Consider the following 288,358-nt stretch of genomic DNA (forward strand, 5'->3'; position numbering starts at 1 on the left):
AAACGGCAGCGTTAGCATAGCGCTCTCCAATCTCAGGCGCACTGTTCGGAGCGTAACTGGGCTTATTAGCAGAGTTGCACGCAGCCGAGAAGGCATGACCGAAGCAGACACCATGCAACTAGTAAACGCGTTCGTCATTAGTCGTCTAACGTATGCTCTGCCTTTCCAAACCACGCGGCGTAACGACATTGAACATGTGCATAAGCTCATAAGAATCTCCTGTAAAGCAGCACTCGGCCTGCCTGAAAGCACAAGCACGATCCGACTGAACGAATTAGGAATGATGAACACTTTCGAGGAATATGCAGCGGCCACTCTAATGGCGCAGCGTGAACGGCTAAACACGACACCTCAGGGACGCTCGGTTTTACAAAGACTTCACTATCCACTGACACCCCAATATTGCGGCGACGAAACAATCCTACTGCCATCTGAAATCCGAGAGTGGATCCAGGTGGCGCCCATCCCCCGTCACATGCACCCAGTCCATCATGCGGCACGGAGACGCGCGCGGGCAGCCACCTTACTAAGGCGGCGAAGCGATCCGGATACTTACTTTACAGACGCGAGTTTGTATCATAAGAATACAGGCACCCTCAATACATTTGCAGCAGTCGTGACTAGCCAAGGACGAACAACCGTAGTAGCATCTATACACACGAAATCGGTTGCAACGGCCGAAGCTGTGGCCATAGCCCTGGCTATACGCACCGCGGAAGCTAAGGGTCAATCGGCCTACGTGCTGACAGACCCGCAGGATGCCTGCCGCCTCTTTCTTGGGGGGGCTTTACCGAGCTGCGTCTTCCGCATCCTAGGAACGCAACTCACCATGGATCATGGCGTGACCTGGTGCCCGGCGCACACAGGGATAGCGGGGAACAAACGGGCGGACCGCTTGGCTCGAGGCATGACAGGCCGAGCCGCGGGCCACACCGCCCGAGTGAACACCTCGACACCCGGTGCGCCATGAGAAATCCTCGAATTACAACGGCTAAGTAGGCGAACCAAAGCCCTTCCTCACCCAGACCTAGACAGGAGGCAAGCACGGGACTGGCGCCGCCTGCAAACAAACACTTTCCCACATTTATACAGGATACACAAGATGTACCCAGACAAATACAGCAACAAATGCCCGTGGTGCGAAGGAGCACCGACATTGGAACACATAACATTCCAGTGCGCGTTACGTCCGGCGGCTGCCACCTCGCCGCTGCTAGACAACACTCTACATAACTGGTCGTGGGAGGCGCGACTCGCGGAAGTGGAATTGGGAAGCCAACTGGCGACCCTTGACCAGGCCCGGCGAGCCGCTGTAACCAGTGGGGCCCTGGAGCAGGGGCTCCACCCACCATAACCAAACAGCCTCTATTACAATAAACGTTTACTCTCTCTCTCTCCCCGCTCCAACCGACAAGAAAAGTGTCCGACAACTTTTGGGCTCATGTGCATATTATCGACGCTTCACTGAAAAATTTTCTAAGATTACAGAGCCGCTATTTCGCCTTACGCATCACGACACGCCATTCCTCTGGACTGATGAAGAACAGACCGCCTTTGCGGAGCTACAACGTCGATTGTCTTCTCCTTCCATGCTCAGTCATTTTGATGAGGATGCTGACACAGAAGTACGCACTGACGCCGGCAATATCGGTCTCAGAGCTATCCTACTGCAACGGCATGACGGGACTGAACGAGTTATCGCCTACGCGAGCCACACTCGTTCACGCGCCGTGTCGAATTATTCCACCACAGACAAGGAGTGCCTCGCGGTTATTTGGGCTACCACAATGTTTAGGCCGTATCTTTATGGGCGGCCATTTAAAGTTGTGACCGACCATCACGCTTTGCGCTGGTAGACGAACCTCCGAGACCCTTCTGGACGATTGGCACGTTGTAGTCTGCGACTCCAGGTATTTAACATCACCATCGTATACAAGTCAGGCAGAAAACATGAAGGTGCTGACACGCTATCAGGAGCACCTGTTGAATCTCAGAATCTTGACGAGGAAGATGACAGCGCCTTCCTGGGAGCCCTCAGCATTCCGGACCGGCTCGCTAAACAGCGATCGAACGCTGAGTTAAGGCCCATTCACTTACATGGCGGAATCGCGTCCATTCCTCACCCACTTCCACGATGGTTGTCATCATTTTGCCTACGAGGGGGCATCTTATACAAAAGAAACACAGGCGCCGGCGACAAACCACATCTTCTAGTATTACCTCAAGCCCTTCGCGACCACATCCTATTAGCCTGCCACGACGAGCCAACATCTGGTCACTTGGGCTACTCAAGGACTCTGGACAGGGTACGGCAGTTGTACTACTAGCCTAGACTGACTGCTTGCGTCAAACGCTACGTGAAAGGATGCCGTGAATGCCAGCGCCGCCACTCACCACCCTTCAAGCCTGCAGGCCTTCTACAACCCATCGACCCTCCGCGTACGCTGTTTGATCAAGTTGGAATGGACCTTTTTGTACCATTTCCCTTGTCTTCCTCCGGCAACAAGTGGATCATTGTCGCAATTGATTACTTGAGGCGTTACGCTGAGACGAATGCACTACCACGCGGGACAGCATCTGAGGTTGCCCAGCTTTTTATGCATCACATTGTGCTTCAGCATGGCGCACCGTCATTCATCATCACTGACCGAGGGGCGGCATTTACGGCGAAGCTTGTGGACGACATCTTCAAACTGAGTTACATGAGTTATCGAAAGCCCACTGCCTCCACCCTCAGACTAATGGCTCGACAGAAAGACTAAACAAAACACTGGCAGACACAAAACGTGGGACGAAATCCCGCCGTACGCAACGTTTCCGTACAACACTGCGACGCAGGAAACTACACGCTTCACCCCATTCCGCCTCGTTTATGGTCGAGATGTCCAAACTATGCTAGATGCTATGATTCCGTATGAAGATACCAACCACCTCGATCAGTTAGCTCCCGATGTCGAAGAGTATATTCAGCGCGCCGAGGAAGCACGTCAATTGGCCCGTGTGCACATAAGACAGCAGCAGGGTACAGATGCAATAAGGTACAATCTCCACCATCGACAAGTTACCTATGAGCCTGGTGACCAAGTTTGTGTTTGGACACCCATTAGACGGCGACGCCTCAGCGAGAAACTCCTGATCAAGTACTTCGGATCATACACAGTACTAAGGTGTGCAAGCGACGTGAACTATGAAGTGATTCCAGACGGAGACCTGCCATCGCCCAAGAGCCGCTTACCACGCCCAGAGACTTTGCATGTCGTCCGCCTCAAGCACTATTTTACACGGTGATGTGAAGCGTACTAGTGAAACAACTTTATTTTTTGATGTCGTCGCGTCATCCTCCAAACAACTGCGAAGCGTTTTTTGTTGTTGTTCCCGACCACAGAACACATTTTTCCGTGTGCATTTCCGTATGTGTGCTAGCGCGTTTCCTTTTTTGTTTTCGTCTTACCTAATTTGTGTACTTTCCATGTACGTTTTGCGTTTGAGCATCGAGTCGATGCTCCTTTGGGAGGGGGAATAATGCCACCTGCTGTTTTGAGCCAGCGTTGCGTGCCCAGCAAGAACAGCGATTGAACACGACGAAGTCAAAGATCACGCGCCAGCTGGAGAACCGTCCCTTTTGTGTCTTACATTTTCGCGTCTGGCTGCTGATACTGCTGCTTACTCTTGCCTTAGTGCGTGACAATATATATACTGAATTGAATAATGAATATATATTTATTTCCAACAGATTGGGGTATACAGGGAAGAAAAGCTGCAAGTGCATCTTGAAAAAATACACTGCCCCCTATGACCACAACACATGGGCAGCGCGGAGCTGCCGCGTGTTTTTAACAATACAAAAATACAGAGTTTGCAAGAATGCATGAGAAGCACTGAGTGAAAAATTAGTAGTTGCGCGTAGGGAAGTTACAAAATGTTTCACACATGACAGATGAAAAAAAAACATATATATACACGTATATATGTAATATAAATGTGGACAAAAAGCTGTAAACTCATCTAATCTGCACTTCTGAAGCAGCTGACCACATAAACATGAATATTAGTCCCGCTGATTAGGTCGAGAAAATTCTAATGGGGTAAGGGCACATATAATGGGGAGTGGGCATGGACGCACGACAGGAATGATGGCCTCACGCATCTTTTTGTTCATTCCACAGTTATTTGGTGCCCTGGTCCTTGGCTGGGAATGTCATGCTGTCTCTCGTCACGGTGGAGCACTCTACAACGGTTCGTTAACCACGGAAGCAAAGTTTGAAGACATCTGTGCCTCACCTACCTCATCTTATCCTGGCAACTGCTGCTTGCCACCAAATGAAATGCTCCCTGTCGACCAGTGCCTCACCAGCAACGGTACAGTTGGTGACCCTTACGACGAAGCTGCGATGGCGGGTGCTTTCCCAGCTTCCATGTCTCCGTACGCTGCCGCCCTCCTCTGGCAGGGTGGTTACGTCACTGGTCACTTGTCACCTGATGTGCACTGCCCATCTTCAGCGTCTTCGGCTGCGCCGATAGCGAGTCAGCTTAAAGCCAGCGCTCCGAACGAAATCTTCAGTGGGCATGGACGCACGACAGGAATGATGGCCTCACGCATCTTTTTGTTCATTCCACAGTTATTTGGTGCCCTGGTCCTTGGCTGGGAATGTCATGCTGTCTCTCGTCACGGTGGAGCGCTCTACAACGGTTCGTTAACCACGGAAGCAAAGTTTGAAGACATCTGTGCCTCACCTACCTCATCTTATCCTGGCGACTGCTGCTTGCCACCAAATGAAATGCTCCCTGTCGACCAGTGCCTCACCAGCAACGGTACAGTTGGTGACCCTTACGACGAAGCTGCGATGGCGGGTGCTTTCCCAGCTTCCATGTCTCCGTACGCTGCCGCCCTCCTCTGGCAGGGTGGTTACGTCACTGGTCACTTGTCACCTGATGTGCACTGCGCATCTTCAGCGTCTTCGGCTGCGCCGATAGCGAGTCAGCTTAAAGCCAGCGCTCCGAACGAAATCTTCAGTGGGCATGGACGCACGACAGGAATGATGGCCTCACGCATCTTTTTGTTCATTCCACAGGTCAGTTGCCTTTCTATATCAAGACTAAAATCCGACGATCCATTTATAATCGTGCTTCCATGCCCAGAAGCAGTGCTTGGTCCTTTTTGTTCTTTGTTATTGCTTTTGTGCGGTGACGTTGAGAGTAATCCTGGTCGTCCGAGAGAACAACCATCAGATGCATTATCCGAAGTTCTGAAAACCTTACGCGATTTGAATCAAAGGTCTAAAAGAATGGAGGATAACCAAAAAGCAATGCTGGACACTATTACAGAGTTAAAAACGCATCAGGAAACGGTGGCGGAAGCGATATCAGAAATTAAAGAAAGACTTGCGACGGTAGAACATCAGACCGGTAGATTTGAAAAATGGCAGCATGAACTCGGTGACGTGCGTGAAGCGGTTGGGAATATAGCAAAGGACGCTGCATTCCTACGCTCCCGAATGGATGATGCGGAAGACCGCTCTCGTAGAAATAATCTACTTTTTTATGGTTTAACGGACATCGCCACCGAATCCGCTGTTCAATCGGAGGAAAAGATACTGGACATTCTAACAAACACTCTAAGCCTCAGAATAACTAGTGACAGCATATCGCGCGCACATCGTATTGGTAGATTCAGTCCAGGGAAGTCTCGTCCGTTGATAGTAAATTTTGCTGCCTATAAAACGAAGGAAGAAATATTATCGAACCGCCCCATGCTAAAAGAAATGAGTATCTCTGTTAGTAAAGATTTCAGTCCCGCTACACGCTACGCCAGAAGAACTCTTATCGAATACGGAAAAAGTCAGAATGTACCATTTAAATTAAGATATAACAAGCTACTAATTGGTAAAAAAAGCTATGTATACGACGCCACTGAGCAAAAGGTCTGTGAATTGAAGCCGTTAAGTAGTACGCCAGATGATGCCACGGCGTCTGTTCTATCCTTAAGATCAGGCCGCAATGTCCTAACAGTGCGCCCATAGGATAACGCGAGGGGTAGGGACCTCGATCCTATAATATCAAGACTACCGGTTCTTTTTACTAATTTTCGTAGCTTCTTACCTAAAAAAGATGATCTCTGTAGCCTAATAAATGATTGTGATGCAGACATAATTGCAATAACCGAAACGTGGTTGACGAGTAAAGTAACAAACTCTGAGTTATTCTACTGCAATAAAAAGTATAATATTTACCGTACTGATCGCGCTAACACACTAGGCGGTGGTGTCTGAATTGCTGTTAATGAATGCTTTGACTGTTTCCCTGTATCCTTATCATGTAACATTGAATGTGTATGGTGCTGCATTTCTGTAAATTTCAAAAAAGTTGTGATCGGTGTTTGTTACCGACCACCATCATCAGCCCCTACTTTTTGCGATAGCATGTATGATTGCTTGGGCCAGATAAGTGTTCGCTTCCCCGGAACGCCAATATTACTTATGGGCGATTTTAACTTTCCGAATATTTCCTGGACAAGCACGTGTCCTTTACTAAATACAACTTCCGCAGAATCAAAGCATTTTGCAGAGGTATGTGCTGATTTCAACCTGGTTCAGGTAGGTACTTCCCCTAGACGTGTAACGAACAGCACATCATCTCTTTTAGATCTTGTTTTAACATCATCAACAGATATCATATCTAAGGTTACACACTCACCCGGCTTGAGTCATCACGACGTCTTGCATTTTTTCATTAGCTTGGCAATCCTACCGTCCCAAAATAGTATTAAAACCATTCGTGATTATAAAAACGGCAACTTCACCGCTATCAACAACGAACTTGCTCTATTCCTTGATCATTACCTGCCTAAAGTTGCTGAGCGCTCACTGGATACTAACTGGAATATATTCAAAGAAAAAATTCACGATCTTCTTAACAAGTTTATTCCGAAGAGGCGTGTTTTTTCGAATAACAATGCTTCATGGTATACTAAATCTTTGAAACGCCTATCTAACAGAAAAAAACGTCTTTTTCGCACAGCTAAGCGGACGGAAAGCCAGGCTAAATGGTCGGCTTACAAAGAAGCTGCCTCGGCCTACTCATCTGCGATAAAGAAAACAACATTTTCGCTTTTCAATAATACCCTTCCGAACATGCTCATCAATAATCCAAGAAGCTTCTGGAATGTAGTAAGGCCTAGTGCGTCGAAAATCGTATCACTTAGCACGTCTTCCGGTGAGCCTATACCTCGGCAGCACTGCGCTACGATTTTAAATAATGTATTTATAAAGGCTTTCACTCCTTCAGCACATGATAACGACCTTCCTAGGCTACCATGCTGGAATTTTTTTCCTATGGATCCCATAATTTTCAACTCTACTCGCATAAAAAAAATAATAGACACTCTTAAACTTACGTCTTCTTGTGGAATAGACGAAATCACGACGAAATTTCTAAAAAATACTAGTGAGTATTCCTCTATCATCTTAGAGAGCATTTTTTCACAATCGTACCTGTCCTCATCCTTGCCTCATGACTGGAAAACAGCAAAGATTATTCCTATCCACAAATCTGGCGAAACTCAAGATCCTTTTAACTACAGGCCCATATCGATTACCTCAGTACCATGCAAAATTATGGAGCATATCATATTTTCTAACCTTGTCAACTTTCTTGAAGAAAATAATTTTTTCTCTAACGGTCAACATGGCTTTCGCAAATTTTTTTTTCTTGTGAGACCCAGCTGGTAACTTTCACTAATGACTTACATGTATATCTTGATAGCGGTTTTTTGACTGATTGCATATTTTTGGATTTTTCTAAAGCTTTTGACAAAGTGAAACATGTACTGCTACTACACCAACTTAGCGCACTCAACATTGACCCGGGAGTACTCAGCTGGATCCAATCATTCCTTTCTTCTCGTTCCCAATTTGTTATAACTAATGACTCCACATCTCACGCGGCTCCAGTTGAATCCGGTGTTCCACAAGGGTCTGTTCTTGGTCCTCTTTTATTTTTAATATATATTAACGACTTACCTGATAACATTTCCTCACAAATTTGTTTATTTGCTGACGACTGCGTAATATATCGAAAAGTTACTAATGCATCTGATATAGCTACCCTTCAATCCGATTTAAATAACATATCTAACTGGTGCCTCACTTGGTGCATGGAACTCAACATTAATAAATGCAAATCTATGCGGATTTCTCGTTCTAACACAACTTGCCCTACCTACGCCCTTAATGACTGCCCCATCCAATCCGTTACATGCTACCGTTATCTTGGCATTCATATAACTAACGATCTTTCTTGGAAGCAGCATGTACAGTATGTAATATCTAAAGCTAACCGCTCCTTAGGATATTTGAAGAGAAATTTTTCGCTTGCGCCAGTTTCATTAAAACGGCTGTTGTACACGACATACGTCCGCCCCCAATTAGAATATGCCTCATCCGTTTGGGATCCTCATCAGATCAAATTAATTAACGAAATTGAATCGGTGCAAAATCGCTCGGTTCGTTTCATCTTAGCTAACTACCATCGCACTGCTAGTGTTACATTAATGAAGAGAACCCTTCAAATTCCATTATTATCTCTTAGAAGAAAAGAATCACGCATTTCCCTTTTCCATAAAATCTACTACCACAACGCATCTCTTCGCTCTCTTTGGATCAAACCTGCACCTTATTATTCGGCTCGTCGTGACCACTTACATAAAGTTAACGTACCCCGTCATAACACCGTTGCGTGCTCACAATCATTCCTTCCTAGGACTTCAGTCGACTGGAATAACCTACCAACATCATTAGTAAGCATCAGTGACCCCACTTGTTTTAAGAATGCACTAACCAACACAAAATAATGTATGGTAGCAAACGGCATGATTATGTACTTATCCGTCAACATTGTCTGCTTGTTAAAGTGTATTCTTTGTGTATTTTCATGTTATGTAAGCCTCTGAGATTTGTTATGAATGTGTTACTACTTTTTTCATATTGCTTTTGTTCGTTGGAAATTTCTTGAACTAATCCTGCATTTTTTACTCTTCGAATGTATTCTCGCCCCTCCCCTCTGCAATGTACAATTATGTGCCTTGAGGCTATCACAAATAAATAAATAAATAAATATCAATCCCAAATTAAATGTAAGCATTTAAAAGCGTTGGTAAGTTGTTTTTTAGCATTTGTGAGCTGTAATTAGTTCTAAAACGATGCACTGTCCAGGGTTCTATGTTTCTTGTGAAACGTGAGGGGACACGTTCTTCTAAACATGATAGTTTAACAAGGGATAGATCGCTTTTTCTGTTTATGTGATAAAACTTCTGCAAAAGTCGACGCCTATAGATTTCGTGCACTGCTATAATTTTAAACTTGTCAAATAAATGCTCGGTGTGTGAATCGTACGGAACATTTGCGAGGACGCGTGCCATCCTTTTCTGTAATAAAAATAATTTGTTTAAATTTGTACAAGCTGTAGTGCCCCATACGAGATGACAATAATTGGGATGAGAGGCGAATAAGGCGTTATATAATAGAACATTAACTGATGTAGGAAGAAGGTAACGGTTTCGGCTTATTATACCTGTTATGTGACTCAGTTTTTGCCTTACAAAGTTTACATGGTCATTTCATAGCAGCGAGGAAGAAAAATGCCCGCCTAGGATTTTGATGCTTTCTACCAATTCAATCGGAGCATTATTACAGGCTATGCCATGTAGTAAAGGGGAGGTGCTTCCTTTTGGACGAAAGATTATAGGTTTAGTTTTGGTTGGGTTGACACATAAACAGTTTTGCTTAGACTATGTACTAAGTTTCAGGAGCGCTTCATTTGATATTGTGATAGGCTCGGTGTAAGAACGTGATGTTAGAAATATACTGGTGTCATCTGCGTAAATTAAATATTTTACATTGAAATGAACATTTACAATCTCGTTAACATATAGATTAAAAAGCAAAGAACCCACAATGCTGCCTGGAGGTACTCCAGAAAGTATAAACCTCGCTTGGGACCTGAAGTTATTTATCTGTACATATTGGCGTCTACTTTGAAGATACGGCTTAAAAAATTCAAGAGGAAGTTCTGTAACTCTTATTACATATATATATATATATATATATATATATATATATATATATATATATATGTATATATATATATATATTTGCTGCTATATATATATCTGGATGTGGGCTCCTGGCAGCGATGCCGCAGTAGTCGTCACACCATCGTCATTCCTGTTTTGCGATCCGACTCTCGTCATACCATCCTCGTCACATCATCATTGTTATGCAGTCTTGATGCATTCGTCGTCGCACCGTTGTCGTGATGCCGTCATGGTCCTTCAATTGTCATTAATTTAGCTTCCTCATCAGACCTTGTTCATGCCATTACCATGAAACCATTGTCATTAAGCTATCATCGTCGTCAAAGCTCTGTAATACAGTCGTCGTCACGCTACTGTCATGGTGCACTCGTCATCTTTTAATTCTTATCATATTATTGACATGCCACTGTCGCCATTCTGTCGTCTTCATATTATCGCCCTCATGCATTTGCTGTCATACTGTCGACGTTATCGTGTCGTGGTCCTTCTATTATCGTCGTTCTAACTTTGTTTCACGACTTTTGCCATGCCGTGGTCGTCACACCATCGTCGTCGTCGTCATACCGTTGTTGACAAGCCGCTTTCGTCTTTTTATCAACGGTAATCCTTCGTCGTTTTGTCATAATTATTCTGTCCTCATTCCATCCTGACTATGCCGCCGTCATCGTGACTATGCCACCCATTGTCGTTATTGTGTCGCCGTCAGACAGCGGTCACCATGAATTCGTTGTCATACCATCGTCGTCCTGCCACCGTAAATTTTCGTAAGTCGGGCTTCGTCATCCGACTCTCGTCGTGCTGTCGTCGTCCCGCCATCGTTGCGATCAAGATTTCTGATACAGCCGTCGTCACGCCATGACATCGTACACTCTATGTCATCCAATTGTGCTCGTAAATTGCGATGCCAATGTCATTCTGTTACTGTCATACATTGGTCGTCATGCATTAGTATTCAGGCCTCGTGGCAATGCCACCATGCTATTTCCATCGTCGTCATTGTAACTTCGACATTCGGCTCTCGTCATACCGTCATCATGTCATTGTCGCACAGTAGTCTTCATACTATTTTCGTCATTTCGACGTCGTCACACTGTTCTTTTACCTTAACATCATCCCATTGTCATCGTTTTGTCGTCATCCTACCGGGTTATTCGGTCCATAGACATCATTCCTTCTATGTCATTTTATAATTGTGCTGTCGTAATTCAATCCTAATTATTCCGTGGTTATCATGATATTGTTGTCACTACGTCATTGTCTGACAGTAGCGATCATACAATATGATGTGATGCTGTCGCCTTTATGCCGTCGTAGTCGCGTCGTCATCATACCAGATTCATCATCTGGTTGTCATCATACCAATTTTGTCGTGACATGGTCTTCGTGCACGCGTCGTCATACCACTACCCTTACGATGTGATCACGCCGTTGTGGTTACATCATCGATCGTCATCATTTAGGAAACGTCATCCCCTTTTCGGCATGCCGTCGTCGCCACACAGCCTCTGTCATTACACTGGCGTCATTCCTTCTTCGCCATTCTATTGTCGTAACTGGGTGTGCGTTATAATTTCTTCATAATGGGCCGTGCTCATGACCGACCTTGCCAAGCTAGTGCCGTTGCAAAGTTGGTGATACCGGAGTATGCCGCATATAGCCGAAGTAATGGAAGTCTCACAATTGCGGCTACAGAAATCAGATAAACGTCACATCAGAAATACGTTCTGTCGCTCATTGCTCGAGTACTAATCGCATTACCATCGACAGTAATCGTGAGATGAGTTGTGCTGTAATTATTTGTGCCTTCTTTCATAAGCACTATATAGGGACACGCCAGCAAAATATCATCCCGTAGATTTGTACGACGTTGAGTGCGCGACGGTCATATATCGAACGGATTTTTCCTGAAGCACGGCAGAAATCCTGACGACGATAGTCACGAGGGAAATAGAATGTGCGTTAATAAACACGTTGCAACAACAACCGATGTACAACGGTTCACGTTAAAATAAATAACGTAATAAAGCAAGAGCAAGTGCAGGAGAAATGTATTATGTTTACATTCAATGTAGAATTAGTAGGGAAAAACGGCCACGGAAATGGAAGAAAAGCTAATAATAGTAGCAAACTGGGAAGGACTGGTTCGTCATTGCAAAGGCGTGTAGAATGAAGGACGAAGTGCAAGACACATGGGCCTACTGCACCTGAAACAAAGAAACAAATGATACATAAGGAATGTTAAAATATAACACTTATTGGTGGCATAGCTGTAAGACCTAGAGAAATGCGTTAGCATTAGGTCACACCTCTCTGTGATTCCAGATTCTTGACTTAAACCAAGATCAGCACATTGCAAAGTGTTTAGGAGCTTTCCCGACACACGTCCTGCCTCTTCGAGGAGTGAAGTGTAGCTGACGGTGAACCCTCGCAGACCACCGTAAGTATCACCATCGTCATCATCATCATGAGCCTATCCTTATGTCCAATGTTGTACGAAGGCCTCTTCATGCGATGTCCAATTACCTCTGCCTTGTGCTAACTGATTGCAACTTGCACCTCCAAAGTTCCCAATTCCATGCCCCCAACTAGTTTTCTGTCGTCCTCAACTGCCCTTCCCTTCCCTTGGAACCTATTCTGTGACTCTAGTGATCCGCCGATTACCTACCCTACGCATTACATAGCCCGCCCAGCTCCATTTATTTCTCTGAGTGTACACTGGAATATCGCCTATTCCCATTGGGTCAATTATCCGCACCGCTTTTTTTCTGTCTCTTAACGTAACGCGTAACATTTCTCGTTCCATTGCTCTTTGCGCAATCCCTAACTTGTTCTCAAGCTTCTTTATTAACCTTCAATTTCTCCCTATATATTAGCACCGGTAGAATGGAATGATTGTGAACTTTTCTTTATAACTACAGTTATATACCAGTCTAGTGTAACACAAATAAAAAGCTTTCATTACAATCCTTGAACATTCGACGAGACATTGCCCTTTTGTCACTGTTCCACTAATTCCTCCACTACACTCGAACACCTGCATGCTTGGAACGACCCTACTCCACGTCACATAGGCTTCATAATCATTTCAATGTGCCCGCCTTTACGGGTCTACAAAAGCATTCCATTACTCTGCTCTTGCTCGCGCTATCAGAATATGGAATTCGCTCCCGGACAGCATTGCATGCCAGTCCAACTACGATTCATTCCGTGATGCCTTGACTGAATGCATGACTAAAGAAATGTGAAGTTTTACGTTTGTCGCACAGTGCTTTCTATACTTGCACTATCTTTTACAGCTTAATGTCGCAATATTACCGTTATGTCGCTATGGGGTTTACCGTTTCGTTGGAATGTCGCATCCGTAACTTTCCTGTCATGTTGTTTTCATTATAACTGTTTAACACTCTGATCTTGTTAATTACATGACTTCACTGAATACAATCTGTGTGATTTATTTCTTTCTATTATATTATGTTTTCTTGTTTTCCCTAGTGAATCGTGAACTAAATAATTCATTTTTTTTCATCTCGGTTGCACTTGTGGTTGTAGGTTGTAAACAGATACGGTTTATAGATGCCTTATATTCTATGTATTTTCTATGTACTGCCCCCCTTACTCAATGCCTCATGTTGAGGCCTGTAAGGTATCTTAAATAAAAAATAAAAATAAGCTCCCAGTCAGAATCTCGTAATACTTACCGTATGTACCCCAATTCATTTTTATTCATCTGTAAATTTCCTTCCTATGATCAAGATCCTTTGTAAGCAACTGACCTAGATAACCATTCTCATGTACAGATTCCAGAAGCTCACTGGCCATCTTCAAGTCTTGTTCCCTTTCCAAGCCATACAACATTATCTTTACCTGCATATCATATTGACGGCAACTAAAGACGGTAACTTTCAACTAGTTGAAAGTTATCACCCGTGTAGTTTATGTGTTCTCTTCCACTGTCCCCGTCTTTATTTGCGGCCAATATGATATGCAATAATCACCAACTAGGCCAAACTGAAGTTTTTCTGAAGCATTATCTTTGTCTTCTGCAGAATCGACCCAACTCTTACAGTTTTTTGGTTAAGGTCCGCAATCGTGTGTTGTAATTGGAAACAACGTGCACACGCACACACACGCACGCACACACACACATACACACACACACACACATATATATATATATATATATATATATATATATATATATATATATAAACGAGAGGAAAGGGGGTTAACCGAGGTGCCCAATTTTTATTAGTCATATCATAAGAAGCCAACAAACACTGACACCACGGGCAACATAGGGGAAATTACTTGTGCTTCGTAAGCACATGTAATTTCACCTATGTTGTCCTTGTGATCAGTGTTTGTTGGCTTCTTACGATATAACTATATATATATATATATGTGTGTGTGTGTGTGTGTGTGTGTGTGTGTGTGTGAGTGTGAGTGTGCGTGCGCGCGTGTGTGTGTGTGTGCGTGTGTGTGTGTGTGCACGTTGTTTCAAGTTCTTCTATCTTCTGTATGCATCTACAACATGACCAGCTTCCCACACTTTACACTAATCCACTGTGATTCCACTTGAACATTCTCAATGCTCACGCATTAAAGACAATTCACAGTTGACAGATGTATACCAATCTGGCAACTAATGCATCACAGACACCGTAGCTGTATGAGCAAGTTTTAACATATTTTAAAAGTACTAGGGGTCTACTTACTCTCACCGTGGCTGCACATGGCTCTCCGCACAGCTGAGTGCATACAGAGGCCTCGCGCCCTATCTTGGAAGTGATCTGCAGCCGGTGAAGAGGTTGGACGAGCCCACACTGTTCGTCGCTTTAGGCGCGCTGTGTTAGCGTGCGCCTTGTGTTTCGAGTCTGCGTAACCTCAATAGTCGAACATGCATTGCAGCTAGAGGCAGCCCGAAATAGTCACTTCCCGATGATCACGCGCTTCAACACGCCAGCGCTGAAACAGCGAGTGTTCGCGGTCATCCATTAAGATATGTACATGTCTGCCTGTCCGTGCGTGAGACCGTGCTTGTTATCTTAATTCGTAAGGAAATTCTACATCAGCCTTGTACGGCCGCAAAATCTACGTACCTTACTACAAGCAATCCTTTAATAGTTTCCTATCGCTATCAACACTACCTTTCGGCAGAACCGCGACTTGTCTGTGGCTGGGTACACAGTTTCTAATGCATTCAGCAGACGTCCCTTCTGCGATAACCTAGTTTTGTTAATTAATCAAACAGCCGTAATATTTTTTCACCTGCTTCGAGAATCTGGACTTCAGAAAATATGAACCATTGTCGATTTAGTCAACTTGAGATTTTTTTGCAAATACCTACAGCGCCCGAGTTGAGCGTTATCGTAGTGAGGTTAATCACAAACATAAAGGCCATGTTATTACGAACATAAAGGTGGTTGTTTAGGCTGAAACATTTCGGCAGGACTCATCTCATGATAAGTGCCGGTGGTAATACGTTTCGCATTGGAGCAATATATCGACACCACATATTACCATCGTACGGAAACGAGTTCTGTATGAGGAGTGTACTGCAGCGGGATTCTTCTTTCGTGTTTCCCTAAGAACGCTCGGCGCCATCTAGGGCTGCCCCGGCTAAGCCTGCGCGTGGTTTCCAAAAGGCATGGCGTGCCGGTGCCTGCGAACACTGAGAAGCGCATTACGCTACAACTGGGCCACTTGCTCAAGCTTATTCCGGGACGGCTGCGCCATCTATCGACACTGCAGAAAAGTCCGCGCGTGGCCTCTGATACGGCAAGCGTGTCGCGCTGGTGGCTGCGAATGCTGGAAATTGTTCCCTCGCTTGCTGCACTCAGTGGCATATACCCAGTAACCCACGTTGGCGAGAGGTTCATTGAAGAGCGGCACACACCCAGTGCATTCATGACGTAGCTCGCTAAAGCCTTCGCGTGAAAGGCGTTCATTGAGAAAAACTCAGTGCCCTTCTACTCTGCGAAGAAGGATGACCAGAGATGCTGTGTATGTCAGTTGGCAAACTGCATGTCAATGGCGGACTGCAACTCCGCCGCGGGTCGGCCCGGCATTTCAATATCTTTGGGATCGGCCCACGTACGGGGAGTGCTTAAAGCCTGCTTAACCTCCGCCGCGGGTCGGCCCGGCATTGCACTATCTTCGGGATCGGCCCACGTACGGGGAGTTTTTTGCTTACAACGACACGAAAATTTCCTTGGACGGCAGAGGTATACAGCTTCGCTGTAAAAGTGACAGATACCGAGGGCACGTTTGATAAAGCCTACAAATACGCCGGGCTACTCTCCTTGGGGGATCCTTGTGACGTGGGTTCTATTCTGCCCAGCATCTGACATATTTATGTACGGAATCTTTCTCGTCATTGTACAGCGGCAGATTCCCAGTGGCACACACCTAGCCAGCTATGTTGGAATCAAAGAGATTCATTGAAGACCAGGCTAGACCGAGTGGCACAAACCCGGTGCACCAAATCCGCGTCACAGTTCCTTTCAAAAGCGGTACCTACTCAGTCCCGCATCTACACTGGTCCATGTCGACGAGAAAGGCCTTCGTTGAAGTGCGGCACTTATGTACAGATTGCCACGTACTCAATGACCGAAGTTGGTCGGGTGGCCGGTTTTTAACCCTGTTACCTCAGCGCAGCAGCTCCATGCACCATCCATTTCACCACGGACTACGCCGTGATCCAGATAGGGGGGTAAACGGTTAGATACGAACATACTATAGATAGATACATACAAATAAACAGATAGATATTCCCAGAAAAGTGCGTGAAGTACCTTAAGAATGCTAACGCATTACGAGAAGGCGAAAGGTCACAGGCGCAAATGTGCATGGTCAGCTCAGCTCTGCGACGTTTTCTTCATTACACATTGAAGAACTTTCACTTGATATACATCATAAGCGTCCTAAGTGAGCCGCTATGCGCAAGATGAGCTGCTAGCATATATTATATGATAACATGGCGCCCTTTTTCGACAGTCCGCCCTGTCCTGCAAACATTACGATAGATTGGTCGGAACAGTATAGCACTATTGGCCGCCGTTCGCTTATTTCAGGTTCTTATATTCTTGATAATTGAACTATTTTAGCTGCTGTGTCCAGTAAACCGACACAATTTATTTGTTGATGAATTATCAACATTTATTCATTTTTATGAAGCTATCTTATTTTGTCACACAGAAAAGATATCCCCGCTGAACTGCTCGGCAAAATACATAACTTTGGCGAGCGAAGACATATTTTGAACTTTCATTAAATAAAGTTTAAGTGTGCAATTTAAGAGAAAGCTATAGCTCGGGAGCTCCTGTGCAAAGACATGGCAACAAAGAACGCGTTTTTCTCGACAAGCACTGCGTTGATTTCGTTGCACTTTGTGGCATTAAAAAGAAAGTGGTATAGTGTAGTGACTGAGGTAAGCACGCTTGTTTAGGCCTTCAGTAATTCCGGAAAAGTTTTTTGAAAATTGCCAACTGTAAAAAACTAAGCCATCAAGTTCACAATTATCTTCGCCATGAAAAACGAAGTCACGATTTTGCAAACTGTGCCGAATCTTAAGTGCTCTAGATGTTCGTATCATATATGAAATATATGATATGAATATATATCATGTATATCATATATTCATATATATCAAATATATATCATATATCATAAATATATATCATATCAATATATATCATAAATTATATATTCATATATATATGAATATATATAAATTCGTATGCTCAATTTTTCCACTTTATATGTTTTAACAGATGCAGCTTACAGAACTGCAATATATGTTGTCAGTGTACAGTTACAGATTTAGAAACTACGAGTGCTTCACTTTTTCCTAGGCTAACCAATGTTTGGAAAGTGTGGGGAAAATAATGTCAGGCGCGAAATGAGTCAACTTTCTAGGGTCACTGCAATTTACTTTCCTTTTTTTCCCAACTGCAACAAATTGCATTCAAGGCGGTCAAGCCGTTTGCACATATAAGCATTTAATCATTGTAGATTCATTCTGAATAGAAGAAAAATTGTGTATCTCGACTTGAACCTCTGTCGTGAGAGGGGTCAGGGGGATCCGGGTAGATTTCGACCACTTGGCGTTGTTAACGTTCACCCAAAGCACGGTACACGAGTGGTTTTGCATTCAACCCTCACTGCAATACGGCAACCTGCGACTTCATTATGCGGGGGAAGAAGAAGACGACGGTGCGAGCGGTCGCATGTTGCCTCGGCTCCTGCATTTCCTCTTTTTGTGCCTACCCAATCGCTTCAAGAGCCTGATTTCCTGCCTGGACCTATGTGAGTGTTCTCGGCACTTCTTGACAGTTCCTTTAGCAACTCCGACGTCCCTTACGCGAGCCGCAGCCCTTTTTAGGGCTCTCGGCTGACCGTCTCGCTGCTGGGCCTAGCTCCGCCTAGCATGGACGCAGGAACGGTGCGCGAGGGCGCGCGCACCTGGCGCGAGATCCACGATAACCTTTCGAAACAGCGTCAGCATCCTTCGCCACCAGCATACCCCACAGTGGCTCATAGGACTCAATCAAGAGCAGAACCGAAGCCCCCGCTGCTGTCGCGCAGCGATTATAAAATCATCCTAAGAGTTCGTGGGGGCCTCAACTGCACTGGAATCCATGCATGCATCCTCAGACAAGTCATCCTCAAGGCTGCGGGGCTCCCCATCACCGACCGCACCAGTTCTGACCAAATTCGTGTCAACACCATCAACAATACCGTTCTAATCAGCACGCCAGACATGGGACGTGCAGATCTCTACCACAACATCCAGAGTCTGCAATTCAATGGTACCCCTTACGAAGTCGCCACCCATGTGGCCGACCCCATCGATACCTGCAGAGGATGCATTCACTTGCCCCCAGATTACTCAGAAGATGACATCGCCTCAACCCTCCGCAGATGCAACCCAACATTGATTATTGAGGGTGCACGACGCCTCGGCAATACTGAAACCATCATGGTCATATTCCAAGGCAAAATCATCCCTTTCTACGTCAACTACGACGGCTGTTCACTTCGATGCCGCCCCTTCAGGCAAAAGGTAGAAGCCTGCACCCGATGCCGCGGGATCGGTCATCGCCAGGACTTCTGCACTAGTGCCACCGACACACTCTGCCCCAAGTGTGGAATGAAAGACGTACCCATAGACCACGAATGTGACCCGATATGTGTTGTGTGCAACGGAAACCATCAAACCGGCTCCTCACTGTGCAAACAAAGGTTCAAACCACGCCCTACACGTCCCAGGCATAAACAAGAAACTCCACCCACCAACCGAACTCCCAGTCTCGACTGCACTCGTGACTCAAGCCGGCGAAGAAGTCGCAGCAAAAGCAAGGACCGCGGGCCTGGCTACACAACCCAAGACGTCGCCTGGCCAGCTCTAACATCAAGCCCTACTCTCGCCAACTCCTCGCGCAACCCACCCCAGGTAAGCTGGGCTAAGGTAGCCTCTTCCAGCTGCTCCTCAAACCAGACTGCTAATAATGAATCCCTCCTTGAAGAAAATACAATTCTAAAAGCCGAAATTCAAAAACTTAAATTAGAACTCCAACCTCGTCACCCCTCTACTTCAACCTCGGAAGCCCCTCTCTCTAACACGACCCTTTCGACTCATCATCCATCAGCCCTACCTGAAACCTCTTCACCCCGCCCCATGGACATTAACCCCTCCACTGAACGGGAACCGCTTCACCCTCCCCCCAGCAAACGTAAAACTCCGAGCACTCCGCGATCAGAGGACACCCTGGACGAGACAATCTTAAATTATAACGACAGGCTAACCGCTTTGGAAACTAAATTCCACAATATACTCACTGCAATTGAAAAAATCAATACAGATTACACATCCAGGAATGAAAAGCTCGACAAATTTATTGAATTCGTACAAGCACACATCCAACAAACTACAAGTTGGTTAGCTGGAGTCACCGCGAATCAACCTAACATAGCTGCACCTGCTCGATCCGCCTCCCCACTAGCTCCGCTTAACAATGGCCAATAACCCGACCCGCTCCGAGTTTGAAGTGTGGCAGTGGAACTGTAGGGGGTTTCGAAAAAAGAAAGCACACCTCCAGCATTTTCTAGCCTCCTCTTCTAATCTCCCAGCTGTCATTGCGCTTCAGGAAACTCACGGACTAATCAGCTTTCCAGGTTATAATGTTTATCAGAACAATAAGGTCTCCCGGCTCGATACGGCAATTCTTATGCAAGAGCACCTCACTGCCAATCACTCCCAATTCGACAGCGTCGATATAGAGCACGATTTTCTAGAAATTATTCCTCGCAAAAATAATGCACCTGGCCTTTACATTCTCAATATCTATAGTCGTCCACAAGACAAACATCACCGCTTTGACTCCCTTTTCGCTCAAGCTATTGCCGCTGCCACCCACCACCCCCTCCTAATCCTTGGAGATTTCAACGCACCCAACCATTTGTGGGGTCACTCCGTTTCTACTCCTAAGGGCAGAGCCCTATGGATCCACATACAAGACCACAGACTCACATTACATAACGACATCGATGCACCAACCAGGCTAGGCAATAGCGTAGCTAAGGACACCTCCCCCGATCTTACACTTACACACAGAATCCAACACGTCACATGGCACAACTCACAAGTTAACCTCGGTAGCGACCATTACATCATTACCATCACACTACAATTCAAACACAAACCCTTTGCACCCAAACGCCTCAGCCTTACCAATTGGGACAATTTTCGAGAGGCCAGCCAGATATCAGCTCCCACAAACATTCAAGACATTTCAGAATGGGTTCAGCAACTACACTCAGACGCCCAGACGCACACTACCACTCTGCCCCCCGAAACCGCTCTCACTACGGTTGATTCCAAACTTCTACACATGTGGGAAGCTAAAGAGTCTCTTCTCAAACGGTGGAAGAGGCAGCGGTTCAACCGAAAACTAAGACTCCGAATTGCCAAATTAGACCTCCAGATCCAGGAGTACGCCACGCAACTGGCCTGCCAGCAGTGGGGCCAGGTATGTGAAAGCATGCATGACAACCTCGATAACAAGCGCACATGGCAACTCTTGCGACACTTATTAGACCCAACCACATCGCGCACACACCACAACCATAGCATAAACAAACTGCTACATGCACACAAAAACAATCTCAACGGATTCTTCGACGACCTCCGCCATAAACATCTGCCTCCCGCTCAGAAGTATGACATGCCAAAATATACTGGCGAACCCAACGAGCTACTTAGCGCCGCTATCACGGAAGCAGAGGTTCGCCATGCCCTCGCCACCCTGCGCACAATGTCAGCACCAGGCCCGGACCTTATTAACAATAAAATACTCCGCAATCTAGACGACAACTCTGTCACAGCCATCACGGCGTACTTCAATCACTGCTTTGACACGGGCACCCTCCCTAGTTCGTGGAAAGATGCCAGGGTCATTTTTATCCCAAAGCCAAACAAACCACTCAACATTTCTAATCTCAGGCCTATATCACTAACCTCTTGTCTAGGTAAAACACTCGAACACGTCATCCTCAACCGACTCAGTAAATACATGGAGGACAACAATCGTTATCCATCAGAAATGGTAGGTTTTCGAAAATCTCTCTCATGCCAAGTTATCATGCTTCGAATGAAGCATGACATCATTACACCTAATAGCAGTCTAGATACGCAAGCAATTCTCAGTCTGGACCTCCACGGAGCTTTCAATAACGTTTCACATTCCGCCATCCTCCGAGAGCTTAATCTCATTGGGGTTGGCGGAAAGACATATGACTACATATGTACCTTCTTATCCAACCGTACCGCAACGATACATATAGGCACAGAGCAATCCCTTTCATACGCTTTAGGTAGCTACGGCACGCCCCAAGGCTCTGTGTTGTCCCCTTTTCTTTTTAATCTTTCTATGATGCCGATGGCGCAAGCATTGCGGTCTATTACCGATCTTAAGTTTTCACTCTACGCCGATGACATCACTCTTTGGACGACTGGCGGTTCCGATGGAGAGATTCAAGACACTCTACAGGCCGCAGCAGACGCCGTCGTGGATCATGCCGGGGCTATGAATCTCACATGCTCCCCTCAAAAATCCGAGCTCCTACTTCTGCCATCCCACCGGGGGGCCGGAAAACAGGTCTTGTATAGAGGTCATCCTTAACCACATGCCTGTTACTAGAGTGGACAGGCTCCGGGTGCTCGGTTTACACATTCAAAGCAACCGGCTCAACACATATACCCTACATACACTCCACACCCCAGTCGATCATACCCTGCGCCTTCTAGGGCGAGTCTCCAATAAACATGGCGGACTAAAGGAGGCCGAACTTCTCCGCTTGATTCAGGCCTTCGTTATCAGTAAGATTACATTCGCAACACCATATCTACATTTCCTTAAATCAGAATCAGATAACATCGACACTCTTTTACGCAAAATATATAAATTCGCTCTGGGAGTCCCCATACGTACCTCCACTGATAGGCTAATGCTTACTGGAACTTTCAACACACTTACTGAACTCACAGAAGCCCACCTCACATCCCAATATAGCAGACTTTCTAACACCGCAACAGGTCGACACATTCTACAAACTCTTTCTATCACTCCGGCACCCATCATCAAGACTAAATACACCATTCCACATCACATACACGAGAACCTCTGCATCCCGCCACTTCCTAAAAACATGCACCCTGTGCATCACAAACAGCGCAGGAGGCAGCGAGCAAAGGCTCTCCAAAAACAATTCTCCACCTCTAAAGACGTGCTCTATGTTGATGCCGCCGAATATGGGAACAGAAATCATTACGCAATATCAGTCATTAACTCTCACGGCCAGGTCGCTGTGGCCGCCTCCATTCCTGGCTCTTCCTCGGAGGAGGCGGAGGAAGCGGCCATAGCCCTGGCCCTAACAATTCCAAATTCATCAGTTATCGTTAGCGACTCCAAAGCAGCCATACATAACTTCGGAGCGGGTAGGGTCTCTAAGCCAGCCCTTTCTCTCCTCTTGGCCCATCCTTTCCATCAAACTGTGACATTATTCTGGACTCCCGCGCATGCGGGCCTTGCCGGAAACGAGGCGGCTCATGCCAGTGCCCGAGGATTTACTGTCCGGGCTCCGGCATCAGATGTGTCGGACCTCGCCACGGAGGAGGCGCCGTTTACAGCGCGGGATCGACTTATTACTTACCACGACATCTGCACACACTACCGATAAGACCGCTTAACCTTTCCGCCACTTATGGGCAAATCCCCGCGTAGGTGTGAAGTTCTGTGGCGACAGCTGCAGACTCGCACCTTTCCGTCCCCTTACCTCCTTCACCGCATTCATCCCGCCATTTACCTTTCTCCCTCTTGTAAATTCTGTGTCTCTCCCAAAGCAGACTTAAACCACATCATGTGGGGGTGCCGTAAGCACCCCCTTCCCCCTTTCCTCAAGCAATTAATATCTAGTGAGGAGCAGTGGGAGGCTGCCTTGCGCAGCTCCAGGCCCGATCTTCAGGAGGCCATCCTGGAGTGGGCTGAGAGGATAAAGGAGGCCTACTTCAAGTAGTTCCTCCCCCACCCTCTATTCCATTGCCCCCTTCCCTTTAAAGAGGGATAAGTAAAGTTTTTCATTCATTCATTCTGCAGGATCGCAAAGTCAAAGCTGCTGCGATATCGCGGCTGGCGGTGTCTAGAGGAACGCCACAAGAGTTCGAAAGAGTTTATTCTTTTCGTACATAGTACAAGCGTGCCGGGCAGTCAAGAAAGCGCTATCTTCTTCTCTTTGCACCAGCCACGTATCACCTTGCTGATGGACTCGGCCTGGGAGTTACTCTCGGTCTTGAGCATCTCCACGATCTCCCGCAGACAATCCCAGCGTTGGTGAAAGGACCGTTGACCATATACCTGCTTGAAGACTTCTGACGACACAGTAACATCGAGAATTTGCACGCACTGCAGTTTAGGTCGGTATTCTCGTTCTGTCACAATATCGACAAGGCTGTCGTTAAAACCTTTTCACATTGTAAATGTTTGTGAAAGTACCGTGTCGATGTTGTCAGATAAATTTCAGATCGAGCAACGAACACTACTAATTTTGGCACCAAATAAATGTATTATCCTAACTTCATGCTAGGGCTAAGTATAGCACGCGTCCTGACATTTCTGGTGAGAAGTGGTTCGTAAGAACATTTCAGATTTCTCATTATTACAAGGCAAAGTCGCAAAAATGTCATATTGGCGCTGCGACACTTCGTTGACATGACGCCAATGTGCTTCAAATGACAATTATGTTTGCTTATCCTCGGTGCTGCCTCTGCGGTTTTATATGATTCGCGCAAGTAGATGTATATTCCTTGAAGCTATAATAAAATGAATTAGCGATCCGAAAATCCTATGTCAATCAGCAGATAACTTTTGGTTATGCGAGTGGAAACTATGCTAAGAAATATCTTTGTGAGAAAATAAGAAGATGCACTTCTTGTCAGCGTTCTTATCGTGTTGGGTACCTTCATTTGAGGTCAGTTGGGCATGTATGGTACAATATCTCTACAACCACGTCAGGGTGCAGCGAAAACTGCAACCGAAAACAGCTACAATTCATAGGGAATGGGCGCATTATGAAAGGAATTCCCATTCTCACAATGCGAGAGGGAGTTCGAATACGAGTGCCCTGTGGCGAAGTTAAAAAGAAAACAAGGTCTGAGAGTGATATTTCAGTGTGAGAGGAAGGCCAAGTGCGTCGCATTGACCCCTCTACAGGGTAAGTGACAAGTCAACAATGGCGGAGTAGATCCTCCTAAGAATAAAGTTATGATGTGTGCGCCCTAGCTTCGTCCCTCTACACCTTGGGAAATGGTTTCCTCAATAACGCCACCAGTCGAAAGCGAACTCCCAGCTCTCAAGCAGCAATATATTCGTTGACGTGAACTCGATGCGGGCGGGTGGGGTCAAAAGTCCAGCTGGCCTTGTCCAACTCTACACTTCGCCAAGCGAGTTGGATCAGTTAACCCACCTCTTGCAGGCAGGTTGACCGAACTCGTCTGGAAGCTCACTTGGTGCAATCGGCTGGTGTCTACATGCGTCCGACCATACATTTCAAGCCGACAAACTGGCTGGACCCAACTTTACCGCGGTCGTGTAAGCGTAACTATTTATCACGGCGCTGTCACGCAGGACACGAATGAACAGCCAAAATAAGTACGATTCAGACAGCTCAGGAAACAATATTGTCGTCTGAAAATGCATTGGCGGAGCTACAATTCTGACGTCCTGTCCTAGATACCTCCTTTCCGCTCCCTGTGTGCAAATGTATACCAACCTGAAGATTCAGCAGGAAAGGCAAACAACCTAAACAATCCCTTTACTGACATTTCCATCACTCGCATCTGAAAAGCAGCTACATTTCGGGGAACAGTTTCACAAGAGAGCTTTTAATAAACGTGAAGAGGAAACATGAATACGAAACGTGAATGGTACGTAGATCAATTACATCGCATCATTCGCACTTGATTACTGCCTCTTGACGTCTCAGTGACTATGGTTGTACCTTCTGGCTGCGGAGGCTTTCTCTTGTGATGCTAAAGGACCAGATTGATCTCATGAATATTTTTACTATCCCAACGGTACCTCACAGGAAGCCGCTAGTGGTAGTTATTGACAGACTTCGGGAGGACCACAATCAATGAAACCAGGTAGCATTTCCTTTTTGCCATGGTCAACTCTCACCGCATCAACTCTTTCAATGATAAAGAAGGAGGTGCGGGTAAAAAGATTCCAGAAGGGTAACAAGGTTTACGAGGCACGTCGTTTGAATTTACGGCCCCGAATAACTTTAGAAAAATTGTCAGAGGGTAGCAAGATTTTAAAGAATGAAGCTCGAAGTGCCGCAGTACCAAAAAGAAATATCGCAGTTCGGTAAATTGTATCTTTTAGAGCACTTAGAGTGGCTTGATACCTTACATGAGATTGTTACCCTCATTAAAAGGGTTCAGAAAAGTTAGTGGTATGTTACTGAGCGTTACACAGCATACAATTCTTTCCCTCTTTACATGGCTCGACAAGCATGATTAACACAATGGCGATATTGTTTCACGTTCCTTTAGCAGGGTTATAAAATTAACACTATCTTTTCTTATTTCTTTAAATCTCACTATATTCATAAAATATCTTTGTTTACGAGCCAAAAGAAAACATGGTTCCTGTATACTTGGTAGATTCTTATTTTTTTGCGCAAAAAACCTGATTAAATCTGATGCATTTGAAGCCGAGAAGATTCCTCAGCTTCTATGTGTTTTCGAGCCCCTGAGATTAACGTTCCTCTTAGAGACCGGTCTAACGCTTTTCATTATACCCTACATGTAGGGTAAGTTCGAATTCTGGCCACTGCTCGCTTCGTTCCTCGCTTTCTCTTGAACGTTCAAGAAAACAAAATGCTTAGTCTATGAATCACTCAGTAAGGCAGCTTCTAGCCCAGGTTACGAAATGCATCTTAAACGGCCAGGAAGACGCATGGGAAGATCATGATGATAATGATGGTGGTGCTTATTAGCATGGTTATTGAAACGGGTCAGGTAGAAATAGTCCCCTAGCCTGTTCCATTTATTCCGTTTTTACTACTTCCATCTTTATGCAGCCTTTTGCTGGTCTGATCTCGATCTTAGCTTTCGTATTTGATACCTCTCGCTATACTGTGCCACTACGTACACTTGTAATGACTCCGGTTTCATCAATGTCTTCCCTGCTTTTCCTCCACCGATACACTAATCATCTCCTACTTATCACGGCTGAGGAGCACTTAATCTCTCCACCAGCTGTGAATCTCAACGCTTCTGGAGGGTGGGCACTCGCTACAAATGTATCTAGGCGAATATCTCGGCATATTGCCACAATGTGCTGAGTCGTTTCCGGGCTTTTTCTTTTCAGCACATACGTGCTTCATTCTGTGGCGCGAATTTGCTCGGGCACGTCTAGTCCTCAGGCAGCCAGCCCGGACCTAAAATAGCAAGGCACTGCCCTTTGCGTTATCGCAGAAATTGCTTCCTGATTTGTATTTTAACGCGATAGCGTTAAGGAGCTCGTGTCGCAGAAAAGCCGGTGTCGTCGGTGTCGGGTGTCGGCGTCGGCGTCCGCGGCGTTGGTTGTGAGCGATAAATCACGGCAGGCGCTTCATAAATAAAAAGCAACTTCCAAGATTGGCTCGGTGGGAATCGAATCAGGGTCTCCATAGTGTGAGACGGAGACGCTAACACTCAGCCACGAGTTCGATGCTTGAAAGCGGCACAAAAGCGCTTCTAGTGAATGCGGTGTTCCCTCAGAAACGTGCCGTAGACAGTTATACTGCGATGTATATCGATAATTATGAGCATGTAACTTACAGAAGTCGCAGTTACACGAGTAGCGAAGTACGTTTCCGCTACCATTCTTCTGCGCTTACCGCACACGCAGAGCCATCTTGCGGAAACACAGAAGACCCCCACCTCTCAATGTACGGCGCTGCCGCGACAGGAGGCGCGCCGCGCGTGCATAGGGACCGGTGCCAGGCGCGTCGCAGTCCCGACTCCCTCTCCCCTGACGACGCTTCGCCGTACTCCCGGTTGCAGAATCTAGCGCCGTTCCTTTCTTTAGATTACTATCTATCTATCTCTCTGCGCGTGCCGATCACGACGTTTGGCTGGAGTAGATCGTTTCCCCTCCGAGACACCGAGTTCTTTGGTTCGTTCCGTTTGCTCAGGCGCACGTTTCGTTGCCGCGCCGAACGCTGCGTTGCTCGACGCTAACCGCGTGATAGGTGGGCGCTAAGTCCGATGCGGGGCGCCTCGTAAGTGATCGCTGTGCCGTAGCGCATTGTCGTATACCCCTTGACGGGTCGACGGGAACGCTGTCGCGTTCCACGCTTGAAGGCGAATCTTAAGCGTCCTCCAATTTTTGTCGTTTTCTTGTAAATCTCCACGTTGTTTTTTTTTTCAGGACGTCAATGCGCGACGCCACCTCGCGTTGACAAAAAGAGGTGAGAAAAGCACATAGCTCATAGCATCATAGCTTTATTTTACGACTTCGCATATGCGAACTAATAAATGGCACATAGAAATTGTGGCCAGGTATATTTTGTTAGTTTTGTTTTGTGCACAGATCATCCGATCGAGCCTGCATGCTCTCGCGAGATGGCCTGCCTGCACGCCATCTCGCTTGGACAGCCAAGTAACCGCCATCGTTTTTCACTTCGACGCTGTCTTCGTGAAGCCGTGTTTGACGGTTTCGTCAAAATTGGAATCTGGCTTAAGATGTCATCTGTCCGCTTAGTCGTGTACTCTGCCGTCTACGACGGGTATTGGAATTAGAGAAGACAGTTGGTCTGCTTGGTACTCATTCTAGTACTTCAGACATTGTCAACTAGCGTCACGCAGACTTCGGACGACCACGAGAAGCACAGCACACAGAACAGCGTTGCCTCCTTTGTCCTTCTTCATGTCGTCCTACATAATAATTATTTTTTGCATTATTACACAATATCTCGAGCATTGAAATACAGCCATACTCACGGCTCGTCCCTCCCGGCAATCACCCTCTGGAACGTGCCCACGCAGGCTCCCCTCTTGCCCTCCCAGTATTCTGGGTTGGCGTCCATCTTCTCCAGCAGGTGGAAACCTCGTGCAGCGTACAGGAAGTGGCCCATCTGAGACAACGAAACATGGTGCTCAAGTGCAATCCTCATTTGCATTTCTTTATTTACTTATTTATTTTCTTTATTTGTTTATTAGTGGCAGCAGCATCGAGTGACACTCTTCTTTCTCGCGCAGCACTACTGTTGCACCTCCTAAGACAACCGGGGACGATATTCAAAATTAATTTGAAAAATAAACAGAAAAAATAGTAGAGCAGTGGAACGAGCGCGTTCGCACGGTTACGCCGAGGGACGCCGATGAGCCAGCTGTGGAAGAAGGCGCTGACGAAAGTGCGAGCAGTGGCACGAACGCGTTCGCACGGTTACGCCGAGGGACACCGAAGAGCAAGCTGTTGAAGAAGGCGCTGACGAAAGTGCGAGCAGTGGCACGAGCGCGTTCACACGGTTACGCCGAGGGACACCGATGAACAAGCTGTGGAAGAAGGCGCTGACGAAAGTGCGAGCAGTGGCACGAGCGCGTTCGTACGGTTACGCCGAGGGACACCGGTGAGCAAGGTGTGGAAGAAGACGTTAACGAAAGCGCGAGCAGTGGCACGAGCGCATTCGCATGGTTGCGCTGAGGGACACCGATGAGCCAGCTGTGGAAGAAGGCGTTGTCGAAAGTGCGAGCAGTGGCACGAGCACGTTCGCACGGTTAGGCCGAAGGACGCCGATGAGCAAGGTGTGGAAGAAGACGTTAACAAAAGCGTGAGCAGTGGCACGAGCGCGTTCGCACGGTTAGGCCGAAGGACGCCGATGAGTAAGGTGTGGAAGAAGGCGCTGACGAAAGTGCGAGCAGTGGCACGAGCACGTTCGCACGGTTACGCCGAGGGACGCCGATGAGCAAGCTGTGGAAGAAGGCGCTGACGAAAGTGCGAGCAGTGGCACGAGCGCGTTCGCACGGTTACGCCGAGGGACACCGATGAGCAAGCTGTGGAAGAAGGCGCTGACGAAAGTGCGAGCAGTGGCACGAGCGCGTTCGCACGGTTACGCCGGGGACGCCGATGAGCAAGCTGTGGAAGAAGGCGCTGACAAAAGTGCGAGCAGTGGCACGTGCGCGTTCGCACGGTTACGCCGAGTGACGCCGTTGAGCAAGCTGTGGAAGAAGGCGGTGACGAAAGTGCGAGCAGTGGCACGAGCGCTTTCGCAGGGATACGCCGAGAGACACCGATGAGCAAGCTGTGGAAGAAGGCGCTGACGAAAGTGCGAGCAGTGGCACGAGCACGTTCGCACGGTTACGCCGAGGGACGCCGATGAGCAAGCTGTGGAAGAAGGCGCTGACGAAAGTGCGAGCAGTGGCACGAGCGCGTTCGCACGGTTACGCCGAGGGACACTGGTGAGCAAGGTGTGGAAGAAGACGTTAACGAAAGCGTGAGCAGTGGCACGAGCACGTTCGCACGGTTAGGCCGAAGGACGCCGATGAGCCAGCTGCGGAAGAAGGCGCTGAAGAAAGTGCGAGCAGTGGCACGAGCACGATCGCACGGTTAGGCCTAGGGACACCGGTGAGCAAGGTGTGGAAGAAGACGTTAACGAAAGCGTGAGCAGTGACACGAGCACGTTCGCACGGTTAGGCCGAAGGACGCCGATGAGCCAGCTGCGGAAGAAGGCGCTGACGAAAGTGTGAGCAGTGGCACGAGCACGTTCGCACGGTTAGACCTAAGGACGCCGATGAGCAAGGTGTGGAAGAAGACGTTAACGAAAGCGTGAGCAGTGGCACGAGCACGTTCGCACGGTTAGGCCGAAGGACGCCGATGAGCAAGGTGTGGAAGAAGACGTTAACGAAAGCGTGAGCAGTGGCACGAGCACGTTCGCATGGTTAGGCCGAAGGACGCCGATGAGCAAGCTGTGGAAGAAGACGTTAACGAAAGCGCGAGCAGTGGCACGAGCGCGTTCGCATGGTTGCGCTGAGGGACGCCGATGAGCCAGCTGTGGAAGAAGGCGCTGACGAAAGTGCGAGCAGTGGCACGAGCGCGTTCGCAAGGTTGCACTAATGAGCCGGTTGGAAGAAGAGAACGACAAACGCGCGAGCAGTGTCATGAGCACGTTCGCGCGGTCGCATATGTGTGTGTGAAGTGATTTTTGGAAAGGAAACGGAAGAGATGAGTGCAGCGCCGTAACTGTCTCTCACAGGAGGCCACCTCAACAGCACTGCACGGGGAAGGGGGAATGGGAAGAAAAAGATGAAGGAGAGAAAGACAGGACGAACGTGGGAAGGGGAAAAAAAGTGAGTGCGGGGCTCAGAGCCGCGCTCTCAAGTGCGTGGCATTGCAGTAGTCTAGCAGTGCCGAAAGAGCGTGCTTCACGATGGACGAGTGGGCTGCAGGGAATAGCAGCGCCAGTCGCCGTATCGTAAGTCAGTCCCAGTCGCCGATAGACTGTACACAAGTCCGTGCGCTCCACATCGAAGGCAGGGCAGCGAAGTAGTATGTGGTCGAGCGTCTCCAAATCGGCGCAGTTGCTGCACGCGGGGTCGCCAATTCCCTGCAGCCTGTGTGTTCTAGCAGCCGTCCTGTAGCAGCCGACGCGCAGGCGAAGCAGGAAAGAGCGGTCCGCCCGGGAGAAGCCAACGCGGGGGAGGAGTCGAGGTGACGCACCCACGGCGACGCGCTGGTCCGGGTGCTGCGCACGGAGCGTTCGCTGAATGATTGCTTTGGCCACGTCGAAGCCGCTGACCGAGGTAGCGAGGGGGAAGCGCAGGGAGTGAGCCTGCTTTGTGAGAGCGTCCGCGGCTTCGTTCCCTTGCAGGCCGATGTGCGCTGGAATCCATTGCAACGCCAAATCGCAGCCCTGGCTGACGAGATGGCGGAGCTTTGAGCCGACGCGCTGCACCAACGGAGGTCCAAGGTAATCCTTCGCCAGCATACACAGTGCCGCGCGCGAGTCCGAAAGGATCGCGGCAGAAACAACACTGCGCTGTTGAAGCAGGAGATCAGCTGCTAGGTCGATCGTAGCAAGCTCGGCCACCGTCGACGACCACACAACACGAAGGCGGCACTGCCGTGTAGCGCAAATATCCGGCGCCGTGCACACTGCAGCACCAGAACCATCACTCGCCACGGAGCCCTCGGTGTAAACGCTCGTGTAGCAGTGCGGCCGTTTCCTGCTGCATAGCACAAACACCTGTTTGACGCTTGGACTAGACGCCTGGCACCGTGGTGTTTACATCGAGTAGCGCGGAGGCGTGCGGCGATACCGGCAGAGGTAGGAGTTGCGGCGTCGACGCGACGAGTGCGCTGAACTCGGTGGCACGCTGGCCCATGCCCGAGCCCTCGAGGGTGTGGAGGCGACAAACGAGGCGTTGTCCCTGTGGCGCACGTTGAAGGCGCTCGATGCGGTTCATTGCTTGCTTCCGTGCGCGTAGTGAGGGCGGCCAGTCTCCCGCTTCGGCGAGAGTTGCTCCTACTTGCGAGCTGCGAAGAAGCCCGTAAAGTTGGCGAATTACAGTGTGGTGCTCCATGTCGATGGCGTTCCATGTGGTAGCTCTGGCGTTCGTGAGGGGAAGCGCATAGAGTGCTCGCATTGTTGCGACAGAGTTGTAAACTCGAAGCGCAAGTTGCGGTGTACAACCACGACCACGGGCGAGCAGGGAGCGTGCGGCGCCAGCCACCTTCTTGGAATTCTTGCAGAGCTGGGAGACGGCGGCGTTAAAGTTGACCCGGCAGTCGATGTCAAGTCCGAGATAGCGCACTTTTCTCTGCCACGGAAGGGGGCTTCCGCGCAGCGGGAGACAAGCATTTCGAAGCGCGCACGAGCACGGGGGTGTACTAACAACGCCTCAGTTTTTGACGCCGAGAGCTGGAGCCCTATGCTGGCGAGATATTCATCGATGGCGTTGATCGCCGACTGCAGGGATTCTCGCACTTGGAAGCCGAGGTCCGTGGGCCCGCACGCGAACAGTGCAGTGTCATCGGCGTAGATCGCCACGCGGACTTCTTGGACTGTCATCTTGGGGATGTAGTCAGGTAGTCTTGCCAGAGACAACATAAAAAGAAATGGGCTGATCACGCTGCCCTGGGGAACCCCGGAGTTCACGCTGCGAGGGGCACTGAGCGTGTCGCCAACTCGCACTCTGAGCGTGCGGTAACTGAGGAAGGCCGCGATGTAGTCAAAGAGGCGGCCGGTGACACGTAGCTCCCGGAGGCCTTGAATGATGGTGGTGTGAGGGAGACCATCAAATGCGCGTTGCACATCGAGCAGCACGATATATCCGGCTGCTGGCGACGACCTGACATTAGCTCAGTGGAATTCATCCGATTTCAAAAGTGCACGATTTCATACCCTGGACCCTAATTTACAACTCCGTATTCCGCCCGAGCTTCCACGACGCGACTGTACCCTTCTAGTTCGTCTATGGCTTGGAGTAGCATTTTCAAATGCGTACTCCTTCCTTATCGGAATGTCCAAGAACCCACTTTGTGACTTCTGCGGGTGCAATGAAACAATCGCGCACCTTCTTTGTGAGTGCTCTCGTTTCAACCCGCAAAGAGCAGTCCTCTCAGCCACCCTAGACAAACTGGACAAGCGCCCACTAACAGAAAACAAGATCCTTGGAGACTGGCCTACGCGAACATCAGCGCGATCGGCTATGAAGGCGCTGCTGCGGTACTTAAAAGACACTGGACTTTCTGACAGATTGTGACTTCACTGTGTGACGCAGGATTGTACGGTGCACTGCATAACACTAGGAACGCCTTAGCGGGCTGCGTGACAGTGCCCACAGAAACAGTTTGTGTGCACGTGCGTGTGTGTGTAGTTTCCTGTTTTTTTTTAAATCCTTCTCCCTCTCACCTGTCGCATCCCCTTTCCCCTCCCCCAGTACAGGGTAGCCAACCGGAGGTAATCTCTGGTTAACCTCCCTGTCTTTCCTTTCCCTTTCTCTGTCTCTCTCTTTGGCGACTGGCTGCGTGCTCGAGCGTAGCCACGACGTCCGCGAGCGAGTCAGCTGCTGAGCGCAGTCGCCCGAAACCACTCTGTTCAGGGGCGAAAGCGTCGAGGACGGAGGCAATCCACTCAAGGCGGCGCAAAGCCATGGCCTCCAGAATTTTGCCGGCTACCGAAGTAAGCGACACTGGGCGATAGGAGCTGACGCTCGTGGCAGCTTTGCCGCGCTTGAGAATAGGGACGACGATCGCCTCTTTCCAGTCAGCAGGAATAATGCCACTGCGCCAGACGCCATTGAAGGCCTCGAGTAGGGAAGGGAGCTGCGCTGCATCGACGTTCCTGAGGACCTGATGAGTTAGTCCGTCGGCACCAGGTGCTGAGCGTCGTTTACGCACGTTCATACAATGCGCATCTCACTGAGGGTAAACTCGGCCGAGCAAAGCACCTCGACGTGCTCCGAGATTGCTCTCGTAGGAAAGTAGCGCAGGGGAGCGAGGAGTTCAGCCTTGTTGTGCGGCGGTAGTTCGCAGGGTGCACTGACGGGGCGCATAGACGGTGGCGGTGGAGCGAAGGCATCGGCGAAGAGTTCGGCCAGCTGCTCTGTGCTCAAGCCCGTAGCCACCGCGATGGTGAGTGCAGGATGGCGAGGGATCTTGGGAAGGAGGAGGGAAGCGAGAATGCGCCAAGGGCGCGACTTGTCGCGAGTGTCCTCCAATGATACGCAGAGACTTTGCCAGCTCTGATTGCGAGGCTGCCTGGCGTGACGGCGCCACGCAGCGTCCAGGCGGTTGTATAAAGTCCAATGCTCCACCTTGTCGCTCTTGATGGCACGGCGTTCAGCGCAAACGACGGACAGCGCGCAGATTGAGATGCTTGATATCGGGGACCGGCGTTCCAGCAGGCACCGCACACGATTTTGTAGCGGCAACCAAACACCTCGTAAGATGCGTAAGAAAGTTTGTATTTGCCGGAGGGGGTATGGCACAGAGGGACCGAAAATGGGACCAGTCCGTGACGCGGTACGTACATGTCCTCGTGCGGTTCAGGCCGAGCGGGTCGAGAGAGATCGGATAGTGACCGACCCCTGCGTGTCAGGGCTGTGAACCCACTCGTAGTGGCATCGCTCACTCGCGAGCGACAAGTCTATCGCACTCCCGTGTACCCTCCGACGCACAAAAGTGGGACTTCCAGTGTTGATGATTAGCAGGCCCGAAGCATGGATGGAACTCGGCAGGTCCCTGCCGTTCGGCTCACTGTGGGCGCTGCCCCACGCCGTGTGGTGGGAGTTTAAATCACCGCACACGACACAGTCACCACCGATGCGCGCGGTGAGGCTCTCGATGAAGGTCGTATCCCACCGTCGTACGGGTTGCGCGTACACGCTGGCGACACAAGTGTCGGCCCCCCAACGCGCACAGTCACAGCAACACACTCTACGGAGGTGGGTACAATGTCGGCCACACGAACGACGGCTTGGGCAAGACGCGCACGGACGTAAATAGAGGCGCGGGAGCGACCGGGTGGATGGAGCGGATCACAGCACTGCACGTTGGCGCAAGTCCGTAACTCGCAGGTGGTCGCACTCTGGTAGCCCACAAATCCCGGAAAGTTTCACTCCCCGTCGCGCGTGTATGTCTCTTGCAACGTGAGCACGTCGTACTCGTGCAAAAGTAGGTGTTCGGAAAGTTCGGCTTGCCGTCGGCGCAGCGAGCGCACGTTCCACTGCAGGATACGCGGCCGACGTTTTGCTGTGCGGCTAGCAATGTTGATTGTGTTGCTGTTGACATGCCACTGCCGGCAGGCAGATGGCCCGGAACGGATGGTCAGCTGGCAGCAAGGTGCTGACTGCTTGCATGGTGAGCAGCAAGTTTTCTACCAGCTGATCCATAGTAGTGTGGGCGGGTGGAGCAGCAATATCCTGTGTCTGCTGGCGTTGAGAGGCACGAGGGGCTGGTACCGGATGCCTGGGTGCAGGACTGGGGCCCTTCAGCACGCTCGCATAGGCCCGCGCCGAAGATGAAGACTGCTGTGGCTGCTTCTCCTCCCGGACTGCTGCCCTGACAGCACGCCTCGACAATGCCGAGGTGGAAGAAGCCATGATGGTGGCCACCTCCCGTTCTTCCTGCCACTTGGGGCAGGCGGGAGTGTCGGCCCTATGGGGGCCCCCGCAGTTCCTGCAGCGGACTTTAGGCTGTTTCACATGCTGCGACTGCAACGACGAAAATCGGTGCTGTCGCACGCGTCGCAATGCGATTTTTAGAGGGCTCATTTCACATGATTGCGATTTTAACAATGCGACTGATGCGACGCCCAGGGTTGCTTACTGCCAGGTTTCGTGGCACACGCTGCATAATTATTTTATTGTAGTGAATAAAACGTTTAAACTATAATATTATTGACTTCTCTTGATTAGAAGCAAATAATATGTACGTTTACTAATTTAAAATGTTAGTTCAGATTTCTCTTGGAGTGCGCGACGGCGGTTTTGGTAGTTCAGTGCGACATGGCGCACGTAAACAGCTGTTCGCAGGTGGTTCTACGCCGTGTGTATCTCATCTGCCTTCTACGACCGTTTCGTTCTGCCTGCGCTACAACAATCTCCAAGATGACCTATCGACCAGTTCATATTGCTACCCTCAACGCATGTGCAGTATTTGGAATTCGGCTGCCACGAAGTCGTCGTGTCAGCCCAACAAGATCCTCGCGCTACCCGTGCTCAGCGCCAGCTTCTGAAGAAATGATGCGTGTATATTGCCCGTGATTGCGCATATCTGGTGCCTGCTACTAGCCATATTCTTACGCCAAACGCAACAAGAAGCACCAACCCGAAAGCACGCGTGTGCCACTGAACGAAGCCTCAAATGATCTGTGTGATTACGACGTGGAATGAAAATTGTGTTGTGAAATTCAACCTTAGCGCTTGCCTGGTTCGTCCATCGCCGTGCTTGCGCTGCGAATATATATATGGGAGCCCTCTCTAAATATTTCTAAAGGCGCAAAAGCCGACGCATGAAATGTTTCGAGCAGTTACCATCACTTTTGTAGAAACCTGTACGTTGTAACATAGCATTCTAAAAGACAGGCTTCTCGTCCACTTTGTTGTCCCGTGTCTCGCGCTGGTAGTATACTCGGAACTTCTAAGAAGACCATATCAATACGCGCTATTCATACTGCAGGATCGTAGGCCCACGGCAGGCGCACTTGCCGTAGAATTTTTCAGCTTTCTGCTCAGCCTCGGCCGCCTCTCACGGTTAGCCTGTTTTGTGGAAATAAATATTATTATTATATTATAATTGTTATTAAATATTATAGTTTCTTCACTGTAATTTATAGCAATCATCCAGATTTCTTAAGCTAATCATGCATTCAACCTGTATTAGATCAACATTGTTACGACATGCTTATGGGAGTCATTTCAAACTAGATTGCTCAGCCAGAGAAAGTACAAATGCAAGCCTCAATGTTTATTCCAATTTGGTATTCCTAAACAGATTATATTGGCAGAATTTTAAGCCTGCTTGCATTTCCTGCAATTCAGTGTTCAGAGCTGGAAAAACTGATTCCTTTTCTTGCTGTCGAATGGCTGCTTCAATGTCGATAGCAAGCTATAATTATTCATTTCGAAAGTGTTAAGCAATGACTATATGTCTAAGCTTATCAATGCGTTTTTGTTCCACGAACAAAATTAAGTTTTCTCTCTCCATCTCATTGACAGCCATGGAATGAAACCGTTCACTTTCATAAGTATCAGGATGCAAACATTCTGGAGTTTGTCCTGAGCATTTGTCTGCATCCTATAGTGTGCATGTTTGTATCAAATTCTCGTGTTACAATCGCGGTGATCTACGCATATTGTTATATTGCAACAAACAAATTTATTTCACTTTGTTTTCCAATCTACAATGTGGCCATGCAGTAACGACTGCATTAATAAGCAAAACAGAAAACTGCAGATTCATTATACGTGTTGGAATCTATGCGAAGTGAAGTTTTTTGTCAAGTGGTCAAATAAATGCTGTTAAAGTAACTGCGATATATACAATTTGTCTTATTTTCAACAATCCAACATGTCATCTTTTGCAAGGTTTGCTTATGCACCACATAGGTCACAACCTTAATGTCATGTAATCTTTATGCATTACACTGTTCACAAACCATATCGAAACGCAAACGGCAGTTAATGTAGATGCACGCTGCGAGACATCAACACACTGACGTTAGTTGAGCAAGGAATGGTGCGAGGTGTATGCAGATGAATGAATGACGTGTTTATGTACTTATTTATTTATATACCTCGCAGGCTGCAAGGTTGGCGTATTATGTAAGGGGGAATAAAAAAGTTGTTACAGAAGGAAGAAGGGCACAACATTAAGAAAAAACACCAGCAAAAAAGCAGTACCAATACATTGCACCAACTAGCCCAACGTGTTTTACTGGCACAACATTATACAATACTTAACAAACAATAACAGATAAAGTTACTGCCCATGCACCCTGTACAGACGGTAAACCAGCGAAGCTGAAATGTGCAGCCCTGGTGTTTATCAATGGGTTAATTCCAATGGTGTATTCAAGTCTTTCTATATTATTGGTTATGTCTGTGTTTCTTAATGAGGTTATGCACATGTTTGGTTTGGGTTTATCACATTGTTTGTTTGGAATGTCACACATTGCACTTTGCAAGATCACCATCATGGAAAGTGCAATGAGTGGTTCATTGTGTTAATCCAGCGGGTCCATCAAAGTCTTTCTGGATTATGTTACGCCCTTGTGTTTTGTAAAGCGTTAATCATAATGTTTATGAGTCAGTTATGCACTGTAGTTACGAAGTGACACACCTGGGCTGCACATTTCATTTAATTAAATACAGGGACACTTTTTCGAACCTCTTGGGAAGTCGGAGAGAGACTACTGCACGCGCACTCTGCTGCTAGAGAGAAACGACGTCACTATCGGTCTAGCCAATGGCCCACCACACCTTCACTGCGAGATAATAATGACATCATGATCTTGTCTTAACCCCATCCCTCTCTGTGTCCCTTCCCTGCAATAATACGCAGATAAATGTATGTTTGAAATGCATAAGCATTTCTATGTCTACCCAACACGATATGTCTCCGTCCATCACGCAAGACGAATGCAATGGCTCACACCCCCTTAAACAATGGCTCATACCCCTACACTAGGGTTTTTGGGATCGGACCATGAGTGTTTCGCCTAGGCATACACAGCTTCACCGTAAAAAGAATGAACACCTTTCTGCTCGAGACCAAGACAATCATGAGGTGTATTAACAAATGAAAGTTTATTGAACATGCCGAGTAAATGCTGTTCGACAAGCAATAAATCAAATTTACACAAAAAGCAGAAGCAAGCTCTGATGTGTGTCCATACAGATCCCAACAGGAAACGCATCCATCTCTGAAGGTGTAACAGCAACCATGCTGACACAAGATTCTCCCAGTGTATTTGCATCTACAGCATCCATAATTTCTCTAGGCAGCCGATCTCGACAGAATGCTAGCTTCTTCCTCTACAATGCACTCTCCACATCTGAGCGTGCATTGTAAAGGAAGAAGCTAGCATTCTGTGCAGATCGGCTGCCTAGAGAAATTACGGAAGCTGTAGATCTAAAAACGCTGCGTTAATCTTGTCATCACGGCCTCCGTTAGAAATGGATGCATTTCCTGTCAGGAAACGCACATGAAATTTTGCTTCTCCTTTTTGTGTATGTTCAGTCTATTGCTTGTCAGCGAGCATTAACTTGGTGTGTACATTAAACTTTTGATTGTTAGATCATCTCGGTTTTCTTGTTTGTCCTATGTGTTCTCTGGTGCCATTTGCAGCCAGGCTATTAGTTTTTTTTCTTTAGACTGCAACAAGTCACTTTAATGGCCGTCATGATACGTTATAAAATCTTTTATTTGGCCAATGTAGCAAGAACGTACAGTGTGAAGCAGTGAGAACAGGTTATGCTAACTTCTAATTAAAAGGTTTATTGTGAAAATGCAATGATATATAAAGTTTACACGCAAAGTAGTACAACAATAAAACCTGATAAAGACTAGTGCTTGATGAAACCAAACGTAAAAGCAGGAAAGGTATAAAATACATATATACATATACAAGTCCAGGGAAAAAAAAACATTGTGATCACCAAATGTGCATGTGGCTACCTTCCAGGAAACTCACTTTTTTCCCAATGGCATGGAACTGGAAGAATGTGCTTGCATAAGCAAGCTGTCAGTCTGTCTATTGGTATAACAACAGTGTTTCTTGAAAGGTGCTGGCATGCAGGATTGGCAATTGTAGTGATTTTTTCCTGCACTTGGAATTTTTCTCTTTTTTCCTGCACTTGGAATGTCTCCGTCCATCACGCAAGACGAATGCAATGGCTCACACCCCCTTAAACAATGGCTCATACCCCTACACTAGGGTTTTTGGGATCGGACCATGAGTGTTTCGCCTAGGCATACACAGCTTCACCGTAAAAAGAATGAACACCTTTCTGCTAGAGACCAAGACAATCATGAGGTGTATTAACAAATGAAAGTTTATTGAACATGCCGAGTAAATGCTGTTCGACAAGCAATAAATCAAATTTACACAAAAAGCAGAAGCAAGCTCTGATGTGTGTCCATACAGATCCCAACAGGAAACGCATCCATCTCTGAAGGTGTAACAGCAACCATGCTGACACAAGATTCTCCCAGTGTATTTGCATCTACAGCATCCATAATTTCTCTAGGCAGCCGATCTCGACAGAATGCTAGCTTCTTCCTCTACAATGCACTCTCCACATCTGAGCGTGCATTGTAAAGGAAGAAGCTAGCATTCTGTGCAGATCGGCTGCCTAGAGAAATTACGGAAGCTGTAGATCTAAAAACGCTGCGTTAATCTTGTCATCACGGCCTCCGTTAGAAATGGATGCATTTCCTGTCAGGAAACGCACATGAATTTTTGCTTCTCCTTTTTGTGTATGTTCAGTCTATTGCTTGTCAGCGAGCATTAACTTGGTGTGTACATTAAACTTTTGATTGTTAGATCATCTCGGTTTTCTTGTTTGTCCTATGTGTTCTCTGGTGCCATTTGCAGCCAGGCTATTCGTTTTTTTTCTTTAGACTGCAACAAGTCACTTTAATGGCCGTCATGATACGTTATAAAATCTTTTATTTGGCCAATGTAGCAAGAACGTACAGTGTGAAGCAGTGAGAACAGGTTATGCTAACTTCTAATTAAAAGGTTTATTGTGAAAATGCAATGATATATAAAGTTTACACACAAAGTAGTACAACAATAAAACCTGATAAAGACTAGTGCTTGATGAAACCAAACGTAAAAGCAGGAAAGGTATAAAATACATATATACATATACAAGTCCAGGGAAAAAAGAACATTGTGATCACCAAATGTGCATGTGGCTACCTTCCAGGAAACTCACTTTTTTCCCAATGGCATGGAACTGGAAGAATGTGCTTGCATAAGCAAGCTGTCAGTCTGTCTATTGGAATAACAACAGTGTTTCTTGAAAGGTGCTGGCATGCAGGATTGGCAATTGTAGTGATTTTTTCCTGCACTTGGATTTTTTCTCTATTTTCTTTCTGTAGCATTTTTATTTATGTTTGGCTGCATCAAGTACCAATTTTTATCTATCTTTCAAAGATGTCTTTCTTTTTCTGGGGAAAACTCGGGGAAGGCAGGAGATGGAAATTCAAGACAATGAGCAACATGAGAACAAGGTGAAAGTAGGAGCCAACGTTTCCAAACGTGGACCTTGAAGAAAAGTCCACTAGTCGAGACGTTGGCTCCTGCTTTCACCTTGTTCTCATTTTGCTCATCGTCCTTTTTTTTCTGGTAATTTGTATAACTCGCCACATTTTTACAAATGAACGTCAGTTGAAAGTTAGTCCTCATCCATATCTAGTGTCATCGTGTAGATACTGCTTCATGCTATGCACTCTTGCAACATTTGTGTACTTGATGAAATGAGCGCTACGAAGACGCGGACGAAAGAACACATGTACGGCAGACAAGGCGCTAGGTAATGTGTCACTATCCGTGACTGACAGGAGTTGATTGCGATGAGGTTGATGCACGTGGCGATGGGACATGGTTGAACTTGTGAAGACAGGAAAGAATCCAATGTAGAAGAAATCTGAAGTAGCAGAAGCTTGATGTGGGTGAGTTGGTTATGCATACTTGATGAAATGAGCGCTACGAAGACGCGGACGAAAGAACACCTGAACATTTGTGTGCGTGTGTGTGCACACGTGTGGATTTGGATGTGAGATCAGGCCCTTGGGCAGAGGTATCATTCTTCTCCTGTACAGCCTTATGAATTCATTAATTATAGTGCAACAGAAATGCAATGGACAAGAACGAAGTGAACACACAGAGCGCTTAATTCTTGTCTGTTGTCTATCTGTTGCACTTTAGTTAATAATGAATACACACAAACTCATCTAGTTTTCAGTTATTATGTCAGGCTTATAAGCCCGCTTGTGTCCTGGAATATTTGCATGGCTATGTATCCTGTAATTTAATTACTGGCCATGTGCTTGCAAGTCGCGTGTCAATCTCCTGATTTTCCTGAGAATCTTGTGTGATGTGCAGGCCCAGACAGTTTCTGGTGAATCCATGCAGGGTGTTGTGCAGGGTGTAATCTGCACTACAAGTGCTGCTTTGATTGCGTTCAGTTCAGCTTTTCTAGGTGTAGGATGACCTGGAACGGTACTCACTTTTATGGGGTTTAGTTTTATGTAGTGTCATACTACTGTTACACTGCTATTGCCAGATCAGTGTACTATATGTGCCTTATGTTTGCTTCCATCTTCATGAGTAGCAACCTCATCTGTGTGTTTGGCAGTTGCATTTAGTCTCCTGGCCTAATTGTTTACCCCCATATTCCACGGTATGGGCCTGTTGTGTTTCAAGTTCAGGTACTCCCGAGGTTGTTTCTGAAGGGAGGGGTAGTCGTCTTTGCATCTCATATGATAGCTGGCATAGTATCTTGGTACGAGGTTCTGAGCTCTTGATACAAAGAATTTGTGCTGCAGGCAGCAATTCTACTCTGTCTAGGTGCTTGTTCGTTAGCTCTTTCTCATAGAGGTCTTCAAGCATGGTACAGTTGGAAAGACCTGTTATTACTACCCGATGCCTGTATTCGATGAGTTGTCTTTCTTGTGTGCTACAGGTAATTCATACCGTACCATACCTTGGACACAAGCAAAGCATCTCCGATTTTCTATAGTATCCACTCGTCCACCCCCATTATTTCGAGATTATTCTTTTCACCAGGTGTGGAAGTTGAGTCCGGGCATTGCATACTTGTTTCACCGACGTGCTGGTTCTGCCGTCATGGGCTTACACTTGCTGAGGATTTGTGGACATTGACTTGCGGGCATATTTGTCCAGCTATGTGGATCACAATGTGCAATCTGGGGTAGTTCTTGATTCTAGCCTTTCTTTTTTTCCGACGTCGATATGAGCTGACTTATCAGAAAGCGAGAGGCCAGACTGGCCAAGAAAGTCTGCAGTGGTGTCGAGGGCTTGTTGCATCATTCTTGATTTCTGTATAAGATAGCTTTCACATAGACTGTAATACGCCATAGGCTGTAGTGTTTCTTGTAGTATGTCCATGTTGTTGGTGTGTGTGGGTCAAATGTACCTCCAACTATGACCTGGAATTTTCTGTCTTGCAGAAAGTTACTGTTTAAGTGCTCTACCGGAAATGTTTTTGCTCATCGTTCCTCTTATTAGAGCAGCATAAGGTACTGCTGTTAAAAGCCTCTTCATTCTTTCATAAGCGGTATTACACAATGTCCTGCGATAAAGTTTCTGCTGCTTATGGCCCACTCATAACTGCCAGAAGGGACAACTCTTGAAAAAGGTTTTCTTTGTGCTATGTGTGCGAGCTAGTACGAGCATTCATGCCTTGACATTTATACATCTGTAAAACCAGCTTCCTGACACAGTTCTTGCTATACCTGATCATGCTTATTTGTGCAGTGGTGTTGAACAATACATATTGATGCAATGAATATTTACACACTCGAATTATCACGAAAGATGGTTTTTTTACAATTCTGCCCTTTCCTTTCTATTGGTGTTAGTTTTTAATAAGCATGCTCCCCTATGCAGTAGTATTTTGAAGTGTAAGGGTTGAATAAAAGGTGATGAACTAAATCTAAGTGCAAGAGCTTTTTTTCTCACCTACGACTCCCATCGAAATGCGACTTCCATGGCTGGCATATCAATCCCTTGCCTTGTGTTAGCAGCAGAATGCTATAGCCACAGTGGCAGGTGAACAAATTGACGAACAATATTTCAGTCTATAATTTTTTTTCTTGCCTGTATGTAAGTAAAGTTTGGAATAAGTTTGTCATTGCAAAAAAGCCCAGTTTGTGGTCTTTCATTGAATAAACCACATATTGTGTATAGTTGAAATGCAGAAATGTGTTCTAAAATCCTCAGGTGGTATATGTTCTTGCAAGTAGCATGGTATTTATTTACTTATAAAGATAGTAATCGCAGCGGATATCGTTATATGGTTTTACACACTAATATATGTGATCACAAACTTATTAGAAACTTACTAGAAACATGAAAGGCATGAATGTTTCTGCACACTTGATCAGCTGTGAACGTGCAAGAACTGCTTGTACTGGCTGACTTCACAGCACAGTTTTGATTTTCTTTTGTTCAGCGTGTCGTTTTATACTATTTTATCCCCACAAGAACAGGCCGTTTGCATGCTTTTCGCATTGTTGCACGAGTTTTACATAATTGTGCAGGAGGGTACATTGTCACTGTGCCACTATAGCAAGCAATTTACTTAATATACTAGTTGTACAGTTAGTTACCTTGCAGAGCAAGTGTTCGTACAGATGCAGTAAGGATACAAAGTCCGCAACATAGTCAATGTTTATTGATTTTTGTGCATGAAAAAGAAATTCTCCAGAGTAGAGGTGCAACTTAACGTGCATGTAATATTTTATTCAAGCCACGGATTTAATGCTATCCTAGCAAATTCATTACGATAGCCTACACTTTTGCTCTGTCAAATTTAATAAGAGGCAAGATAAGCTTTCAAGATGCATCGGGAAATTCGTGATTGAAAACCGACAAGAAAATGCAACTGAACGGTACCGCGTTCAGCGCAACGTTGTAACTTCGGGTACTTTGCTGTCTTCTCATTTGCCCTTGCCGAGGTTGAAATTATTCAAGCTGCTCTATAAGCGCGATTTTTGCAAGCTACTCAACAAAAAAAAAAATTGTGACAACCTCGTCGTCTGCATGGGATCGAACACCTCCTAGCACTGACAACTCGCAAAGGCGTACGAAGCAAACGTGAAAATGCACTTCATTTGCTGGGTAGCGTGTCAACAAACGCATAGCAATCGGAGAATGCAATCTGCGGTACAAGTTTTTTATTCTCCCTTCGCGTACGTACCGAATTCGACGATCCACGTCTCCGCGTATTGCACTTGTCGTTCGAGACGCCATTTTCCAAAACAAACCGGCGAAATAGCTCCGTTGACAGCTCTCCGCGCAATTTCGACGGAAAATCGCAGCGATCGGTGCGACGGTGCGACTGTGCGACCAACCGGTTGGTCGCAGCCGAAAATCGGGGGGTCGGCACTGCGACTGCGATTTTCATCGCAAACGACGAAAATCGCGCTTCCGGTGCGACGAAAATCGCATCATGTGAAACAGGCTTAACCCGACCACCCCGTGCAGGAAGCCGGTGCTCTTGCCGCGCTCGGCTGGCAGTCGGGCAGTCACTGGAATTCCGTTCAGCTCAGTGACTGCCAGCAGCTCCTCGAGGCACACCCGGGTGGTAGTATCGGCGGCCACGATGTTGCGCTTATGGTTAACGCGAACCACTGCAACACCGGGCCGCGAAGAGAGGGTTGCAGCGAGTGAGAGGCGCGGTGCTCCTCGGAAGGTTCCGCCGGGCGCCGAGGGATGGAAGAGCACCGTACCGACGACCGCAGGGTCAACCGGGAGTGCAGCAGTCTCCAGGGCTCGTGCACGGCGCCGGTCCCTCGTTGACTGCACCAGCGTGAAGTCGGGCGTGGTGGACTCGCGGGCGGATGGTGTCACTCTCTGTACTGCGGCTGTAGGCACACTCGGGGTGACCAGGGTAGCGGGTGGGCGCCGCGAGTCGTCCGTTGCCCCGGGAAACGAACGGGAAACATGGGCAAGCTCCTTCCTCTTCTTCGGCTTCTTCAGCCCCTTTGGCTTCGGCCGCGAAGCAGGCTGGCATGGTGGGTCCTTCAGGAATCGCGCCGCGGGGTGATCAGGGCCCTGATGTGACGAAACAGTGGGTGTTGCGTCCGTCAGCTCCATCTCGTCGGCAGCGCTTTCTTTTGTAGCTGGTTCGCTAGCAGACGCTGCAGGGGACGCGCCGTCATCAGGAGCAGAAGGCGCGTCGAGGATAGCTCCGGGCGCGCCCTTGCTCTGAGGGGGCGCGGAGGCGGCAGCTGTAGACTCGGCGGGATGTCGAGAGGTGGTGCTCGCCCTTCTTGGAGGGCCTCCGTCTTGGGCGGCAGGCGGAGAGGAGGTGGCGGCTGTTTCGCCCGAGTGTGGGGAAAGGGCGCTGCCGTGGTCCGGTTGCTGCACGTGGCAGCTGGCTGCCGTGTGCTGCTCCGGGCTGGGGGGAGAACTCGACGGCTGCTTACGTCGCCCGGTTGGCTCCTCGTCCTCGCTCTCCGTCTCGCGGGCGCGTTTCCGGGAGCTGGACATATCCATGTCCTCGTCATCGGAGGGGGGAGCGGGACCGAAGCATGGGGCTCTTGTACTGGGTGGCCGCCCTGGAGAGGCTTAAAAGCGGTAGTAGGCAGGGGGGGATCCACAGGGAGATCGAGGGTGGCGGCCCGTTGGCTGAGCCACTGGCCCAGCATACGAGTGGCACGAAGTTCCAGGTCCTCCCTTGCCCGGAGTTCGTCGAGGGATGCAGGGCCGAGTGTCACCAAGCTCAAACTGGCATGGCGACGGTGGCGAACGCGTGGTGGGCGCTCTCCGGGCGAATCGAAAACCATCTCGGCCCGAGACTTCAGAGCGACACGCAGCCTATCATATCTTCCGCGAAACAACCCTCGGGCGTTGGATGCGTCGGCTTCGGCTCACAGTGCACGTGCAACGTTTGTTGCTCGTGCGGCATCGAGCGCTGTCGGACTCCTTTCACGCGCCGTCAGCCTGCTGCACGTGCGACAGGTGTTCTCCCCGGCGGACCGCCGTCGTCTCGAGGGGCGTTAGGCGTAGCAAGGCGCGGGGCGGTCGGCGAAGATGAAGGTCGATATCTTGACCAAAACGCACTCACATTTAATGTAGGTGGTATCCGCTGGTTCCTTGAATCTTGCCGATTCCATCGGTGCAAAATGAAAGGGGTGGGTGGCCTTTCTTGTGAAAATGAGCGCAGGATGCAGGAGCCCATGTGAGGCGCGTCAGTACTCCACGGCCCCCTGGCGGCGAATGGTGGCACCTACATACGGCAATGCTCAACCCAGGAACGGGCGTTCAAGCGCTGCGCTCTAATACTGTCGCGTCATCTTGTAGTCTTGTGTGGCACTATGCTTTCCTGCTCACCCTTTCGCCACACTCTCCTCCACCACTTTCCGCCTCATGCTTTGAATGTAACCTCCTCCTCCGCTTTTCTCCTCACACACTGCTCGCTATTGCAGCCCTTCATTTCCCGCTTCACTGCGCATTCGCTATTTCACCATTCGCTGTTATCGTTCGCTCTGTCATGCGAAATGCCGCGCCACGCCGAGGCAAGCCGACGCTCAACGCAGGAACGGGAACCTAAGAGCTGCGTTCTAAAAAATTCAATGGAACAAGTTAGTTGTGCAAGATAGAATGGCAACTTTATACTGGTAATCAGTCGGGGATAGCAAACACGATGGTTGTGACAAAGTTCGCGTTTTAATAACACCTTTCAGAAAGAAATATTTTCGAATGACAGAGACATGATATTTTTCGTTGGAAGAGTAAGAATTTCGCCTCTCTTCCATAGGACTTTTTCGTAGAATAGAACGAATATTCCGCCAAGAAGGAGGGCTTATTGTTTCACAGCAAAGGACATATGCTGCAAGTTTACAGGTTGCTTAAGTTGAAGAGGCCAGAGACAAGCCTTCTACAAGAGCAACCATAGGTGCTTGCGCTATTCGGTGAGATGCCTACTAAACTCGTAGAAGGCGATTTTGTTAATCTGGATCGTTTGTTTAGCCTTTCCTGCTTACAAATTGTGCGTGTGGAGCGTTGTGCGGCTATATTTGCTAACGACATGTTGTATGTAGCCTCTTGTTGAACAAAAGTTCACCACCAGATTCGAGTGCGCTTACCCAGGCATCTGTTATGTATGCTATCGAGACGGTGTACTGCACACTTACTATCGATTTTTTTGCCCTTTACGATCTTGTAAAAATACGAACTTACATCTACATCAAGAAATATTGTTAGTCTGTGTATTACTTCAGGATATGACAAAGCAACATTAGGGAGGCCAAATAGAAGAGTTCAGTTTACGAGTTGCCATATCATACCTAGAGATTTCGGGTGATTTAATTCTCGCATGTAGCATTCTCATCCTTTTCCTTTTTTCTTGCTTTTGTATACGCTTAAATGTAGCAGCTCAATGATGAAATGATACCGTTATGCAATAAGTAGTGCAGGCAACATTTTCAATCTACTTTTCAATAAACTTATGATTGCAGTATGCATCACAGGACGAGTAACTACACAACATTTTAATTAACGTACATATTGTGAGGCCTTCAGCAGGAGTCACAAAGTAATTTTCCTTGCTTCTGTATCAGTTTATTTCTTCAAGGGTAAATACAGCAAGATAGCGCGAATGCACACAAGAGTAGAACACGACAATGATTCGTTTGTTTTGCTCCTGCCTTCAGCAAAATTTGAATAAAAAATAGCAGGAGAACGCTTCCATTGATTGCATTTTGTTCTCCGTACAATATTAGTTGCATTGCCACTGTAGACGCAGGTATTGCTAGAGCCTTCTATTTTGGAAAAAAAGTCTCATTATGATGACGTCTATAATCATGCTAGTACAAGTGTTTGCATCGTAATATTCAGGTAGCTGGAGGAAACGACATTTTGCATTACTCCTTGCGTATTTTGTCACGTAAAGGTTTTATGTGCACTATTCGTACCCATCCGCAACTTGACCGTCTACCCAGAACCCACAAAAATAAGAGGTTTTCCACCACATCTGGGATGGAAATTCATAAGCTGGAGGCAACATACAGATCGGACCTGGACGCGCTAAACCGCTGTGCCACTGCGGTTTGCGGTTTGTGAGGGGTTTTACTCCTCACAGAAGCTCTAACATTGTTGGCGTCTACGCACGTAGTTTGAAGACCGCGAGACGCAAACTTATAGCACGAAGATTGCGTTTGGCGAGTAGCAGAGAAGTTGTTCTGCAGAAGGTGGCGTCGTACGTTGCGAGCACCTGGTGCTGTCGCAACGAATAACTTTAAAAAAAATTGTATGAAGCTTCTTAATTTCTCTTGTTTTTTTTTGCATTGTTTAGACGTTGATAAATTCTTAGCACAGCACAACATGCAGACGCTTTCCTCACCTTGTAGCAGTCATTGGCCAGCAGTTGGAGCAGACTGAAGGACTCGCTCGAGGTGTCCATGCTCTGGTACAGTTCCCACGCCTGCTGGGGCTTGCCGTTCATGATGTCTGCGAGAGAGCATGATCGCTGTGAAGGAAAAGTGTCGCTACGTCGCGCACTCTGCGTCAGTTTTCATGGCGTGCTCGCGAATGTGCAGTAGGAGTCATGCGCCCCACAGACGCAAGGACCTGTGGGTACAGTTCGCTGCGCTGGGAGCCGATACACAGTGCACTGGAAACTTGACATACAGCGCGTACGTAGACAAAGGGACCGAAAAAACGACAAAGTCAAGAGCGTTATTTCGGTCCCTCTGTCTATGCACACGCTGTAAGTGAAGTTTGCAATGGAATAGCGACTAGCCCATGCTCACACTTTCACACAGTGCACGAAGGTCGTACACCGAGATAGTGTCGGCAGCACACAAATGCTGTAACAGATTATTGCGCACGCGTACAAGTCGTAATCAGGCGGTGCGAACGTCATAAAAAAAGAGTTCATGAGGTCGACCGAAGGAAAGTCGAAGTTATGCGACACCCGCTTTCGAACTGTCCCGGCAATACGAACATTTCATTGAGGACAACTGGGAAGTTTTCAGGTCCAGCGTTCATACCTCTACAGATAAGTCTGGAAAGCGGAAGTTGTCTAATTACTCACCAAGCTTATATATAATTCGCTGTGTTCTTTTTAAGAATGCGGTAAGCTTTATACTAACTTTTGGAGACGCTTTTTTTAATCTGTAAGCATTCAATGGCGAGCTACCCAGCCCTGTCACGCTTTAAAGTGTAATGCTCCATATCTGCACCAAAATGCGTAATTTGCAAAGACATTTAATCGTTATGATAGTGTAAATGCGCATAATTAGTATCTTTATAAGCATAAGCAACAAATTAAAGACAGCGTGCACATAAAGATACACAGGCTTCCATAAAATGCGTGGAAGAAGCCTATAGTAGCAGGGGGCCGACTTCAAATTTGAAGCTGGGCAAACTTGAGATTTGGGCTGGCGCAATGTCCAATTGAACGCTGCTGAGCGACTTTCGAGTTATGAACTTGCGGGCAAGCAAGAGGGTCGAGACGCTTGGCGCGTTTTCATTGGGCCTTGCCGAGGCGCAGTTAGACTTGCGAGAGAGACAGCGAGAGAGGGCAGACATAGCTTCGCGGCGATGCACTTTCCTCTCACGCAACCTCTCACGCGTTACTGCGGCAGCTGGTCGCTTTCCCCCGCTGTGTTCCTAGGAGATGCGATTGTGCATGGAGTTCCGGCTCAATTGGCACGATCGCTTCGAAGGCGCCGTATGCGGCGAGAACATCTGACAATTGTGCCCTAAAGCATAAGCATTCTTTATCCTCGGAAAGGTCATGCGTAGACGCCAGTAAGTAAAAGTAAAGAAGTAGAAGCAAGTAAAAGTAAGGAAAAGCGAAGGCACAGCCGAGCCAAACAATGCTTACGCATTAGTACACAATTCTCAGAATTTCTGCAGCTTTTTTCAGCGTGCGCTATTCTCGTGTACATGCACAGGAAAATAATGAATAAGACATGCAAATCTGCAATGCAATTGTATCATAGTGGCAGGAATAGGTAGCGCAAGAGGGGTTTATCGACTTTTGGATTTAGTTTCAACTTTGCCGCAAGCTTCCGCTGAGTTAATAGCGACAGGCGTGGTTTCATGCATGGGGTAAGAGCCTGACAGAGGAAACTTGTGCTTCGAGTGAACTTTGTGTGCATGCGCTACTCGTCTCGACGTTTCGCGCCGTTAGATGGCGCTGACCTGCCGGGCAATCGACGCTTGCGCGGTACTGTTAAAGAATCGGTCGACTGTACGTCACGCGCGCACGCACGTTCACAGAAATGCAGCGTACATCCTCAAAGTCCTCCGCCAAGCGTAAGAGCGTAATTAAACTAATTGATTTTCTCAACGCGACCTGCGTCAGAAAATCCTTCATACATGACAGCTTCGGATTCTACTTCGAATATACGAGAATGATGGCACCCTCACGAGACGATAACGCCTCATGACGTAATGTGAGGACGTCTTCAGGTGAAACGTGACGTTCCGCCATGACGTCTTCGTCAAGTGATGATGTCACTTATGACGTCATGTGATGCCTCTTGGAGAAGCAGCATACTGTGCACGGCTCGCTTCTTTGCACTGTCTCGGGGTCAACCCACATTCTTGTGTGTACACCAAGCACGCGGACACAAAAAATCTTGACTAAATATAGGTTAACGGCTTCGCTATAAAAAGAAATAAAGATGAACCGATGCAGCAAGATTTAAAGCCAGTATCTCGTCATTGAAAACAGTTCTATTAAGAAAACAGCTACTGGTTTGCGCAGAAAATGGTCAGAATCTACGTGCTACTTCGAACTGTGCATACTAATCGTAAACGCACCTTTGTGCGCTTACCGGTGACCCACCTGCTGTCGTGCGAGCAACGTAGCTATTGCCACAAGCCTATCGATTTCGTTGCCCATGTAAAAAAAAGAAGGATAGCAAGTGCAATAGCGAAACCGAAGGAAGCGCATTGCCTGCTTGGAGCCAAAGTCAAACGCGAGGCCATCCAAAGTCAGAGTCTGACGCCGATGTGCGCTCGACCCTATGCGCCTGCTTGCTGGCCACTATCGCCCATGCGATGCGCATGCTCCGCGAGAATGCGGGCGCTTTCCGATGCACCCGCTTGTACGCCCATACCGACCTGGAGCCTCGTCTCACTCGCCGGTACGGGCGTGCGCTCCACAAACAGGCGCGGCTCGGTTGCGCTATGTCGCGCGTAAGCCACTACTCGCGGATACAACAATGGGCCCTCGAAAGCATGGAGTGGAAGGGAAGCGAAGGGCTCTGCAGAGGTAGTAACGCCATGCGAACCAAAGCGACGAGATAGGAGCCGAAGCGACGGGCCGACGAGATACGTGCGGCCGTGGAGCGCGAGCAAGAAGAAAGGCGATGCCCGGCCAGAGAACAGCGGCACGCCAAGCGTACGGCCGCCGAGCATGCCACCAAAGCCAAGCTGCGCCGATCGCAGGACCGCCACTTGTGGGGCATCGACGGGTGCTTTCAAAACCACTTTGTCGTAAACGAATTCGGCGCATAGTGCACTGTCTGCGGCCGTCTCTGGTTCCGATCGCACCCTGTCAGCGTGTCACGGCTGGCACATGTTGCGGTCCACGACCAAGCGTTTCCCCAGAAGGCAATGAGTTCGTTCGGGCCGCCACGCGCAGAGGAGAAATGATTCGCATTGACTTAGATAATGATCGAGGGTGGTTTCTGTCGCGATTTCTTTTTCTCACACTGCTTCATTATTCGTAAAAGAGCTATACGTTTACTCACAGCATCGGGTCAGCCAGCTCTGGTAGATGTAGCTCGACTTTATCTTGTCGCTCGGAATCATCAGGAACACCTGTAGAAATCATACAAAAAAAGAAGGCAGCAGTGAATACGGATAGCACAAGCTTCCAATAGGCCTCCGGAAATTTCAACCACATTTAGGTGGTGGTGGTGGCAGTGGACGTGGTGGCGAAGCAGCAGGCGGCATTTACACAGCCGGCAACTGTTCAGCCTCAACCCCACCCTCATTTAGTCTTACAGCGCAAGGTGAGTACCCTCAGCATGAATTGCAAAGCGAACGGCTAAAAAGAACAGATCAGACCACCTGCTACTCGCCACTATAAGATACTGCGAAGTGCATTCATTCCGTATCCTTCTTTAAGCATTGTTTCTATGCTTTAGAAATTAAATTTGGCCATGGTTGCAACGGCGGGTAAGCCTCGGTTCAATCCACAAAGCTTTTCATTAGTAAGTCTTGTTGGTCGTGGGTTGGTCGCACTGGCTAATCTGTCCGACATCGCAATTAGCTCGCACTTGCCCGTGCCACGAAATTTATTGGGAGGACTCATTTTTCTCTTTTTGAATACAAGCCTTTGAATCACACGAACTAACAGACTCTCAAGTAACCAGAAGATGCACGCCTGTCGAGCGAAAGGGGGGCCCATTGGCGTGTTCACTCTTACTCTTCCTTTTCTTTTTATTCTTCATGACTAGCCTGACGTTATACCTATCGTCAACGCAGTTGCCAGCTTGTCTTGCCTTTTGTGTCCTTTCGTCTTAATTACAGGAGAACGTCATCCGACTGCGAATTAGATCGGGACAAGGCTATTAGGCTGGGAACGCTTAGGAGTGAGGATCAATAGCAAATGTCTCAACAAGCTTTGTTTTGTAGGTGACATTACCTGGTTGAGCAACAATGGGGATGGATTGGAACAAATGTTCTAGGACCTTCACCGGGAAAGTTTGAGTATGGTTGAAGATTATTATGCAGAAGACAAAGGTTGTGTTCAATGGCCTGGCAAGAGAACAAGAATTAATGATTGCTAGTGAACCTCCAGAGTCTGTGCAAGAGTATGTTTATCTAGGTCAGTTGCTCACAGGGGACTCTGATCATGAGAAAGAAATTGATGAAATGAAGAAAAAATGGCTAGAGCGCGTACAGCAAGCATTAACAAATCCTAACACGGAGTTTACCACTATCATCGAAAAGAAAAGTATAGAATCGTTGAATTGCATACAATCATTGCATTTTATAGAGCTAACATATGGCGCAGAAATTTGGAGTTGGAAAAAGGAGCTCCAAAACAAATTTAAGGACAGCGCAAGGGCGATGAAACAAGAAATATTAAGCGTAACGTTAAGTGGCAGGAAGAGAGCGGTGGGGATCAGAGAGCAAACGGCCATAGCCAATACTGCAGTTGACATTAGGATAAAAAAATGTTGCTGCGCAGGCCATGTAATGCTTAGGGCAGATAACCGGTGTGTCATTAGAGTTACAGAATTGGTGCCAAGGGAAGGGAAGCTAGTCCAAAACGGCAGAAAATTAGATGTGTTGATGAAGTTAGAAAATTTTCAGGCGCAAGTTGGAATCAGCTAGCGCAAGGCAGCTATAATTTGAGATCACTGGGAGAGGCCTTTATCCTGGAGTGGAAATAAAATTATTATTATTATTATTATTATTATTATTATTATTATTATTATTATTATTATTATTATTATTATTATTATTATTATTATTATTATTATTATTATTATTATTATTATTATCATCATCATCATCATCGTCACCATCGTGGGAAACACGTTAATATATGCATAAGACACAGCCAAACGTGTGCTCACTTCCAAAACGCAGCATCTTGTATGTACGCAAAATCGTTTGTTGTTTACCTCAAAAACCATTGCAGCATTCGTTGCTCGTGCGCATTCCACGTGCCGACACGTGCCTGTCAATGTTATTGCTTGTGGTTTTCGTTTAAGTACCACGTGGCCTTCCTCATTTAATGGGCTCGCCAGTTACTTTAGAGCTTTGAAAGCGGTGCAGTGTGCCATGACGGAATGATTACAATGCAGTGATAGGTGAGCAATACTACAAATGACCCTAAATTTTGATACCCTTCGTTTTTTGTTTTTTGTTTTTTTGCCACAGTATAGCCATTGTTGCTTTCAAACGCTTCCTCAAAAGCGTTTTTTCACCAATAATATGGATACCAAAGTAACGTGGAAATTACATTCTGCCTACTTAAAGATAAATTTTCGTTATCTAGCAGCCAAGGCACTTGCTCTTTTGAAGTAGGTGCACAAAATAACCTATAGTTCAATCGCTTTCCAACATTAAAATGGGTATCCCAGCAGCAAATATGTAATTGAGCTTTTTTAGTCGCATTTAGCTTGTGACCAATAGATTCAATGCAGTTGTTGATGCAGGCAGCATGCAACACACGGCACTCTTGACAGTAGAGTGGCCGATTGGGGTTACCTACGTCCCCATCACCCCCATCCCGCATGACTACCTGGAAGCACGATGTTTCTAATCTAATTTGTCATTACACTGCGTGGTTACTAAGCGGGAATTTTGTACCAAAGCCCCTCTTACATCTTAGAAGAGCTCTAAATTCAAAGCAACAGCCGTTCCAAACCAAGTACATTCTTAAAACACAAGTACAGCGGCAGAAGCAATACCCTTAATGCACCTAGCTACCTTATTGAAGTACCAGTTCACAAGAATTTCAGAGGCGTTTCATTTATTTCAACAATCAGCAATAATGCAGGCACTTTGTCAACAGCTATTGAGTGCCTATCCCAACAATTTTTGAAAAATATCGGCAACACAGATGACTTGGGAAAGTTCAGTGGGCAGTATCACAAAATGGTAATGACGCGTCAGGAGCAATCGAGCGTATAGCTTGCTGCATCTAGCGGCATCAGGTGGCACAGAGCCGAAACAATCGCCTCAAATTGCCGATATTTGGTTATGCGTAGGGCATGGCACCATACGCAGACAGTGTGCATCGTGAAAGCGACTTTGTTGAAACTTGTTTTTTTTTTAACTACATCATGTCATTGAAGCAGGCATCAAGCTTGTTACAGTGCCGACAAATACGTAAACCTTTCTTTTTTGTGTGTGGGATGAACACTACCCAAATCCCAAGCAAGGTGTCGACACAGTCAATTAACACAACTTTAGACAAAGCAATGAAAACGTAGTGGCTAAGTGATGACAGAAAAAAGATCAGCAAGGGGAATTTAATGATCTTGGCACGGCATGCATGTGGTACTGACCGATGAGAAAATTCAAGATGTAAAAAAAGAAACGAACGCACTGAATGCGCAAAACTATAGAGGCGCTCGTCCTAGCACTGCTGATTAACTGTTGAAACCGCGCACATATTCCCCACGAGAAACAACAGCGAATGTAGACGCACAAACACTTATAAAGGTGCCGGGTGCCTGGCGACAATGATTCTTTCGACACCATTTTGACAGAAACTCAGTGTACTCCTGGGTCATTTCGCACTTCTATTTGTAAGAAGAGCAAGGATGCACAATCAAAAGTTGCCTACAAGGGGTAACTGCTCGCATTGTTTGTCCTCTTTTGGTGTCATACGTATACTATAGCTTCGTCGTATTTGCACGTTCAACCGTTCAGATTGCCGATAGCAAATTATAGACTCGACACGGGCTACCCTGGGAGTTTGTTGGACCGGATGTTCCGTGGCTCAAATTATTCGTATTGTTACTGCGCAGAGAAACCCAAGCACTTCAAACTACTTCAAACGTTTCAACCGCCGGGCGTCTCAATATAACGAGGCGTTACAAGTGACCTGATTTGGCTCTGACCTTCACTTTCACTGTCGCCATAGTTTGGCAACACACACACAAAATGTTCGTTGGTGCAGAGGCATCTCTTTCCCTTCGTATCGCACTTCGTATGCTTTTCGGGAAGCGAAAAGTAAGAAAAGCGGCAGCGAGCAAAGCGTGTCCTATGCCCATCACGAGCAGAGAGGCGTAGCGGAGTGCAGCCTTCCAGCTGGCACCGCCGGCGCTGTTTCTATATGCCCTGCCCAACGGCTAGTGAAGGAAACAACTTGTGGAGTGTTGTACCGCATGTGATGCTGATCAAGAATATTGGACAATCTTATCGCCAGAAGCGGCCTTGACACGTTTTGTTTTATTAGCTTCAGCCGATACTCGTGAAAGTAGCTTCTTCGTTGTTGCCGTTCCTTTCCCTTCTTTTCTCCAAATTCTCTGATTTCAGGAAGCGTGCCATTAAACAATTATGCGTATTTCGAAGCCACTACGTTTGACACTAACCTGTTATGCATTCTTCATCGTAGGTAAAAGTAAATTGGTAAACAAATGCGATCGCTGCACTGAACTATAGCAGATGTCTCGCCGTGATGTCGGCTACCAAGCACGACGACATCGGCACGAATTCACCAGCCATATTGCTAATGACACTAGCACCCCCTTTGTTGGCGAATTTACAGTGGCTATATACTTTTTTTAGCTATATCGCTAGAGACGTTAGCTCCACTTTGTCGGCAAATCGCAGTGAGTCTATACCTTTTTTTTTCTGCGGGCAGAACAAAGACTTACCTCTTCGGCTTCCTTGAAATTTCGCGTAGCGGCTTTTGCCTGGGCATAGTTGAAGTTGAATGTGTCGTCGTTGTAGAAGTAACTCTGCAATATCACAATCGAGAAAGAAAGTCCAGTTCGATAAGCATACTCGGATAAGTCTTCTCATGCAGAAGGTTTTTGTCAAATTTTGGGGGAGTTTTCATCGAACTTTGGCACCATGTAGAAGTGCTCGCAGGCCTCCACGTGCGATGCGTTAGGTCACAGAACCATAGACAAAGATACAGGCCAAACTAATACTAAGGTATTGAGTAATCTTGGTAGTACGGACACTGTAGGACCGGGATAACGTAAATATTTTATCACAATTCTTCTTATTTTCTCCTTTTCACGCTTCATCAGTGATTAAAGTGGCACTTCGGGTACTTCATCACCGGGTTCAGCGAGTGGTGTATGACATGGAATATTGAGCAAGAGGTATCCTACATTGTACTGGTCTTGTTGTATACCACGACCAAATACGACGCCACTTGCTGCGACACAGCTAATGTCTCGAAAGAGTTCAACGACTACAGATTTCTGGCTCCGGCATGCGGATGATTATATCAGATTTATTGCAACGCGAAACAATTCTAACGGTCGTCGCCTTCACTTTCAGCAAATGGCGAAAATACCTCGCCCCAGCGTCAGCGCGTTTCATCTATTATATTCTACCGTCAATTCACCCCCCTCAGGAAAAGGGGAAACTATAATAGGCCATATCATGCTGTGCTGGATCAACGGCTGTGGGGTTCCCCCGCTGAGGTCGTGGGTTGGATTTAGTAGCCGCATCTGCTGTATTTCAATAGGGATAAAATCCAGATGCATTGCAAAAATGGCAAAGAAGTGAAAGCGATAGCAAGGTTAAGCACTGCGAGTGGACTTCCTGGGAAGGCGTTCTAAACATGTCGCGTGTGAGACGTGTTAGGGCGACGCTGCACGCAAGGGAAGTGCCCCTGTGCAGAAGGGACAGCGCCCTGGTAGTGACCAGGCGTCTCACAACGCTGGCACGTTAAGGATTGTCACGAGTGGTGTTGCAGCCGTCATACGACAATGAGGCACGAGAGGAGACGCACGAGAAACCGTCGGCGTCTGCTAGCGTGCAATGAAACAATACGGATGACGTTAGCTTGACATTTGCTCTCCGTTACACTCGTACCAGTGCGCGCACGAAGCAGATAAGCACGTTTAATGACAATGTCACAACACAAAGGAGACAGAAGAGAACACAACCATAAAGAAGACGGAGCATGCTCCATGAGAGAGCACGCTAATAAACAAAAATTGCTGGATTGCGCATTTTTCAGTGCATTCCAAAGCATGCACTTGTCAGCCGATATTTCATGATGCAAACATTCTGGGTAAAAAAGCAAAGTCAAAGTAGTACCAACTTCTAGAAACGCTTCACATAAAGGAAACAAGTCACGCGTGAGTGAGCCAGACTTCTCTTGTGTTGTAAAATGCGGAGTCATAGTTTCCTTTAAATAATACTTGATAAAAAGCCCTCTGTACTGCGTTCGCTGTAGCTTCTGCTTCCTCGCACTGGAAAAAAATATTTATTTGCGTTTTCACTGCCTTTTGAATAAAGTTGTTAGTAGCGCATGTGACGTGTGTCTTTGTGTATTTCTTGTGGTTCCTCCCTTGCGCCTACGCATACGTAACGTCATTAGGTCAGAGCCTAAGAACATGTAGTGTTGCAGCAGTCCAGCGAGAACGCTAATGTGCTTATAGCGCGCAGGCGCCCAACGCTCATGCCGCAGCGCAAGGCAGAACACTTCCCTGACTCCATCACCGAGCCGATTTAGCGTAGAGTGACGATGCGCCCTCTTCGCTTTGTCGTTCTCTCGCAGTCCAACGCTCTCAGTGTCTCTGAATACCTTCTGCATGCACAGATCGGGACAGCACGATGATGGTATCGACCATGTGAATTCACTTCGAGCGGGCGTATAATTATCAAGGCAATATAACATTCATGTATGTACAATTACGCGCACGCCGAACACTTAACCACCAGGAGGCGCGATTAAACAGGAGTGCGGGTTCTCACTGCCGCATGCCCGCAATATAGACCAGTAAGAGGCTATTGGAAGAAAACTAGGGAAACGAAAGAAAACGGACACGTACAAAAGCAAAGTTCGCAATAGGGGGTCAAAAAATGTTGTTGTGAGAGTTGATAGTGTTTTTCTTTTTCTTTTTTAACCTAGGTAGGACATTAGGCAGTATAATAGCCAGAGCTTGGTGGTGCAGCCCACCATCTTGTTCCAAAGGGGACGTTCATAAAATCCATCCATCCATCCTGGTGGCGCTTGGTGACGCAACCCACCACCCCGTTGCAAAGGGGACCCTCATAGCATTCATCCATCCATGCATACACCCATCCATCCATTCATCCATTCATCCATCCATCCTATGTGAAAGTGTTTGCCTTATTTCAGATATTACTGCGCGAAATGAGCGTCGGCCGCAAACGTGGTGGTGAAACAGTAGCCATGTGCGATAAAGTCTTTTTACTGCGCTAAGCAATAGGTGGTGTCCAAGTTCACGCCCCATAGGGTTGCGCAGTGGGGATTTTAAATGTGGGTCTTAAATACTACTTTTTGCTAGTTGCATGCGGCAGAAGCGACTTCTGCAGCCGGAAATATGTCATACACGTCGCGTTATGAACGCCACCTATGCTGAGTTTAGAATTTGACTATATTTGTAACATCACGTCACATAACATCGCGATGATGCGCATCCGTTTGCTGAAGGAGATGGAGGTGGCACCTGCGGATAACAGGTGGGCTTGCTGTCTAGTGGGGCAGTCAACGGGTGTTTACTTAGGTTTTGAAGGAGTGGTTTAATAGTGGCTTATTATCGAAGAAGAGACAAAACGCTGGCATACTCTGTAGCAATGCGTGGCCGAGGCAAAGGTGTAGGGTTGGAAACGGCGGACATACAGACGCGAAGAATGCCTGCAATTGAGAGAACAGTCGGAGCACAGGTAGGCGAAGTAATGGGAAAGTCTAGTGTATGTCTACATAATACAGAAGATATTTCGCATAGCTCGAACGTGCACACAAAGTACTCCTCCGTTTAAACCGAAGTCCCCGGGCAAACAGTTCGGGTCATCGCTCGGCGGTGGCCGATAGCCTATTCAAGAGGTTTGCGCACCCATGTTCGTCCCTAAATACAGCGGCAGAAGGACAGCACTGACGCTCACGCGAAGCGCCCTGAAACGAGCAGCCGGGCCTTACTGTGTCAATCATCTTGCGCCTTAGCGCAATCATCGCCCGGCGTTGCAGTCAGTTTTGTGCAACAAATATTTGACGTCGGCCACACTTTAGTGAAAAAGTTCGAAAACACCAACACCTACTACTCCCAAATGGCAGAAATTGTCGACTCTCCGTTCTCAACCTGTCAAAACGTGTATTACTTGCTTCCGCAAAACCGAGCGTCCAGCAATGACATGAAAAGCGTAAATGTGGCTCTCGTGACAAAACCATGCACAAGAGACAAGCCCCAGCACGAGCATCTAGCACTTTGCCTTTGTTTGAATGATGAATGGTGGTGCCCCTCTTTGGGCAAATATGTAGTGCGAAGAAGTGAACTGGCAGCACAGGCTAGTCAACGATACATATAGGGGTAGTACAAAAGGTTATATAGGGCGATTCGTTGCATGCGTGCTGTGCTGGGCGAATCTATTCAGAAATTAGACAACAGCATCCGTGACCACGGTTAGCCAAATCTGGGAGTGTTCTCAAAGAAAGCTTCGCTTAAAAGGAGTAGTAGCCACGGTGCCAGAAAGTGCAAGCGACCGTTCGGTTAGGTACGCTGGCAGCACGCGCACCTTGATGGAGTTCAGGTAGAGCAGGACATCGTCGAACTGCTTCAGCAGGAAGAAGCAGGAGGCCATGCACTGACGACCAGGTATGGTGTCTGGACAAAAGACAAGAAGCATGCGTGCCGTGGTGTACAACAATAAAGGGAAGTCAGCGACCAGTCAAATTCTGCGCATTCAGGACAGCGTATGCGAAGCACATTCGCATCTCACATCTACAGTTTATCCCGGTTAGGTATGCTGGTCATTCAAAATGCCGATGTGTCTGACCATGGATGTGAATCTGAAGAGACACTGCTAAACTGAAACAAACACGTTGCATTTTTTTTCGTAGAGTGCCTCTTAAACACTCTATGTAAATTTCTTTTGTACGAGAACGGTAGTAAATAGGGGAAAAAATCAAGTCAGCATTTAATGTACTTTATGGCAGTGCCACGCCAATAACTTCATAGTGATGTCGCGCGTATTGAAATATTCTTGCCTATTGCTACTGGTTTCAGGTAGGAACATTTTCTCACAGTTGCCACGTTAACTACGTCCTTAGTGCCTACTACAAGACGATCATGCTTTATAGGTGAACAACAAGCACCTGGGAATTAAGACTTCGAGCCTTTGATATCACGGAGTGACAGCGCGCGAACCTAAATGCCATGTTGCCACCTACCTTTCTTTTTTTATCATAGTTATTGTGTTTATCAATGGTAAGTTAACTATAGGAGCTAGCTAGGTAATATCTGTTTGCGCAATGTTCAAAATTTCGCTTAACTAAATGTTTCTCATTACTTATCGTTATCATAGTAGTGTTCTCCACGTGCTGTGCTTCCAAGTTTGGCTGCTCAACTTGGCTGGTGTCTACTCGCAACAAAGGACCAATGAAACGTCCTCACCATAATTCAATGCCTTTTCTATTCTACAACTCAGTTATTGCCCCTTCTTTCCGTCCATCATCTATTTACCGTTATAGACTACCGCCTTGAAGTCGTACAGGTGCTGTGCCCTCTTCACTGTCTGCAATCACTTACGAGTTTCCGCGCACGTGACTTCTCAGGTTTCAGAACATGGTCGCCTACCTCAAAACTTGTCTTCAGTACACAGAAGTCTAAAAACAATTGTATATATTATTGTCCGAGCAGCGAGCCTCCTTTTAGGATCTTGAATTCGCCGGCGCCACACTTTGTTACAGAATGCACTGGACGAATTAAAGCTACAGGCAAAGACGAACGCCTCTGCAACGAGCGCCTCTAAAACGAAATGACCTGTTTTTAGTAGCAGTAATTATGCCTCGATCGATTTCCTATCCTTCCCATGTATTGTGATGCCTCTAACAACGAAGATGATTACAGCGAATATTCTACAGCGAATTTATCTGTACTACGAAACAATTTAGGCGTCCCCGACGGCAGAACTGTTGCTTTTCAGTGAACGCCACGCAGTATAGTGCCGCCACTGCCCACCGCAGAGGCCACTGAGCTGGGCTTTAAGCTAGCACAAACGGCTGCGCCATCGACGCACTTGTCAAGTGTGCCGATGTCAGTAAGTGTTAAACACTGCTGCACAGCGCCAGGAATTGCTCAACCTGCATGCTGCTCGTTGTAACAGAGGCGAGCGTGACGGCTAACGAATACGTCACACTTGTAGACGACGCGATGATGTAATCGCAACTGATGACCGATGACGCCTTCAGAGCTATCTGGGTGGGAAAGGCGCTAATGTCAGCGATGGAAAGAGCGATGAGGAGCATGTGCATCAACCAAGAATTTGAAGCGAAAGTCGCAGACTGTGTGGGAGTGCTAACAGAAACAGTTCTTTATTGTTCGTTTTTTTAGTTTTTTATTCTTTTTCTCTTTCCAATTAAGTGAAAATGAGATCCACCCAATTGTAGCAAATGCTACAAAGGAAACCAATATGGTTCCTCGAAAGAAAAGCCCCGCAGTTAAAGAAAAATTCATCCTGGTCCGGGACTCGAACCCGGCCCCACCACTTTTTCGGAGCAGCCGCTCTTCCATCTGAGCTAACCAGGTGGCTAGCAGATGGCAGGGCGAAGTCGAATTTGTCAACAACTCAGCAGCAAAGACAAGAGTTTGACGTAATAGTTCTGTGGAAACGCGCAAGGTGGGGAGAAGTAATTAACAACGGGAAAACGAAACATCCACCCATTCGTAGCACTTGCTACAAAGGAAAGTCACATGGGCTCCTCGAAAAAAAAAAACCGTCGCATCCCCTTCAATGGTACAGGGTAGCCAACCGAAGATATCTTCTGGTTCACCTGCCTGTTTTACCTCTGTTTTTGTGCGCATCTCTCTCTGGACGGCAAGCAAGGCAACAGCCGCATTCGACAAACCGCAGCTTTACCTTGCGTAGTTCCCCCGTTACGCCGGGGAGCCATACCCTGAAACTCGGCATAATAACGTCGCCTGCACTTGCACATTCTGCCAGACGAAATGCGCACACATATAACAGTGTCCTATTTATCTAATTCAAAAGTACATGTTGCTGGGCTAGTCGCTTCATATTGCCGAGGAGACCGCAAATATGATCCCTTTGGCGCAAACTAGAAAGGACAGAAGGGTACAAGAGGAGCACTCCCTTATTCCCTCCCATCCTTTTTTCTTTGCGCCGAAGCGATCATATTAATCGCCTATACTCAGAATTATTTCACTAAGTCCTGCTTGAGTTCTTGTTCGATACAGGTTAGCTTTACCTGAAGTAAAACTCTTGCTTGGGCTAGTTGGTTCATGCTTGAAGTAGTAAAGGCAAGGCGCAGAAGACCAGGACTTAGGAAGAACACAAACGACAAGACCGGCGCCACTCACAACTAAGTTTATTTTCGCAACAAGCCTGCCTTATGTAGGTCATTCACGCCGAGTCACGCACAAAACTTTAGAAGTAAAAAACAGCAATCTATCGACCATTCAGGAATGTTATCTGCACAGCTATCGAAAGAGCAAACAAGAACCACACGTGGATCAGCACAGGAGGCAATTGATCTAGTACAGTCTTTTTCCAATCCAACGGGGACAAAAAACCAGACATAAAAAGTACCGTCTGCACTTCACTACCAACCAATCTATCCACAACATAATACACTTCGAATGCCTAAGGCCCAGTCAGTGATAAAAGCCGCATGACTATGGGAATAATGACCAACGAATAACACGGGAATAACATGAAAAATGCGTCTAAGTACATTGTCTGCGTCAAAACTAAAATCTCTAATAGTCACTCACCTAAAAATTGATAAAACATGTGACCGCGCGAAAAACGAACCACGCGACAAACAATGAAATGGACACAGTGATGAACGATAAAGGTGTAAGAACAGCGTCTGCGCCAAAAAAAAACAACAGAAGCTTAAGAGCCACTAGAAAATCGTCAACAAAATAAAAACTCCGCGGTGGTTGCTCAGTGGCTATGGTGTTGGGCTGCTGAGCATGAGGTAGCGGGATCGAATCGCGGCCACGGCGGCCGCATATCGATGGGGGCGAAATGCGAAAACACCCGTGTGCTTAGATTTAGGTGCACCGTAAAGAACCCCAGGTGGCCAAAATTTCCGGAGTCCTCCACTACGGCGTGCCTCATAATCAGAAAGTGGTTTTGGCACGTAAAACCCCAAATATTATTATAAAATAAAAACTAGTCAAATAAGAGGAAGACAGACGGTAAAACAAATGAAATCACGCTAACAATTGGCCTAATTGAAGCCTTCTAAAAAAGTCGTCTCCTTGTCACTAAGCATAATGGACGCATGAAAAACAGACGCCTTCATATAGTCATATATATATATATATATATATATATATATATATATATATATATATATATATATATGTATATATATATATATATAGTCTATATATATATATCTATAGTTCATATATAGTCGTTGCACTTGAGCGCTAAAGCTACTTGACAACGATGCAACGATGCAACGGTGCAACGACTACAACAGGCAGGCTTCCCGCCATGTCTGATTTCAGCTGTCTGCGAAACGATGCTCCAAAAACTAAAGCACCCGCCTCCTATCAGGGAGCCAGTTTCACGCAGTTTTGTTGCAGTAATTCCGTACCTTCATAAGTTATCGCACAACATTAAGAAAGTGGCAAGTAGGCATAACGTTCAGGTTGTTTTCTCCACGAGGTCGCGGGATCGAATCCCGGCCACGGCGGTCGCATTTCGGTGGGGGCGAAATGCGCAAACACCCGTGTACTTAGATTTAGGTGCACGTTAAAGAACCCCAGGTGGTCGAAATTTCCGGAGTCCTCCACTACGGCGTGCCTCATAATCAGAAAGTGGTTTTGGCACGTAAAACCACATAATTAAATTATTTAGGTTGTTTTCTCCGCGCCTTGCAAGCTGTCTAAGCTTTGTGCCATGAACAGACAGAAACGCCCGGCCTGTTCAATCCAGCATCAGAAGACGTTCACTGAAATCAGGACACGTGTAGTCTACCAAATCCCCCTAAGCTGTGGTCGCAGCTATATCGGACAAACAGGTCGATGTTTCAATGAGCGTGCAATGGAACATTGTCGTAATATGCGCAACAAGGAAGGGAGTTTCCTTGCAGAGCATTGCAGAGACTGCTCTAATTGCCGCCCTCAGTTTGACAAAACTAAATTTTTGAAGTATGGATAACACAGGTATGAGCGGGAAATTGTGGAAGCCTTTTTCATCAAAAAGAGGGAAACGCATGCGTCAGCAGGCCGTCCATTATGCTTAGTGACAAGGAGACGACTTTTTTAGAAGGTTTCATTTAGGCCAATTGTTAGAGTGATTTCATTTGTTTTACCGTCTTTCTTCCTCTTATTTACCTAGTTTTTATTTTATAATAATATTTGGGGTTTTACGTGCCAAAACCACTTTCTGAATATGAGGCACGCCGTAGTGGAGGACTCCGGAAATTGTGACCACCTGGAGTTCTTTACCGTGCACCTAAATCTAAGCACACGGGTGTTTTCGCATTTCGCCCCCATCGATATGCGGCCGCCGTGGCCGCGATTCGATCCCGCTACCTCATGCTCAGCAGCCCAACACCATAGCCACTGAGCAACCACCGCGGAGTTTTTATTTTGTTGACGATTTTCTAGTGGCTCTTAAGCTTCTGTTGCTTTTTTTTGGCGCAGACGCTGTTCTTACACCTTTATCGTTCATCACTGTGTCCATTTCATTGTTTGTCGCGTGGTTCGTTTTTCGCGCGGTCACATGTTTTATCAATTTTTAGGTGAGTGACTATTAGAGATTTTAGTTTTGACGCAGACAATGTACTTAGACGCATTTTTCATGTTATTCCCGTGTTATTCGTTGGTCATTATTCCCATAGTCATGCGGCTTTTATCACTGACTGGGCCTTAGGCATTCGAAGTGTATTATGTTGTGGATAGATTGGTTGGTAGTGAAGTGCAGACGGTACTTTTTATGTCTGGTTTTTTGTCCCCGTTGGATTGGAAAAAGACTGTACTAGATCAATTGCCTCCTGTGCTGATCCACGTGTGGTTCTTGTTTGCTCTTTCGATAGCTGTGCAGATAACATTCCTGAATGGTCGATAGATTGCTGTTTTTTACTTCTAAAGTTTTGTGCGTGACTCGGCGTGAATGACCTACATAAGGCAGGGTTGTTGCGAAAATAAACTTAGTTGTGAGTGGCGCCGGTCTTGTCGTTTGTGTTCTTCTTCCTAAGTCCTGGTCTTTTGCGCCTTGCCTTTAGTACTTCTAGCTTTACCTGAGCATCCTTAGCCTGCTCTAATGTGAGCGGTGGGGTGCGCCATTTTTACAACGAAGCAAGTTGTATGATGAATTTTTTTTCGGCCCCTAGCACTTCGCTGTATTAACTTTCGACACTATAGGCCTCGAAATATTTGAGCTTTTTCAGCTGGCGGGCAGCCCGGCAGGCATTTTTTTTTTCGCCTACAATAAATGCGTTACATTGTTTCCAGAAAATATCTATTTCAAAGTTCTGCTCCACTGTTCCGGATTCATGCAAAGTTTCTCAGAGATAGCTTACAAGCTATACTGAATAGGTGGTGTCTAAAACCGGACGTATATGGCGTGTTTTCGGCTCCCACAATCGCGTCCGGTGCCTTCAACCAGCAAAAGCATAGCCTGTAAGACACGCAATAAATATTCAGAGGTCGCCACCCTATAAACCCTGATTTTGGACACCACCTATAGGACGCCAAAAATTTTAAGCTACTGTGAATTGTGCCAAGACAACCACAACATGAATACAGAATTTCTGATAACGTTTGAAAAGGTCGTTTTCGTGTTTCACGTGTCTGCGACAGTCATGCTGGAATTAATGTACCGCATTCGCTGGCCGATCCTCCGACAAGCTGGAAGAACTGCTGCGCTATCTTCAAGTGCTCCCGCTGCGATGAAGAAAGAAAGAAAAGTTGAAGTGATATTACGCTAATTCCACATTCTACAAATCTATAAATTTATCTAAAGAACAACGCCAACTACACACCCCCCCTTCTACATCTTTCTTCTTTCCTCAAATATTAACGATATCCCCTAGTTACTTATGGTGCGTAGCTATAAGCACACGGGACTCCTTTCAGTCACTAAAATGCAAATGCCATGACTGCGTGTCGCACGTTCAAATAATAAAGTAGTTCGTTTTGTACACTCGAACGTAATGAAAGACAAGAAAAGTTCTCCCCGGGAGTCAAATTCGATTTGTTTATCATTTCTTAGATTTCAGATATACTTTGCAAAGCCATTTTGTAGCACAACGCTTACCATACCCGCTAGAAGAGGAATTCTTCCAAGCTATATTAAAATCAAAATCAAAAGGCGTCCATTTCTGCAACAAGGTTATAGGCTTCAATGCTTGAGAGCATTGTAGCCGTTTTTTTTTTTTCATTTTAGAGAACCTCGAGGATTACACTTCGTTAGGAAGTAAAAATGAGAGCCACAAAATTTCACATTTCCAGCGTGCTGGGGCCCGAATCAGTAAAACCAAAACACACCATGTAGGGCGTCTCAAGGTGACATCGTCGCAGCACAATTAGCGCAAAAATAAAAATAAAATAACAGAGGAAAATTCAAACTTCTGCAGTGGCTTTCGAGTACCCTGAAATCATGCATAACAAGGAATTAATATTTAGTCGTGTACGTTGTCTGTAAATTATGGCAGCCTTTGTTATTTGCATCTGGTTAGGTGTGTTCTATATCTTTCTCTTCTGAAAAAAAAAATCTGTGTCTATTTTGGTTGTCGTCCAAGGAATGTAGATGCCACCTTTTTCCTGTAAGCTCCTTCGTTCGCTGAACAGCTTTCTTTTAAACATTGACTTTTCCCATGAACGTTTGCTGTTTTTTTTCCCTTTTTGGTAACACCTCGGATGCCTTATCTCCGCGTAACGGGTCATTTTAGACAGTGGAAATGTGTTGCTTTTCAACTTGAACTAATAATCTTGTTGAGGTAGTGCCGTGAAGACACATGTTTGGCAATGATATGCATCGGTGACGCACGACACCACATTCGTAAAAATCAAAACAAAAGACGTTTCGCGAAAAGCGAGCAGTTTATTTGCACTGACCATGCTCAACTGCCAAAATATATCTATCCCTATTATTGAATGTACAAATTCTGTAACTAGTGCTTAGCGCGTATCACCGAAACAAGCATCTATTAATCCCCTTGCCCCGCGTAGGGTAGTGAACCGGACGCGCGTCTTCTCGATATCCGTACGTTTCCTTCTTTTTTTCCCCCTGCTCTTCAACAGCAGTACCTTTTGCCTCATCGCAAGCAATCTTTTAATTCGCTTCTGCACGAAATATCTTTTATTACTTTATTATTAATTTTGCACTTTATCAGTGCCCTATTTGTCGCGGCAAAACAAAGTAAGCGGAAATAATTTCTTGTGTGTAGCAAGCCTAATTAAATCGTGAAATATCGGAAAAAAGTTCATACTATCATCTCAGAAATTATCCCCACGGTGCAATTTTGAGTGGTGCTATACAAGCACGCTATGCCTGTGTGGAAACAGAAGGCTCACAAAGAAATGCCATTTAATTATTAAACAGATGACTGCGTTGATGTCTGCGTTTATAGGTATATGCCTGATGGCGCTAGTCCAGTCTCTTCTTCCACCACGGGCCTCTATGAGTACTGTCCACTACATACCCCCTCCCCCTCCCTACCCCCCCCCCCCCCCCCCCCCCCGCGATGAAGGCACTGACATTGAGCGCTTTCAGTTGCGGAAATGGCACTGCCAGAGTCTAGGTGAGCTGACTTCAAGTGGTCAATGGAAATTGTCTCTTTACGTCCGTTGACAAGAACTGTGAAAAACTTGGAGTGACGCTTGAGGACTTTGAAGGAACCGTCGCAGGGAGCTTGTAAACGAGCGCGAGTTGCGTCGCGATGGATAAATACTTGACTGCTATGAAGCAAAGATGGGCTCGTGTAAATATTTATGCGGTGGTTACGAAGCGACTGTGGTATAACAGTGGCCATTGCAATGCGAAGGCGGTCGGCGTAGGATTCTAGGTCAGCAGGTGACAGTTCCGAGGCGAGGAACTCACCGGGTACGCGAAGTATCGTGCAAAAAACGAGTCCTGCTGACGAACACTGTGCCTCCACTTTCAGAGCTGTGCGAAGACCTAGTAGAACTAAAAACCGGCGTTCAGTCCACTAAATCATGGAGTGATGGGCACGAAGTGCTGCTTTTAGTTGACGATGGAAGCGTTCTACCATGCCATTAGAACTTAGGTGATACGCTGTCGTTCGTAGGTGCGTTACACCCAGAAGATGGGAGAGAGCTTGAAAGAGGGACGAGTCAAATTGCTTCCTCTGTCTGTCGTTATGGTGTGTGGTACGCAGTAGCGAGAAATCCAGGCATTTAAGGTGGCCTGGGCTACGGAATCTGCAGTAATGTGAGAGAGTGGCATTACTTCAGGCCAGCATGTGAAGTGGTTGATACAGGTAAATATGTATAATGGTTCGAGGACGGTGATAGCGGACCATCTATATCGATGTGAACGTAGGCGAAACGAACATCTGGTGGCGGAAAAGGACCATTCGCGCTCATAGTGCGTCGACTGACGTTGGCCACACTGGCACTGTATGCATTCCCGAGCACAGCAACGGACGTCAGCGTTCATACGCGGCCACAGATAAGCGGGAAGTGACCAGACGTTGTGTGGCACGTACTCCAGGGTGCGATAAGGAGTGTAGTGCGTCAAAAACATGCTGCCGAAATTGCTGTGGAACGTACGGCCGAGGATGACCCGTAGACATGTCGCAGATAACCATGACATTGCAGCAACGCAGTAAGATATCTTCGAAGCGCAGAGAATCCTTGGCAGTCTAGAGTGTTTAAAGTTCATGGTCAGTTAGTTGAGCTGTAGCGAGGCGGACGAAGCCAAGGCCCGAGCGATTTACTTGGCTCGCATTTATATGAACCCGTGAGAGAGCGTCATCGATGGAATTATCGGCACCACTGATGTGCCGAATATTAGTAGTGAATTAGGAAATGCATTTAGGCTGGCAAATTTCGCGGGGAGCGTGCGAGGAGCTATTGGAGGTAATAGCATAAATGAGCAGATTGTGGTCGGTAAGAATAAAGAGCTGACGCCCTTCGAGATTGTGATGGAAGCAGCCCACTGCGAGATAGAGTCCTAGCAATTCGCGATCAAAATGCTGTAGTGCGTTTCTTACGGTGTCAGCTTCCTTCAAAAGAAAGATGTAGGCTGCCATGTTCTTCAAACCAGTTCTTGAAACAGGGCGCTGGCAGCTATGTCAGAGGCCTCTAATATAACGGACATTGGAACGTCTGATTGCTGGTGTGCCAGTGGAGTAGTGGTAGCAAGGGCGTCCTTGGCAGTGATAAAAGCAGATTCAGCAGCATTAGTTCACGATATAGGCGTGCTAGCTCGTGGTGTGGCAGAGAGCAGAATGTGCAGAGACTGCAAAGTTGACGCACAACGAGGAATGACACGGCGATAGTAATTGATGAGGCCCAGAAATGCCCGTAATTCCTTGGCGGAAGACTGACGTGAGAAATCTTTAATGGCTTGAACACGGGATCGGATGGGTTGGATGCCAAGTTCGTCTACTCGATGGCCCAGGAAATCGAGAGAAGAAGCGCCAAACTTCAGCATGTTTACAACCAGGCCATATTGACGGAGGCGTTCAAACGCCTTACGTAGGTCTCATTCGTGTTCCGCAGCCGAGCGAATGAATACAAGAATGTCGTCTAAATAGACGAAGCAACAAGTCAGGCCACGGAGCACTAGATCGACGAATCGTTGAAATGTTTGAGTGGAGTTATGGAGGCCGAATGGCATGCGCACGTATTCAAGCATGCCAAAATGGGCAATGATTGCGGTTTCAGGAATGTCGGAAGGCTCGACAGGAATCTGATGGTAGGCTTTTACTAGATTAACCTTGCTAAATATGCAGCACCCATCAAACGATGCGGTGAAATCGTGGATGTGAGGTACAGGGTACCTATCGGGAATCGTCACTTTGTTTAAGGCGCGCTATAATCACCCCACGGTCACCAACCACCCGTCTTCTTGGGCGCCGTGTGTAAAGCAGATAACCAAGTGCTAGCGGAAGGACGAACGATGCCCAAGTCGAGCATGCGTTCGAATTATTGCTTAGCAATTTTCACAGGGTCTGGTGCTAAGTGGCGAGGTCGGGCATATACTAGTGGTCCTTTAGTCACAATGTGGTACGCGACGTTGTGCACTATTGGGCGATCTGGCGAGGGCGGTTCGAAAAGCTCTGGAAATTCCAGCAGGATGGTGGACCACGGTTTCGGTACCTGGGTGCGTGCTTGTACGAGGCGCAAAGCTTGTGCAGACGTGGTGATACCTTGTACTGACAGGTTAAGAAGTCTAGAAGCGGCAGTTGCGAAGGTCGACGACAAGGTTAAACTTGCACAGAAAATCAACGCCGATGATCGGCCCGCGGACGTCTCCGACGGTAAATAGCCATGGGAAAGGGCGTCACAGACCTAGATCAAGAGTGACAGATTTCTGGCCTTACGTTTTAATGTGGGAACCGTTGACGGCAGTGAGAAATTACGTGTCATGGTGATGTCTTCTGCCGGCTTGAAAAGTAGGGGGAATTACACAAATTTCCTCGCCAGTGTCTACAACATTTTCGTGACGCGGAAGGTGACGTCGAGCGGACGGCTTGATGTAGAGCCAGCAGCACTAGAAGTCGTCAGTGACTAGCCCGACCGTTTCCCGGGAAGTTGCAAGGTAGACGGCACCGCCGTGCGCGAGTGCCATACCTGGCGCGATACCAATAAATAAAGCAAGACGGAGGGCGTGACACGTTTTGGCCATGCGAGTGATGCCGCTGCTGATGGTTATTCGTCCGAAAGCGTAAGGCAGCCAACTGGCTAGTTAGCTCCTCTACTTGCGCAGCAAGGTGCCTGCTCGAACTGTTGGGCTCGTAAAAGTGCTGCTGTAACTGGGTTGTGGGGCAACGGGTGCATTACTACGGTAAACAATGGATATCACAGGATGAATATAATCCATAATCTGGTCTGCCTTTGTCGCTAAGGCCTTGACAGACGTCGTAGTAGGTGAGGCACATAAAATCATGCGTACCTGGTTCCGTAGATGCTAGAAGAGCTCCTGAAGGATTTTCGAGTCTGTTGGTGATGGGCTGGTTCCCAGAAGTTGTGTCATGCGGCGAAGCAGCTCAGTCGGTTTTCGGTCAAGTTCATCCGATGAGAGGAGCTGTTGAATCCGTATCAACTCAGAGTCGGTGGTGCGCCGTAGTAACTCCCACTTAAGGGTATCCTACTGATCATCAGGCGGAGGAGCTAGCAAAATGTCGCGGACCAAAGTTGCAGTGGTCGGGTTAAGCGCACTCATGACGTTGTCGTACTTAACCGCCTGAGATGTCACTCGGTGACGGCGAAAGTGCGCCTCGATGTGGACGAACTAGAGTTCACAATCCGAGGGCCATAAATCGGGAAGCTTCAGTACGACAAAGGAAGACGTTCCGCTGTGTTCAAGATGTCGTTGTTCGGCGGCCACTTCCATGGCGTCGAGAAGAGACTTGGTAGACGCGTATACAGTTGTCATGTAGTATCACGTCCGGGTCACCAACTTGTAGGAACAGAAGGTCCACAAATAATTGCCATTCATTTATCAGGTCACTGCGTTGACGTCACTGCTACCATCGTCGAGCCTATATGCCAGATGGCGCTATTTCAGTCTCTTCTTCTTCTACCATGGGGCTCTATGAGTATTGTCAACTACACCTGAATGCAGTGCTACAAGAAAAACACTCTTTACCAGTGGCCATATTCAGACAGCTTTTTGTTCCTGCGAGCTGTGCGCTATTCGTCGTTCGCCTTCGTTAAATAAAATGGCCAATACGACGGTGTGTTTGCTCTAGTCCTAAGAGGAATAGTTGCAGCCTAGAAACTGCTTCAAGAACACAGGTCCAAACTCAGTTCCCATCACTTACGCTACTACGTGGAAGGTGTAAAAATTCTGTGCAGATTAATGCAAATCCGAGCAACTCATACATCAAGGACAGCGAAGCAACATAAGCGATCTTCGCTTCGAAAGTAATATGGGTCTGTATTGCAACTTGCCAATAGATACCCGAGATTTGGCATACGCTTCATTAAATCAGTTGGAACTCCTTCGCTACACGACAGCCTTTAGAAAAAGAAGATTTGTCTCCCAACTGACTGTAGTATGAAGCTATACAGAGAAAACACAGACTGGTTTGCCAGAAAGGAAGCCTCGAAGTTGAACAAAAATTTGCCATAGCCCGGAGGACCGAACGCGGAACCTCCACCCTGCGGGCTCCAGCTGAGCTGGCTTGCCACCAGGGTCTGCTCAAACACTTCACTACTACATTAAAACTTAGCACTCTTACAGGCTCTGCTATAGCGGACGCGTGTTCCCGCATTCTCGCACCGGCACAGCAGAAGACGGCTGAGCGTTCCACCGACCTGGTCACACAGTTGCTTCGGGGCTCCACCGCAAGCTCCGTTGCTGGCGTTAGTTAGACATCTGATACCGGCCACAAGGTGCCTACCCCACTTACACTAGGCAAGAGAAGAGAGACGATGCAATTACGTTTCACTTACGTACAGGTGCTTTGAGTGCGTTACCAAAGTATTGCGTGCAAAAATATGTTCCACGTCCCTTCTGTGGATCATCACAGAAATAAAGTCAGCTCTGCATAGGAAACCAAATAACGAACGTATTACTCAAGGATTCTATTCCTCTAATTTCATTCATTAGTTAAACGTCTCGCCGAATTAATGGTAGCTGTAAACATGGTACCGCTGCATCGTCAAAATCAGTGAAGAGGAGAAAAAGAAGTAAAAAGCAAGAATAATCCTCACTTAGCACGCTCACAAATAGCCAAATTTTCTATATAAGAAGTCTATATAAATGAACAATCTAACAGCTCGTCACAGCTAAACGTTATTATATCCTTATCTAACGGTGTCCATAAGATGAAGTATCCGCAATAAGAAGAAATAGAGGGCAAAGGAGAATAAACAAGTTGAAATGCATGCATCTGCGCCAGCTGCTTATTTGAATTTTGAGGATATCTTATATCGCATGACTTACCATTCGTATTACATAATTGTAGCAGGTAGAGTGATAACGCGATAACCAAAGGTGATAAAGGTGCTAACTCAAAAGCGAAACAACATAGCGCTACTCTGATGGCATCAGTGCTGAAATTTTGCTACATTTTGCAGTGACCGGCTAGAGTATAGAATAGTATAGATTATTAAATCCATCATTTCGAATTTCTTTGCACAACCATGAGTCCCAAGCAGAGCGACAGGGGAAGTCGCTCAGATTACCAAAATAACTGGGAAGCTCAAAAACCTCGAGTACTAGCCCAATTCCAGCGACTGAGTAGGCAAGCAAGCTAGTACATCGATCTAGCCAGCGAACTAAATCACAGTGCAGTTAGGCAGTTTGTTCCGGAGCTAACTCATCAGTGCTTAATCGACACGTAGTAAAGTTCGATACCTTTGTTCTTGAACCGGCCGTTTTTCTACAGGACCTTGCAGTCTTACTTCTTTGTGTGAAATAACTAGTCCTCTGTCGGTGAAACAGTCAACAACTACAATAACGCTGATAAACGCGCGAAAAAAATGACGCGGTAATTGTTGTATATGTGGTTTCGGTTCCGGTTTGGGGATCACCTGCCGCCAGAGGCACCAGTGTCGCTATGTGTATATATATGACTGTATGTGGCAATAAACCGGGGGATTGTTTGGTTGCTAGCAGTTCGTGTAGTTGGGCGGCACCCGCCGCTACAACATTGGCGGCGAGGATGAGATCATTTCGGGGGGCGTGACTTTCGCCGCTTGCTTTCCGGCGCCATGGGCATTTCTGGACTCGCGCCAGAAATGCCCATGGATATACTCGTGCGGCACCGTGGGTTCCAGGTCCTTGATCAGATTGTGCGCCTCCTGGATGTTGTCTGAACGAAGCAGGGATACATTCACGGCTTGTCTCGCCTGTGTGGTGCATTACGAGTGCAAATCCGTTACAATTCATTAAGTGTCCTTAACCCCGTCTACCTTGTCGAAACGTTGGCCTGAGGCGTTCCTTGTTCGATTTCGGTTGATTACAAGCAGTCGTTAAACGCAAATAAATACCTGCCCTGTATTGAAATTCACTTATAGTTTTTTTTTTTTTGCTGTAGCATGAGCTTATAATCGGTTTCCTAACGGCAGAACTTCTCTAATGTAAAGCGAAAGACTTGATTGTGAACAAGAAATGGTCTAGTCTCGCAGACTCAATGTGGGCTTTTCTATGCTTGCGGCGCTTTGCTCGCGTGATGGAAACGCAATGTTAATTTATTAAAATATGCCTTTAAAATAGCTGCAGCTGTGTCGCAGGTCACCAAGCCAAGTCACGATGAATTGCTGTATATGTAGGTATAGCACGAAACACCGAAGCCAACAAAACGCCTCGAGAAGAACATCATTCCGCTCCTGTCAAGCCAACTCAACTCGTAAGAGCTGATGCTTACATCAGAACAAATCAAATAAGTAAATCTATGGCACAAGTTTACCAATGTGACGTTAATTCTATCAAAATGATTGTGTACAGAATTGGCCCCCGTGTACAGTTTCATGGTGCTGGCCGTTACATTGACTCTCTCATTCGTCGTGTCAGGTTAGAAGTGACGCATAGAATTAGCTTTTTGCGTCGTATACGTCGTTCAGCAATACTTTCTTTCATTAGCGGTCATTCACGGAAGAACGTAGAAGACTTTCAATTAAGCTGTCCTAAGTTGCAACAGCAAAGATGTGCTTTGAAGATTTGGAAAGATGTGGCTTGATCAATGTCATTCCGGCATAGAAAAGTTGCTTCGGCCATGGCATTACGCATCATTACAACGATTAGCTCAGAAAGCCGAACCTTCTTTAGTGGAAATTATATTTTATCTATGCATTAACACTTTCTATATGTTTATCTGTTATACTTATGCAGTGGCATTCTGTGTGGCTTATAGACTGATTTGTGCGCTGTTTTTTTTTTTATATTGGCTCTTGTTGTTTAAGCATGTTTCCGAAATGTGCTTTATTGCCTGACCGTTTGTATGTTTATTTTTTGGATCACCTCACGTTGTCATCCTTCGCTCCCTGAACAACATTTTTGGGAAAGAAGCCGGAGAAGCAGCAGTGCGCAACATTTCTGATTTCATCAGAATAAATCACTCCCAAGGGTATACGCCCACCTGCGCGAGTGTAGTTGATTAATCCTTCTTCGCCATCCCGTTTTCCTGCTGCTTCGGCTACATCAAGATACTAACTAGCCTGACTCAATTTCCGTTTGCTATTGAGCATGCGCGTCTCCCTCACCCTGCTTGAGGTAGTAGATGACGAGGTTGAGACGCGCCTCGGGAATGGCCCCCACCAGGCCGGGCAGCCCCTGAAGCGCGCCCTCGCCCCCTCGGAAAACAACCTGCGAGGCCCAACACATCTTTTTTTTTTTCGGCATTCAGAAGGAAAGAAGAGCACTGTTGCCGGAACGGGTACCGCGTTGACCAAGCTTAAGAACGTTTCAACGCAGGCCTCCCAAAACTCAGACGTTTATCCACATTTATTAAGGCTAAACAAAATTCATCCGACGCTCTCCCCGGATACTTGCTCTGGTGTGGCGATAGACCGACATTATACCACCTCTCCTGTGAGTGGACTAAAAAACCGGAAAACCTAGCGTACTTCGTAGGGAATAAGATCAATTCTAACCCGGAGCAGTGGGAGGCACAATTCGACAGCTCGGACACAGAGGTGCAGCTAGCACTTCTGGATCAATTTCGGCGGGCTGCTAAAGCTAGGCTAAAGCCACCCATAATACTCCACGCCCCGTTTCCCTCCTCCCCCCCTTTTTTGCTAATAAAGCTCTTGTTTCTTTTTATCTCTGTTTCTTTCCCCGTTGGCTGGTCTTGAAGTACCTACCGATAAGTGTGCATCAAGAAAACACACAATTAGTTTAGATTTATAAAATGTTATAAAAGAACTCTAGTTTTGTTTACTTTCCTGTAATACTGTGATTACTAAGCGAGAAAATAATGGTCAAAGTTTCACTTTTGAATTTCATGCCGAAAAACGAGGGCCGGCACATCAATGCATTTTTCGGCCGCTTAGGTTCAGTAACCATCCTTTAAACTTCCTGAGTTCAGTCATGAGCTATTTTAAAATACAGTGTGCTTCATTTCTTTTAACGCAAGAATTTGACTAGGTGCTAGAATACGGCGTCAATCTCCATGTCACGAATGTCTGGTGCTGAAATTGCAAGGCGGCTTCACAACCCGTGTTTTGTTATTGTGTCTTTGCTGGCTTACCACGTGTTTTCTAGCGTCAACAGTGGCTGTTTTTGGCATTTCGAAGGGGAACCTATACACACATGTCAAAACGTACTTCCTTTTAATGTCCCTTTAACAACAGCTATCGGCATGACAATTATGTTATCAGCGCGCCAATTTCGGACAATACTTGCGTAACAAAGTTATCGTGAATACGAACTATAGCTGATGTACCCCCTTAACTGCAACTGCCTGCACAGCCATTGTCAAGGCTGTCTCGCCATCGGGGCTGAAAACAGCGAATACCCTTTCAAGTCACGAGCTCACCCTCTTCGCATTGAGAATGTCAACATTGGCTGCCGATGGCCCGGCATGTGCATAAAGGATATCAAAAAGAAGCTAGTTTAACAAGACTGAAATTTGCTGGGCGGAACCGAACCCACGTCACAAGAACTCCTCAACGGCAGCAAGCAGCCTGACGCTTTAGCAGGCTCTGCCACAGAGGAATTGGATATGCGCTGCTGTTAAACAAACCTGACGCCAACTTAGCTCACCGAGTATGTGCAGCTGGGTGTGCGGCAAGCGAGGGAACAATCCTCAGCGTTTGTAGGCATCGGCCAATCATGCTTCTCGTCTCGGAGGCCCCGCGGGGACTTCTCGTCAGCGCCACTCGACGGCACAGAGCGTCCGGAAAGACGCGCGGCGACCGGAAGGAGCCCGGTTGCCGCGTGACGCGTTTCTGCGCGTGCGCACGAACCGGTGCGCCATGCATTTTGGAGGCTTTGCAGCGTCGCTGCTTGATGGCGCCGAGTGTTCTCAGGGAAGCGCGAAAGAGGCGTCCCGCTGCAGTACACGCCTCATACATAGCTCGTTTCGACGGGGGCAGTACGTTGTGTCGATATATATTGATTGAGGGCTAAACGCATTAACGTCGACAGTCATCTCAATTGGAGAGTTCTCAACAATTTTTTTTATGGCCATTACTCCATAGACTACCCAATGACCCAAGTTGGCGGGAAAACGATCAGAGACATTGAAAGGCAGGCAGACAGACACAGGAAAGTGCGTGAAGTATACTAGGGATGCAAATCAAATTAAAAATTCACGCAGAAGCCATCTTACGATAGATGTCGACGCTAATGCGATTAACATTGAAACCTCGTTGTGATGCAACGTTGCACCACCGCCGCAACCCGGCGTGAATGAGGCTTGTATGCAGCTGGTCTCGTCTTTCTTGCTTCTTTTCTGGAGATGCTGTGCCATCTGGTGGCTCCGCCGCAGGGTCCTCGTGTGCGGCACATGTGAATATGCAGGATATTTTTAAGTTTTATGAAACTTTCAGAGATAGTCTGTTGCAGGAAGCATAATTCTAGTCCTTGAGCTGGATTAACCGAGAGGCGGGCATCGAAACACACGTTGAACTAATTAAGAAAACTCCGCTAATTAACTTTGAAATAATACCTCTAGGGCACATATTTGCAATTTACGAATTGTAGGCGCTGAATTTGCAAGGCTTATCCACTCGGAAGGAATTTTCAGAACGACGCCAGTTTGGAGACATGCGCAATCAAACTTACGGAAAGAATGCGCGGTTGCTCCATTAACTATTTAAGAAAACCCTCTTTTATACATGGAAGCACAAAAGTAACTGGTTGAACGCCCATGTATTTCGTTGCACACTCTGGTAAATATTATCTCCAAACTAGTGTCTGCCGAGATATTCATTTCAAGTGGATGAGTCTCGCAAGCTAACCGGTTACAATTCGTAAATTGCAACATGTGCCGTAAATTAACAATTCGGAAGTTAATTTGTGGAGTTTCTTTAAGTAGTTGAACATGTGTTTCGATTTAGCGTACTAGTAATGTCCCCCTCTTCGAATATTGTTCGCCACAGGGAATTTTTAAAAATTCCATAAAACTTAAAAGTCATCACCCTAAAGAAACCGCCTGAATATATGTGACGCGGAATCAGTTACACTGGACATCGAAGAAATTGTGAACGTTTCTTTGGTTGTCATTGAAGCACGGCACATACCCACCGGCATGTTACTGAGGTTCATTGAAAAGCGGCACTTACCCGCGGGCCCATACTCAGCGACCCAGTCGACGTCGAAGACGTTCATTCAAGAACATATATACCGGGCGCTCCACGTAATTTTAGCCAAATGTTAAAAATATGCAAATGCCATGTAGGTAGACAGAACGAAGGTAATGTTGTAGGCCGTCGCTTGGCCTCGAGCCTCGACGGCAAACGACATCACTTTGGTTCTGTCGCGAGGCAATTTTTGTGTATATTCGCGGGCGTCTTTCACGCTCGAAAAAAACGCTTTTATGTAGCACCTATTGAGCAACAGAAAGCACTATCGGGAGTTTCTCATGTACCTCTACAATTATCTCTATGACACTTTTCACATGGTGATAATATTTGATGTCTATAATTCATTAGGACTAATTATGTAATTAGGTGGAATTAAAAAAGAATCTGAGTACCTCCAAGCGACGGCAGGCAACATTGCCTTTGTTTTGTCCTCCTACGTTGCGTTTGTATATACTTTAAAGTTTGGCTAAAGTTAAGTGAGACGCCCTGTATGACCAGTAGCACGTAACCGGTTAAGACGTTCATTTAAGTTCGGCATGTAACCAGTTGCACATTGCTGCCAGTTGATAAGTTGGCATCAATGATGTTCACTGAACAGCGGCAGATACCGAGTGCCACACACCCAGGATTAGTGCCACATACAGCGTTTGAAACCAACCGTCGGAACAACCAAAGTGGCTCCTACGGCTAGTTTCGAATCCTGTTCCCTCCACACTGCGGCGCGATGCGCTACCAATTGGTCCACGGACTAAACCACGGAATATACCCAGTGACTCAAGTTGGTGGGGAAATTGTTACAGACTTAAGACAGTTTTAGTTTCACGCACGTAGAAACGATACGTACGTGAAGATCTTGCGGAATCGAAATGCGCTTGCGCCGAACGACGGGATCCGCGTCGCGTCTCACGCACGCACGCGAAGTCTGCGCTCTTGCGTTTCGCGCCTCACGTTCGTGACGGGCTCTGCGAGCTGCCGGGCAGAGAACTCAGCTCAAGCTAGCACGGACGAGGTGCGAGAATTATGCATTGGCTCCGATTCCTGCCCGAAATAGGCTGTAGTAGTGTTCATGTCTGACCACAGAGGTCCCGCCGTGGCTTCTTAGTGGCTATGGTGGTGGGTGGCTAAGCACGAGGTCACTGGATAAAATCTCCTCCACGACGACCGCATTTCGATGGGGCTGAAATGCGAAACACCCGTGTACTTAGATTTAGGTGCACGTTAAAGAACCCCAGGTGGTCCAAATTTCCAGAGTCCCCCACTGCGGCGTGCTTGATAATCAGATCGCGGTTTTGGCACGTAAAACCCCACAATTATTTTTTTTTCGCCAACCGAGGGTAGCAGTAGACATTCGAAAGCAACGACCTATACGTTTGCCAGCCTTCCATCAACAGACTGTTTCTTACGCTATCCTATAAGCGCCCCGCGCATGCGGAGTGTAACGCACAAATAACTCGCACATTTGCGGGCGGAAAGCGTCTACGTAAGTGAAACAAACTGTTTATTGATAGGCAGACAGACAGAATAACACTACGGAAAATGCATGAAATACTTTAAGAATGCTAATGACATTAATAAAGGTGTCATTAGGACCACTGGGTATGCCCCACAGGGTATGTGCCCCTGGGGTTTCTGGGTATGTTCCAAAGGGTATGCGCAACTAGGGTCAGCAGGTAAGCGATCACTAGGATAATGATGATTGTGATACTGCTAATCGCGATGAGTGCGATAATAATGACTGGAACGGTGTTGACGATGATTATGATGGTGATGTTTATTACTGATAACAAAAACTTGGAAGTCCATTCAACCCCTAGTGGACGTCGATCAAACGTTGTCGCTCCAGCACGGCTCTCGCAATAAATCACGCGCTTCGTACACCTCATCATCAGCTCCAACTCACCCAGGAAGATGGACGAGGAGCAGCAGAACTCTGCTGAATCGGCGACCTAGCCGGCACACAACCACTTAACGGTGTAGTCCGCCATAGCTTAAACATCACAACGGGGGCTGCACATCCTGGATGTGAATGGAAGCAGGCTGCGCGAGCGAATGAAAAGAGTAATCCGGTAGGCTGTACTGGGGACGCAGCCGCAGTGTGGCACGTGAAATGCCTTCTACGTGCTACAGAGGATGTACGGGCACTAGGCTACATAAATGGCGCTACCAAATTATGATTATTCCCGTATTAGAGAGCCTACAAGCTTAACATATTACATATCTAGTTGGGGTATTATGGTCTCATCTCACAATCATGCTCGCTCCCTATTCGTAGTGAGCCCGCCAGGAGGTTCTATAGCCGATCAACCTGTCAAATTTCTGCAACAAATTGCACGCTTCTAAGCCCTGTAACTCCCGACTAGCACAGGTTTGAGTTTGATGGATTATACCGACTAAGACGTCGTGATATCTCTCAAACGCCACCGCTCCAGCTTGGATCGACAAACGTACTGCCGAGCTACGCCCCTGTGAACGCCGAGTGAGATGTTAAATTTAGTTCCGATTGCGTCACGCGTGACGTAAGAACGCCAGCATGTGCGCACATAACCTACGCATGCTCGAGCAATGGCTTCTTTCCTGTAGTTCAGTGTTTGACGGAAGCCCGTCTGGTCGGAATGAAACATGGTTAAAAGGTAAACAAAAATCCGGGGTACTACGCCGACCAAAGTAAGATTTAAAATAAAAGAAGTCGTTTAGGCTCCCACACGGGAGCCTTGTTCATGGATAAAATAAAGGTGTTCGAGCAGCTCGCTTAGTCTTGAACACGTGACGTAGGCAGCGCGCATACACTGACGGCAGATAGCCATCGCTCCTGTTCAGAGTGTGTGGCGGAGCCTGAATCATGAGGGACTCAACATAAAGGCGTCAAAATAGCCCTTTTTCTCTGGCAAAGACACGTGCCTTCCCCTAGTCGATTGCGTGGCCGCTTGAAGCGGCATGCTCAGCCAAAGCACTGGATTTCACATTTTCTTTTCTGACGTCAGCTTCTTTCCTATACACAACGACACCAAAGTAAGGTAGGATGGTTGCAGAGATATCAGGGATAACGGTATTACGTGGTTTCGTTACAAGTGGTTTCAACAAGCGACCACCCATGCTGGCCGAACTGAAATACCTTTCACGTCGAAAGGAATTCTTTTGCATGCGTCCAGTTAACCACGACGCCTTCTAACGCCTTTGCATAGCCTACTTTTACAACATCAAGCGAGAGGATATATCGGTCGAGGACGTACAATTTGGAGCTCAGGATTGGCTGGGATGTTTTTTTACAAACAATTCTAGTGTAAAAGCTTTCGTGAATACGGACCATATGCTTCGACAACTGGAAAGCTATTACGTCGGCGAAGACGTTTAGTACCAAGAGTGAACAGAGAAAGTATAGAAACAACTTGGTGGGGGCAGTCGTACTTTGTTGAATGGTGTGTTTCTTTACCGTGCGCTTAAAATGGCATGCACAAACGAAGTATACCGACTTCCGACGCCTTCTTTCGGCATCATTTCTTCAGCGGCGATAGGAGTCAATAAATATTTGGCAGGTTCGCCCGCAAGGACGAAGGTATAGGGTTGCGCTTCAACCACTCGTGCTTTGTTCTAACAATACGCGGCTCGGACACGTTGTCCCTAGAGAGCGCGCAAGGCAACTCTTTCTGCGCAGGAGGGACAGCACCCTGATAGCGACCAGGCGCCTCACAACGCTGGCGTAATGAGGAGCGCCACCATGAGGAGCGTTGTCGCTGTCGCACCTCGATGCTGCGCGAGATGAGGCCGACGGGAGATTGCCCGCGTTACTCAGCGTCTAATGAAATATTACAGATGACGTCCACGTGATGGGGCTACTGCTCAGAACAGAGCATACACACAGCGGATAAGCAGGAACGCCAGTTTTTTTATAGTTTGCGTTGCGCACAACGCTTCTGCCAGCAGCGGAAAGCAGGCTGACTGCTGCGTCACTAAGGCGATTGGGGATTTGACGATCCGTACACTTCGCTTCGTCGTTTATTTTTCAGTCAAACGCGTTCACGCATCTCTGGAATCTCTCTAATCCACCGGGCGCGAATGGCGCATGCGCCGTCGATAGAGGGACGATACTATGACGGCGTGAACGCGCCTCGAATGTGCATGTAATTGCTATCTCAATAAAAAGCGCTATCATCACTGACTAACCCATAAGCTATTATTTAATGAGTGATTTGAAGTTAACTCCTTTAGGATATATGTTGTAATTGTGGTATTGAAGCTGCTGGTATTGATGACATGCGCATTAAATCAGATTCTTCAGTGTCACAGGCTGAATTCTCAAAACCTTTCCATCGTATGGAGTACTTGAAGTTGGCCTGCCACTTTCTCTGATATTATGTCGCCATCAATGGTTGGCACTTGCGTTTACGAATGGTACTACAGCGCAAACATATCTTTTAGAATACGCTTGTGGTACTCTTTCAGCTGTGCCTTGTTCATTGTTATGTGTTTTTTACGCCTACTTTCTTTTTATAGCTCTACCTGCAAAATGGTACAATCGCGTCTTGAGTGAGTCCTTTACTTTCTTTTTACCACCTTGAGATCTGCCAGAAAAACTATGCTCAGCTAAAGCTGGAGTGAAAAAATATTTAAAAACATCAAGTATCATAAGGGACAAAAGTCATAGGAAAAGGTAGCGAGGCCAACCAGGCTGAGCCCGGTACGCTACCCTGCAGTGGGGAAGGAGGGAAGCGATTGAAAGAGGAGAAAAAAGAATGAAGTTGACAGTTTGCACTGCGCAAAAAGTATCATAAAAATGCGTTTCAACATACTTCAGAAGTTTTCTGAGCATACTATTTATAAACGATGCCAGCTTAGGATGAATGGCCAGTTTCCTCTCGATCGTACCATTCTGTCCTTTGACGGCATAAAGCCCTGTATGTCGAACCTCCAATTCGGCATTCAAGTCCACTAAATGTTCACACTCTTTAAATATACGCAAAGTCAACTCGTCTCACCAGGTTGTGCTTTATGAGGCCTTGGGCGTACGTGAAGGTGGGTGACGCACGTTCTCGCAAGCTCTTCAGCTCCGCCTGCAGGACGGCACACCGGTGGCGAGGCTTAGTTCATCAGCATTAACCAATTGGGTTTTAAAACCTTCTTCTTTTAATTTTTTTTTCAAAACGTCCTTAGCACTAACCCGCCGCTGTAGCTCAATCGTCACGGCGCTGTGCTATTCAGCTGGAGGTCGCGGGTTCAATGCGGACTGCGAAAGAGGCGATATGCGATATTTCGATGGGAGCGATATGCAAAGACGCACGTGTGCTTAAATTGAGGTGCCGGTTAAAGAACCTCAAGTTGTCAAAAGTAATATAGGGTCGCCCACTACGGCGTGGGGGATGGCGGTTTCAGCACGTAAACTCTCATAATTTAATTAGGTCTGTGACTATGGTAACACTTGAAGACATGAACAAACTTCTTGAGTTGTCAAAAACATTTATTTCACTTGACTAACTGTTCATCCTGTAAACGACTAATTCTCATGATGCCCGGAAAAAAAGAGACGTGACAAGTTGCCTCACGCAGTATCGTAGTTCAATCACTCCCTAATTACGAGAGCTAGCTAAAGGTCGCGCACATTCTTGTTCTGCGCCTTTCTTTATGGTTTCTAAATCGCCAATGAATAAAACATTGTAGCCTTCACTCATCTACAGCCAGCGCGTAATATTTTCTCATTAAAGCGCTTCTAATGGGATCCAGCATCACTTGACAAATCTGTTACTGGAATGCTTTCTTTTCGACTTTTGTTTTACTTTTGCTTCACAATAAGCATTTGCTGTCTCACTTAGCACTTTCCGTTTCAACTCCCTGAAAATACAATTTAAAGGCAAAATCTTCATGGATCAGCAAACAGAAATTTCCCTTGAACAGTGAACGAATTCCTATCACACTCTCACCTCAGCCGCCTTTCCGTTGTAAAGGCGAAAATGGTTGCATGCCTTCAGATTGATCGCGGTTGCACTGTCCGGGAAGTTCTGCAGGTACACCACCAACACCTACTGCAGGACACTCACCGACACACTATCAAGTTCGTACGTTAAAGATGGGCGCCAGCTGGTCGCAACCCCTTCTTTAGAACCAAAAGTCTTACACGATTTCACGATGATGCCATCTCTATACATAGCTTGCAGTTGACATCCCGGACGCAGCTCCTTATCATGGGGGTCATCCAGCATGGCTGTTTGGATGGCGCCAATATATCATATTCACTGACTTAGGAAAACCTGCTTGAATTTCATGCAGACGTGGTCAGAACTCTGCTAGCATCATTGTCAGAACGACGGAAGAGCCGGCCGATCCACCGCGCGAAGGGCCAACGGACGCAGCTTTTCGCCATGCTGGTCCTCCAACATGGCAGCTAGGATGACGTCAGTGCAAGCCATATATAGGAGGGCCTCGTGTCCCACTGGAAATCGTTCTTTTCTAAAAAGGATGGCCATGCTTTGTGTCGCCCGGGTACCCGTTTGAAATGTGTGAAGACTCGGCCTTCTTCGAGTGGTCGCAGCGGTGGCGTAGTCGTAGAGCCTCCGCCTCATATGCGAAAGGTACTGGATCCGAGTGCCGCTGTTGCCGGAAAACCGCCAGCTTTTCTAATAGGCATAGAGCTGTCATCCGAACTGCTGTTCGGCTGCACACGGGAGGTGGCATCTCGAAAGGGTGCCGTATGGAGATTTCTAGGCGTGTCCTCTGGGCGCCCCTTGACCAACCACAGACCATACTCTCGGCTGAGGAAGACAAAATAGAGCTGTCGCGAAGTGACCAGCGCTAGCGCTAAAATAGGTACGAGTGCCCGCTTCCGCCTCGATGCTCGGCTACTACTGGACCTCAACGCTTTCAAATGTGTGTATTCCCCCAACCCGAGATCGTCCAGAACACGTAATATATGCTTTTGGGTGCCACATGAGAAATTGACGCCATGTAAGCGGCTCTGACCCCCTGCGTTTGTGTTTGCATAGTCCAGTTCTTCACCAAAATCCCCAAGAAGTCGAGGGACATCAGGCGTGCAGTGCTTCCGTTGTCGATAGGGGATTTAGCTGGTCGACAAAACCAAAACGATGACAGTGAAGCTGCCGGCTATTGGACAAACCAGCGTCAAACAAAGTAAATACCAAGAATGCAAAATACAAAAGCCCAAGATGTAAGGCTTCTTTCAGTTGAATAGTTGAAATATTAATTTCTGTTCCACCGAGTGCCATTTTAAATATACGGAAATTTCCATATTGAATGCTGGAACATTTTTTTTGTTCACCGAACCGAGGGGCGCGTTGGGAGTGTTACGCTTGGCATCTGGCACTACGTGCAGAAAGGAATTTCAACCGACCTTCTCTCGCCTTGCCTCGTCGAAATAAGGCGTGACTGCTCCTGCTACGGTTGGCGTCCCGCACCAAGTGCAGAAAGGGATTTCTCTCACCCGACCTTCACACACTTTGCCTCGCCGAAATGAAGCGTGACTTCCTAATTCGCCATGACCATTCAGTGTCTGCCAGTCTGGCGGAAGCCCCGCAGTATTTTGTCTTTGTGTTTCTTTTGTGGGTGGTGTGTTTGTGATGGCGACTTTAGAGGGGCCCTTTCCTCGAACGGCCCAAGTCTACAGGAGAACTTCCACGAACCAGCAACGCGCAAAAGAGACGGAGAAGCATCTTCAATTTCAGGAGGCGGGACGGCCTCCTCTTTGCAGCAGGCTCGGTATAACCAGAGGAGGAGGGCTGGGCCCTCTTTCTGTGCTGGTCACGTGACGTCGACGGAAGCAAAATCCATTCCACGATTGTAGAGAGCCTATTTAAAAGGCTCCGAAATGTACTTCTGATCTCTTCATTCTCTTCTCTTCAATTTTCACCAACCTTTGAATAAACCGTGAAAGTTTCGCACTAGAAATCGTCTCGCCCTTGCTTGGTCGCCATGGTCTACCGGATGCCTGCAGCGCGCCGATAACGCCACGCTACCCAATAAGTAACGTTGGTCGAGCTTCGTTAGGCAGGCGGCGCTACAACTCGGCAGCAGTAGGATACGCTACCCTGGAGTACGCAACAGGAGGCGGCCCTGCTCACCCACGACCTCGCTGATCAACTGCGGGTCGTGCGGTACGCTGAGGAAGCCGCCTGTGTCCAAGGACTCGAGGCCGTCACCTAGGCTTGGGTGCTTATGGCCCCAGCCCACCCGAATGACCGGACATTTAGAATAAAATTTTCGCTCACTCACTCCCCCCATGAGGTTTCAGTGAGGAGGATTTTGCTGACATGTCGATCATTCTCGTTTTTGCGATATTCACTGAACACGCATATTACTAAGCAAGGTCACGAAACCGCTAAGCTATCTGAGGCCGACCAAACAACACAAGGACCATGTTACCCCGTTTCACTGCGAAAAGAGGCGTCTTACGCCTAGTTTTAACACTTCTACTCTCATATATTCTTTTGCATCCTATGAGATTGTTTCCTCTCTCACGAGAACCAAATTTTGTGACAGATAGATAGATAGATAGATAGATAGATAGATAGATAGATAGATAGATAGATAGATAGATAGATAGATAGATAGATAGATAGATAGATAGATAGATAGATAGATAGATAGATAGATAGTTAGATAGATAGATAGATAGATAGACAGATAGATAGATAGATAGATAGATAGATAGATAGATAGATAGATAGATAGATAGATAGATAGATAGATAGATAGATAGATAGATAGATAGATAGATAGATAGATAGATAGATACTTTACTAGTGGCTGCCAGCAGCGACATCACACTATATGCATCGAGCGATTGTAGACACACACAAAATAAGTGCCGACAATCACAATACCATCAAACAAACAAGTCAAGCGAAAATCACCTCACGCTCCGTGGAGAGCCCGAGAAGGCTGCTTGGTATTGTTCAAACACTCAATTTTAATTGACCAAAAACAAAGCCGTTGTTGCACATACCTTTATTGCACATACATACATTGTTATTGCTCCACATATTGAATTTGCTAATGTATTAGTTTTCCATGTTGTGTGCGTACTCCTTTCATTATGCTGATGCTTATTTTTTTCCCGATTCCATATTAATATGTTACCGTATTTCCCCCTTACACTATGCCGTCTCGAAATCCTGTAAGGTACATGTAAATAAATAAATACATGAACCCTTAACGATCCCCACCTGCGATACATCGTAGTAGTCGAGCTTGTAGTAGCACAGGGCCACGTACACGTTCAACGCCAGGAAGTCCCTGCGGAAAGGCGGCGAGGCGCGAAATTAGCCCGAACGCTCAATTTCACTGCAATCTTCATGCGCTACCGTGGGGTTAACGTCGACAGTGTGGTTAGCAACTGTAAAACCTGAGAAATCACAGCGTGCCCTCCACCACCAGCCCGAACTCTCGTCTGTCTAGTGTGCACCCAAAATAAGAGTATCAGTGCACTTAGCACGTTCCTGTTCTGCTGCAGGAAGTCATCTGGTCGCAGCATTTCCCACAAAACTGACAGCTGTCAGGAATAAGACTCCGAGTTTCTTTGCGATCCGCCAGGCATATTGAACGTGCTAAACGGGCGTTTTGTTGCGTTAACAACTACACGGCACAAGCATGGCGAATCGAGCAAGTTGGAATTCATCTGTCATATGAGCTAACGAGTGCATCTTGAACAGTCGGGACGTTGTGCAAAGTTCGTCTAAGTGAACATGAAAAGATTTTGAAAGGTGCACCGACCTCTCGTTTGCCCAGTAATTTTCGTGGCTATGGGTGCACACAAATGTTCTGCACTACTACCATAATCGGAAGACACAATGACCAACGCACGCAAGAAACTGCTGAAGCATTTTGGATTTTCAAGAACGCAAAGTATATGTAATAGACACACTTCTATAGCGCTTAAAAATAAAGAGATAGCTTTGCTTGACTGCTCATAACTTGTTTGTGTAATCTTTTCTATAACATTAGGCTGCCCTTGGCAGGAAGGAGTTTCAATGGAGGTTTCTACGGACAGCCTTGAACGTGGAGCTTGCATTATAGGCTCGACGCAAGGTCAGGTGTACCGAGGTTCCGAGAAAAATTATCTTTAGGTCCAAATTATGTAGTAGATATTGCGAAAGTGAACGTGTCTTGTGATTTTTGTCCTGCTGCATGGTCAAGGAGGTCAAGCTGCATTTTCATTGAAGTTACACTCGCCATACAGTACTGATCACAAAGGGTGGAATGCGTTGCGCAGATTTGGATGGCTTCTTGTGATGAAATTACAAAGGCATAGCGAGGATCTGAAATACATGCAGCATATTAGAGGTTTCATCTGACGAGCGTTTTGCGTGGCAGCAGCTTCACGGAAACTGGTGCTAGCGAAAACTTACGACGAATGAAACTTAACATGCGATTCGAATTGTTAACCAGGAAGTCAATTTGAGTTTGCCATGAGAGATTGTTAGTAATGTGGATGCAGAGGTGTCTTTACTAATTAACAGATTGAATAACAGCATTGTTACGTACTAAGTGCAGTACCAGCATTGTTAAGTGTTAAGTGCAATAACACCATTGGTAGCAATTGACATTGCTATTAAGGTCAGTGCTTCGCGACTCCAACATAATACTCGCCCCTAGCGGCGCTGCCGAGAACCCGCAAATCCCGTTCAGCCGCAGGTTCACACATTACAGCGTTTGCCTTGCCTCGTAATTATCAAACTATCGTGTTGCCACGCGCCCAAGCCCCAAGAAGAAACAAAAACGCATGTCGAAAGAAATTTGCTTCATGCCATTATGGCGTGTCATCGCAGCAAAGACAACAATTCATCATTTCATCGTTTGCCGAAAGTAGCAGACGATGCGCAACGGTGAGCGACATGAATAAGAAACTTGCGCATTGGGAAGCAGGTGACTGACACTATGCTGGTTCGTTCAAAACACTTTACTCGGGACGACCTGATTATTCCCGGCCGACGGAACATTGCTTTATTTTATGTATTTTAAATATGTTCCTGGAGTTTCCAATTGCGGAGTGTACTTTTTTAGGCAGGTGCTTTAACAAATTAGTGATGTACGCGTAAGCTTCCTCTGGTTTGGTTAGTTTATTTGCCCGTGCACATATCAAACATCAGTGCACAATATACGCATTCACCTTCTGAAGCCATGACAGACGTTACTGCCTATATATTGTCGGATGCTATGCGAAGAAATGCGACGTGAGTCAGTGTGGACTTGCTTCCGAAGGTCTAAAACAGTCAAGTATCGTGCCTGTAGCGGTGTAGCAACGCCGCGAACAAGCGCTTGCACCTTTCGGAGGCTCGCTACGAACAAACACCTCCTTTTTGGAAGGCTTTTTCTCTTTTAAAAATACTGATGGGGCTTGCAGGTCGGACGCTAGCGCGCACGGCGCAACAGTTTCGGCGGTTTCGTTTCTGAAACCCTTGATATGGATCAAAAGTTAATCGGCACCAATGGTTTTTTCGGCTTCGACGAACTACCTCGAATCTACACCAGAAACGAGAAACGTGAGCACAGCACTAAACGAGAGAGTCACCGTGAATTTTCGTGCATTTTTTTATTTGTAGTGTGTTACCAGCGCAAGTAACGGATACGGGATTTGCCGAATGCCATTTTTTTTTTCTCTACAGAATGCGTCTCAGCGAATAGTACCGCATTTTTTACGTCCACCGACGAGTTGTTAAAAAGACAGGAAAAAAAACAAGCGCTAACATCGCACGCTGGTTGTAACGTTTGGCGTAGACCTTCTCGCTGCAGAAATATGCGAACTAACCTGTTTTCGAGGAGAATGCGCTTGTAGATGTCTATGGCCTCCTGGTAGTGCGCTCTGTAAAAAGAAGACAAAATAATAAGTGAAATCAAATACCGACCTCTACAACACAATTCTGTACAAAATGGTGTGCAGTGCCACTGAAGGACTGATGGCTTCGCGTTGAAACCAGCTCCTTCACTGCTGCAGGAGTGTTTGCAGAAACGCAATAAAAAAGTGACAGTTTACCCAAGTATTCAAATCGGGGATCAGAATTCATATACGTCGCCTATAGTAATCATGTATTATTTTTTGGAAGAAAACCTCATTGTACCGGGCCCATATGCACAAAAAATCTTGCAGAACCTATGTCGCGATGAATGTCCTCGTTAATGCGATTAGCAATGAAGCAAATGTAGCCACACACCATGGTGGACCACCATAAACGCGACATGCATGAACCTGCGGGCTTCTCTCGCGTTCTCACGATGAACTCGCGTGGGACGTACGCAAATATATGTTCAAAGTAAAATGTCTTAATATATATGACGCGGGTCCGATTCCACCCAACACCGAATAACTTTTTTTTTGCAACCCTTGAGTAAGCACAATGGCCCACCTCAAGCATTGTATTCGCACGAAATAAAAGAAAGCCACGGTGCACCCTAAAGATTTGCCGTCACGCACTGCGACGTACTGCTAACAACCAATGGCGGCTTAGTTATCCCAGGCGACTTCAACGCGCATCACCATCTATGGGGAAGCACCAAGATTAGCTTCCGATAGCAGAATGACGGCAGCCCAATGTATTGGCAGGGTACTTTCTTGAACTTTGGTTGCAAGACACTTTGCCGCACGTAGTGCAGCGTGCACACGCAGTGTTCACTCTCGTCCTATTTCTTCTTTATATTCCCTGTTTCCCTTCCCACAGTGTAGGGTAGCAAAGCGAACGCTAGTCGGCTTGACCTCCATGCCTTCCTTCTCATTCCTTTCTCTCTCTTGTTACAGAAAAGCAGTACATATTCAGTAGCATAATGGCAAAGAGAATAGTCTAGAGGAACTTGAAATTCCATAGGTAACGCCGCAAGAAGTAAAGAAAGCCTTGGGAGAGATGCAAAGGGGCAAGATAGCTGGGGAGGATCAGGTTACAGCATATTTGTTAAAGGATGGTGGGCAGATTGTTCTGGAAAAACTCGCCACCCTGTATACCCAACGCCTCATGACCTCAAGCGTACCGGAATCTTGGAAGAATGCCAACATAATCTTAATCCATAAGAAAGGGGACGCAAAGACTTAAAAAATTATAGACCAATCAGCTTACTGTCCATTGCCTACAAAGTATTTACTAAGGCAATCGCAAATAGAATCGGGAACACCTTAGACTTCTCTCAACCAAAGGACCAGGCAGGATTCCGTAAAGGCTTCTCAAACATAGACCATATTCCCACTATCATTCAGGTGATAGAGAAATGTGCGGAATAGAACCAACCCTAATATATAGCTGTCATTGATTGCGAGAAAAGGTTTGCTTCAGTCGAAACCTCCCCAGTCATGGAGGCATTGCGGAACCAGGGTGTACACGAGCCGTATGTAAAAAAACTGAAATATATCTATAGTGGCTCCACAGCCACCTTAGTCCTCCATAAAGAAAGCAACAAAATTCCAATAAAGAAAGACGTCAGGCATGGAGATACGATCTCTCCAATGCTATTCACAGCGTATTTACAGGAGGTATTCAGAGACCTGGATTGGGAAGAAATGGGGATAAAAGTTAATGGAGAATACCTTAGTAACTTGCGATTCGCTGATGATATTGCCTTGCTTAGTAATTCAGGGGACCAACTGCAATGCATGCTCACTGACCTCGAGAGGCAAAGCAGAAGAGTGGGTCTAAACATTAATCTGCAGAAAACTAAAGTAATGTTTAATAGTCTGGGAAGAGAACAGCAATTTACAATAGGCAGCGAGGCACTGGAAGTCGTAAGGGAATACATCTACTTAGGGCAGGTAGTGACTGCGGATCCGGATCATGAGACGGAAATAATCAGAAGAATAAAAATGGGCTGGGGTGCGTTTGGCAGGCATTCTCAGATCATGAACAGCAGGTTGCCATTATCCCTCAAGAGAAAAGTGTATAACAGCTGTGTCTTACCAGTACTCACGTATAAGGCAGAAACCTGGGGGCTTACGAAAAGGGTTCTACTTAAATTGAGGACGACGCAAGGAGCTATGGAAAGAAGAATGATGGGTGTAACGTTAAAAGATAAGAAAAGAGCAGATTGGGTGACGGAACAAACGCGAGTTAATGACATTTTAGTTTAAATCAAGAAAAAGAAATGGGCATGGGCAGGACACGTAATGAGGAGCGAAGGTAACCGATGGTCATTAAGGGTTACGGACTGGATTCCAAGGGAAGGGAAGCGTAGCTGGGGGCGGGGAGCAAGTTAGGTGGGCGGATGAGATTCAGAAGTTTGCAGGGACAACATGGCTACAATTAGTACATAACCAGGGTAGTTGAAGAAGTATGGGAGAGGCCTTGAGTGGGCCGCTTAGCGGTTATTTATCACTACTTGCAGGACCAAATAAAGTTTTCCTTCCTTCCTTCCTTTGCCCTGCAGTGGGCGTAAGCAGGACTATGGTGATAATGATGATGACGACGACTCAGTAGCACAGAGGTTCATTGAACCGTGGAGCATACCCACTGGCATGTACTGAGTCACCCAAGTTTCCCGTACAAAAAAAAAATATTGAGAAGGCATTGAAATATTGTTGGTCAATATTGAGTTTTTTATTGAGGAATTATTGAGAGTATGTTGGAGAATTGTTGGGTTGAGTGTTGAGCACTCTTGAATATTGGCCACTGAAATCGAATTGAAACACCATTGGGTACCTCAATGTTGAATAATTGTTTAATTACCATTGAAAGTCAATTGTGCTTAGACGCCCCGTTGTGTTCGTTTTGTTGAATGGTTGTTGAGTTACCATTGATTCTGGGTTGAATTAACGTTGTGGTAGTTCTGTTGACTTGTTGTTGAGTTATTATTACCACAGCATTGAAAAGCATATGATGGCACAGTTGAGATGCCATTGAGATTTCAGAAGTCGCCATTGAAATATGATTGACGTTTCGTTGGGCTAGTGTATTTTTATTCATATATTGAAATTGCTTCACTGTTCACACTTGCATGCCCCGGTGCCTGCTCATAACTTTCCCAAACACAAACAAAATCAAAGGAGAGACTGATCAACTTGAAGTACCTTTATTTACACTAAAGATGTGTGCACGTGAAACATTATTACAGTAAATCAGGCACCACTATATCGAACCTGGAGACACAGGCTAGTACCTACAGCACTCTAGCAGTGTAAATACATCTGAAAAAACCTCTACATATGAATCCAATCAAAACGATCATTGTGCTCTTCACTTTCGACTTAAGTTTATGACTAGAAAGCAAAGCGACTCAAAAGGCAGGGCTTAAGCATACCCTTGTAACAACCAACTTTGAACACATGAACACTTGGAGCTGCTTGCATGTGAATACACAAAATACATCTGAATATGTTACATTAAAATGTTGCGCACACTAACACATAACAGGAAGAGCTACGGCTGACTGTGAGAAGGCAAAATAACCAACTTGAAACAAATGACTTCACGTAAATATATACAACTTTTAGCACACGTCTTTCACCACGATTAAAATTTAATGAAGTACCAAAGTAGACTTGCCTGAGCTTTGTCTTCGAGATATATACATTTTCATGTTGCCCAATTATTTTATAAAATAACATCACTCAACTTAGCTATTATTTGACGAGACATCATTTAGAAAGTTGTCGGGCACGATGAACACCTGAATCGTGTTTCTGACAAGCCAGGATTGCTTTCTTCAGAAATAAACTTGTAAAGCTTTTGTGTAATGAAAGCAGCTTATCTCCCTGGCACAAGTCAAGAACAAACAGTACACCATTTGATTATGTTAATTTAGGGTACAGAGGAGTTCGTTAGTGGCATTTCCTCAATTTAGTGAGCTCATCTTTAGGTAATCATTCTGGACTTGCACAAAGCTAATTAAAGCACTTTTTGGGGCCTTTTTTCGTATACCCAGCAACTAAGTGCTACCTCGGTCAATAAAGAGTTAAGGAAAGGCTAATACCTTGAACGATAAGAGAAAAAATAATTATTTAGCACAGAAAATTGGTAGTAACACATGGCTAACACAATTCCAAACAGCCAAATAAATGGTCACCTGCACTTTCAGTATCAAGCACCCTAGATATAGTCTTACAGTATGAGAAAAGGTTCCAATGACTCGACAGCCCGATTGCTGAGACAGTGAAAAACGCAAACAAATCATACGAAACACCGATTACCTCAATTTCGCAGATAAAATGTTAATAAAATAGCACCAGAATTTTGCTGCATAAAATACATAAAGGTTGCATAAAAATTGGGACAAAGCAGTAACTGAAAGACAGAGGGAGCTACAGCGCACCGATGTTGAAAAAGATTGCAAGGAAAATGATATATATGCATATTTAAGTTTACAATTTTCGCTCCAACATATAGAAAAAAAACGCATGCACTTAGAGCATAAAAAGGTTCATGTGCCTGGAGAATGCAGCGCAGTACAAAAAGCGTCATGAGAACCGAAAAGTAGATCTTACTACGAATGCTTGCAACCTACAATCAGGCATGTGCCATGTCATGCCTTGAATGGATGAAATTCATGAATCTTACAAACAAAGGAAGTCACCATCACTCTTATTGGCTTCCTCAGGGGACTCCTTGAAATTGAACTAGAAAAATGTACTCAGTGTCAAAAACAAAGAGAAGATAAGACCCGATAGCGTTCTTCCTGAAATAAACGGCGAAAATATCTTCATGTATCAATTCTATGGACACTTCGCCAATTCGGTGTACATTTATATTTCACAACCACCCAAACAGAGACGAGAAGGATGAATTAAGGTAGGAACACACATGAACGCTGACTCAAGTAGAAGTTTATTCGTGAAGACGAAGATTTTAAACACACTGGCCAACTTCACAAAGAAAAAGCCATGGATGCGCAGCATGCAGGGCCCTGCACAACAAAAAATGACCGAAATACGTCCTGTAGAATAAACATGTGCGTCAAAAACTAACAAAACATGAAAACTGAAAGGTTTCTCCTGTAAGCGATAGTAACTAAAAGTAGTGTAGCAACTCTTTCCCACTAAGGGCCACAGAAATCTTGCTTATGAATATTTCTTCGTGATCAATAAATAATGCTTCCATAAGTCCTTTTGTGTTCTGGTCTTTGTGATGAAACAATCGTTCTTTCTGCTCTATACCGCAACACCAGAGGAGTTCCAGAAGCAATATTTATTGATTACAAACGAAACAATTGCGTAACCAAGTTATCTGTTGCCCTTCGTGGGAAAATGTTGTTCTCAAAAGAGTATTTCCCGTTGGGTAGTATCACTTATCGGACAAATCTTTCGCTTTTTCAATAGATTTGACCGATAAATCTCGTTTTCACGCACGTTTATTCTACATGACATGGCTTTTTCATATTTTTTTCTTGTCGCACGTGGCTGTTTCTGCCACGCACGCACGGCTTTTTACCTTTGCCAAGTTGACCAGTGTGTTTAATACCTTTGTCATCAAAAGCAAACTTTTAGTAGAGCTTGCGCTCGTGTGTGCTCCTACCTATTTCGTCATCCGCCTCTGTTCATGCTGCTGTTTACAGTACCCACGTATCACTTGGTTAGGCTGGTAAACATTCTCACAAACAAAAGTAAATGCCTCCCCTGAAAAGGTAGCCCGTCCTTTACTACTAAACGCCAGAGCAAATCGAAAGTAAGCCTTCACAGCTTCCATGCAGCAGCTAGTACACCACAGAGTAACACAAAAAATAGTAGAAAATCCCACTTGATGGAGATTGGCAACAGAGATGCGAGCTTACTAGTGAATCAGCCACATATCAACTGGTGTCTCTTGCACGGTGCCAAGGTGCTTTTGGCGTAGAACACTTTAGCATCTGGGAATTTACTGCATACCTAACCTGTGAGAAGGGAATGTGGACAGAAAATGAGATTGCGCGGATTAAGAATCTCCCACACATTAACTATTACTATTATTAACTATTACTATTAACTATTAACCACGCACGAAATAGAAGTACACACTATACTGGCAAGTAAAAATTTGCGACTCTACGAGTGCCGTCGAGAAAAGGAAGGAATGGGTTGCTACGGTAAATGTTAGCTAAGACACGCACAGCGATGTTTCACAGTGGGGAAAATATTCCCGGCTCTCTCGCAGAACCAAAGACCACGCGACAGTGCATAGCCCATACCAAACAGATATCAACTCTTTGGGTAGAATTCCAGTAGAAGGGATGACCTAAACATACGCCGAGAGCGATGCGAGCGTGAGCGTGCCTGTACGAGTGAGAACATGTACCGCTTCTTTGAAGCTAGCCGCGCTCCGGCGTGGCTCCGATCATCCCGCGCGATTTGTGTGCAGAACGTCGCGTACACGCCCTTGCACGTTTTGCGCGGTAACGTCCGCGCAGTGAGCTAACTTCATGCACGCGTCATTCTTCAACGCGCAAACGGTGCTCGAGTGCGACGCTTAGCTCGAGGCGACAACGCGCCGATTGGCGCTCCTTTCGCTTCTGGAAACAACGCATATTCGGATCGGTCCAGCTCAAAGAGGCAGCAGAGAACAGTGGCATGTTTCGGTTATCGCTTATTAAAATTGTACAGTACGCCTTCAACGGCAAACCGCCGCGCTAGATAAAGATGCTTACTGCGGTAGTTTTGGCGGTGATAGACGATAAGGTGAGCCCGTCGGCGGCTGTGTTCTTTGACTACGTCACCACACCTCTCTTCATTTGCGCTGTGTATCCGTGTACAGTCACCGCGCGGAAGCTGTGACTAATCGGTTGGCCGTTCGACGAAAATCCCAGAGAGGCGAAATATATTTCGCGGTGCGCCGCATCATTAGCCACAACCTAAATCGAGGCGCGCTTAACAGCTACGGCACAAAAGGTGATCACACTAACCGTATGGTATACGATGAGCCACTGCGGAAAAAAAATATTCTGATGTTCCACGTGCCAAACCAACGATCTGATTATGAGGCACGTCGTAGTTCGGGACTCCGTATTAATTTTGACTTCCTGGAAATTTTTACGTGCATACAATGCACAATGCACGAGCGTTTTTGCATTCCGCTCCTTTGGAATGCGGCCGCTGCAGGGATCGTATCCACGACCTCGATCCCCAAATTTCCACGGAGGCCGCCATAGTTACGAAATGCGTAAGCGTCAAGTGCAACACTGCCTTCCGGTACGAGTGTGGTACAAGCGTAGCACAGCTGCACACCTGCAGCACGATTATTTGTCGCGGTTCTCCTAAACTCGTAGTGCCTGCCTAAATACCTTGAAAGGCAGCGCGCCTCTCACGTTTCGGAACGCGATAACAAGCGCTTAGACGGCATACGTGAGCCCCCATGAAAAATGACGTGGCCACGGTACAAAATTATCATTGCGCAGAGAAGCCGATCCTGATGTTCCAATTGTGTTCTCTCATACAAATGAAGGAAACGTTATTAGACATGAACAAATGAAGAAATGCAATTTTACGCACATTGGGCGCCACTGCCTCTTCGCCTACCATTGTTTGAAACGAAGTGACGGTGGCAGCGAGAGTTAGTATCGCGCGCATTTGCTGCGGGGCATGCGGTTTGCTTCAAGAAAGTGAACGGTGTGCTTAACATGTCACGCGTGTCAATGTCAAAATAGAAAAGAAGGCTACGTGCCCAAGAAATAGAGATTACTTGCCTATCTTCAGAAGTGCGGCTGCGACTGTTTCGGGGTGCCTTCTCTCCAACAGGCATCATGGCCTCTGCCGCGCAACTCATCAAAACCGTCAGGCTCGCACATCAGTAGAAGACTAGTTGTTGGGTGAGCCAACCACTTCACCGGATATACGTCCCACTTATCGTCGTTAAAGCATTTCACTAAAATGTGCGTCATGATGTCCGAAAAGAAAATACTTTCATCAAGAAGCACGAGGCGTGAACCACCGCACATCTGCAACCGAATAACTGAGTCCGAAAGCCGTTGACAGCTTCACATGGCTTCACTATCGTATTCAGTTATAAAAACCTTTCAAACACAAAATAACGGCACTTAAGAACCACTAATTAATTAGCAATAATTTTTCATCAACTAACCTTCATAAATTATTAGGAACTACCTAATTTATAGCGTAAACAATAAATACTACGACCAAAATATGCCACTACGAAACTAGCGGTAACCATGTTTACTGTTGCAAAAGTGTGCGCAAAACGAAGCTCGGTTGCGCCCGTTTGCGCGCACACATACACACCCGAGCGCTACCTTAACGTTTGTCGCGCCACTTAGAAATAAAAATTACTACTAGTTTTGCTATTTTTACAAAAACAAAGCTTCTAGAATAGTTTGTAGTGTTTTTGCAGATGACGAGGTGACAAGTAAGGTACAATAAGAGCCCGTTACCTGTATTTCCTTCATTTCCCTTTGGTGTTCTTGACTGAACATACGAGACCTGCAGGCTTGGGACAGGACGACCGTTCGGCGAGGCTCAAATAAATCGCCTGCTGCTTGCAAGGCGAGAAACGGGAGCAGCCGCAGATACAGCGATTAGCTGTGATACTGTTGCGGCTGTTCTGAATCTGAAGCTCTTTGAAGTCAATGGTTATAGCGGCTGCGCGCTGCGATCTCAAAGCGCGTTCATTCTTTGATCTCTGGTACCACGGACATTGGACAAAAACTATATTTGCTTTACGGACAGAGGGTACGTCGCAGGAAATTCGAAGACCTCACCCGTGTATGTTTGTAGCGTGTGCGCGCTTGCATCCTACGGTTCCCACAGTGCGTCCGATGCTCGAAGGTAGCGTCGTCACCTGTCGGCACCTGTCTTATCGCCGGCCGCGCTGCCGCCGTGTCTACTTTTGGGGAACTGCACATGCGCGTAGTCACCGTGTTGGCAAGTGAATTTCGCATTCTTCTGCTCCCCGAAACGTGCTCATTTCGGATCGTACCAATGGTTATGTCATCTAGTGTATGTTAAAACGACGATGGCATTTGTACACCGGCGAAGAAATAAATCGTTATGAACTTGGACGGTCATGAATCTAGTCTAACGTTGCAGTTTTTACGTAGCGAAAATGGCTACGAAAGTGGGGCGGTCCCGGAGATATAGGCGCTTCAAAGCGCCAGGTGTAGCGACAGCACCAGGAAGTGGCACGCGGCGCACACGCCTAGCATTTCAGAGCTTACTGGCTTTCGAATGAGAGGAGTATGCGCGCGCTCGTGGCCTATTGGTTAGAGTACCGGGCTCGACGGCCGACGTTCGATTCCACCCCATCGGTCACACATAATTTTCTATTAATGAAAGCGAGGCGAAAGAAGAACCTACCTGCCGCAAAGTGACAGGAATGAGGTTGGAACGCATCGCAAAACTTGTTTGGAATGTCTTCATATGCGAGTCCTAATTATTGTATACTGGACTCAACTGCTACACAACAAAAGAACAACTAAAAAAATCAACACAAATTACCCAATAAATTGTTTATTGAGAACACTCAACGGTAATATTGTTGTGCAAGGATTGAGTGAACTCAATTGCTCTTGAAAATTTGTTGAAGTCAGTTGTTTCAACAATTCCCCAACAATATATCAATGGTTAATCAACACTCATTTTTGTACGGGTTCCATCGAAGATGCTGAGTTGAAGAGCGGCTCATGCCCAGGACATGCCCAGAATGGAAGGGAGTGGTGTGGATCAGAGAGCAAACGGGGATAGCCAATATTCTAGTAGACATTACGACAAGAAAATGTTACGGCAGAACCCGTCTCACGCAGACTGTCGATAGCAATGCAATTAGCACTCAACCAATGCAGAGATAGATACTTTTACTGAAGCCACGTTTATATAAAATATCTAGTGATCATTCTCGTAGTTCCGTCGTTTCGGCTATATGCGACAGACCCTGCCTACAGTACCGGTCCACTCTGGCGGCACGACGACGACGAAATGACGAAGGAATGCCGTCAGCAGAAAAATAAAGGCTGTAGGACGACAGTGAGATGACGGTTCTAAAATGCTGACGATTGTATAACGACGGCATCGTGACGACAAAGCTAGGCGTGAGGGAATATGGGATGACGACTAGTGTATGATGACAATGAGATGGATGGATGGATGGATGGATGGACGGACGGACGGACGGTCGGTCGGTCGGTCGGTCGGTCGGACGCACGGACGGACGGACGGACGGACGGACGGACGGACGGACGGACGGACGGACGGACGGACGGACGGACGGACGGACGGACGGACTGCGATGTAGAAAGCGGCTCAGTTTGGCCACAAGTCGCAACCACCTCGTGGCGTGCAAACGACCGTTCCAAAACAATACGATAGAAACAAAGCACACCGCTCACACAAACCCTATTTGCAGTTTTCATTAACATGATACAACGTTGTGTTGAGTTGCTTCCTAATATGAAAGCAACTTATAGAAAAGATGTATAATATTGCGTAGGAATAGGTACACGGAAGAAATTTGTTGGAAAACAAAATTCTTGTACAGAAATGCATGCGCTTTGACTGAAGGTGATATCAATAGTTTGGCAAGCTTTCAGATTTAACTGCGCTCACATAAGCAGGCGCCTGAAAATTTGGCTTCCCCACTCCAAATATAATTCTGCAGAGAAGTCTCCATGTGCAATTTACTTCGTTCCCCAGACGATGAGAACTCAAGGGTGCCGGCTCTACTCATTGTAAGCACGGCTCAGGCTTTTACATTTCTCTAATAGCTTGTGAACCTGCGTGATCGCTTACCGTGATTTCTTTCTGTTTATATTTCTTTTCGGAGTAGCAGATGAGGAGGCAGGGAGTGGGGGAGTTGTGAGGGGCGGGGCCAACATTGCCAACATTGATTCACACAAGCTAGCATTCCATGCCTAGTAGAATTTATCGTTTTCTCTCCGCGGTTATTAAAAATTTTATTTCTATGTTATCTGTGTAGAAAAACATGACGCATAAAGTGTACCATTAACAGAACGGGCTGCATGTTTAAGTCGGTTCTTTGAAAGCGAGAGAGAGAGAACTTTATCTTGATGATTTTACTTTTGAGTAAAACTCTCACCAGAGCTGAAGCCACATTCTGGAGGCCACTCCAGACCAGCACTTACCCTCACCTCACTCCTCCCTGCGATCTACTCCACACTTCATCAATCTCTTTGTCCTTTCTGTACAGAGCGAGCTACTTTATACCACACCATATGGGCCTTCCAAAAAAAATCATAACTCCCCCAACCGAAACGCAACGCATGACCAGTGGGAGATGCTGCTGACCAGCCCGGCATTGGAGCATCCGCAAGAGCTGATTGTGCCACAGCCGTAAGTGCTGCCACCGCCACTGGTGCCTTGGAAGGATGGACGGACGGACTCCACTCATAACGTTTCTTAGAAATTAACATTGGGCTTCATTTTACTGTTTTCGGACAAGCTGTGCATGCTGCTTATTTGGGCTTGCTTTAAAAGAGTTATTGTTAATTCGCCTGTTCAGCTCAATTAAGTTACTCAGTGGGCTTTTTAGGTAATTTACGGAACATTATACGTATTGGAAGAATTCTCGTTTTTACGCTACCAAAAATGTTCTCCAAGGAAACGGTAGGCATACTTAAGAATAGCACTACAAGAGAACTTCGGCGAGTTGGTGGTATTTCATGTTTGGAAAAGTAACGCCAGTGTCGTGTTCTTCTTTGCCTGTGTCCTTGTCTTAAGGAATGAGGAAACTTAAGGATTGGCTTGAAAAGCGGATTTAATACATGATATATCGTCAGCCAAGCCGCGTCGCTCACTTTTTCTTGCAATGGAGCATTTTCACGATATGAAGCACTAGGTAAACGTCACATTTCGCTTGTTTGAGTCATAACTTTTGCGCCCCACCTCATTCTTTATGAGAAAGGTTTGGAACTTTGACCAGAGTAACTTTCAAAGATGTTCAAATGAATAGAAAGTCGCGCTACCATGTTCATTTGTTCCAACCACACTTATTTCACAAGTATCATAGCATTAAAAGAACGGACCAACCTCCTCAGCCTTCAATGCCTCGGCAAAATTTCGAGACGTTTCGTTTTTAACAAATTTTATCACGCGTCAGTTAACCACTCCATCATCACCCCCGCTCACCGACTGTCGCTCATAGTATAAGTCATCACAAAAGCCGCTCATTCTCACATGCCCGCATTTCTGTGCATTTTGTATCTTTCGTCCAGACGGCAAAGGATTGGAACACCTTACCAGCCGTTGCGGCGAACACCACAACCGCTGTAAAATTTAAAGCGGTCACAGCGGATATTATGCGATAAAGCTACCTCGCTCGTTTTTTTTCTGGTTGTTATGATTCCCTTTTAAATCTTTATATCTGTGTACCAAATGATCCTGCTTCTTTTTGTATGTACTAGGGCATGTACTTGTAGGTTATTGCCTACAGCGCAAATTTGATGTGTCGAATATGTACTTTCTTCGTCTTTGGTGCTTGCTATTATTCCTATCGTGGTAATTACTATTTCATATTCATGTTTACCTGCCGTTGAAGTGTACTGGCTTTTGAGCTGAGCTGCTAAAGCCGAGAGCGCGGGATCGAATCCCGGCCGCGGTGGCCACACGTCTAAGGGGGCGGAATCCGAAACATCCCGTGTACCGTGCATTGGGTGCACGTTAAGGAACCTCAGCTGGGCGAAATTAATTACGAGTCTCCCACTACGGCGTGCAGGATAATCATATCGTGGTTTTGGCACGTAAAATCCCCTAATTGAATATGCCCATGTTTATACTTATTTATTATTTGTATCTCCTCCTTGCTTACTCGTGTTGTTATTTATGCTTACTGCATTGTTTTTGTAATTGCCGTTTCTTTCTTGTTGTTGACTCATTTCTATGTACGCTTGACCACTCTTGGTGTAAAACTGCAAATGAAGAGCAATGGCCTCTCCGCTCACGGAACATCTGGTGCGCTAGTGCCGCAGCAGGTGTCCCGTTTCTACCGCTCTGCTCCGTTGAGGCACGCACGTGTCGTGACGTCGCAGCCAATGGGAATTTAGGAGCCGTTTCTCTGCTACAGGCACCGGCTTTTTCTCTCAATGGGACATTTGATGCTTTCGCATGAATACAAACAGATGATGACATTGATGATCCGGAACGATGAACAAATACAGCTTGTGCTAAACGCAGCGGCGATCTTTGCACAGGTGCACGTGGCGGAGAGTCTTGCGTTGACTAAACATGGGCCCAGTTCTCCATATCACGCTCATTGTATCCCGGGATTGAGATTTAGAAATCGAAGAGCACGTTGTACTCTGCTTGGGGATGCCGAACGTGCGTTGAACCGTGACAGGCAACATAAGAAATTTTGATGTGCGTTCACAGCCGTTGTCACCACACACTGAGAAATTGACGGCATCCATTGTCGGCGTCGCTGTGATGTTTAATATCAATTCCAAGGGTGTTCACACCGTCGCCGCGCATCGTATGCTGCACGTGCGAGTGAAAGCACGCCAGGTAAGCCGACGATCGCTGCTCAATCTGGCGCGCGCGAAGGAAGGAAGCGGAGAGCAAACGCGCCGTCTTCGGTCGCGTGAAAGGCCGTGGGGGTTACAAGGGAGGGAGGGAGGGAGCGGGCGCTGCGTTGTGCTTCGGCAGCAACTGCGCATTTCGAGACCGGGAGCATGGGGAGCTTACTATCGCGGCTCAATGTTGCGCGCCATGTATGGAAAAAAGCGATGAGGCTGCGCAGGAGGGAGGTGAGCCGGTGTCGATCGACACTGCCAACAGGTGCCTACTTTGCACTGCAGGCATCTGCGGATGGCTCATACCTTTGTGCGCGCTGTGTTCTCGCCGCTCTTGCGTTAAAGCGATAGACCGCACGAAGGTCACTTCGCTCGCCGCGGCTGCCACGCTTGCTCGCACCAGCGTTTCGACAGCGAGTGTCCGCGCTCATCGAGTGTGATGTGTTCACGTTTGCTTGTGCGCGCTGACAGCATGCTTGTTAATGTAGTCAGTAGGCGAATGTTCACAAGTTTATATGACCGATAAAACTACTATCATTACTTCGTATAGCTGTCTACTAATTTGCTATCGCAATCGATGCTTCGACTCTTGGTCGAAACTGCGACTTTTTGTTTAAAAAATAGCAGATCTGATCAACTTGTTGATTTTCGTATTTTCCATTCTCGAGTTAGCCATCCTTTTTGCTCCCTGCGTGTCCCAGCGTGTATGCTTTACTGTTTATCCAGTAACGGCGGCGAGCTAGGCCGGAGTGGGAGCTTAAACAGAAACGGCGGTTCTGTGGTGCCCCTGAAACAACATTTCGGCCACAGAAACAACTGGCACGGCCGTGTTCAGAAGTGAAAGCGTCTGCGCTCAGGTGGCCGTATAGCTATCAGCGCATGCCTATCGTGTATGCCCATTCTCGCTCATAGCCCAACTCGTGAGGCGTAGTGATGTACTCGTGGGGTACGCCGACAGAAGAATAAATACTTCGAAGAATCATGTAAGTATTTAGCACACATTTGCATCATATGCGGTAGGAAGCAAACCAGTAACAATTATTATTTTTGATTTTTGGTTCCTGTTCGATTAGGGCTGAGGTTCATTCTAAGAATATCGATTTTGGTTCGGGTTCACTTCGGGCTAGAATTCTGGTCAGGGTACGGTTTTCGGTTCAAGATTGGGTTCGACACGCTGGTTTACAAAGCTATATAACTTTGGTTATGTCAATATACTTATGTATAAGTAACAAAGTATTGCGCAAGGGAAATATACAACCAGTCTGTTGTTTAATTTGTTAGCATTACAGAATGGCAGCCAGGAAAAGGGAAGTTCAGTCGAGGACGGCAGAGAAGTAGGTGGTGAAATGCAATTAGAAAATTTGTAGGCGCATGAGGTAGTGTCATATGACGCAAGAAATGGGTGATAGGAGGTAGTTCGAAGATGCCTTTTTTACCGCATTGGACACAATTGAACGGATTAATGATGACGATAACTTTGGTCACCGGCAACCAGTAACTTTTCATGCTTGGCTAATGAAATTGTCCACTTTTACGTTGAAATCACTGCTCATCGCCTGGCACACGTAGTTTTTGGCGAACTCTACTTGTCCGGAGAACGGGCGAAGAATAATGATATGCATTTTTCTTCAGCAGCGAAAAACATACGACACGCGCAGACGAATAAGGCCGCAGGACATCAAGCGCTTACCCAGTGACTCTCTTCACTTTTGCGAGTTGTCCGGTTGCTCTGCTGTCACAAAATGCAGTTATTCCAACTCACTGAACTTGCCATCCTATTGCAGACATTGTGGTACGAGTACTGAATTGGCATGGATGTTAGCCTCACAGAGGATACGGCGCACTTTCCCCACAGGCAAGCTGGATAAGCGGATACTCACTCATAATCACTCAGCAAAAGTTTTTCTATTTTATGCACTCGCTCACACCCATGTGCCCTCACTCGCGTTCTCACGCGTGCTCGCAAACACTCACTTGTGTTCACAGTCGGTTCCATTCAAACATACCGACGCCCACACATGCTCATACACGCTCGCCTCCACTCACACTAGCCGACAGTCACTCACGTTGACACTCACCGCCACTCCTCACTTTCACATACCGCATTTCAGCGAATATAAAGCGAGGTTCTCATGACCTTACTTTAAAACAAATTTCAGCCTCAGCAAACGCCTCGCGTTATGTTCGATCGGGCGAGTTGTAGCGCTTATAGGGAACAAGAACACGAGAATGCGCGAAGTAATACAAACACGTAGCGCTACGTGTGTGTCTCCTTTGTGCCTTCTCGTGTCCTTGTTCCCTGTAGGCACTACAATTGGCTCGTTTCCAGATGAACAACCAACAAGCTCGCATCACTACTCTCGTTATATTTGGGTTCGTTAAGCGCTTCTTTAATTGTCTGTCACCTCGCGCCCTCTGAGCTTGACTCGGTTAGTCGGCTCTCTGTGCCCGTTGCCACCTCGCCTCGCGCGAGAGGGATGAACCGGTAGTTGCCACCGTGCATTTCGTGCCGTCTTCTCCTGTTCGCACTCAGTTTTAGCGGAGCATCGGTTGACTCTGTTACGCTCGCATTTCACGCGAACCCCCTAGTGGCTGCAAGAACTGCGTTGACTTCGCTTATTGATGAAGCGCGCCTTCCCAAGAAGTAGATGCACGCTAACGCTACTCTCAGTCGGTTTCGTAGCAGGGCGAGGGCAGCGTTCTGTACTTTTCGCTGTCGGCATGAGAGCTGTGCGCACGAACAATAGCGTTCCCGCGAGCGTCGCGCTCAAAAGCTATGAGCATATTGTTAGGATACAGCGGTCTAAGCGGAGCGGACCGTAAACGCTCTGCTAAAGCTGTCTTGTACCGCATCAATGTGGAGGCCTGCTACCACTGCTGTCGCACAGGCGCGTCAAGCGAGTGGCCTTCGAAGTCGCCCGGTGGATAACCGTGCAATTGGTGAAATGCTTTGACTTGTTCGATTGTGCCTGTATGTGTCACCTTGGTATTTATGTCACTTTGGTAAGGCAAAGAACAACACATTTCTGGCCGACAGCGAGAAAGGCGTCAGCATTTTTCCTTCCTCTATATTTTGTGACGGAACTTCGCACTACCTAACGATAATTCGAGCGAACGGCCGGCGAGCATCCGCTTTTACGCATCGTTTCGTTTTTGTTTTTTCTATGCGGCATTACGTGTTATATTCGCAATATATATCGTCATGGTTATCGTTACGTCGAGATTTTTGCCACAGGTCGACAGTTGTAAACGAACGGGCGAGCTGACGGCATTCCTCGGTGCGGCGTGCGGCTTCAGAGGTGGGCATACATTCGGCTCAGTCCGGCCTGTACGGAAGAACGGTGTCGATTGTAGTCAAAGGTTCGCTGCCATACAGAAGGAAGAATGGGGAAAAGTTTGTGGTCGCCTGTGGTGCAGTGTTGGAGGCGTACGGGATGTATGGCAATATAAGGTCCCAATCAGTGTGATCAGAGGCGACGTATTTGCAGAGCCTGTTGCCAAGGTTGCGATCAAATGTTTCCGTCAAACCTTTACTTTGAGGATGGTAGGTGGTGAAGGTGCAATGAACGATGCGAGGTTCAGCTAGGAGAACGTTTACGGCATCGGAGAGGAACACACGTCCTCTATCGCTTAAGAGTTCGGGTGGTGCGCCGTGACGGAGAATATTTCTTTTCAGGAGGAAGCATGCTCTATCGCGAGCTGTGGCTGCAGGCAGAGCGGCTGATTCCGGGTATCGCGTCAAGTGGTCGATGACGACGACTATACGGTGGTTTCCGTATACCATGCTCGGAAGGGGTCCATGCAGGTAAATGCCAACGCGATCGAAGCGCCTGGCAGGGCTCGGGATAGGCTGGAGTGGACCGGAGACATGCTTAGCAGGAGCCGTATGGCATTGACACTGAGGGCACGATCGAATGTACTTGCACAACAAAGTGTAGGTGCCACGAGAATAAAACTTGGAGCGAAGCCGAGTGAACGTTTTGAAGGCACCCGCATGTGCACACTGTGGATCAGCGTGAAAGGCAGAACATATTTCATCACGAAGATGTCGAGGTATGACCAGCAACCATTTGCGGACGCCAGAGAGGTAGTTTCGGCGATGGAGGTGGCCATCCCGAATATTGGAAGTGCAAGGCATCACGGTGCAAAGCTCGAGAATGTGGAGAAGAGTCGACGGGTCTGGAATGAAGCGGATAATAGAGCATTAATGCAGGCATCCTTGCGTTATTCCGAAGCCACGTCGCAGCCTGCTGGGAACGAAAGTAGTTCGTCAACGGCAGGCAGGCAGGCAGCGCGAAACTTGGGCACGCCAGGGCGGCCGAAAACTTCTGTGATTCTGGTTTCTTGTGGTCGCACCATTTACGTGCAAATGCAGTATTTTCGCTAATGCTCACGTCTGCTCGCAACTTTCGTCCCTCTATCACCCACAATATCGCTCTATCTCGTCTCTTTCAAAACATGTTGTGGGACTACGAGTCGGTGTACACGTCAGTGAGTATAATGCGCACCTGTGACTCTCTGTGTGTACCTGAGGTAGTGAATGGATGCGAGCGACAGCTGGTCCTCGAGTATGTCCTGCAGGCTCTGGTGCAGCGCCATGAGCCTCTTCTCGTCTCCCGCCTTGTGGGCCAGGTGGAAGAGCAGCCGGCTCTGCAGCTGGTTCTTGGGGTCCTTCAGCACCGACGCTTCGGCCTCGCGGTACAGGCCCAGGTGGAACTGGCAGCACGCAAGGTAGCTCCACACGTCCTGCGATGAGCGCATCGAGTGAAAGCAAGAAGAGCAACGGCAGAGAGTTGAAGCAGACGAGCGTCCGATTTGCTACCCTACAATGGGGGTGAGAGAAAGGTGAAACAGAAAGGAAAAGCGCCCGCGAAGAAAAGAATAGAGATGTTCGAGTGGTGATTTCTTAAACCGAATGGAATAATAATGCAATAGTGCCAGCAGCGAATTGAATTGAATACTTTTTCAATAGTTTTCCAATAATAAAAAGTCGTTGGCAGCCATCATGAAAAGAAAACGATGTTCATATCCTACATACTGGCAACGTTAGCAAACTTCTCTTATTGCATTGCCCGTTCTGAAGCGTTGTTTATTAAAGACACTAATGAAGCGTTACGAACAAGCAAGCTCTTTCTGCGCATGTTCAAGACGCTAACGGAGACCGCTAATGATAGCAGTTTAGGGCTCCGGGATGAAGTTTGTCGCCCTTTGGCTCAATTTTACATTTCCCAGTTGACAACGCTAACATGTTCGAAAACTACCTGCAAAATTCTTCGTAATTACGAATAGTAACTAACCGCTTCAAAGACGGGAGCCCAATTGTAAAATATTCGATTCGTAGTTCGAAATATCCGAACATTCACACACATCTAGAAAAAGAACTGATCTTACCAGGAAGCACGCCTGCACTGGCGCACGAGCGTCACTCAGGCAGCTTACTTACGAATAAACTTACGATTTGTGTGGTCACGTGCACGACAAGACAAGATACGAGTCCTGCTGGAATGACACTTCAAGAGGGGACTCCACAAACGCATTGCGGATGGGCCAGCAAACACAATTTTAAATTTAATTGCGAGATGGAACGCCCTTAGACTGCCATTCTCACATAGCTTGAGAGAAGTGGGGCTAGCGTACGTGTTTTCACTGTCACTTATGCCCGGGTAAGCTTGCTTTTGTGTTTCACGGAAACACGAGTCTGATGACGGTTTGCGCGGAGTCGATCTGCATTGCTGGAAGCGGCGCGCTTGCCAAATGGGCTCATGAAACCACTCTTACATCTTCGAAATTCGTTCTCTCAAGCATTCTCTTGCGCGATTATCAGGCACCTTGTTTCGAGGACATCGCGGAAGTTCAGAACACATATGCCAGCATTGTCGGCGCAGTATAGTCTTTCCTTAGTATCACATCTGGGCGGATGAGGGCGGAGGTTATTCTGCAAATGTTCACTCTAGGTGAACTGTCCATTTCAACGCGCACTGATTGGATTGAGCTTGAGAGTCGGCGGTGAAGATTGGCGCCTATTCCTACCGGCTCCGAGTTCTATCTAATCGGTGAACGCTAAAATGGACAGTCCATTTAGTGAACACTTACGGAACAGCCCCACCGGCTTCCTTCGGTAAACAAATATACCAGCTTGCGCTAGAAGTAGCAGGTGTCTTGGTGAAATGCTCTTTCAGTCGATTCTTGCGATTTTTGTGCTATTAGCCTAATTCAGTTTTCTGTATAACTAATGTCGCTGCAAGTATTGCAGAAATTTGTCTGCCGTCAGCAAAATCCATCCTGGCCCGTCAAAAGGACACTTTACCTCTGCATTTCCTATTTAAATACATGTGGGGGATAGAAGAAATCGTTTCGCTCGGCGTCCATCCGCACTGAAGTTGACGTGGTTTGCTGCATTTATAGGGGAAGCTAATAGGTACCGACTGCACATAGCAGATTTTTTTTTAAATTTAGGCCAATACTTTGAGAGAAGTTATTGAAAACCGCAAAATTAAAGAAAACGGATGCATCAATATTACAACTTTCTAACTTAGCAACAACAAAAGTGTTTGAAAGATGTCACAATCCCGTAAACAGCAGCTTTTCAAACCTCTAAAGCAGACTGAATTGATTATACACCGTTCTGTATTGTATAACTGGTGTAATTAGGTTGGGTTAAAAAGGAGATAATGGGTGAAGAGCACTACAGTAGTAGCGAACAGCACGAGGTCACTCGCAATCACAGCAAGTGCGGTCATCATCTTCTCTAAGTTGCCACCGAAAACACGAGGCGCGTCTGCCACATTTCACTGTTATGCAAGTAGGACATTTCCTAAATCCTAGTAAACAATGCAGCAATGCCATGCAAGATGTAAATTCACATATGACATTTGGCCGCCTTAGACGCTCTAAGAGATGCAATTTACAGAACTGTGACATCTGTTTTTGGCGCAGAGTTATGAACTTGTAAACTGAGTTCTTCATGGGCAGAGTGAGCGAGTCAGAAAACTTTATCTCGAATCAGAACGATTTGCGCCCGGCGAGATAGTGGGCTAGGGCACCCGCCGAGGTTACGGCCAAGAGTTCTTGCCTCTCGGCGGCTTCCTTGGCCCGCTGGACTGCCCAGAGTTGGTCTTCCAGGTTCGAGCTGAGCAGCGCAGCCTGCCATCGCGCGCGGAGGCTATCGGTGAAGGTCTCGCTCTCATTCATTAAACCAATTTTTAAAGCGCCAAAAACGACACACACCACACAAGAGAGAACAACAGGACAGAGGGCCACTCACAACTACTTTATTTTCACAGAAGACACGTACATTTATGCCCTCAGTCAGCGCCTGCGCAACAAGCACTCTCAGGCATCAAGTACGATAAGATAAGGCTCTTTCAACAAACTGTTTATCTGACTTATACAGTGATAACGACGTTTCACTAATACACAAGCTACCTTTCTTACTGATGTGAAATGATTCCACTAATTCACTAGCTTTCGCACTTCTGCTTCTGCTGTGTGTGGTTTTTTGGCGCCTTAAAACTAGGTAAAATGAATCAATATCAACTTGCCCAGCAAGAAGTTCTCGCTCTCATTATTGTGTATTAGTCCCTGGCATTCCCGTATATCATGTGTTCTAGGGTGGCTCTGGTGCCACACACTTTGGCAGAACTCGCAAAACATCTCGTTTCTCTAAATGCTCTTTGTCATGGTCGGCCACTTACGCTGACGATATGTCATGCATTAGGATTTGCTGGAATTTTCTCTTACGAACAATCTATGTCGTTAGAGCATATTGTGAATAATGGTCCGATTTTTTTTATGTTGCCAATTTTTTCATTTCTTTAAATATGAGTTCGAAAACGAAGATTTTGCTTTTTGCACTGCGTTACCTTTTGTCTCAAATGCAACAACGTTCATTGAAATTGGTTCAGCCCGGTCGAAAAATCCGTCAGGGCTATCTTGATGGACTTGTAGAATTCTTGAAGGTCAGTCAGGGATTCCTACAGGTACTCTCCCAATACCAGTAGGATTCTTAAAGGTCAGTCAGGGATTCCTACAGGTACTCTCCCAATACCAGTAGGATTCTTAAAGGTCAGTCAGGGATTCCTACAGGTACTCTCCCAATACCAGTAGGATTCTTAAAGGTCAGTCAGGGATTCCTACAGGTACTCTCCCAATACCAGTAGGATTCTTAAAGGTCAGTCAGGGATTCCTACAGGTGCTCTCCCAATACCAGTAGGATTCTTAAAGGTCAGTCAGGGATTCCTACAGGTACTCTCCCAATACCAGTAGGATTCTTAAAGGTCAGTCAAGAGTGTCTATATGCACCCTCCCAATACAAACAGGGCTCTTGAAAGTCATGTAAAAACTCTTACAGGCAACCCTCCAATGCCAGTAAGAATCATTCGTTTATTGGGGATCCTTTACATGTAGCTTTCGTACACCAATAGGGCGCTTAAAGGTTAGATAGATTTCTACTGCCATCATGACCGTCCGAAACGAAAACGTCCGCGCAGCCGATTAACCGAGTTGAACGTGTAAAACCATGAAAAATCTGCAGTAATCAAAACCGCGATCAGTCTTTGTTTAGTGCTTTTACCTTTATTTACCCTTTTTGGTGCCGAAATCGGCAGATGCATGAGGCAACTCGCAACCGAGTGGCTTTCCGCAGTACATCGGTGAAGGATATTTCTTCACCTCATGTTAATTACGGTTACACAATAGCGTGAGTTGCGCTACCTTAAGAGTGTCGAGGAGAGCAGAAACTAATTGCCGCTATTTTAGCACAGTTACCGCGTGAGTATATTATGTATATATAGTATATATAAGCGACATCAGAAACTTGGGCCAGTTAGATGCGGAATGAAGGCTGCGCTACAAATTTTTTCGGTGACTTGTCATCAACTCATAAGCTTAGCGGGTGATTAAGATATCGTACTCTATTTTGGTGGCTGCCGAGCAATACACCATGCATCTATGCGTTGTGCCTGCGCTTCTCGCTTGTTTTCTCCGTGTGCGCGTCTTTCCGAATCGTCCGCTCTTACAACGTCACTGCGCAATATATACACAGTGCAATAAGGCCGCGGCGGCGCGTTCCTATAGGTTTGGCTGCTAAACAAACACGTCTTCAGTAAAGAATCAAAGCATTTCCGTGACGGCAAAGAACGGTATATCGGCAAGGCATCATTTAGTGAAGAAACTGTCCAGAACTGGCGTAAACGGTTGTCGAGGTCTCACAGCGAATCGAGTGTATGAATGCACCATTTGAATGCAGCGCTGCGATAGCTGCGGCGCGCAGTTGACAAGCAGAATCGTGGTCGAAACGCCACCTCCCTGAGCGCGAGCGATTGTGCAGTTTTGTGATGTATATCTCATGCACCAAACATACGTCCGCTAGGAAAACGAAGAGCTTTCCCAATGTATACGCACTGCCGTATGTTGCGTGCGGCCCAATTCGATTACAAACGGGAAATCTATTGTCTGCATGTACTTAACTGGGCTATATATGCTATCGCCGATCATTACTATAGCGTATGCGATAGCTCTGCATGCATGCGCGTTAAATGCTGCAGGAACAGAATTCCATTGCACGCCTTTCATTCTGAAGCGAGTTAACAAAATTTTTATCAGCACAGCAATTAATTTAACAGCTAACAAATTTTCATTAGGATATACAGCAATTGCATATGGTTCTCATATCGTTGCTGTGGGTGCACCGAACTATCTTCAGGCAGAAGGCTCAATGTTCCTGCAGACATTGTGTGTTTAAGTCTAGCTTTGAGTCAGTGCATCAATTTATTATTGGTAGACATGGAGCACACCCATGCAATGCAACTCTCACAAAATGTGTAAACTGCAAGGTTAACATATAACACACAGCCAGCCGGTGAAAATATGCTCTATAGCCCCCAAGATGCATATGTGAGCCTGAAGAATTTGCCATATGCCACATACACTGGCAAATGCTATAACAGCTAGCTGACTTATTTTTTCCATGATAAAGGCTGTTATCTATGCATGCAGCCCACAATTGTATCTTCTGGTAAATTTTAGCAACCTGTACAGACTGCTTCATTATTATCAAGTGTATTATTTGTGAGTGACCATGTCAATGCCACCAAAAAAGTGCACCAGAACAATTAATGCATAATGTTAAATGTGTTCAATGTTTAAGCAAAGACTGTGACAAACTCTTTTTGCTGGTAGTTGTAGCAGTGTTGTATGTCAGAAATTGTATATAGATCATCAGTAACGTGAAGAAGATTTCAGCATTTTAGTATTGTGCATTAAAATTGGTTGAAGTCGGTGCTCGCTTGCATCTACATTTACCCCGTGTACTCATCAATTTCATGCTGCCTGATACCACAGCACTTTACCAACATGCTTGATCGGATTGCCTGCAGAATTTCAGCAATTCATGCTTCTTAAATAAATTTAACATAGATGTTGCAAGTGCTGCTTCAATGTCGATCGGTGCTTAATGTAGCAACAGCTTTCCCCCACAGTACTTTGTGAAGGTGATAAATGCATGAAAAACAGGCTTCATGTTTGAATTCAGCAGCAGATATAAACAGGATTGCTATTAGGCAGGCATGCCTCAAACACTAGATGGCTTCAGCTCCGTCACTGCAGCATGTGCAATATACTGTATGAGCTTTCCCTTTGGCTTCATGCTTTTCATTTTAACTAATAGTGTGCAAAGAGCAATATTATATCATTGTATTGGATACAAATATTCAAGAAAAAGCACCTTCAAGTATCAGAGAGGCCCAATGTATAAACAAAACTTAAAAGTTTCATGGAGTCTGTGCAGAAATAAATGGCTTGTTCACATTATTTTATACATGTAGTCCCATTAGTCAAGGAAAAAGGAACAGCACATGCCGGATGCATATATAGATATTAGTGTGTAGTTCCCGTTGAGAGCTAAGTGCAATATAAAGCAGCATGCATCATTTTGAAGGAATCCAAATGTGGCAAGATTTCCCAAATAATAAATTGGTGTCTAAATCGAGACAGTGAAATTATAGGCAGCCTAAAGCGAGACATGCTTACTCAAGGGCTGTTAACTATTATGCATAAGTCACCCCCTGGATGTGTTTATTCAGAAACTCGTGCCTCTATACAACTGTGGTTCTGCTAAATTAGACTCATTCCATTGCACACCTCATTTGCATCAAGCCTCACTTTGCATCAGTCTTTCTCCTTGTTAACTGCAATAACTTTTGTTGCACCTGATAGTCTTTGAACAAAAATATTTCACAAACACTTGCTACTGGCAGCTTATTCAACTGCCTCTCTTTTTTGTTTAGATTCATCTTTCATTTCTGTGATCACTTCAAGCTGCTTTTGTTTCTTCAGGGAAATATCATTTTCTTTTTTTTTCATCTCCCTTGTCACACGTTTGATGAAGGATGCTTCACCAATTGTCATACCGATTCTTTTAGACTACTTGCTGCAAGTTTAGCACATTTATCCTTACATCCCCGTTCTGCTAGCACAGTCTGTAGTCGTTGGTCTTGAACCAGCTCATAAAACATATGGTCTCACTTGATCTGTTGATCTTACATGAAGCTTATCCCAATAGTCCGCTAATTCCCAATGGTCTACAACAAATATCCTCTAACTGTATAGTTTGTTAAACATTTTACGTGAAATATCTTACAGGAAGTACACTGGACTCTTATAGTGGATTCTTTGCATATATGTTCATTCTTGTCATCATCAGCCTATTTTGATGTCCACTGCAGGAAGAAGGCTCTCCCTGCTATATCCAAATACCCGTCTTTGGCTAGCCAATTCCAACTTGCACCTCCAAATTAGAATCAGCTTAAATCAAATATTCCATCTGTATTGGGTGGCATTCCCGAAAAGGTTACAAGGTCCGGAAAGTGCGTGGTGCCACCGAAGAGACTGAACTTACAAATCCGATCACGGAAAGTAAGATCTAGTGCGTCATTGCATTTAATCCACGGGGTGCCACGAGCATCACTGACAACACTAATGCAGCTTACCCATCTAATAGAATGCACCACTACAGTGGTTCTGGGCATTTATGTATATATTGTGTCAATAAACAGCACCAGGCACTTCGTTTGTTGCCTGCCCAGCCGAAGGTCGTACCGTTCCTCTCGTCTTGACAGGTCTACAACTATCCTACAGGCTTACAGAGAGCTAAAAGAAAATATCAAGGGTCGACTTTGGCATGTTGGTAGTACATGTTCAAAATAAGAACACCACAAGAGACAGGGACAAATGAAGAAAGACACAGCACTGTGTTTGTCTTTCCTCATTTGTCCGTGTCTCACACGCTTCCTTTTAAGAAAGACAATATGTTCAGAAAATTGTACTTTTTATTGGTGAATAAAAATTATGCACAGATGTACATCAACAAAGCATGGGCTAAACAATTGCCATGATGTGACAAGATACATTGACAAAATAGTTGCTTAGAGGTGACAAAGCAATTTTCTTAAAAACATCTAAAAAATGAGCAACATAGCCTATTTAAAATGCACATCAGTCAGACCAAGCACTATGCAAACAAACACCGCAGATAATACAACATGTAAGCTAGCACTCAGTGGTACAGTGTCATAAATGGGGATACAAGAGTACTTGCAAGGTTAGCCCTCCCCCCTATGTAATACCCTCTCCTGGAGGGCCTTTAGGGGTAACGTGAATAAACAAACTTGCATAACTGTGCGACCCAACAGTTAAGCCTACAAAAAATGCACCAATGTGTACGTAAATGTCACTTAGCCTTTGTCAGATAATGTGCATGTAGTGATATCATTGTTAAATTTTCTCACCATGCTTGTCTCTAAGTAAGCACTTTTTTACATCAAAATCACAAGTATCACTCATGGTTCTCAACTGCCTGTGCCTATAACTATGGATGCCTCAATGTACAAAAGTTGCTGCTGAGCATGTTGAGGGGAATTCATTTTATTAGGCACTTCACGAAACCAAATAAATGCACAAGCTTGGGTTTGGATCACAGCGGTGCAGCAATGGGCTACAGCCCTACTGAGGAAGGAGAATGCCACATGCAGATTTGTACATGAATAGAACACATTAGCACGTTCAGCCTAGGCAGAAGAGTTTATCAACCACTCTCACAAACTATTGGTGCCATGGCTGGTCAATTCAATGAACAGTCGCACCTGACTGCTACCTCTCCTAAACCACCTTCACGGAATGGCGACTTCAGGCAACCGAGCCAACCATGCAAGCACAAGTACAGCCACTTAGAGCGAGTGTGACGGCAGCCTTTCTGTACCAGCCGACTTCCCACAGCTCCACGGCCTCCTGGAGTTCTGCATCGCCTAACGAGCCCTCTGGTTTAGCCAGCCGGACAGCCATTTCACTAACAATGTGACTGACTTACTGCTGCACTACCACCATGCATTACGGGAGCTTTCAGAGGGCCAGATTGTGGAACTGTGACTGGCACCTCCTGTGCCAAACATCTGTAAGGACCTTCGGCACAGCATAATCGGCTACTACACTTCGTCTTCCTCCCAGCACGCTGTCATGACCACTTTCACTCCATGACCAGTGGCCTCATTGCATATCTTCACAATGCTTGCCCATGTTCACCCACGCTGGTTGTTATCACATGCCAGTCCAGACCTTCAACCTCTCTTCATCCCATGAGTTGTCACACCAGCTCAGATAAGTCTGCGCACCTGATGTTCCCACAAAAGGAAACTGAGCCAACCACAAATTCTTCCTTACACACTGCCACGGGCTCTCATCCCAACCTGTCGTATCTGGTGACCTCTCAACCATTTCAGAGGCTTTACCACTCGCTCTACTAGGCACACTTTCTCTACACGATAGTGCAAGGACCACTTTCAGCAACCACCACCACCGCCCAAACTTTGTTGACATAGGAATTCTCCTAGCAAGCAGTAGCAAGTAGACAGTCTTCTGAAAAGCAGTGCTCTTGATCCCCACAGATGCCTGAACTGCAACAGTTTCACAGATGTAGCCTTGCCATGTATTCATTCAGCTTGAGTGTCAATTCTACCTCAGCACGAGTAAGGCACCACGCCACTATGCTGCAGCTGCAAGCCCTACACAACTGCCGCTTTTTCTGGTATCACAGCTGCCGCCAAATTCATGTATCTCTATATTCATGCCCCCAGCAGCAAGTAAACCTGCTCTTGATAAATTAGGCAATGACAGCTACCTGAATCCCTCACGAGACATTAATACTGCAGATACACCGAGATTACCACAACAAGACACCACTCCCGACGGCTTCTCACACCAGCCACCTCCACCTGTCCTTTGCATTGTACCTGCACCTAAGCTTGTGAAATAGCATGAATCAGCTGCGACTGATCGTGTAGACACCAGCTTTTGCTGTACTACGCCAGTGCCATCAGAGTACCAATGGACGACACGGTCCTCAACATCAGCCCTTGCTGGACCCTTGCGCTCAGCATACACCTGCCTGGTGCACCTCGGCTCCGATTCCAAGATCCCTCACACTGGAAAAACAGATGTATTGTACTGAAGGCACTGCGCAGTGGGTATAGTGCTTCTGAAAGTGAAGACAACGAGAATTGCTGGCTTCCCCGTTTCGCCATAGTACCGACCTGCTTAAGCCTACCGCTGCAACCTAGAAGTGCTGCTAGGCAAACACCCCCGTTGTATTTGGTGGAGCTGCGGGGTTTCTCTTCGACATCCTGGAACTCCGCAGTTGGACGCTACCACCAGCTCTTTCAATGGATGAACCGGGACCGTCCCAGGCTGCTGCTCCCGCGCTCCAACAAACAGCTGCTGCCCCAACAAACACCATTGCGCCAGCGTCCATATCGTGTGTCGGCTGCTGAATGCCGTATCATCGACCAGCACGTTGATGACATGCTGGAGCGTGGCATCACGCAGCCCTCTAACAGTCCATGGGCATCTCCAGTTGTCCTCGTTAAAAAAAAAGATGGCTCCATTCGGTTCTGCGTCGACTATCGCCGCCTTAACAGAATAACGCGCAAGGATGTCTATCCTTTGCCGCGCATCGACGATGCCTTGGACAGTCTGCAGGGAGCGGAATTCTTTTCCTCGTTGGATCTGCGCTCCGGGTACTGGCAAGTGCCAATGACCGAGGCCGATCGCCAAAAGACAGCTTTTGTAACACCTGATGGGCTATATGAATTTACCGTCATGCCGTTCGGCCTCTGCAACGCGCCTGCCACTTTCGAGCGAATGATGGACACCGTTCTTCGAGGGTTGAAGTGGAAAACGTGCCTCTGTTATTTAGATGACATAGTGTTTTTTTCCACCGACTTTCCGTCGCACCTCCGTTGCCTTGAGCAAGTCCTTGCATGCCTCTCCACTGCAGGGCTGCAACTAAATCTGAAGAAATGCCACTTCGGCGCTCGCACGCTTACTATTCTTGGCCACGTAGTTTCAAAGGATGGTACCCTCCCGGACCCCACAAAACTTAGCGCCGTATCCGAGTTTCCTAAACCAACCACCATGAAAGAGCTTCGCAGCTTCATCGGCCTTTGCTCATATTTCCGACGCTTCGTTCGTAACTTTGCCTCTATCATCGCCCCCTTGACGCAGCTTCTCACTGGAAGTTCTGACCTGTCAGCCTGGACCCCGGCGTGCGATGACGCATTTTAAGAACTGCGACGCGTTCTCACCTCTCCTCCAGTACTGCGACACTTCGATCCCTCTGCTCCAACTGAAATCCATACAGACGCTAGCAGTGTCGGGCTCGACACTGTTCTTGCACAATGCAAGGACGGCTTCGAAGAGTACGTCGTCGCGTATGCCAGCTACACCCTTACCAAAGCCGAGACGAACTACTCGGTTACTGAGAAGGAATGTCTGGCATCATTTGGGCTATAGGAAAATTTCGTCCTTATGTCTACGGGCGTCCATTTGACATTGTGACCGACCATCATGCCCTATGCTGGTTATATTCACTAAATGATCCAACGGGTCGGCTCGCCCGTTGGGCATTGCGCCTACAAGAGTACGACATCCGCGTTGTTTATCGCTCAGGCCGAAAACATTCAGACGCAGACGCTCTATCCCAGTCACCCCTGCCCTCTGGTCCTGTCCACTCGTCTATTTCCACCTGCGGTGCCTTCGCCCTCAATATTTCCGACATGCCATCAGAGCAGCGCAAGGACCCATGGATCTATTCGCTTATTGACTTCCTGTCTAGACAGTTGCCACCGCCGACCTCTCGGACGCTCCGTCGTCAAGCCGCGCACTTCATCATTCGGGATAACTTGCTGTACCGACGCAACTACAATTCGAGCGGCCGCAAGTGGTTGCTTGTTATACCCCTTTGCTAAAGGAGTGTCACATCATTCACGGCATTACCACGGCATATCATCCTCAAACTAATGGAATGACAGAACTTTTCAACCGCACCCTTGGCGACATGTTGTCCATGTATATTTCATCTGACCACTCGAATTGGGATCGCATTCTGCCTTTCGTCACCTACGCCTACAATACCGCCACGCAAAGCACCACTGGGTTCTCTCCTTTTTTTCTCCTGTATTGACACGAACCTCCATGTACTATGGACACGATTTTACCTTACCGGCCGGACGCTTCGGAGTGGACGACTGTTTCTAGAGCGGCTGCTTATGCCGAAGAATGTCGCCAGCTCGCCCGTTCGTTCACATCCCAGGACCAGTGGCGCCAAAAGCATCGCCATGATTCATCCACTACGGCTACGTGCTTTGCTCCTGGCTCGCTGGTCTGGTTGTGGGTGCCCTCTACCCCTCCAGGCCTTTCCTCCAAGCTGCTCTCCAAGTACCACGGTCCTTATCGGGTACTGAAACAAACATTCGCGGTCAACTACCTTATCGAGCCAATGGAACCGCCTTCTGACCAGCGTCTTCGCAGCCAGGAAATTGTCCACGTCTGCCAACTGAAGCAGTGCCATGACCCCCCTGTGTTCTCCTACCCTTAGCTCGCCAGGATGGCTCCTCTTTCGATGGGGAGTGATTGTACTGAAGGCACTGAGCAGTGGGTATAGTGTTTGTGAAAGTGAAGACAACGAGAATAGCTGGCTTCCCCGTTTCGCCATAGTACCGACCTGCTTAAGCCTACCGCTACAACCTAGAAGTAGTGCTGCTAGGCAAACACCCCCATTGTAGTATATTCAACATAACACTGTCAGCGGGCAAGACTGCATGTTTCATGTATGGCCACAGGCTTGGTCTGCCCATGGCTATGCCCTCCTGCAGGCCCGCAGCTGACAACCTTCAGATAGGCAACTACCACCGGCATGTACTTCTTGAATCGATGCAACACACTGCCCATCCCCAGCACCACTCTCAGCCTTTACCTCTAAAGAACCGTACGTACCATTCACCCCAACATGAACTCAACCAGGACAGCCCAACTGGCCCTATGAACTGCCACCATGTGTACGTACTCTCTTATTTGCGTGTTTCTTCAGTATATCTTATTCAATCGCACTGCATGCTAAGGGAAGTACATTAGCAGCAATGCGCCAATCAGCTACGTTATTGCCAAGGACGAAGAAAGCTGTATGCAAATTTGTACATGTATAAAATGCTAGCACAACTGGCCTGTGCAGCTGCACTTGTGAAATGCTCTCAGCTTCAGGGCTGGTTGGCTTCAACGAACTGTGACCGTGACATCTCCCTATGCTCAAATGCCTCCACATGCTTTTCAACTCTGTCTTGATTAGCAGCCTATGGCATTATTCTACATGTCGTAAGAGGAGGGAATGGCTGCACTCTTTGCGTGCATCATAAGTGATTCATAATCCCATACAACCAACTAATGGCTTTCATGGCATTCCCACACCCAGTTTTCTCATCTGCCATGGTCCCATTTATTACATGTGGTGGCATAAAAGCCAGCTCTACTTGCCATTCTAGACAGCTCACAATGAAAGGCATGGCACACTTGATGACACTGCGACTGAGCAGCCACTAGTGAACGTTATGGAGATGCATGCGCTCGCCCGCCTTACCACAAATTTGCATAGTAATAGAGGCACACAGCACCTACACCTTGCTGCACCTATGTCAAGAGTGCTGGAACATAAGCTGCTACATTTGCCACCCCGATTAGGTCCTCTTGTCGAAATGCTTACTTCAAGTTTCTTTTATCCGACCACTCCAAGTTCCAAGGTGATTTCCGTAACAGACAAGACGAGGACACAGACAAAAAGCAACAAATGCTTGATGAGGTCTGCACGCCCTATTACATGGCAAGCATGATGTATGGTTCTCACAGGCTGAAGCTCAACACTGCAAGCGTGTGGCCGCAGGTATATGCAATGACGCATGGGAGCAGGGTGTTGCAGTGTGGTATACCGCGAGGGTGAGACCGTTTTGTGCATAGGCTTACTGCTTCCAGCTGCCAATGAATGAGACTGTGGTTCCCCGCAGTGCCCCACTGATGCTGCATGTCTGGCACGCTATAGTGTGCTGCCAATTTCGTGACACTGTCTGCTCGCATGCTCTTGTTACACATGCCCTTCCAATACGGCAGATATTCTGAGCACATAAGGCACATTTACGTTCATCTTAATAAAATGAATGTCTGCACGAAGGAATAGCAAATGTTCTTCTTTTTTCTAGAAGGTTACATTCTGGAATAAAGTTTGCTATTACTTCGTGCAGACGTTCATTCTATTCAGATGAACGTAAATGTGCCTTACGTGGACAACACGTGAGCCGCATAAGGGCACGTATAACAAGAGTGCGTGAGCAAATAATGTCGTGAAACCGTCGGCATGCAAGCACGCTCCAGCACACCAGGCTTGCAGCACCCCTCTGGCACTGCAGAGAACCGCAGTCCCATTATAGGCAGCCAGAAGCAGTAAGCATACGCTCAAAACACTCTCTCTCTCGTGATGTACCACAATGCAACACCTTGCTTCCACGAGCAGTGCTGCATGTACTGGCGGCCACGCTCTCACAGTGTCGTGTTTCAATCCGTGAGCACTGTACATATCTAGATAATTCAATGCCTGAAAAGAGCCTTTCTTTATACAGGTGCAAAAAAGAAATACAACTTGTGGAATATCGGTTAATATACATTACATATTGATCGATTCTCATTTTATAAAAGGACAACTAGAAGTAAATGATACAATAAACAAAAACAGCAATAGAAACCTAGCTAGTCTGCAAAAGCTCAGGACACACCATGCAATGTCGCATAGAAACGAAGTAGCAATACAGCAGTGTAAGGCACTGGGAAAAAACAGCATTACAACAGTTTGTAGAAAGCATACCATGACAGACACACTTCACTAACGACAGCTTTCACATGTCATTACTCGCACACAATAACAGTGAAAAATACATAATAAAATAAACAGTCCAATGGTTTGTGCAAAGTGTCCTACTATAGACACTTTGCAAACAATGTCAGCAGACATGACTACTGTTCAATTTTGAAGCATGTTGATGACCAGATGCAAAATAAAAATAAATAAAAATGCCACATCAGTGATTGAGAAAGGGGGAAAAATTAATTATACCCTCACTTTACTTAAGCTTGCGGCCAGACCAACAAGCCCCAATTCAAAGCTATCAATAAGGTAGAAAAACTCAAATTTATGACCAGAGCACGTGCACGTAACAAAGCAGCTCCCTTCTCAGCAGCAGTCTACAAGACTTGGCACAGAACCATTGCAATTAGATTCCTAGAAGAACATGGATGTGCAGATGCCAAAAGGAGGACATGCTTGCCTCTAGAGCCACCAACATCAATAGTATACTGGGCACAGTTTTCAAGCAATCCATGGCTGCATGGTGAAATAGAAAAGATTCCTTAGAACTAGAAAGGGCGGCTAAACTTTGGCCATGCTAAAGAACTGAACGACTGAGCATTGCACATAGCGCTAGCCAATAGCCATGACAGCCTGCCTGCTTGCCACTGCCAGTCAACATAAACAAACTAATTCACCCACAATGACAGAAAACAGCACCCCTGACAGATAAGTGGCCAACATGCATGCAGCATCAGCGGAGAACATTCCTAACAAAAGCTGAAAACGCTTTTGCAGCTTTTAGTCTGTGGTGCTCTCCCAATTTTTGTTACATGGGAAAAATAAAGGCAATTTTCAATTTTCATGTCGCGATGGTAACCTTTTCACCATGTCCAAAATAAATATATGCTTCGATTACACCACTCAGCAATAAAAGCTAAGAGTAATCAGACGCCTAATAGTTTGCTTTCTATTTTTTTGTGCAGCTTCACTTCACTTAATCTACGTGCCTGTAATGCCCACAATGGGCAAGAACAAACAGATTGCCACATATAAAAATTGTATCTGCTGCAAAAAATATGTGTGCAGGAACAAACGTAAGAGATTGTCCTCATTTATCACAAGATGGTTCCTTGCGCTTTAGTTTCACATGGAAGCAGTATTACAAGCTAGCCTAGCAAAAAGTCAATATGAAGTGCTACACAAACAAAAGTATTGCTGTCATTTGCATCTACAGCTTCTAGACCATTCATGACAGGAGCTTCTGTGCAAACATTCTGGCAATGTCATTCTTGTCTACGACCTCCAGAGCAAAGTTAGCATAGAGGGTAAAAACTTAGTCACAGTCGTCTTGAACAACTCGTGATCACTGGGGCCTGAATACTTAAGACTTAATGCTGTCGCAGCACTTCAGCACCATTTTTGTCAATATCACACACCAAAGCTTATGATGCCGCATTGATAGCAAAATGGCATCTAACAGCAAGAACAATTAGAAATCTAAGCTTTCAAATCCGGTACACAGTCGACGGCGACTCCATTACATGTTGAAACCCAAGCACATTAACCTTGCGACTTGTTGACAATGTGCAAAACAAGAACATTAATAAATTTTTCGTTTTTTTTTGCATGTGGCACACGACTGGGGCTCTCGGCCAATGCAGCTAGTTCTTTGTATAAAAGCAAGCCACTGAAATTCTACAGCAAAGTAAGGGGCTCTTGAATGCAAAACAACAAATTTGCTATGACAGGCTAATGTGTACTTTTACTGCGAGGGATATGCCCGTGCTTTACTTCACAGACAGCAGTCACTGCTTTATTCCTATATCCTTTATCCCAAGCCACTGTTTTAGTAAGGCAAACAGGTTTTGTCACATTTTAAGACTTCCAGAAGTGCATACACTGCCATTGCGATTTTTCTGCATAGGTGCTTCGACATGGCTCATAGGTGCTTCGACAGAGAGAGTGCTGCAAGCCTGGATTGAAATAAGAGGGGGCACAGAAACTATACAAAAGACTATGGCGTAAATTATGCAGAATGAAGTCCCCACTGCTCTCTCAGTTCAAACATTGCTAGTGTTGATGCACGCCAAGAGAGTTCATACGATTAACTACTGCAGGCATGAATACTTTCAGCTAGCTGTACACATTTCGTAAACTCGCCATTTCACTACAAAGGATTCCTTTAGAAGATCAGTAGTCACTCCCTGTAGGCCTTGTACATCTACAGGTGGAATCAAAACTTCTCTACAGAGTTCCCAACATCACAGATGTAGGATCAGCTGCGTACAGTTAAGAATACACACTGTGCCTGCAAGTCATCACTGCTGTACAGGCAGTGATTTTCTGAGGGTGGTGGGTGTTGGCAGTGCATAATGTGAGGTACATCAAAAGCACAAGCACCAATGAGCATGTGCTGACAATGAAAGTATATGGAGCTTGTGTCCGCATAAATTCCCAAGACATACACGTACTTCCCATCCTTCATACTGACATAATATGAAGAGGTTTTTCGCGGAACTAAATAGTCTGCAGCATGCACGACTACTGTGCCAACCTGTGCTCGGAAGTACCTTGAAACTTCAGGCACTCTCTCAAATTTAGAAATAAACAATTCCTGCAGAGTTTCTGACATCCCTGAAATTGGCTGGGGCACACCAAGAACGCATGTCTGAAAGCATGCCTTGTATTGAATTTCCATCTTCGCTTTCGCGGATGCTATGCGAGCAGACATAGTTACTGTTCTTTCCAAGTTACGATACATCTCTCGCATAATGCACCTCTCAGCTACTTGCATTGGCACAAACTTTGCCGCAGAAATCAGACGCAATACAAAGCCATTGCCATCTTCAAAGGGAAATGTCGATGTTGCCCAAAGTGGACCAAACATGCGTGTTGACTTCGGCAAGTGTAGCAGTTGGTGGACATTAAATGTCATTGAAGATTCTCCATAAAGTCTTGACATATGAGCAACAAATCTCAGCAACAGCTCTTCTGCCTCATTTATGCCGCTTGCAGTAAGAATATCTTTAAGCAATAAAAAAACCGCTTTCGAAAGTAGAGAAAAATGGGCCAGAAAACTTTGTGCAAGCACACCTGAAAGGCATGGAATACTGTAAAATAAAAGCCAATGCCGCCATTCAGCAGCCTTCCAAAAAGAACGCTCCGAGAGTGGTCGTGGTGTTTGACCGAATGTTATTGGTGGCTTGATGCTACACAACCTCCCATCCAGCAATTTCAGCTCTCTGCCAATGTAGTAGGCAGATCCTACAGATGAAAGCCACAACTCAGTCAGCTGTTTTGTTACACCTTCTAAAACACAATGCATATAGTCTGGGGGCAAGCCCCACACAAGGTCTAGACTTTTTAGCTTCATCAAAGGAGATGGCCCCTTAATACCAGCGACTGTAGTTCTCTGGTGTACAGCTTGAAGCATCGCCTTGAAAACACCTTCATGCGTCCTTTCTGGGGCCGGCTCTGCATGGCACAAGTACTTCAGTGTTTCTGCAAATATAAGCGCACAAATGCAAAGGTCATCTCCTGAACGCATCAGAATAAGCTATGAATTACATCATATGGCAGTATCAGCAATTCAGCTTTAGTAAGTCTTCATTCACATACACTAAGAAGTATTCCTGCAAAATAAGTGACTCAGCAATCGGCCTTTGTCCATATAGCATAACAAAACCAGATAAAATATGGTGATTGCAGCTATTGCAGAGCGGGCACTGCAGAGTGTGCAGAGCATGCCACCTAAACATAACGTGATGTGGTACCACTACTACTGGTGGCAGCACAGAGCATTGCAGCAATGATGCTTTCGGCAGTACAGTGGGAAAATGATCAGCGCTGTAAATAAGAGTTAAATGAATTCTTGATGGACTCTGCAGTTAATCCACCAATGTTTAAACCCCAATGATTTTTATGTTACTATAAGTGGTTTAGCACACTAGCTCAAAAAGCCAAGCATTCAGCATAAATTTATGTGCGCTTTTTAGGCAGATAGCTACCATGCCCAAGTAATTAACCACTTATTTTTCATTTACATTTAAATCATTGAAAACATTACCTTTCAGTGCATTCCCACTTTATTTGCATACATGTGGCAGCTAAATCTGCAGTAAAGAACTGTCAAAGGAAACAACAGAGATAGACTCCAATTCAGTGGTGCAAGCTAATGTAGTGCCTTTAGGGATGAGAATATCTTCAGATGTCATGTTTGTAGCGTAGAGAAGTGCAGAGCCATGATAAAACTAAGCCAGCCCTGATGCAAAGGTTATCCCTCTTGCTAGACCGCTTGCAGATGGTAATACGAGCATGTTGCCGCAGTCAATGACATCAGACATGATAGTAACAATGCTTTGATGGCGAGGAGGTAGTGCAGTATCTTCTGCAGCAAGCAAGTGAAGTGGAGCATCATCTGCATGAAGTGAATAGGTCGCGTCGTTCATGTGGAGAATGCGTTGACCGCAGCAGATGGAGGCGGAGGCCATAGAAAGAAAATCCCATCCCAATATGAGCTGCTGGGCATACGAACTTTGCACTGCAAATTGTACGTAATGCAGAAGTCCATCGACGGATATACAAGCAATGCACATGATGGTAGGTCGAATGGCGGCCCCTTGAGCAGCGAGTAGCGTAGGTCCATCATAGGGGGTCATAACTTTCCGAAGTCGCGAACACAATTCACAGTGAATAACTGAAACACTAGCACCAGTGTCTATCAAAGCTTCTACTTGTACACCTTCTACTACAACCAATATCATCTTGCACGGACGCGATGGAGGAATTTCTGTCCTGTCGCTCGATGCAGCTTTTCCTCCAAAAGCCGGACGACGCTCTGCGAATTGAGAAGCAGGTCCAAGTGGGGACGTGGAGTGGCGAAGGGGTGATGGCGAGCAGCGTCTCGCAGGACGGTACGTCGGAGCCATCTTGGATGCTACAGTAGGCGATGGTGAGCGGCCGCGTGGTGGAGCATAAGGATGGCATTGACCATGGAGGCTCCCTAGACAATGGAAAGTAGCTTTGGGCGAAAAGTCATCCCGTTCGTATACGTCATATCCGCAACGCTCGTCTTGCTGGCGCTTGCGGCAAAAATGTGCTATGTGGCCACGATAGCCGCAGTAGTAGCGGATGGGACGAGGAGGATGCCACTGCGGATAGCTGCTTTGGTTGGATAGGTGCGCTGGTAGTCATGGAAGCCATGTGGGCCGGCGTTGGTTTTGAAGGCATCAGTGGAACGATGACTGGAGTAACTGCGACAACTTGTGCATACGTTGGCGCGGTCCAGATATTTCAGTAACTCAACTTGTTTCTAAACTTATGCTTTGATGTCATACCTATAATTGTACCCATGAATTTTGCACTGTACCATGTTTTTTTTTCTATTTTTTTTATATTCAATTTCGTTCCCAGTCATCACAGGAGGTGACCGGAAATGCTGCGCAAGAAACAAGAGTGTCACTCGGTGCTCGTGCTACTAAAATGTATCACTTTTTTTCTGCAATTTCTGCTAGATTTATTTTGACATTGCATAGCAATGGAAACAAGTATCAAGCACCAGCATATAAAGTAAAATATAAACATAAAGTAATAAAGCAAAAGAACCAATGTTCTGCTGAGCCTCAAACCTGGGTCTTTTTAGTGGGAAGCAACCATTCAACCCAACAACATAACTTATCACAGCACAACTACTGGCATTACCATCTTTTGGCTTATTTTGTTGGAAGTTTCTTCTGCATCACTCCAGCATGGCACATTGAAAAGAAAAAGTGCAATGCATGAAGGAAGAAATAAATTCATCGACAATCAGGATACTCCCTAATGCAGAATTGGAGCACAGCTTCAATTCTGCATTACATGTTTTCATTTCGCAATATATTGGCTGGCACAGACAATCAGTCTTGTGCAGCCCACTGCAAACAGAGTGAAGTATGGCGCGACTGCCTTGCTAATTTAGAGATTGCGGGAGCCAGCGTGTGTGTGACGCGTGCTTGCGAATCACAGCAGCAGCCGCCAGCAGACCTCCTAGACGACGCGCACTACTCTGGCACCGACTCGTAGCCATCATCGCTACACTACACTTTTCTTCTCATGCCTTCACCATACCCTCCTCCACAGCCTTCCTCCTCACATCTCGTTCCCTGCTGCAGTCCGTATTCACTCTTTCATTCTTCACTGCGGTCATTTGCTCAGTTACGCCAACGCTCGCCGCAGAACAAGCGCCTAAGAGCTGCACTCTGCAATGAAGATGAGCCCTTCCTGAACAGGAAGCATCTGCAACTTGCAGGGCAGTAGCTCCTCTATGCATGCCGTCTCTGATCTCCGAGCTAAGCATGCCTACGCCAACCAAAGCCACATCAGAGCGCAACCATTGAGATTTGCTCCATAAACGAGGGCAACGAGACCTAAAATTACATGCGAGTTTCACCACACTTTTTGCAATGCATCTAGAATTGTCGGCTTACCAAGACCATTGAGCTTGTGATTGCAGCAGCATAGCTTAAACTCCCGTTCCATGCACAGGCAAAAGCACTTAACTTTTCTGCTGACCTACACACTAGTCCTAAAAAGGGCTTTCAAGTACCTTCTGAAAAAAGTACCTTCTGAAAAAGATACAAACGGAAATTGGCTCAGGAATACTAATGTTCCTGTGGCTTCATAGCATGCTGTCATAATGCCATCACTGATAGGTTCAGCTGAATTGTATGTTCTGCAAGTAATAAATTTGCAAATCGTCTGGCTGAAGCCACAAATTAATCCATGGGTATCATAGCGCTATAGGACACAGAGAAGACGGCAATAGCATGAGTGCTTGTCCTGTTGTCTCACTCTAGTCTGTGTCCTATAGCGCTATGATCCCCATTAATGTATCTAACCAACTAGCCCAAAGAACCATACTTCTAAGCCACAAATAACTTGCTCATACGGAGATAAATTATGTTAAATTCCACTACCAGTTCTCTAAAGAAATGTTCTATAGAAAATGTCCTGTAAAAAACAATATATACACTGCTTTGAGAAAAACTAGTCAAAAATTGCCAAATGTGGCATAAAAACATTGCAACTATCCAGACCATTTAGTAGATGGGAACATATGCTACAAAACTTCACCCACCCAGCTTTTCCATCTATCAAGATAGATCTCCAGCTCTAGCCTCAGTGCTGGACAAATAATTACACTTTCTATTATAAATGTGTAAAGTTAAGCTTGCACTCAATTTGCCCTCCACTTGCTGGTTCATAGTACTCACCTAATATTTTTGCTTCTGTTGCCAATAAGAGTTTGACAACACCAATTCAAAGTGCTTTGTAGCTATGGGCACTAAGTACCATGCATGCACTCACCTTCTACAGCTGTGCCTCTCTCCAAACACCAACTGCAGCCAAAGTAGCCGTTGAATTGCTTCATGTTCAGAACTGCAGCTCTAGCTGGCGAATCAACACAGCAAGCAACTGCATGGACCGCTGATTTAATTCGTCTTCCACCATGGGACCATGTAAGAGTTCCAATATTGGCAAGCTCTTCAACAAATTTTCCAATGAAAAGATGCATTGGAGGGTGAACTTTTGAAAACCACAGAGCGCCAATTGCTATATTTTGCCACCGGACTTGAGCAGGAAGCTCGTTCAAAAGAATTTGAATTGGCCAAATTGAATATTTGCTCGATTCAAAAACTGGTGCACCATCTGTATTGAAGCACAGTGTCAAATCTGACCAACTCATATTAAACTGTTTCCTTATGCTTCTATACAAATCACCGTCAGTGATGTCACTGTATGTTCCTGGTATACAGCGTCGCGATGCCAGCAACTGCAAGTTTTGAAGCAGTGCACCACCAACATTCTTCAATATATCTAGCATCCGCTGCCTCATATCAAACATCAAGAAGAAACTCCCAGAATGCTTCAGGCTCTGAAGCGTCTTCTCCGTGCCACATGACTGACAAGTCACCGACACATTTTCTTCAGATTTTGAGAACTTCCCCAAATATTCATGACAAGTGTGACAAAAAAAAATGTAGCCTTATCAGTTCTTTCTTGTCTTTCCAGAGCTTTCGGAAGAAATATGTGCTTCCAGGCACTACATTGCTTCCTAACAGGGCATTTATCAAAATTAGCAGACCTCTAATTTGAGCCCATGTCAGTCCAGCACTGACAACATAAGCTAAGATGAGCAACAGTGCCTCTGCCTTTGTCGTCGACTGCGAAGGGAGCGTTTCCTTTGAGAGTTTCAAGAAGTACTGCTCAGGGGCATCATCCAAACCGAACTGTTCCGTGTCACAATCTTCTTCGGCAGCGCTGTCACCTTCGCTGTCATGTTGCACCTGTGTATGGTCGGCCTCTTCTTCGGTTTCAGAGCTGACATCCTGCATGGCAACACTGGGAGCAGGAACAGAGCATTCATCCTCGTCTCTCTCGTCTCTTTCACATGTGTTGCTGGCATAAGGCATTGGCGGTTCATCATCAAGGCAACTAGCAGCCATGTCTGGTAACATGCTTAGGTTGCCATACCGAGATGCATCTTCAGAAACACTGGCTGTCCGATGAACTGGAGAGTCCTTTGCACAAACAATAGTCGCTGCCTGCTTGTTTGGTGCATTAACCTGGAAAAAAAGGCCTTCCAGTTTTAATTAAGTGGTAATTACTTTTACTGCGTACTGGGCAGATAAATTACAGTGGAAGTGATGTGTAATAAACAGAAGTATCACAACTAATAATAAACAACACAAAGAATAAGTAATATAATTGATATCCAAAACATTAAAAAGGGTCACACAATGGAAGGCTCGCTCTGGGCTGAGGCTTCCCTTGTTCGGCCATTATTAATAATTGATATTACAATATGTGTATATTACAACATGCCTGCCATATAATCAGTTGCAAAATACTCAATTCAGGTGGTTCGTAAGGCATCTTAGAAGCAGGATATTCTAAGTGCACTGTACACAGAATCGTATGAGAACATGACACTTAATATAACCTGGATTATTTTAATTGCTGCGCTCAAGTTCATACCAACATGAGCAAAGGATGAAATTATGACAAAATAGAGAAAACATACGGCCATTGGAAGCAACACAGTGATGCTGTTTTGTTGCATCATGTGCATTAGTTTAAAATACAACTAATCCTGTTTTCCAATAATACAAATGGCTGCTGACAAATCTCAATGCCAAGGATACAGAAAGCTCCCCTAAGCTATCAAGCTAATATAATACAATTTATTATATTTTATCACAATTGTGTGCTTATTTATTTGTTAAATCAAGGAGTGCGCAAGTACTTAGAAATGCAAAGATCTGACGGCAAAGGAAAGAATCCAACGAGTTGGCACAATCCTGCAAAAGGGAATTGATGCACTGATGCACGTGAAAGAAATGTATTATATTTGAGGGCAACAATTACCTACATTGTCACATGCTCAGTTATTGCTTATGCTCATTTGCCTACACAAGCAATCGAAATCAGAGATAACTTTTGCAACTGCGTTGCCCATTCTAGATTTGTTACCTGAATATAGGGCACAGCTGCAATTCTTCTGTGGTAGTTCAACGCGTTCAAGCCCAGTCTCTTGTTTAGAGCTTGAGAAAAAGAGACGCAATTCGCTGCGGCTCAGCTACGTCGTTCTTTTAAGTGACGCATTCTCTCTTTTGACCCTGGTGGTCGTCCGATGCTCTCGCAGTTGCTTTCACCGTTCTAGACTAGAGCCTTGATCGAGCTCTGTACGAAAAACTACACAGGACGGTTTTTACTTTCTGCCTGCATCGTAAAGCGGCGCCGCGGCAATCGTCATGGGAGCCCTGGATTAGGGGCCCCGCCAACAGTCCTCGGACTAGTCAATAAAGATGTTTATATTTCTCTGCACAGAACTCGACTTTGTGCTCGGCTGCAGAACGCCACAGCCACTAAACCAAAGTGGCATGTCAAAAACTGCCTACCCCCCCCCCCCCCCAAAAAAAAAAGCACTTGTTATAATCACTGAATTATCAGTATTGCACGTACCTTGCTAGCGCTGCGTGTTTTCGCTCGCTTGGCAATGCTGCTGAGGGTCTGCTTTGGTACTTGATCAGTTGAGTTCGGTTCCAAGTACCGCCTGTAGCGGCCTCGCGCCTTCTGCGACATGCTGCGCGCAAACACTAGCAGAGAGCAGGCTGGGCCTGCGGCACGCTTATTACTGCTGCTGCAAATACTTGCGGGCAAACACAACTAAGAGCTAGCTTCACCTTCGGAATACCACAAAACTTAGTCGAAACCCCAAAAGGAGGCATGTACAAAACGAACCACGCGGCCGACTATCCAAGATTATGGAGCCATGCGTGAGCAATGGATATATATTGTGTTTTGTGAGATGGAAAACATTGATGGTCGCCACCTGGCCGCTGCTTTTTTTCTTTGCTAGTAAACATAAACTTGTTTCGCCGTCTGCCGTCAGCTGCAGAAAGCAGCGTTTCAGGGAGGGCTTCCGCGTGTGGCCCACGACAGGCGAATGCCCTCCTTGAAACGCTGCTTTCTGCATCTGACGGCAGGCGACGACACAAGTTTATGCTGGCGCAGTGACGGCAGCAGCTTGCATTCTCATATGTGCAGTATATTTGCACTTTTTTTCATCAAAACCAAACAAGTAAATGTGCGAAGTGTTATACTAAATGAATTCGATGCAAAAATGCGATCGTTCTGCAAAATTTGAGCAAGAACAGTGCAGGGATGAGCACAAAACCTTTTTGAGAACACGCGCAGCGAAATACTCAGGACCCTGTACTTAGGTTGATGCGGCCACTTATTAGCGTTTCTCTCTCTTACGCTCGTCTAGTATACCTGTGTTGAAACCAACAATCGGCACGTCGTATAAGCTCACGTCGAAATCATGCCGTCGTCGTTACGCGATGGTCGTCACCGTCGTCTTGCTGATGTCGTAATACGCACGCTCCTGTCAGACACAGAGCTATTCGTATTACACAAATATGTACCTGGTAACGCTTTGCGTAATCCCAAACGAGCCCGCTACATGCAAATGTTTCGCATAACATTGATTCCCACCGTGCGTGGGATGAACCAGCCCGATTCAGCACACTTGTGGATATCAGTGTAATTATCCACACTATACCGAAATTATAAGTCATCCTTTATAGTTCTTTTACATGACTTTTGATCTGCGTTCTGTAGATTATACGATGTTGGCGGAAATCCCAGAAGTCGAGATACATGTACAGGGTGCTCTAAACGCTTTTCACCACTTTTGCCGATCATCATAAGTTGCAGCACTCTAATACATACATATAACTACAGCGCTGCACTCTCGTATAATCAATTCTTCCCAACACAAGTTCCATCATTAATGAAATAGGGGGAGTCGGTACCGTCACAGCAGCATATGCATTGCTATATCTCGCTGTATAAACAGCTTCCTGAATGTCCACTTGTATAAGTCGTAGGACATATACCTCCGTATCACACATAAGTATTCGCATGTTTTGTACAAACACTCAAGCATGAAGCACTATGCATTATTGCTCTTGGCTTGCAAGAACTAAGCTTGGTTCATATTTTGAAATGTTAGTTGTTCGCTCTAGAATATTGAATAGCTCTTAAATATTGAACCCTTTTCAAAAAATAAACCAATTGTCAGTAGCGTTTCCTCGTCGTCGTGTCGTCTTTTCACCGTGTGTTCGTCCTTTTTAGCGCAACCATCAGTTTTAAAGAATCGCTGTAGAAGCTTGTGCATGACCATATATGGAAAAGTTACAGATTAACAACCGTCAAAACCCCGAAGCTAGACTAGCCCGTGCGCTATAACAACAACCGCGGGAGTGGGAATTAAGCCAGGGTTTTTTCGGGAGGACAACGAACTAGAAGACCGCAATATTAATTAAGGAAATTAAAAAAAAATTAAGAAAGAACGCAGGAACAAGAAAGAAAGGAAGGGAAGCAGGAAGAAAAGATGTGTTTGAGGATGGTAACTGGGCGCATCCAACGCAGCGTAGGTCGACAGTCAATCGTGCTTCAAGCGCCGCACGCTTCACAATTAAAATATTTCGAGGATTCACGATCGAAACACCATGTAGCTTACCAAAAGTGAAATAATGCAGAAAAGAGCAATCAAGTTGTGACTGCAAATGTGTGCCAAGCATAAAAGTTGTCTTCACTTTTGTGTCCAGCTGCATCAGTGTACACGTGCAGCGCCACCCGCCGTGGTTGTTCAGTGGCTATGGTGTTAGGCTGCTGAGCACGAGGTCGCGGGATCGAATCCCGGCCACGGCGGCCGCATTTCGATGGGGACGAAATGCGAAAACACCCGTGTACTTAGATTTAGGTGCACGTTAAAGAACACCAGGTGGTCAAAATTTCCGGAGTCCTCCACTACGGCGTGCCTCATCATCAGAAAGTGGTTTTGGCACGTAAAACCCCGTAATTAATTAAAATAATTAAACGTGCAGCGCCCTAAAAAGTGTTCACTGCCAACTTTCAAAGGAGTAATTTCACGACGTGGCAAATGCACTTCCACAGAATAATTGCATTTTCCCTATTATTATTAGCTATTGTCGCTGTTGTCAATTGAGATAAACTTAAATGTATAAGAAAATCATGGGATATATACAATGCCATATATACAGAGTGACCCGTTATGCAATATGATAAGAATACCGAATTTAGAAAAAAAAAATTCATCTCGCTTTTATTACACCCACTCACCTTGACGTTTTAATCTATCTTCCATGTAATTCTCGGAAACTTCCCGTTCGTTGTGCAAAATTAACTTTTGACGCAGATGTAACGAAAGTCTGCATTAAAAAAGAAAGATTAAAAAAGTGCAGCCAACATTTCCTAACCTTATAACGGCATCATGGTGGCTCATTTAGTGGGGACACCTGTTTCACATTATTTAGCACGCGTTTTGAATGAAAAGGCTCTATTGTGCGTCCCGCAAACAGCTACACTAGCACGAAAGCAGTGTGGCACTTTCGTATGTTCGCGCCTTAGATCACATGCCATTGGGTAATGTCGTCAATAGGACGTCACATCTCAAGCACGTGGTATAACGTGAACACGTGGATCTGACAAGTGCTACTCTCTCAGTGTGACAGTTCGCTTGCTTCGCCCGTGCCTCCTAGCTTGCCACCAGTGATCTAAGCTGCGTGACGATGTTTGCGTTCGTGCAATACGAATTCGATGGCAAGACGGCTGTCGTCAAGCACTGCGCCATAAGCGACTTCAAGCCCAAGAACGTTGCCGATTTCCAGCCAACCAAATGTTACAGCGTTTACTGGCCCGGAGACGACAACACCGACGGCGACTTCTATGAAGCGCGAATCCTGCATCTCACTGGTAAGTGACACGTCAAGCTCCATTCGTACCCTTTCGTAGTGATGTCATGGATCGAAGAGCGTGCGTTGTGTATAGGCAGCGGCCGTAGTGACATAACTTAAGTCGGGAAGCAGCTTATCTAGACCTTTTCACACAATGTGTGTTACGCCTCGAAAGTGGCGGTAGCATTACCTGTATGTGCACTCACTTCGAGTCTTTAATTTTCAATATACGCTATCGCACAATGATTGCACCATGAGCATTTCATGTAGGCGTGCTTCAAAACGACTGTAGAGTCTCCAAAAAGCGGCGTCTTTCCTTGGATTGTAACGGCGTTGTCGTGCTTGCAGGAACATTATGCAAGTAGGCCTTGTAGGATATTTGTTGACTCAGACTCGTCCTGTGTCCTCCCTTGTCCGTGTTTTTCGGCGCTGTTTTAAATATGAAGGATATTTGTGTCTGCGTGTGTTTGGGTTGCATCCCACAACGTTATATTATCTGCAGAATCGATGGAGGAGATGCAGGCCTACATGGAGAAGCGCCCCAGGAAGGTTTTGGTGGATTTGCCAAAAGGGCGAAAAAGGAGCAAAGAAAAGGTAATAATGCCTTGTTGATAATTGCATTTGCTGCATGCAAGGCAGAAGGCTAGAGCAATTAATATTATGTGCTGAACTGCCTTACGTCTTCGAAAAGTAATGACAGTTATGTCCAACCTGCACGGAAGTCAATGTGATTGCATCACACATACTACAGCGAAAAGAATGGTAAAAAAATTTTAGGAACACCTGCAAGCATTCCGCGTGTTAATTAGTGATAGTGGAATAAGTCAGTAAGTGATGCACCACCATTCACTTAAACCAAGCACTTTCCACCTTCATAACACTCTGTAGATGTACTGCAAGTCAATTTCAAAAGCTTCACATCGCCTCTAAGACAACAGTGTGCTGATAAGGCAAAAGCAGATAGTTGGGCAAGTTTGCATGGTGACAAAAGAAACAGCTAGAAGAGACAAATGCGATGAAAGCGAGAGGGTGGAGTGCCCACTCTGAACTTATGTGACGTCTGCAGGAGAAAGAACAGAATGCAAACACAATTTTATTCTTAATAATGTTTTAGTTACTGTGGCAGCTGAGATCAGAAATTTTTTCTTGGTAGGTCACTGTACAAAGCCTTCACAGAATAATTTTACTATGTAAACTGCAAGCCTTTTTGTAATTGAAGCCTTATATATAGCATTGTGCATGCATGACATACTCCATATTACCAAATAGTTGTCTAAATAGTAAAAAAGGTTTCATGTTCTAGTTCATGCAAGTTCTCCCACATAAGCTGCTGCATGCACAGGTATATCAAAAGCAAAAGCAGTGATTCAAATCTCAGGGCATCTATTGTGCCTTATTGAACTGCAGGTGGAGCAGTCCCAAAAAAAGTTAAGGACTGAAGTACGCCAGAGGTCGGAGCTGCAGCTGGCGGACGAAGTCCTGCAGGATGACGAGTCTGACTTTGTCCCGAGGAGTGCTTATGCAGCTTTACAGCTGCAGCTGCAAGCTGTGCAAAATGAGCTGGACAGCTTGCGCGCCCAGTTCACTGAAAATGCTCAAGTAGTCTCCTCGGCGCAGCAGGTTCCTGAGGATCAAGGCAGTGCCTTGCCAAGAGGCACTTGCATATGTGCCGAGGAGCACTACAAGGAGCTGAATGAAGAAGTGCGGCAGCTTCGTGCCAGGAACATGGAGCTGCAAAAGACACTCTGTTACAAGCTTTTTCAAAGTGGTGAGTGTTTTCATTTCTTGAATTTTGGATCATTACTGTACTGTTGGGAAATTCGCACGCCAAGTATGAAGTTGATCCCATAAAAATGTTTAGGGCCCCATGTGACATACAGTGTAAACAAATGCAGGATATTTCATATTTCTGGTTTAGTTAAGGCTATTGGTTCCTGTCTGTGTTGCCTGGTTCACTTCAGTTATATTTTCCCTGTATTATTGTTTTTCGTGCTTTACTGGTTGCAGCTGTCTGGTGGCATATCATCCTGAGGAAGGTCAGTCTGCCATGTGCTCATGATTGAGTGTATTAGAAAAGGCCTATCGACTAGGCCACTTGACTTGGTAAAGCCTGGTGTTTGGTGCGAAGTAGAATGGGCAGCTCAGGATTGCAGACATGGCTTAGAAATGAATATTTACATATGGAGTTTGGCAGCAGTACATGACATTGCACCAACTTTACTGCTTTCAAGACTGGACCATGCTTTAAAGTGTAAAATAATGCATTTTAGGTGGAAATTAGTCATGACATACTCTGCCATTGGTAGTTTTGCACTCATTTGATTTTTCTATGAAATATTCTTTCCATTGTGACATTCCTGAAAAATACTTTTAAAAAAAGGCAGGCTTGAGCAATTTGGAGGACTTTCATTGTGCATAGAGTGACCCGGGGGGAGATATTCTGTAAGTGTCCACCTATTGGACACGTCCATTTCTTCTGCTGCTGAAGTTCTGATTGGCCACGGGTCGCCTGTCTCCTTCTGATGCATAGCCCAGCCCAGCCAACCAGAACTTCAACAGCAGACAAAACGGACATGTCCACTAAGTGGACACTTAGAGAATAGCCCCCCCAGCAGTATTGTCAAACCTCAATGTAAACCTAGTGCTTACTCCTAAGGGAAAGTTGGAACGCAGGAATTGTAATTGATATTCGGGACAGTCCTGCAAATTCTAGGAACCTTTGTGAACCTAGCATTGTTACTGCCATCTGATCATGCTAATGCAGCAAGAAGCACTGAAGCAATGTTTGGAATTTTGGTTAAGTGGAAACACGTAGGAAATGCTTGAGATCCTTTTGCTATGTGATCAACAAAAGTCGGACCAGAGCTCTTATCCATTCTTGAAGCATCGTCTCCAGCCTGAGACATCTGTTGTTTGAATGCTGTTAATGACTCGTGGAAGTTTATGTATGTGGCTTCAAAATGCATAGGAACAGAAAAATCATTTTTCTCGGTAACCACGGCTTCAAGTTTGATTAGGTTTACTGCATTTAATAAGAAACGTTTGTCTAGGGACTGCAGCAAGGGTATTTTTATTAGGCCATCAATTTTTCATATGAATTGTTAAAAATTGCAGAAATTCAGAAAATGAGAATATCAAGCTTACAACTTTGTAACTCGACAACAAAAAAAAACATTTCACAATTCTGTGAATTTCACCTTATGACATATAAATGGGACAAGGTTGATGTATTCTGTGCCTTTAATTTATGGGTTGGACTTTTGCAGAACCCCTGTAAACATTTAACCAATTCATATAGGCTGTAAAATCTTAATAAATTTGTCTGATTTAGATGGCTCTAATGGATGAAGTTTACAGAACTGTGATGTCTGCTTTTGGTGCTGAGTTATGGATTTGTAAAGTTCGTGCTTCTGTTGTTGGAAATATTTTTCACATTATATTCCTAAATCAAAATTTCTTAATCATTAGAATTTAACTCTCTTAAGTGCAGCGAATTTTATTAAAATTGGTCGAGCAGATGTTTTATGAAAACGCATTTGCATTTTGCATTATTTCAATAAAGAACTTGGTGTTGGCCACAAGTTAAAGTTTCTTCTTACGACTTAATCTTTCTGTGAACCTCTTGTTTAGAGTGCTAGATAGATGAACAATACAGAGCACAATGGTAAAGCGATATGCCTTCTACAAAGAAGCTAAATGCAGCCAATTTGTGGTATAGCTGTGAAATTTGGTGCATCTGCTATGCACATGTTGCACCAGCCATGCTCTGTACACAGAAGTCGAGCTTGTTGGCATTTGCAGAGATCATTGCCTTTTCAAGGCTAATTTGTTTCATTGTTTGTTCCCCAAGTGAAAATCTGAATGAAAGGAAAAGTACAAATTGTTTTCTTCAGTTTTCTTGGTGTCTCATAAAGGGAATTGCAAGTGGTTGTGAAAATATATCAACTAGAGCTGGTGCCTTTGCAGAGAAAAAGCATGCAGATGAACTGCAATATATAAGTGCCTCAGTTAAGAATGTACTTTTCAAAGCATTGCACTTACACCAAAAAGGCACTGTAGGGGCAAATTTGTTTGAATTATGAAGTATTCATATTTTCTGGCCAGAAACTTTGCCTCCATGAAACAAACTATGCTAAGATAAAAAGTGAAATTGTTTTGAGCTTTAAAGGGAAGCTGAAGAGTCTGTCGAATTCAATAAGACACTCATATACGGTTGCGGGAACCTTATAAACCATGTAGGTAAAATTTTGTTGTTTTTTTTTCAATTAGGAGCGACGTAATCGTCGGTTAAAATTGCGCTGTAGCTCCGCTCCCCGTCGTATGCCGCACGCTGCTGCTGACGATGCGAGCGGAGACCGGAAGCCGCGGTGTTGTGACAACACTAGTGTTCTGTCCCTTCGCAGCCTCCGCAACCGTGCCTGACCGTGCTTGTTTGTGCATGCGTGCCATCGTAATCTGCTTCGATCGACCCTGCATTCCTTTGTTGGTGCGTCTGCGTGTATGTAGAGTGGTAGTCAACGTGCGCAGCATCAACTGAAGTGGTGGGCCGATCATGCCGGCTTTCTGTGCAGCCTACGGTTGCACGAACACCAGCGGCCGCGACGATGTTGTCTTCCAAATGCCATCAAAGACTACCAAAGAAGCATTTGCACTCATGAACACATGCAAAGAACTAGTATCAAATTACCAAGTGCACCTTAGCTTGATACATACGTATACGGCCAGCCCTGCAATTCGGCCTGCGCAGTTGCTGCATATGGCCACACAATGAGAGAGGACTACTTGCCACTAGCAGGCTTTCTAAACGCAGCGCGAAAAGATCGGAGCAACGAAAACAAAGACGGCACGAGTGCGGACTGACTGATGATAACTGGTGTTGGAAGGCTTTATGAATACACGAACTCGCCCAAACCTGGATTTTGATTTACTGCGAGCTCCTTCGTGTTAGCACGCTGAACGGAAGGTGCATGTTTATCTCCCGCCCTTGATGCAGGTTTCGTTGCAAAGCGCCGCTAATTTTCTATTTGCACGTGTGTTGTAAAACAGCCTGCATGCAGCTACCATAACGCAGTGCAAATGTAGAGTTTGCATGTGCTGGAAAGCCGGCGCACGCCAGGACGCTACACTCCCCCCTTCTCTCGCGCACAGCGAGAAACCGACCGTCTCACGTAGCCGACGCAATTCGCCGCCTTTACGACTTCGGTTACGAGTAGTGTGCGGATGGCGCACAGATGAAGGTCACTACACGTACTGCATGAACCGGGAAGCTTTTCACGCGTTTAAACCGTCTTTGTAGATTGCCGACAGCTTTGGACAGCGCACAAATGCCGACGATCGCATCCCCGCTTACGTTCCACGAGGAGGCATGCAGGAACACAACACTACAGTTGTTTGACCGGAAACGAGCTCACTAGATCGGCGAAAGATCGGCGCGATCACTAGATCGCTTTGCAAAAAACATACTCACCAAAGAGCATTTCCAACACGAGGAGATCCCAAGACTTCGCTTTCGTTCGCTTCGAAAGCACTGCTCGCACCAGCATCGTTTGCTTCTTAGAGAGGCCGGCTCTTTGCAATCGGCTCGTACATGTAGGGAGTAACGCCGAACTCCTCAGAAAAACGCAGTCTCTCTAAATTTTCCATTACCATCTCAGAAAAACAGCACCAAACTACCTGGCACCGCGCTTCATGTGTAGCGGCAGCGGTCAGTTCGGACGAACACTAGTGTTGACGTCACGAGGCGCCCGACCACTCACAGGCGGAAACGAGACGCGCGAGCTCGGCGTGTCCGCTGCTGCACTTTTCGTCGAAATAAAATATATTTGCGCTTTCTTTCGCTCAATTTCGATACGATATTCGAATTCGGAGGGTTGAAAACTATTATGTACAGATGTTCACTCATTTTTTCTGGAAAACCTTTCAGCTTCCCTTTAATGCTCATTGCTACAAATGCTAGAAATGTTTGTGTTACCACCGCTTCAGTGTAAGAACTTCTAATGTGTTTTGACACTGTTGTGCAAGCACAGTCAGTGTTATTGGAGATTATTGCTCTGCAGACATCTGTTATTTCCTTGACTCATATCAACACTGCTTAAACAAAGAAACATAAGGGATCAACTGTGCTTCCCAAACACAAAAGTTGCAGTAGGAGAAATGTTTGTGTTCATTACTAGCATTGGCGAAACGACAAGCAGGAACAGCTGGCAGCATCTGTTGCTATGTTGTCTTAGTTTTCTACTCCATTCTCTGTTTTTGACTTGTGCTTTCTTGTCAATGGGCTAATTAAACATTATATGTCTTTGTGGAGTACATACTATTTCATATAGAAGTTATCATTTGTCATTTACTGGTGCCAGTCATGATAAGTTATGACATTCAGGTGCTGGTAAATTGTTGACATCTCAGATGCCTCCTTCAAAAACCTTTCAGAAAGCAGAGTTGTCTATGCCACATCGTTCGATGTGTCAGTACGGGCGCAGCCGGACCCTGTCACCCCTTCGAACATTGGAGGCAAGTTCTATCTTCTGCTGTGTGATCTAGTTTAATCTTCATTAGAAGCACTATTTTGTTTTCCGCAGTAAAGTGTATTGAAAAAAGAACAAAGAATGACTCAAGAAAGCATTTTTTTTCTGTATTTGATGTAGCATAAGGGCCATTATGTATCATCATATTGGACTATAACATTCCAACTGGAGTGCTTGTATAGCATGCAATGATTACATTTTCAAAGCATCATTCAGCCTTATTTTATATCCTGTGCATATGTACTGTTAAAGAGACCGTGAAAAATTTTGTATAGAACTTGGGAAATGAGCTTGAAGTTAATATAGTCTATTTCATAAATACCTCACATTCAAAGAGTGCTTCAATGCATTCAGTAGAAGTGGACTTATTGGCATTCAAATTCACCGTTAATCCCCTTCGTATTCCTTGTGCTCCTTCAATGCCATGCACTGCAAAGGCTATGCCAAGTGCACTTGTGCTCAGCGAGCTGCAGTGAGCTCAGCTAGTGGGCTCATTGCAGTACCCTGGGGCAGCCGCAGTATCTACGCTATGTAGCAGACGCAGCAACATGTAACTGTAATGCATATATGCAGCATTTGCTGCATGTACAACACTGGCTGGAATGTGCACTTGTGCTCATGTTCTCCAATCTGGCTGTGCAATGTGGTGTGGACCAGCTTTGTCCTGAAACAGCTTGACCGAATAATAGTACCACATCGAACTTGTGCATTCTTAATTGAGCACTATCAATAGCTCAGTAGGAAGCGATGTCTGCCAAGGCATCTAGCGAGGAGCGGCCAGGAGTGAGCACGCGCTGGCAAACGTACGTGGGGTCTGACCCTAAGTTTAATATGGTTCAAGGCTAGTTCAATATTCAAAACAAATTGAGAGTAATGGGTTTCTTCATCAAAACTAATAGCTGGGTAGTTGGTGTGGTTTCATTTTAACAAAAACCTGTATGTGAAAGGTGCGGACGAGCAAAGAAACAAGAGTTGCAAAACAGTCCCGTGTTTGTTGTTTCTTTGCTTGTCCCTGTCTTTTTCACGCTGGTTTTTTGTGAAGATGAAAGTAATGAGACTCGGCGGCTACGACACTGATAAGCGGTGTGGCCAAAGTTTAATTCTTATGCCGCGCAAGAGCAAAGGATACCGTAAAAACCGGACTATAGGTTGGACCGGAATGTAGGTCGATTCCCCAACTAACGAATTCTAAAAATGAAAAAAATCTTTTTCAATGGCAAAAGTACCGAAAGGACACCCTTACCTTGAAAAAAATGCAACTCATGCACAATAGGGACAGTATTTATTTCAATGCTGCTCGCATGTGCACCCGGTCAATTTTTAACAGTATCGCGCGACCATCGACCCGTGTGCTTGTCAGCACCGTATTAACGGTGCTGAGCGGCGAAACAAACGAGACATGCGCATGTGTACACGTGCGCTTACTTTCGCTATTTCACCGCTCTGTGCCGTGATGACAAGGTGCTGACAAACATGCGGGTCGATGGTCGCGCGATACTGTTAAAAATTGGCCGGGTGTACAGTACACAGAAGGGCACAAAGTGCGCAAGCGCTACTACAAACCAGAGCAACGCCTTTGATCAGAGTCGTCCAAACTAGAGTCGGATGACGAGTGCTTCTCGCTGCCCAGTCCAGAGATGCGCGCAATCTCTACCGCTTTCAAACGGATGCATTCGGCAGTCACAGGCAGCGATCTTAAACGCAGCTCCCGGACGAACTCCGCAACCTTGTCTTCCAGTTCTGTGGTCGGCCCACGAAATGACGTTTTCTGTTGGTTTGCTGCTACTGCCTCCGCCAGTACCGAATGCTCTTTTCGGATACTCCAAATTCGTTCTGTGCCGCGAGGTCGCCGTGGGCTTCCACGCACCTTGTCGACTTTTTCTTGAAGGCGACGATGAATTGCCGTCGGCTTCCGCTCATATTGAAACAAAATGTGAAAAAGCAGCCTTTAACCAATATAACTTTGTAACAATGTAAACGCAAGTTGGCGGTGCCACAATGTCGCCACGCCGTGCTGCTGCTCATGGCCATGGCGAAGGTGGCTCTTTACTTCATCCGTCCATTGTTGCAAGACTTTCGTAGTTTTTCTGCCAATGTCCGGTATAAAAGACGAGGGTTGACTTTTCGCAATGGTTTTTTGAAAAAAGTTCGACTTATATTCCGGTTTTTACGGTAGTTGACTTATTTCCGAAGTACGTAATTCTTATGGAAATTCGAAAGCATATTTTTGCTAACTTCAATTTCTATTAAACTGTGTTAATAAATATATACAGGAACATTAGAAACAGGTGCACTGATCTAAGCATCCTTCTTGTTATTGGCCAACAGCAGCCTCATATGGGAATGTGCTATATGACGAAATATGGCACCCGAAAAGAGTGAGAAGGCTTCTGTTGAAAAGAGAGTGTTTCAGAAAAAGGTGAATTCATGGTCTGCTTATGAGCTCCACATGCACAACACAACTGAGCTCCAGTGTGCATGAATGCAAAACTTGACTGACGTTTATAGCAGTGTATCCTTTCTGCAGACTTTTTTCACCAAGCCGAAGGGGTGGTTCAGGAGCCCTTTAAAGCAAAAAGATGGTTTTTATCCCCAAAGAATTTTGTTGCGTTACAGAGAAATTGCTGGTGTGCAGGATTCATATTAAGGCTGTACTTGCAACTTACTGAAGCACCTCTTATTGAAACTGATGATATGGATCCAGCATAATGTGCAGCCTTGCACTCACATACACAGCATTCCAAGGTAAAGCGTCAGTAAATTTAATAACACTATGCTAGCTATACAAATTGTTCTTGCACAGGCACTTCAGCACTTTTGCCGAGCCTATATTTGCAAGAGTCTGGAGATGCACAATTAATGAAAATTCGTTGATTATATTTTTTTGTCACATTCGTTGTGTACATTTACATTGGAAATTTGAAGACGGTCATATTTGAGGACAACTACATTTTGTTTGGTTCTTATAAAGTACTTCTGTTCCGTTATATTCATAATAAAATTTGGCTCTCTCTGTGCGAATTTCACATTTAAAGGAGAGGGAGGAGTCGAAACAAGGCAAACCCATCATGTGACATAGCATATTGCGTATATCATGCCAGTGTAAAAGCCAGGCAAAGCTGATAACAGCTGTGCTCCTGCTCCCAGAATGCAAAAGAGGTTTTTGCATCAAGCTACATCATATGCAGTCTTTTCCCTATCTATTAAGATTATCTCTGCCCCTGAAGGTAAGATTTGCACACTGAGTATGAAATTGATATCCGGGAACACCAGTGCTTTAGTAGAATCAAAGTGAAGTTGCCTTCACATACAATTGCCTTGAAATTTCTAACATAAGTATATAACACAGTTGCAAAATAAAAAAAGTTTCCAAACTTTCGTTACCTATGTATTGGTTTGCTGAAATTGTGTCTGCTGTGAACCACACAAACCACTTCTGCAAACATTTATGTAGGTTGCATAAGGTATTTATTAATCTGCACTTTATCTTCGCAAGCACTGTAATGTTAAATGCAATAAAGGCACTTGCTTTGTGATCACTTTAGTAATGATGTCGCATTGCAGGAATGTATTTGTAATAACAGTCTTTGTTCCTATATGGTCTTTCAGCAGTTTGTGTTTTGATATTCTAGGGTCCACAACCCGTGTTGTGCCAGCACCAAGGGTGCACTGTCAGACGGGTAAGTCATTGTCTAATAATACAGGTGATTTGCATTATACAGTACTCATCCTGTTATGTTGTGTTCACTGAAGCCGTGCATGCCCAGCACACTGATGGTGCCTAAGCTACTGTAGAAGGTTTTTTTTTCCCACGGCCGTCTAATTTCTTGACGTAGCTCACAAGTATTCCCTTTCTGTAGGACGTGCAAGACTCCCACTTCAGAGGCCCACCGTCCCAGAGGAGTTGGCCCAGAGAGGTAAGTAACGTCCATGTTTTAGCTTGGAGCTTACATTGTATTATGCAATGCTAAAGTGGTAGGTCAACATGGCAGACCAAACAGGCAGCTGTTTCCTACTTTTTTTCCAACTTTTGTTTGTCACAGTCTCAACTGGTGCACATTTATTCTTTTTTGTGCATCCGTTACTGTTCTGCTCTTGTGTAAGGTTACTTGATTTTCCTGACTGCGAGCACAAAGGAAGAATCCGAGTGGGAGGCAGTTGAGGAAGGAGGAATGAGGGGCACATGCTATTTGCAGCAAGTTTGCACTGTAGTGTGCTATATGTTAGTTTTCAGTGGTTACTTTTCCTTCCCTGGAGGAACACATATAGTACTTGCAATTCGGGGCACTTGAAAGAACTGCAGATGCCAACCTGCCAACTCTGCTTAATGTTCTATAAAGGACAGCTGCCATGCACAACTTCAATTTTGTATAGCCTTGTACACGTGATGCTCAGGTTGTGTGTTTTTCTTCCATTGGTGGCAAGTTTTTCGACTTTCATTTCCTTCTTTTTTGAGGAGATGAATATAATAACAAACGCTTCCCCTTTATTTTAACTTTGCTTTTCCGTTCTAAATTTCATAAGTTATCTATATACTTTCTTCGTAGGGCTTTTACTAAGATGCAGAAGGGTTGAAATTCGGGCCAATTGGTACATAGTTGAAGGAAAAATAACACTCACAAAACACAAAGGACAAGAAGAGAGGTTCACACCACAACGGCTGGACTATCAACTGAGCTTTATTATAAATGGCGTAGTCCCAGCAAGGCCAGCAGAGCATGCACAGCAACAGCATCACTAATCACAGAGCATGAAAAGTCAAGTTATCGCATCTGTCGTGACCGAACTAAAAAGGCTAATTCTTTTTCAAGTAAGCGCACCGAGGTCGTACTAATGACGGCTGCATTAGTACAACCTCAGTGCGCTTAATTGAAAAAGAATTAGCCTTTTTAGGTCGGTCACGACAGATGCGATAACTTGACTTTTCATGCTCTGTGATTAGTGATGCTGTTGCTGTGCAAGCTCTGCTGGCCTTGCTGGGACTACGCCATTTCTAATAAAGCTCAGTTGATAGTCCAGCCGTTGTGGTGTGAACCTCTCTTCTTGTCCTTTGTGTTTTGGGACTGTTATTTTCCTTCAACTAAGATCGAGCTGCATGGTTTAGTTGTACTGTACAAAATATAAATATCAGGAATATATTTCACATAAACAGTAGTGATGAAGCTATGGCTGAAAATGCAGCATTCTCTTGTGTGAAAAGAAAACTACAGTGCAGTACATATTCTTTTTACATTTATACCTGTAATGGTGCTAGCTGTTTCTGAAATAAGCTTGGCAGCATATGCCACGTCATGTTACAGCTTAGCACAACAGCAGCACCATTGCCAAACCTGAAGGAAACTGTTGGCAGTGTGAAACACTAATGCACTTGTGCATTGATGTTTTGCATGCTTTATGATGTTTGTAAGAGGTGCTTGCTTATTTAAAGTGCAGCGATATCACTTTCTATGGACTCTTTCACTTTTGCAAGTCAAACCATAATTGATCATGGCGGAAACATCTAATGACCTTGTAATTAGAAACATCTGTGAGGTACACCAAGAAAGTGCTTGAAGTTTCCCATATTCAGTGCCTAACTTTCCCAGCTAAGAAAGTAAATATAGTAGAGGTAGCTTAGTGTCAATAGGCAAGTAAAAGCCATCAAGAAATTCTGTGATATGTTTAATATCAGGTGAGTAGAGAAACTAAGGAAAATAGGCAACCATCAGCTAAATGGCGGGTGTGTGTAGTCGTTGAATATAAGTGCAGTAATTATGCGAATATTTTTATTCCTCAGAATCTGCAACTGTCCAAAAGGATGCTGCTGCTGCTGCTGCTGTTGCTTCAGAACCTGAGATTCCTCAGAACTACGATGCTGCAGCATCAAATTTTAACAGCTTAGAAGAGTTGGGTGAGGAATATTTATATGTTAAATGATTTGTTTCTACTAGATCTGTCTTCTGGCGTATGTGGCATTGTCAACATATTTGTTAGGGCAAGTTTTACAAACAGTGTGAACTTGTAGAAGGGAGTTGCAAGGTGTTTATCAAGATTTATTGGTGGCTTAGGTTCATACAGGGAAGCAAAGGATAAGAGGTACTAAGATAAATATTCACATTCATTTATTCTCCTAGAAAGCTGGAATTCAAATTCTTTATGTGTTTTGTAGGTTTTGCACTCACTTAAGTTGATTAGTGCGGAGATATGGGCTTATTGGTATGTGATCATGAAGTTTTTTTGGTGTAGTGCAATTAGTACATGGATGTAGAGGAAGAACAAGGCTGACCGTTTGTGGGTTCTTTTCTTTATCTGTGCACTAGTTGCACTACACCAAAAAAGCACTCATGCAACTAACTGCTAGCTTTTTGAAAAAAGGTTCTAAGCAGCTTTCATGTACGTTACATGCTTCCAGTAGCATATTCATGTGTATGAGGTGCTAGCAATATTACAATCCATGCTGCCATGCATTGGTCTTGTGTTTGGCTTAGCTTTACTATGTTTGCTTATCTAAGCACTGTTACAGAGATGCTTGTGCATAAAGCAGTTGGCATATGGCTCTTGAATGAATAACCTAATTTTTAACCAGTATGAAATAAAGAAGCCACTGCTTTTCAAGCATGGTTCATGGGAACTCATTTTTTCTGGGATGTAATTGAGGTAATTTTCATGTACTTTGCCTGTATTTTACAGAGCTCTCACACTCAGTAGTGGTGAATCTGCTGCATCCTTCTGTCACAGGTGCTTGCGAGTAGGTGTTTTCACTGCCAGCCTTCTAAAAAAAATAAGTAAATAGCACTGGAAGCAGCTGATTTGATAGAGATCATAATGTGACTGAGTCATGCATTCATTCTTCTGAAGATGCAGCCACCACAGCAATCTCTCCACAATTTAAATCTGTTTGAATGAGTGAGACAGTCATTAGAGTATGCATCAAACTTTTGTTGTACATGCAGGCTGTGGAGTGAAAGGAGATGAAAATTTGTGGCATGTTTACAGCCTGGTGGATTTTTTTAAAGCCTTAAAGGAGTACTCACACAAAAATTTTCTATCCTGCTTTTTCTGGTGCAATAAGTAGCTAATGACCCAGTCATCACGGCACGAAGCATCATTGGCTTCAGAGCGCGACAGGCAATTATTTGGAGTCTTGTCTGTAGTGACCAGTCCAATTTTTGGTTTCAGAGAGCTGCAAGATAGGACAAACAAGGAATGTAAAAACAGTTGGACACGTGATCGGAAAAAACTGTGACGTGCTCGCGGGCGTGCGAGATTCGTGATGCTAGTTGGTCTGCTACGCCTGCACATGCTTTGCGATGTCCTCGCCATCATTGTTGTTCTCATTTTCATTGTCCAGCGATGACTATTTCCTGGTTGTGCGAGTCGTCACCGTATTAGACGTGGTCAACCACTTTTGATTGGCTCCACTACAAAACAGCGACTTGGAAAGTGTGGCAAGCGGCAGCTATCATTATGCATACGCACTGCTACAAGAAGTACGAAGCATTCGTCGAGGGCGCTTTGGGAATGAAGCATATTCCGGAGCACGAGACAAGACAGGATATAAGCTGGCACAGCATCAGGCTTGGGAACATAGTCTTGGGGGAAGATCATCGAACAGCTTTGGTTTTGTTTATACCAGGCATGTTCGAAATGAAACGAGCAAATCTGGCTGCTCTTCAGTGGGGTACATTCTAAGCATCCAGTGGCACGCACAAACGCGGCCCACTTCTGCCACTTATCACACCAATGGTATAGCGAACGAGCAAGGCAGGTGAGCTGGCGACCGCTGGCAAACGGCATATAGGCCTAGCTCGCTGGATGTAGGATCCGAGGCCGATGGCCCTTGCGACCCCCCCGCAGCTTGTAATAAAGCACCTATATTCGTCAACAGAATCAATGCCTGCACATTTATGTCGCTCATAAGTGACAATATTATTGGTTTTCCCGATGTCATTGGTAGCGATGAGAAAACACGCTGGCCAGGCGAGCTGCTTCACAGAGACGATTGCTGTGGGGGCTGCGCTGACTGCTTGCGAGTCAAAATCACTCCAGTGATTTACTATATTGCGCATCATTTTATAACATGCACACTTCTGAAGTCGCTTTACTGCGCGAGTTACTTTGTGTCGGAAAGAAATTTTAGCTGATTTTTGTGCCGCTGACAGCGGCGAGAGATGTCAGTGTCGTGACCAGGGAAAAAAAGAAGACTGGGATGTTCAGAGCGGCGAGAAACTTGCTCGCTGGACCCGTTGCGATGACATCGCAAACTCGTAACGTAGCATTTTCTCGGTTGTTTACGATCCTTCCTAGATGTCGATGTCGCGAGGTGCTGCGTTTTGCAATTGGCTGCGCACACATACTGTAAAATTGATTTTAAATATGTTCTAAGCTGTATTTGCCGTTCACATTTTGCAGACGATGTATGTGTGCCCACATAAATGAATCTTGCATGTTAACCCGAGTTCGAAATTTTGTGTCGGTACTCCTTTAATGTCTGAAGCTGCTTAGGTCACACAATATATGTGATAAATTTGTGGTTATTCTGCAGAGTCTGTGGAAACCTTGGCACCATTACCATTGGAAGATATAGGTAAGAAATAGTGTGCTACTGGTAACGTTGTGAAGGAAAAACATTGTTCAATTTTATATCTTGTGTAGAACCTAGCTCAGTGCAGAAGATTTAACAGCTTTGTCTTCCTCGTGCGAATAGGAAACACATGTTAGTCATCATCGTCATGATCAGCTTATTCAGATTGTACACGTGTACCACCTTTCGTACTGGTGCCCAGTTTACACTTGTCCCACCTCAGCCAAACCCATTTTATGCTTGAATATTTGCGAATATTATTGCTCCAATCCATAGCACTTGGGAGAATAAGAAATGATGAGGCAGTAACACTGATCTGGACACCCTGCCACCAATAAGGGAATGGCTAAATTGCATTATATGTCACCTTAAAAGCACATTTCAATACAAACCATTCTGTGCTTCTACAAGGTACATTTCTGGAAGTTTCTGTCTTGCCTTGTTGGGGGGCCTCTTTCACAAAAATTGTCTGGTGGTGGTTACACACTAGGGTTACCCAGTGCAACAACCTGATGGAATATCCATTATACCACAGGCGCATGCATGGCATTAGAGAATAATTAAATCCTGGGGTTTGACGTGCTAAAACCACTTTCTGTTTATGAGCCACACCATAGTGGAGGACTCCGGAAATTTCGACCACCTGGGGTTCTTAACGTGCACTTAAATCTAAGTACACGGGTGTTTTCGCATTTTGCCCCCATTGGAATGCGGCCGCCGGGGCCGAGATTCGATCCCGCTGCCTCGTCCTCAGCAGCCAGACACCATAGCCACTGAGCAACGACAGGTCATTAGAGAATAGCAGCCTACCACAATTCCTCACATGTGCAAGCTACTGCTTTAAAATGCTTGACATACATCGCATTGCATAGCAAGTTTGCTCCATCATGCAAGCATGCACCACTTTTGTGATTGCCGCAGTTCATCCGCCTGTGAGGTTAGCCTTGGTCATACCGGAATAAGTTGAATGTTTCATCTTTGGTGAACAAGAAATCAGTTGCCTTGCCATCCTTTGCTGTTGCCACAAACACACACCCTATACAAGCATGTTGCACCATTTTCATGGAACCCCAAATGATGCTATGCGGCCCTAAAGTTGTTGGGCAAGTTGGTTGATACTTGAAACCTGCCACGGTGGCGTTGTGGCTTTGGTGTTGGGCTGCTAATTCCAAGGTTGTGGGATCAAATCCGAGCGGCGGAGGCTGCATCTTGATGAGGGCAAAAAGCAAAAACACCCATGTACCAAGCATTGGGTGCATGTTGAAGAACCCCAGGTAGTCAAAATGAACCCAGTCTCCCACTATGGCGTGCCTCATAATCCGATCGTGGTTTTGGCATGTAAAAACACTACAACCTAGTTTTCTTTTATACTTGAGGAAGGTGGCATGGCATTGCATGGCAAATAAAATGCAAAGAACATATGGTGGGGCAGCATGGGCTGCTCACCATATGGCTGCCTGATTTATTGCAGTCTTGCTGGCATGTTCTTTTTCCAGTCTTGTAGGGGCTGTGATGAATTGGTTGTGGGTGGCGCCTACGCTCTCCAGTGTGTTCTTTGTTCTATTTGCGCTACATTAGTGTCCCTATATGCTAGATGGCTAGTTACCTAGCTGTGTAATGCTTTGCTTAACATTGATTCCCACAATGTGTGGGATCTGCATAATTGGCTGCCTCAGAGGGCTATAAAGATTAGGACACAAAGGACAGGAAGTTTATGTACTTGAGCAGCATCCTTGGTTTTATTAAAGGCAAGCTTTATGAATTTATTTATCCCTTAGGCCCTGAAGTGATGTGCAATTTTCATTTCCTTATTTCCTGAATAACATTTAGCTTCAGTTTGTTCGTTTAATGTTTATTAAAGAAATGTACACTTGGTAGGGTAAATACTCTGCTGACTGTGACTTTCCATTTTCTTACCACCCTTTCTGTTACTATAACAGGGTGCTAGTTATTCATTCTGTGCAATATATTATTTAGTCTTAGGAATTCTATTATACCAATTTCTTTGTTCTTGCTTACACTGTTTGTAATTTGTGCGTTAGAAACCTCATTTTGTTGTGCAGGCGATCTTCATTGTGAGGAGGCTGTAGATATTGAGCACGCCACCTCAGAGTTCGTGATAGGCTCCAGAAGAGATGACGGAAAGGTAATCACACCAAATTTATTAGCTGCAGATATTGCCTGAATGTTGTCACAAAGTGATCAATTGAGCTGTAGCTTGAATGAGCTGAATTCATTCTGTGACAGCTCGCAGGCATGCATATGAAAGGCCTACCTGTACCTGCCTTTCGGCAAGGCAGTCGTTGGGCGATTTTCAACTACTACACAGCCTGACTTAGTGCTTGCAAGCCACGCAGTAAACAGTGTGCTGGTCAGCCAGACCAGCACATGCACCAGCAGTTTGCGACCACTAAGTCCAATTTTTGTAATTTTCAGTTTTTGTGAGATAACTTTTAAAGAAACTCTATGGAGAAGTCACACTCTCCATTTTGTGTGCATAAGTGATATATTGTGCATTCAAGGAAATCTGGCATGACACTAGTTATGGAGTTGACAGCTAGCCCTCTGATAAAGCAAAAAAAAAAGTGATATAGACCTGTCAGTGCTTCCAATTTGTGAGTGATTATTTCTTTGTATAATGCAGGTTTATGCAGGCAGTGGCTTCTGGTTAGACCAGAAAGCCTGGGACTGCTTGTTTAGTGCCTCCACGGACTCTATGTTCTGCAGAAGTGCCGCTACTGTGTTGTAGACTGCAGACCAGTTAAAGACGAGGAGTGTCACGGGTACACTTTCGAACAAAGCAAGTTCGCTGGGTTACACAGAAGCCAAGCCGCCACTCACGCCGGAAAAAATCTCGTCTCTAAAGGGTATATATCTTTTTCCTGTGGCCTTTAGAAAGTTTCATATTGATCTTGTGCATGTTTTATATTTTTATTATAATGTGGTTTATTCTACATAAAACTGGCACATCAATTTTGATTAATTGCCTTGTGTTATGTTCTACCATTGAATAATGGAAACAAAATATTTTAGCTCTGTTATTTGTGCATGTGATGGCCAATTCAGTATTTGTGCAGCAAAAAGAAAGTTGAAGGCTTGTATGAGTTATTGTTACCATGGTCTTTCAGCCGATAGTACACTAAAAGCTCGTTAATTCGAACCGCACGGGGAAGCCGCTTCAGTTCGAACTAACGAAAGTGAAGGAGAACAACAGTACACGGCGATTTGGAAGTAGTAGGGCATGCCAGAAATTTAATGCTTTAAAAAGTCCGTGATCGTAGCCTGCCTTTTTTCCTTGAAGGTGACAGCTAGCACTTCTTGCTCTAACGAGCGAATGTGGCGGAAGGCCTCCTCTTTGCCTTCTTTAAAACTGAAGAAGAGACGGGCAGCATTCAATCCAGCCATGACCTCCGCAGCGGAGGCCCTCACTGGCGCGTCGTCTTTCTCCTCCAGCGACAGGTTCAGCGCTTCTGACCTGAAAAATTATGTCCTCATCTGTCAGCGCACCACACACCACTGCACTCTCGTCCACGTCGACAAAGTCAGCAAAGGAGATGTCCAAAACGTCCGCCATGGGAGCGGTGACGCCGTCTTTGGGCGCAGGTGGCTGGTTTCCTCCTTGTAGAGCTTGTGCGCCAAAGCCACAGTGGCGATAGCAAGTTGCTATCGTAACTGCAGTTACTTGCTCCCAAGCACGCACATGCATGTGTAGTGCACTTAGGAGCGTCACCTGATAATTATTGCACAAAATAATTTGCTCCAACAGATGGCGCCGGTAAAATGATTTAAAATTTTGATTGACACCTTGGTCCATGGGCTGCAGCGCCGCTGTAGTGTTAGGTGGAAGGAAGGCTAGCTCAATGGCATTCGTCTCAATGTTGACCTTATGAGCCCAACAATTGTCAACAAGCAGGAGGACTTTCCGTCCACAACGCTCAATCTTTTTGTCCATCTTCGCTAGCCACTGTCCGAACAGTTCCCCCGTCATCTATGCCTTTCTGTTGGCCGCGTAGTCCACCGGGAGGGGCGGGATCTGGGCGGTCAACGTAAAACCGAGAGGAGGCAGCTGCTGCTGCCTTCTGGCTGACCCCGTGCCGGTTAGATCTTTTGCCGATTTTGCTTTCTCTCGCCATTCTCTTTGTTCCGGAGGCGATGCAGCCTTGTGTGTATGCAGTAGGTGCGCTTCTCTGGCAGTGTGCCAGGCGCCATGCCGCCGGCACGGTGGCGCGTAGTTCGAATTATCCGTGGCGGAACCTTCTCGCTTTTGAATTAATGGGCTTTTTTATACACAGACTTCTGGGGAGCTTGACCAGACGAAATTGTACAGTTCGAATTATCCATAAATTCGAATTATTTAAGTTCGAATTAATGAGCTTTCACTATACTTGTCTGGCAACTGTTTGCCATATTTTGCTCTTACAGTGAAACCTCATTAAACCGTAGTTGGCCGGAGCTCGGGAAAAGTACTTACTAAACAGCAGTACTGCTTAACCGAAATAGCATGAGATCGCCCACTTACCTGTCAAAAACTGAACTCTGAGAGAGTGCGATGAAAGGGGGAAAGAACAAGCAGTATTTATTCACTTTGCGCAACAAAAGTGTTATTTTCGTTTGATGCCGTGGCGGCCTAGCAGCAACAACAGCGGCCTGTCGTCGGCTCACTCATAATTTGCTCATTCGCGCAAGATGCGTGAGGCAGCCAATCGCAGTCGAGAATTCTGATCCGCATTGGGCTTGATCGTGATCGAAAGTGTTCACTGGTGTTACTGAAGCTGCGAGCCAGCTTTTCAGCCAGCCCCCTCTTCTCGCCAAGCACTCGCATGACAAACTTCTCATTGACATTGCATGTTCTCCGTGCATGCAGGCGGTAGCGCTGCAGAAGTCGCGGGGCGCCTTTTTCATTGCCGGGTGGTGTTCTTATCGCGGCGATTGCATTCATGAGGCTGACGTAACGCGCAGCTTCTGCCACTGTCGGGCCTGAATCGTCCGTGCTGTCGCTTTTCATGTCGTCTTCGTCACTGTCGCTAGTTGACACTTTGGCAACAACAGAGGCAACAATGGCGAAAAGTCGAACCTTGTAGCCGACATCTCTTCGCGGTCGCAGCAGCGCTGCCGAGCAACTTCGCATTCTAAATGCCACGCACCATAGCCAACAGTAGATCCTTGTCGTGTGCCAGCACCGACTTCCTCGTATCACGTTCGATAGCACGAACGATGCCTATTTTTTCTTCTATGCTGAGCACTCGGCGTCTTTTTTATCCGAGCTTCCGTATGACGCGAGTCCTTCTTTGCACGATGCCACAATGCTCTCTAGTGTGGCGCCGAAATCATGTTGATGTGGCTTCACGCGCAAACGCACAGGATGCTTGGAGGCCGTTCTGATTTCTGAGACTTGTTCTGCCAGGCTGCTCGATGGAGACGAGGCACTGCTGTGATTGTGCGATGAAAAGTGGAAACGCTACGTGTTAACCAATATGCACGCAATAAGCTGGTACGGTTTATGCGGATACAAAACATTATTTTCAATGGGCACTGAGTCGGCGATTTGACTGTACTACTTTTAAAACGAAACTACTGTTTAAGCGGGTACAGTTTAACGAGGTTTTACTGCGCTAGATTTCTGACAGTTTTGCACAAGAACGCAAGCTGCCATCACCGGTGCATTACTGAAGTTAGTGCAGCAACTTGCTGCACTCGGATAGTTAGCCATATCTTTATTTGTCATCACTGTAGGTATATTAAGATGCTCATTATGGTCAGGTGTTAACAGTGCTCATGCATTGCAAGTCATATGGAGCAAAATGTGGTACTATCGGCATCAAATAAAACGTGAACAGCGGAGAGCATAACTGAAGGTTTAGTGTGGACCGTCCAGTCATCACCATCGGCAGGCGTGCTCATCCGGTTTGAATATACTACATGATGATGCTCCCCCTTTTCGTTTCTGTTCTGGCTCTCTTTTATTTGAATGTGACAGAAGAAAAATTGAAGAAAACAGAAGCTAAAATATCAAAGTACAGGGTGAGTATTATTGCCCATTGCGGTGAAACCGTATATGCTATTGGTGTCAAATGAAACGCAGTGGTACAGTTTGCACTGTCGTCATTACTCCGCCATAACCTTTCGCTTTCAAATAAAAGAGAACCAGAACAGAAACTAAAATATTGCAGTATAGAGGGAACATCATTGTGTAGGACGGTCAAACCGGAAGTATGTGCACGTCAATGGTGTCGATTGCATGGGCGCAGACTTTACCTTCAGTTAGGAGCTCCGTTCGTCATTTCATGTCGATAGTATCTCACTAGCAGTAGGTGTAACAGCTTTTATACATGGATGCTTCATAGCTTCATATTAAATATGAAGTAATCAAGCACACCACTGTTACACACGACTGTGCAGAACAATAATAGCGCACTTATTTTTTAAGGAAATTAATTCATGCGTTCACAAGCAGTAATGGCTTCCTTTGCAAACTAAATTTGTCTTTGCCTACATACTGTGCTTCAGTGACTTCTGAATGTGCCCATGGAGTAATAAAGAACTGTGCTTAGTTCTGTGTTTTCTTTATGAGGTTAATAGTTTCACTTTCTATGCAGCGATGCTTGCCATCTACATGGGCGACGTGACAAAGGAGGTGGCGGACAAGCGAATGAAAATGGTCCGCAAACATTTGTCACAAAAGCTTGGTGACGTGCAGCGGCGCTGAATTGTGTGTATCAGCCACGGACATTAAGGTGTTCAATAAATCTATCAGTCGGAGCCTTCAGGTTCCCAGATGTCACATCAATGCATACTCTCATGCCATGGAGGAAGCGTAGATTTTAATGAAGAGAAAGGAGGAGAGGTTGGCCTGGAGAGCTTGTCTCTAGCCTGCTACTCTTCCCTGGGGAAAGGGGAAATGGTAAATACAGGAAAGGGTAGGTGGCGGGTGATTGTTATGGTACAATGAGCTACTATATACACATCCAATATGCGGAGGCGTACTGTAGATGCAATACACGCAAGAGTAATCTTGTCCACACAATAAGTTATCATGCAAACCCATTTTGCACTGTCTGCATGTCTCGCAGGTTCTAGAGGCGATCGTCTAAACGAGTCTCATGTAGAAAGTTGAAGAGACTTTATGGCACGTTGGGCACAGTCAACTCTTCACCACGTGCCCAGAATCTTTTCTTCCAGGGCTAGTTCGCCGTGCGGCTAATTACGCGCTCCACACAGAGACGCCGAGTACAGCTGCACGTAATCACGGTTTTACCGGTAGTGGGTTCACAACATACACCGCAAGGGGTTTGAACCCGCCACCTCCCATTTTCGAAGGAAGAAGCGGTCATCGCATCTCGTCACCAGAGGGGTGGTCAGTCCAAGCAGTCAACACAAGATTTAAGTGTTCTTCATTCACCCGCTTAGTGAGGGCACACACAAAGTACTTGAGCTATTGTCTCGGGAGTGTGACAGACGCTACAGTGCTGAACATGAAGGCTGTGATGTGCAATTTTGTTGCCTTTGACCCTCCTGTTGCATGTCACCCAGAAAGAGTATAGAGCACCAACAAGATGACATAGGATGGGACACACTCAAGCATAAGTGTGTGTTACCCATTGTCCTTGTTTTGTTCTTGCCCTTTTACTCTTCTGTCTGTGCTGTTTTGTTGCAACTGTTACATCTGTTCTACAAATAAAACAGACTGTGCTAAAGTTGCACCAACCAGAGGGGTGGTCAGTGCAAGTGTGGGAGGAATTATTCATCTTTATTTATTTATTTATTTATTTATTTATTTATTGCCGAAGGATACTGTTGCATCTCTTCTAACTGGTCACAACTGATTGTGATATAGAATCGTCACTTACAGCGCATACATAGACGAGGGACCTCGTCTATGTAGGCGCTGTAAGTGATTGATACCATTGAATACGAACTAGCCCGTACCCAAACCTTGCTGTGATATAGAGGTTTCTAAACAGGAATAAAGTGCCTCGGAAAGGCTGGCTATATTTGAGCAAGCAGGTGGCAATTAATGAACCGGCCTGTTAACAAGTTTTTTTCCAGGCTGCCTGACTATATGTATGTTTTTGTGGTCCCCTCTGTTGTCTGCAGCACCTTTGTTAAAAGTCGGCTGCTGTATATATAGTACAGCCCTATTTGTTATGTGACAGTGGTTATGCTATATAGCTTTTGAAATCTAGTCTGGCTTCTGTGTTAGCTGTAAAGTGCATGCCTTTGTTCATTCATCCAGTAATAATATATTCTGGTCAGTTATTTTTTGTTTTCTGCGTCCTCAGGCATTCTTGCTATGACAACAAAGTACTTATATAATAATCATAGTGGTAAGAGATTTGCAGCAAGAGCAGTCCTCTGTGCTGCCACCCAGCTACAATACAGCATTTTAGCGGAACATTTCACCGAGCCTGTGCCAAAGAAAGCAGAAGAATGAAAGCTTCATTCCATTCATACTGTCTTTGGTTAGTACAGGAAGCATCTTCAACAGCAGTTAATGCGGCAGTTTTTCAGGTCACTTTGTTATTGAATGACTGCGACTCATTTATGATAAAGCATTTAGTACAATTTTGTCATTTTAATTATCTCTAATACTGTAAGTCTGTATTCTTGCCCACATATAATGGTTTTTCCCTACATTTCTGCAAAAGTAGCCTTGCTGTAAAATATGGTGTATATTTTCCATTAAGACAGTATATTCTGCATTTCATGTTTTTTCTCTTCCCATCTGCTTCAAAAGGGGAGGCTGTTCCAGAATTTTCTTCAAGACGGTTGGTTTTGCACCAATTTCGTCAATACAACAAAACCGAACTGCTCATGTCGAGTGCAAATAAAGCTTCAGTTTCCTCAATTTTGTTTGTCCTGTTACAAATGGAGTGTAGAATGCGCACATGCCTGCCTACTGACTGGCATACAAGCTGGTTGAGAGACAACAAAAATGTTAGTCCTTCAGCCTGCGTAGCAGCTGTGCCAATACATCTTAAAATTGATGCAATCATGCATTTCTGCCATTAACCGATAAGCTAGTAGGGAACGATAGACTGGTAGAGACATATAGACTGGTAGACCATCAGACTGGTAGACCATCAGACTGGTAGACCATCAGACAGGTAGACCATCAGACCGGTAGACCATCAGACCGGTAGACCATCAGACCGGTAGACCATCAGACCGGTAGACCATCAGACTGGTAGACCATCAGACTGGTAGGCCATCAGACTGGTAGACCTTCAAGGTCCGAAATTACGTATAGCCATCAGACATGTAAGCCAGTAGCTTGATGGAATTTTTGACTGGGAGATGTTGCCTAATGAGAGAAGTTATTTGTTTCGCATGTATTTCAATAGGATAATGGAGTTAGCCCTAAGCTATAGCTTCCTAGCTCTTACAAACTCAAATTGATCTAGTTGTGTGCTTTCTATTGCGCTGATGTCGTAGGGTCACCGGATGTCATACTGAGTGCTGAGTGCCATACTGAGTGTCATACTGAGTGTCATACCGAGTGCTGCTCATACTGAGAAAAGTAATGCTTTTCCCACACTAGACACTAGGCATCAATCTCACGCACTTCCGCCAGTGTGCAATGGAGAGCCGGGCGAGCTAGCAACTATACTATCGCACAACATTCGCACTTGGCAATTTTCTGTCAGGTTTTGCCCGTTACGCAGACCCTGAGGGTAACGGCATCTGTGCTGGTATTTTGGAGGCCACAGTGAGCAACACCGTGGCGGACAAACTGTGTGCATCGCAAGTAAATCATTCTTGAGAAAATGGGGTAGCCTTTAGGCCACTGTTCGCGCTACTCGTTATGCGTTAAGCACCAACTCCATATTCATAGCGCCAGCTAACGAGCCCAAAAGCAGTCCCTCAACAATCAAGGCGTGCATTTACTCTGAATGCAAACGTCCTAGTTAACACTCTGAGTTCTCAGAAGAAACGCATCAACTTGCTTCGTCTATACGTTCAAGAAGTCGAGATTATTACAAGAATAGATAATTCCGTTCGATGACCGAATCGAATAGTCGTGATGCTCCAGTCACGGTGGCTTAGTGGATACGGTATTTACCTGCGGCGGGCAAGTTTCAAATTACCCACCATCGTAACTGCCATTCCAATTGGGGGTAACGACAAAACACTTGTTTAAATAACTACTTTGCATTAAAGAACGCCAGGCGGATTGAATTATTCCGGCGCCCTTCACTACGAGAACTCGCATATTAAGACTTCGTTTTTGGCGAGTTCGCTCTGAAGTGGATTGAACACAGAGGGGCTGGGACGAAGGCTGGAGAGCACAAAGGTACCAGTTCCGTTCTCATGGGTAGTTCTGTTCCTCTATCGGCTTCCCAACTGCGTTGCGTTCCAGCCGCCAAGCTTCTCAATGCCCCTTGTTACTTTCCCAAGTTTAAACTCCATTTCAGAATCAACCAAATATATGCCAAACACTACGATCTTCAACTATGCGAAGTGTCCAGCAGGAAAGCTATTTGATACATGTTAACAAAACTTATATTTCTGGCCACGCATACCACGAGTAAGCATGGTATGCTTACTCGTGGACAGCGGATTCGGCCAGCGAATTCGGCCTTCCGTGGTGGTTCGCTCAGGTGCGTACGACGCGTCTCCACTCACCAACGGCGGCGGCATCGACTTGTCGGCCAGCAGTTCCTGGTAGATGCGCATCGCCTGCCGGTGCTGTCCCAGGTGGAAGGCGCAGTAGGCCGTCCACAGCGCCGCCTCGAGCCGTGAGGACTGGGACGAGGAGGAGGAGGTGCCGGTGAACTCGAGCAGTGACATGGCCCCGGTGAAGTCTCGCTTCTCGAGGAACTCCTCCAGGGTGGGCAGCCGGCTCTCCGCCGACTTCTGCTGCCGCTGGTGCTCGACCTTCCGGCCGTCGCCGTCGGCGCTGCTGGTCGAAGACGCGTCCACGGTGGCCACCGCTGGCTTGGTCCGCAACAGAAGCTGAGAGAGGAAGAATTAACGTTAGGGGCTTTTAGAAATATTGTACGCAAGCTGCTTTGAGTACGCAAGAAGAAACCGTACTCGGCTATAGGCCCCTCGCATTTTTTTTGTACTCCCGGCAGATTGCATCCCTTAACTTACTCTTCGATCTCTAAAACTATCGTTAATATAGTACAGCACCTAGTCCGACGCTTTTGGATTGGAACAGTCCCCGCCTGGCCATACTCGCATAGTACGTTAAGGAGGTGCTAATGGCCCGGAGAGGAAGAAAGGTGTGGGTACTGCAGCGAGCCGGTCGTTCACGAAGGTGGCATGTATTTCAGGTTGAATTGTGGCCGGCGTACTGGTCGGGTCTCTAGAGAATTGAGCATGACTACAAAGGCATCGAAATACACGCGTTATGCTGTCATTTTTTGTGTAGCTTAAGTTTGTGTAGCTTAGCTTTTAAGGTCGATGGATACAGAGCGCCGTCGTACGTCATGTCAAATCTTACGTGACTGCGTCTGCAATCGTTGACGATATAACGTCTCCCATCTTACTCGAAAAAACAATCCATTTGCAGATAGAGCTCAATGAGCACCGAGAGTGCTCGTGTGGCAGGTACAAGAGTTGTTGCTTGTCGAGAGACCCTGGGAAAGTTACGTTAATAAAGACGAATAGTCTTGTTTGTCGTCATCATCATCAATGTAGGGACTAATTATGCAGGAGACAAAAGTAATGTTCAGTAAGCATGGCACGAGAACAAGAATTCCTGAACGCCAGCCAGCCTCTTGAGTCCCTGCAAGAGTACCTTTATGTAGGTCAATTACTCACAGGGCAACTTAGTCATGAGAAGGAAACTTACAGACGAATAAAAATGGGTTGGAGTACGTACGGCAGGCATTACCAAATCCTGACTTGGAGCCTACCGCTGTCGTTGAAAAGAAAACGGTACAATCGGTGCTAACTGTGCTGGCATATGGAGCTGAAACTTGACGTTAACAAAGAAGTTCGCAAGACGCGCATCTCACACGGACGCCACGGCATGCGAGAGGAGGACACATTCAAGCTGGTCAGAAGCCTTGTGATCAGCCGAGTGGCATACAGCCTCCCCTACTACAATCCTATCAAGAGTGATGCACAACAGGCGGACGTGATTCTACGCAAAGCCTACAAAACCCCACTCCACCTTCCCCACAACAGCTCAACCGAAAAGCTCCTAGCCTTAGGACTACACAACACCTTCGAGGAATTGAGAGAGGCGCAACAAGTCTCCCAACAGCGCAGACTACAGCAGACCCCATCTGACAGGGAGCGCCTGAAGAAAATAGGCTGAGCCGATCAACTTCAAGAGATACAGAGGACCGAAACAATTCCGGACGAGTATCGCAACACACTAAAAGTAGCACCCATACCCAGGAACATGGATCCCAACCTACACAAAGCACGCAGAGAGGCGAGGGCTGAATACCTACAAAAGGCACCAGCACCCCAACACACGACGGTATACGTGGACGCAGCCACATACGCCAGAACAGCGGGGAAGAGCACCAGCAACGCGGTAGCAACGGTGATTGATTCGAACCTACGCGAGATCACCAGCGCATCACTACAAGGCTGTTCGATAGTCGAGGCTGAGGAAGCGGCCGTCGCTCTAGCGGCAGCGGAGAGATGTCGGTCTAAACGGTCTCTGTCAATCATTACAGACACACAAACGGCGTGCCGCAACTGCCTACGCGGCAGAATACGGCACGGAGTGCTCCGCATACTCCGCTCCGGAGACCACATAACACAACGACGACCAAACGAAGAACCAATTAAGCATACGATAGTTGGACGCCGGGACACACGGGAGTAGCAGGGAACGAAGAGGCGGACAGGATAGCTCAGGGTACACTTATTACAGAGCACCCAACGTAGGCGACCTCGAGGGGACCGAACATGCACCCCAAGACTATTTGGCGATACTAAATTACTACAAGGGCTGCAGAAAGCGGTATCCACCACCGCACAACTACCTTAGCAGAGAGTACTCTGTCCCGTGGAGGCAGCTACAAACGGGCTCGTACCCGAACCTAAACGTACTCAGCAAGATGTATCCCACACAATACAATGATAAATGCCATTGGTACCACGAAACACCCACGCTATATCAAATAACGTGGGCATGCCAGAAGATAGACGTGGTACCCGTTATACGAAACCCGAGTGCGGAGCAATGCGAGGGAGTGCTCTCCAGCGATCGCCGGGTCGACCAAGAAAGTCTGAGTCGGCGAGCACAACTGGCAGCACCATCCAGCGGAACTCTGGACTAAGGGCAACCGACCGTTGTGCAAGAACATGGACGAAGCCATCTGATGACCGCAGAAGACCAGCAAATCTAGAGCTCAATAAAGTTTTTCACTCACTCACTCACTCACTCACACTCGCGAGAACAAGTAAAGGACCCCGCAAAAGAGCGATAGAACGAAAAATGTTAGGCGTAACGTTAAAAGAAAGAGAGCGGTGCGGATAAGCGAGCAGATAAAAAATAATCAATATTCCAGTTGACATTAGGAAAAAAAATGGAACCGGACAGACCATGCCAAGCGTAGGGCAGATTAAAAGGCGGACCATTAGAGTTACGGAATACCAGCTAGAGCAAAACAGGGCTAATTGGGGATCGCTAGTTGGGAAAAGCCTTCGTGCTGCAGTGAACTTCTTGTAATTTATGAGGCTCATTATGATGATGATGACGGCGGCACACTACTCAGCAGCTTTTGCTATTTTTTCGGCAAACATTTATGGAAAGTTTTTGTAGATCCTATAATACAGCAGCCATTCATTCTTTGAAGGCTTGTTTACAACGAGGCTCTAAATATGTTGAGAGGCTACTTGTGGAGTTTATTTCAATGTAAGTAGTAATCTAGTATAAAATTGATACTTTGTCCCTGGTAGTAAGCCGCTTTCTTTTTTTTTTGCATTACTCAGTACAGGCATGGTACTTAATTAAACCGAAACAAATATCTCTGTTGTGAATAAATGTGTCTACGTTTGAATATTTGTTATTTTATTTTTGCTCCTCGTATCGAATCGTATTAGAAAAAGTTGGTGTTCGCTCACCCCACCATAGAAGCAGTTTTTATTCATTTTCAGCACAATACGAAGTAAAATTAAGTAGAATTAAGAGAACATGACGGTTTCTTACGTCTGCATCCACCAGTGCAATATTAGAGGATGAGTGGTTGCATGCACGGTAAATGTGGGGTCTCTGCCTGTTTAGAGGCCGGCCTAAAGTAAATATCAGCTCTAGTCCAGTGTTTGTGTCGTAATAGTGTATTCGTTGCGGCCATTTCAAGTGCGCAGGTAACACATTTTACACGAACAATGGAAGTAGCAGCAGCAGCAACGAGCAACCACAGCTCTGAGCCAGAGCTTCCCAGTGAAAGTACCTCGTCCGTGGGAGTTCCAAATGAAGTCTTAGCGCTCGCGACAAAATTGATATGTAGCGCAGGTCCAATACCAGATATTTTACCACGGATGACCAAAGCATATCACCACATAGACGCCTCTCCACCCACCGACACACTTTTTCTGCCCCCAAAACAGCAGTGACAGTGCCACAGATTTACTTAATTTCGTTTCTATGCATGAGAAAAATTATGTTCTCTGGTATGCTCAAATAACGGCCCAAATCTGTTGCAGCTCCTGCCCATGCGTACATCAAGCATCGCGCATTTATCATGGAGCGCTGACTTTGCTAAAGTTCAGTTGGATACGCACCAGTGCCCGGTTCTAGACCAAGAGGAACGCCCACTTTACTCCAAGTGCACGTGCGTGCCGGAAGCACGTATCTGATTCCGCTGACTCAACATTTCGCGCAATATAATAATTGTTTGCAAGACATTACATATAGCGCTCCCTGGGATTTAATATATGCACTGTTGGCACACATATTTCTGTAAGCCACAAAACGGTTCGGTAATTTAGTGCGCGCATGTACGACTAAGGTAATGTATAGCATACAATCAAGCTGCAGAAGAAGCATATGATCTTGCGACAGGCAGAGCGTGTGCATCAGGCACTAGCCCAGTATGTCCGAAGTATGGGGAAGCAGAAAATGTACAACAGAACGATCATGCGAGAGACTTAACGACATCCACTGGATATTATATATCAAATTATATATATATATATATATATATATATATATATATATATATATATATATATATATATATATATATCGTTCTGGTAGCGCAGCGGATTTAGCATTGCGATGGTAAACCCGATGGCGCGGGGTCAAATCTTCCCGACGGCCGCATTTCGATGGAGGCAAAATACAAAATCACCCGTGAACAGCTAGCTGGATGCACGTTAAATGGGGCCAAACTTAATCCGCAGTCGCCCCTTCCCCTCCCCCCCCCTGCCGTGGAGCTCATGATCATGTCGTGGTTTTGGCAAGTAAAACCCCACAATTTCAATTTTTCAATGTACAAAGCTGTATGTCACAATTTAGTCATTTCAACGAAGAGCATTATAGGCGAAGACTTTCACGACACCTTTCTGTGTCATATTGTTGCTTGACATGCTTGGCTATCTGAGGCAAAGCATATATTAAGAATCGCAGTATGTCGCATACTCGCGAAAGGCTGGATTAGCACCAATCATTCGCCTAGCACACCATGACACAAAGAAACTGTCACGAATTGTATGGTGTACACTGCAGACCGGCTTTCGCAGAAAATTAGAAGCCTCGCTTTTGCAGAAGCAATATCGATAGTTAACATAAAACATAACATGTATTGTGGCGTAGAAAATCCTTACATACTATATATTTTTGCGCTAAATTCGGGGCGGGTAGAATAAAGAAATATATATATATATATATATATATATATATATATATATATATACACATATATATATATATATATATATATATATAGTCATATAATGAGAAGCCAACAAACACTGACACCAAGTACAACATAGGGGAAATTGCATGTGCTTAATAAATGAAATAAAGTAATGATAAATTAATGGAAATTACAGTGGATGAAAAAAACAACTTGCCGCAGGTGGGAACCGAACCCACAACCTTCGCATGTCGCGTGCGATGCTCTACCAATTGAGCTACCGCGGCGGCGTTTCCCCATCCACTTTCTTGGGTATTTATGTGTAATAGCAGAACCCTGGGAGTGTTAGCCAGCGCCCCCACTCACAGACCTTGGCGGCGGACGTGGAACGTCTTTTTTGCCGCAGGCGTCAAGAGAACGTGATCTTTTCGGGTGAAGGCAACTGGTCAATAAACCCACATATGCTACCTGAAGGCATCAATGTTGCCGGATTCGAGGCCCTCGTTAGTTAATAAACGAGAAGAAAGGGGGGTTAACCGAGGGACCCGATAATTATTAGTCATATAATGAGAAGCCAACAAACACTGACACCAAGTACAACATAGGGGAAATTGCATGTGCTTAATAAATGAAATAAAGTAATGATAAATTAATGGAAATTACAGTGGATGAAAAAACAACTTGCCGCAGGTGGGAACCGAACCCACAACCTTCGCATGTCGCGTGCGATGCTCTACTAATAATATGACTAATAATTATCGGGTCCCTCGGTTAACCCCCTTTCTTCTCGTTTATATATATATATATATATATATATATAGTATGTAATGATTTTCTACGCCAAAACACATGTTATGTTTTATGTTAACCATTGAAATTTCTTCTGTAAAAAGCGAGGCTTCTAAATATATATGTATATATATATATATATATATATATATATATATATATATATATATATATATATATATATATATATATATATATATATATATATATATATATACAGTCTAGCCCGGTTACAATCAAGTCGGCGGGAATCGGAAATCACTTCGCTATACCCGCTATTTTGTAATATGTGCACTATGAAAAACAATGCGCACATGGGCATGCCGATTTATTGCTGCTGAAAGAAGTGGTCCAGCGTCCCCTGAACACGTTTCGCGAGTGCGGACTTCAGGATTGCGGCTTCCATACCATCCAACTGCGAACCAAAGATCTGGTCGAACTCTGGACTCCCGAGGTACGTAGCGTGTCAACAGCTGCGATGGCCGCTGCGGAGGTGACCGGCTTAGGGGCACAACTAGCATCGTCGCATTCGCTGTCGGAGGCGCTTTGAAGGCGCTTTGACGATGTCGCATCCGCGACGCCATAAAAAAAAAATCGTTTCTTTTCTTTTTTTACATTTTTCCCCTGCGCGGCGTGCTCTACTGCTCTACGCCATGACGCCGTTCAAGGACGGCGCAACACGAGACCGGCGTGCCATGTGATGCAGTGAAGCAACCTTTCGCTCCGCGGGAGAGCAGACGACGCCACGAAAGGACGCCGTCAGCCGAATTTTGCTCTTATTTTCGCAGAAAAAAATCGCCTCAAGGACGAAAAGATGTGTTGATTGACAGATTAGTTTTCGGTTGTTATTAAATCTTTTTGTTATATCCGCTGACGCGCTCTTATTTACTTCGTTAAAACCGGACCCAAAATGTATTGAAAATGCAGAAATGGGAATGGGAAATTGAAATCCCTTCGTTATAACCGCTGTTTCGCTATAAGTGGCTTCGTTATAACCGGGCTGGCTAGATTGTGTAACTATATATATACATATTCATATATATATATATATATACATATATATATATATATATATATATATATATATATATATATATATATATATATATATATATATATATATATATATATATATATATATATATATATATATATATATATATATTTCTTTATTTCACGCACCCCGAATTTATTTATATATATATATATACAGGCCGCCATTGGAATCTGAACCTGGCAACGTTTAACCTTAGAACGCTATCTAGTGAGGCGAGTCTAGCAGTGTTATTAGAGGAATTAGAGGGTAGTAAATGGGATATAATAGGGCTCAGTGAGGTTAGGAGGACAAAAGGAGCATATACAGTGCTAAAAAGCGGGCACGTACTGTGCTACCGGGGCTTAGCGGAGAGACGAGAACTCGGAGTCGGATTCCAGATTAATAAGGAAATAGCTGGTAACATACAGGAATTCTATAGCATTAACGAGAGGGTGGCAGGTCTTGTTGTGAAACTTAATAAGAGGTACAAATTGAAGGTGGTACAAGTCTATGCCCCTACATGCAGTCATGATGACCAGGAAGTCGAAAGCTTTTATGAAGACGTGGAATCGGCGATGGGTAAAGTCAAAACAAAATACACTATACTGATGGGCGACTTCAATGCCAGGGTAGGCAAGAAGCAGGCTGAAGACAAGTCAGTAGGGGAATATGGCATAGGCTCTAGGAATAGCAGAGGAGAACTATTAGTAGAGTTTGCAGAACAGAATTGTATGCGGATAATGAATACCTTTTTCCGCAAGCGGGTTAGTCGAAAGTGGACGTGGAGGAGCCCGAATGGTGAGACTAGAAATGAAATCGACTTCATACTCTGCGCGAACCCTAGCATCATACAAGATGTAGACGTGCTCGGCAAGGTGCGCTGCAGTGACCATAGGATGGTAAGAACTCGAATTAGCCTAGACTTGAGGAGGGAACCGAAGAAACTGGTACACAAGAAGCCAATCAATGAGTTAGCGGTAAGAGGGAAACTAGAGGAATTCCGGATCAAGCAAAAGAACAGGTATTCGGCTTTAACTCAGGAAGAGGAGCTTAGTGTTGAATCAATTAACGACAATCTCATGGGCATCATTAAGGAGTGCGAAATTGAAGTCGGTGGTAAAGCCGTTAGACAGGAAACCAGTAAGCTATCGCAGGAGACGAAAGATCTGATCAAGAAACGCCAATGTATGAAAGCCTCTAACCCTACAGCTAGAATAGAACTGGCAGAACTTTCTAAGTTAATCAACAAGCGTAAGACAGCGGACATCTGGAACTATATTATGGATAGAATTGAACAGGCTCTCAGGAACGGAAGAATCCTAAAAACAGTGAAGAAGAAACTAGGAATAGGCAAGAATCAGATGTGTGCGTTAAGAGACAAAGCCAGCAATATCGTTACTAATGTGAATGAGATAGTTCAAGTGGCTGAGGAGTTCTATAGAGATTTATACAGTACCAGTGGCACCCACGACGATAGTGGAAGAGAGCATAGCCTAGAGGAATTCGAAATTCCAAAGGTAACGCCAGAAGAAGTAAAGAAAGCCTTAGGAGCTATGCAAAGGGGGAAGGCAGCTGGGGAGGATCAGGTAACAGCAGATTTGTTGAAGGATGGTGGTCAGATTGTTCTAGAGAAACTGGCCACCCTGTATACGCAATGCCTCATAACGTCGAGCGTACCGGAATCTTGGAAGAACGCTAACATAATCCTAATCCATAAGAAAGGGGACGCCAAAGACTTGAAAAATTATAGACCCGATCAGCTTACTGTCCGTTGCCTACAAAGTATTTACTAAGGTAATCGCAAATAGAATCAGGAACACCTTTGACTTCTGTCAACCAAAGGACCAGGCAGGATTCCGTAAAGGCTACTCAACAATAGACCATATTCACACTATCAATCAGGTGATAAAGAAATGTGCAGAATATAACCAACCCTTATATATAGCTTTCATTGATTACGAGAAAGCGTTTGATTCAGTCGAAACCTCAGCAGTCATGGAGGCATTACGGAATCAGGGTGTAGATGAGCCATATGTAAAAATACTGGAAGATATCTACAGCGGCTCCACAGCCACCGCAGTCCTCCACAAAGAAAGCAACAAAATCCCTATACAGAAAGGCGTCAGACAGGGAGATACGATATCTCCAATGCTATTCACAGCATGTTTACAGGAGGTATTCAGAGGCCTGGAGTGGGAAGAATTGGGGATAAAAGTTGATGGAGAATACCTTAGCAACTTGCGATTCGCTGATGATATTGCCTTGCTTAGTAACTCAGGAGACCAATTGCAATGCATCCTCACTGACCTGGAGAGGCAAAGCAGAAGGGTGGGTCTGAAAATTAATCTGCAGAAAACTAAAGTATTGTTTAACAGTCTCGGAAGAGAACAGCAGTTTACGATAGGTAGCGAAGCACTGGAAGTGGTAAGGGAATACATCTACTTAGGGCAGGTAGTGACCACGGATCCGGATCATGAGACTGAAATAACCAGAAGAATAAGAATGGGCTGGGGTGCGTTTGGCAGGCATTCTCAAATCATGAACAGCAGGTTGCCACTATCCCTCAAAAGGAAAGTGTATAACAGCTGTGTGTTACCAGTACTCACATATGGGGCAGAAACCTGGAGGCTTACGAAAAGGGTTCTGCTGAAATTGAGGACGACGCAACGAGCTATGGAAAGAAGAATGATAGGTGTAACGTTAAGGGATAAGAAAAGAGCAGATTGGGTGAGGCAACAAACGCGGGTAAACGATATCTTAGTTGAAATCAAGAAAAAGAAATGGGCATGGGCCGGACATGTAATGAGGAGGGAAGATAATCGATGGTCACTAAGGGTTACGGACTGGATTCCAAGGGAAGGGAAGCGTAGCAGGGGGCGGCAGAAAGTTAGGTGGGCGGATGACATTAAGACGTTTGCAGGGACAACATGGCCACAATTAGTACACGACCGGGGTAGTTGGAGAAGTATGGGAGAGGCCTTCGCCCTGCAGTGGGCGTAACTAGGCTGATGATATATATATATATATATATATATATATATATATATATATATATATATATATATATATATATATATATATATATATATATATACATACTGCAAGCACTATTGACGTACTTCGTCATTTTCATCTGTACATAGCCATCATCATCTTCCCTGTTCTTCTACTTCGCGCATGAGCTGTGGCATTGGCTTTCTTGGAATAAACAGCGCTGGACAACTTGATCGGTCTCGGTATTATAAAGTGGTGGAGGTGCTGGGTGCAGGCGGCGACCGGAACGGAGCTCCAAGGAGGACGGGAACGCGAGAGGACGTCGGGGTCTTTACTTACCTCCACCAATTTATAATACCGAGACCGACCAAGTTGTCCAGCGCTGTTTATTCCAAGAAAGGCCTGCGGCTATACACCGCATCGAAAATGATGGTTCCGCTATAATACGACGACGCCCCTATCGTGTATCTCCGTCCGAACGAAAGGTGTTGAACAACAGGTTGCTGACATGCTTGCGCGGAAGATAATACGACCTTCATCTAGCCCATGGGCTTCTCCGGTGGTCCTGGTAAAGAAGAAAGATGGCTCCGTTCGCTTTTGCGTCGATTATCGAGCGCTCAATAAGATCACAGGCAAGGACGTATATCCAATACCTCAAATTGACGACGCTTTGGACACACTACAAGGGGCGGAGTATTTCTGCAGCCTTGATCTTCGATGAGGATATTGGTAAATTCCGATGAAGGAGACTGACAAAGAAAAGACCGCATTCGCTACACCAGACGGACTTTATGAATTTAAAGGGAAGCTGAAACACTTTTCGAAAAAATGAGTTCTCTGTGGCATTCTACAGTTTTGAGTCCCCTGAACACGAATATCTGGTTCAAAAAGGGCGGAAACAAACGCAAGCGGCTGTTTCTTCAAGAAAACACGCACCAGTGCCTCAGGGCAACGCGCGAACGCCGCTGTTGCTTGTGATTGGTCGGGGCCGCTGTGACGTCACTCGCGGCAATCGCCGGTCGGCGCCGCCTTTTCAGAGCGTAGCACGCTGTTCTGTTCTGGCTTCATAGCTGCGTTGAAAGCATTATGGAACGTTCTCGCTGTCTCGGACAGCTTGTATTTTCGCCGTACAGTACTCATGGATTGAAATAGGACATTCGGAGCGCGTGGCCGTCGTTACATGCAGCGCCGCTCGTGGGTGCACATAGAACCAAAGTGCTGCATTGTGGTATAGCGCGAGGGGGAGAACATATACGGAGCAGAATTACTCCTTCTGGTCGCCGACGAGCCGGCCTGAGGTTTAACATAATGCCAGTGTGGCGCTGCAAGGCTTGCGCGCCTTCGTGTGCCGACTGAAATGGCTCGACGGTGCACACCTGCGCGAGCAGACGGCGCTCTCGTTATACGCGCTTTGGCGATGCTGCACGCATGCTGTGCAAGCAAGACACGGGATTCAGCTGCGAGATTGCGTCTTGTGTGCGTTCGTAGATGTGATAAACATCTGTACAAAAGAATAGCTTATTTCGTGCGAACACCTGTGGAGTAGCCGACGAGAAACTGCCTTCTTCATTCAGCCCCGAAATGAAAACACCCGGCGTCGTTGGTCGCACTGACGTCAGGAGAAGCCGCGCCACAGGTAGATATATATCGCGAACATAAGACGCGCCTCCGTTTCAGACACGACCAGCAATGCCAGGCATACCCATCTCAGAACGGATGCAGATTGTGACTGTCTGCAGCAGGTTTACCGCAGCAACAAATCGCCGATATGACCGTACGCCCCCGCTCGTCGGTGAGCAGGATTGTGCGGGCTTTCAGGACGGATGCTTGCTTGACAAATCTGCCCAGAGGACACCGACCAAAGGTTATGACCGACTCTGACGACGAGCGTATAGTTGAAGCAGCGAGACGAAAACCGAAGATGACGGCGAAAGAAATACGAAACAACCTGGGGCTAGCAGCCAGCACACAAGTAGTACGCGAGAACTTTCACACAAGTGGCCTTCGTAGTTGTGTGGCGGCGATTAAGCCCTTCATCTCTCCAGAAAACAGGATCAAAAGGCTGCTATTTGTACAGGAGCATCAGTCCTGGACAGACGAAGTGTGGCAGAATGTCCTTTTACGGACGAGAGCACATTTACATCAAAATGGGACCAGAAGCAGCGAACGTGGAGGAAACGAAGCACGAGGCAGGTGGACTCCTTCACAAATCGGGGGTTACACAGCTTCACTAAAAAAATCCGCCAATGTTTATCTTTCTTTGCATTCCCGTAGCGCATGATAGATGGGATAGATGGTATGTAGCGGCTAGGTATGCGTTTTCATCAAAAACTAGGGTTTATATTCCGTGCACTCCGCTACCACGAGGAGAGAGCGCACGCCAAAAAAACTTTTCACCAGCGTCTTGTTTCGTGGGTTGGACACAAGCAGTTCGTAGAAATGGTCACTAAAGGCAGTGCATTCTGCCAACATTCAAGAGCCGGGCCCTTTTCGTCGCGGTTATCAATCGCAGTGAAGTAAAATAATGTCTTGTGTTCTTTCCGCTTCCTTCAGCCAGGTTCGACATCCCAAATCTGCATCATGTGGCAAGCAGCGGTTGATGTAGCGTCAACGTGTGGGGGTGTATTTACAAAGAAGGCTTGGGTCTGCTTGTACGCCTGGACGGCCGCTTTAATGCCGCAGCATACTTAGACCTCCTCGACACCGTCCTTATGCCGTACGCCCTGGTTGGCCCATTTAAGGACGGCTTGTTTTACTTCAAGCACGACCGCAGCCCAGTTCACACCGCAGCATCCGTGACTCGCCTGCTGGAAGACAAGTGTGTGATGGTGTTGAACTGGCCTCCGCAAGGTGCGGACATTAATAATATTGAGAATGTATGGGCTGAAATAAAGAAGGCCCTGTCTCTTCGGCTGCTCCACAGGTGTTCTTCGGACAACCTGTGGGCGGCTCTTCAAGAAGAATGGGAGAAGCTAGCGCCTTCTTCCTTGGGCGATAGCCTCTACGAAAGCTTGCCACGCAGAATGGCCGCCGTATTCGCTGCTAGGGGCGAACCAACAAAATACTGAGACTTCGTTTAAATGTTGCACGAGGACAGGCACGTGACTGCTTCTTTTCTTTTTTGTCGTTACAAAACGGACGAAATAAACTTTCTTTTCTTTTGTGCAAGTGTTGATCATGTCAACGAAGGCACGTACGGCGCTATCACGTAGCTGAATCCTGTGTCTTAATTGCACAGCATGCGTGCCGCATCGCCCAAAATGCGCAAGCAAGATGCGCAAGCAGACGCCGCCGCAAAACGGGCAATGCGCACCGCCGAACCATTTCGGTTGGAACACGAACGCGCAAGCCTTGCCGCGCCACGCAGGCAGTGTGGTAAACCACAGGCCAGCCCGTTGGCGACCGGAAGGAGTAATTCTGCGCCGTAGATATTCTCCCCCTCGCGCTATACCACAATGCAGCACCTTGGTTCCATGAGCATCCACGGGGGGCGCTGCATGTAGCGACGGCCACGCGCTCCGAATGTCCTATTTCAATCCGTGAGTACTGTACATGTTCGAACCGACAGCCGATACGGAAAACGATGGCGGCAACGGCGGTAACGACGAAGTTGAGTGTGCCAAAAGCGAGAGCGATGTGTGCACCTTCTCGCGCGTTGGAAATCTTAGCTGGTACGTATGTTTTTGTTTTTCATGCAGCTGCACGTTGCGATGACGGGAGAAAAAATGGCTGTGGCTTAGCTAAGATTAAGCCCAGGATGCGAAGCATACTAGCCTTTATTTTAGTTGTTGAACCACTGTTTAGCCTGGTGAACTGCTGTTGCTTGGCTATATTTGGTTCGGCTAGACGAAGAAACAACTCATGCAGGCGAGCGCACGAGCTGAGACCCGGCTATGTAGCTACGCGGCCGCAAGCGAGCGCACAAGTTGAGCCTCCGCTTTTGCAGCTGTTATGACGTCATATGGTAGCTACGCGGCCGCGCGTGGCACAGCAAGGAATAGCGTGGTTGTGCGGCTAGTATGCTTCGCATAAAAATTCGCTAAAGTGTCACTCGGAACTTGCTCCTGGAAGAATGCCGAAGCCCTAACTTCTCATTAGATTGTAAACACGGGTGTAATTCCGCTTCGCACCTTGCCGCTGCTTGTCTAACGTCCCGTGGTTTTTTGAGTGTTGATACACGATCGCGAACATAAGTGCCGCGTTTCAAAGCGCGCACATGCAGTGCTGTTCCTTATCATACACATCAAGAAATGGCGAGAGGTATTATATGTGCAATATTCATACTATGGTTCGACGACATTGCGATTGTGGCTCGATCAAGAATCGGTAGGCGTGCTCCATGCTAGTGTTGACAGAAAGATATTACGCAGTTTTAGCACCGCCTTGTGGTAAACAGGATAACTGCAACAGTACGTCGAACGTCACTAGGCAAGCCTTTACTCCATTTCATGCCTGAGGTGCAACGCTGTGTAAGCTACGCATGAAGTCCGGTCACCAAAATTTATTTCTGCACGCGTTTCCGTCTATGCTTCGCAGCGTGCCAGCGGCATTTGCTCGCGCGAGCATGTACGTGAAGCAGCCGCGGCGAGCTGCAATTAAAAAAATGCCGATAAGAAAATTGATTTAAAAGAACGTGTTAGCAGCCGTATAAGTACATGAATTGTTTCTATGGGTAAATTCTTTTTTTTCATTCAGAACTGAGCTTATATATGGGAAATTTTCTCTAAAATCGGGTCAAGAAACACCGAACTTTTTATAAGTGCGAACGCAGCCACTGCAAGAAGTATGTCAAGCCTCCACAGCGTTGCACGTGATGTATGAAACGGAGTATAGCAACGCTAGCAACAACGCGTTTCCGCATTTGTCATAAGGCTATCCGGCTATCGCGAGAATGGTCCGAGCACAGCACAGTTGATTTCGTCGGCACGAACTTATCTCTCCTCACCGCACCGACCCACTGCGCTGCAAGCTTCTTGTCCTTCGGGAATCTGTGAAACACCACATCGTCTCGCCCGCCTGTGTTCGAGCAGCCGAATGCTGCACAGAACGAGGGCATGTTGGGCGCCTTTGGCTGTAGGCACCCACGCAGCACAAAAGGAAAGAACAGTTTACGAAAATCGCAAAAGAAAACAAACGTGAGCGGCGGCGGCGGCGGCAGATCTCTCGTAGCGTCGTTCACTAAAGCGCAGGACGGAAAGAGGCATGCCAGCACTCCGGTCCGGCAGCTCGTTCCCCGCGAATGACGTCACTCTCGCCGGTTCTCTCCTCTGGCAACCACCTCCCCCGGCGCTCCGGGAAGCGATGGGGGCGTGTCTGCGGGGGTCATTTAGAAAGCGATTTCCGCCCCTTATATTAACAAAACGAAGAAAAACATTTCGGAACCTTACATTATTAGGTCTGTTCTTCCCAATCCCAGCAATTCATGGAAATTGAAAACCGTTTCAGCTTCCCTTTAACGTGATGCCCATTGGCCTTTGCAACGCCCCTGAAACATTTGAACGCATGATAGACAAGGTACTTCGTGGTCTAAAATGGAATACCTGCCTCTATTATCTGGACGATATCATCATCTTTTCGTCTCACTTCAGCCAACATCTTCATCGATTAGACGAAGTTCTCAAGTGCCTTGCGAATGCTGGTGTTTAGATCAATACAAAAAAAATGCAAATTTGGAAGCAAGACGATAAAAGTATTGGGTCACGTCGTCTGAAAAGTTAGCATCCAGCCAGACCCCGAAAAGATTAGTGCTATTCTCAAGTTTCCTCGTCCCCAGCAACAGAAAGATCTACGTAGCTTCCTCGCCTTGGCGTCATATTTTCGTCGATTCATACGCAACTTCGCTGCAATACCAGCTCCTCTACCTAAGCTACTGGTAATCGGTGCCTCTTTCACATGGACTAGCGACTGCGAGTCGGCTTTTCAAGCTCTTAAGCGACATCTTACTTCCGGACCAGCGCTTCGCCACTTCGATAATCGAGCCCCAACCATACTCCGTACTGACGCAAGCGCACAAGGTATTGGCGCAGTACTTCTGCACCGTAATGCAGCCTCTAAAGAGCAAGTCATGGCATATGCCAGCCGAACACTTTCTCCAGCTGAGCGGAACTACACCATTACAGAGCAAGAGTGCCTGGCTATCGTTTGGTCGATCCAGAAATTTCGACCACACCTTTACGGCCGCCACTTCACCATCGTCACCGACCATCATGCTCTGTGTTGGCTGTCATCAATGAAAAACATGTGAGGACGCTTAGGACGCTGGATACTCCGCTTGCAGGAATATGACTTTACTATAACGTACAAGTCTGGAAAAATCATCATGATGCAGACGCATTGTCTCGCTGCCCACTCTCACTCTCTCCCGGTAACGCGCCGTCGCCTTCCCCACCACGTCGTTTCGATGCTACGCCTGCCTCACACCAGCTCTCGATAACGCCCCTGGACCAAGTTACGCTTTCATCACACTCTGATTTCGTCTCGCTTCAGCGGGCCGACTCCTACTGTCGAGCTCTCATGGATCGCCTTAATGGGTTCGCGGAACCACCCAACAGCCGCTTGCGACGCCAACTTCGACAATTCCGCCTTCAAGGTGGCGTGCTACACCGCTATGTTTAGCACCCAACAGGTCACCGGTGGGTCCCATTTCTACCTCACTGCCTTCGTTTGCGGGTAATAGAGGCACTTCACGACGATGTATCGGCTGGCCACTTAGGCTTCCACAAGACTTACGACCGCATAAAGACCCGCTGCTTCTGGCCTGGCCTATCCTCAACGGTGGCCGAATACATTGCCTCTTGTGCGTCATGTCAGCACCGCAAACGCTCGACATCCCCTCCTGCCGGTTTACTACAACCTCTCCCTTGCCCGGACGCACCTTTTGAATTTGTTGGCATTGATTTATATGGTCCCTTGCCGTTGACACCCTCCGGTCACCGTTGGATTGCCACTTCGGTCGACCATTTAACAAGATATGCCGAGACTGCCCCTCTGCGATCCTGCACCGCTTCTGAGGTCGCCGACTTTTTCTTGCGCGCCATCGTCTTGCGCCATGGGGCTCCTCGCGTTCTTCTCAGTGACCGTGGCAAGGCGTTCATTTCACAAGTTCTCGAGGAAGTTCTTCGAGCCACTAATACCTTCCACAAATCTACTTCTACTTATCATCCGCAAACCAATGGCCTTACTGAGCGCTTCCACCGTACGCTGTCTGACATGATTTCCATGTACATGCCTCCTGACCACACTGACTGGGATAAAATTCTTACTTTTGTGACATTCGCATATAATACTGCTATTCAATGGACTACCGGCTACAGCCCTTTCTTCCTTCTGTATGGACGATCTCCTTCCACCATATTCGACAGAGAACTCTTTTTCGCACCTTCTTCACCTAACACGTCGCTTCCAGAAGATTTTGCTGCCCGAGCTGCACATTGCCGTCAAATCGCCCGGCAAAGCACAGAAGCTACCCAAGCTGAGCGCAAGCGTTACTGCGACAACAAACGTCGTGACCTACGTTTTCACCCTGGAGACCAAGTCCTGCTTTGGACTCCAGTCCGCACCCCAGGCCTCTGTGAGAAGTTCCTTCCACGCTACATTGGCCCATACACCGTTGTGCAGCAAACATCTGCAGTGAACTATCTCGTCCGCCCAGTACACTCCGTCACTGACCGGCGTCGCCGGAATGCCGAAATCGTTCACGTCTCGCTGATGAAGCCCTTCACTCGCCGTTAAGATAACCTCTAATCTGCGGCCAGGCTGATCGCTTCCATGATGGGGGGGAAGTTAGTGTAAGCACTATTAACGTGCTTCGTCGTTTTCATTTGTGCATAGCAATCATCATCTTCCCTGTTCTACTTCTTCGGGCATGAGCTGGGGCGTTGCCTTTCTTGGAATAACAGCGCTGGACAAATTGATCGGTCTCGGTATTATAATATATATATTATAATACCGAGACCGATCGAGTTGTCCAGCGCTGTTTATTCCACAAAAGGCAACGCCCCCAGCTCACGCGCGAAGAAGTCGAAGAACAAGGAAGATGATGATGGCTATGTACAAATGAAAACGACGAAGTACGTTATAGTGCTTACAATATTTGGTGACAACAGCTCTTGATTAGAACAACACCAGGACGAATACTTCGTCTTTCTTTTTCCCTTAGATTTATAGCCAGTATATGTGTTAGGCTGAGCTTTCTGCGAAGAATTATCTCTGCATTGTCATCGTTGCTGATCGGCAAACAGTTCCGTTGAGGATGACAAACACTATACCAGGCCACTGCCACGTATCAATGCGATCTTTCCTTTCAGTAACTTTAAAACTTTTTTCGCGTGCCGCCAGCATTGTTTTCATTGAATTTTTTTTAACAAGATGACGTGTCTTTGTTGCCATCATTTATTAAAACACTCGCGTCAAGGACCCCGTGCCGCAGAAAATCCGGCGTCGGCGGCCCGCGTGTGGCGTCCGACGCACATGGAGCGCAAGAAAAAGTCGGCGACCTCAGAAGCGGTACCGGATCGCAGAGGGGCAGTCTCGGCATATCTTGTTAAATGGTCGACCGAAGTGACAATCCAACGGTGACCGGAGGGTGTCGACGGCAAGCGACCATATAAATCAATACCAACAAATTCAAAAGGTGCGTCCGGCAGGAGGGGATGCCGAGCGTTTGCGGTGCTGGCATGACGCACAAGAGGCAATGTATTCGGCCACCGTTGTGGATAGGCCAGGCCAGAAGCAGCGGGTCTTTATGCGGTCGTAAGTCTTGTGGATGCCTAAGTGGCCAGCCGATACGTCGTTGTGACGTGCCCCTAATACTTGCAGGCGAAGGCAGCGAGGTAGAACTGGGACCCACCGCTGAACTTTTGTGTGGTAAACGTAGCGGTGTAGCACGCCACCTTGAAGTCGGAATTGTCAAAGTTGGCGCCGTAAGCGGCTGTTGAGTGGTGGTGGTGGTGGAAAGCATTTATTAAGAAAGAGAGGTGTGGACTCGCGCAGGAGCCCTACATAATAGGAGGAGTCCCTAGTCCGGGACCCCGTTGGTCGAAGCCGCCAGCCTGGCCTTCTTGACCAAGGCCTTTTGGGCCTGAAGGTCTGAGCAACCAAGCAGGGCCGCCTCCCAGTCCTCTCGGGTAGCGTTGGAGTGGGGGGTGAGAGCTGAATTTTGCTGGCAGGCCCACACCATGTGATAAGTGTCAGCCACCTCGCCACAGTGTTGGCACCTGCCAGTGATCGCAGGATCAAAATGTTTCATTACTGCCGGGCACAGCATTGTGTTGGTGTATAAGCGAAGGAGAACGCGTTCGTTCGCTTTCTGCAGTCCCTTAGCTGGGGCTGGGTACCGGCGATGGCTATCCTTATAATAGGTAGAAATGTCTTTGAAAGTTAAGACAATTTCGCCTTCTTGTTCCAGGACCTCAGGGGCAAAAGGGGACGCCCGGTAAGTGAGTGCTCGGGCTGCCGCATCAGCAGCTTCATTCCCTTGAAGGCCTTGATGGCCAGGAGTCCAAACTATACAGCGGGGGGTAGGATCGACATCCTTGCTGCAGTTTCTCAGCATTCGCTCGGCCAATAGGGTGACCCAACCAGCCTCGTAATTACGGCACGCGCCACGCGAATCCGTAACGATATATTTAGAATTAGAGTCCGAGGCAGCTAGGGCGATCGCTACCTCCTCTGCTTGTGTTGTACCTGGTGCACGAAAAATGAGCCCATCCACCTGTGTTCCCTGATGTATGACTGCTGCTGTATACCATCCCCCGTGGCTTGGCCCAGCGACATCTACATAGTAAACTCCATGTTTGTTGCCATAGCGACGCTCCAAAGCTTCCGCCCTAGCTTAGCGGTGTCGAATATGGTCTTCTCTATCCATCTTGGTTGGAAGGGGTCGAACTCGGATGGCGCGTCTCCATAGTTCTGGCACTCTGACTTTTTCTTGTATGTGAAAATCGTATTGGATGTGTAGCCGAGCCAGAAGTAGTTGGCCCGATCGTGTTTGGGCTAACCTTGTGTATTGATTTGTTAGATGAGCTTCTTTGAGCTCCTGGAAGGTGTTGACCATTCCAAGATCGAGAAATCCTCCGTTGGAAGTGGATACCGGGAGATCAAGAGCCCTTTTCATCATTTTGCGGAAGATAACCTCTACCCTGTCTTCATCGTGCTTCCGCAAGTGGAGGTAGGGTACTGAATACATGATGCGGCTAGTTAAGAAAGCGTGAGCGAGCCGCACCGCATCCTTGCTTCGTAACCCCCCTCTCTTATTGGAGACCCGGCGGATCATTCGACCCACCTGGTCTCCAATCTTCCGGAGCTTTTCAAGTGTTGTGTCGACCTTTCGCTGATGGTGTACGAAGAGTCCCAGAATTCTAATCTCCTTAGACTCGTGGATGGCACCATTGCTGAGGGATAAGTGGATGTTTGTGCTATCCTTAGGGGAAGCCCTAAAGTGAACAAATTCTGACTTTTCTGGTGCACATTGGAGGCCGCAGTGCTCCGCGTTGCGATCTACCACCCGTGCGGCTGCTTGCAGGCTCTCCTCCATGTGCCCTAAGTTGCCTTCGGTGGCCCAGATCGTGATATCATCAGCATACAGCGCATGCCGTATGCCTTCAATATCATTCAACTGTGCCGGAAGGTGCAGCATAGCTAAATTGAAGAGCAGTGGGGACAACACCGTGCCTTGTGGCGTGCCCCGCGTGCCCATTTGATAGGGTCCATTTGGGTGTCTTGAATACGGATCAGTGCAGCCCGATCTGTCAAGAAATCTTCTATGTAATTGAAAGTGTTGCGGCCGCAGTGTGTCTCACTGAGGTGACTCAGTATGACACTGTGTTTAACGTTATCGAAAGCACCCTTCAAGTCCAAGGCTAAGATAACCTTGTCATTATGAGGGTGCTCGATAGGCTGTAATACATCTCTGTTAAGTTGGAGCAGGATGTCCTGCGCTGACTTGTGGGGGCGAAAGCCGAACATCGTGTCCGAGAAGGTGTTACGGTGTTTCAAATATTCTGAGAGTCTATCGCGCACCATCGTTTCCATCAGTGTGCCCACACACGATGTGAGCGAGATAGGTCTTAAGTTGTCTGTGTTTATTGCCTTGCCTGATTTAGGAATGAATGTAACCAGTGCTGTCTTCCAATCTAAGGGAACCGGCTTTTCCCCTTTCCAAATTGCGTTAATGTGTTCGAGCAGGTCTTCATATGCCTGCTCAGGGAGGTTGGCCAGCAGTGTGACTGTCACCTTGTCACTACCTGGCACCATGCCCCTGCGCATCTTGGCCAGAGCCGCCTTGATGTCGTAGAGTTGGAACGGTTGGTCCAACTCCGGATTATCTTTGCCTGCATAACGATATTCCGTGCCTTTGGGGTCCTGTTTCTGGCACAAGTACTTGTCCCGTAATGTCTCGGCCAGGTGTGTTGTGGTGCCTTTGAAGTTGTGGAGTGCACGTTGTAAATGTCTTTGTGTTTCTCCTCTTCATTGTGAGGGGTCAATCAGATGGCGGAAAAATCTCCATGTGCTCTTTGTTATAGCGTGACGTCGCATATCACTGCGCAGCAAGTGCGCGCATTTCTTTTGTACGGATCACGTGATCCCTTGTATATATATATAAGTGCACTGCGAAATAAACGGTCATCCTTTTGCTTGTTGGAATGCTGCCTGTTCGCTTTATTACACTGGCGATGAGGATGGGATCCGCCCGCTTCCACTAGCTCAGTACGGAAGCAGTACCACAGACGATCGGCAGGCGACAGCCATGGAAAGGAAAGCGGCGGCAGCCATGACCCGGAACGGATGAAATCGTCGGTACCACAGCAACGAGCCAACGCAGTCATCGGGAAAGCGAACCGATAAGTACACAGTCACTTCACTGGAAATGGCGCGGCTAGGGAAGCTAGACGAGTACGACGAGAAGGATCAGAATTTTGAATCCTATTTAGAACGCTTCGAGCATTTCGTCACAGCAAACGATATTAAAGAGGAAAAGAAGCTGGCCGTATTCTTGAGCGTGATAGGACCACGAACGTACGAGGTGCTGGAAAGCTTGCTAGTACCCGCCGTTCCTGGGGATAAATCCTTTCAAGAGGTGACAGTGCTGTTACAGAAGCACTATAGCCCAAGCTGTTCGGTCATCGCTGAACGTTGCAAATTTAACAGGCGAGCCCAAGAAGAACAAGAAAGCGTTGAAGACTTCATAGTGGCCTTAAAGCATTTAGCAAGGAAGTGCGATTTCGGTCTGTTCCTGCAAGACGCACTGCGAGACAGATTAGTGGCAGGCATAAGACGCGAAGAAACGCAACTCGCCTTGTTTGCTGAAGAAAATTTAACCTTTGATAAGGCGTGCAAGATAGCCTTGGACCGGGAGCAGGCTCGCGCGACAAACAGCGTGACTGCAGGCAGAAGGCAAGGAAGCGGTGCTCCATACCATGGCGATAAGAGGACAGGGAAATGAAAAGAAATGGAAGCTTCGGAAGTTCAAGGACGGCAAGCGAGCCTGCGAAAGATGTGGCAAAGCGCATGCCGCTAGTATTTGCTGGTATAAGAATGTCCAGTGTCACAGCTGTTCACAAATTGGACATTTACAGAAGATGTGTCCCAGTAAGCGCAGGGAACTAACGACTGCGAACGTGGTGGACTGCTCTGATAGTGACTCTGAATTAGATGTGTACCATGTTATTAATACAGTGCATTCTGGATATGAAGTGCAAGTAAATGTAGAAGGGAAAGATATTTGCATGCAGATGGATACGGGAGCTGCTGTAACCCTAATTCCTGAGAGTGTTAGGCTGAACGCATTTCCTCATGTCAAGTGCGAGCCATCGCGAGTAACGTTAAGAACATACACTGGGGAACCCATTCCAGTGAAGGGGCAATGCAACGTGTTCGTTTAAACCGGAAACCAGTCTTTGCGACTGCCAGTTATCATTGTCAAAGATCACGGCAAACAGCTCCCGTTGCTGATGGGGCGAAATTGGCTCGAGAGACTTGGACTTGACTGGAAAAGTGTGTTGTCTGTAAATGGAAGCGACGTTAGCAAAGTGAAAGCAGGGAAAGAAAAGTTCCCAGGGGTGTTTTCTAAGCAACCCGGAGTAGTAAAGAACTATGAAGCAAAGATAGTTCTAACTCAGAACTGTACGCCAGTCTTTGGCAAGGCCAGAAACGTTCCATAGGCGCTACGAGACAACGTAGAAAGGGAGCTGGAAAAGCTGCAAAAAAAAGGGGCGTTATACGCCGCGTGAGTCAAAGCGGTTGGGCAACGCCAGTGGTTGTGATTCAGAAAAAGGATGGCTCGCTGAGATTGTGCGGAGATTACAAAGTAACAATTAACCCCGTGCTAAAGACCGACCACTACCCGTTGCCTCGACCGGAAGACTTGTACTCTGCCATAGCGGATGGCAAGGTGTTTTGTGTGTTGGATCTTTCATCCGCGTATCAGCAGATTCCGCTTACTTCCGAGTCCAGACCACTGCTAACCATTAATACGCATATAGGACTTTTCGAGTTCCAGCGCTTACCGTTTGGGGTAGCCAGCGCGCCAGCCATTTTTCAGTCATTCATGGATGAGGTGCTCAAGGGCATACCGCACGTGGGATGTTACATAGATGACGTCATTGTGTCGGGAAAAAACGTGACAGACTGCCAAAAGACGTTGGAACTAGTCTTGCAGCGGCTTAATGATTACAACGTGACTTTGAAAGAAGAAAAGTGTCGTTTTTTTGAGAACACTGTGACTTATCTAGGTCACACTGTGTGCGTAGACGGTATCTATCCCACGGAAGAAAAGATAAAGGCGGTCACGGAAGCGCCAGAGCCCACTTGCCAAACTGAGCTAAAGGCTTATCTAGGCATGTTAAACTTTTACGCAAAGTTTTTAAGCAACATTGCCTGCGTGGCAGAACCATTGTATCGTCTGTTGCGCAAGGGCGAAAAGTGGTCGTGGACCCGGGAGTGTAGCGAAGCTTTTGCTGCTACGAAGCAGTTACTTGTCAAGAGTATTGTGCTCACTTTTTACGACGTAGCGAAACCAATTGCTCTGTCGTGTGATGCTTCGTCGTATGGGTTGGGTGCTGTTCTTTTTCATGAGACTGCAGAGGGACAAGAGAGACCAGTGGCGTTTGCATCCAGAACACTTATATCAGCTGAGAAGAACTATGCTCGGGGTGAGCGGGAAGCATTAGCACTGATGTTTGGGTTAAAAAAATTTCACCGCTACTTGTATGGAAGAGAGCTCACTCTTTACACAGACCATCAGCCACTGCTAGGAATACTAGGCCAAGACAAATCGGTGCCTCCACTCGCTGCAGCTCGAATGCAAAGATGGGCAATTACTTTGGCAGCGTACAGATATAAACTAAGATATCGGAAAGGAAGGAACGTTGAAGTGGCTGATGCCTTATCCAGGCTACCACGGCCTATTGTAGCGGCCGACGAGCCTCCCGAGTGTCTCTTGCTTTTTGACAGCATGCCATTAAAATCCGATGACGTGGCTAAAGCTACCAGACGTGATCCCACCTTGTCTCGCGTGACGCACTTCATTCTAAATGGTTGGCCTTCGCAGAGCTCCGAAGAGTTGAGACCATTTTATTCACGTCGCGATGAGCTATCAGTAGAGCAAGTATGCATAACATGGGGTTCAAGGGTGATCATACCTGATAAGCTTCGGCTAATGGTCTTGCATCAATTACATGAAGACCACCCGGGAGCTAGCCGCATGAAAGCGCTAGCAAGAAATTTTGTGTGGTGGCCGGGTCTCGACCTTTCGATTGAGAGCTACGTTCGGCAGTGTCGGGTGTGTCAGGCCGTTCAGAATGCGGCTTCACAGGTTCCTTTGCAACCATGGAATTATCCCAGAAAACCCTGGCAACGCGTACACGTCGACTATGCTGTCAGCCGTGGTTAGTCCTCATCGACGTGTTCTCGAAATGGATCGAGGTCTGGCCTGCGTCATCAACTCTTGCAAGCAAAACCATTGAGATGTTACGTAGTGTGTTCGCCGCTTACGGTATGCCAGAGGTACCTGTGAGTGATAATGGACCACAGTTCATTTCTGAAGAATTCTCAACGTTCTTGAGTGTGAACGGTGTAAGGCATGTTAAGACGCCGCCGTATCATGCGGCTTCTAACGGAGCGGCCGAGCGTTTAGTGCAGACAACCAAACAAGCCCTATTGAAGCAGGTCTTACATGACGAACTTAGCTATAAGAAGCATTCCTTCTTGGAGCGTTTGGACAGCTATCTTATGAGTTATCGGAATAATCCACACAGTACGACTGGCCAGACTCCGGCAGAATTGTTTTTGAAAAGACAGCCACGGGTGAAGCTCTCTGCTAAAACCAGATTTTACGTGCTCCATGCGGGAGCAGCAACAGCGCATGAAAGAACACAATGATGTGTCGCATGGGGTTCCGCGATGTTTTGCTGTGGGGGACGCTGTATGGGTGAAAACTGTGCGAGGTGAAAGAGTGTCGTGGGACGATGGTGTCGTGACGCAGGTTGTTAGTCCCGTTACCTATCTGGTGAAAGTATCGCAGACGGTGCGATTTACGCATGCGGACCACATCAGAGGCCGCTACGCAAGCCCGGGTTCCTCAAGCTCCTCGCCAGTACAAACTGCTCCTACAGCCTCGGAAGACGCAGCTCATCCGTCTGTTCCGATGTCTAGTGAGCCAGTTGCCACGCCACCTGTCGCGGTCCCAGGCGCGACTGAGTCTGCAAATCATCACCTTCCAGTATCTCAATCACCCAAGCCCGGAACAGCTGCCCCCGGCTCTTCGGACCAGCCGGACCCTGCATCTACAGCCGAGCTGCATACTCTTCGTCGTAGTGCACGTGTGCGACATCCCCCGAACAGATACCAATCCAGTGACTTTCGGAATTAATGTAAGGGGGAAGAAGTGTTATAGCGTGACGTCGCATATCACTGCGCAGCAAGTGCGCGCATTTCTTTTGTACGGATCACGTGATCCCTTGTATATATATATATATATATATATATATATATATATATATATATATATATATATATATATATATAAGTGCACTGTGAAATAAACGGCCATCCTTTTGCTTGTTAGAATGCTGCCTGTTCGCTTTATTACACTCTTACCAGACATTTGTGTAGCTGCTGTGTTGCACCGGTCCACCCAGTTAGTGTCAGCCAGGTGAGAGGCATATTCCGCAGGGTGAGCTCTACAATTCGTCTTTTGAGGGCACGGTTGTGTTTCTGTCTATGCCAGCGTTTGGCTGTTGGGTGGTTCGGCGAACACACTAAGGCGATCCATGAGAGCTCGACAGTAGGAGTCGACCCGCTGAAGCAAGACGAAATCAGACTGTGACGTCGTCGTGAAGTGCCTCTAATACTCGCAGGTGAAGGCAGCGAGGCAGAACTGGGACCCACCGGTGACCTGTTGGGTGGTAAACGTAGCGGTGTAGCACGCCACCTTGAAGGCGGAATTGTCGGAGTTGGCGTCGCAAGCGACTGTTGGGTGGTTCGCGAACGTACTAAGGCGATCCATAAGAGATCGACAGTAGGAGTCGGCCCACTGAAGTGAGACAAAATCAGACTGTGATGAAATCGTAACTTGGTCTAGGGGCGTTATCGAGAGCTGATATATACCTTGCCTTTATTGTTTACAAAGTTATTCTTCGGAATTTTGAGAACGGCAGCCCACAAACAAATGTAACGGTGAAATAAAAAACACCGACAGAGCACATTTTTTAGGTTAGCTCTTATAGCACTGAAATATTAAACGTGCGAAACAATAACAGATCTACCCATGCAAAAGGCCGCGTTTCTACCAGAATGGTTGTCTTTGTGCATAGCGTTCGCCACCAGCGTTTCCTGGTAAACGTTAGGTTACATAAGCTGCACTTGCCGGGAAGCATGAAAAGCAGTCAGTGGCCTTGGAATGCTGTCGCGTTCTACTCTTAAAGGGGAAGCTTAAGCGTCCTCCCAATTTTTGTTGGGCTTGTCGACACTTTGAGTTGTTGAAAGGCAGCGAAACCAGTCCCCACCGTCAAGCAGCTCACTTCTGCGACGGAGAGCCGTGCTTCTAAACTTTTTCTAGGGGTTAGCCAACATTCGCACTTTTGAATACGAATAGGATAATCTTTGATATTCTGCTCGTGTTCGATCCGAGAATTCACTATTCAAAATTCTGAAGTTTCGTTTCCGTGCGAACATAAATTATATAAGGGATAACTGCCCTTATCAGATAATGGGTGGGAAAGAAGCCAGTCTAAGTGAGGACTGCTCCGAATGATTTTAGAGCCGAAAAGCTGCGGTTCTTACGCAGAAACACCAGGTTCTGAGCAAACGCACCGGAGCCTACAGCCTATGTAAGAGTTTGCTGGCCACATATTGAATGACCAGTGTAACACATGGGTCCTTCCACGCCAAATCAGCCAGCATTTTTTTCGACCGTCACAAATATAGCTAAAAAAATTTCCACAGGTTTCATGAACTTGAGAACTCTTTCTCCGCGTTCAATTTTCTTGTCAAATATTTTCTAGCATTTTGGCAAAATTTATTGTTCTTGTCCTGGTGAGCTACAAAGAACAACGCAACAGTTTTTTTAAGCCCTTGTATGATCCAGTAGTTCAGATGCAGGGGCGTAGCCAGGGGGGGGGGGGGGGCTTATGGGGCTTCCGCCCCCCCTAAATTTTTTCGCGCTGTCCATGCACCGCCGACCAAACAACCCCCGGCGCAGAAAATCATTCTGGATTTTGTCTAGAACGTATTTTTCATGCTCGAAAAGCCATCTCACCGCAAAAATTGCGAACCTGGGCTGGATTTCGCGGCAACGCCCATGCACCGGGAGTCACGTAACGCAAGCAGCCCCATCCGAGCTCTAAGTTTCAAGGACGTTTTGATGGCGAACGGGCTCGCCGGGGCATCTCGCGGAGGCTGCGGATTCTACACCCTATCATGGAATCTACGGAGCGCGTGGATGTCAATTCCGAAACTTTATGGGTATAAAGCTCTCTTAAACTTTTGATCTGAAAAGTGCATTGACATTTCCAAACGTGTGCTTTATATTTTGAATTCCGCAACTTTGTAAGTTTAATGTTCCCATAAATATTTGACGCCAAAGGTGCATTAACTTTTCCAAAGTCGCACATCGGGCCATACAACGAGACTAGCCAAATCAACGCACTATCAGACAAGTTGACAAAGCCCGCAGCGAGGCCCGATGAGACGAAGCGTTGTGGTGGTTCATTCGTGCCGTCATGTCACATAAAAAAATATCAATTTTTTTCCCCTGCGCGAAAGCATCCAGTGAAGACGCTAAAGCCAGCCAAAGTAACTACGTTCTTATTTATTTTTTATACTATGACTTTTAATCGCGAAGACCACGTTGAGCCTCTTCAATTTTGTTGTTCTCGCTCCCCTACCCGGGGGCTGCCAGAGCCAGCCAGAGCGCATGCGTTTTTCACGTGTTGCCCCGACCACTGCGCGGCGCACTTCTGTGCGCCTTCGGTTTTCTCTGGCCGAGTGCATTTTCACCTGGCAGAGTTTTTGGACGCTTTCTAGCTAGCAGACGAGAAAAAGAAACAATGGTCGCTCGCCGCCATCAATGTGGGGACTCGACAGATCGCACCGCGTTCGCTTGAGCGCAACCTCTCCAGAAAGTCTTGTCTCGCCAGTGTAGGATACCGAGCAGTATTCACATGGTTCTTGGTGAACCGAGCTTCTTGTGCTTTCTTCGATATCCCTTTAATAGCCACATTAGTTGCCCAAAGTAGGCATTCGATTGTCAGCAACATACTTTCCTTTGCGTATTTTTTTTTCTTTACGGTTCCCCCGCCCCACAAAAGGAAAAACAAAATGTTAAGGCGCAGCGAATTGTCGCATGGTGCAAGTTATATTTTGTTACTTCTTTTGCGGAAAGTAATGGACCATGGGACGCTTCAGCTGCCGGGTGCTCATTACATTACTGCAATAGCAATTATATGGAGACTCTAGGCGCATTCCTGCCGTCGCCATCACCCTCATATTCCGCATAAAGTCTAAGGGCGATAACATCGTGACAGCGCGCCGCATGCTGTATGTGCGAATGAAAGCGTGTGTGTGTGTTTGTTTGGGGGGGGGGGGCGATGGGTGAGCCGATGATGGTGGCTCAGTCTTGTGTGCGCAAAGAAGAAAAGCGGGGAGCAAGCGCGCCACGCCTTCCGTCGCGCGTGATACATCGGGGGGAGTGGTTGGAATTGGAGCGGAATCTAGGATTCTGTGAATCTGTGATTGCGCAACATGTTTATTTGCCTTGTTTGACCCATTATATACCATGACTTTTTCTAAGATACATAGATTTATTGGAAACTTATACGCATGTTTAGATATCTTGTTGCGAGGTTTTGTGTATACGTGCAGTGAACTTTGTTTCCAGTGGCAATTTTTTGCGCTTTATCAAGCTGTATCTTAGCATTTGTATATTCCATTGTATCTTCGCATTTCTAATGTACGAGGGCGAGTCAAATGAAAGTGAGCCTACCCACCCCGCGCAATGATGGTTCTGTTCATTATCTGCAAGGCCTGCGTGTAGCACGCAGGCATCTCTCATTTACAAAAGTGGCACGCAGGTGTGAGCGTAAATGTTCTTTAATGCGCTCATAAACTTGGTTGGAGGAATAAACTTGGAGGAATTCCAGATCAAGCTACAGAACAGGTATTCGGCTTTAACTCAATAAGAGGACCGTAGTGTTGAAGCAATGAACGACAATCTTGTGGTCATCATTAAGGAGTGTGCAATGGAAGTCGGTGGTAACTCCGTTAGGCAGGATACCAGTAAACTATCGCAGGAGACGAAAGATCTGATCAAGAAACGCCAATGTATGAAAGCCTCTAACCCTACAGCTAGAATAGAACTGGCAGAACTTTCGAAGTTAATGAACAAGCATAAGACAGCTGACATAAGGAAATATAATATGGATAGAATTGAACATGCTCTCAGGAACGGAGGAAGCCTAAAAACAGTGAAGAAGAAACTAGGAATTGGCAAGAATCAGATGTATGCGTTAAGAGACAAAGCCGACAATATCATTACTAGTATGGATGAGATAGTTCAAGGGGCTGAGGAGTTCTATAGAGATTTATACAGTACCAGTGGCACCCACGACGATAATGGAAGAGAAAATAGTCTAGAGGAATTCGAAATTCCACAGGTGACGCCGGAAGAAGTAAAGAAAGCCTTGGGAGATATGCAAAGGGGGAAGGCAGCTGCGGAGGATCAGGTAACAGCAGATTTGTTGAAGGATGGTGGGCAGATTGTTCTAGAGAAACTGGCCACCCTGTATACGCAATGCCTCATAACGTCGAGCGTACCGGAATCTTGGAAAAACGCTAACATAATCCTAATCCATAAGAAAGGGGACGCCAAAGACTTGAGAAATTATAGACCGATGAGCTTGCTGTCTGTTGCCTACAAGGTATTTACTACGGTAATCGCAAATAGAATCAGGAACACCTTAGACTTCTGTCAACCAAAGCACCAGGCAGGATTCCGTAAAGGCTATTCACAATAGACCATATTCACACTATCAATCAGGTTATAGAGAAATGTGCGGAATATAACCAAACCTTATGTATAGCTTTCATTGATTACGAGAAAGCATTTGATTCTGTCGAAACCTCAGCAGTCATGGAGGCATTATGGAATCAGGGTGTAGACGAGCCGTATGTAAAAATACTGAAAGATGTCTATAGCGGCTCCACAGCCACCGTAGTCCTCCATAAAGAAAGCAACAAAATCCCAATAAAGAAAGGCGTCAGGCAGGGAGACACGATCTCTCCAATGCTATTCACAGCGTGTTTACAGGAGGTATTCAGAGACCTGGATTGGGAAGAAATGGGGATAAAAGTTAATGGAGAATACCTTAGTAACTTGCTATTCGCTGATGATATTGCCTTGCTTTGTAATTCAGGGGACCAACTGCAATGCATGCTCACTGACCTCGAGAGGCAAAGCAGAAGAGTGGGTCTAAAAATTAATCTGCAGAAAACTAAAGTAATGTTTAATAGTCTCGGAAGAGAACAGCAATTTACAATAGGCAGCGAGGCACTGGAAGTCGTAAGGGAATACATCTACTTAGGGCAGGTAGTGACTGCGGATCCGGATCATGAGACGGAAATAATCAGAAGAACAAAAATGGGCTTGGGTGCGTTTGGCAGGCATTCTCAGATCATGAACAGCAGGTTGCCATTATCCCTCAAGAGAAAAGTGTATAATAGCTGGGTCTTACCAGTACTCACCTACGGGGCAGAAACCTGGAGGCTTACGAAAAGGGTTCTACTCAAATTGAGGACGACGCAACGAACTATGGAAAGAAGAATGATAGGTGTAACGTTAAGGGATAAGAAAAGAGCAGATTGGGTGAGGGAACAAACGCGAGTTAATGACATCTTAGTTGAAATCAAGAAAAAGAAATGGGCATGGGCAGGACATGTAATGAGGAGGGAAGATAAGCGATGGTCATTAAGGGTTACGGACTGGTTTCCAAGGGAAGGGAAGCGTAGCAGGGGGCGGCAGAAAGTTAGATGGGCGGATGAGATTAAGAAGTTTGCAGGGACGGCATGGCCACAATTAGTACATGACCGGGGTTGTTGGAGAAATATGGGAGAGGCCTTTGCCCTGCAGTGGGCGTAACCAGGCTGATGATGATGATGATGATGATGAAACTTGGTTGAACATGGTTGCGTGACGTAATGGACGCTCCAGAAGTTGAGCAGCGTGGTGCCGTGAGCTTTTTGACAGCTGAAGGTGTTTCCCGAAAAGAAATTACTCATCGTATGGCTGCCGTGTAGATTGAACATTGCATTTCATTGGCCACTGTGAAGCGTTAGAGCAAACGGTTCCAAGAAGGACGTGAAAGTTGCAAAGACGATCCCAGACTGGGACAAAGCCATCGTGTAATCACCCCTAACAAAATTTCAAAGGTTGATGAGCTGATGACACAAGAACGGAGGATAAGCATCGATGAACTGGCAGAGCGTGTGAACATCAGTCACGGTTCGGTTCACCGTCACCGTTGACGCTATAATTCATGAACATCTCGGTTATCGGCTCTTGTGTGCGCAATGGATGCCCAAAATTTTGAATCTCCGCCAGAATACGGAGAAGTTCGGCGCTGCCTTTACTCATCTGATCCGGTATTACAATAAGGGTGAAGATTTCTTGTCTGCAAGTGTGATCGAGGACGACCCGTGGTGCCACTACTACGAGCCTGAAACACGACGGCAAAGCTTACAATGGAAACACTTGAATTCACCACCCCCCAAAGAAAGCAAAGGCCACCATTTCCGCCGGAAAGGTGTCGTTAACCTTTATTTTTCGATCGTCAGGGGCCATTACTGATAGAATTTACTGAATCTTGAGAGACTATCGCTTGTTTACGATATTGTGAAACGACGGATCGCCTGCGTCTCGCAGTCAAGAGCAAACTACGTGAAAAATTGACGAATGGTTTCATCTTGTGCCACGACAATGCCTATCTCCAAGTCGCTGATGTGGTTAATATAAAACTGGCGAAGTTCAAGTGGGAAATGCTGCAATATCCGCCATACAACTCAGATCTGTCGCCTTGCGACTTCCACATTTTGGGGCAACCGAAAAAACAGCTCATGGGAACCAGATTCGTCTCGGACGATGACGTGAAAGTCAGTTGCAGACGTTTTGAAGCAGCAACCCAAGGTGCTTTATGAGACGGCAATCACGCGACTCGTTAGTCAATGAGAGAAATGTCTAAAAGTCTAAATGCTCATGGAGGCTACTTTCAATAAAGTACCCCGTTTGTCATATATTTGCATTGGCTCACTTTCATTTGACTTGCCCTCGTATACTCTGCAGAACTCCTGCTTCTGATACGTGCTCTCTGCTGCCAGTATAATTTCGGTGCAATTACTCACGATACACGACCGGTGATAGATGCTTCTGCGTAATACATTGGAACAAATGGCTGCGTCATTGAGATTTTTTACTGGCCGTTGCATATGTACAAGGATGTAAACAAGGACCTTGAATGACAAAGTTTCATTAACATATTTGTCCTCAACTTGTTCATTTCATGGCCTTTACATTTTTCATATCAGCGACAAGCACTGCTTTGCTGATTTTGAACTGACGTAGTTCTAAAGTTCATGTGATATTTTCTTTATTATTAAATAGACAAAAACATGGAAGCATTGACATCAGTTACGTTGGGCACGAATTTTGGCACATACGAATATAATATTTTATGAAAAAATACGTATTTTCTTGTATTGGTAGTGCGTAGCGTTCAAGAATTCCTTTGCAGCATCTTGGGAAATGGCAATGACGTTAGTATTCATGTATTTGATCCCTAGGCAAATTATTTAGGAGAAAGCTTAGCTTGTGCGCAACTCCGACGCGGCCTATTCAGATACATGTAAAACGCAGAAACGCTTATCTGAGATAACTCCTGAATCGCTTTTAATGAAATCTGTTGCATTTGAGAGAGTAAGTTAAATTCTAGTGTCTGTTAGAAGCAGAATTTCGATTTAGGGCCGCAACTTTGTTTAAAATATTTTGAAAAATTCGAAACTTCGAAAAAGAAAATAGGACGAAGTTTACAAATTCAGAGCTCTGCATCAAAAACAGATATCGCGGTTCTGTACACGGCACCCACTACACCATTCAAAGCGGACAAATAGGATATGTCTATTTGTATCTTACATGAATTGGTTATGTTATGTACAAGGGTTCTGCAAGAGCCGTATTTCCATAATAATTAATTTTTTGAGACTCATGTATAACATATCAATTTTGTCCGCTGTAGACGTACAATTATGTGCAATTCACGGAATCGTGATATCAATTTTCATTGCTGATTTACAGATTTATAAACTTAGTTGTTTCGTTTTCTGAAACTTTACGATTTGTGCCACTTTTCAATAAAATATTGACGACATAAATCGAAAATTCGAAACAGACAGGCACTAGAATTCAAGTTTTTCTTTTAAATGCAACAAATATAATCAAATTTGGTGCAGTGGTAGCCGGGAAAAACGAATTTTCCTTCTACGTGTATTTAGATAGGAGCATCCGACCTAATTTTTCCTCTTAGGAGGAGGACGAGCTGCAATGTGAGCCCCCCCCCCCCGAACGAAATTTCTGGCTACACCACTGTTCAGATGGTATAGATGTCAAAACAATGAAGCAATGTGACTGCAAGTTTTTAAAATGTTTGAATACTTCGGCTTCTGGCACAGGAAAAAGCGAGTAAAATTGACAAGTTAGAACCTTTTTGCCGGAACCTCAGAAAATATGGAAGGCACAAATTAAATATAGATTGGTAGTCCTATTAACATAGCATAGCCTAAAAATATTTGACGCATTGACAATTCAGCAGATGACCTGAAAAAAGAAACCGGTGATGTTCTAATTTTAGCAAGAAGCTTCGTGTTCAAGGTTAAAGAAGTTGTTTTGCTGATTGGCATAAAATATATGTGATATATCATTATATAGCTCCAGATCTCTGGTATGCATGTGAGAAATTACAAAAAGGCATTACTTTCGTTTTTGTGAAATGTTTTTTTTATTATTTTTGTGTCAGCACCGGCTTTTCTCCAGCGTGCGCCCAAGCTTTCTGGTTGAGGATTCAGACGACAAAGCTGGTTATGTCTGCAACGTAGATGACAGAGGAACGGTGATGGCCTGCGTTTCATTGCCAGGAGACGCACGATCTAACGGCATGCGGCATGCGCTTGGTGTGTGCCAGACGAGCCACTCAGCCATTGCACATGGGATATCATGACGTACGTGTTCGCCAGGGAGAATTGCATAGTTGAAAGGCACGTACGTTTCAGGCAGTTTATAGGTAAAAAATATTTGCGCCTAAGTAGCAAGCGAACATATAGCGAACGCTGATATCACTTACGCAAAACATTTTAAAGTTATACGCACTATAATCGGCAAATTTCTTGTCTGCTCAACACGCCGCAGAGAAAATTTTCGTTATATGCTGGAAGTTGTTAAGTGCCCTCTAGGAAGCGTTCTGCCGAAAGAATTTTTCAGATTGGTAGCCGAGATAGAATTATTTCAGTACAGCAAATCCATGATTTCGGGAGGATAGCTTCACCGCCTACATACATTCGTTATAACGAGGTTATAACAAGTGTCTCGTATCCGGCAACATTGGTACCTTCAGTTAGCATGTGCGGGTTTATTGGCCAGTTGCTTTCACCCAGAAAGATAACGGACTCCAAGGGTCTCGAATCCGGCAACATTGATGCCTTCAGACAGCATGTCCGGGTTTATTGACCAGTTGTCTTCGCCCAGAAGGATCACGTACCCAAGAGTCTCGAATCCGTCAACGTTGATGCCTTCAGATAGCATGTGCGGGTTTATTGACCAGTTATTTTCGCCCAGAAGGATCACGTACTCCAAAAGTCTCGAATCCCGCAACATTGATGCCTTCAGACAGCATGTGCGGGTTTACTGACCAGTTGTCTTCGCCCTGAAGGATCACGTACTCCAAGGGTCTCGAATCCGGCAACATTGGTGCCTTCAGACAGCATGTGCGGGTTTATTGACCAGTTGCCTTCACCCAGAAAGATCACGGACTCTAAGGGTCCTGAATCCGGCAACATCGATGCCTTCACATAGCATGTGCGGGCTTGTTGACCAGTTGCCTTCACCCAGAAAGATCACGGACTCTAAGGGTCTTGAATCCGGCAACTTGTTGCCTTCAGACAGCATGTGCGGGTTTATTGACCAGTTGTCTTCACCCAGAAGGATCACGTACTCCAAGGGTCTCGAATCCGGCAACATTGATGCCTTCAGATAGCATGTGCGGGTTTATTGACCAGTTGTCTTCGCCCAGAAGGATCACGTACTCCAAGGGTCTTGAATCCGGCAACATTGATGCCTTCAGACAGCATGTGCGGGTATATTGACCAGTTGTCTTCGCCCAGAAGGATCACCTACTCCAAGGGTCTCGAATCCGGCAACATTGATGCCTTCAGACAGCATGTGCGGGTTTATTGACCAGTTGTCTTCGCCCAGAAGGATCACGTACTCCAAGGGTCTCGAATCCGGCAACATTGATGCCTTCAGATAGCGTGTGCGGGTTTATTGACCAGTTATCTTCGCCCAGAAGGATCACGTACTCCAAAAGTCTCGAATCCCGCAACATTGATGCCTTCAGACAGCATGTGCGGGTTTATTGACCAGTTGTCTTCGCCCTGAAGGATCACGTACTCCAAGGGTCTCGAATCCGGCAACATTGATGCCTTCAGACAGCATGTGCGGGTTTATTGACCAGTTGTCTTCGCCCAGAAGGATCACGTACTCCAAGGGTCTCGATTCCGGCAACATTGATGCCTTCAGACAGCATGTGCGGGTTTATTTACCAGTTGTCTTCGCCCAGAAGGATCACGTACTCCAAGGGTCTCGAATCCGGCAACATTGATGCCTTCAGACAGCATGTGCGGGTTTATTAACCAGTTGTCTTCGCCCAGAAGAATCACGTACTCCAAGGGTCTCGACTCCGGCAACATTGATGCCTTCAGATAGCGTGTGCAGGTTTATTGACCAGTTGTCTTCGCCCAGAAGGATCACGTACTCCAAGGCTCTCGAATGCGGCAACATTGATGCCTTCAGACAGCATGTGCGGGTTTATTGGCCAGTTGCTTTCACCCAGAAAGATCACGGACTCGAAGGGTCTCGAATCCGGCAACATTGATGCCTTCAGACAGCATGTCCGGGTTTATTGACCAGTTGCCTTCACCCAGAAAGATCACGTACTCTAAGGGTCTTGAATCCGGCAACTTGACGCCTTCAGACAGCATGTGCGGGTTTATCGACCAGTTGTCTTCACCCAGAAGGATCACGTACTCCAAGGGTCTCGAATCCGGCAACATTGATGCCTTCAGATAGCGTGTGCGGGTTTATTGCCCAATTTTCTTCGCCTAGGAGGATCACATACTCCAAGGGTCTCGAATCGGGCAATATTGATGCCTTCAGATAGCATGTGCGGGTTTATTGACCAGTTGTCTTCGCCCAGAAGGATCACGTACTTCAAGGGGCTCGAATCCGACAACATTGATGCCTTCAGACAGCATGTGCGGGTTTATTGACCAGTTGTCTTCGCCTAGAAGGATCACGCACTACAAGGGTGTAAAAATCCGGCAACATTGATGCCTTCAAACAGCATGTGCGGGTTTATTGACCAGTTGTCTTCGCCCAGAAGGATCACGTACTCCAAGGGTCTCGAATCCGGCAACATTGATGGCTTCAGATAGCATGTGCGGGTTTATCGACCAGTTGTCTTCGCCCAGAAGGATCACGTACTCCAAGGGTCTCGAAACGGGCAACATTGATGCCTTCAGACAGCATGTGCGGGTTTATTGGCCAGTTGCTTTCACCCAGAAAGATCACGGACTCCAAGGGTCTCGAATCCGGCAACATTGATGCCTTCAGACAGCATGTCCGGGTTTATTGACCAGTTGCCTTCACCCAGAAAGATCACGGACTCTAAGGGTCTTGAATCCGGCAACTTGATGCCTTCAGACAGCATGTGCGGGTTTATTGACCAGTTGTCTTCACCCAGAAGGATCACGTACTCCAAGGGTCTCGAATCCGGCAACATTGATGCCTTCAGATAGCGTGTGCGGGTTTATTGCCCAATTTTCTTCGCCTAGAAGGATCACGTACTCCAAGGGTCTCGAATCGGGCAATATTGATGCCTTCAGATAGCATGTGCGGGTTTATTGACCAGTTGTCTTCGCCCAGAAGTGTCACGTACTTCAAGGGTGTCGAATCCGGCAACATTGATGCCTTCAGACAGCATGTGCGGGTTTATTGACCAGTTGTCTTCGCCTAGAAGGATCACGTACTCCAAGGGTCTCGAATCCGGCAACATTGATGCCTTCAGATAGCATGTGCGGGTTTATTGACCAGTTGTCTTCGCCCAGAAGGATCACGTACTCCAAGGGTCTTGAATCCGGCAACATTGATGCCTTCAGACAGCATGTGCGGGTATATTGACCAGTTGTCTTCGCCCAGAAGGATCACCTACTCCAAGGGTCTCGAATCCGGCAACATTGATGCCTTCAGACAGCATGTGCGGGTTTATTGACCAGTTGTCTTCGCCCAGAAGGATCACGTACTCCAAGGGTCTCGAATCCGGCAACATTGATGCCTTCAGATAGCGTGTGCGGGTTTATTGACCAGTTATCTTCGCCCAGAAGGATCACGTACTCCAAAAGTCTCGAATCCCGCAACATTGATGCCTTCAGACAGCATGTGCGGGTTTATTGACCAGTTGTCTTCGCCCTGAAGGATCACGTACTCCAAGGGTCTCGAATCCGGCAACATTGATGCCTTCAGACAGCATGTGCGGGTTTATTGACCAGTTGTCTTCGCCCAGAAGGATCACGTACTCCAAGGGTCTCGATTCCGGCAACATTGATGCCTTCAGACAGCATGTGCGGGTTTATTTACCAGTTGTCTTCGCCCAGAAGGATCACGTACTCCAAGGGTCTCGAATCCGGCAACATTGATGCCTTCAGATAGCATGTGCGGGTTTATTAACCAGTTGTCTTCGCCCAGAAGAATCACGTACTCCAAGGGTCTCGACTCCGGCAACATTGATGCCTTCAGATAGCGTGTGCAGGTTTATTGACCAGTTGTCTTCGCCCAGAAGGATCACGTACTCCAAGGCTCTCGAATGCGGCAACATTGATGCCTTCAGACAGCATGTGCGGGTTTATTGGCCAGTTGCTTTCACCCAGAAAGATCACGGACTCCAAGGGTCTCGAATCCGGCAACATTGATGCCTTCAGACAGCATGTCCGGGTTTATTGACCAGTTGCCTTCACCCAGAAAGATCACGTACTCTAAGGGTCTTGAATCCGGCAACTTGACGCCTTCAGACAGCATGTGCGGGTTTATTGACCAGTTGTCTTCACCCAGAAGGATCACGTACTCCAAGGGTCTCGAATCCGGCAACATTGATGCCTTCAGATAGCGTGTGCGGGTTTATTGCCCAATTTTCTTCGCCTAGGAGGATCACATACTCCAAGGGTCTCGAATCGGGCAATATTGATGCCTTCAGATAGCATGTGCGGGTTTATTGACCAGTTGTCTTCGCCCAGAAGGATCACGTACTTCAAGGGGCTCGAATCCGACAACATTGATGCCTTCAGACAGTATGTGCGGGTTTATTGACCAGTTGTCTTCGCCTAGAAGGATCACGCACTACAAGGGTGTAAAAATCCGGCAACATTGATGCCTTCAAACAGCATGTGCGGGTTTATCGACCAGTTGTCTTCGCCCAGAACGATCACGTACTCCAAGGGTCTCGAATCCGGCAACATTGATGCCTTCAGATAGCGTGTGCGGGTTTATTGACCAATTTTCTTCGCCTAGAAGGATCACGTACTCCAAGGGTCTCGAAACGGGCAACATTGATGCCTTCAGACAGCATGTGCGGGTTTATTGGCCAGTTGCTTTCACCCAGAAAGATCACGGACTCCAAGGGTCTCGAATCCGGCAACATTGATGCCTTCAGACAGCATGTCCGGGTTTATTGACCAGTTGCCTTCACCCAGAAGGATCACGTACTCCAAGGGTCTCGAATCCGGCAACATTGATGCCTTCAGATAGCATGTGCGGGTTTATTGACCAGTTGTCTTCGCCCAGAAGGATCACGTACTCCAAGGGTCTTGAATCCGGCAACATTGATGCCTTCAGACAGCATGTGCGGGTATATTGACCAGTTGTCTTCGCCCAGAAGGATCACCTACTCCAAGGGTCTCGAATCCGGCAACATTGATGCCTTCAGACAGCATGTGCGGGTTTATTGACCAGTTGTCTTCGCCCAGAAGGATCACGTACTCCAAGGGTCTCGAATCCGGCAACATTGATGCCTTCAGATAGCGTGTGCGGGTTTATTGACCAGTTATCTTCGCCCAGAAGGATCACGTACTCCAAAAGTCTCGAATCCCGCAACATTGATGCCTTCAGACAGCATGTGCGGGTATATTGACCAGTTGTCTTCGCCCAGAAGGATCACCTACTCCAAGGGTCTCGAATCCGGCAACATTGATGCCTTCAGACAGCATGTGCGGGTTTATTGACCAGTTGTCTTCGCCCAGAAGAATCACGTACTCCAAGGGTCTCGACTCCGGCAACATTGATGCCTTCAGATAGCGTGTGCAGGTTTATTGACCAGTTGTCTTCGCCCAGAAGGATCAGGGACTCCAAGGGTCTCGAATCCGGCAACATTGATGCCTTCAGACAGCATGTCCGGGTTTATTGACCAGTTGCCTTCACCCAGAAAGATCACGTACTCTAAGGGTCTTGAATCCGGCAACTGGACGCCTTCAGACAGCATGTGCGGGTTTATTGACCAGTTGTCTTCACCCAGAAGGATCACGTACTCCAAGGGTCTCGAATCCGGCAACATTGATGCCTTCAGATAGCGTGTGCGGGTTTATTGCCCAATTTTCTTCGCCTAGGAGGATCACATACTCCAAGGGTCTCAAATCGGGCAATATTGATGCCTTCAGATAGCATGTGCGGGTTTATTGACCAGTTGTCTTCGCCCAGAAGGATCACGTACTTCAAGGGGCTCGAATCCGACAACATTGATGCCTTCAGACAGCATGTGCGGGTTTATTGACCAGTTGTCTTCGCCTAGAAGGATCACGCACTACAAGGGTGTAAAAATCCGGCAACATTGATGCCTTCAAACAGCATGTGCGGGTTTATTGACCAGTTGTCTTCGCCCAGAAGGATCACGTACTCCAAGGGTCTCGAATCCGGCAACATTGATGGCTTCAGATAGCATGTGCGGGTTTTTTGACCAGTTGTCTTCGCCCAGAAGTGTCACGTACTTCAAGGGTGTCGAATCCGGCAACATTGATGCCTTCAGATAGCGTGTGCGGGTTTATTGCCCAATTTTCTTCGCCTAGAAGGATCACGTACTCCAAGGGTCTCGAATCGGGCAATATTGATGCCTTCAGATAGCATGTGCGGGTTTTTTGACCAGTTGTCTTCGCCCAGAAGTGTCACGTACTTCAAGGGTGTCGAATCCGGCAACATTGATGCCTTCAGACAGCATGTGCGGGTTTATTGACCAGTTGTCTTCGCCTAGAAGGATCACGTACTCCAAGGGTCTCGAATCCGGCAACATTGATGCCTTCAAACAGAATGTGCGGGTTTATTGACCAGTTGTCTTCGCCCAGGAGGATCACGTACTTCAAGGGTCTCGAATCCGGCAACATTGATGCCTTCAGATAGCATGTGCGGGTTTATCGACCAGTTGTCTTCGCCCAGAAGGATCACGTACTCCAAAAGTCTCGAATCCCGCAACATTGATGCCTTCAGACAGCTTGTGCGGGTTTATTCACCAGTTGTCTTCGCCTAGAAGGATCACGTACTCCAAGGGTCTCGAATCCGGCAACATTGAAGCCTTCAAACAGCATGTGCGGGTTTACTGACCAGTTGTCTTCGCCCAGAAGGATCACGTACTCCAAGGGTCTCGAATACGGCAACATGGATGCCTTCAGATAGCGTGTGCGGGTTTATTGACCAATTTTCTTTGCCTAGAAGAATCACGTACTCCAAGGGTCTCGAATCGGGCAATATTGATGCCTTCAGATAGCATGTGCGGGTTTATTAACCAGTTGTCTTCGCCCAGAAGGATCACGTACTCCAAGGGTCTCGAATCCGGCAACATTGATGCGTTCAGATAGCATATGTGCGGGTTTATCGACCAGTTGTCTTCGCCCAGAAGGATCACGTACTCCAAGGGTCTCGATTCCGGCAACATTGATGCCTTCGGACAGCATGTGCGGGTTTACTGACCAGTTGTCTTCGCCCTGAAGGATCACGTACTCCAAGGGTCTCGAATCCGGCAACATTGGTGCCTTCAGACAGCATGTGCGGGTTTATTGACCAGTTGCCTTCACCCAGAAAGATCACGGACTCTAAGGGTCTTGAATCCGGCAACATCGATGCCTTCACATAGCATGTGCGGGCTTGTTGACCAGTTGCCTTCACCCAGAAAGATCACGGACTCTAAGGGTCTTGAATCCGGCAACTTGTTGCCTTCAGACAGCATGTGCGGGTTTATTGACCAGTTGTCTTCACCCAGAAGGATCACGTACTCCAAGGGTCTCGAATCCGGCAACATTGATGCCTTCAGATAGCATGTGCGGGTTTATTGACCAGTTGTCTTCGCCCAGAAGAATCACGTACTCCAAGGGTCTTGAATCCGGCAACATTGATGCCTTCAGACAGCATGTGCGGGTATATTGACCAGTTGTCTTCGCCCAGAAGGATCACCTACTCCAAGGGTCTCGAATCCGGCAACATTGATGCCTTCAGACAGCATGTGCGGGTTTATTGACCAGTTGTCTTCGCCCAGAAGGATCACGTACTCCAAGGGTCTCGAATCCGGCAACATTGATGCCTTCAGATAGCGTGGGCGGGTTTATTGACCAGTTATCTTCGCCCAGAAGGATCACGTACTCCAAAAGTCTCGAATCCCGCAACATTGATGCCTTCAGACAGCATGTGCGGGTTTATTGACCAGTTTTCTTCGCCCTGAAGGATCACGTACCCCAAGGGTCTCGAATCCGGCAACATTGATGCCTTCAGACAGCATGTGCGGGTTTATTGACCAGTTGTCTTCGCCCAGAAGGATCACGTACTCCAAGGGTCTCGAATCCGGCAACATTGATGCCTTCAGATAGCGTGTGCGGGTTTATTGACCAGTTATCTTCGCCCAGAAGGATCACGTACTCCAAAAGTCTCGAATCCCGCAACATTGATGCCTTCAGACAGCATGTGCGGGTTTATTGACCAGTTGTCTTCGCCCTGAAGGATCACGTACCCCAAGGGTCTCGAATCCGGCAACATTGATGCCTTCAGACAGCATGTGCGGGTTTATTGACCAGTTGTCTTCGCCCAGAAGGATCACGTACTCCAAGGGTCTCGATTCCGGCAACATTGATGCCTTCAGACAGCATGTGCGGGTTTATTTACCAGTTGTCTTCGCCCAGAAGGATCACGTACTCCAAGGGTCTCGAATCCGGCAACATTGATGCCTTCAGACAGCATGTGCGGGTTTATTAACCAGTTGTCTTCGCCCAGAAGAATCACGTACTCCAAGGGTCTCGACTCCGGCAACATTGATGCCTTCAGATAGCGTGTGCAGGTTTATTGACCAGTTGTCTTCGCCCAGAAGGATCACGTACTCCAAGGCTCTCGAATGCGGCAACATTGATGCCTTCAGACAGCATGTGCGGGTTTATTGGCCAGTTGCTTTCACCCAGAAAGATCGCGGACTCGAAGGGTCTCGAATCCGGCAACATTGATGCCTTCAGACAGCATGTCCGGGTTTATTGACCAGTTGCCTTCACCCAGAAAGATCACGTACTCTAAGGGTCTTGAATCCGGCAACTTGACGCCTTCAGACAGCATGTGCGGGTTTATTGACCAGTTGTCTTCACCCAGAAGGATCACGTACTCCAAGGGTCTCGAATCCGGCAACATTGATGCCTTCAGATAGCGTGTGCGGGTTTATTGCCCAATTTTCTTCGCCTAGGAGGATCACATACTCCAAGGGTCTCGAATCAGGCAATATTGATGCCTTCAGATAGCATGTGCGGGTTTATTGACCAGTTGTCTTCGCCCAGAAGGATCACGTACTTCAAGGGGCTCGAATCCGACAACATTGATGCCTTCAGACAGCATGTGCGGGTTTATTGACCAGTTGTCTTCGTCTAGAAGGATCACGCACTACAAGGGTGTAAAAATCCGGCAACATTGATGCCTTCAAACAGCATGTGCGGGTTTATTCACCAGTTGTCTTCGCCCAGAAGGATCACGTACTCCAAGGGTCTCGAATCCGGCAACATTGATGGCTTCAGATAGCATGTGCGGGTTTATCGACCAGTTGTCTTCGCCCAGAAGGATCACGTACTCCAAGGGTCTCGAATCCGGCAACATTGATGCCTTCAGATAGCGTGTGCGGGTTTATTGACCAATTTTCTTCGCCTAGAAGGATCACGTACTCCAAGGGTCTCGAAACGGGCAACATTGATGCCTTCAGACAGCATGTGCGGGTTTATTGGCCAGTTGCTTTCACCCAGAAAGATCACGGACTCCAAGGGTCTCGAATCCGGCAACATTGATGCCTTCAGACAGCATGTCCGGGTTTATTGACCAGTTGCCTTCACCCAGAAAGATCACGGACTCTAAGGGTCTTGAATCCGGCAACTTGATGCCTTCAGACAGCATGTGCGGGTTTATTGACCAGTTGTCTTCACCCAGAAGGATCACGTACTCCAAGGGTCTCGAATCCGGCAACATTGATGCCTTCAGATAGCGTGTGCGGGTTTATTGCCCAATTTTCTTCGCCTAGAAGGATCACGTACTCCAAGGGTCTCGAATCGGGCAATATTGATGCCTTCAGATAGCATGTGCGGGTTTATTGACCAGTTGTCTTCGCCCAGAAGTGTCACGTACTTCAAGGGTGTCGAATCCGGCAACATTGATGCCTTCAGACAGCATGTGCGGGTTTATTGACCAGTTGTCTTCGTCTAGAAGGATCACGTACTCCAAGGGTCTCGAATCCGGCAACATTGATGCCTTCAGATAGCATGTGCGGGTTTATTGACCAGTTGTCTTCGCCCAGAAGGATCACGTACTCCAAGGGTCTTGAATCCGGCAACATTGATGCCTTCAGACAGCATGTGCGGGTATATTGACCAGTTGTCTTCGCCCAGAAGGATCACCTACTCCAAGGGTCTCGAATCCGGCAACATTGATGCCTTCAGACAGCATGTGCGGGTTTATTGACCAGTTGTCTTCGCCCAGAAGGATCACGTACTCCAAGGGTCTCGAATCCGGCAACATTGATGCCTTCAGATAACGTGTGCGGGTTTATTGACCAGTTATCTTCGCCCAGAAGGATCACGTACTCCAAAAGTCTCGAATCCCGCAACATTGATGCCTTCAGACAGCATGTGCGGGTTTATTGACCAGTTGTCTTCGCCCTGAAGGATCACGTACTCCAAGGGTCTCGAATCCGGCAACATTGATGCCTTCAGACAGCATGTGCGGGTTTATTGACCAGTTGTCTTCGCCCAGAAGGATCACGTACTCCAAGGGTCTCGATTCCGGCAACATTGATGCCTTCAGACAGCATGTGCGGGTTTATTTACCAGTTGTCTTCGCCCAGAAGGATCACGTACTCCAAGGGTCTCGAATCCGGCAACATTGATGCCTTCAGACAGCATGTCCGGGTTTATTGACCAGTTGCCTTCACCCAGAAAGATCACGTACTCTAAGGGTCTTGAATCCGGCAACTTGACGCCTTCAGACAGCATGTGCGGGTTTATTGACCAGTTGTCTTCACCCAGAAGGATCACGTACTCCAAGGGTCTCGAATCCGGCAACATTGATGCCTTCAGATAGCGTGTGCGGGTTTATTGCCCAATTTTCTTCGCCTAGGAGGATCACATACTCCAAGGGTCTCGAATCGGGCAATATTGATGCCTTCAGATAGCATGTGCGGGTTTATTGACCAGTTGTCTTCGCCCAGAAGGATCACGTACTTCAAGGGGCTCGAATCCGACAACATTGATGCCTTCAGACAGTATGTGCGGGTTTATTGACCAGTTGTCTTCGCCTAGAAGGATCACGCACTACAAGGGTGTAAAAATCCGGCAACATTGATGCCTTCAAACAGCATGTGCGGGTTTATTGACCAGTTGTCTTCGCCCAGAAGGATCACGTACTCCAAGGGTCTCGAATCCGGCAACATTGATGGCTTCAGATAGCATGTGCGGGTTTATCGACCAGTTGACTTCGCCCAGAACGATCACGTACTCCAAGGGTCTCGAATCCGGCAACATTGATGCCTTCAGATAGCGTGTGCGGGTTTATTGACCAATTTTCTTCGCCTAGAAGGATCACGTACTCCAAGGGTCTCGAAACGGGCAACATTGATGCCTTCAGACAGCATGTGCGGGTTTATTGGCCAGTTGCTTTCACCCAGAAAGATCACGGACTCCAAGGGTCTCGAATCCGGCAACATTGATGCCTTCAGACAGCATGTCCGGGTTTATTGACCAGTTGCCTTCACCCAGAAGGATCACGTACTCCAAGGGTCTCGAATCCGGCAACATTGATGCCTTCAGATAGCATGTGCGGGTTTATTGACCAGTTGTCTTCGCCCAGAAGGATCACGTACTCCAAGGGTCTTGAATCCGGCAACATTGATGCCTTCAGACAGCATGTGCGGGTATATTGACCAGTTGTCTTCGCCCAGAAGGATCACCTACTCCAAGGGTCTCGAATCCGGCAACATTGATGCCTTCAGACAGCATGTGCGGGTTTATTGACCAGTTGTCTTCGCCCAGAAGGATCACGTACTCCAAGGGTCTCGAATCCGGCAACATTGATGCCTTCAGATAGCGTGTGCGGGTTTATTGACCAGTTATCTTCGCCCAGAAGGATCACGTACTCCAAAAGTCTCGAATCCCGCAACATTGATGCCTTCAGACAGCATGTGCGGGTTTATTGACCAGTTGTCTTCGCCCTGAAGGATCACGTACTCCAAGGGTCTCGAATCCGGCAACATTGATGCCTTCAGACAGCATGTGCGGGTTTATTGACCAGTTGTCTTCGCCCAGAAGGATCACGTACTCCAAGGGTCTCGAATCCGGCAACATTGATGCCTTCAGACAGCATGTGCGGGTTTATTAACCAGTTGTCTTCGCCCAGAAGAATCACGTACTCCAAGGGTCTCGACTCCGGCAACATTGATGCCTTCAGATAGCGTGTTCAGGTTTATTGACCAGTTGTCTTCGCCCAGAAGGATCACGTACTCCAAGGCTCTCGAATGCGGCAACATTGATGCCTTCAGACAGCATGTGCGGGTTTATTGGCCAGTTGCTTTCACCCAGAAAGATCACGGACTCCAAGGCTCTCGAATGCGGCAACATTGATGCCTTCAGACAGCATGTGCGGGTTTATTGGCCAGTTGCTTTCACCCAGAAAGATCACGGACTCCAAGGGTCTCGAATCCGGCAACATTGATGCCTTCAGACAGCATGTCCGGGTTTATTGACCAGTTGCCTTCACCCAGAAAGATCACGTACTCTAAGGGTCTTGAATCCGGCAACTTGACGCCTTCAGACAGCATGTGCGGGTTTATTGACCAGTTGTCTTCACCCAGAAGGATCACGTACTCCAAGGGTCTCGAATCCGGCAACATTGATGCCTTCAGATAGCGTGTGCGGGTTTATTGCCCAATTTTCTTCGCCTAGGAGGATCACATACTCCAAGGGTCTCGAATCGGGCAATATTGATGCCTTCAGATAGCATGTGCGGGTTTATTGACCAGTTGTCTTCGCCCAGAAGGATCACGTACTTCAAGGGGCTCGAATCCGACAACATTGATGCCTTCAGACAGCATGTGCGGGTTTATTGACCAGTTGTCTTCGCCTAGAAGGATCACGCACTACAAGGGTGTAAAAATCCGGCAACATTGATGCCTTCAAACAGCATGTGCGGGTTTATTGACCAGTTGTCTTCGCCCAGAAGGATCACGTACTCCAAGGGTCTTGAATCCGGCAACATTGATGGCTTCAGATAGCATGTGCGGGTTTATCGACCAGTTGTCTTCGCCCAGAAGGATCACGTACTCCAAGGGTCTCGAATCCGGCAACATTGATGCCTTCAGATAGCGTGTGCGGGTTTATTGACCAATTTTCTTCGCCTAGAAGGATCACGTACTCCAAGGGTCTCGAAACGGGCAACATTGATGCCTTCAGACAGCATGTGCGGGTTTATTGGCCAGTTGCTTTCACCCAGAAAGATCACGGACTCCAAGGGTCTCGAATCCGGCAACATTGATGCCTTCAGACAGCATGTCCGGGTTTATTGACCAGTTGCCTTCACCCAGAAAGATCACGGACTCTAAGGGTCTTGAATCCGGCAACTTGATGCCTTCAGACAGCATGTGCGGGTTTATTGACCAGTTGTCTTCACCCAGAAGGATCACGTACTCCAAGGGTCTCGAATCCGGCAACATTGATGCCTTCAGATAGCGTGTGCGGGTTTATTGCCCAATTTTCTTCGCCTAGAAGGATCACGTACTCCAAGGGTCTCGAATCGGGCAATATTGATGCCTTCAGATAGCATGTGCGGGTTTATTGACCAGTTGTCTTCGCCCAGAAGTGTCACGTACTTCAAGGGTGTCGAATCCGGCAACATTGATGCCTTCAGACAGCATGTGCGGGTTTATTGACCAGTTGTCTTCGCCTAGAAGGATCACGTACTCCAAGGGTCTCGAATCCGGCAACATTGATGCCTTCAAACAGAATGTGCGGGTTTATTGACCAGTTGTCTTCGCCCAGGAGGATCACGTACTTCAAGGGTCTCGAATCCGGCAACATTGATGCCTTCAGATAACATGTGCGGGTTTATCGACCAGTTGTCTTCGCCCAGAAGGATCACGTACTCCAAAAGTCTCGAATCCCGCAACATTGATGCCTTCAGACAGCTTGTGCGGGTTTATTCACCAGTTGTCTTCGCCTAGAAGGATCACGTACTCCAAGGGTCTCGAATCCGGCAACATTGAAGCCTTCAAACAGCATGTGCGGGTTTATTGACCAGTTGTCTTCGCCCAGAAGGATCACGTACTCCAAGGGTCTCGAATACGGCAACATGGATGCCTTCAGATAGCGTGTGCGGGTTTATTGACCAGTTGTCTTCGCCCAGAAGGATCACGTACTCCAAGGGTCTCGAATCCGGCAACATTGATGCGTTCAGATAGCATATGTGCGGGTTTATCGACCAGTTGTCTTCGCCCAGAAGGATCACGTACTCCAAGGGTCTCGAATCCGGCAACATTGATGCCTTCAGATAGCGTGTGCGGGTATATTGACCAGTTGTCTTCGCCCAGAAGGATCACGTACTCCAAGGGTCTCGAATCCGGCAACATTAATGCCTTCAGATAGCGTGTGCGGGTTTATCGACCAATTTTCTTCGCCTAGAAGGATCACGTACTCCAAGGGTCTTGAATCGGGCAATAATAATGCCTTCAGATAGCATGTGCGGGTTTATTGACCAGTTGTCTTCGCCCTGAAGTATCACGTACTCCAAGGGTCTCGAATCCGGCAACATTGATGCCTTCAGACAGCATGTGCGGGTTTATTGACCAGTTGTCTTCGCCCAGAAGGATCACGTACTCCAAAAGTCTCGAATCCCGCAACATTGATGCCTTCAGACAGCATGTGCGCGTTTATTTACCAGTTGTCTTCGCCCAGAAGGATCACGTACTCTAAGGGTCTTGAATCCGGCAACTTGATGCCTTCAGACAGCATATGCGGGTTTATTGACCAGTTGTCTTCACCCAGAAGGATCACGTACTCCAAGGGCCTCGAATCCGGCAACATTGATGCCTTCAGATAGCGTGTGCGGGTTTATTGACCAATTTTCTTCGCCTAGAAGGATCACGTACTCCAAAGGTCTCGAATCGGGCAATATTGATGTTTTCAGATAGCATGTGCGGGTTTATTGACCAGTTATCTTCGCCCAGAAGGATCACGTACTCCAAGGGTCTCGAATCCGACAACATTGATGCCTTCAGACAGCATGTGCGGGTTTACTGACCAGTTGTCTTCGCCCTGAAGGATCACGTACTCCAAGGGTCTCGAATCCGGCAACATTGATGCCTTCAGACAGCATGTGCGGGTTTATTTACCAGTTGTCTTCGCCCAGAAGGATCACGTACTCCAAGGGTCTCGAATCCGGCAACATTGATGCCTTCAGACAGCACGTGTGGGTTTATTAACCAGTTGTCTTCGCCCAGAAGAATCACGTACTCCAAGGGTCTCGAATCCGGCAACATTGATGCCTTCAGATAGCGTGTGCAGGTTTATTGACCAGTTGTCTTCGCGCAGAAGGATCACGTACTCCGAGGGTCTCGAATCCGGCAACATTGATGCCTTCAGACAGCATGTGCGGGTTTATTGGCCAGTTGCTTTCACCCAGAAAGATCACGGACTCCAAGGGTCTCGAATCCGGCAACATTGATGCCTTCAGACAGCATGTCCGGGTTTATTGACCAGTTGTCTTCGCCCAGAAGGATCACGTACCCAAGAGTCTCGAATCCGTCAACGTTGATGCCTTCAGATAGCATGTGCGGGTTTATTGACCAGTTGTCTTCGCCCAGAAGGATCACGTACTCCAAAAGCCTCGAAGCCCGCAACATTGATGCCTTCAGATAGCATGTGCGGGTTTATTCACCAGTTGCCTTCACCCAGAAAGATCACGGACTCTAAGGGTCTTGAATCCGGCAACTTGATGCCTTCAGACAGCATGTGCGGGTTTATTAACCAGTTGTCTTCGCCCAGAAGAATCACGTACTCCAAGGGTCTCGACTCCGGCAACATTGATGCCTTCAGACAGCATGTGCGGGTTTATTGACCAGTTGCCTTCACCCAGAAAGATCACGTACTCTAAGGGTCTTGAATCCGGCAACTTGATGCCTTCAGACAGCATGTGCGGGTTTATTGACCAGTTGCCTTCACCCAGAAGGATCACGTACTCCAAGGGTCTCGAATCCGGCAACATTGATGCCTTCAGATAGCGTGTGCGGGTTTATTGCCCAATTTTCTTCGCCTAGAAGGATCACATACTCCAAGGGTCTCGAATCGGGCAATATTGATGCCTTCAGATAGCATGTGCGGGTTTATTGACCAGTTGTCTTCGCCCAGAAGGATCACGTACTTCAAGGGGCTCGAATCCGACAACATTGATGCCTTCAGACAGCATGTGCGGGTTTATTGACCAGTTGTCTTCGCCTAGAAGGATCGCGCACTACAAGGGTGTAAAAATCCGGCAACATTGATGCCTTCAAACAGCATGTGCGGGTTTATTGACCAGTTGTCTTCGCCCAGAAGGATCACGTACTCCAAGGGTCTCGAATCCGGCAACATTGATGGCTTCAGATAGCATGTGCGGGTTTATCGACCAGTTCTCTTCGCCCAGAAGGATCACGTACTCCAAGGGTCTCGAATCCGGCAACATTGATGCCTTCAGATAGCGTGTGCGGGTTTATTGACCAATTTTCTTCGCCTCGAAGGATCACGTACTCCAAGGGTCTCGAAACGGGCAACATTGATGCCTTCAGACAGCATGTGCGGGTTTATTGGCCAGTTGCTTTCACCCAGAAAGATCACGGACTCCAAGGGTCTCGAATACGGCAACATTGATGCCTTCAGACAGCATGTCCGGGTTTATTGACCAGTTGCCTTCACCCAGAAAGATCACGGACTCTAAGGGTCTTGAATCCGGCAACTTGATGCCTTCAGACAGCATGTGCGGGTTTATTGACCAGTTGTCTTCACCCAGAAGGATCACGTACTCCAAGGGTCTCGAATCCGGCAACATTGATGCCTTCAAACAGAATGTGCGGGTTTATTGACCAGTTGTCTTCGCCCAGAAGGATCACGTACTCCAAGGGTCCCGAATCCGGCAACATTGATGCCTTCAGATAGCGTGTGCGGGTTTATCGACACATTTTCTTCGCCTAGAAGGATCACGTACTCCAAGGGTCTTGAATCGGGCAATATTAATGCCTTTAGATAGCATGTGCGGGTTTATTGACCAGTTATCTTCGCCCAGAAGGATCACGTACTCCAAGGGTGTCGAATCCGGCAACATTGATGCCTTCAGACAGCATGTGCGGGTTTATTGACCAGTTGTCTTCGCCCTGAAGGATCACGTACTCCAAGGGTCTCGAATCCGGCAACATTGATGGCATCAGACAGAATGTGCGGGTTTATTGGCCAGTTGCTTTCACCCAGAAAGATCACGGACTCCAAGGGTCTCGAATCCGGCAACATTGATGCCTTCAGACTGCATGTCCGGGTTTATTGACCAGTTGTCTTCGCCCAGAAGGATCACGTACCCAAGAGTCTCGAATCCCGCAACATTGATGCCTTCAGACAGCATGTGCGGGTTTATTGACCAGTTGTCTTCGCCCAGAAGTGTCACGTACTTCAAGGGTGTCGAATCCGGCAACATTGATGCCTTCAGACAGCATGTGCGGGTTTATTGACCAGTTGTCTTCGCCTAGAAGGATCACGTACTCCAAGGGTCTCGAATCCGGCAACATTGATGCCTTCAAACAGAATGTGCGGGTTTATTGACCAGTTGTCTTCGCCCAGGAGGATCACGTACTTCAAGGGTCTCGAATCCGGCAACATTGATGCCTTCAGATAGCATGTGCGGGTTTATCGACCAGTTGTCTTCGCCCAGAAGGATCACGTACTCCAAAAGTCTCGAATCCCGCAACATTGATGCCTTCAGACAGCTTGTGCGGGTTTATTCACCAGTTGTCTTCGCCTAGAAGGATCTCCTACTCCAAGGGTCTCGAATCCGGCAACATTGATTCCTTCAGACAGCATGTGCGGGTTTATTGACCAGTTGTCTTCGCCCAGAAGGATCACGTACTCCAAGGGTCTCGAATCCGGCAACATTAATGCCTTCAGATAGCGTGTGCGGGTTTATCGACCAATTTTCTTCGCCTAGAAGGATCACGTACTCCAAGGGTCTTGAATCGGGCAATATTATTGCCTTCAGATAGCATGTGCGGGTTTATTGACCAGTTATCTTCGCCCAGAAGGATCACGTACTCCAAGGGTCTCGAATCCGGCAAGTATTGATGCCTTCAGACAGCATGTGCGGGTTTATTGACCAGTTGTCTTCGCCCTGAAGTATCACGTACTCCAAGGGTCTCGAATCCGGCAACATTGATGCCTTCAGATAGCGTGTGCAGGTTTATTGACCAGTTGTCTTCGCGCAGAAGGATCACGTACTCCAAGGGTCTCGAATCCGGCAACATTGATGCCTTCAGACAGCATGTGCGGGTTTATTGGCCAGTTGCTTTCACCCAGAAAGATCACGGACTCCAAGGGTCTCGAATCCGGCAACATTGATGCCTTCAGACAGCATGTCCGGGTTTATTGACCAGTTGTCTTCGCCCAGAAGAATCACGTACCCAAGAGTCTCGAATCCGTCAACGTTGATGCCTTCAGATAGCATGTGCGGGTTTATTGACCAGTTGTCTTCGCCCAGAAGGATCACGTACTCCAAAAGCCTCGAATCCCGCAACATTGATGCCTTCAGATAGCATGTGCGGGTTTATTCACCAGTTGCCTTCACCCAGAAAGATCACGGACTCTAAGGGTCTTGAATCCGGCAACTTGATGCCTTCAGACAGCATGTCAGGGTTTATTGACCAGTTGCCTTCACCCAGAAGGATCACGTACTCCAAGGGTCTCGAATCCGGCACCATTCATGCCTTCAGATAGCGTGTGCGGGTTTATTGCCCAATTTTCTTCGCCTAGAAGGATCACGTACTCCAAGGGTCTCGAATCGGGCAATATTGATGCCTTCAGATAGCATGTGCGGGTTTATTGACCAGTTGTCTTCGCCCAGAAGGATCACGTACTCCAAGGGTCTCGAATCTGGCAACATTGATGCCTTCAGATAGCATGTGCGGGTTTATCGACCAGTTGTCTTCGCCCAGAAGGATCACGAACTCCAAGGGTCTCGAATCCGGCAACATTGATGCCTTCAGATAGCGTGTGCGGGTTTATTGACCAGTTGTCTTCGCCCAGAAGGATCACGTACTCCAAAAGTCTCGAATCCCGCAACATTGATGCCTTCAGACAGCATGTGCGGGTTTATTGACCAGTTGTCTTCGCCTAGAAGGATCACGTAATCCAAGGGTCTCGAATCCGGCAACATTGATGCCTTCAAACAGCATGTGCGGGTTTATGAACAGTTGTCTTCGCCCAGAAGGATCACGTACTCCGAGGGTCTCGAATCCGGCAACATTGATGCCTTCAGATAGCATGTGCGTGTTTATCGACCAGTTGTCTTCGCCCAGAAGGATCACGTACTCCAAGGGTCTCGAATCCGGCAACATTGATGCGTTCAGATAGCATATGTGCGGGTTTATCGACCAGTTGTCTTCGCCCAGAAGGATCACGTACTCCAAGGGTCTCGAATCCGGCAACATTGATGCCTTCAGATAGCGTGTGCGGGTTTATCGACCAATTTTCTTCGCCTAGAAGGATCACGTACTCCAAGGGTCTTGAATCGGGCAATATTAATGCCTTCAGACTGAATGTGCGGGTTTATTGACCAGTTGTCTTCGCCCAGAAGGATCACGTACTCCAAGGGTCTTGAATCCGGCAACATTGATGCCTTCAGACAGCATGTGCGGGTATATTGACCAGTTGTCTTCGCCCAGAAGGATCACCTACTCCAAGGGTCTCGAATCCGCCAACATTGATGCCTTCAGACAGCATGTGCGGGTTTATTGACCAGTTGTCTTCGCCCAGAAGGATCACGTACTCCAAGGGTCCCGAATCCGGCAACATTGATGCCTTCAGATAGCGTGTGCGGGTTTATCGACACATTTTCTTCGCCTAGAAGGATCACGTACTCCAAGGGTCTTGAATCGGGCAATATTAATGCCTTTAGATAGCATGTGCGGGTTTATTGACCAGTTATCTTCGCCCAGAAGGATCACGTACTCCAAGGGTGTCGAATCCGGCAACATTGATGCCTTCAGACAGCATGTGCGGGTTTATTGACCAGTTGTCTTCGCCCTGAAGGATCACGTACTCCAAGGGTCTCGAATCCGGCAACATTGATGGCATCAGACAGAATGTGCGGGTTTATTGGCCAGTTGCTTTCACCCAGAAAGATCACGGACTCCAAGGGTCTCGAATCCGGCAACATTGATGCCTTCAGACTGCATGTGCGGGTTTATTGACCAGTTGTCTTCGCCCAGAAGGATCACGTACTCCAAAAGCCTCGAATCCCGCAACATTGATGCCTTCAGATAGCATGTGCGGGTTTATTCACCAGTTGCCTTCACCCAGAAAGATCACGGACTCTAAGGGTCTTGAATCCGGCAACTTGATGCCTTCAGACAGCATGTCAGGGTTTATTGACCAGTTGCCTTCACCCAGAAGGATCACGTACTCCAAGGGTCTCGAATCCGGCACCATTCATGCCTTCAGATAGCGTGTGCGGGTTTATTGCCCAATTTTCTTCGCCTAGAAGGATCACGTACTCCAAGGGTCTCGAATCGGGCAATATTGATGTTTTCAGAAAGCATGTGCGGGTTTATTGACCAGTTATCTTCGCCCAGAAGGATCACGTACTCCAAGGGTCTCGAATCCGGCAACATTGATGCCTTCAGACAGCATGTGCGGGTTTATTGACCAGTTGTCTTCGCCCTGAAGGATCACGTACTCCAAGGGTCTCGAATCCGGCAACATTGGTGCCTTCAGACAGCATGTGCGGGTTTATTGACCAGTTGTCTTCGCCCAGAAGGATCACGTACTCCAAGGGTCTCGATTCCGGCAACATTGATGCCTTCAGACAGCATGTGCAGGTTTATTGACCAGTTGTCTTCGCGCAGAAGGATCACGTACTCCAAGGGTCTCGAATCCGGCAACATTGATGCCTTCAGACAGCATGTGCGGGTTTATTGGCCAGTTGCTTTCACCCAGAAAGATCACGGACTCCAAGGGGCTCGAATCCGGCAACATTGATGGCTTCAGATAGCATGTACGGGTTTATTCACCAGTTGCCTTCACCCAGAAAGATCACGGACTCTAAGGGTCTTGAATCCGGCAACTTGAGGCCTTCAGACAACATGTGCGGGTTTATTGACCAGTTGCCTTCACCCAGAAGGATCACGTACTCCAAGGGTCTCGAATCCGGCACCATTGATGCCTTCAGATAGCGTGTGCGGGTTTATTGCCCAATTTTCTTCGCCTAGAAGGATCACGTGCTCCAAGGGTCTCGAATCGGGCAATATTGATGCCTTCAGATAGCATGTGCAGGTTTATTGACCAGTTGTCTTCGCCCAGAAGGATCACGTACTCCAAGGGTCTCGAATCCGGCAACATTGATGCCTTCAGATAGCATGTGCGGGTTTATCGACCAGTTGTCTTCGCCCAGAAGGATGACGTACTCCAAGGGTCTCGAATCCGGCAACATTGATGCCTTCAGATAGCGTGTGCGGGTTTATTGACCAGTTGTCTTCGCCCAGAAGGATCACGTACTCCAAAAGTCTCGAATCCCGCAACATTGATGCCTTCAGACAGCATGTGCAGGTTTATTGACCAGTTGTCTTCGCCTAGAAGGATCACGTAATCCAAGGGTCTCGAATCCGGCAACATTGATGCCTTCAAACAGCATGTGTGGGTTTATTGACCAGTTGTCTTAGCCCAGAAGGATCACGTACTCCAAGGGTCTCGAATCTGGCAACATTGATGCCTTCAGATAGCATGTGCGGGTTTATCGACCAGTTGTCTTCGCCCAGAAGGATCACGTACTCCAAGGGTCTCGAATCGGGCAATATTGATGCCTTCAGATAGCACCTGCGGGTTTATTGACCAGTTGTCTTCGCCCAGAAGGATCACGTACTCCAAGGGTCTCGAATCCGGCAACATTGATGCCTTCAGATAGCATGTGCGGGTTTATCGACCAGTTGTCTTCGCCCAGAAGGATCACGTACTCCAAGGGTCTAGAATCCGGCAACATTGATGCCTTCAGACAGCGTGTGCAGGTTTATCGACCAGTTGTCTTCGCCCAGAAGGATCACGTACTCCAAAAGTCTCGAATCCCGCAACATTGATGCCTTCAGACAGCATGTGCGGTTTTATTGACCAGTTGTCTTCGCCTAGAATGATCACGTACTCCAAGGGTCTCGAATCCGGCAACATTGATGCCTTCAAACAGCATGTGCGGGTTTATTGACCAGTGGTCTTCGCCCAGAAGGATCACGTACTCTAAGGGTCTCGAATCCGGCAACATGGATGCCTTCAGATAGCATGTGCGGGTTTATCGACCAGTTGTCTTCGCCCAGAAGGATCACGTACTCCAAGGGTCTCGAATCCGGCAACATTGATGCCTTCAGACAGCATGTGCGCGTTTATTGACCAGTTGTCTTCGCCCAGAAGGATCACGTACTCCAAGGGTCTCGAATCCGGCAACATTGATGCCTTCAGCCAGCGTGTGCAGGTTTATTGACCAGTTGTCTTCGCCCAGAAGGATCACGGACTCTAAGGGTCTCGAATCCGGCAACATTGATGCCTTCAGATAGCATGTGCAGGTTTATCGACCAGTTGTCTTGGCTCAGAAGGATCACGTACTCCAAGGGTCTCGAATCCGGCAACATTGATGCCTTCAGATAGGATGTGCGGGTTTATTGACCAGTTGTCTTCGCCCAGAAGGATCGCGTACTTCAAAGGTCTCGAATCCGGCAAGATTGATGCCTTCAGACAGCATGTGCCGGTTTATTGACCTGTTGTCTTCGCCCAGAAGGATCACGTACTCCAAAAGTATCGAATCCCTCAACATTGATGCCTTCAGACAGCATGTGTGGGTTTACTGACCAGTTGTCTTCGCCTAGAAGGATCACGTACTCCAAGGGTCTCGAATCCGGCAACATTGAGGCCTTCAAACAGCATGTGCGGGTTTATTGACCAGTTGTCTTCGCCCAGAAGGATCACGTTCTCCAAGGGTCTCGAATCCGGCAACATTGATGCCTTCAGATAGCATGTGCGGGTTTATCGACCAGTTGTCTTCGCCCAGAAGGATCACGTACTCCAAGGGTCTCGAATCCGGCAACATTGATACCTTCAAACAGCATGTGCGCGTGTATTGACCAGTTGTCTTCGCCCAGAAGGATCACGTACTCCAAGGATCTCGCATCCGGCAACATTGATGCCTTCAGATAGCATGTGCGGGTTTATCGACCAGTTGTCTTCGCCCAGGAGGATCACGTACTCCAAGGGTCTCGAATCCGGCAACATTGATGCCTTCACATAGCGTGTGCGGGTTTATTGACCAATTTTCTTCGCCTAGAAGGATCACGTACTCTAAGGGTCTTGAATCGGGCAATATTAATGCCTTCAGATAGCATGTGCGGGTTTATTCACCAGTTGTCTTCGCCCAGAAGGATCACGTACTCCAAGGGTCTTGAATCCGGGAACATTGATGCCTTCAGACAGCATGTGCGGGTATATTGACCAGTTGTCTTCGGCCAGAAGGATCACCTACTCCAAGGGTCTCGAATCCGGCAACATTGATGCCTTCAGATAGCGTGTGCGGGTTTATTGACCAATTTTCTTCGCCTAGAAGGATCACGTACTCCAAGGGTCTCGAATCGGGCAATATTGATGCCTTCAGATAGCATGTGCGGGTTTATTGACCAGTTATCTTCGCCCAGAAGGATCACGTACTCCAAGGGTCTCGAATCCGGCAACATTGATGCCTTCAGACAGCATGTGCGGGTTTATTGACCAGTTGTCTTCGCCCTGAAGGATCACGTACTCCAAGGGTCTCGAATCCGGCAACATTGATGCCTTCAGTCAGCATGTGCGGGTTTATTGACCAGTTGTCTTCGCCCAGAAGGATCACGTACTACAAGGGTCTCGATTCCGGCAACATTGATGCCTTCAGACAGCATGTGCTGGTTTATTTACCAGTTGTCTTCGCCCAGAAGGATCACGTACTCCAAGGGTCTCGAATCCGGCAACATTGATGCCTTCAGACAGCGTGTGCGGGTTTATTAACCAGTTTTCTTCGCCCAGAAGAATCACGTACTCCAAGGGTCTCGAATCCGGCAACATTGATGCCTTCAGTCAGCATGTGCGGGTTTATTGACCAGTTGTCTTCGCCCAGAAGGATCACGAACTCCAAGGGTCTCGATTCCGGCAACATTGATGCCTTCAGACAGCATGTGCAGGTTTATTGACTAGTTGTCTTCGCCCAGAAGGATCACGTACTCCAAGGGTCCCGAATCCGGCAACATTGATGCCATCAGACAGCATGTGCGGGTTTATTGGCCAGTTGCTTTCACCCAGAAAGATCACGGACTCCAAGGGTCTCGAATCCGGCAACATTGATGCCTTCAGACACCATGTCCGGGTTTATTGACCAGTTGTGTTCGCCCAGAAGGATAAGGTACCCAAGAGTCTCGAATCCGTCAACGTTGATGCCTTCAGATAGCATGTGCGGGTTTATTGACCAGTTGTCTTCGCCCAGAAGGATCACGTACTCCAAAAGTCACGAATCCCGCAACATTGATGCCTTCAGATAGCATGTGCGGGTTTATTGACCAGTTGCCTTCACCCAGAAAGATCACGGACTCTAAGGGTCTTGAATCCGGGAACTTGATGCCTTCAGACAGCATGTGCGGGTTTATTGACCAGTTGTCTCCTCCCAGAAGGATCACGTACTCCAAGGGTCTCGAATCCGGCACCAATGATGCCTTCAGATAGCGTGTGCGGGTTTATTGCCCAATTTTCTTCGCCTAGAAGGATCACGTACAGCAAGGGTCTCGAATCGGGCAATATTGATGCCTTCAGATAGCATGTGCGGTTTTATTGACCAGTTGTCTTCGCCCAGAAGGATCACGTGCTTCAAGGGTCTCGAATCCGGCAAGATTGATGCCTTCAGACAGCATGTGCGGGTGTATTGACCAGTTGTCTTCGCCCAGAAGGATCACGTACTCCAAGAGTCTCGAATCCGGCAACATTGATGCCTTCAGATAGCATGTGCGGGTTTATCGACCAGTTGTCTTCGCCCAGGAAGATCACGTTCTCCAAGGGTCTCGAATCCGGCAACATTGATGCCTTCAGATAGCATGTGCGGGTTTATTGACCAGTTGTCTTCGCCCAGAAGGATCACGTACTCCAAAAGTCTCGAATCCGGCAACATTGATGCCTTCAGATAGCGTGTGCGGGTTTATCGACCAATTTTCTTCGCCTAGAAGGATCACGTACTCCAAGGATCTTGAATCGGGCAATATTGATGCCTTCAGATACCATGTGCGGGTTTATTGACCAGTTGTCTTCGCCCAGAAGAATCATGTACTCGAAGGGTATCGAATCCGGCAACATTGATGCCTTCAGATAGCGTATGGGGGTTTATCGACCAATTTTCTTCGCCTAGAAGGATCACGTACTCCAAGGGTCTTGAATCGGGCAATATTGATGCCTTCAGACAGCATGTGCGGGTTTATTGACCAGTTGTCTTCGCCCAGAAGGATCACGTAGTCCAAGGGTCTCGATTCCGGCAACATTGATGCCTTCAGACAGTATGTGCGGGTTTATTTACCGGTTGTCTTCGCCCAGAAGGATCGCGTACTCCAAGGGTCTCGAATCTGGCAACATTGATGCCTTCAGACAGCATGTGCGGGTTTATTAACCAGTTGTCTTCGCCCAGAAGAGTCACGTACTGTAATGGTCTCGAATCCGGCAACATTGATGCCTTCAGATAGCGTGTGCAGGTTCATTGACCAGTTGTCTTCGCCCAGAAGGATCACAAACTCTAAGGGTCTCGAATCCGGCAACATTGATGCCTTCAGACAGCATGTGCGGGTTTATTGGCCAGTTGCTTTCACCCAGAAAGATCACGGACTCCAAGGGTCTCGAATCCGGCAAAATTGATGCCTTCAGACTGCATGTCCGGGTTTATTGACCAGTTGTCTTCGCCCAGAAGGATCACGTACCCAAGAGTATCGAATCCGTCAACGCTGATGCCTTCAAATAGCATGTGCGGGTTTATTGACCAGTTCTCTTCGCCCAGAAGGATCACGTACTCCAAAAGTCTCGAATCCCGCAACATTGATGCCTTCAGATAGCATGTGCGGGTTTATTGACCAGTTGCCTTCACCCAGAAAGATCACGGACTCTAAGGGTCTTGAATCCGGCAACTTGATGCCTTCAGAGAGCATGTGCGTGTTTATTGACCTGTTTTCTTCACCCAGAAGGATCACGTACTCCAAGGGTCTCGAGTCCGGCAACATTGATGCCTTCAGATAGCGTGTGCGGGTTTATTGCCCAATTTTCTTCGCCTAGAAGGATCACGTACTCCAAGGGTCTCGAATCGGGCAATATTGATGCCTTCAGATAGCATGTGCGGGTTTATTGACCAGTTGTCTTCACCCAGAAGGATCACATACTCCAAGCGTCTCGAGTCCGGCAACATTGATGCCTTCAGATAGCATGTGCGGGTTTATCGACCAGTTGTCTTCCCCAGAAGGATCACGTACTCCAAGGTTCTCGAATCCGGCAACATTGATGCCTTCAGATAGCATGTGCGGGGTTATCGACCAGTTGTCTTCGCCCAGAAGGATCACGTACTCCAAGGGTCTCGAATCCGGCAACATTGATGCCTTCAAACAGCATGTGCGGGTGTATTGACCAGTTGTCTTCGCCCAGAAGGATCACGTACTCCAAGGATCTCGCATCCGGCAACATTGATGCCTTCAGATAGCATGTGCGGGTTTATCGACCAGTTGTCTTCGCCCAGGAGGATCACGTACTCCAAGGGTCTCGAATCCGGCAACATTGATGCCTTCAGATAGCGTGTGCGGGTTTATTGACCAATTTTCTTCGCCTAGAAGGATCACGTACTCTAAGGGTCTTGAATCGGGCAATATTAATGCCTTCAGATAGCATGTGCGGGTTTATTGACCAGTTGTCTTCGCCCAGAAGGATCACGTACTCCAAGGGTCTTGAATCCGGAAACATTGATGCCTTCAGAGAGCATGTGCGGGTATATTGACCAGTTGTCTTCGCCCACAAGGATCACCTACTCCAAGGGTCTCGAATCCGGCAACATTGATGCCTTCAGATAGCGTGTGCGGGTTTATTGACCAATTTTCTTCGCCTAGAAGGATCACGTACTCCAAGGGTCTCGAATCGGGCAATATTGATGCCTTCAGATAGCATGTGCGGGTTTATTGACCAGTTATCTTCGCCCAGAAGGATCACGTACTCCAAGGGTCTCGAATCCGGCAACATTGATGCCTTCAGACAGCATGTGCGGGTTTATTGACCAGTTGTCTTCGCCCTGAAGGATCACGTACTCCAAGGGTCTCGAATCCGGCAACATTGATGCCTTCAGACAGTGTGTGCGGGTTTATTAACCAGTTTTCTTCGCCCAGAAGAATCACGTACTCCAAGGGTCTCGAATCCGGCAACATTGATGCCTTCAGATAGCGTGTGCAGGTTTATTGACTAGTTGTCTTCGCCCAGAAGGATCACGTACTCCAAGGGTCTCGAATCCGGCAACATTGATGCCTTCAGACAGCATGTGCGGGTTAATTGGCCAGTTGCTTTCACCCAGAAAGATCACGGACTCCAAGGGTCTCGAATCCGGCAACATTGATGCCTTCAGACACCATGTCCGGGTTTATTGACCAGTTGTGTTCGCCCAGAAGGATCACGTACCCAAGAGTCTCGAATCCGTCAACGTTGATGCCTTCAGATAGCATGTGCGGGTTTATTGACCAGTTGTCTTCGCCCAGAAGGATCACGTACTCCAAAAGTCATGAATCCCGCAACATTGATGCCTTCAGATAGCATGTGCGGGTTTATTGACCAGTTGCCTTCACCCAGAAAGGTCACGGACTCTAAGGGTCTTGAATCCGGGAACTTGATGCCTTCAGACAGCATGTGCGGGTTTATTGACCAGTTGTCTTCTCCCAGAAGGATCACGTACTCCAAGGGTCTCGAATCCGGCACCAATGATGCCTTCAGATAGCGTGTGCGGTTTTATTGACCAGTTGTCTTCGCCCAGAAGGAGCACGTGCTTCAAGGGTCTCGAATCCGGCAAGATTGATGCCTTCAGATAGCGTGTGCGGGTTTATCGACCAATTTTCTTCGCCTAGAAGGATCACGAACTCCAAGGGTCTTGAATCGGGCAATATTGATGCCTTCAGATAGCATGTGCGGGTTTATTGACCAGTTGTCTTCGCCCAGAACGATCACGTGCTTCAAGGGTCTCGAATCCGGCAAGATTGATGCCTTCAGATAGCGTGTGCGGGTTTATCGACCAATTTTCTTCGCCTAGAAGGATCACGTACTCCAAGGGTCTTGAATCGGGCAATATTGATGCCTTCAGACAGCATGTGCGGGTTTATTGACCAGTTGTCTTCGCCCAGAAGGATCACGTAGTCCAAGGGTCTCGATTCCGGCAACATTGATGCCTTCAGACAGTATGTGCGGGTTTATTTACCGGTTGTCTTCGCCCAGAAGGATCGCGTACTCCAAGGGTCTCGAATCTGGCAACATTGATGCCTTCAGACAGCATGTGCGGGTTTATTAACCAGTTGTCTTCGCCCAGAAGAGTCACGTACTGTAATGGTCTCGAATCCGGCAACATTGATGCCTTCAGATAGCGTGTGCAGGTTCATTGACCAGTTGTCTTCGCCCAGAAGGATCACAAACTCTAAGGGTCTCGAATCCGGCAACATTGATGCCTTCAGACAGCATGTGCGGGTTTATTGGCCAGTTGCTTTCACCCAGAAAGATCACGGACTCCAAGGGTCTCGAATCCGGCAAAATTGATGCCTTCAGACTGCATGTCCGGGTTTATTGACCAGTTGTCTTCGCCCAGAAGGATCACGTACCCAAGAGTATCGAATCCGTCAACGCTGATGCCTTCAAATAGCATGTGCGGGTTTATTGACCAGTTCTCTTCGCCCAGAAGGATCACGTACTCCAAAAGTCTCGAATCCCGCAACATTGATGCCTTCAGATAGCATGTGCGGGTTTATTGACCAGTTGCCTTCACCCAGAAAGATCACGGACTCTAAGGGTCTTGAATCCGGCAACTTGATGCCTTCAGAGAGCATGTGCGTGTTTATTGACCTGTTTTCTTCACCCAGAAGGATCACGTACTCCAAGGGTCTCGAGTCCGGCAACATTGATGCCTTCAGATAGCGTGTGCGGGTTTATTGCCCAATTTTCTTCGCCTAGAAGGATCACGTACTCCAAGGGTCTCGAATCGGGCAATATTGATGCCTTCAGATAGCATGTGCGGGTTTATTGACCAGTTGTCTTCACCCAGAAGGATCACATACTCCAAGCGTCTCGAGTCCGGCAACATTGATGCCTTCAGATAGCATGTGCGGGTTTATCGACCAGTTGTCTTCCCCAGAAGGATCACGTACTCCAAGGTTCTCGAATCCGGCAACATTGATGCCTTCAGATAGCATGTGCGGGTTTATCGACCAGTTGTCTTCGCCCAGAAGGATCACGTACTCCAAGGGTCTCGAATCCGGCAACATTGATGCCTTCAAACAGCATGTGCGGGTGTATTGACCAGTTGTCTTCGCCCAGAAGGATCACGTACTCCAAGGATCTCGCATCCGGCAACATTGATGCCTTCAGATAGCATGTGCGGGTTTATCGACCAGTTGTCTTCGCCCAGGAGGATCACGTACTCCAAGGGTCTCGAATCCGGCAACATTGATGCCTTCAGATAGCGTGTGCGGGTTTATTGACCAATTTTCTTCGCCTAGAAGGATCACGTACTCTAAGGGTCTTGAATCGGGCAATATTAATGCCTTCAGATAGCATGTGCGGGTTTATTGACCAGTTGTCTTCGACCAGAAGGATCACGTACTCCAAGGGTCTTGAATCCGGAAACATTGATGCCTTCAGAGAGCATGTGCGGGTATATTGACCAGTTGTCTTCGCCCACAAGGATCACCTACTCCAAGGGTCTCGAATCCGGCAACATTGATGCCTTCAGATAGCGTGTGCGGGTTTATTGACCAATTTTCTTCGCCTAGAAGGATCACGTACTCCAAGGGTCTCGAATCGGGCAATATTGATGCCTTCAGATAGCATGTGCGGGTTTATTGACCAGTTATCTTCGCCCAGAAGGATCACGTACTCCAAGGGTCTCGAATCCGGCAACATTGATGCCTTCAGACAGCATGTGCGGGTTTATTGACCAGTTGTCTTCGCCCTGAAGGATCACGTACTCCAAGGGTCTCGAATCCGGCAACATTGATGCCTTCAGACAGTGTGTGCGGGTTTATTAACCAGTTTTCTTCGCCCAGAAGAATCACGTACTCCAAGGGTCTCGAATCCGGCAACATTGATGCCTTCAGATAGCGTGTGCAGGTTTATTGACTAGTTGTCTTCGCCCAGAAGGATCACGTACTCCAAGGGTCTCGAATCCGGCAACATTGATGCCTTCAGACAGCATGTGCGGGTTAATTGGCCAGTTGCTTTCACCCAGAAAGATCACGGACTCCAAGGGTCTCGAATCCGGCAACATTGATGCCTTCAGACACCATGTCCGGGTTTATTGACCAGTTGTGTTCGCCCAGAAGGATCACGTACCCAAGAGTCTCGAATCCGTCAACGTTGATGCCTTCAGATAGCATGTGCGGGTTTATTGACCAGTTGTCTTCGCCCAGAAGGATCACGTACTCCAAAAGTCACGAATCCCGCAACATTGATGCCTTCAGATAGCATGTGCGGGTTTATTGACCAGTTGCCTTCACCCAGAAAGGTCACGGACTCTAAGGGTCTTGAATCCGGGAACTTGATGCCTTCAGACAGCATGTGCGGGTTTATTGACCAGTTGTCTTCTCCCAGAAGGATCACGTACTCCAAGGGTCTCGAATCCGGCACCAATGATGCCTTCAGATAGCGTGTGCGGTTTTATTGACCAGTTGTCTTCGCCCAGAAGGAGCACGTGCTTCAAGGGTCTCGAATCCGGCAAGATTGATGCCTTCAGATAGCGTGTGCGGGCTTATCGACCAATTTTCTTCGCCTAGAAGGATCACGAACTCCAAGGGTCTTGAATCGGGCAATATTGATGCCTTCAGATAGCATGTGCGGGTTTATTGACCAGTTGTCTTCGCCCAGAACGATCACGTGCTTCAAGGGTCTCGAATCCGGCAAGATTGATGCCTTCAGATAGCGTGTGCGGGTTTATCGACCAATTTTCTTCGCCTAGAAGGATCACGTACTCCAAGGGTCTTGAATCGGGCAATATTGATGCCTTCAGATAGCATGTGCGGGTTTATTGACCAGTTGTCTTCGCCCAGAAGGATCATGTACTCCAAGGGTCTCGAATCCGGCAACATTGATGCCTTCAGATAGCGTATGGGGTTTATCGACCAATTTTCTTCGCCTAGAAGGATCACGTACTCCAAGGGTCTTGAATCGGGCAATATTGATGCCTTCAGACAGCATGTGTGGGTTTATTGACCAGTTGTCTTCGCCCAGAAGGATCACGTAATCCAAGGGTCTCGATTCCGGCAACATTGATGCCTTCAGACAGCATGTGCGGGTTTATTTACCAGTTGTCTTCGCCCAGAAGGATCACGTACTCCAAGGGTCTCAAATCTGGCAACATTGATGCCTTCAGACAGCATGTGCGGGTTTATTTACCAGTTGTCTTCGCCCAGAAGGATCACGTACTCCAAGGGTCTCAAATCTGGCAACATTGATGCCTTCAGACAGCATGTGCGGGTTTATTAACCAGTTGTCTTCGCCCAGAAGAGTCACGTACTCCAATGGTATCGAATCCGGCAACATTGATGCCTTCAGATAGCGTGTGCAGGTTCATTGACCAGTTGTCTTCGCCCAGAAGGATCACGTACTCTAAGGGTCTCGAATCCGGCAACATTGATACCTTCAGACAGCATGTGCGGGTTTATTGGCCAGTTGCTTTCACCCAGAAAGATCACGGACTCCAAGGGTCTCGAGTCCGGCAACATTGATGCCTTCAGATAGCGTGTGCGGGTTTATTGCCCAATTTTCTTCGCCTAGAAGGATCACGTACTCCAAGGGTCTCGAATCGGGCAATATTGATGCCTTCAGATAGCATGTGCGGGTTTATTGACCAGTTGTCTTCACCCAGAAGGATCACATACTCCAAGCGTCTCGAGTCCGGCAACATTGATGCCTTCAGATAGCATGTGCGGGTTTATCGACCAGTTGTCTTCCCCAGAAGGATCACGTACTCCAAGGTTCTCGAATCCGGCAACATTGATGCCTTCAGATAGCATGTGCGGGTTTATCGACCAGTTGTCTTCGCCCAGAAGGATCACGTACTCCAAGGGTCTCGAATCCGGCAACATTGATGCCTTCAAACAGCATGTGCGGGTGTATTGACCAGTTGTCTTCGCCCAGAAGGATCACGTACTCCAAGGATCTCGCATCCGGCAACATTGATGCCTTCAGATAGCATGTGCGGGTTTATCGACCAGTTGTCTTCGCCCAGGAGGATCACGTACTCCAAGGGTCTCGAATCCGGCAACATTGATGCCTTCAGATAGCGTGTGCGGGTTTATTGACCAATTTTCTTCGCCTAGAAGGATCACGTACTCTAAGGGTCTTGAATCGGGCAATATTAATGCCTTCAGATAGCATGTGCGGGTTTATTGACCAGTTGTCTTCGCCCAGAAGGATCACGTACTCCAAGGGTCTTGAATCCGGAAACATTGATGCCTTCAGAGAGCATGTGCGGGTATATTGACCAGTTGTCTTCGCCCACAAGGATCACCTACTCCAAGGGTCTCGAATCCGGCAACATTGATGCCTTCAGATAGCGTGTGCGGGTTTATTGACCAATTTTCTTCGCCTAGAAGGATCACGTACTCCAAGGGTCTCGAATCGGGCAATATTGATGCCTTCAGATAGCATGTGCGGGTTTATTGACCAGTTATCTTCGCCCAGAAGGATCACGTACTCCAAGGGTCTCGAATCCGGCAACATTGATGCCTTCAGACAGCATGTGCGGGTTTATTGACCAGTTGTCTTCGCCCTGAAGGATCACGTACTCCAAGGGTCTCGAATCCGGCAACATTGATGCCTTCAGACAGTGTGTGCGGGTTTATTAACCAGTTTTCTTCGCCCAGAAGAATCACGTACTCCAAGGGTCTCGAATCCGGCAACATTGATGCCTTCAGATAGCGTGTGCAGGTTTATTGACTAGTTGTCTTCGCCCAGAAGGATCACGTACTCCAAGGGTCTCGAATCCGGCAACATTGATGCCTTCAGACAGCATGTGCGGGTTAATTGGCCAGTTGCTTTCACCCAGAAAGATCACGGACTCCAAGGGTCTCGAATCCGGCAACATTGATGCCTTCAGACACCATGTCCGGGTTTATTGACCAGTTGTGTTCGCCCAGAAGGATCACGTACCCAAGAGTCTCGAATCCGTCAACGTTGATGCCTTCAGATAGCATGTGCGGGTTTATTGACCAGTTGTCTTCGCCCAGAAGGATCACGTACTCCAAAAGTCATGAATCCCGCAACATTGATGCCTTCAGATAGCATGTGCGGGTTTATTGACCAGTTGCCTTCACCCAGAAAGGTCACGGACTCTAAGGGTCTTGAATCCGGGAACTTGATGCCTTCAGACAGCATGTGCGGGTTTATTGACCAGTTGTCTTCTCCCAGAAGGATCACGTACTCCAAGGGTCTCGAATCCGGCACCAATGATGCCTTCAGATAGCGTGTGCGGTTTTATTGACCAGTTGTCTTCGCCCAGAAGGAGCACGTGCTTCAAGGGTCTCGAATCCGGCAAGATTGATGCCTTCAGATAGCGTGTGCGGGTTTATCGACCAATTTTCTTCGCCTAGAAGGATCACGAACTCCAAGGGTCTTGAATCGGGCAATATTGATGCCTTCAGATAGCATGTGCGGGTTTATTGACCAGTTGTCTTCGCCCAGAACGATCACGTGCTTCAAGGGTCTCGAATCCGGCAAGATTGATGCCTTCAGATAGCGTGCGCGGGTTTATCGACCAATTTTCTTCGCCTAGAAGGATCACGTACTCCAAGGGTCTTGAATCGGGCAATATTGATGCCTTCAGACAGCATGTGCGGGTTTATTGACCAGTTGTCTTCGCCCAGAAGGATCACGTAGTCCAAGGGTCTCGATTCCGGCAACATTGATGCCTTCAGACAGTATGTGCGGGTTTATTTACCGGTTGTCTTCGCCCAGAAGGATCGCGTACTCCAAGGGTCTCGAATCTGGCAACATTGATGCCTTCAGACAGCATGTGCGGGTTTATTAACCAGTTGTCTTCGCCCAGAAGAGTCACGTACTGTAATGGTCTCGAATCCGGCAACATTGATGCCTTCAGATAGCGTGTGCAGGTTCATTGACCAGTTGTCTTCGCCCAGAAGGATCACAAACTCTAAGGGTCTCGAATCCGGCAACATTGATGCCTTCAGACAGCATGTGCGGGTTTATTGGCCAGTTGCTTTCACCCAGAAAGATCACGGACTCCAAGGGTCTCGAATCCGGCAAAATTGATGCCTTCAGACTGCATGTCCGGGTTTATTGACCAGTTGTCTTCGCCCAGAAGGATCACGTACCCAAGAGTATCGAATCCGTCAACGCTGATGCCTTCAAATAGCATGTGCGGGTTTATTGACCAGTTCTCTTCGCCCAGAAGGATCACGTACTCCAAAAGTCTCGAATCCCGCAACATTGATGCCTTCAGATAGCATGTGCGGGTTTATTGACCAGTTGCCTTCACCCAGAAAGATCACGGACTCTAAGGGTCTTGAATCCGGCAACTTGATGCCTTCAGAGAGCATGTGCGTGTTTATTGACCTGTTTTCTTCACCCAGAAGGATCACGTACTCCAAGGGTCTCGAGTCCGGCAACATTGATGCCTTCAGATAGCGTGTGCGGGTTTATTGCCCAATTTTCTTCGCCTAGAAGGATCACGTACTCCAAGGGTCTCGAATCGGGCAATATTGATGCCTTCAGATAGCATGTGCGGGTTTATTGACCAGTTGTCTTCACCCAGAAGGATCACATACTCCAAGCGTCTCGAGTCCGGCAACATTGATGCCTTCAGATAGCATGTGCGGGTTTATCGACCAGTTGTCTTCCCCAGAAGGATCACGTACTCCAAGGTTCTCGAATCCGGCAACATTGATGCCTTCAGATAGCATGTGCGGGTTTATCGACCAGTTGTCTTCGCCCAGAAGGATCACGTACTCCAAGGGTCTCGAATCCGGCAACATTGATGCCTTCAAACAGCATGTGCGGGTGTATTGACCAGTTGTCTTCGCCCAGAAGGATCACGTACTCCAAGGATCTCGCATCCGGCAACATTGATGCCTTCAGATAGCATGTGCGGGTTTATCGACCAGTTGTCTTCGCCCAGGAGGATCACGTACTCCAAGGGTCTCGAATCCGGCAACATTGATGCCTTCAGATAGCGTGTGCGGGTTTATTGACCAATTTTCTTCGCCTAGAAGGATCACGTACTCTAAGGGTCTTGAATCGGGCAATATTAATGCCTTCAGATAGCATGTGCGGGTTTATTGACCAGTTGTCTTCGACCAGAAGGATCACGTACTCCAAGGGTCTTGAATCCGGAAACATTGATGCCTTCAGAGAGCATGTGCGGGTATATTGACCAGTTGTCTTCGCCCACAAGGATCACCTACTCCAAGGGTCTCGAATCCGGCAACATTGATGCCTTCAGATAGCGTGTGCGGGTTTATTGACCAATTTTCTTCGCCTAGAAGGATCACGTACTCCAAGGGTCTCGAATCGGGCAATATTGATGCCTTCAGATAGCATGTGCGGGTTTATTGACCAGTTATCTTCGCCCAGAAGGATCACGTACTCCAAGGGTCTCGAATCCGGCAACATTGATGCCTTCAGACAGCATGTGCGGGTTTATTGACCAGTTGTCTTCGCCCTGAAGGATCACGTACTCCAAGGGTCTCGAATCCGGCAACATTGATGCCTTCAGACAGTGTGTGCGGGTTTATTAACCAGTTTTCTTCGCCCAGAAGAATCACGTACTCCAAGGGTCTCGAATCCGGCAACATTGATGCCTTCAGATAGCGTGTGCAGGTTTATTGACTAGTTGTCTTCGCCCAGAAGGATCACGTACTCCAAGGGTCTCGAATCCGGCAACATTGATGCCTTCAGACAGCATGTGCGGGTTAATTGGCCAGTTGCTTTCACCCAGAAAGATCACGGACTCCAAGGGTCTCGAATCCGGCAACATTGATGCCTTCAGACACCATGTCCGGGTTTATTGACCAGTTGTGTTCGCCCAGAAGGATCACGTACCCAAGAGTCTCGAATCCGTCAACGTTGATGCCTTCAGATAGCATGTGCGGGTTTATTGACCAGTTGTCTTCGCCCAGAAGGATCACGTACTCCAAAAGTCACGAATCCCGCAACATTGATGCCTTCAGATAGCATGTGCGGGTTTATTGACCAGTTGCCTTCACCCAGAAAGGTCACGGACTCTAAGGGTCTTGAATCCGGGAACTTGATGCCTTCAGACAGCATGTGCGGGTTTATTGACCAGTTGTCTTCTCCCAGAAGGATCACGTACTCCAAGGGTCTCGAATCCGGCACCAATGATGCCTTCAGATAGCGTGTGCGGTTTTATTGACCAGTTGTCTTCGCCCAGAAGGAGCACGTGCTTCAAGGGTCTCGAATCCGGCAAGATTGATGCCTTCAGATAGCGTGTGCGGGTTTATCGACCAATTTTCTTCGCCTAGAAGGATCACGAACTCCAAGGGTCTTGAATCGGGCAATATTGATGCCTTCAGATAGCATGTGCGGGTTTATTGACCAGTTGTCTTCGCCCAGAACGATCACGTGCTTCAAGGGTCTCGAATCCGGCAAGATTGATGCCTTCAGATAGCGTGTGCGGGTTTATCGACCAATTTTCTTCGCCTAGAAGGATCACGTACTCCAAGGGTCTTGAATCGGGCAATATTGATGCCTTCAGATAGCATGTGCGGGTTTATTGACCAGTTGTCTTCGCCCAGAAGGATCATGTACTCCAAGGGTCTCGAATCCGGCAACATTGATGCCTTCAGATAGCGTATGGGGTTTATCGACCAATTTTCTTCGCCTAGAAGGATCACGTACTCCAAGGGTCTTGAATCGGGCAATATTGATGCCTTCAGACAGCATGTGTGGGTTTATTGACCAGTTGTCTTCGCCCAGAAGGATCACGTAATCCAAGGGTCTCGATTCCGGCAACATTGATGCCTTCAGACAGCATGTGCGGGTTTATTTACCAGTTGTCTTCGCCCAGAAGGATCACGTACTCCAAGGGTCTCAAATCTGGCAACATTGATGCCTTCAGACAGCATGTGCGGGTTTATTAACCAGTTGTCTTCGCCCAGAAGAGTCACGTACTCCAATGGTATCGAATCCGGCAACATTGATGCCTTCAGATAGCGTGTGCAGGTTCATTGACCAGTTGTCTTCGCCCAGAAGGATCACGTACTCTAAGGGTCTCGAATCCGGCAACATTGATACCTTCAGACAGCATGTGCGGGTTTATTGGCCAGTTGCTTTCACCCAGAAAGATCACGGACTCCAAGGGTCTCGAATCCGGCAACATTGATGCCTTCAGACAGCATGTCCGGGTTTATTGACCTGTTTTCTTCACCCAGAAGGATCACGTACTCCAAGGGTCTCGAATCCGGCACCAATGATGCCTTCAGATAGCGTGTGCGGTTTTATTGACCAGTTGTCTTCGCCCAAAAGGATCACGTGCTTCAAGGGTCTCGAATCCGGCAAGATTGATGCCTTCAGATAGCGTGTGCGGGTTTATCGACCAATTTTCTTCGCCTAGAAGGATCACGTACTCCAAGGGTCTTGAATCGGGCAATATTGATGCCTTCAGATAGCATGTGCGGGTTTATTGACCAGTTGTCTTCGCCCAGAAGGATCACGTGCTTCAAGGGTCTCGAATCCGGCAAGATTGATGCCTTCAGATAGCGTGTGCGGGTTTATCGACCAATTTTCTTCGCCTAGAAGGATCACGTACTCCAAGGGTCTTGAATCGGGCAATATTGATGCCTTCAGATAGCATGTGCGGGTTTATTGACCAGTTGTCTTCGCCCAGAAGGATCATGTACTCCAAGGGTCGCGAATCCGGCAACATTGATGCCTTCAGATAGCGTATGGGGTTTATCGACCAATTTTCTTCGCCTAGAAGGATCACGTACTCCAAGGGTCTTGAATCGGGCAATATTGATGCCTTCAGACAGCATGTGCGGGTTTATTGACCAGTTGTCTTCGCCCAGAAGGATCACGTAGTCCAAGGGTCTCGATTCCGGCAACATTGATGCCTTCAGACAGCATGTGCGGGTTTATTTACCAGTTGTCTTCGCCCAGAAGGATCACGTACTCCAAGGGTCTCAAATCTGGCAACATTGATGCCTTCAGACAGCATGTGCGGGTTTATTAACCAGTTGTCTTCGCCCAGAAGAGTCACGTACTCCAATGGTATCGAATCAGGCAACATTGATGCCTTCAGATAGCGTGTGCAGGTTCATTGACCAGTTGTCTTCGCCCAGAAGGATCACGTACTCTAAGGGTCTCGAATCCGGCAACATTGATACCTTCAGACAGCATGTGCGGGTTTATTGGCCAGTTGCTTTCACCCAGTAAGATCACGGACTCCAAGGGTCTCGAATCCGGCAACATTGATGCCTTCAGACAGCATGTCCGGGTTTATTGACCAGTTGTCTTCGCCCAGAAGGATCACGTACCCAAGAGTATCGAATCCGTCAACGCTGATGCCTTCAGATAGCATGTGCGGGTTTATTGACCAGTTGTCTTCGCCCAGAAGGATCACGTACTCCAAAAGTCTCGAATCCCGCAACATTGATGCCTTCAGATAGCATGTGCGGGTTTATTGACCAGTTGCCTTCACCCAGAAAGATCACGGACTCTAAGGGTCTTGAATCCGGCAACTTGATGCCTTCAGACAGCATGTGCGTGTTTATTGACCTGTTTTCTTCACCCAGAAGGATCACGTACTCCAAGGGTCTCGAGTCCGGCAACATTGATGCCTTCAGATAGCGTGTGCGGGTTTATTGCCCAATTTTCTTCGCCTAGAAGGATCACGTACTCCAAGGGTCTCGAATCGGGCAATATTGATGCATTGAGATAGCATGTGCGGGTTTATTGACCAGTTGTCTTCACCCAGAAGGATCACGTACTCCAAGCGTCTCGAGTCCGGCAACATTGATGCCTTCAGACAGCATGTGCGGGTTTATCGACCAGTTGTCTTCCCCAGAAGGATCACGTACTCCAAGGGTCTTGAATCCGGCAACATTGATGCCTTCAGATAGCGTGTGCGGGTTTATTGACCAATTTTCTTCGCCTAGAAGGATCACGTACTCCAAGGGTCTCGAATCGGGCAATATTGATGCCTGCGGATAGCATGTGTGGGTTTATTGACCAGTTGTCTTCGCCCAGAAGGATCACGTACTCCAAGGGTCTCGAATCCGGCAACATTTATGCCTTCAGATAGCGTGTACATATTTATTGACCAGTTGTCTTCGCCCAGAAGGATCACGTACTCCAAGGCTCTCGAATCCGGCAACATTGATGCCTTCAGACAGCATGTGCGGGTTTATTGACCAGTTGTCTTCGCCCAGAAAGATCACGTACTCCAAGGGTCTCGAATCCGGCAACATTGATGCCTTCATACAGCATGTGCGGCTTTATTGACCAGTTGTCTTCGCCCAGAAGGATCACGTACTCCAAGGGTCTCGAATCCGGCAACATTGATGCCTTCAGATAGCGCGTGCGGGTTTATTGACCAATTTTCTTCGCCTAGAAGGATCACGTACTCCAAGGGTCTCGAATCGGGCAATATTGATGCCTTCAGATAGCATGTGCAGGTTTATTGACCAGTTGTCTTCGCCCAGAAGGATCACGTACCCAAGAGTCTCGAATCGGTCAACGTTGATGCCTTCAGATAGCATGTGCTGGTTTATTGACCAGTTGTCTTCGCCCAGAAGGATCACGTACTCCAAAAGTCTCGAATCCCGCAACATTGATGCCTTCAGACAACATGTGCGGGTTTATTAACCAGTTGTCTTCGCCCAGAAGAATCACGTACTCCAAGGGTCTCGAATCCGGCAACATTGATGCCTTCAGATAGCGTGTGCAGGTTTATTGACCAGTTGTCTTCGCCCAGAAGGATCACGTACTCCAAGGGTCTCGAATCCGGCAACATTGATGCCTTCAGACAGCATTTGCGGGTTTATTAACCAGTGGTCTTCGCCCAGAAGAATCACGTACTCCAATGGTCTCGAATCCGGCAACATTGATGCCTTCAGAAAGCGTGTGCAGGTTTATTCACCAGTTGTCTTCGCCCAGAAGGATCACGTTCTCGAAGGGTCTCGAATCCGGCAACATTGATGCCTTCAGACAGCATGTCCGGGTTTATTGACCAGTTGTCTTCGCCCAGAAGGATCACGTACCCAAGAGTATCGAATCCGTCAACGCTGATGCCTTCAGATAGCATGTGCGGGTTTATTGACCAGTTGTCTTCGCCCAGAAGGATCACGTACTCCAAAAGTCTCGAATCCCGCAACATTGATGCCTTCAGATAGCATGTGCGGGTTTATTGACCAGTTGCCTTCACCCAGAAAGATCACGGACTCTAAGGGTCTTGAATCCGGCAACTTGATGCCTTCAGACAGCATGTGCGTGTTTATTGACCTGTTTTCTTCACCCAGAAGGATCACGTACTCCAAGGGTCTCGAATCCGGCACCAATGATGCCTTCAGATAGCGTGTGCGGTTTTATTGACCAGTTGTCTTCGCCCAGAAGAATCACGTGCTTCAAGGGTCTCGAATCCGGCAAGATTGATGCCTTCAGATAGCGTGTGCGGGTTTATCGACCAATTTTCTTCGCCTAGAAGGATCACGTACTCCAAGGGTCTTGAATCGTGCAATATTGATGCCTTCAGATAGCATGTGCGGGTTTATTGACCAGTTGTCTTCGCCCAGAAGGATCACGTGCTTCAAGGGTCTCGAGTCCGGCAAGATTGATGCCTTCAGATAGCGTGTGCGGGTTTATCGACCAATTTTCTTCGCCTAGAAGGATCACGTACTCCAAGGGTCTTGAATCGGGCAATATTGATGCCTTCAGATAGCATGTGCGGGTTTATTGACCAGTTGTCTTCGCCCAGAAGGATCATGTACTCCAAGGGTCTCGAATCCGGCAACATTGATGCCTTCAGATAGCGTATGGGGTTTATCGACCAATTTTCTTCGCCTAGAAGGATCACGTACTCCAAGGGTCTTGAATCGGGCAATATTGATGCCTTCAGACAGCATGTGCGGGTTTATTGACCAGTTGTCTTCGCCCAGAAGGATCACGTAGTCCAAGGGTCTCGATTCCGGCAACATTGATGCCTTCAGACAGCATGTGCGGGTTTATTTACCAGTTGTCTTCGCCCAGAAGGATCACGTACTCCAAGGGTCTCAAATCTGGCAACATTGATGCCTTCAGACAGCATGTGCGGGTTTATTAACCAGTTGTCTTCGCCCAGAAGAGTCACGTACTCCAATGGTATCGAATCCGGCAACATTGATGCCTTCAGATAGCGTGTGCAGGTTCATTGACCAGTTGTCTTCGCCCAGAAGGATCACGTACCCTAAGGGTCTCGAATCCGGCAACATTGATACCTTCAGACAGCATGTGCGGGTTTATTGGCCAGTTGCTTTCACCCAGAAAGATCACGGACTCCAAGGGTCTCGAATCCGGCAACATTGATGCCTTCAGACAGCATGTCCGGGTTTATTGACCAGTTGTCTTCGCCCAGAAGGATCACGTACCCAAGAGTATCGAATCCGTCAACGCTGATGCCTTCAGATAGCATGTGCGGGTTTATTGACCAGTTGCCTTCGCCCAGAAGGATCACGTACTCCAAAAGTCTCGAATCCCGCAACATTGATGCCTTCAGATAGCATGTGCGGGTTTATTGACCAGTTGCCTTCACCCAGAAAGATCACGGACTCTAAGGGTCTTGAATCCGGCAACTTGATGCCTTCAGACAGCATGTGCGTGTTTATTGACCTGTTTTCTTCACCCAGAAGGATCACGTACTCCAAGGGTCTCGAGTCCGGCAACATTGATGCCTTCAGATAGCGTGTGCGGGTTTATTGCCCAATTTTCTTCGCCTAGAAGGATGACGTACTCCAAGGGTCTCGAATCGGGCAATATTGATGCCTTCAGATAGCATGTAGGGTTTATTGACCAGTTGTCTTCACCCAGAAGGATCACGTACTCCAAGCGTCTCGAGTCCGGCAACATTGATGCCTTCAGATAGCATGTGCGGGTTTATCGACCAGTTGTCTTCCCCAGAAGGATCACGTACTCCAAGGGTCTTGAATCCGGCAACATTGATGCCTTCAGATAGCGTGTGCGGGTTTATTGACCAATTTTCTTCGCCTAGAAGGATCACGTACTCCAAGGGTCTCGAATCGGGCAATATTGATGCCTGCGGATAGCATGTGTGGGTTTATTGACCAGTTCTCTTCGCCCAGAAGGATCACGTACTCCAAGGGTCTCGAATCCGGCAACATTTATGCCTTCAGATAGCGTGTACATATTTATTGACCAGTTGTCTTCGCCCAGAAGGATCACGTACTCCAAGGCTCTCGAATCCGGCAACATTGATGCCTTCAGACAGCATGTGCGGGTTTATTGACCAGTTGTCTTCGCCCAGAAAGATCACGTACTCCAAGGGTCTCGAATCCGGTAACATTGATGCCTTCAGACAGCATGTGCGGCTTTATTGACCAGTTGTCTTCGCCCAGAAGGATCACGTACTCCAAGGGTCTCGAATCCAGCAACATTGATGCCTTCAGATAGCGCGTGCGGGTTTATTGACCAATTTTCTTCGCCTAGAAGGATCACGTACTCCAAGGGTCTCGAATCGGGCAATATTGATGCCTTCAGATAGCATTTGCGGGTTTATTAACCAGTGGTCTTCGCCCAGAAGAATCACGTACTCCAATGGTCTCGAATCCGGCAACATTGATGCCTTCAGAAAGCGTGTGCAGGTTTATTCACCAGTTGTCTTCGCCCAGAAGGATCACGTTCTCGAAGGGTCTCGAATCCGGCAACATTGATGCCTTCAGTCAGCATGTGCGGGTTTATTGACCAGTTCTCTTCGCCCAGAAGGATCACGTACTCCAAGGGTCTCGAATCCGGCAACATTTATGCCTTCAGATAGCGTGTACATATTTATTGACCAGTTGTCTTCGCCCAGAAGGATCACGTACTCCAAGGCTCTCGAATCCGGCAACATTGATGCCTTCAGACAGCATGTGCGGGTTTATTGACCAGTTGTCTTCGCCCAGAAAGATCACGTACTCCAAGGGTCTCGAATCCGGCAACATTGATGCCTTCAGACAGCGTGTGCGGGTTTATTAACCAGTTTTCTTCGCCCAGAAGAATCACGTACTCCAAGGGTCTCGAATCCGGCAACATTGATGCCTTCAGATAGCGTGTGCAGGTTTATTGACTAGTTGTCTTCGCCCAGAAGGATCACGTACTCCAAGGGTCTCGAATCCGGCAACATTGATGCCTTCAGACAGCATGTGCGGGTTTATTGGCCAGTTGCTTTCACCCAGAAAGATCACGGACTCCAAGGGTCTCAAATCCGGCAACATTGATGCCTTCAGACACCATGTCCGGGTTTATTGACCAGTTGTGTTCGCCCAGAAGGATCACGTACCCAAGAGTCTCGAATCCGTCAACGTTGATGCCTTCAGATAGCATGTGCGGGTTTATTGACCAGTTGTCTTCGCCCAGAAGGATCACGTACTCCAAAAGTCACGAATCCCGCAACATTGATGCCTTCAGATAGCATGTGCGGGTTTATTGACCAGTTGCCTTCACCCAGAAAGATCACGGACTCTAAGGGTCTTGAATCCGGCAACTTGATGCCTTCAGACAGCATGTGCGGGTTTATTGACCAGTTGTCTTCTCCCAGAAGGATCACGTACTCCAAGGGTCTCGAATCCGGCACCAATGATGCCTTCAGATAGCGTGTGCGGGTTTATTGCCCAATTTTCTTCGCCTAGAAGGATCACGTACTGCAAGGGTCTCGAATCGGGCAATATTGATGCCTTCAGATAGCATGTGCGGTTTTATTGACCAGTTGTCTTCGCCCAGAAGGATCACGTGCTTCAAGGGTCTCGAATCCGGCAAGATTGATGCCTTCAGACAGCATGTGCGGGTTTATTGACCAGTTGTCTTCACCCAGAATGATCACGTACTCCAAGGGTCTCGAATCCGGCAACATTGATGCCTGCAGATAGCATGTGCGGGTTTATCGACCAGTTGTCTTCGCCCAGGAAGATCACGTACTCCAAGGGTCTCGAATCTGGCAACATTGATGCCTTCAGACAGCATGTGCGTGTTTATTGACCTGTTTTCTTCACCCAGAAGGATCACGTACTCCAAGCGTCTCGAGTCCGGCAACATTGATGCCTTCAGATAGCGTGTGCGGGTTTATTGCCCAATTTTCTTCGCCTAGAAGGATCACGTACTCCAAGGGTCTCGAATCGGGCAATATTGATGCATTGAGATAGCATGTGCGGGTTTATTGACCAGTTGTCTTCACCCAGAAGGATCACGTACTCCAAGCGTCTCGAGTCCGGCAACATTGATGCCTTCAGACAGCATGTGCGGGTTTATCGACCAGTTGTCTTCCCCAGAAGGATCACGTACTCCAAGGGTCTTGAATCCGGCAACATTGATGCCTTCAGATAGCGTGTGCGGGTTTATTGACCAATTTTCTTCGCCTAGAAGGATCACGTACTCCAAGGGTCTCGAATCGGGCAATATTGATGCCTGCGGATAGCATGTGTGGGTTTATTGACCAGTTGTCTTCGCCCAGAAGGATCACGTACTCCAAGGGTCTCGAATCCGGCAACATTTATGCCTTCAGATAGCGTGTACATATTTATTGACCAGTTGTCTTCGCCCAGAAGGATCACGTACTCCAAGGCTCTCGAATCCGGCAACATTGATGCCTTCAGACAGCATGTGCGGGTTTATTGACCAGTTGTCTTCGCCCAGAAAGATCACGTACTCCAAGGGTCTCGAATCCGGCAACATTGATGCCTTCATACAGCATGTGCGGCTTTATTGACCAGTTGTCTTCGCCCACAAGGATCACGTACTCCAAGGGTCTCAAATCCGGCAACATTGATGCCTTCAGATAGCGCGTGCGGGTTTATTGACCAATTTTCTTCGCCTAGAAGGATCACGTACTCCAAGGGTCTCGAATCGGGCAATATTGATGCCTTCAGATAGCATGTGCAGGTTTATTGACCAGTTGTCTTCGCCCAGAAGGATCACGTACCCAAGAGTCTCGAATCCGTCAATGTTGATGCCTTCAGATAGCATGTGCTGGTTTATTGACCAGTTGTCTTCGCCCAGAAGGATCACGTACTCCAAAAGTCTCAAATCCCGCAACATTGATGCCTTCAGACAACATGTGCGGGTTTATTAACCAGTTGTCTTCGCCCAGAAGAATCACGTACTCCAAGGGTCTCGAATCCGGCAACATTGATGCCTTCAGATAGCGTGTGCAGGTTTATTGACCAGTTGTCTTCGCCCAGAAGGATCACGTACTCCAAGGGTCTCGAATCCGGCAACATTGATGCCTTCAGACAGCATTTGCGGGTTTATTAACCAGTGGTCTTCGCCCAGAAGAATCACGTACTCCAATGGTCTCGAATCCGGCAACATTGATGCCTTCAGAAAGCGTGTGCAGGTTTATTCACCAGTTGTCTTCGCCCAGAAGGATCACGTTCTCGAAGGGTCTCGAATCCGGCAACATTGATGCCTTCAGACAGCATGTCCGGGTTTATTGACCAGTTGTCTTCGCCCAGAAGGATCACGTACCCAAGAGTATCGAATCCGTCAACGCTGATGCCTTCAGATAGCATGTGCGGGTTTATTGACCAGTTGTCTTCGCCCAGAAGGATCACGTACTCCAAAAGTCTCGAATCCCGCAACATTGATGCCTTCAGATAGCATGTGCGGGTTTATTGACCAGTTGCCTTCACCCAGAAAGATCACGGACTCTAAGGGTCTTGAATCCGGCAACTTGATGCCTTCAGACAGCATGTGCGTGTTTATTGACCTGTTTTCTTCACCCAGAAGGATCACGTACTCCAAGGGTCTCGAATCCGGCACCAATGATGCCTTCAGATAGCGTGTGCGGTTTTATTGACCAGTTGTCTTCGCCCAGAAGAATCACGTGCTTCAAGGGTCTCGAATCCGGCAAGATTGATGCCTTCAGATAGCGTGTGCGGGTTTATCGACCAATTTTCTTCGCCTAGAAGGATCACGTACTCCAAGGGTCTTGAATCGGGCAATATTGATGCCTTCAGATAGCATGTGTGGGTTTATTGACCAGTTGTCTTCGCCCAGAAGGATCACGTGCTTCAAGGGTCTCGAGTCCGGCAAGATTGATGCCTTCAGATAGCGTGTGCGGGTTTATCGACCAATTTTCTTCGCCTAGAAGGATCACGTACTCCAAGGGTCTTGAATCGGGCAATATTGATGCCTTCAGATAGCATGTGCGGGTTTATTGACCAGTTGTCTTCGCCCAGAAGGATCATGTACTCCAAGGGTCTCGAATCCGGCAACATTGATGCCTTCAGATAGCGTATGGGGTTTATCGACCAATTTTCTTCGCCTAGAAGGATCACGTACTCCAAGGGTCTTGAATCGGGCAATATTGATGCCTTCAGACAGCATGTGCGGGTTTATTGACCAGTTGTCTTCGCCCAGAAGGATCACGTAGTCCAAGGGTCTCGATTCCGGCAACATTGATGCCTTCAGACAGCATGTGCGGGTTTATTTACCAGTTGTCTTCGCCCAGAAGGATCACGTACTCCAAGGGTCTCAAATCTGGCAACAATGATGCCTTCAGACAGCATGTGCGGGTTTATTAACCAGTTGTCTTCGCCCAGAAGAGTCACGTACTCCAATGGTATCGAATCCGGCAACATTGATGCCTTCAGATAGCGTGTGCAGGTTCATTGACCAGTTGTCTTCGCCCAGAAGGATCACGTACTCTAAGGGTCTCGAATCCGGCAACATTGATACCTTCAGACAGCATGTGCGGGTTTATTGGCCAGTTGCTTTCACCCAGAAAGATCACGGACTCCAAGGGTCTCGAATCCGGCAACATTGATGCCTTCAGACAGCATGTCCGGGTTTATTGACCAGTTGTCTTCGCCCAGAAGGATCACGTACCCAAGAGTATCGAATCCGTCAACGCTGATGCCTTCAGATAGCATGTGCGGGTTTATTGACCAGTTGTCTTCGCCCAGAAGGATCACGTACTCCAAAAGTCTCGAATCCCGCAACATTGATGCCTTCAGATAGCATGTGCGGGTTTATTGACCAGTTGCCTTCACCCAGAAAGATCACGGACTCTAAGGGTCTTGAATCCGGCAACTTGATGCCTTCAGACAGCATGTGCGTGTTTATTGACCTGTTTTCTTCACCCAGAAGGATCACGTACTCCAAGGGTCTCGAGTCCGGCAACATTGATGCCTTCAGATAGCGTGTGCGGGTTTATTGCCCAATTTTCTTCGCCTAGAAGGATGACGTACTCCAAGGGTCTCGAATCGGGCAATATTGATGCCTTCAGATAGCATGTGCGGGTTTATTGACCAGTTGTCTTCACCCAGAAGGATCACGTACTCCAAGCGTCTCGAGTCCGGCAACATTGATGCCTTCAGATAGCATGTGCGGGTTTATCGACCAGTTGTCTTCCCCAGAAGGATCACGTACTCCAAGGGTCTTGAATCCGGCAACATTGATGCCTTCAGATAGCGTGTGCGGGTTTATTGACCAATTTTCTTCGCCTAGAAGGATCACGTACTCCAAGGGTCTCGAATCGGGCAATATTGATGCCTGCGGATAGCATGTGTGGGTTTATTGACCAGTTCTCTTCGCCCAGAAGGATCACGTACTCCAAGGGTCTCGAATCCGGCAACATTTATGCCTTCAGATAGCGTGTACATATTTATTGACCAGTTGTCTTCGCCCAGAAGGATCACGTACTCCAAGGCTCTCGAATCCGGCAACATTGATGCCTTCAGACAGCATGTGCGGGTTTATTGACCAGTTGTCTTCGCCCAGAAAGATCACGTACTCCAAGGGTCTCGAATCCGGTAACATTGATGCCTTCAGACAGCATGTGCGGCTTTATTGACCAGTTGTCTTCGCCCAGAAGGATCACGTACTCCAAGGGTCTCGAATCCAGCAACATTGATGCCTTCAGATAGCGCGTGCGGGTTTATTGACCAATTTTCTTCGCCTAGAAGGATCACGTACTCCAAGGGTCTCGAATCGGGCAATATTGATGCCTTCAGATAGCATGTGCAGGTTTATTGACCAGTTGTCTTCGCCCAGAAGGATCACGTACCCAAGAGTCTCGAATCCGTCAACGTTGATGCCTTCAGATAGCATGTGCTGGTTTATTGACCAGTTGTCTTCGCCCAGAAGGATCACGTACTCCAAAAGTCTCGAATCCCGCAACATTGATGCCTTCAGACAACATGTGCGGGTTTATTAACCAGTTGTCTTCGCCCAGAAGAATCACGTACTCCAAGGGTCTCGAATCCGGCAACATTGATGCCTTCAGATAGCGTGTGCAGGTTTATTGACCAGTTGTCTTCGCCCAGAAGGATCACGTACTCCAAGGGTCTCGAATCCGGCAACATTGATGCCTTCAGACAGCATTTGCGGGTTTATTAACCAGTGGTCTTCGCCCAGAAGAATCACGTACTCCAATGGTCTCGAATCCGGCAACATTGATGCCTTCAGAAAGCGTGTGCAGGTTTATTCACCAGTTGTCTTCGCCCAGAAGGATCACGTTCTCGAAGGGTCTCAAATCCGGCAACATTGATGCCTTCAGTCAGCATGTGCGGGTTTATTGACCAGTTCTCTTCGCCCAGAAGGATCACGTACTCCAAGGGTCTCGAATCCGGCAACATTTATGCCTTCAGATAGCGTGTACATATTTATTGACCAGTTGTCTTCGCCCAGAAGGATCACGTACTCCAAGGCTCTCGAATCCGGCAACATTGATGCCTTCAAACAGCATGTGCGGGTTTATTGACCAGTTGTCTTCGCCCAGAAAGATCACGTACTCCAAGGGTCTCGAATCCGGCAACATTGATGCCTTCAGACAGCGTGTGCGGGTTTATTAACCAGTTTTCTTCGCCCAGAAGAATCACGTACTCCAAGGGTCTCGAATCCGGCAACATTGATGCCTTCAGATAGCGTGTGCAGGTTTATTGACTAGTTGTCTTCGCCCAGAAGGATCACATACTCCAAGGGTCTCGAATCCGGCAACATTGATGCCTTCAGACAGCATGTGCGGGTTTATTGGCCAGTTGCTTTCACCCAGAAAGATCACGGACTCCAAGGGTCTCAAATCCGGCAACATTGATGCCTTCAGACACCATGTCCGGGTTTATTGACCAGTTGTGTTCGCCCAGAAGGATCACGTACCCAAGAGTCTCGAATCCGTCAACGTTGATGCCTTCAGATAGCATGTGCGGGTTTATTGACCAGTTGTCTTCGCCCAGAAGGATCACGTACTCCAAAAGTCACGAATCCCGCAACATTGATGCCTTCAGATAGCATGTGCGGGTTTATTGACCAGTTGCCTTCACCCAGAAAGATCACGGACTCTAAGGGTCTTGAATCCGGCAACTTGATGCCTTCAGACAGCATGTGCGGGTTTATTGACCAGTTGTCTTCTCCCAGAAGGATCACGTACTCCAAGGGTCTCGAATCCGGCACCAATGATGCCTTCAGATAGCGTGTGCGGGTTTATTGCCCAATTTTCTTCGCCTAGAAGGATCACGTACTGCAAGGGTCTCGAATCGGGCAATATTGATGCCTTCAGATAGCATGTGCGGTTTTATTGACCAGTTGTCTTCGCCCAGAAGGATCACGTGCTTCAAGGGTCTCGAATCCGGCAAGATTGATGCCTTCAGACAGCATGTGCGGGTTTATTGACCAGTTGTCTTCACCCAGAAGGATCACGTACTCCAAGGGTCTCGAATCCGGCAACATTGATGCCTGCAGATAGCATGTGCGGGTTTATCGACCAGTTGTCTTCGCCCAGGAAGATCACGTACTCCAAGGGTCTCGAATCTGGCAACATTGATGCCTTCAGATAGCATGTGCGGGTTTATTGACCAGTTGTCTTCGCCCAGAAGGATCACGTACTCCAAAAGTCTCGAATCCGGCAACATTGATGCCTTCAGATAGCGTGTGCGGGTTTATCGACCAATTTTCTTCGCCTAGAAGGATCACGTACTCCAAGGGTCTTGAATCGGGCTATATTGATGCCTTCAGATAGCATGTGCGGGTTTATTGACCAGTTGTCTTCGCCCAGAAGGATCATGTACTCCAAGGGTCTCGAATCCGGCAACATTGACGCCTTCAGATAGCGTATGGGGGTTTATCGACCAATTTCCTTCGCCTAGAAGGATCACGTACTCCAAGGTTCTTGAATCGGGCAGTATTGAAGCCTTCAGACAGCATGTGCAGGTTTATTGACCAGTTGTCTTCGCCCAGAAGGATCACGTAGTCCAAGGGTCTCGATCCCGGCAACATTGATGCCTTCAGACAGCATGTGCGGGTTTATTTACCAGTTGTCTTCGCCCAGAAGGATCACGTACTCCAAGGGTCTCGAATCTGGCAACATTGATGCCTTCAGACAGCATGTGCGGGTTTATTAACCAGTTGTCTTCACCCAGAAGAGTCACGTACTCCAATGGTCTCGAATCCGGCAACATTGATGCCTTGAGATAGCGTGTGCAGGTTCATTGACCAGTTGTCTTCGCCCAGAAGGATCACGTACTCTAAGGGTCTCGAATCCGGCAACATTGATGCCTTCAGACAGCATGTGCGGGTTTATTGGCCAGTTGCTTTCACCCAGAAAGATCACGGACTCCAAGGGTCTCGAATCCGGCAACATTGATGCCTTCAGACAGCATGTCCGGGTTTATTGACCAGTTGTCTTCGCCCAGAAGGATCACGTACTCCAAGGGTCTCGAGTCCGGCAACATTGATGCCTTCAGATAGCGTGTGCGGGTTTATTGCCCAATTTTCTTCGCCTAGAAGGATCACGTACTCCAAGGGTCTCGAATCGGGCAATATTGATGCCTTCAGATAGCATGTGCGGGTTTATTGACCAGTTGTCTTCACCCAGAAGGATCACGTACTCCAAGCGTCTCGAGTCCGGCAACATTGATGGCTTCAGATAGCATGTGCGGGTTTATCGACCAGTTGTCTTCCCCAGAAGGATCACGTACTCCAAGGGTCTTGAATCCGGCAACATTGATGCCTTCAGATAGCGTGTGCAGGTTTATTGACCAATTTTCTTCGCCTAGAAGGATCACGTACTCCAAGGGTCTCGAATCGGGCAATATTGATGCCTGCGGATAGCATGTGTGGGTTTATTGACCAGTTGTCTTCGCCCAGAAGGATCACGTACTCCAAGGGTCTCGAATCCGGCAACATTTATGCCTTCAGATAGCGTGTACAGGTTTATTGACCAGTTGTCTTCGCCCAGAAGGATCACGTACTCCAAGGCTCTCGAATCCGGCAACATTGATGCCTTCAGACAGCATGTGCGGGTTTATTGACCAGTTGTCTTCGCCCAGAAAGATCACGTACTCCAAGGGTCTCGAATCCGGCAACATTGATGCCTTCAGACAGCATGTCCGGCTTTATTGACCAGTTGTCTTCGCCCAGAAGGATCACGTACTCCAAGGGTCTCGAATCCGGCAACATTGATGCCTTCAGATAGCGCGTGCGGGTTTATTGACCAATTTTCTTCGCCTAGAAGGATCACGTACTCCAAGGGTCTCGAATCGGGCAATATTGATGCCTTCAGATAGCATGTGCTGGTTTATTGACCAGTTGTCTTCGCCCAGAAGAATCACGTACTCCAATGGTCTCGAATCCGGCAACATTGATGCCTTCAGAAAGCGTGTGCAGGCTTATTCACCAGTTGTCTTCGCCCAGAAGGATCACGTTCTCGAATGGTCTCGAATCCGGCAACATTGATGCCTTCAGTCAGCTTGTGCGGGTTTATTGACCAGTTGTCTTCGCCCAGAAGGATCACGTACTCCAAGGGTCTCGATTCCGGCAACATTGATGCCTTCAGACAGCATGTGCGGGTTTATTTACCAGTTGTCTTCGCCCAGAAGGATCACGTACTCCAAGGGTCTCGAATCCGGCAACATTGATGCCTTCAGACAGCGTGTGCGGGTTTATTAACCAGTTTTCTTCGCCCAGAAGAATCACGTACTCCAAGGGTCTCGAATCCGGCAACATTGATGCCTTCAGATAGCGTGTGCAGGTTTATTGACTAGTTGTCTTCGCCCAGAAGGATCACGTACTCCAAGGGTCTCGAATCCGGCAACATTGATGCCTTCAGACAGCATGTGCGGGTTTATTGGCCAGTTGCTTTCACCCAGAAAGATCACGGACTCCAAGGGTCTCGAATCCAGCAACATTGATGCCTTCAGACACCATGTCCGGGTTTATTGACCAGTTGTGTTCGCCCAGAAGGATCACGTACCCAAGAGTCTCGAATCCGTCAACGTTGATGCCTTCAGATAGCATGTGCGGGTTTATTGACCAGTTGTCTTCGCCCAGAAGGATCACGTACTCCAAAAGTCACGAATCCCGCAACATTGATACCTTCAGATAGCATGTGCGGGTTTATTGACCAGTTGCCTTCACCCAGAAAGATCACGGACTCTAAGGGTCTTGAATCCGGCAACTTGATGCCTTCAGACAGCATGTGCGGGTTTATTGACCAGTTGTCTTCTCTCAGAAGGATCACGTACTCCAAGGGTCTCGAATCCGGCACCAATGATGCCTTCAGATAGCGTGTGCGGGTTTATTGCCCAATTTTCTTCGCCTAGAAGGATCACGTACTGCAAGGGTCTCGAATCGGGCAATATTGATGCCTTCAGATAGCATGTGCGGTTTTATTGACCAGTTGTCTTCGCCCAGAAGGATCACGTGCTTCAAGGGTCTCGAATCCGGCAAGATTGATGCCTTCAGACAGCATGTGCGGGTTTATTGACCAGTTGTCTTCACCCAGAAGGATCACGTACTCCAAGGGTCTCGAATCCGGCAACATTGATGCCTTCAGATAGCATGTGCGGGTTTATCGACCAGTTGTCTTCGCCCAGGAAGATCACGTACTCCAAGGGTCTCGAATCCGGCAACATTGATGCCTTCAGATAGCATGTGCGGGTTTATTGACCAGTTGTCTTCGCCCAGAAGGATCACGTACTCCAAAAGTCTCGAATCCGGCAACATTGATGCCTTCAGATAGCGTGTGCGGGTTTATCGACCAATTTTCTTCGCCTAGAAGGATCACGTACTCCAAGGGTCTTGAATCGGGCAATATTGATGCCTTCAGATAGGATGTGCGGGTTTATTGACCAGTTGTCTTCGCCCAGAAGGATCATGTACTCCAAGGGTCTCGAATCCGGCAACATTGATGCCTTCAGATAGCGTATGGAGGTTTATCGACCAATTTCCTTCGCCTAGAAGGATCACGTACTCCAAGGGTCTTGAATCGGGCAATATTGAAGCCTTCAGACAGCATGTGCGGGTTTATTGACCAGTTGTCTTCGCCCAGAAGGATCACGTAGTCCAAGGGTCTCGATTCCGGCAACATTGATGCCTTCAGACAGCATGTGCGGGTTTATTTACCAGTTGTCTTCGCCCAGAAGGATCACGTACTCCAAGGGTCTCGAATCTGGCAACATTGATGCCTTCAGACAGCATGTGCGGGTTTATTAACCAGTTGTCTTCGCCCAGAAGAGTCACGTACTCCAATGGTCTCGAATCCGGCAACATTGATGCCTTCAGATAGCGTGTGCAGGTTCATTGACCAGTTGTCTTCGCCCAGAAGGATCACGTACTCTAAGGGTCTCGAATCCGGCAACATTGATGCCTTCAGACAGCATGTGCGGGTTTATTGGCCAGTTGCTTTCACCCAGAAAGATCACGGACTCCAAGGGTCTCGAATCCGGCAACATTGATGCCTTCAGACAGCATGTCCGGGTTTATTGACCAGTTGTCTTCGCCCAGAAGGATCACGTACCCAAGAGTATCGAATCCGTCAACGCTGATGCCTTCAGATAGCATGTGCGGGTTTATTGACCAGTTGTCTTCGCCCAGAAGGATCACGTACTCCAAAAGTCTCGAATCCCGCAACATTGATGCCTTCAGATAGTATGTGCGGGTTTATTGACCAGTTGCCTTCACCCAGAAAGATCACGGACTCTAAGGGTCTTGAATCCGGCAACTTGATGCCTTCAGACAGCATGTGCGTGTTTATTGACCTGTTTTCTTCACCCAGAAGGATCACGTACTCCAAGGGTCTCGAGTCCGGCAAGATTGATGCCTTCAGATAGCGTGTGCAGGTTTATTGCCCAATTTTCTTCGCCTAGAAGGATCACGTACTCCAAGGGTCTCGAATCGGGCAATATTGATGCCTTCAGATAGCATGTGCGGGTTTATTGACCAGTTGTCTTCACCCAGAAGGATCACGTACTCCAAGCGTCTCGAGTCCGGCAACATTGATGCCTTCAGATAGCATGTGCGGGTTTATCGACCAGTTGTCTTCCCCAGAAGGATCACGTACTCCAAGGGTCTCGAATCCGGCAACATTGATGCCTTCAGATAGCGTGTGCGGGTTTATTGACCAATTTTCTTCGCCTAGAAGGATCACGTACTCCAAGGGTCTCGAATCAGGCAATATTGATGCCTGCGGATAGCATGTGTGGGTTTATTGACCAGTTGTCTTCGCCCAGAAGGATCACGTACTCCAAGGGTCTCGAATCCGGCAACATTGATGCCTTCAGACAGCATGTGCGGGTTTATTGGCCAGTTGCTTTCACCCAGAAAGATCACGGACTCCAAGGGTCTCAAATCCGGCAACATTGATGCCTTCAGACACCATGTCCGGGTTTATTGACCAGTTGTGTTCGCCCAGAAGGATCACGTACCCAAGAGTCTCGAATCCGTCAACGTTGATGCCTTCAGATAGCATGTGCGGGTTTATTGACCAGTTGTCTTCGCCCAGAAGGATCACGTACTCCAAAAGTCACGAATCCCGCAACATTGATGCCTTCAGATAGCGTGTGCGGGTTTATCGACCAATTTTCTTCGCCTAGAAGGATCACGTACTCCAAGGGTCTTGAATCGGGCAATATTGATGCCTTCAGATAGGATGTGCGGGTTTATTGACCAGTTGTCTTCGCCCAGAAGGATCATGTACTCCAAGGGTCTCGAATCCGGCAACATTGATGCCTTCAGATAGCGTATGGAGGTTTATCGACCAATTTCCTTCGCCCAGAAGGATCACGTACTCCAAGGGTCTCGATTCCGGCAACATTGATGCCTTCAGACAGCATGTGCGGGTTTATTTACCAGTTGTCTTCGCCCAGAAGGATCACGTACTCCAAGGGTCTCGAATCCGGCAACATTGATGCCTTCAGACAGCGTGTGCGGGTTTATTAACCAGTTTTCTTCGCCCAGAAGAATCACGTACTCCAAGGGTCTCGAATCCGGCAACATTGATGCCTTCAGATAGCGTGTGCAGGTTTATTGACTAGTTGTCTTCGCCCAGAAGGATCACGTACTCCAAGGGTCTCGAATCCGGCAACATTGATGCCTTCAGACAGCATGTGCGGGTTTATTGGCCAGTTGCTTTCACCCAGAAAGATCACGGACTCCAAGGGTCTCGAATCCAGCAACATTGATGCCTTCAGACACCATGTCCGGGTTTATTGACCAGTTGTGTTCGCCCAGAAGGATCACGTACCCAAGAGTCTCGAATCCGTCAACGTTGATGCCTTCAGATAGCATGTGCGGGTTTATTGACCAGTTGTCTTCGCCCAGAAGGATCACGTACTCCAAAAGTCACGAATCCCGCAACATTGATACCTTCAGATAGCATGTGCGGGTTTATTGACCAGTTGCCTTCACCCAGAAAGATCACGGACTCTAAGGGTCTTGAATCCGGCAACTTGATGCCTTCAGACAGCATGTGCGGGTTTATTGACCAGTTGTCTTCTCCCAGAAGGATCACGTACTCCAAGGGTCTCGAATCCGGCACCAATGATGCCTTCAGATAGCGTGTGCGGGTTTATTGCCCAATTTTCTTCGCCTAGAAGGATCACGTACTGCAAGGGTCTCGAATCGGGCAATATTGATGCCTTCAGATAGCATGTGCGGTTTTATTGACCAGTTGTCTTCGCCCAGAAGGATCACGTGCTTCAAGGGTCTCGAATCCGGCAAGATTGATGCCTTCAGACAGCATGTGCGGGTTTATTGACCAGTTGTCTTCACCCAGAAGGATCACGTACTCCAAGGGTCTCGAATCCGGCAACATTGATGCCTTCAGATAGCATGTGCGGGTTTATCGACCAGTTGTCTTCGCCCAGGAAGATCACGTACTCCAAGGGTCTCGAATCCGGCAACATTGATGCCTTCAGATAGCATGTGCGGGTTTATTGACCAGTTGTCTTCGCCCAGAAGGATCACGTACTCCAAAAGTCTCGAATCCGGCAACATTGATGCCTTCAGATAGCGTGTGCGGGTTTATCGACCAATTTTCTTCGCCTAGAAGGATCACGTACTCCAAGGGTCTTGAATCGGGCAATATTGATGCCTTCAGATAGGATGTGCGGGTTTATTGACCAGTTGTCTTCGCCCAGAAGGATCATGTACTCCAAGGGTCTCGAATCCGGCAACATTGATGCCTTCAGATAGCGTATGGAGGTTTATCGACCAATTTCCTTCGCCTAGAAGGATCACGTACTCCAAGGGTCTTGAATCGGGCAATATTGAAGCCTTCAGACAGCATGTGCGGGTTTATTGACCAGTTGTCTTCGCCCAGAAGGATCACGTAGTCCAAGGGTCTCGATTCCGGCAACATTGATGCCTTCAGACAGCATGTGCGGGTTTATTTACCAGTTGTCTTCGCCCAGAAGGATCACGTACTCCAAGGGTCTCGAATCTGGCAACATTGATGCCTTCAGACAGCATGTGCGGGTTTATTAACCAGTTGTCTTCGCCCAGAAGAGTCACGTACTCCAATGGTCTCGAATCCGGCAACATTGATGCCTTCAGATAGCGTGTGCAGGTTCATTGACCAGTTGTCTTCGCCCAGAAGGATCACGTACTCTAAGGGTCTCGAATCCGGCAACATTGATGCCTTCAGACAGCATGTGCGGGTTTATTGGCCAGTTGCTTTCACCCAGAAAGATCACGGACTCCAAGGGTCTCGAATCCGGCAACATTGATGCCTTCAGACAGCATGTCCGGGTTTATTGACCAGTTGTCTTCGCCCAGAAGGATCACGTACCCAAGAGTATCGAATCCGTCAACGCTGATGCCTTCAGATAGCATGTGCGGGTTTATTGACCAGTTGTCTTCGCCCAGAAGGATCACGTACTCCAAAAGTCTCGAATCCCGCAACATTGATGCCTTCAGATAGCATGTGCGGGTTTATTGACCAGTTGCCTTCACCCAGAAAGATCACGGACTCTAAGGGTCTTGAATCCGGCAACTTGATGCCTTCAGACAGCATGTGCGTGTTTATTGACCTGTTTTCTTCACCCAGAAGGATCACGTACTCCAAGGGTCTCGAGTCCGGCAACATTGATGCCTTCAGATAGCGTGTGCAGGTTTATTGCCCAATTTTCTTCGCCTAGAAGGATCACGTACTCCAAGGGTCTCGAATCGGGCAATATTGATGCCTTCAGATAGCATGTGCGGGTTTATTGACCAGTTGTCTTCACCCAGAAGGATCACGTACTCCAAGCGTCTCGAGTCCGGCAACATTGATGCCTTCAGATAGCATGTGCGGGTTTATCGACCAGTTGTCTTCCCCAGAAGGATCACGTACTCCAAGGGTCTCGAATCCGGCAACATTGATGCCTTCAGATAGCGTGTGCGGGTTTATTGACCAATTTTCTTCGCCTAGAAGGATCACGTACTCCAAGGGTCTCGAATCGGGCAATATTGATGCCTGCGGATAGCATGTGTGGGTTTATTGACCAGTTGTCTTCGCCCAGAAGGATCACGTACTCCAAGGGTCTCGAATCCGGCAACATTGATGCCTTCAGACAGCATGTGCGGGTTTATTGGCCAGTTGCTTTCACCCAGAAAGATCACGGACTCCAAGGGTCTCAAATCCGGCAACATTGATGCCTTCAGACACCATGTCCGGGTTTATTGACCAGTTGTGTTCGCCCAGAAGGATCACGTACCCAAGAGTCTCGAATCCGTCAACGTTGATGCCTTCAGATAGCATGTGCGGGTTTATTGACCAGTTGTCTTCGCCCAGAAGGATCACGTACTCCAAAAGTCACGAATCCCGCAACATTGATGCCTTCAGATAGCGTGTGCGGGTTTATCGACCAATTTTCTTCGCCTAGAAGGATCACGTACTCCAAGGGTCTTGAATCGGGCAATATTGATGCCTTCAGATAGGATGTGCGGGTTTATTGACCAGTTGTCTTCGCCCAGAAGGATCATGTACTCCAAGGGTCTCGAATCCGGCAACATTGATGCCTTCAGATAGCGTATGGAGGTTTATCGACCAATTTCCTTCGCCTAGAAGGATCACGTACTCCAAGGGTCTTGAATCGGGCAATATTGAAGCCTTCAGACAGCATGTGCGGGTTTATTGACCAGTTGTCTTCGCCCAGAAGGATCACGTAGTCCAAGGGTCTCGATTCCGGCAACATTGATGCCTTCAGACAGCATGTGCGGGTTTATTTACCAGTTGTCTTCGCCCAGAAGGATCACGTACTCCAAGGGTCTCGAATCTGGCAACATTGATGCCTTCAGACAGCATGTGCGGGTTTATTAACCAGTTGTCTTCGCCCAGAAGAGTCACGTACTCCAATGGTCTCGAATCCGGCAACATTGATGCCTTCAGATAGCGTGTGCAGGTTCATTGACCAGTTGTCTTCGCCCAGAAGGATCACGTACTCTAAGGGTCTCGAATCCGGCAACATTGATGCCTTCAGACAGCATGTGCGGGTTTATTGGCCAGTTGCTTTCACCCAGAAAGATCACGGACTCCAAGGGTCTCGAATCCGGCAACATTGATGCCTTCAGACAGCATGTCCGGGTTTATTGACCAGTTGTCTTCGCCCAGAAGGATCACGTACCCAAGAGTATCGAATCCGTCAACGCTGATGCCTTCAGATAGCATGTGCGGGTTTATTGACCAGTTGTCTTCGCCCAGAAGGATCACGTACTCCAAAAGTCTCGAATCCCGCAACATTGATGCCTTCAGATAGCATGTGCGGGTTTATTGACCAGTTGCCTTCACCCAGAAAGATCACGGACTCTAAGGGTCTTGAATCCGGCAACTTGATGCCTTCAGACAGCATGTGCGTGTTTATTGACCTGTTTTCTTCACCCAGAAGGATCACGTACTCCAAGGGTCTCGAGTCCGGCAACATTGATGCCTTCAGATAGCGTGTGCAGGTTTATTGCCCAATTTTCTTCGCCTAGAAGGATCACGTACTCCAAGGGTCTCGAATCGGGCAATATTGATGCCTTCAGATAGCATGTGCGGGTTTATTGACCAGTTGTCTTCACCCAGAAGGATCACGTACTCCAAGCGTCTCGAGTCCGGCAACATTGATGCCTTCAGATAGCATGTGCGGGTTTATCGACCAGTTGTCTTCCCCAGAAGGATCACGTACTCCAAGGGTCTCGAATCCGGCAACATTGATGCCTTCAGATAGCGTGTGCGGGTTTATTGACCAATTTTCTTCGCCTAGAAGGATCACGTACTCCAAGGGTCTCGAATCGGGCAATATTGATGCCTGCGGATAGCATGTGTGGGTTTATTGACCAGTTGTCTTCGCCCAGAAGGATCACGTACTCCAAGGGTCTCGAATCCGGCAACATTGATGCCTTCAGACAGCATGTGCGGGTTTATTGGCCAGTTGCTTTCACCCAGAAAGATCACGGACTCCAAGGGTCTCAAATCCGGCAACATTGATGCCTTCAGACACCATGTCCGGGTTTATTGACCAGTTGTGTTCGCCCAGAAGGATCACGTACCCAAGAGTCTCGAATCCGTCAACGTTGATGCCTTCAGATAGCATGTGCGGGTTTATTGACCAGTTGTCTTCGCCCAGAAGGATCACGTACTCCAAAAGTCACGAATCCCGCAACATTGATGCCTTCAGATAGCATGTGCGGGTTTATTGACCAGTTGCCTTCACCCAGAAAGATCACGGACTCTAAGGGTCTTGAATCCGGCAACTTGATGCCTTCAGACAGCATGTGCGGGTTTATTGACCAGTTGTCTTCTCCCAGAAGGATCACGTACTCCAAGGGTCTCGAATCCGGCACCAATGATGCCTTCAGATAGCGTGTGCGGGTTTATTGCCCAATTTTCTTCGCCTAGAAGGATCACGTACTGCAAGGGTCTCGAATCGGGCAATATTGATGCCTTCAGATAGCATGTGCGGTTTTATTGACCAGTTGTCTTCGCCCAGAAGGATCACGTGCTTCAAGGGTCTCGAATCCGGCAAGATTGATGCCTTCAGACAGCATGTGCGGGTTTATTGACCAGTTGTCTTCACCCAGAAGGATCACGTACTCCAAGGGTCTCGAATCCGGCAACATTGATGCCTGCAGATAGCATGTGCGGGTTTATCGACCAGTTGTCTTCGCCCAGGAAGATCACGTACTCCAAGGGTCTCGAATCTGGCAACATTGATGCCTTCAGATAGCATGTGCGGGTTTATTGACCAGTTGTCTTCGCCCAGAAGGATCACGTACTCCAAAAGTCTCGAATCCGGCAACATTGATGCCTTCAGATAGCGTGTGCGGGTTTATCGACCAATTTTCTTCGCCTAGAAGGATCACGTACTCCAAGGGTCTTGAATCGGGCTATATTGATGCCTTCAGATAGCATGTGCGGGTTTATTGACCAGTTGTCTTCGCCCAGAAGGATCATGTACTCCAAGGGTCTCGAATCCGGCAACATTGACGCCTTCAGATAGCGTATGGGGGTTTATCGACCAATTTCCTTCGCCTAGAAGGATCACGTACTCCAAGGTTCTTGAATCGGGCAGTATTGAAGCCTTCAGACAGCATGTGCAGGTTTATTGACCAGTTGTCTTCGCCCAGAAGGATCACGTAATCCAAGGGTCTCGATCCCGGCAACATTGATGCCTTCAGACAGCATGTGCGGGTTTATTTACCAGTTGTCTTCGCCCAGAAGGATCACGTACTCCAAGGGTCTCGAATCTGGCAACATTGATGCCTTCAGACAGCATGTGCGGGTTTATTAACCAGTTGTCTTCGCCCAGAAGAGTCACGTACTCCAATGGTCTCGAATCCGGCAACATTGATGCCTTCAGATAGCGTGTGCAGGTTCATTGACCAGTTGTCTTCGCCCAGAAGGATCACGTACTCTAAGGGTCTCGAATCCGGCAACATTGATGCCTTCAGACAGCATGTGCGGGTTTATTGGCCAGTTGCTTTCACCCAGAAAGATCACGGACTCCAAGGGTCTCGAATCCGGCAACATTGATGCCTTCAGACAGCATGTCCGGGTTTATTGACCAGTTGTCTTCGCCCAGAAGGATCACGTACTCCAAAAGTCTCGAATCCCGCAACATTGATGCCTTCAGATAGCATGTGCGGGTTTATTGACCAGTTGCCTTCACCCAGAAAGATCACGGACTCTAAGGGTCTTGAATCTGGCAACTTGATGCCTTCAGACAGCATGTGCGTGTTTATTGACCTGTTTTCTTCACCCAGAAGGATCACGTACTCCAAGGGTCTCGAGTCCGGCAACATTGATGCCTTCAGATAGCGTGTGCGGGTTTATTGCCCAATTTTCTTCGCCTAGAAGGATCACGTACTCCAAGGGTCTCGAATCGGGCAATATTGATGCCTTCAGATAGCATGTGCGGGTTTATTGACCAGTTGTCTTCACCCAGAAGGATCACGTACTCCAAGCGTCTCGAGTCCGGCAACATTGATGGCTTCAGATAGCATGTGCGGGTTTATCGACCAGTTGTCTTCCCCAGAAGGATCACGTACTCCAAGGGTCTTGAATCCGGCAACATTGATGCCTTCAGATAGCGTGTGCGGGTTTATTGACCAATTTTCTTCGCCTAGAAGGATCACGTACTCCAAGGGTCTCGAATCGGGCAATATTGATGCCTGCGGATAGCATGTGTGGGTTTATTGACCAGTTGTCTTCGCCCAGAAGGATCACGTACTCCAAGGGTCTCGAATCCGGCAACATTTATGCCTTCAGATAGCGTGTACAGGTTTATTGACCAGTTGTCTTCGCCCAGAAGGATCACGTACTCCAAGGCTCTCGAATCCGGCAACATTGATGCCTTCAGACAGCATGTGCGGGTTTATTGACCAGTTGTCTTCGCCCAGAAAGATCACGTACTCCAAGGGTCTCGAATCCGGCAACATTGATGCCTTCAGACAGCATGTCCGGCTTTATTGACCAGTTGTCTTCGCCCAGAAGGATCACGTACTCCAAGGGTCTCGAATCCGGCAACATTGATGCCTTCAGATAGCGCGTGCGGGTTTATTGACCAATTTTCTTCGCCTAGAAGGATCACGTACTCCAAGGGTCTCGAATCGGGCAATATTGATGCCTTCAGATAGCATGTGCAGGTTTATTGACCAGTTGTCTTCGCCCAGAAGGATCACGTACCCAAGAGTCTCGAATCCTTCAACGTTGATGCCTTCAGATAGCATGTGCTGGTTTATTGACCAGTTGTCTTCGCCCAGAAGAATCACGTACTCCAATGGTCTCGAATCCGGCAACATTGATGCCTTCAGAAAGCGTGTGCAGGCTTATTCACCAGTTGTCTTCGCCCAGAAGGATCACGTTCTCGAATGGTCTCGAATCCGGCAACATTGATGCCTTCAGTCAGCTTGTGCGGGTTTATTGACCAGTTGTCTTCGCCCAGAAGGATCACGTACTCCAAGGGTCTCGATTCCGGCAACATTGATGCCTTCAGACAGCATGTGCGGGTTTATTTACCAGTTGTCTTCGCCCAGAAGGATCACGTACTCCAAGGGTCTCGAATCCGGCAACATTGATGCCTTCAGACAGCGTGTGCGGGTTTATTAACCAGTTTTCTTCGCCCAGAAGAATCACGTACTCCAAGGGTCTCGAATCCGGCAACATTGATGCCTTCAGATAGCGTGTGCAGGTTTATTGACTAGTTGTCTTCGCCCAGAAGGATCACGTACTCCAAGGGTCTCGAATCCGGCAACATTGATGCCTTCAGACAGCATGTGCGGGTTTATTGGCCAGTTGCTTTCACCCAGAAAGATCACGGACTCCAAGGGTCTCGAATCCAGCAACATTGATGCCTTCAGACACCATGTCCGGGTTTATTGACCAGTTGTGTTCGCCCAGAAGGATCACGTACCCAAGAGTCTCGAATCCGTCAACGTTGATGCCTTCAGATAGCATGTGCGGGTTTATTGACCAGTTGTCTTCGCCCAGAAGGATCACGTACTCCAAAAGTCACGAATCCCGCAACATTGATACCTTCAGATAGCATGTGCGGGTTTATTGACCAGTTGCCTTCACCCAGAAAGATCACGGACTCTAAGGGTCTTGAATCCGGCAACTTGATGCCTTCAGACAGCATGTGCGGGTTTATTGACCAGTTGTCTTCTCCCAGAAGGATCACGTACTCCAAGGGTCTCGAATCCGGCACCAATGATGCCTTCAGATAGCGTGTGCGGGTTTATTGCCCAATTTTCTTCGCCTAGAAGGATCACGTACTGCAAGGGTCTCGAATCGGGCAATATTGATGCCTTCAGATAGCATGTGCGGTTTTATTGACCAGTTGTCTTCGCCCAGAAGGATCACGTGCTTCAAGGGTCTCGAATCCGGCAAGATTGATGCCTTCAGACAGCATGTGCGGGTTTATTGACCAGTTGTCTTCACCCAGAAGGATCACGTACTCCAAGGGTCTCGAATCCGGCAACATTGATGCCTTCAGATAGCATGTGCGGGTTTATCGACCAGTTGTCTTCGCCCAGGAAGATCACGTACTCCAAGGGTCTCGAATCCGGCAACATTGATGCCTTCAGATAGCATGTGTGGGTTTATTGACCAGTTGTCTTCGCCCAGAAGGATCACGTACTCCAAAAGTCTCGAATCCGGCAACATTGATGCCTTCAGATAGCGTGTGCGGGTTTATCGACCAATTTTCTTCGCCTAGAAGGATCACGTACTCCAAGGGTCTTGAATCGGGCAATATTGATGCCTTCAGATAGGATGTGCGGGTTTATTGACCAGTTGTCTTCGCCCAGAAGGATCATGTACTCCAAGGGTCTCGAATCCGGCAACATTGATGCCTTCAGATAGCGTATGGGGGTTTATCGACCAATTTCCTTCGCCTAGAAGGATCACGTACTCCAAGGGTCTTGAATCGGGCAATATTGAAGCCTTCAGACAGCATGTGCGGGTTTATTGACCAGTTGTCTTCGCCCAGAAGGATCACGTAGTCCAAGGGTCTCGATTCCGGCAACATTGATGCCTTCAGACAGCATGTGCGGGTTTATTTACCAGTTGTCTTCGCCCAGAAGGATCACGTACTCCAAGGGTCTCGAATCTGGCAACATTGATGCCTTCAGACAGCATGTGCGGGTTTATTAACCAGTTGTCTTCGCCCAGAAGAGTCACGTACTCCAATGGTCTCGAATCCGGCAACATTGATGCCTTCAGATAGCGTGTGCAGGTTCATTGACCAGTTGTCTTCGCCCAGAAGGATCACGTACTCTAAGGGTCTCGAATCCGGCAACATTGATGCCTTCAGACAGCATGTGCGGGTTTATTGGCCAGTTGCTTTCACCCAGCATGTGCGGGTTTATTGACCAGTTGTCTTCGCCCAGAAGGATCACGTACTTCAAGGGTCTCGAATCCGGCAAGATTGATGCCTTCAGACAGCATGTGCGGGTTTATTGACCAGTTGTCTTCGCCCAGAAGGATCACGTACTCGGTCTCGAATCCGGCAACATTGATGCCTTCAGACAGCATGTGCGGGTTTATTGACCAGTTGTCTTCGCCTAGAAGGATCACGTACTCCAAGGGTCTCGAATCCGGCAACATTGATGCCTTCAGATTGCGTGTGCGGGTTTATTGACCAATTTTCTTCGCCTAGAAGGTTCACGTACTCCAAGGGTCTCGAATCGGGCAATATTGATGCCTTCAGATAGCATTTGCGGGTTTATTCACCAGTTGTCTTCGCCCAGAAGAATCACGTACTCCAAGGGTCTCGAATCCGGCAACATTGATGCCTTCAGATAGCGTGTGCAGGCTTATTGACCAGTTGTCTTCGCTTAGAAGGATCACGTACTCCAAGGGTCTCGAATCCGGCAACATTGATGCCTTCAGACAGCATGTGCGGGTTTATTGACCAGTTGTCTTCGCCCAGAAAGATCACGTACTCCAAGGGTCTCGAATCCGGCAACATTGATGCCTTCAGACAGCATGTGCGGGTTTATTGACCAGTTGTCTTCGCCCAAAAGGATCACGTACTCCAAGGGTGTCGAATCCGGCAACATTGATGCCTTCAGATAGCGTGTGCGGGTTTATTGACCAATTTTCTTCGCCTAGAAGGATCACGTACTCCAAGGGTCTCGAATCGGGCAATATTGATGCCTTCAGATAGCATGTCCGGGTTTATTGACCAGTTGTCTTCGCCCAGAAGGATCACGTACTCCAAGGGTTTCGAATCCGGCAACATTGATGCCTTCAGGTAGCATGTGCGGTTTTATCGACAAGTTGTCTTCGCCCAGAAGGATCACGTACTCCAAGGGTCTCGAATCCGGCAACATTGATGCCTTAATTCAGATAGCATGTGCTGGTTTATTGACCAGTTGTCTTCGCCCAGAAGAATCACGTACTCCAAGGGTCTCGAATCCGGCAACATTGATGCCTTCAGATAGCGTGTGCAGGCTTATTGACCAGTTGTCTTCGCTTAGAAGGATCACGTACTCCAAGGGTCTCGAATCCGGCAACATTGATGCCTTCAGACAGCATGTGCGGGTTTATTGACCAGTTGTCTTCGCCCAGAAAGATCACGTACTCCAAGGGTCTCGAATCCGGCAACATTGATGCCTTCAGACAGCATGTGCGGGTTTATTGACCAGTTGTCTTCGCCCAAAAGGATCACGTACTCCAAGGGTGTCGAATCCGGCAACATTGATGCCTTCAGATAGCGTGTGCGGGTTTATTGACCAATTTTCTTCGCCTAGAAGGATCACGTACTCCAAGGGTCTCGAATCGGGCAATATTGATGCCTTCAGATAGCATGTCCGGGTTTATTGACCAGTTGTCTTCGCCCAGAAGGATCACGTACTCCAAGGGTTTCGAATCCGGCAACATTGATGCCTTCAGGTAGCATGTGCGGTTTTATCGACAAGTTGTCTTCGCCCAGAAGGATCACGTACTCCAAAGGTCTCGAATCGGGCAATATTGATGCCTTCAGATAGCATGTGAGGGTTTATCGACCCGTTGTCTTCGCACAGAAGGATAACGTACTCCAAGGGTCTCGAATCCGGCAACATTGATGCCTTCAGATAGCGTGTGCGGGTTTATTGACCAATTTTCTTCGCCTAGAAGGATCACGTACTCCAAGGGTCTCGAATCGGGCAATATTGATGCCTTCAGATAGCATGTGCGGGTTTATTGACCAGTTGTCTTCGCCCAGAAGGATCACGTACTTCAAGGGTCTCGAATCCGGCAAGATTGATGCCTTCAGACAGCATGTGCGGGTTTATTGACCAGTTGTCTTCGCCCAGAAGGATCACGTACTCGGTCTCGAATCCGGCAACATTGATGCCTTCAGACAGCATGTGCGGGTTTATTGACCAGTTGTCTTCGCCTAGAAGGATCACGTACTCCAAGGGTCTCGAATCCGGCAACATTGATGCCTTCCGATTGCGTGTGCGGGTTTATTGACCAATTTTCTTCGCCTAGGAGGATCACGTACTCCAAGGGTCTCGAATCGGGCAATATTGATGCCTTCAGATAGCGTGTGCGGGTTTATTGACCAATTTTCTTCGCCTAGATGGATCACGTACTCCAAAGGTCTCGAATCGGGCAATATTGATGCCTTCAGATAGCATGTGAGGGTTTATCGACCCGTTGTCTTCGCCCAGAAGGATAACGTACTCCAAGGGTCTCGAATCCGGCAACATTGATGCCTTCAGATAGCGTGTGCGGGTTTATTGACCAATTTTCTTCGCCTAGAAGGATCACGTACTCCAAGGGTCTCGAATCGGGCAATATTGATGCCTTCAGATAGCATGTGCGGGTTTATTGACCAGTTGTCTTCGCCCAGAAGGATCACGTACTTCAAGGGTCTCGAATCCGGCAAGATTGATGCCTTCAGACAGCATGTGCGGGTTTATTGACCAGTTGTCTTCGCCCAGAAGGATCACGTACTCGGTCTCGAATCCGGCAACATTGATGCCTTCAGACAGCATGTGCGGGTTTATTGACCAGTTGTCTTCGCCTAGAAGGATCACGTACTCCAAGGGTCTCGAATCCGGCAACATTGATGCCTTCAGATTGCGTGTGCGGGTTTATTGACCAATTTTCTTCGCCTAGAAGGTTCACGTACTCCAAGGGTCTCGAATCGGGCAATATTGATGCCTTCAGATAGCATTTGCGGGTTTATTCACCAGTTGTCTTCGCCCAGAAGAATCACGTACTCCAAGGGTCTCAAATCTGGCAACATTGATTGCTTCAGATAGCGTGTGCGGGTGTATTAACCAGTTGTCTTCGCCCAGAAGAATCACGTACTCCAAGGGTCTCGAATCCGGCAACATTGATGCCTTCAGATAGCGTGTGCAGGTTTATTGACCAGTTGTCTTCGCCCAGAAGGATCACGTACTCCAAGGGTCTCGAATCCGGCAACATTGATGCCTTCAGACAGCATGTGCGGGTTTATTGACCAGTTGTCTTCGCCCAGAAAGATCACGTACTCCAAGGGTCTCGAATCCGGCAACATTGATGCCTTCAGACAGCATGTGCGGGTTTATTGACCAGTTGTCTTCGCCCAGAAGGATCACGTACTCCAAGGGTCTCTAATCCGGCAACATTGATGCCTTCAGATAGCGTGTGCGGGTTTATTGACCAATTTTCTTCGCCCAGAAGGATCACGTACTCTAAGGGTCTCGAATCCGGCAACATTCATGCCTTCAGACAGCATGTGCGGGTTTATTGACCAGTTGTCTTCGTCAAGAAGGATAACGTACTCCATGGGTCTCGAATCCGGCAACATTGATGCCTTCAGATAGCATGTGCGGGTTTATAGACCAGTTGTCTTCGCCCAGAAGGATCACATACTTCAAGGGTCTCGAATCCGGCAACATTGATGCCTTCAGACAGCATGTGCGGGTTTATTGACCAGTTGTCTTCGCCCAGAAGGATCACGTACTCGGTCTCGAATCCGGCAACATTGATGCCTTCAGATAGCATGTGCGGGTTTATTGACCAGTTGTCTTCGCCTAGAAGGATCACGTACTCCAAGGGTCTCGAATCCGGCAACATTGATGCCTTCAGATTGCGTGTGCGGGTTTATTGACCAATTTTCTTCGCCTAGAAGGTTCACGTACTCCAAGGGTCTCGAATCGGGCAATATTGAAGCCTTCAGATAGCATTTGCGGGTTTATTCACCAGTTGTCTTCGCCCAGAAGAATCACGTACTCCAAGGGTCTCGAATCCGGCAACATTGATGCCTTCAGATAGCGTGTGCAGGCTTATTGACCATTTGTCTTCGCTTAGAAGGATCACGTACTCCAAGGGTCTCGAATCCGGCAACATTGATGCCTTCAGACAGCATGTGCGGGTTTATTGACCAGTTGTCTTCACCCAGAAAGATCACGTACTCCAAGGGTCTCGAATCCGGCAACATTCATGCCTTCAGACAGCATGTGCGGGTTTATTGACCAGTTGTCTTCGCCCAAAAGGATCACGTACTCCAAGGGTGTCGAATCCGGCAGCATTGATGCCTTCAGATAGCGTGTGCGGGTTTATTGACCAATTTTCTTCGCCTAGAAGGATCACGTACTCCAAGGGTCTCGAATCGGGCAATATTGATGCCTTCAGATAGCATGTCCGGGTTTATTGACCAGTTGTCTTCGCCCAGAAGGATCACGTACTCCAAGGGTTTCGTATCCGGCAACATTGATGCCTTCAGGTAGCATGTGCGGTTTTATCGACAAGTTGTCTTCGCCCAGAAGGATCACGTACTCCAAGGGTCTCGAATCCGGCAACATTGATGCCTTAATTCAGATAGCATGTGCTGGTTTATTGACCAGTTGTCTTCGCCCAGAAGAATCACGTACTCCAAGGGTCTCGAATCCGGCAACATTTATGCCTTCAGACATCATGTGCGGGTTTATTGACCAGTTGTCTTCCCCCTGAAGGATCACGTACTCCAAGGATCTCGAATCCGGCAACATTGATGCCTTCAGACAGCATGTGCGGGTTTATTGACCAGTTGTCTTCGCCCTGAAGGATCACGTACTCCAAGGGCCTCGAATCCGGCAACATTGATGCCTTCAGACAGCATGTGCGGGTTTATTGACCAGCTGTCTTCGCCCAGAAGCATGACGTACTCCAAGGGTCTCGAATCCGGCAACATTGATGCCTTCAGATAGCGTGTGCGGGTTTATTGACCAATTTTCATCGCCTAGAAGGATCACCTACTACAAAGGTCTCGAATCGGGAAATATTGATGCCTTCAGATAGCATGTGCGGGTTTATTGACCAGTTTTCTTCGCCCAGAAGGATCACGTACTCCAAGGGTCTCGAATCCGGCAACATTGATGCGTTCAGATAGCATATGTGCGGGTTTATCGACCAGTTGTCTTCGCCCAGAAGGATCACGTACCCTAAGGGTCTCGAATCCGGCAACATTGATGCCTTCAGATAGCGTGTGCGGGTTTACCGACCAATTTTCTTCGCCTAGAAGGATCACGTACTCCAAGGGTCTTGAATCGGGCAATATTGATGCCTTCAGATAGCATGTGCGGGTTTATTGACCAGTTGTCTTCGCCCAGAAGGATCACGTACACCAAGGGTCTCGAATCCGGCAACATTCATGCCTTCAGACAGCATGTGCGGGTTTATTGACCAGTTGTCTTCGCCTAGAAGGATCACGTACTCCAAGGGTCTCAAATCTGGCAACATTGATTGCTTCAGATAGCGTGTGCGGGTGTATTAACCAGTTGTCTTCGCCCAGAAGAATCACGTACTCCAAGGGTCTCGAATCCGGCAACATTGATGCCTTCAGATAGCGTGTGCAGGTTTATTGACCAGTTGTCTTCGCCCAGAAGGATCACGTACTCCAAGGGTCTCGAATCCGGCAACATTGATGCCTTCAGACAGCATGTGCGGGTTTATTGACCAGTTGTCTTCGCCCAGAAAGATCACGTACTCCAAGGGTCTCGAATCCGGCAACATTGATGCCTTCAGACAGCATGTGCGGGTTTATTGACCAGTTGTCTTCGCCCAGAAGGATCACGTACTTCAAGGGTCTCGAATCCGGCAAGATTGATGCCTTCAGACAGCATGTGCGGGTTTATTGACCAGTTGTCTTCGCCCAGAAGGATCACGTACTCGGTCTCGAATCCGGCAACATTGATGCCTTCAGACAGCATGTGCGGGTTTATTGACCAGTTGTCTTCGCCTAGAAGGATCACGTACTCCAAGGGTCTCGAATCCGGCAACATTGATGCCTTCAGATTGCGTGTGCGGGTTTATTGACCAATTTTCTTCGCCTAGAAGGTTCACGTACTCCAAGGGTCTCGAATCGGGCAATATTGATGCCTTCAGATAGCATTTGCGGGTTTATTCACCAGTTGTCTTCGCCCAGAAGAATCACGTACTCCAAGGGTCTCGAATCCGGCAACATTGATGCCTTCAGATAGCGTGTGCAGGCTTATTGACCAGTTGTCTTCGCTTAGAAGGATCACGTACTCCAAGGGTCTCGAATCCGGCAACATTGATGCCTTCAGACAGCATGTGCGGGTTTATTGACCAGTTGTCTTCGCCCAGAAAGATCACGTACTCCAAGGGTCTCGAATCCGGCAACATTGATGCCTTCAGACAGCATGTGCGGGTTTATTGACCAGTTGTCTTCGCCCAAAAGGATCACGTACTCCAAGGGTGTCGAATCCGGCAACATTGATGCCTTCAGATAGCGTGTGCGGGTTTATTGACCAATTTTCTTCGCCTAGAAGGATCACGTACTCCAAGGGTCTCGAATCGGGCAATATTGATGCCTTCAGATAGCATGTCCGGGTTTATTGACCAGTTGTCTTCGCCCAGAAGGATCACGTACTCCAAGGGTTTCGAATCCGGCAACATTGATGCCTTCAGGTAGCATGTGCGGTTTTATCGACAAGTTGTCTTCGCCCAGAAGGATCACGTACTCCAAGGGTCTCGAATCCGGCAACATTGATGCCTTAATTCAGATAGCATGTGCTGGTTTATTGACCAGTTGTCTTCATCCAGAAGAATCACGTACTCCAAGGGTCTCGAATCCGGCAACATTGATGCCTTCAGATAGCGTGTGCAGGCTTATTGACCAGTTGTCTTCGCTTAGAAGGATCACGTACTCCAAGGGTCTCGAATCCGGCAACATTGATGCCTTCAGACAGCATGTGCGGGTTTATTGACCAGTTGTCTTCGCCCAGAAAGATCACGTACTCCAAGGGTCTCGAATCCGGCAACATTGATGCCTTGAGACAGCATGTGCGGGTTTATTGACCAGTTGTCTTCGCCCAAAAGGATCACGTACTCCAAGGGTGTCGAATCCGGCAACATTGATGCCTTCAGATAGCGTGTGCGGGTTTATTGACCAATTTTCTTCGCCTAGAAGGATCACGTACTCCAAGGGTCTCGAATCGGGCAATATTGATGCCTTCAGATAGCATGTCCGGGTTTATTGACCAGTTGTCTTCGCCCAGAAGGATCACGTACTCCAAGGGTTTCGAATCCGGCAACATTGATGCCTTCAGGTAGCATGTGCGGTTTTATCGACAAGTTGTCTTCGCCCAGAAGGATCACGTACTCCAAAGGTCTCGAATCGGGCAATATTGATGCCTTCAGATAGCATGTGAGGGTTTATCGACCCGTTGTCTTCGCACAGAAGGATAACGTACTCCAAGGGTCTCGAATCCGGCAACATTGATGCCTTCAGATAGCGTGTGCGGGTTTATTGACCAATTTTCTTCGCCTAGAAGGATCACGTACTCCAAGGGTCTCGAATCGGGCAATATTGATGCCTTCAGATAGCATGTGCGGGTTTATTGACCAGTTGTCTTCGCCCAGAAGGATCACGTACTTCAAGGGTCTCGAATCCGGCAAGATTGATGCCTTCAGACAGCATGTGCGGGTTTATTGACCAGTTGTCTTCGCCCAGAAGGATCACGTACTCGGTCTCGAATCCGGCAACATTGATGCCTTCAGACAGCATGTGCGGGTTTATTGACCAGTTGTCTTCGCCTAGAAGGATCACGTACTCCAAGGGTCTCGAATCCGGCAACATTGATGCCTTCCGATTGCGTGTGCGGGTTTATTGACCAATTTTCTTCGCCTAGGAGGATCACGTACTCCAAGGGTCTCGAATCGGGCAATATTGATGCCTTCAGATAGCGTGTGCGGGTTTATTGACCAATTTTCTTCGCCTAGATGGATCACGTACTCCAAAGGTCTCGAATCGGGCAATATTGATGCCTTCAGATAGCATGTGAGGGTTTATCGACCCGTTGTCTTCGCCCAGAAGGATAACGTACTCCAAGGGTCTCGAATCCGGCAACATTGATGCCTTCAGATAGCGTGTGCGGGTTTATTGACCAATTTTCTTCGCCTAGAAGGATCACGTACTCCAAGGGTCTCGAATCGGGCAATATTGATGCCTTCAGATAGCATGTGCGGGTTTATTGACCAGTTGTCTTCGCCCAGAAGGATCACGTACTTCAAGGGTCTCGAATCCGGCAAGATTGATGCCTTCAGACAGCATGTGCGGGTTTATTGACCAGTTGTCTTCGCCCAGAAGGATCACGTACTCGGTCTCGAATCCGGCAACATTGATGCCTTCAGACAGCATGTGCGGGTTTATTGACCAGTTGTCTTCGCCTAGAAGGATCACGTACTCCAAGGGTCTCGAATCCGGCAACATTGATGCCTTCAGATTGCGTGTGCGGGTTTATTGACCAATTTTCTTCGCCTAGAAGGTTCACGTACTCCAAGGGTCTCGAATCGGGCAATATTGATGCCTTCAGATAGCATTTGCGGGTTTATTCACCAGTTGTCTTCGCCCAGAAGAATCACGTACTCCAAGGGTCTCAAATCTGGCAACATTGATTGCTTCAGATAGCGTGTGCGGGTGTATTAACCAGTTGTCTTCGCCCAGAAGAATCACGTACTCCAAGGGTCTCGAATCCGGCAACATTGATGCCTTCAGATAGCGTGTGCAGGTTTATTGACCAGTTGTCTTCGCCCAGAAGGATCACGTACTCCAAGGGTCTCGAATCCGGCAACATTGATGCCTTCAGACAGCATGTGCGGGTTTATTGACCAGTTGTCTTCGCCCAGAAAGATCACGTACTCCAAGGGTCTCGAATCCGGCAACATTGATGCCTTCAGACAGCATGTGCGGGTTTATTGACCAGTTGTCTTCGCCCAGAAGGATCACGTACTCCAAGGGTCTCTAATCCGGCAACATTGATGCCTTCAGATAGCGTGTGCGGGTTTATTGACCAATTTTCTTCGCCCAGAAGGATCACGTACTCCAAGGGTCTCGAATCCGGCAACATTCATGCCTTCAGACAGCATGTGCGGGTTTATTGACCAGTTGTCTTCGTCAAGAAGGATAACGTACTCCATGGGTCTCGAATCCGGCAACATTGATGCCTTCAGATAGCATGTGCGGGTTTATAGACCAGTTGTCTTCGCCCAGAAGGATCACATACTTCAAGGGTCTCGAATCCGGCAACATTGATGCCTTCAGACAGCATGTGCGGGTTTATTGACCAGTTGTCTTCGCCCAGAAGAATCACGTACTCCGAGGGTCTCGAATCCGGCAACATTGATGCCTTCAGATAGCGCGTGCAGGTTTATTGACCAGTTGTCTTCGCCCAGAAGGATCACGTACTCCAAGGGTCTCGAATCCGGCAACATTGATGCCTTCAGACAGCATGTGCAGGTTTATTGACCAGTTGTCTTCGCCCAGAAAGATCACGTACTCCAAGGGTCTCGAATCCGGCAACATTGATGCCTTCAGACAGCATGTGCGGGTTTATTGACCAGTTGTCTTCGCCCAGAAGGATCACGTACTCCAAGGGTCTCTAATCCGGCAACATTGATGCCTTCAGATAGCGTGTGCGGGTTTATTGACCAATTTTCTTCGCCTAGAAGGATCACGTACTCCAAGGGTCTCGAATCGGGCAATATTGATGCCTTCAGATAGCGTGTGCGGGTTTATTGACCAATTTTCTTCGCCTAGATGGATCACGTACTCCAAAGGTCTCGAATCGGGCAATATTGATGCCTTCAGATAGCATGTGAGGGTTTATCGACCCGTTGTCTTCGCACAGAAGGATAACGTACTCCAAGGGTCTCGAATCCGGCAACATTGATGCCTTCAGATAGCGTGTGCGGGTTTATTGACCAATTTTCTTCGCCTAGAAGGATCACGTACTCCAAGGGTCTCGAATCGGGCAATATTGATACCTTCAGATAGCATGTGCGGGTTTATTGACCAGTTGTCTTCGCCCAGAAGGATCACGTACTTCAAGGGTCTCGAATCCGGCAAGATTGATGCCTTCAGACAGCATGTGCGGGTTTATTGACCAGTTGTCTTCGCCCAGAAGGATCACGTACTCGGTCTCGAATCCGGCAACATTGATGCCTTCAGACAGCATGTGCGGGTTTATTGACCAGTTGTCTTCGCCTAGAAGGATCACGTACTCCAAGGGTCTCGAATCCGGCAACATTGATGCCTTCCGATTGCGTGTGCGGGTTTATTGACCAATTTTCTTCGCCTAGAAGGATCACGTACTCCAAGGGTCTCGAATCGGGCAATATTGATGCCTTCAGATAGCGTGTGCGGGTTTATTGACCAATTTTCTTCGCCTAGATGGATCACGTACTCCAAAGGTCTCGAATCGGGCAATATTGATGCCTTCAGATAGCATGTGAGGGTTTATCGACCCGTTGTCTTCGCCCAGAAGGATAACGTACTCCAAGGGTCTCGAATCCGGCAACATTGATGCCTTCAGATAGCGTGTGCGGGTTTATTGACCAATTTTCTTCGCCTAGAAGGATCACGTACTCCAAGGGTCTCGAATCGGGCAATATTGATGCCTTCAGATAGCATGTGCGGGTTTATTGACCAGTTGTCTTCGCCCAGAAGGATCACGTACTTCAAGGGTCTCGAATCCGGCAAGATTGATGCCTTCAGACAGCATGTGCGGGTTTATTGACCAGTTGTCTTCGCCCAGAAGGATCACGTACTCGGTCTCGAATCCGGCAACATTGATGCCTTCAGACAGCATGTGCGGGTTTATTGACCAGTTGTCTTCGCCTAGAAGGATCACGTACTCCAAGGGTCTCGAATCCGGCAACATTGATGCCTTCAGATTGCGTGTGCGGGTTTATTGACCAATTTTCTTCGCCTAGAAGGTTAACGTACTCCAAGGGTCTCGAATCGGGCAATATTGATGCCTTCAGATAGCATTTGCGGGTTTATTCACCAGCTGTCTTCGCCCAGAAAAATCACGTACTCCAAGGGTCTTGAATCCGGCAACATTGATGCCTTCAGATAGCGTGTGCAGGCTTATTGACCAGTTGTCTTCGCTTAGAAGGATCACGTACTCCAAGGGTCTCGAATCCGGCAACATTGATGCCTTCAGACAGCATGTGCGGGTTTATTGACCAGTTGTCTTCGCCCAGAAAGATCACGTACTCCAAGGGTCTCGAATCCGGCAACATTGATGCCTTCAGACAGCATGTGCGGGTTTATTGACCAGTTGTCTTCGCCCAAAAGGATCACGTACTCCAAGGGTGTCGAATCCGGCAACATTGATGCCTTCAGATAGCGTGTGCGGGTTTATTGACCAATTTTCTTCGCCTAGAAGGATCACGTACTCCAAGGGTCTCGAATCGGGCAATATTGATGCCTTCAGATAGCATGTCCGGGTTTATTGACCAGTTGTCTTCGCCCAGAAGGATCACGTACTCCAAGGGTTTCGAATCCGGCAACATTGATGCCTTCAGGTAGCATGTGCGGTTTTATCGACAAGTTGTCTTCGCCCAGAAGGATCACGTACTCCAAGGGTCTCGAATCCGGCAACATTGATGCCTTAATTCAGATAGCATGTGCTGGTTTATTGACCAGTTGTATTCGCCCAGAAGAATCACGTACTCCAAGGGTCTCGAATCCGGCAACATTTATGCCTTCAGACATCATGTGCGGGTTTATTGACCAGTTGTCTTCCCCCTGAAGGATCACGTACTCCAAGGATCTCGAATCCGGCAACATTGATGCCTTCAGACAGCATGTGCGGGTTTATTGACCAGTTGTCTTCGCCCTGAAGGATCACGTACTCCAAGGGTCTCGAATCCGGCAACATTGATGCCTTCAGACAGCATGTGCGGGTTTATTGACCAGCTGTCTTCGCCCAGAAGCATGACGTACTCCAAGGGTCTCGAATCCGGCAACATTGATGCCTTCAGATAGCGTGTGCGGGTTTATTGACCAATTTTCATCGCCTAGAAGGATCACCTACTACAAAGGTCTCGAATCGGGAAATATTGATGCCTTCAGATAGCATGTGCGGGTTTATTGACCAGTTGTCTTCGCCCAGAAGGATCACGTACTCCAAGGGTCTCGAATCCGGCAACATTGATGCGTTCAGATAGCATATGTGCGGGTTTATCGACCAGTTGTCTTCGCCCAGAAGGATCACGTACCCTAAGGGTCTCGAATCCGGCAACATTGATGCCTTCAGATAGCGTGTGCGGGTTTACCGACCAATTTTCTTCGCCTAGAATGATCACGTACTCCAAGGGTCTTGAATCGGGCAATATTGATGCCTTCAGATAGCATGTGCGGGTTTATTGACCAGTTGTCTTCGCCCAGAAGGATCACGTACACCAAGGGTCTCGAATCCGGCAACATTCATGCCTTCAGACAGCATGTGCGGGTTTATTGACCAGTTGTCTTCGCCTAGAAGGATCACGTACTCCAAGGGTCTCAAATCTGGCAACATTGATTGCTTCAGATAGCGTGTGCGGGTGTATTAACCAGTTGTCTTCGCCCAGAAGAATCACGTACTCCAAGGGTCTCGAATCCGGCAACATTGATGCCTTCAGATAGCGTGTGCAGGTTTATTGACCAGTTGTCTTCGCCCAGAAGGATCACGTACTCCAAGGGTCTCGAATCCGGCAACATTGATGCCTTCAGACAGCATGTGCGGGTTTATTGACCAGTTGTCTTCGCCCAGAAAGATCACGTACTCCAAGGGTCTCGAATCCGGCAACATTGATGCCTTCAGACAGCATGTGCGGGTTTATTGACCAGTTGTCTTCGCCCAGAAGGATCACGTACTCCAAGGGTCTCTAATCCGGCAACATTGATGCCTTCAGATAGCGTGTGCGGGTTTATTGACCAATTTTCTTCGCCCAGAAGGATCACGTACTCCAAGGGTCTCGAATCCGGCAACATTCATGCCTTCAGACAGCATGTGCGGGTTTATTGACCAGTTGTCTTCGTCAAGAAGGATAACGTACTCCATGGGTCTCGAATCCGGCAACATTGATGCCTTCAGATAGCATGTGCGGGTTTATAGACCAGTTGTCTTCGCCCAGAAGGATCACATACTTCAAGGGTCTCGAATCCGGCAACATTGATGCCTTCAGACAGCATGTGCGGGTTTATTGACCAGTTGTCTTCGCCCAGAAGAATCACGTACTCCGAGGGTCTCGAATCCGGCAACATTGATGCCTTCAGACAGCATGTGCAGGTTTATTGACCAGTTGTCTTCGCCCAGAAAGATCACGTACTCCAAGGGTCTCGAATCCGGCAACATTGATGCCTTCAGACAGCATGTGCGGGTTTATTGACCAGTTGTCTTCGCCCAGAAGGATCACGTACTCCAAGGGTCTCTAATCCGGCAACATTGATGCCTTCAGATAGCGTGTGCGGGTTTATTGACCAATTTTCTTCGCCTAGAAGGATCACGTACTCCAAGGGTCTCGAATCGGGCAATATTGATGCCTTCAGATAGCGTGTGCGGGTTTATTGACCAATTTTCTTCGCCTAGATGGATCACGTACTCCAAAGGTCTCGAATCGGGCAATATTGATGCCTTCAGATAGCATGTGAGGGTTTATCGACCCGTTGTCTTCGCACAGAAGGATAACGTACTCCAAGGGTCTCGAATCCGGCAACATTGATGCCTTCAGATAGCGTGTGCGGGTTTATTGACCAATTTTCTTCGCCTAGAAGGATCACGTACTCCAAGGGTCTCGAATCGGGCAATATTGATGCCTTCAGATAGCATGTGCGGGTTTATTGACCAGTTGTCTTCGCCCAGAAGGATCACGTACTTCAAGGGTCTCGAATCCGGCAAGATTGATGCCTTCAGACAGCATGTGCGGGTTTATTGACCAGTTGTCTTCGCCCAGAAGGATCACGTACTCGGTCTCGAATCCGGCAACATTGATGCCTTCAGACAGCATGTGCGGGTTTATTGACCAGTTGTCTTCGCCTAGAAGGATCACGTACTCCAAGGGTCTCGAATCCGGCAACATTGATGCCTTCCGATTGCGTGTGCGGGTTTATTGACCAATTTTCTTCGCCTAGAAGGTTCACGTACTCCAAGGGTCTCGAATCCGGCAACAATGATGCCTTCAGATAGCGTGTGCAGGTTTATTGACCAGTTGTCTTCGCTTAGAAGGATCACGTACTCCAAGGGTCTCGAATCCGGCAACATTGATGCCTTCAGACAGCATGTGCGGGTTTATTGACCAGTTGTCTTCGCCCAGAAAGATCACGTACTCCAAGGGTCTCGAATCCGGCAACATTGATGCCTTCAGACAGCATGTGCGGGTTTATTGACCAGTTGTCTTCGCCCAAAAGGATCACGTACTCCAAGGGTGTCGAATCCGGCAACATTGATGCCTTCAGATAGCGTGTGCGGGTTTATTGACCAATTTTCTTCGCCTAGAAGGATCACGTACTCCAAGGGTCTCGAATCGGGCAATATTGATGCCTTCAGATAGCATGTCCGGGTTTATTGACCAGTTGTCTTCGCCCAGAAGGATCACGTACTCCAAGGGTTTCGAATCCGGCAACATTGATGCCTTCAGGTAGCATGTGCGGTTTTATCGACAAGTTGTCTTCGCCCAGAAGGATCACGTACTCCAAGGGTCTCGAATCCGGCAACATTGATGCCTTAATTCAGATAGCATGTGCTGGTTTATTGACCAGTTGTCTTCGCCCAGAAGAATCGCGTACTCCAAGGGTCTCGAATCCGGCAACATTTATGCCTTCAGACATCATGTGCGGGTTTATTGACCAGTTGTCTTCCCCCTGAAGGATCACGTACTCCAAGGATCTCGAATCCGGCAACATTGATGCCTTCAGACAGCATGTGCGGGTTTATTGACCAGTTGTCTTCGCCCTGAAGGATCACGTACTCCAAGGGTCTCGAATCCGGCAACATTGATGCCTTCAGACAGCATGTGCGGGTTTATTGACCAGCTGTCTTCGCCCAGAAGCATGACGTACTCCAAGGGTCTCGAATCCGGAAACATTGATGCCTTCAGATAGCGTGTGCGGGTTTATTGACCAATTTTCATCGCCTAGAAGGATCACCTACTACAAAGGTCTCGAATCGGGAAATATTGATGCCTTCAGATAGCATGTGCGGGTTTATTGACCAGCTGTCTTCGCCCAGAAGGATCACGTACTCCAAGGGTCTCGAATCCGGCAACATTGATGCGTTCAGATAGCATATGTGCGGGTTTATCGACCAGTTGTCTTCGCCCAGAAGGATCACGTACCCTAAGGGTCTCGAATCCGGCAACATTGATGCCTTCAGATAGCGTGTGCGGATTTACCGACCAATTTTCTTCGCCTAGAATGATCACGTACTCCAAGGGTCTTGAATCGGGCAATATTGATGCCTTCAGATAGCATGTGCGGGTTTATTGACCAGTTGTCTTCGCCCAGAAGGATCACGTACACCAAGGGTCTCGAATCCGGCAACATTCATGCCTTCAGACAGCATGTGCGGGTTTATTGACCAGTTGTCTTCGCCTAGAAGGATCACGTACTCCAAGGGTCTCAAATCTGGCAACATTGATTGCTTCAGATAGCGTGTGCGGGTGTATTAACCAGTTGTCTTCGCCCAGAAGAATCACGTACTCCAAGGGTCTCGAATCCGGCAACATTGATGCCTTAAGATAGCGTGTGCAGGTTTATTGACCAGTTGTCTTCGCCCAGAAGGATCACGTACTCCAAGGGTCTCGAATCCGGCAACATTGATGCCTTCAGACAGCATGTGCGGGTTTATTGACCAGTTGTCTTCGCCCAGAAAGATCACGTACTCCAAGGGTCTCGAATCCGGCAACATTGATGCCTTCAGACAGCATGTGCGGGTTTATTGACCAGTTGTCTTCGCCCAGAAGGATCACGTACTCCAAGGGTCTCTAATCCGGCAACATTGATGCCTTCAGATAGCGTGTGCGGGTTTATTGACCAGTTGTCTTCGCCCAGAAGGATCACGTACTCCAAGGGTCTCTAATCCGGCAACATTGATGATTTCAGATAGCGTGTGCGGGTTTATTGACCAATTTTCTTCGCCTAGAAGGATCACGTACTCCAAGGGTCTCGAATCAGGCAATATTGATGCCTTCAGATAGCATGTGCGGGTTTATTGACCACTTGTCTTCGCCCAGAAGGATCACGTACTTCAAGGGTCTCCAATCCGGCAAGATTGATGCCTTCAGACAGCATGTGCCGGTTTATTGACCAGTTGTCTTCGCCCAGAAGGATCACGTACTCGGTCTCGAATCCGGCAACATTGATGCCTTCAGACAGCATGTGCAGGTTTATTGACCAGTTGTCTTCGCCTAGAAGGATCACGTACTCCAAGGGTCTCGAATCCGGCAACATTGATGCCTTCAAACTGCATGTGCGGGTTTAGTGACCAGTTGTTTTCGCCCAGAAGGATCACGCACTCCAAGGGTCTCGAATCCGGCAACATTGATGCGTTCAGATAGCATTTGTGCGGGTTTATCGACCAGTTGTCTTCGTCAAGAAGGATCACGTACTCCATGGGTCTCGAATCCGGCAACATTGATGCCTTCAGATAGCATGTGCGGGTTTATTGACCAGTTGTCTTCGACCAGAAGGATCACATACTCCAAGGGTCTTGAAACCGGTAACATTGATGCCTTCAGACAGCATGTGCGGGTTGATTGACCAGTTGTCTTCGCCCAGAAGGATCACGTACTTCAAGGGTCTCGAATCAGGCAACATTGATGCCTTCAGAGAGCATGTGCGGGTTTATTAACCAGTTGTCTTCGCCCAGAAGAATCACGTACTCCAAGGGTCTCGAATCCGGCAACATTGATGCCTTCAGATAGCGTGTGCGGGTTTATTGACCAATTTTCTTCGCCTAGAAGGATCACGTACTCCAAGGGTCTCGAATCGGCCAATATTGATGCCTTCAGATAGCATGTGCGGGTTTATTGACCAGTTGTCTTCGCCCAGAAGGATCACGTACTTCAAGGGTCTCCAATCCGGCAAGATTGATGCCTTCAGACAGCATGTGCGGGTTTATTGACCAGTTGTCTTCGCCCAGAAGGATCACGTACTCGGTCTCGAATCCAGCAACATTGATGCCTTCAGACAGCATGTGCGGGTTTATTGACCAGTTGTCTTCGCCTAGAAGGATCACGTACTCCAAGGGTCTCGAATCCGGCAACATTGATGCCTTCAAACAGCATGTGCGGGTTTAGTGACCAGTTGTCTTCGCCCAGAAGGATCACGTACTCCAAGGGTGTCGAATCCGGCAACATTGATGCGTTCAGATAGCATTTGTGCGGGTTTATCGACCAGTTGTCTTCGTCAAGAAGGATCACGTACTCCATGGGTCTCGAATCCGGCAACATTGATGCCTTCAGATAGCATGGGCGGGTTTATAGACCAGTTGTCTTCGCCCAGAAGGATCACGTACTCCAAGGGTCTTGAATCCGGTAACATTGATGCCTTCAGACAGCATGTGCGGGTTGATTGACCAGTTGTCTTCGCCCAGAAGAATCACGTACTCCGAGGGTCTCGAATCCGGCAACATTGATGCCTTCAGATAGCGCGTGCAGGTTTATTGATCAGTTCTCTTCGCCCAGAAGGATCACGTACTCCAAGGGTCTCGAATCCGGCAACATTGATGCCTTCAGACAGCTTGTGCGGGTTTATTGACCCGTTGTCTTCGCCCAGAAAGATCACGTACTCCAAGGGTCTCGAATCCGGCAACATTGATGCCTTCAGACAGCATGTGCGGGTTTATTGACCAGTTGTCTTCGCCCAGAAGGATCACGTACTCCAAGGGTCTCTAATCCGGCAACATTGATGCCTTCAGATAGCGTGTGCGGTTTTATTGACCAATTTTCTTCGCCTAGAAGGATCACGTACTCCAAGGGTCTCGAATCGGGCAATATTGATGCCTTCAGATAGCGTGTGTGGGTTTATTGACCAGTTGTCTTCGCCCAGAAGGATCACGTACTCCAAGGGTCTCTAATCCGGCAACATTGATGCCTTCAGATAGCGTGTGCGGGTTTATTGACCAGTTGTCTTCGCCTAGAAGGATCACGTACTCCAAGGGCCTCGAATCCGGCAACATTCATGCCTTCAGACAGCGTGTGCGGGTTTATTGACCAGTTGTCTTCGTCAAGAAGGATCACGTACTCCATGGGTCTCGAATCCGGCAACATTGATGCCTTCAGATAGCATGTGCGGGTTTATAGACCAGTTGTCTTCGCCCAGAAGGATCACGTACTCCAAGGGTCTCGAATCCGGCAACATTGATGCCTTCAGACAGCATGTGCGGGTTTATTGACCAGTTGTCTTCGCCCAGAAAGATCACGTACTCCAAGGGTCTCGAATCCGGCAACATTGATGCCTTCAGACAGCATGTGCGGGTTTATAGACCAGTTGTCTTCGCCCTGAAGGATCACGTACTCCAAGGGTCTCGAATCCGGCAACATTGATGCCTTCAGACAGCATGTGCGGGTTTATTGACCAGCTGTCTTCGCCCAGAAGGGTCACGTACTTCAAGGGTCTCCAATCCGGCAAGATTGATGCCTTCAGACAGCATGTGCGGGTTTATTGACCAGTTGTCTTCGCCCAGAAGGATCACGTACTCGGTCTCGAATCCGGCAACATTGATGCCTTCAGACAGCATGTGCGGGTTTATTGACCAGTTGTCTTCGCCTAGAAGGATCACGTACTGCAAGGGTCTCGAATCCGGCAACATTGATGCCTTCAAACAGCATGTGCGGGTTTAGTGACCAGTTGTCTTCGCCCAGAAGGATCACGTACTCCAAGGGTGTCGAATCCGGCAACATTGATGCGTTCAGATAGCATTTGTGCGGGTTTATCGACCAGTTGTCTTCGTCAAGAAGGATCACGTACTCCATGGGTCTCGAATCCGGCAACATTGATGCCTACAGATAGCATGTGCGGGTTTATAGACCAGTTGTCTTCGCCCAGAAGGATCACGTACTCCAAGGGTCTTGAATCCGGTAACATTGATGCCTTCAGACAGCATGTGCGGGTTGATTGACCAGTTGTCTTCGTCCAGAAGAATCACGTACTCCGAGGGTCTCGAATCCGGCAACATTGATGCCTTCAGATAGCGCGTGCAGGTTTATTGACCAGTTGTCTTCGCCCAGAAGGATCACGTACTCCAAGGGTCTCGAATCCGGCAACATTGATGCCTTCAGACAGCATGTGCGGGTTTATTGACCCGTTGTCTTCGCCCAGAAGGATCACGTACTCGGTCTCGAATCCGGCAACATTGATGCCTTCAGACAGCATGTGCAGGTTTATTGACCAGTTGTCTTCGCCTAGAAGGATCACGTACTCCAAGGGTCTCGAATCCGGCAACATTGATGCCTTCAAACAGCATGTGCGGGTTTAGTGACCAGTTGTCTTCGCCCAGAAGGATCACGCACTCCAAGGGTCTCGAATCCGGCAACATTGATGCCTTCAGACAGCTTGTGCGGGTTTATTGACCCGTTGTCTTCGCCCAGAAAGATCACGTACTCCAAGGGTCTCGAATCCGGCAACATTGATGCCTTCACACAGCATGTGCGGGTTTATTGACCAGTTGTCTTCGCCCAGAAGGATCACGTACTCCAAGGGTCTCTAATCCGGCAACATTGATGCCTTCAGATAGCGTGTGCGGTTTTATTGACCAATTTTCTTCGCCTAGAAGGATCACGTACTCCAAGGGTCTCGAATCGGGCAATATTGATGCCTTCAGATAGCGTGTGCGGGTTTATTGACCAGTTGTCTTCGCCCAGAAGGATCACGTACTCCAAGGGTCTCTAATCCGGCAACATTGATGCCTTCAGATAGCGTGTGCGGGTTTATTGACCAGTTGTCTTCGCCTAGAAGGATCACGTACTCCAAGGGTCTCGAATCCGGCAACATTCATGCCTTCAGACAGCGTGTGCGGGTTTATTGACCAGTTGTCTTCGTCAAGAAGGATCACGTACTCCATGGGTCTCGAATCCGGCAACATTGATGCCTTCAGATAGCATGTGCGGGTTTATAGACCAGTTGTCTTCGCCCAGAAGGATCACGTACTCCAAGGGTCTCGAATCCGGCAACATTGATGCCTTCAGACAGCATGTGCGGGTTTATTGACCAGTTGTCTTCGTCAAGAAGGATCACGTACTCCATGGGTCTCGAATCCGGCAACATTGATGCCTTCAGATAGCATGTGCGGGTTTATTGACCAGTTGTCTTCGACCAGAAGGATCACGTACTCCAAGGGTCTTGAAACCGGTAACATTGATGCCTTCAGACAGCATGTGCGGGTTGATTGACCAGTTGTCTTCGCCCAGAAGGATCACGTACTTCAAGGGTCTCGAATCCGGCAACATTGATGCCTTCAGAGAGCATGTGCGGGTTTATTAACCAGTCTTCTTCGCCCAGAAGAATCACGTACTCAAGGGTCTCGAATCCGGCAACATTGATGCCTTCAGATAGCGTGTGCGGGTTTATTGACCAATTTTCTTCGCCTAGAAGGATCACGTACTCCAAGGGTCTCGAATCGGGCAATATTGATGCCTTCAGATAGCATGTGCGGGTTTATTGACCAGTTGTCTTCGCCCAGAAGGATCACGTACTTCAAGGGTCTCCAATCCGGCAAGATTGATGCCTTCAGACAGCATGTGCGGGTTTATTGACCAGTTGTCTTCGCCCAGAAGGATCACGTACTCGGTCTCGAATCCGGCAACATTGATGCCTTCAGACAGCATGTGCGGGTTTATTGACCAGTTGTCTTCGCCTAGAAGGATCACGTACTCCAAGGGTCTCGAATCCGGCAACATTGATGCCTTCAAACAGCATGTGCGGGTTTAGTGACCAGTTGTCTTCGCCCAGAAGGATCACGTACTCCAAGGGTGTCGAATCCGGCAACATTGATGCGTTCAGATAGCATTTGTGCGGGTTTATCGACCAGTTGTCTTCGTCAAGAAGGATCACGTACTCCATGGGTCTCGAATCCGGCAACATTGATGCCTTCAGATAGCATGTGCGGGTTTATAGACCAGTTGTCTTCGCCCAGAAGGATCACGTACTCCAAGGGTCTTGAATCCGGTAACATTGATGCCTTCAGACAGCATGTGCGGGTTGATTGACTAGTTGTCTTCGCCCAGAAGAATCACGTACTCCGAGGGTCTCGAATCCGGCAACATTGATGCCTTCAGATAGCGCGTGCGGTTTTATTGACCAATTTTCTTCGCCTAGAAGGATCACGTACTCCAAGGGTCTCGAATCGGGCAATATTGATGCCTTCAGATAGCGTGTGCGGGTTTATTGACCAGTTGTCTTCGCCCAGAAGGATCACGTACTCCAAGGGTCTCTAATCCGGCAACATTGATGCCTTCAGATAGCGTGTGCGGGTTTATTGACCAGTTGTCTTCGCCTAGAAGGATCACGTACTCCAAGGGTCTCGAATCCGGCAACATTCATGCCTTCAGACAGCGTGTGCGGGTTTATTGACCAGTTGTCTTCGTCAAGAAGGATCACGTACTCCATGGGTCTCGAATCCGGCAACATTGATGCCTTCAGATAGCATGTGCGGGTTTATAGACCAGTTGTCTTCGCCCAGAAGGATCACGTACTCCAAGGGTCTCGAATCCGGCAACATTGATGCCTTCAGACAGCATGTGCGGGTTTATTGACCAGTTGTCTTCGCCCAGAAAGATCACGTACTCCAAGGGTCTCGAATCCGGCAACATTGATGCCTTCAGACAGCATGTGCGGGTTTATAGACCAGTTGTCTTCGCCCTGAAGGATCACGTACTCCAAGGGTCTCGAATCCGGCAACATTGATGCCTTCAGACAGCATGTGCGGGTTTATTGACCAGCTGTCTTCGCCCAGAAGGATCACGTACTTCAAGGGTCTCCAATCCGGCAAGATTGATGCCTTCAGACAGCATGTGCGTGTTTATTGACCAGTTGTCTTCGCCCAGAAGGATCACGTACTCGGTCTCGAATCCGGCAACATTGATGCCTTCAGACAGCATGTGCGGGTTTATTGACCAGTTGTCTTCGCCTAGAAGGATCACGTACTCCAAGGGTCTCGAATCCGGCAACATTGATGCCTTCAAACAGCATGTGCGGGTTTAGTGACCAGTTGTCTTCGCCCAGAAGGATCACGTACTCCAAGGGTGTCGAATCCGGCAACATTGATGCGTTCAGATAGCATTTGTGCGGGTTTATCGACCAGTTGTCTTCGTCAAGAAGGGTCACGTACTCCATGGGTCTCGAATCCGGCAACATTGATGCCTACAGATAGCATGTGCGGGTTTATAGACCAGTTGTCTTCGCCCAGAAGGATCACGTACTCCAAGGGTCTTGAATCCGGTAACATTGATGCCTTCAGACAGCATGTGCGGGTTGATTGACCAGTTGTCTTCGTCCAGAAGAATCACGTACTCCGAGGGTCTCGAATCCGGCAACATTGATGCCTTCAGATAGCGCGTGCAGGTTTATTGACCAGTTGTCTTCGCCCAGAAGGATCACGTACTCCAAGGGTCTCGAATCCGGCAACATTGATGCCTTCAGACAGCATGTGCGGGTTTATTGACCCGTTGTCTTCGCCCAGAAGGATCACGTACTCCAAGGGTCTCGAATCCGGCACCATTGATGCCTTCAGATAGCGTGTGCGGGTTTATTGACCAATTTTCTTCGCCTAGAAGGATCACGTACTCCAAGGGTCTCGAATCGGGCAATATTGATGCCTTCAGATAGCATGTGCGGGTTTATTGACCAGTTGTCTTCGCCCAGAAGGATCACGTACTTCAAGGGTCTCGAATCCGGCAAGATTGATGCCTTCAGACAGCATGTGCGGGTTTATTGACCAGTTGTCTTCGCCCAGAAGGATCACGTACTCGGTCTCGAATCCGGCAACATTGATGCCTTCAGATAGCGTGTGCGGGTTTATTGACCAATTTTCTTCGCCTAGAAGGATCACATACTCCAAGGGTCTCGAATCGGGCAATATTGATACCTTCAGATAGCATGTGCGGGTTTATTGACCAGTTGTCTTCGCCCAGAAGGATCACGTACTCCAACGGTCTCGAATCCGGCAACATTGATGCGTTCAGATAGCATATGTGCGGGTTTATCGACCAGTTGTCTTCGCCCAGAAGGATCACGTACCCTAAGGGTCTCGACTCCGGCAACATTGATGCCTTCAGATAGGGTGTGCGGGTTTACCGACAAATTTTCTTCGCCTAGAAGGATCACGTACTCCAAGGGTCTTGAATCGGGCAATATTGATGCCTTCAGATAGCATGTGCGGGTTTATTGACCAGTTGTCTTCGCCCAGAAGGATCACGTACACCAAGGGTCTCGAATCCGGCAACATTCATGCCTTCAGACAGCATGTGCGGGTTTATTCACCAGTTGTCTTCGCCTAGAAGGATCACGTACTCCAAGGGTCTCAAATCTGGCAACATTGATTGCTTCAGATAGCGTGTGCGGGTGTATTAACCAGTTGTCTTCGCCCAGAAGAATCACGTACTCCAAGGGTCTCGAATCCGGCAACATTGATGCCTTCAGATAGCGTGTGCAGGTTTATTGACCAGTTGTCTTCGCCCAGAAGGATCACGTACTCCAAGGGTCTCGAATCCGGCAACATTCATGCCTTCAGACAGCATGTGCGGGTTTATTGACCAGTTGTCTTCGCCAAGAAGGATCACGTACTCCATGGGTCTCGAATCCGGCAACATTGATGCCTTCAGATAGCATGTGCGGGTTTATAGACCAGTTGTCTTCGCCCAGAAGGATCACATACTTCAAGGGTCTCGAATCCGGCAACATTGATGCCTTCAGACAGCATGTGTGGGTTTATTGACCAGTTGTCTTCGCCCAGAAGGATCACGTACTCCAAGGGTCTCTAATCCGGCAACATTGATGATTTCAGATAGCGTGTGCGGGTTTATTGACCAATTTTCTTCGCCTAGAAGGATCACGTACTCCAAGGGTCTCGAATCGGGCAATATTGATGCCTTCAGATAGCATGTGCGGGTTTATTGACCACTTGTCTTCGCCCAGAAGGATCACGTACTTCAAGGGTCTCCAATCCGGCAAGATTGATGCCTTCAGACAGCATGTGCCGGTTTATTGACCAGTTGTCTTCGACCAGAAGGATCACGTACTCGGTCTCGAATCCGGCAACATTGATGCCTTCAGACAGCATGTGCAGGTTTATTGACCAGTTGTCTTCGCCTAGAAGGATCACGTACTCCAAGGGTCTCGAATCCGGCAACATTGATGCCTTCAAACAGCATGTGCGGGTTTAGTGACCAGTTGTCTTCGCCCAGAAGGATCACGCACTCCAAGGGTCTCGAATCCGGCAACATTGATGCGTTCAGATAGCATGTGCGGGTTTATTGACCAGTTGTCTTCGCCCAGAAGGATCACGTACTCCAAGGGTCTTGAAACCGGTAACATTGATGATTTCAGACAGCATGTGCGGGTTGATTGACCAGTTGTCTTCGCCCAGAAGGATCACGTACTTCAAGGGTCTCGAACCGGCAACATTGATGCCTTCAGAGAGCATGTGCGGGTTTATTAACCAGTTGTCTTCGCCCAGAAGAATCACGTACTCCAAGGGTCTCGAATCCGGCAACATTGATGCCTTCAGATAGCGTGTGCGGGTTTATTGACCAATTTTCTTCGCCTAGAAGGATCACGTACTCCAAGGGTCTCGAATCGGGTAATATTGATGCCTTCAGATAGCATGTGCGGGTTTATTGACCAGTTGTCTTCGCCCAGAAGGATCACGTACTTCAAGGGTCTCCAATCCGGCAAGATTGATGCCTTCAGACAGCATGTGCGGGTTTATTGACCAGTTGTCTTCGCCCAGAAGGATCACGTACTCGGTCTCGAATCCGGCAACATTGATGCCTTCTGACAGCATGTGCGGGTTTATTGACCAGTTGTCTTCGCCTAGAAGGATCACGTACTCCAAGGGTCTCGAATCCGGCAACATTGATGCCTTCAAACAGCATGTGCGGGTTTAGTGACCAGTTGTCTTCGCCCAGAAGGATCACGTACTCCAAGGGTGTCGAATCCGGCAACATTGATGCGTTCAGATAGCATGTGCGGGTTTATAGACCAGTTGTCTTCGCCCAGAAGGATCACGTACTCCAAGGGTCTTGAATCCGGTAACATTGATGCCTTCAGACAGCATGTGCGGGTTGATTGACCAGTTGTCTTCGCCCAGAAGAATCACGTACTCCGAGGGTCTCGAATCCGGCAACATTGATGCCTTAAGATAGCGCGTGCAGGTTTATTGA

The 288,358-nt window shown here is 47.3% G+C and overlaps 2 protein-coding genes across 2 annotated transcripts; one reads left to right on the forward strand and one right to left on the reverse strand.

Annotated features, from left to right (window-relative positions):
* Positions 1-23,802: 23,802 nt before the first annotated feature.
* On the reverse strand, positions 23,803-184,716 carry LOC126519834 (intraflagellar transport protein 56-like). The gene is given in 19 exon segments (XM_072285704.1): positions 23,803-23,972; positions 28,639-28,771; positions 49,242-49,348; positions 52,609-52,678; positions 57,205-57,288; positions 61,052-61,140; positions 67,341-67,404; positions 68,730-68,754; positions 75,389-75,473; positions 76,864-76,966; positions 84,882-84,956; positions 85,821-85,922; positions 89,076-89,145; positions 91,658-91,711; positions 109,787-110,004; positions 146,374-146,386; positions 163,505-163,815; positions 183,734-184,066; positions 184,648-184,716. Coding segments are annotated over 19 exon segments (2,121 nt in total). The 3' UTR covers positions 23,803-23,856.
* A 601-nt stretch (positions 184,717-185,317) lies between these two features.
* On the forward strand, positions 185,318-185,893 carry LOC126519835 (uncharacterized). Its single transcript, XM_050169138.3, has one exon. It carries the CDS (start codon positions 185,318-185,320, stop codon positions 185,891-185,893), a length of 576 nt encoding a protein of 191 aa, XP_050025095.2.
* Positions 185,894-288,358: the final 102,465 nt, after the last annotated feature.

This window comes from Dermacentor andersoni, unplaced genomic scaffold, assembly GCF_023375885.2.
Source record: "Dermacentor andersoni unplaced genomic scaffold, qqDerAnde1_hic_scaffold ctg00000039.1, whole genome shotgun sequence".
Lineage (NCBI taxonomy): Eukaryota > Metazoa > Arthropoda > Arachnida > Ixodida > Ixodidae > Dermacentor > Dermacentor andersoni.

Excerpts from the sequence above, each read along its gene's own strand:
- LOC126519835 (XM_050169138.3), top strand. The coding sequence starts at position 185,318 with ATGGCGCGGCTAGGGAAGCTAGACGAGTACGACGAGAAGGATCAGAAT.